The sequence below is a fragment of the Pipistrellus kuhlii genome, unplaced genomic scaffold, assembly GCF_014108245.1.
Source record: "Pipistrellus kuhlii isolate mPipKuh1 unplaced genomic scaffold, mPipKuh1.p scaffold_m20_p_32, whole genome shotgun sequence".
Classification (NCBI taxonomy): Eukaryota; Metazoa; Chordata; class Mammalia; order Chiroptera; family Vespertilionidae; genus Pipistrellus; species Pipistrellus kuhlii.
The window spans coordinates 1906980-2188033 of record NW_023425532.1 but is presented as its reverse complement, the minus strand read 5'-3'; the positions used below and the strand labels follow the sequence as shown (position 1 = coordinate 2188033).

Below are 281054 nucleotides of genomic sequence, written 5' to 3'. Positions count from 1 at the left end.
CAATCTGAATGCAGCAATAAACCTGAACAGAATGCATGGCGCAACTACTTAAGGACTTTACAACATAAATTGTACCAGGTAAATTGAGTATGAATTACCAGAATTTGAAGTATAACAACTGGCAGTGAATTTATTATTTCTTCCCTCCAGTAGCCACTGTACTGGACTTAAGGCAGCCCAAATCCCATAAGGTGGCATCAACATGGACAGAGAGCACCAGTAAGAGTAGGAAATAGATCTAAAGTTCAGAGAAAATAACAAAGACCACCATTTTTAATTTTTTTTTAAATTCTCTCACACCCTAACCAATAGGCAATCTCCCTTTCACAGTGACAATGGAGGGAGCAGTCCTATCAAGTGCTTAAAATGCTAAGGGGTAGAGGACCCTTTCTCTATGGCTGGAGTAGCTAAGGTTCCCAAATAGTGGGGGCAAACTCCCATTGATATTTTCCCCTCTCTGTCCTCCTGCTTCTTGGCCCCAGATATGGACAAAGTTGCAAGGAGTGCAAAGCAGAGAGAAGTAAACAAAGACTCAGATTTCTTGCCAAAGGAGAAAAATGGGGAACTCCAAGAACTGCAGAGTAGTAGAAAGATTATGGAGAGGGAGGAGTTTGGGGGAACGAATCCTATCAAGTCCTTATGAACTGCTAGATTCACCTTGACTTGTTTGGGGGTCTGATCTTAAACAATATATCAAAGACTGACAATTGGACTAAGGATCAGATCACCCTAGACTAGCCACTGGATAAAACACCTGCGAGACTATTCTAAATAACACTGCAAAGTTTTTAAAACTTGAGTGACTTTGGAGCCATGATCCACAAAAGGCAGGTCAGAACTTGTGATCTGGACTCAACCATGTGGACTACAAACTAAAACAAATATATGAATGTTACTCCTTAGGATTAAAACAAGATATAAGACCCCACAGCACACTATTAAATATGTCTAGGATACAAGCCAAAAATTTTCAGCACATGAAAAACCAAAAAATCTCAACTACAAGAGGCAATCAAAGGACACCAAATGCTGAGATGACATGACACAAATTTTTGAATTATCTAAAAAATAATTTGAAGCAGTTGTTATAAAAAATGTTTCAATGAGAGCAAACAATCTTGAAATGAGTGTAAAGATAGAATGTCTCTGCAAAGGAGTGCGATAAAAGAAGAACCAAGTTGAAATGTTATAACTGAAAGTATAATAACTGAAATTTTAAAAGTAACTAGATGGGCTCAATAGCAAAATGAGGATGAATGAGTCAGTAAATGTGAAGATAGAACAAGAGAACTTATCCAACCTAAACAACAAAGAGGAAAACTTAAGAGGTAAATAAGCATAATCATAAGGATCTGTAGAATAATAACAAAAGGTCTAATATTCATGCCTTTCAATCTCAGGAAAAGAGAGAGTGTAATGCAGAAAAAAATATGTGCATATATAAAAACTGAAAACATTCCAAATGTATCAAACGGCATTAAAACAGCAGATTCAAGAACCTTAGTGGAGAAACCAAGATGGCATATGTAAACACCTGAACTGCTGCCTCGCAAAACAATTTCAAAACTACAACTAAAAGACAAAATGGACATAATCCAGAACCATGGGAAGGCTGGCTGAGTGGGAATTCTACAACTGGAAGGGAAGAGAAAAGCACACTGAGACTCACAGAAACTGCGGAAGAAAAGGCAGAAGTACAGGGGCGGACACATAGAGAGGGCTGGCAACTGAGTACACAGCTGTCTTTTTCAAGCGGGAGGGAGACAAAAGCTCCCGACTTCTCTGAACTCCAATTTCTGGTGAGACTCTGGGACCCAGACTCATACAGGGAAAAACTGGACTGTCTAGCAGCAGGCAAAACTCGAGGGCGACTTTCTCTCAGAGGTGCTTGCAGTGATTACCATGAAACACTGAGACCCAGGGGCCTCTTAGGGCAGGGCTGACCGGAAACCATTGTTGTTTTCTCCACCCTGAGACTCCACTCCATCCAAACTGAGCACAGTGGCTTTTGCGTATGAATGGCCTGGTCTTTGAATTCTAAACTTACCTAACCAACTGCAGCTGGGTCGGTGAAACCCAGAACATCCAAAAGAAGGCTCAAGGCCCTGCAACAGCTCGCATCAATTCACAGCTGGGCCTCATCTAGGCACCTCTAAAACACAAACAAAGAAGAAGAATCTGCAGATCTCTCTGTAGCTCCTGTTAGGTGGCCTCAGGCAGAGGCTAAATTAGCACCTCCTTAGAGATTGAAGAGCCAGTGTACCCAGGGGTGAGAATATAACCATCCAGATTACAACTCCTCACATCCATAAGGGACACACTCAGAGGGCAGACTCAGTGAGCACCAAAGCCCCACAGAAGCAAGTCTTGCCTCATAAGATTGTCTCCAGCACAGAAGTTCTCCCATCGTAGACACAACTGATCTTCACAGCCAATTGGCCTGGACGTCAGTTCCTCCCAGTGATACCAACAATAATCAAGGCTTAACTACAACAAGACTGCACACAGTCCACAAAGGGGTACACCAAGAGTGTCCACCTCAGGTAACTGGGGAGGTTGAGCCACTGGGCCCTATAGGTCACCTACCACACAAAGCCACTCTGTCAAAACAGGGAAGCAGCCAAAATGCAGAGACAAAGAAACAGGTCACAAATGAAAGAAATGGAGGAAAGCAAAATACTGAATATAGTGTTCAAAACCACGGTTATAAGGTTTTTCAAGAAGTTTCTAGAAAAGGCTGATAAATTTATTGAGCTATTCTCTAAAGAAGGAAAAAATAAGAGAATCCATTGCCAGCAGACCTGTTATAAAAGGATAGCTGAGAAAAGTTCTTCTCTTCACCAGTTCTTCAAAATATATTTTTTGGTTTAAAACAAAAGTTATAACAGTCTAATGGGATTTCAAAGTGTATGGATATATTTCAAGTTTAAAAATATATGCACCCCTATGTTCTTTGCAGCACAATTCAAGATGGCCAATATATGGAGACAACCAAAATGTCCTACAATAGAGGACTGGATAAAGAAGATGTGGTACATTTACACAATGGAATACTACTCAGCCATAAGAAAGGATGAAATACTGCCATTTGCAACAACATGGATGGACCTTGAGAATATTATGCTAAGTGAAAACAGTCAGTCAGAAAAAGCTAATATGTGTGATATATCATTGAAACTTGTGAACACAAGCAGGAGTGTGGTAGTTGCCAGAGGGAAGGGGATTGTGAGTGGAAGGGATCCTAATATATGGTGACAGGAGAATATTTTGACTTTGGGTGGTGGACACACGGTGCAATATACAGATCTTGTAACATAGAAACCCGCATCTGAAACCTATATAGTCATATCAAACAATGTCACCCCAATAAATTTAATTTTAAAAAGGGATAGGAAAAAAGCAAGAGAAAATATTATCTATCTATATCATAAAAACCCTGTGGCTGTAACAGCATGATGCCATAAGGACCAAACGACCAGTCACCAGGAGGTGCATGGAGCACCTCTCAGGCCCTCTCCCTACCCCATTCTACCCCTCAGAGTGTCAGCAATGTCCGTGGAGCATCTCAGGGCGCCGGCAGCATTTTCAAGCATCTTGGGGTGCCGGCAGCATTTTCAAGCATCTTGGGGTGCCGGCAGCATCTGTGGAGCATCACGGGGCACTGGCAGTGTCCACAGAGCTTGAGAGATGTAGTAGGGTTGCGGACATGGCCCTGATGGCAGGCTAGGCCTAGGAAACTCTCTAATATAGATATAATACACAGCAACCACAACATAAAGGGAGGAGAATAAAGGATCCTATATATTAATATGGTTTCTATATTCTATTTGAATTAGTAAATATTGATTCTAGGTAGATTGTAAAAACTTGAGTGTGTCTATTATATTCTCTAGAATATATGAAGAGATAAATTGAATGGAATACTAAAAATGCTCAGAGAAATTTTAAAAGAACTGGGAAAGGAGAAATAGAGGAACAAAAAAACAGAGGGAACAAAGAGAAAACAAATAATAAAATGGTGGACCTAAATCCAAACAAATCAATAACTATATTAAATGTAAATGGTCTAAATAAAGCAATTAAAAGAGAGATTGCCATAATGAATAAAAGAACATCCCAAAATGAATGCCTACAAGAAACTCAGTTCAAATATTCTGACATAGGTAGGTTTAAAATAAAATTATGGAAACACATACCATATAAATATTAATAATAGAAAGCTCGGGTGACTTTATGAACATCAAACAGGTTAGACTTCCCAGAAAAGAAAATTATGAAGACTGAAGAGGGACATCTGCATAACTGATCTATCCACTAAGAAGACATTACAACATATATATATATATATATATATATATATATATATATATATATATATATATATATATAATGCATTAGTTTTCTATTGCTGCATAACAGATTACCACAAACTGAGTGACTCAAAACAACATGCGTTTATTATCTCACAGTTTCTGTAAGTCAGAAGTCAGGGAACAGCTTAACTGAGTTCTCTGCTTCAGGGTATCTGCAATCCAGGTGTCTGCTAAGGCTGCAGTCTCACCATGAGTTTGAATGGGGAAAGATCTACTCCTAAACTCACTCAGGTTTTTGGCATAATTCATTTCCTTGCAGCAGTATGACTAAGGGCCCTGGGCTGTTTCTGGCTTCCCTTTGGCAGCCATCCTCAGGCTTCAGAGGTCACCTGCTGTTCGTAGGGGCTGGCTGGAGTTCCTTGCCACATGTGTTTCCTCAGCCTGCCTACTTACGTCATCAATCCAGTCAAGATATCTCTCACTGTAATCTGTTCCAATGGAGCCTTGCATCATGTGAAACAATGATGGGAGTGACATTTCACCTTTACCATACAACATAATCAAGAGAGAGCCATCCCATCACCTTTACCAAATTCTACCGGTTAGAAGCAAGTCCTGCCCACACTCAATGAGAGGGGATTACATAAAGGCATGAATATCAAGAGGTCAGCTTACTGGGACTCATCTTCTTAGGGACTGCTCATCACACAATCTAGATATGTATCATTTAATACCAGAGCTTTAAAATGCCTACAGCAAAGGCTGACAGAACTGAAAGGAGAAATCAAAATGTCCACAATTAGAGTTGAAGACTTCAATACTCCTCTCTTAGTAATATTATAGAACTAGTAAACTGAAAACCAACAATGATTTAGATTTGAACAATAGAATCAACCAACTAGATCTAAATTGACATTTTAGAATGCTCCACACAACAACAGCAGAATACACATTGTCTTTAAGAGCACATGGGAAAGAGTCTGAAATCAGTTTCACGGGGCTCAGCTCAAGGGGTCAGCTGGGCTGGTTCATGTTGGAGGCTCCAGAGAAGAATCCTTTCCCTTGCCTTTTCCAGGTTATGAAATGCATCATGGCTCTTCCTTCTGTCTTCAAAGCCAGCGGTGTAGTATCTTGCTTCCATTGTCACATCTCCTACTTCTTCCTTTGACCTTCTTGCCTCCCATTTTGAAGACTCTGGTGATTAAACTTAGGGCCAACTCAGACAATCCAGGTAATCTCCCCGTCTCAAGACCCTTAACTTAATCACCTCCTGTGGATTCCTGATCATCTACTTTATTTAGAACTCATACCTTCTTAGTGATCATTTGTGTTTGAATACTATATTTTCTGCCCCTTCTTACTTTTGTTGCTTTGTTTCTATGGAATATCAACTGGCAAAATCCACTTACTTGATCTGTGTGAGTAAACATGTGTAGTTAAAATTCAGTACAGTCCTAGGAAACTGAAATGGTTTAAGTGTCTTTGGTAATATGTAACATGTTCCAAATGAGATAAAAGGTACTTCTAAATATAAAGAAAAGGTTTGAAATATTTTCACCCATTTTATCAACCCCAAATCAGAGCTCTTCGTTCAATTTCAAAACATAATCTCATTTCAGGATCTCTAGAAGAAAAGCAAAGTCATTTCTAGGCACTCATAGCCTTGTTTTATGCTTCTCATTACACACACTGAGATTTCTCTACATGTGAGTCACTTAAGCAAAGCCTTGGGAAATCTCCAGGTTCTTTTTTAATTATCTTAAAGTAATATGAAAATATTTAAGCAAATGCTAGAGAGAATGTCCTTATTAGCAAGATGTTTTCAAATAAAAAAAGAGCTTATTATAAGCTCAAGATACTCCTTTAAGCTCTTATTAACCATTCACGTTTGGCCCTTCTATCTGCCTGCTCCTATCTCTCTAAGTTCAGCAGAAAGAAGGTATTACATGTTTTAGCTCTTTTCAGCATCCTCCAGATTTGGGCTTTCATCCAGAGCTCCAGCTGCAGTGCACCACTCTGTGAATTGATGACAGCTAAGGTCAAAAGGCTCCTGGGGAAACCTTTGTGGATGTGTTGACTACCACAGGCATAAATAAATGATCCTTTTCTCAATGCAAGTGAGGCAGAAAGACACAGGAAGACCCAGGCACTTCATGCCTGTACAAACCCACACAGACTAGATGTTTAGAATTCAGTAGCCAGATTAGGAAAGTGCTGTCTTGGACTCTAGTTAGAGGTGAGCCATAAGATACCTTAGGAGTCCCTCCCCCGGATAGCAGCTGTAAACCTCTGTCTCTGATATGTATAGGAAAACCAATCAGTTGTTCATTAGAAATACTTTTGCTAGAAGTAGCAGAATACCTGTCTCTCAGTGGCTGAAACAAATAGGAATTTATGTTGTTCATATAACAAGAGCTAAATGGGGAAAAATAGTTGTAGAGATAAAGAACCATTGATCAGACTGTCAAACTATAGTGGGAAGGCAAGGGAGGTGGGGGGGAGGCTGTAAGAGATCAACCGAAGGACTTGTATGCATGCATATAAACATAACCAATGGATACAAGACACGGGGGGGGGGGGGGAGGTGAAGGCGTAGGCGGGGTGACCGGTAGGGAGACTGGGGGAAGTCAAGGGGGAAATATGGAGACATATGTACTACTTTTGTAATGCTTCAAACAATAAAAAATAAAAATAACAAGAGTTGTCTGCATAGGAAGGCATTAGTGCAGGTTCAGTGCCTCAAGGATATAACGCCTGCATCTCCACATAATCAAGTCTTTATGACCGAGACACAGTACTGCAGTCCCAACCATCAAATCTGGCTTCAGAGCAGAAATATGAGAAAAGGGCTCCTGTGACCTCTATCATTCCCCCCCCCATTTTTTACTTTGTTAACATTTTAATTTACTTTTTTCTTTCTTTTGCAGCCTTTTTGCTTTTATCAAGAAAGCAAAAGCTTTTCCCTGAGGCCCAGAGCACTTCTGCTTGGGTCTCATTGCCCGGAGCTTAAGTGGCCACCTCTGGCTGCATGAGAGACTGAGAAAACAAGGATGGGTTGTTTTTGTTTTGTCACGGTTGGCTTAATGCAGTTGCGAACCTGCTGATTTGAAAAAAAAAAAAAAAAAAAAAAAAAAAGCATCAAGGATCCATTAGCTGTGAAGAGGGTACTTATACCAAAATCTCGGTAACATATACCAACGTCTGCCTTCGCAAAACTGTTCAGGGCCATTATACCCAATTGTAAGGCAACCGATATTTGCTGGGGCCTTTGTTCAGAATGTGACATGGAGGGCTGCTCCTGAACCTGCTAAAAGGATTCTCTCCCTCTATTCAGTCATTTACTAGCAAAAAGGAATGAAGTTCAGTCAGGTGCCTCTTAATGATGGGGGGACATTATCAGAAATGTGTTGTTAGAACCAATTAGAAACAGGCCTGGATACATGAAATAGACTGACAGCTTTCGGAGGGGTGGGTGGCTTGGGGGATGCATGAAAGTGGGTGAAGTGATTAAATAAAAAACATACATATATAACACATAGACACAGACAATAGCGTGGTTAATAGCAAGAGGGAAAAGGGTAGGGGCATGGTGGAGGTGGGCAAAGGCAGGTGGGAAAAAGGGGATGACAAGGGACTTTGCTTTAAAAGATCATCTGCACACAATGCAGCGTGCAGATGATCTTTTATTGAGTGGTACACTTGAAACATGTATAGTGTTTGTGAACCAATATTACCCCAATAAATCCAAGTTTAAAAAAAGAAAGAAATGGGCCATGAGGGAACTATTATGTGGTTGTTTGAACATCATGGTGTGCATTTACACAAACCTAGATAGCATAGCCTAGCGCACACCTAGGCTATATGGTGTGGCCTATTGCTCCTAGGCTACAAGCCCATGTCAATGTAAAAAACATGAGATTACATCAAGCACAAGAGAAATGATGCAATCAATAGACTCAGTACACACGAGATGTGTGAGGCTGCTGCTAGTCTAACATGGCATACTATTTTGCAACAAACATTTTGTTATATAGTTAACTCTTTCTATTTATAAAAGACTAAAACAACAATAAAAGTGTAGTATTCTAAATACACAAGCCAGTAACATAGTTATTTATTATCATTAGAAGCAAGTCCTAAGCCCTGCCCCCACTCAATGAGAAGGGATTACATAAAGGAAGGAACATCAAGAGATCAAGAAGTCAGTTCATTGGGAATCAACTTCTTAGGGAGTGCTCATCACACAATTCTAGATATGTATCATTTAATACATGTAAGTATTAGGTACTGTGCATAATTGTGCATGCTATACTTTTATTCAACTGGCAGAGTAATAGGTTTGTTTACATCAGCATCACCACAAACACGTGAGTAATGAGTTGTGCTATGACATCACTAGGTGATAGGAAGTTTTCCAATCCATTATAATCTTACTAAAGGCCTAGTGCATGAAATTCATGCATGGGTAGGGTTCCTAGGCCTGGCCAGTGATGAGGGGCCTTCCTTCTTTCCCTGCTGCCCCCTGATGATCAGCGCACATCATAGCAAGTGATCGAACTCCCAGTCTCCCATCAAACTCTTGAGGGGACACTTTGCATATTAACCTTTTATATATATAGACTAGTGGTCCAATGTACGAAATTCATACACAGAGGGGGGGTTCCTTCAGCCCAGCCTTCACCCTCTCCAATCAGATATCCCTCTCACAATCTGCGACCACTGACTCCTAACCTGGGACTCACCTGCCTGCCTGCCTGATCGACCTTAAGTGCCTCCACCTGTCTGCTTGATTGTCCCTAACCCCCCTGCCTGCTAGTCTGATCTCGCCCCCAACTGCCCTCCTCTGCCAGCCAATTTGGTTCTAATTGGTCAGTTTCTATGCCGGTCAGCGACAAAAGCTTCTCCTTCTGGGCAGCCATAAGTTCCTCACACTTCACCCAAATTTGTTCGAATTGGTCAATTTCTATGCCAGTCAGCATCTCTGGGCCTATCAACAGGGCCTGATCAGAAAGGCGGGGATGATCAGCAGCCCTAGTGGAGGCCTGGAGAGAAATGGAGGCCCGGCTGCTGGTCAGGCCTGGAGTGAAAGAGAGAGGCAAGTCCTGATCAAAAGCTGCCACAGAGGCAATGGATCAGTCCCTGCTTCTCTCTTCAGGCCTCTGTCTGGCCCTGATTCGCAGCTCCCTCAGCAGTCAGTGCTGGGGCACCACCCTAAAGAGGAAGCAGTCAGCGCTGGGTTGCCATGGCAACCCAGCTTCTGGTTGGTCAAGTCTTGGTAGTTAGCAGACACTAAGAACCAGGGTTTTTATATATTTGGGTGGGACTACTGTTGTAAATGCAGTCAATCCTTGATTGAAATGTTATTCTACAGCTCATGGCTGTACTGATACATGTGGATAAACTTTGAAAACTTTATGCTAACTGAAAGAAGCCGGTTCAAAAAAAAAATCACTTATTAGATGATTCCATTCATATCAATTATGCAGAATAGGTTAAACCAGTGTTTCCCAACCTTCTCTCATGATGAGAATCACCTGGTGGAGTTGTTAAAACACAGATTCCTGAATCCCAACTAAGAAGTGCTAAACTAGAATTTTTGGGAACATATAGGTAAAATTGTATACTTAACTAGTGCTCTAAGACAGATTTTATATACAGATTTTATATAGATTTAGTACATGATGAATGTACTAAATACCACTGAATTACTCACTTCAAAATGGTTAGTTTTGCCCTAGCTGGTGTTGCTCAGTTGGTTGGAGCATTGTCCTGTGCACCGAAGGGTTGAGGTTCAATTCCTGGTCAGGCACATACCCGGGATATGGGTTCAATCCCCAGTTGGGCAGGTACAATGTTTCTCTTTTTCTATTTCCCTCTCCCTTCCTCTCTTTAGAATCAATGAAAAATGTATCTTCAAGAGAGAGTTTTTGTAAACGTTAATTTTATGTTATGTGACTTTCTCTTGCCTTCGGAAACAATGAAGAGCAGCCTTCTGCAAATAATCTCTGTACATCATTTATTCTTTGAGTCCTACAAATCCATCTTGGCAGTAGTAATATTAATAAGAGCCACTTATTTTCAACTGAAGTGGAGATAACTAGTCATCCTTTAATACCACCTTCTTCTATCACTTTTTCTTTAGTAACTGAAACCTAGTCAATGTACCCAGCTAAAAAGCAAAAACAAAACCTGTATTTCCTAGCCTCCCTTGCAGCAAGGTATAGCAATGAGACTAAGTTCACATGTCAATTGTGTGTCCATATTTCTAAATGCCATTATTTCCCGGTTGCTGCTTTATACGTCATTCACCTCTGAAATGTAAGTTGTTCCCACTAGAATGTAACATCTTTGAAATCAGCAATCATGTCTGCTTTTCTCACTGCACCTAGCACGTAGCAGTAACTTAGCAGGCATGTCTGGTTGTTCATATTGTTTTTAAGAATGCATGCAGCCTGGTTAATGTGGTTCAGTGGTCAACCTATGAACCAGGAGGTCATGGTTCAATCCCTAGTCAGGGCACATGCCTGGGTTGTGGGCTCAGTCCCCAGTGTGGGTTGTGCAGGAGGCAGCCATCAATGATTTTTTCTCATCATTGATGTTTCTCTCTCTCTCCCTCTCCCTTCCTCTCTGAAATAAATAAAAAATATATTTTTACAAAATTAAAATTAAGATCTAGTGTTTTAGCAACTTTGAAGTCTATAATCACTGTGATGTAGGCCTCTCATTTTACACACTAGTACTAGTACCTGGGCTTCTGGAAAACCTTGTCACTATTTCTTTTTCTCCTGGGAAACACATCATACCCTCTACCAACTTCTGGCAGATGCTGGTCCTTAGGCCCAAGGTCTATCTAGGGCCTTTCCAAGTCAGTGAATTCTCCTCATGTGGTTCCCTGCCGCCACCTTCTGGCTACTGTCATCAATGCTTCTATGGGACTGTCTCTTTTTTTAAATATTTGTTTTATTTTTCAGTTAGAATTGGCATGCAATAGTATATTAGTTTCAGGTGTACAATATAGTAATTATACATTTATATAATTTACAAAGTGAGCATCCTGAAAATCTAATACCCATCTGACACCATACATAGTTATTAAGATATTATTGATTATATTCCATCTGCTGTACTTTACACCCCCAGGACTATTTTGTAACCACCAATTAGTGCTTCTTAATCCCTTCACCTTTTAAATGAAGTCCCACAACCCCCTTCTCCTCTGGCAACTAACAGTTTGTTCTCTGTATCTGTGAAGCTGTTTCTGTTTTGTTTATTCATTTATTTTGTTCTTGAGATTCCACATATAAGTGAAATGATATGGTATTTGTCTTTCTGTGACTTATTTCACTCAGTACTATATCCTCTAGGTCTATCCATGTCATTGCATTATTTTATTCTTTTGTATGTCCCCTAAATATGCCATTGTATATACTATGTACCACTTCTTTACCCATTTATCTATTGATGGGCTCTTAGGTTGCTTCTACATCTTGGCTATTTAAAACAATGATACAATGAATATATGGATGCATATGTCTTTTTGAATTAGTGTTCTGAGGGGTTTTTTTTGTTTTAAAGTCTATATTGTCTGATATAAGTATTGCTACCCCAGGGTCTTTTCCCCCATTTACATGAAATACTTTTTCATCCCTTCACTTTCAGTCTGTGTGTGCCTTTTGATCTAGAGTCTCTTGTATACAAATATATATGTAAGGGTCTTGTTTTCTTATACATACAGCTATCATGTGTCTTTTGACTGGAGCATTTAATCTATATGCATTTATTTTTTTAATCTATATGCATTTAAAGTATTTATTGATAGATATGTATTTATTGCCATTTTATTTTTCTGATTTTCTATTCCTCCTTCTCCTCCTCTTTCTTCTTCTAGAAAACCCTTCATCATTTCATGTAATACTGGTTTGGTGGTGATAAATTCCTTTAGCTTTTTCTTGTCTGGGAAACTCTTTATCTGTCTTTCAATTCTAAATGATAGCTTTGCTGGGTAGAGTAATCTTGGTTGGAGGTCCTTACTATTCATCACTTTGAATATTTTGTGCCAATCTCGGCTGGCCTGCAAAGTTTCTGTTGAGAAATCATCTGATAAACTAATGTTGTAGGTAACTAACTGCTTTTCTCTTGCTGTTTTTAAGATTCTCTATCTTGAATGAAATCTTACCATTTGCAATAGCATGGATAGACCAAAAGAATACTATACTAAGTGAAATAAGTCAGAGAAAGACAAATACCATATTATTTCACTTATGTGTATAATCTAAAAAAAAAAAAAAAAAAAAAAAACCAGAGTAAACAAAATTGAAACAGAATCATAGATAGAACAGACTGATGCTAGCCAGAGGGGAAGGGACTAGGGGACTTGGTGAAAAAGACAAAGGAATTTTGAAGTACAAAATGGTAGTTACAAAACAGTCACAGGGAGGTGGGCTGCAGCTTTGGGAATATAGTCAATAGTATTGTAGTGGCTATGTGTGGTGTCAGGTGGATACTTGAGATATAGAACAAAACACTTTGTAAGGTGTATGATTGTCTAGCTACTGTGCTGTACACCTGAAACTAATGCAAAGCAATATTGAATGTAAACTATGAATTAAAAAAATAATTTAAAAAGATCTTATCTTTGTCTTTAACCTTTGGCATTTTAATTATGATGTGTCTTCACGTGGGCCTCTTTGGGTTCCTCTTGTTTGTGACACCCTGATCTTCCTGGACTTATGTGTCTATTTCTTTCACCAGTAAGGGAAGTTTTCTGTCATTGTCTTTTCAAATAGGTTTTCAATTCCTTGCTCTCTCTCTTCTCCCTCTGGAATCCCATGATGCAAATGTTGGTACGCTTCATGTTGTCCCATAGGCTTCTTCACTACTTTCATGTTTTGATTAGGTGTTTTTTCTTATCTTCTGAATTACTGTATTTTTGCATCCACAGTGTCAATAAGTAATTGTTGGATATATGAGTGAATGAATGAATTAGAAAGTAATAAATTTATTCTTGATATGATACAAATGAATAGAACTTCTGTGGACTGGTGCTGATCTCTTTTTCCTCAGGAACAGAACTTCAGATGTTAGGTAATGTTACAGTGGTAATCATTTTGCAATATATAAGTATATCAAATGAATACATTTCCCCCCTTAAATTTATACAATGTTATATGAAATTATACCTTGATAAAGCTGGAAAAGAAAAAATAGAACAGAGTCATATGAATTTGTTAGCTCCACTTATTATAAAAATGGGGTAAACTTCTTAAGATCCTGATTAGATAGGCTCATAATGAGTGTTGAACCTGATTCTTTGATTATGTTTTTTGTTGTTGTTTTGACATTTTTCTTCCAACATACATGCTATAGTTGGGAATCTCAGTTTTTCCTCTGAAATGACTACATAAGTCTTCATTCTATTTGTAAGGGCTTTGTTTTTAACGTGTATCATTTATCTGTCGACAGTAAATTCAATTGTTTTGATTGAAGGAAAGGCATTGTAGAGGGGTGTTTTTTGTTTGCTTTTTGAAGAGGAAAGGCAATTTCCTGTTTACCATTTCTACTTGAAGCTTCTTCAAGGTTCTTCGTTTTTGTTTTTTTATGACAAGCATGAACAATTGCTGGTAGTCAAGGAGATGGGATCATTACTGCATTCTGAGAGCTGAAAACATTCAGATGCGTCACATTATTAATTAATCTGCTTGCTGCATTATTTTTCCATCCTCTCTACATGGGCAGTCCCTTGCTCCCCTGGTTATTAACAAGTAGGATAATTTATCCCCCAGAGGCGCTCAGAGTGACACAATTGTATTTTCAAAAACAGAATTACAAAACAAGGCAGGAAAATGCCATATATTTTATAACACCAGAGCCCACTGATAAAGTTAAATAACCAGGTGTTTTATGACAAGTTAATGATGACTTATAACTTAATATAAAATATTTTTAAATCCTATAAAATAGAAATTAATGAATCCTTTTTTTTTTTACAAAAAGAATTTTAACTTTTTCCACAGTATACTCATTGTTCCCACTTCCTCTCCCTCCAATCTCTCTTGAACATTCTCCAGTCAGGCTTCTGTGCCTACTTCTATACCAAAACTTTTCTTATGTAAGTCCCTAGTGGCCTTCATATAACCAAATGCTGAAGTCACATTGTTCTACATGAAAGACTTTGTTCCTTTGGCTTCTGGACTCTTCTCCTACCTCGCTGGTTATTCCTTGTTAATTTTTATTTACTTATTTATTTTGAAATAATTAAGGATTCACAAGAAGTTGAAAAAGTACTCCCCGTACCCTTCACCCCGCTTTCCCCAAAGATGGCATCTGACAGAACCATCATATACCATCAAAACCAGGGAACTGACATTGATACAATGAAACTACAGTCCTTACCAGTATTTCATCAGTTTTACATGTGCTTATCTGGGGTGGGGGTAGGGGGTAGAGGTCATACATACAAGACATACAACTGTTTCATCCCCACAGAGAAATTTTCCTCTTATAGTCATACCTTATCCTTAGCCCCTGGCAGCCATTAATCTGCTCTCATCACTAACATTTTGCCATTTTAAGAGTATTTTATAAATGGAATCTTTTGAGGTTGGTGGTTTTTCCTCCACTCAGTATAATACCCTTATAACATGAGAGAAAGAAAAACAATTCAAATTATGTATAACAACTGGCATGGCTCAGTGAGCATCAACCTATGAACCAGGAGATCAATGTTTGATTCCCAATCAGGGCACATGCCTGGGTTGCAAGCTCCAACTCTAGTGTGGGGTGTGCAGGAGGAAGCTGATCCATGATTATCTCTCATCATTGATGTTTCTATCTCTCTCTCCCTCTTCCTTCCTCTCCAAAATCAATTAAAAATATTTTTAAAGAAGAGTATACTCCTGGCTGTGTAGTATTCCATTGTATGGATGCACTCCTTTATCTATTTGCTCATTAAAAGACATTTGGCCTATTTAGAGTTTTAGGCGATCCTAAATAATAAAGCCATAACGGCTCAGACATTCAACACTGGGGAGAGAGAAATGGGGACTAGCCAGGCACAAATGAGTTCACAAAAGAGGAATAGGGACCAGCCAGGCACAAATGAGCTCGTGAGAGAGGAATGGGGACCAGCCAGGCCATGTTCCAGGAGAGGGACAATCCGTACACTCCGTGGTTCCAGGCACGAGCGCCTATGGCTGCGGCCCAGACGAAGCCACTTGCCCACTGTCCCCTGCAGCTGTGGCCAGCTGGTTGAAGCTGGCCCAGGTCCTGGGTGCCTGCAGCCAGCCAAAGGGAGGGAAGCCTGGGTCCTGGGTGTGGGGCGAGGCAGAGGTGGTTAGGGGCAATCAGGCAAGCAGGCAGGTGGTTAGGAGCCAGTGGTCCCGGATTGGGAGAGGCAGTTGGACATCCCCCAAGGGGTCCTGGATTGGAGAGGGTGCAGGCCGGGCTGAGGGACCCCCCCCTCTCTGTGCATGATTTCCGTGCACTGGGCCTCTAGTTACAAATAAAGCTGCTATGAACATTACCTATAGGTAATGCATCATTTTTCTCTGGCTACTTTCAATATTTTTTCTTTCTCTTGTGGTTTTTAGAAATTTGATTATGATGCATCTAATCGTGGATTTTTTAGGGACGGGGGGCGTGGTTACTCCTGTTAGGATTTATTCAGCATGTTGAATTTTTAAATTTATGTACTTTACTGAGTGTTGTTATTATACTACAGGTCCCCAAGGCTCTGTTCATTATTTTTCTATTTTCTCTCTCTTTTGTTCATATTGGGTAATTTCCTTTGAACTGTCATTAAAGTCACTGGTTCATTTCTCTGGCATTTTCATTATGCTATTTTGCCCATCAAGAGGATTTTTTTTTAATTCAGTTATTGCAATTTATAGTTCTAACTTTCCACTAGGTTCATTTTTATAGTTGTTGTGGGGTTTTTTTTGTGTTTGTTTTGTTTTGTTTTGTTTTTTGCTGAGACTTTCTATTTTTTATTTGTTTTAAAATGTTCATGATTGCTTGTTAGAGTACTTTTATGATAACTGCTTAAAACTGTTTTCAAATAATTCTAACATCTGTGCTATTTCAATGTCAGCAACTTTGATTGTGTTTTCTCAATTCAAGTTGAGATTTTTGTAGTTTTTGGTATGGTGAGTACTTTTTATTGTATCCTAGACATTTTTAGTACTATTTTTATGAGATTCCTGTTCCGATTCAAATCTTCTGTTGTAGCAAGCAGTAAACTTGTTTCTGTTAAGAACACATATCTTGGCCCACTTTGTGGACTGTAATACAAATATTCATTTAGTTTTAAAGCCTTTTCAGTACTGTTTTGGTCTGTTCATGTGTGTGCTACCCAGAGGTCAATCTAAAACCTGGGTGGTGTTCCAGACCAGCATTTATTAGTTCTAAAGCTTTTTGTTGTGTTGCTTCTGATCAGCATCCCCAAAAGGAGCTGCTCACACACATTTGTATCTTTCCACAATGCCAGATTTATTAGAGGAGACCTCCCCAATAAGTCAAGAGTTACATGCAGGTTGTACACAGAGGTGAGAGCTTACAGATAGAAGGGAGCAGAGCAAATATCTGCTGAGAAGTCTTGGTCACTGGCAGTGGAGAAGCATGCAGGGATCCCTCTTCAAATCTCTATTCTTTTCTAGCTACATTCATGCTTAGGTAATATCAACAAATCTGCTACTTTAATTACCATCACAAGTAGTTTTCAATAAATATCTTAAGCCATGAGCACTTTCCTGAATCTCAGACTCACTCTAACAGACACTTCAAACTACAATAGATACTTCCAGAACCAAATTCATGCCTTTTCTGTCTGAACTAGCTCCTTTTTCATTCTTCCCCATCTTCGTTCTGCCAGGTGCTTAGATCATCTTGGATTCCTCTCTTTTTCTCTACCCCAGTCCAATCCATTACTACATCTTGTTGGCTCTCCCTTAAAAATAAAACCAAAATCCAGCTCATCATTTCCACAGCTACTTTCCTGGTTCAACCCCATATCATCCCTTACTGGATTATTGGAACAGGCTTCTCATTGGTTGCCCTGCTTCCATTCTTGCCTTCCCTACATTCTGTTCTCTGCCTCAATGTGCCCCTTTTTCCATATAGATCAGATAATGTCATCTCAGCGTCCTTATCATATATCTACTTGACCCCATACTACCTCCTTTCTCACTAGATTTCCTGTCAATCCCCTTCTTGCTCACCATGCTCTACTCACACTGGTCTTTACACTGATCTTAGAACATGCCTAACATTTCCTGCCCTTTGGTACCAGCATTTGCTTGAATGTACTTGTTTCAGATAGCCAAATGGTCTGATCCCTCACTGCCATCATCTTTCTGCTCAAATGTCTCCTTATCCAATGCCTTCCTTGACCACCCTCTCTAATATAATACCCCTGCATCCCCCTGTCTCTTGGTCCTGATTTATTTTTCTCCTGAGCATTTGATCCATTTATTTACTACATCACAAACCATTCCCAAGACAATAACCATTTTATTTACTCAACTGGCACCTTATATAATTATTACAGTATTACTGACTATATTTCCTATGCTATACTTTATGTCCCTGGGACTATTTTGTGCCTACCAACTTGTGCTTCTTAATCCCTTCACCTTTTCACCCAGTCCCTTAATCCCTTCTCCCCTATGGCAACATCAGTCTGTTCTCTGTATCTATAAGTTTTAGATTCCACATAGAAATAAAATCATATGGTATTTGTCTTTATCTATCTTATTTCACTTAGCATAATACCCTCTAGATCCATCCATGCTATTGCAAATGCTAAGATTTTATTCTTTTCATGGTCTAGTAATATCCCATTATATATGTGTACTACAGCTGTTTTATTCATTCGTCTATTGATAGCTTCCATATCTTGGCTATTGAAAACACTGCAATGAACATAGGTATGCATATATTCTTTCAAATTAGTGTTTTGTGTTTTGTGTTTTTTTTTTTGGATATATACCCAAAAGTGGAATTGCTGGGTCATAAGGCACTTCCATTTTTAGTTTTTTGAGGAACCTTTATACTGTTTTCCACAGTGGCTGCACCAGTCTGCATTCCCACCAGCAGTGCATGAGGGTTTCCTTTTCTCCACATCCTTGCCAACACTTGTTTGCTGATTTATTGGTGATAGCCATTCTGAAAGATATAAGGTGGCATCTCATTGTGGCTTTAATTTGCCTTTCTCTGATGACAGTGACATTGAGCACCTTTTCATATGTGTAAGTTATAGACATTTTTAAAGCTGTTATTATACATTGCCATTTGCTTTCCAGAAAGTTGATACCTGCTTCTGAGTTTTGAGGGGACACAATTTCCCCATAACACAGACTGACATTCCTGCTCTTCTATCACCAGTTGCTCAGTTCAGCTAACTTGGCAGTAACTCTGAGAACAAGATGTTAGAAGAACAAATCAGGAAAGAACACATTTTTTGGAAACTCTGAAAACCCAAGAAGAGAACCGCCATGTTTGGTCTTCTAACTCCAAACCAAAATTCTTGATGGGCGCATTAATGCCAGTGTTCAAATATATTATTTTAGCTGTAGATTACTGGGAAATAGCAGCAATAGCACTGCCCAGGAATAATATTAAGAAAAATGAGACAAAACGTGGCAATAAGATGATTTCACGGTCTTTCAATTCTGGAGCACTGTCCAGCGAACCCAACTAAGGTTCAGCTGACCCTCTAAGGGACTCTGACGTTTTTGCCATACAATTTACTATTGATTAGGACTCAGATCTTTTATAAATCTGTAAAGAGAGAGGTTAACTTATAGAAAACTGGTAGTGTGATGATTTTCTTTTCAGCCTAGTAGAAAAGATCCCAAAGCTATGGTTTTGTTGTGCTTTGGACATTAACCAGTTTTGTATCCATGGTAGCAATCATATTTCAAAATGCCTTTTTCTTCACTGACTATAAAGTCCCACTTCTCATATCCTTTTTGAAACAGCTTGTAGTTCTGTAACTTCCTCATTAATAAATGAAATCAATTTTTGATACTGGTTCACTGTCAATGTGTATACGAATTTTTCTCTTAATATTTTGAAAATTATACTTTGGTGGCCTAGCTGGTTTGGTCAGTGGATAGAGCATCAGCCTGAAGACCAAAGGGTCTCCAGTTTAATTCCAGTCAAGGGCATGTACCTCGGTTGCAGGCTTCTTCCCAGCTCAGGCACTGGTCAGGGCTCATGCAGGAGGCAACCAATCCATGTATTTCACTCACATCAATGTTTCTGTCTGTCTTTCCCTCTCTCTTCTACTCTCCCTAAAAAATCAATGGAAAAATATCCTTGGGTGAGGATTAACAACAACAACAAAAATAGAATGTTAACATCTATACTAATAAAAGCGTAGGTGGTCCTCAAGCGTGACATCATCACAAGATGGCCACCACAAAGATGGCCTCTAGTTGTGGGCAATCTGGCCAGTAGGGGAGGGCAGTTGGGGGCGATTGGGCTTGCAGAGGAGCAGTTAATTGTCAATCAGGCTGGCAGGGGAGTGGTTGGGGGTGATCAGGCTGGCAGGCAGAAGTGGTTAGGGGCAATCAGGCAGGTAGGCAGACAGGCAGGCAAGCAGTGAGGAGCCAGCAATCCCGAATTGTGAGAGGGATGTCCGACTGCTGGCTTAGGCCCAATCCCTGTGCCAGCAGTCAGACATCCCCAGAGGGGTCCCAGATTGGAGAGAGTGCAGGCCAGGCTGAGGGACACCCCCTCCTACCAAGCATGAATTTCGTGCACCGGGCCTCTAGTTGTTAAAATAAAAAGCTGGACAGAAAATGTAAGAACTGAGTTTGTTTCTGCTAGCAAGGAAGAACAAGATGACAGGTTTAATAAGAACTCACACTGTCTCAACAGGAAGTATAACCAAGAGTCTTATAAACAACTTGAGAAAAAGAAAAATTTGTAGTTATATGGGCCTGCATATAAATTTCAAAATTCTAACTTATCTTTCTCATTGGAAAGTTTTTAAGAGTTTGATAAAATTTCTACCTCTGGTCCTCTGAATGTCTGATTCCATAGCTGTCTCTGCGGAGTGTTACCAGGTCAGTAAATTTGCATTGGGAATTTATTCTTTCCATGTATGACCCTAGCAGTTTATTCTTTCATTGGTTTTCATCAGCCTGCACCTATAGGTTTCTCAGTTCTCATGGAGGTTTTTCCATAAACTGTGGCATATTGGCAACATGGTCAGAAAAATATGGTGTTCTTAGACATTGTCTATATAGTGTGCTGTCATGTTTACATTCTGAAGCCAATTAGTATATAAAAAATGTAGTATATGTAAATTTAGATCGTTACTCCCTAAGAAATAATCCCTAATACCTTTTAACAAGCTATAGTATAGTTAATTAAACATAAACTGTAGGGTCCCCTATTTGCACAGTTCCTGTACACATTCCAGAAGGGGTCCTAATAATTTTATATTCATAATTTGGATTATTTTTCTTTAAAAGGAGCCAATGCAAATTGTATACACTACAAAACCTACAGATCCCAGATTTCTTCCTTAGAGTGAACCGTGGATTATTAGATACCCTTCTTAGCCCCACGAGAATTAATGAATGCAAGAAAAAAGTGCTAAAGAGATGTTTTCCTCTCAGATTCACATACTTGTGCACTGTGCAGCTGGGTGTTTGTGGTGGGAGGTAAGGAGGTGGGTATCATTCAAAACCTATGAGAGCAGCTCTTAGGGAAGATTTTGTCTATATCAGGGGTTCCCAACGTGGGACACACGCTCCACAGGGGGACAGTTTGATTTTTAAGGGGGACAATTCCAGACTGAGTTATTAACAGTGAATTTTTTGTATTTCTTATGGTTCTAGGGGCCTCATATACAGTATATAAATATTTATTGTGACATATTTGTGCATTTTATTTCTTTATTGTTGTTTTTTAAATTTGCTATTTTTATATTACTTCATATTCTTATTTTTTCTTAACAATTTCTTAGTGATTTCTTCCTCAATACTTCAACTGTCCTTTCGTTCTTTTACACTGAGTGGCCAGATTATTATGATCTCTGAGCACACAATAATCTGGCCACTCAGTGTATATCCTATATAATAAAAGGCTAATATGCAAATTGTCCCCTTGACCAGGAGTTTGACCAGCAGGCAGGCCAGTCAAATGCCAATGTGCCCTCCCCATGAACAGGCTGGCCGGACCCCACCCATGCACACATTCACGTACCTGGCCTCTAGTTATACTGAGTGGCCAGATTATTATGTGTTCAGAGATCATAATAATCAGGCCACTCAGTGTATTTTTCTCTTTCATAGATGCCATGTTCTTTGGAAGCTTGTTTAAACTAAGTTAATAGCCTTTTAGGCTTCCTCCATGTGAATAGGAGTCACTTTTTGAATAATAAGAATTATATGTCATGGGGAGGAGGGGCATCAGGATTTTAGAGATGCTTAGGTGGGGCATGGCCAAAAAAAGGTTGGGAATCACTGGTCTAGAATGAGCCCTGACTTTTGTTTACTTTTGTCAAGAATGGGGGGATGAAGAAAGGGGAGAGTGGAAGAAACCCTGCTCTTAAAAGTCCCAGGGACTGTCAGGGCTACTTAGGTATTTGCCATCTCTATGATATTAACCATTTTCTTGTGTATAAATTAGGAAATGTCATTAAATATCCTTTTACTAAAACTTTTGTCTTGTTGATCAGTTTTCTGACTCAAATCTTCTTTTTCACTATTTTGGAATTGTGCAACATGCAAATGTTGACAAGTAACAATTATGTGGGTTGGGAATCTTCTCAATGTCAGATTGAGAGCTTATTTTTGGTCTGCATTCGTAGAAGAAACTAGGAAATACAATCTCTCATTTAATTTGGGTGAATGGGGAGTAGCTCTCTTTTATTAATTCCCAAGGATAAAAACAAATTTTATAAACAAACACATTCTGATTAGCTCTGTGGTTTTAGTTTTATCACAGTTCATAACTTTCCTGAAAAGTATTTAAATGACTATTTGGAAGATGGAAATTCCACTAGGAAAAGATTTTTTAATCCAGAAAGTATTTTTTTTAAAATAGTTTCCATTGGAACTGCTTCTCTGTAAAAAAAAAAAAAAAAAAAAAAAAAAAAAAAGTTACTGGAATTATTTTTTTATTTTTTTTAATTTTTGTTGCTAAAACCATTTACTTCTGAGAAGCCTTTCTTGACTCCATCTGAGTTAGAAGTCTGTTTCCCCTAGTATTCCTCTTCTGTAGTAACTTGCAAATAGTTTTATTTGGCTTACATTAATAATTTTACCAACAACAATGAATAAGATACCCTATGCTAAAAGCAGTGGAAAATATCCTATCTAATAAAGAGGAAATATGCTAATTGACCATCACTCTGTCGCAAAGATGGCTGCACCCACAGCTGAGGCCAAGTTCTCATCAGGAGCTTTAAGGAGCAATCAGCAGGGACCTGAGGCCACGCCCACACCCGCCCCCGTGGGGCCTGACAGGGGATCTCAGGCTGTGTCCCCCACCTGGTGGGGCTTGATGGAGGACCTAAAGGCATGCCCCCTGCCCCAATCTGGGCTGGGGGACCTCAAGCTATGCCCCCTGCCCAGCAGAGAAGGGTGGGACTGGCTGGGTCTGGATCTAGCCCAATGGGGGCGGGACAGCCGGGTCTGGGTCTCGTGCAATTTTGAGGTGCATGTGGGTGGGCAGGGACTTGACTCTTTGGGTCCCGTGGTGTGCCCCAGACTCTGACAGGAGGAAGGTTTTCATATACATTTTACTAATTTTCTTTCATCTCTGACACTTCTATTATAGAGGAAGGGCAAATTGCAATATTAAATTATTTCCTCTAATTAATCCCCTTTTAATGTGCACGAATTTTGTGTACTGGGTCACTAGTAGTGTTATAACCTGACTAGAGGCCTGGTGCACAACATTCGTGCACTGGGGGTGGGGTCCCTTAGCCCAGCCTGCACCCTCTCGAAGTCCAGACCCCTCAGGGGATGAGGAGCTTGGGAGGGTAATGGGGGAGGGGGGAATGTAATACCTTAATCCAGGCGTCCTCAAACTTTTTAAAGTGGGGGCCAGATCACGGTCCCTCAGAGAGCTGGAGGGCCGGACTATATGAACTACTAATTCCTACTGTAACACCTCGGCTGCGCTCACTGCCCAAAAAACCTGGCGGGCCGGATCAGACTCCTCTGCGGGCCGCATGTGGCCCGCGGGCCATAGTTTGAAGACCCCTGCGAGAAGTTTTAAAAAGGAGCTAGTTTGCAGAAAAATAGTGGTGATAAGAATCCATTAGGGAGAGAGGAGGAGAAAATAAGGAAAGAGTAAGAAAGAGAGAAAGAAAGCACAAGAGAACTCTAGCACTAGCTCTGTTCATTGACTTGCTAGTTCCCAGTTTTAATACAAAATGTATACGCAATATCTGTAGAGTCTATTACATTTTAAAAATGAAATGTATTTTAATAAACACTGCCTTTTATAATTATTCCTAGTGTGTATACATTTTTGGGACACCCTGCATTTATTGAAACTTAGTTTTCCTTTTTCTTTTCTTTTTTTTGTCAGGTAGGGGTGATGGTGAGATGACATTTAACAGAAAGAAGATTTTATGTTCACTTTTGTTTAAGGGTCCCTGAAGAAATCACTTCTGGAACCTCTCTTTCATCCACTGTACTAGATGGCGATCACAATTTTAACATCCTATGGGTATAGAATATTTAAGGACCTTAGCCAAAACGTCCTTACATAGACTTTCATCTCGTTCTGAAGGAGAATTGGTATGTATTGGGTACAGATATTATTGCCTAAGATCTGGAACTTAAATTTGCAGTAATTCCTAATACTTGAGCACATGCACTTTTCTTCCTGATTCCGCAATAAGGGACAGGAAGTGAAAAGGGGAACATTCTTCATGCTCAAGTTAAGTCAGAGTCTCATTTAAGATAGACATTAGAGCAGAATAAATGTGGAAAAGTAAAATGATCACCAAATTTGAACCTGAACTGATCTGCATTTAATGTCCTACCGAGACGTGAAAATACTGTCCTCGGAGAATTAAACCAACTCACCTTTTCTATATATGCCTATTATCATAAATTGGCCCAAGTACAAATAATATTAATATTTAGTATCTATATGTGTATATATATATATATATTTTTAAATATGTTCAAACAACCCATATACCAATTTTTCAGAAAGGATCTGATTGTTTATATGACAATGAGTATGTCCTCAAGTAGGCTATAAACTCCATGAGAAGAACCCCTTTAGTATGACTCTGCTGCCCCCCCACTTCAGTCACTTTCTTTGGAATATGGAAAGGGTTATAAATGCTTCCTTCACTAGCATGCAAGCATTCATTCATTTAACATTTTATTGAGCACCTAGTATGGAATTTAGCAAGGTCTGGCGAATTCAAAGGTACATGCCCTTTAGACAGTTTCTTTCTCAAGAAATTCACAAGTCTGATACACAAATAATTATTTAAGTACTTGTGCAATTTTAGCGTGATGCGTAGAAGTATTAAGAAAGCACAGGAGAGAAAGCAAGAGTGGGGCGGTTGTTGGGGGAAGTTTCCAGAGGGAGGGGACACTAGCCAGGCCCAGTGTGGGCAGAGGCTGGGGAGAAGGGGAGAAGAGGAGTGAGGAATACATTTCAGAGCCCCTTCCCTGTTCCCTTGGGGAGGAGGGGCAATGTTAAAATATGTATTAATTTAATATATAAATTAATTAATAATTTAATAAAATAATGTAAAAGAAAGAAAAAGACTGAAGTTCATAGTTAGACTAGGATCCCTCCCGCACTTCGAACTTAGGAACTGAGAACTGAGGGCAAAAGCCCGGGCTGAGGAGCTGGAGTCCGGCCCAACTGCTAGAGGCCGAGGACCGCTCGGCGGGGCGGGGCCAGCAGTGCGTGCGCCCCAGCGGCCGGGCCGGTCCCGCCCCCAGGGGCTGGCGCAGGCGTACGGCGCTGATTGGCTGTCCGCCGGCCTCGGCCCTCCTGTGATAGGCGGAGCAGGGCTGCTCCCCGGGCTCTGATTGGCTGGCGGGGCGAGGAACGGACATAGCCCGTGGCGGGTCGTCGGGGAGACGAGAGGGACGGGAGCCGGGGCGTTAGGCCGCGCGGGCTGCCTGGGCTGCGGGCTGCGGCCGTTCGGGGAGGCGGGAGGCGGGGCCCGGGCAGTTGCGGGGCCGGGCGCGCGGGCTCCACGCCGCGCCACGTGAGGCGCCTGAGCGAGCGGCTGGCGGCGGCAGTGGCCGGAGCCCTCAGCCCGGACCATGGGCTGCTTCTTCTCCAAGAGGCGCAGCTCCCAGAAAGAGTCGCCGCCCAAGGGCGCGGAGGAGCCGCCGAAGCAGTACAGCTGGGACCAGCGCGAGAAGGTAACGGGGTTCCCCCCCCCCCCCCCCGCCCGCCCCGCAGGGGTCCCTGGTGTCCCGGGAGGGCTGAGGGGAGCGACCGAACAGCCGGCTGCCTCTCTCTTCCTCCCCCCACCCTCCCTGAGGTATTGGAAGTCGGGGTGACTGACTTTGGGGGGGATCCAAGAAATAAGCGCAGGAGGGGGAGCCGCTGGCCAGGAAGATGCCCCGGTGAACTCCCTCCCGGAGGCTCGCCCTCCGCTCCGCAGCCTGGGGTCCCGGGACGGACTCCTGAGGAGGGGGAGCCGGCCGAGCCGCGATGCTCACATCCGCTCCTCTCTAGGGCAGCGCCGGGCGAGGGGGGTTTGGTCGGGTCCCCGAGTCACACCCGGGACTGGTTTCCCCCTGCTCCGCGGCTTCTGATCGCTCCGGGGCCGCTTTCTCTCTGTGCGCCCCGCGGCCGGGAGGCGCGAGGGTCCCTCTCGTCAGTTTCCCAGCGGGATTTTCTCACCCAGCGGGCTGCTCCGCGGCCGCCGCCCCCTCCGTCACCCCCAAGGCTGATGGCCATCGCTGCGTCCTGGGCACTGATCGGCAAACTCATCAGTCCACAGAGCCAAACCTGAACAGTCCAACGAGTGACATTTCTTTGGAGAGCCACGTTTTTTAAACTTCAACTTCTTCTAGCGCCACTTCTTCAACACAGACTCGCCCAGGCCGTGGTATTTTGTGGAAGAGCCACCCTCAAGGGGCCAAAGAGCCGCATGTGGCTCGCGAGCCGCAGTTTGCCGACCACGAGCGTGGGGAATGTGTGTCAAGGCTGGATAACCAGCAGGAACCAGGCAGAAGGGCTGTTGCTGGAAATGAATGAAAACGTTCCCCTTTTTATTCCAATAGAGAGGCGCACATTTTTTTAAAACTTTGCAAAGGTCCCCTCTTGCACAAAACACACTTAGTCATACATTTCATAATGCTTCCTCTTTCTACATAGTTCTCCATTTGTGTTTAGTAAAATACTTTAATGGACTTATCCATTTTTTTCCCTTCCAAACAAAATGAGAGATTTTTGTTTTAAATGGGTGTTAGGAAGCTCACTTCTCCCTCGGTAATGTCGCATATCTTGATCCGCAAATGCTTTATAGTCAATTTCTTGTCAGTGTTTTGATTTCGTAGACCTGCCTGTGTGGTTTCAATCCCCAGAAGAGTTTGTTCTTGTGACCTCGGTTCTCCAGGTGCCAAATTTAAGAAAGTGGATGCTTTTTGCAGGCTGCTCAGCCCCATATTTCTGCTCCTGTCTCTCCGATTGTTCCCGGGTTTCATGGTGTATTTATTCTCTCTTATCTTTAATTATAGCAGCATTTTATAATAGAGGCATGGAAAGTAACGTGCTTCCTGTCGTGCTAGAAGATTGTACCTGTGGTTTAAAATTATCGGTGGGCATTTTTAAAGACTCATTTCCTCAGCCTTAGCATTTTTCTAACAATGCTGGTTAAGCTCAGCTGTCTGCCCTAGAGAAGGCCGTGTATTTGTTTTTATTGTAGCTTTTTGTTTTGAAATCATAGGTCAGTGGTCGGTAAACCGCGGCTCACGAGCCACATGCGGCTCTTTGGCCCCTTCCACAAAATACCACGGCCTGGGCGAGTCTATTTTGAAGAAGAGGCATTAGAAGTTTAAGTTTAAACAATATGGCCCCCCAAAGAAATGTCAGTCGTTGTCCTGTTGAGATTTGGCTCTGAACTAATGAGTTTGCCAACCACTGTCATAGGCCTAAACTAGTTTTTTTTTTTTTTATTTAGAATCATCCTGGTTGCCCTTTGAGTCATTACTTCATAACAAATTGTTTTACAATTAAACTTCATTAACATGATGGTCGGGTTACTTGGAATCTCACTTTTTAGTTAATCTTGCTCCTTTCAGATAAATGGGTGTGCTCTGTGTTTTTTTTTTTTTTTCTTTTTTTCTTTTGCTCTTTGACTAAGTAAGCAAACTCATTGGAAATAGAAGAGGGATGTCAACATCTGAGCTTCCCCCTCCCCCCCAAAATGAGCAGATGGTAAACTTCCGGTTGTAGACCTTATTTTGAGTTTACAGGGGACATTCTTTGGACCACTACCAGGTGCTTTAGTTGTAGAGATGTTACTCAATATGGAAAATCAGCTCATGCTTCTGGGTATGTTTATAGTAAAAGTTAAAATCTTGATCAACTCAACTAATCACAATTTTTTTTTAATGTGCCTTCGATTCTGCAACCCAGCCCAGTTTTAAAATCTTTTGGACTATTAGAGGAAGAGAATTACTAGCTTACATTTCAAGATGATGGAGACACCACAATTTTTCATCACTTATAATAGCCTGCTCCATTTTATGTGATTTAAAGATTTTTTTTTCTAGTTTCTTACCACTCATGAGGCCGGTTTGGGCTAGTGTGCAGGTGTTCTATATTAGTCTAATGATGGTTTTACTGAGGTTAACATTCTTTTTCTTGCTCTCGGAAGATTTTAACTGGACCTTCAAAGCAATCGAATGCAAAGACAGCCCACAGAACATAAAGGAGACACTGCACGAATATTAACAGAATTGTTTGTATAATGTGATCGTGGAGTAGAGCATCTGCAGTTTTAAAATTATAGCTGGCAAGACTTGAGGTGTAAAAACAAAATGTGGTGCCTGAAAAGTTTCGCCACAACTTGGAAAAAGCGTGTTTAACATTTTCCTTGTGCTGTGTAATCAGAGCATCTTTACTGGGAGGCACCCTCTGGGTTTCGGGTTTTGAGTTGTGTAATTGGGCCAGTCTTAAGGGACTGGAGCTAGGAGAAATGGTCTCAATTAGAAAGAATGTTTGTGGACTAAGTGTTGTCATGGTGACTGATACTGTAATCAAGCGTGTAAGAAGTTCATTTTCTATTGCTGCTGACTTCGGGGGAAAAAACTACAGTTACTAGACATAGTGAGAAATACTTTTGGATGGTAAGGTGTGTTTAAATCTTTGGGGAAGAAATGCTTTTATCCTTGTTCTCTGTATGCTGCCTCCCATAGCGACTAGCTTTTCTGAGTTGAAATCTTTTAGTACAACCAGAGGGAAGAGGAGTGGAGTGGTACAGAAAAGTAGTCTTCATTTTCCAGTTACCATACCAATACTCCTCCTAGATCTGTGGTCAGCAAACTGCGGCTCGAGAGCCACATGCGGCTCTTTGGCCCCTTGAGTGTGGCTCTTCCACAAAATACCACGGCCTGGGCGAGTCTATTTTGAAGAAGCGGCGTTAGAAGTTTAAGTTTAAAAAATGTGGCTCTCCAAAGAAATTTCAGTCGTTGTACTGTTGAGATTTGGCTCTGGTGACTAATCTGTTTGCTGACCACTGTTCTAGATGATAGAAATGATGGCATAAGTATGAAAATTGTGATTTTGAGTATGGACAGCACATCTTGTATGCATTACATCTGTCTCATATTCTATAGGAACTAGAAGCCCGGTGCATGAAATTAGTGGACTCAGGGTCCCTCATCCTGGCCTGCGCCCTCTTGCAATCCAGGAGCCCTCAAGGGATGTCTGACTGACAGTTTAGGCCCACTTCCCAGCACCAGGGGGCAGCTCCTGCATTGTGCTTCTGCCCCCTGGTGATTAGTGTGCATCATAGTGACCAGTTGTTCCACTGTTCAGTTGATTTGCCTATTGGCTTTTTATTTATTTATTTATTTTTAATTTTAAAAAAAATATATATTTTATTGATTTTTTACAGAGAGGAAGAGAGGGATAGAGAGTTAGCAACATCAATCAGCTGCCTCCTGCACATTCCCCAGTGGGTATGTGTCCACAGCCAAGGTACATGCCCTTGACCAGAATCAAACCTGGGACCCTTCAGTCCACAGGCCGACGCTCTATCCACTGAGCCAAACTGGTTTTGGCTTGGCCTTTTATTGTATAGGATAGGATAATACTAAACAAAAGCCTTATACCAGAGATTTAAGTAACTGCATTTTTTTATTCAGTGTCTGTTATGAAACTTGGGATAAGGCAGCCAATTGGTGCATTTCCTGTTCCGTGGCCATCACATGGACAGTGCTAAAGATTTCTCTGCTATTTAATAAAGGCCTGTCCTTAGGAAGAGGGAGTAGACAGTCACGGTTACCCCTGAAGGTAGAAATAGACCAGAGGTGGGGAAGGACAGAATTGGTCTTAACATAAGGCCGTTCATAATCCCCTGAGCTGTTCCTCAGTGGGAAGTGTGGCTTTTTGAGGAATGACCTCAATGTCAGTGAAACATTCAGATCAGAAAGAAGTGAGTGCATCGAGTGGGGGGCTAGATGCTGTTTTGTTTTTAGCCTTTTAAGTACATAAGGTGTTCTGGTTATCCACTGCTGTGTACCAAACCACTCGAAAATTAATGGCTGAGAATAATGGCAAGTACTTACTTTTTCACAGCTCTGCAATTCTTGTGGGGCTTATGAGGTTGGCGCTCTGCTCTCTGTGGCGTCAGCTGGGGCAGCTTGACTAGGGGCTGGAAGATCTGCTTTCAATATGGCTTAATCACAGAGCTGGCCAGCAAGTTGCTGCTGGCTTTCAGCTGGGAGCTCAACTGGGGTTGAGGGCGAGGGGCCTCACGGGTACCCTAAGATTCCGCACAGCATGATGGCTGGGGTTCAAGGGCAGGCACCCTAAAGAGAAACTGGTAGAAGCTGCATGGCTTTTTCTACCTGGCCTCTCCAGTGAAGCTATTTCTACCATAAATGGCCACCCACATCCAAGGGGAGAAGACCTCCTGATGGGAGGAGTGTCAGAGAATTTAACTACTTTAAATCCTTTACATAAAGTTGTGTGTGTTTTTTTAAAGGAAGTAGATAGTTTTTTGTTTATTCATTTTAAAATAGCTTTATTGAGAGATCTGTAGCTCATATACCATACATTTCACTCATTCAAAGTATATTAAAATTCATTATGTTAATAAGTGCACAGGGTTATGTTAGCATCACTATGATCTAATTTTAGAACATTTTTATTGCTCACAAAAGAAACCCATACCCACTCCCCTTCTCTCCAGCCCCTGTAAACCACACTTTTACTTTTGATCTCTGTGGTTTTGCCTGCTTTGAACATTTATAAATGGTATAATACAATATGTGGTATTTTGACACTGGCTTCTTTCAATTAGCATGTTTTTGAGATCATCATATTGTAGCATGTATCAGTACTTTATTCCTTTTTATTTAAGCTGAATGTCATTCTATAGAATAGATAGTTTATGCATTTATTCATGGATCAGTTGATAGGCATTCAGGTTGTCTCTACCTTTTTATTTTATTATTTTGTTGTTGCTGTTAATCCTCATCCAAGGATGTTTTTTTCCATTGATTTTCAGAAAGAGTGGAAGGGAGGGAAGGAGAGAGAGAAAGAGAGAAACATCAATGTGAGAGAGACACATAAATAGGTTGCCTTCCCAACATGCCCCAACCAGGGTTGAGGATGGAATCTGAAGCTCAGGTATGTGCCCTTGACTGGAAATCAAGCCCATGGCCCTTTGGTGGCTCAATCAACTGAGCCACTCCTGCTAGGCCAAACTGTTTCTCAAAGTGTCTGTATGATTTTACATTTCCACCAGCAGCATTATAATTTCTTCACTCATATAATTTTTTAAAAATATATTTTATTGATTTTTTTTACAGAGAGGAAGGGAGAGGGACAGCCTAAACTAACCTACTTCGTAAGTGACTCTTCTTGAAAAAGGTAGTTTAAAACATGGCCTTTCCATGTTTGTGATTTTAGGCACTTTATTTGAGAACTAGTAACTTTTGAAACATTCTACTAAGATTAAGGTTGTTCATTATTTTTATCCTAAAGAACTTTGAATAATTGTTCAAAAAGTACAGCAATGTAAGTCCTAAATTTCTTCTTTAGAGACCAAATTGAGAGTCCAGATAATTTTATACTATAGAATTCTTTAGCTATAGGATTAATTTCTCTCCACGAACAAGAACTGAGGTGTCCAAAGAAAATTCTTAGAAGAAGAGTAAATTACATTAAACTCCTCAGCCTTGGACCAAATGTTTTATGGCCTGTATGTTTCTGCCCCCACCCTCCAAATTCATATGTAGAAACCCTAACTCCCAGTGTGACTGCTTTTGGAGAAGAGGAAGTAATTAAGGTTAAGTGAGGTCCTAAGGGTGGGGTCCTGATCTGATAGGATTAGTGCCCTTCTAAGAAGAGACATTAGAGAACTTGCCCTGTACCCACCCAGGAAAGGCCATGTGAGGATACAGGAGGAAGGCAGTCCTTTTCAAGCCAGGAAGAAAGTCCTTACCACAAACCAACCCTGATGGTACCTTGATCTTGAACTTCCCAGCCCCCAAAAATGTGAGAAATAAATTTTTGTTATCTGAGTTACCTAGTCTGCGTTATTTTGCTATGGCAGCCACACATAGTCAGCTTGGGATTCTAAAACAAAATACCATAGGTTGGGTGGCTCAGACAACAGAAATTTTTTTCAAAGTTCTAGAGGTTGGGAAGTCCAAGATCAAGATGCCAGTAGATCAAGTGTCTGGTGTCAAAGATTAATACATCCTCATGCTACAGACCAGTGTTCCTTCTAATACATTATGTAAAACTGGACAAGTACCACATTTATTGTGCAATATTGAGTAAATAACTTTAAGATAGTTTGCTCATGATTACAGTGATTAAATTATTGGATTTTTAGTACTGTATCTATGGAAGCCCGTTTTTTGGTGCATGAATAGTTTTGCATAAAATTTATATACCCACAAAGAGGTAAGACAGTGCAAGTATATTCTAAAGTAATTTGGAAAAAATGGCCTTTTAGTGACTATATTGATAGGCCAATTAAACTTTTAAAAAGTAATCTGACTGATTCCAGTCTTCCTGTTTATAAAATTATGTGAGCTTTAGATCAGAGTATCTAACGATAGAAATGGTGGCATTTGAAAAATTACATTGTAGTAATCATCATATATAATAAAAACGTAATATGTAAATTGACCCTAATGGCAGAACGACCTCTGGGCCAGTCACTGTGAGGCGCACTGACCACTTCTTGGTCCCTTTACCCGGCCGGCGGGCAGGCTCTGATCACCTGATGGCCACCCATGGTGGGGTGGGGCCGGCGAACAGGCGGATGGGTGGGGACAGCCAACCTCTTGGTCCCTTCCTCTGGCTGTCAGGCACCGATCACCCGATAGTGAACAGGGAACTGGGGGTGGGTGGCAGTGGGGGCAGGGCCGGCTGCGGGCAGCTGGGGAAGATGGCCCTAATTGCAGGCCAGGCCTAGGCAACATACTCAATGCACGAATTTCACATGCTGGACCTCTAGTAGCTCAATAAATGTTTGACTCAAACTTGTACCTTCAGGTTCTTCCATTTTCTGGAATATATTGCATAAATCAATCAGGGTTTAGAAACTAAGACCCATTCATCAATTTATGGAAGGGTAGAGAAATATATTTCAATCTGGATGTACTTCCAATTTCAGAAATTTTTGAAGAAGCATGAGTTTTAAAAGTAAAGCATCAGAAAAAGAAAAAGGGTCAGGCTGGGCCAGTGTGGCTCAGTGTTTGAAGTCAACCAATGGTCAGGGCACATGCCCGGGTTTTGGGCTAAATCCCCAGTAGGGGGCATGCAGGAGGCAGCTGATCAGTGATTCATCATTGATGTTTCTATCTCTTCCTCCCTTACCCTTCCTCTCTCTGAAATCAATTTTTAAGAAAACATATTAAAGAAAAAGGTCAGAGTTGCAATATTCCTTAATATCACCCAGTATTCTGTGTGTATGTGTGAGAATTTCTTCAGTTTAAAAAAAAAAAGTGTTTTTACAGTTGGTATGTTGAAACAGGATCCAAATACTGTCCACACATTGGTTGATATGTCCTTGAGTCTTTCTTTATAAGTTTCCTCCTCTGTTTTCTCCTCATGCCTTTTGAGAAAAATTGTTCTATTCATTTTTCTAACTATGCTACAGTCAGTGAGAATAGGAAGTATTATTTCAGTACTAAGAATTGTGCCTGGCACCCAATCGACAATATCCTATATAATAAAAGGTTAATATTGCAAATCAACCGAACTATGACACGCACTGACCACCAGAGATGATGCGCACTGACCCCCAGGGAGCAGATGCTCAATGTAGGAGCTGCCCCCTGGTGGTCGGTGTGCTCCTGAGCCGGGAAGTCTGACTGCCAGCTTAGCCTGCTCCCCACATCAGACATCCCCTGAGGGTTCCCAGACTGCAAGAGGGCGCAGGCCGGGCTGAGGGACCCCCCCTCACCCCCAGTGCATGAATTTCATGCACCGGGCCTCTAGTTTGTTGAATAATGTTAATAATACTCAAGGCCTGTGTTTTGTCCCCACAGGTTGATCCAAAAGACTACATGTTCAGTGGACTGAAGAATGAAACCGTGGGTCGCTTACCTGGGAAGGTGGCAGGACAGCAGTTTCTCATTCAGGACTGTGAGAGCTGTAACATCTATATTTTTGACCACTCTGCTACCATTACCATTGATGACTGCACTAACTGCGTCATTTTTCTGGGACCTGTGAAAGGCAGCGTGTTTTTCCGCAACTGCAGAGATTGCAAGTGCGCTGTAGCCTGCCAACAGTTTCGTGTGCGGGACTGCAGAAAGATGGAAGTCTTTCTGTGCTGTGCCACTCAACCCATTATCGAGTCTTCCACAAATATCAAGTTTGGCTGTTTTCAGTGGTACTACCCCGAATTAGCTTTCCAGTTCAAAGATGCAGGGCTAAGTATCTTCAATAATAACTGGAGTAATATCCATGACTTTACACCTGTGTCAGAAGAAGTCAACTGGAGCCTTCTTCCAGAGAATACTGTTATCCACGACTACATTCCTCCACCTACGACCAGTGAGCTCCAAGCTGTGCGCATTTCCACAGAAGCCAATAGAAGTATCGTTCCTGTAACCCAGGGGCAGAGACAGAAGAACAGCGATGAATCGTGCCTAGTGGTATTATTTGCTGGTGATTACACTATCGCAAATGCCATGAAACTAATTGATGAGGTAAGGAGAGAGAGAAGAGAGAGGAACATACACCTGGTTAGCAACACACCACTTTCCAGAGAACTTGCATTCTTTTCAACTTGGCTAGTAGAAATCCAGATAATCCTTACATTATAGTCTTTTGTCCCCTACGGATTTATCTGTAAGCTGAATGTGTAGGCCTCAAAATACTTTCCCAAAGAAAATTTTTAAAACTAGAATTCCATTCAGTAAACGTTTATTGAGCCCATATTACATGCGAGTTACTCTTAATTATTCAGTTGAATGTATCTCATTGATTATAGGATGCCCATTTGTTTTTGTACATTTTTGTTATCTGAATTGCCCCTTACAATTGATGGCAACTTAAGAGCTGTTGAAATAGAGTATATGCTCAGGTTGGAGATACATTGCTAAAATTATTTTCCCTTAAAGAACTTCCATTCTTTATAATAAATGATTTCCATGGAAGTTCACAAAGTGTAGTATTGCATAGTAAAGCTTGACCTTTTATCATTCTTTAGTGGGGAAATTTACTTGGAGTTTTAATTGGTCAGGAAGTGGGAAAGACATTTGGGAATATAACTTTTGGAGCCTGTCGTGACCATCAGCGCAACCTTTCCATTACTTTCCTTTGTGTCCTTTGCCCTGTGGCCATGAAGGAGAGATTGGTGCAGGAGAATGAGGTGGGAGCTGGGATAGCAGAGGTCCTGGGCTCATGGACAGGGGCTTCGGTGAGTTTGTGAATGGAGAAAGGTTCTTTGGGTAGCAGCTTCCACATGAAATATAACTGGGGCTGTAGAGGGGAGGGGCTCCAGAAGCAGCAGTTCCCATGGTGAAAGGTGCTCCCGTAGGGAGGAGCAGCAGTATGTCTGATCATCCGTTAATCAGACATTCTTCAGGAGGAGTCTGTTTGAGTTTTAAAAGTCAAACTTCCAGGAAAGGAGAAGTGAATGGAAATCTAAGCAAATCTCTTTTGATTAGACTTTTCAAAGAGTTGTAGCGGTTATGTTAAGAGGAACAATTTTAGAGGGGGGAAAAAAAACACTAATAATGGCTACCTTTTGTAGATATACAGTGTACAATGTAGAAAACTCATATCTGAAATCTACAAAGTATCGATATATCTGAGATCTAGTTTTCAAAACAACAGAAGCCAGAGTATAATTTTAAGACTTTGATATTTCATTTTTTATTATACCAATCTGATGAAAACATACTATGAATCCGGTAGGATATAGAAATATATAGAAATATAAGAAATAAGTTTAAAAATCACCATGTACTGTACTTTGAATAGTCTTTTTAAGAATATTTTTATTTAGTCTATAATCAGATTAATTGGTTTTTAAATATATATGTGTTGTTATTGTTGACAATATTATAGATGTCCCACATTTTCCCCTGCTTTACCTCCCTCCACCAGCCCATATAACCCACCTCCAGGCCTTCACCACACTATTATTTGTGTCCATGGACTATGCATACAAGTATATAAGTTCTTTGCTTAACCTCTTCCCGCTCCCCACTCCCCCAGATGTGTCAGTCTGCTCCATGCCTCAGGACTTATTTTGTGGGTCAATTTATTTTGTTCATTAGATTCCACAAATAAGTGATATCATGTGATATTTGTCTTTCTCTGATGGCTTATTTCACTTAGCACAATAAACTCCGGGTCCATCTATACTATTGCAAAGAATAAGAGATTCTTCTTTTATACAGCTGCATAGTATTTGAGTGATTTTTAAATGTTTTTATTGAGTTCAAAGAGAAGGAGGGAAAGGGGGAGAGAGAAACATCAATGATGAGAGAGAATCATTGATCGGCTGCCTTCTGCATGCCCGCTATTGAGGATTGAGCCTGCAACCTGGGCATGTGCCTTGACTAGGAATTAAACCTTGGCCTCCTAGTTTATGGGCCAATGCTCAACCACTGAGCCACACCAGCTGGGCTCAATTAATTGAGTTTTAATCATAACTCTGTTACTTAATAGTTGTGTGATCTTGGGTAGGTTTCTTAACCACTCTGTGCCTTAGTTTTCTTATCTGTAAAATGAGGATAATAATAGTACCTAAAGTGAATAAAATGCCTTATACAGAGTAAGTACTCTATAAATATAATCTATCATTATTGTGCTATACTCTATACATTTGCATCATGTTTTTAAAAATTAACATTGTTATATATGCTTTTCCCCTTTTTATTATTTGTTATGTTTAATGAACTATGGTATTTTATCATGTCAATATACCATAATTTACTTAACCATTCTCCTTTCATCATCACAAAACTAAGGTTTCCATCTATTCATTTCAGTCAAAAAAATTTTAATTATATTTAAAATTTTGAGGGATCATTCACATTTGTTTGCTCCTTAATCTTAGCAGTAGGCATTGAGTATCAGTTCTTAAGCAGAACCAGCCATCTTGAAGTAGGAATATTGTATATGTGAAAACCTGTTCTAGCAAACACCCCAAATGAGAGTTATACCTAAAACAAAACTCAGCACGCTGTGTCATGTTTTATACAGAACTGTACTAGGAAATATTGTTTTCATCTCAGAAGGTCATTTTAAAATCTAAGTGAAATTCTCTTTTCCACAGATGGTTCATTTAGGGTTTTTCCTGATTCAGACAAAGGAAGTATCCATGAAAGCGGAGGATGCTCAGAGGGTTTTTCAGGAAAGAGCACCTGAATTCCTTCAACTTCTGGACAAAGGTACCTTCTGGCGAATTGGTGCACTCGGGCCTTTAGCTTTTCTCTTGCATTGCCTTCTCTTTCTCACTTGTTTTGTGTGTTTTTCTAATACTATTCAGGAATGTCAAAATTTCACATCATTCAAGAAAAAAACCTATATGACAATTAGAAATCAGACATTAATTTTTTTTTCCTATTCTATTCCCTTAGTTCTGGAAAATCACATTTATTATGTGTTTTATTATTTTTTATTCTTTTATTATTGTATTTTTATATTGTCCAGAATTACAAAGCACTTGATAAGGATTCTTTCTGCCTTCAATGTGCTTTCACCATACATGAAAAGTAAGAAATATAAAATGGTATAGTATTTTATGTAGTTGATATGATTAACTTCCCATGCAAAAATAGGATTGTTTTCCCCAGCGGGCAAATGCTACCAATACGTTCCAGATATTGAAAATATGCCTGCAAACAGAGGGCCTAGAGCTAGAGGGCCCTTCTGAAGCGTTGCTGTGTGCCTACATGTATCGAAGATACAGCTTCTGGAGGACAGAGTACTCTTTCTTTGAGATGGGAACATCGTTTGCTTGAGGCCCTTACGTATGATGATGGTATTGTGTTATCTAGGCGATGTATGCTAATGTGTTGTGATATCTGCTATTTTCAAATGGCTCAGCAAAATATAATCAAAGTGTGTGTGCACATGCACATGTAGTATATGATAAAGCAAATCAATATGTAACTTTATTGTATGTGTGTCTGTTTGAAGACACCTTTTTAGTATGTATTATTGACTCATTGGCATTGAACTTAAACCAACAGCGCTATAATTCAGGCCTGAATGAAGCTTCCCTAACAGCTATTTTGTCTGTAAGACATACACAGTCTTTCTAAGCTTAGGAACATTAGACAGCACTTCAGCACTATTATTTGTGGGCCATTTAAAATAGCCAAATCACAACAAAAAGAACAAAATGTGGAAGATGTGGCACTAAATAGACTATGAAAAGGACACTTGTTTACAGAATGATGCTAGAACAAGAAGGCAGAGCATCACTTTCATTTTCACCTGGGATCATGCATGTCAGGCAACTTTTTTTTGCCACTCTGTGTGTGTCCACAAATGACCGTGAAAAAAAACTATAAATATTGACTTTGGCGTTACAAATTAATTTTTCCAGGTAAGCAGATTCACAAAGAATTCACAAATAATGAGGATCCATTGTATATGTATTTCCTGTTAAACATTTTCCTTTAAGCACTGCTTTAAGCATCCTGCAAATTTTGATAGGATGTATTTTCATTTAATTCAGGGTTTGGCAAAATATGGCCTCCTGTATGTTTCATAAATGAAGTTTTATTTGAAGCACAGCCACACTCATTATTCTATCTACTAGAGGCCCGATGCACGAAATTCATGCACCCATGAGGGGAGGGGGTCCCTCAGCCTGGCCTGTGCCCTCTCACAGCCCAGGATCCCTCGAGAGATGCCCGACTGCCATGGAGGCAAGAGAGGCTCCCACCACCAATGCTGAGCTTGCCAGCTGTGAGCCCAGCTTCTGGCTGAGCAGTGCTCCCCTTGTGGGAGTGCACTGACCACCAGGGGGCAGTTCCTGCATTGAGCATCTGCAGTTCACATCATAGCAACCAGTCATTCACTGTTCAGTCGATTTGCATATTAGGGTTTTATTATATAGGATTGTTTTGTTGATTTCCTACCTGATCCTTTATAGAAAAAGTATATTGACCCCCTTCTCCCCGATGTAGTTCAGAATATTTTTTAGTTTCCCTTGAGACTTTTCACTTAATCCATGGATTATTTTGAAGTATATTGTCTAATTTCTAAACACTTGTCCAGATGTGTTTCTGTAATATTATAGATTTGTAGATTAATGTTATTATGGTCTGAAAATGCACATTGTATAACTTTTATTTTCTTAAGGTTTATTTTGTGGTACAGATTATAATGTATTTTGGCAAATATTCTATATACATGGTGAGAATATATGATCTGCTTCTGTTTGGTAAAATGTTCTATAGAGACCCACTAGGTCAATTTGGTTGATAGTGCTATTCAGGTCATCTACACTGAGTGGCCAGATTATTATGATCTCTGAACGCATATATTTTATACATATATATATATATATATATATATATATATATATATATATATATATATATTAGAGGCCTGGTGCATGAATTTGTGCATGGGTAGGGTCAAGCCAGCCTGGCCAGGGGGAGGGGACATGGGCGATTGGCCAGCCTGCCTGCTGGTCAAACTCCTGGTCAAGGGGACAATTTGCATATTAGCCTTTTATTATATAGGATATACACTGAGTGGCCATAGTATTATGTATTCAGAGATCACATCATCTGGCCACTCAGTGTATATCCTTTCTGATTTTCTGCTTACTTGTTCTATGGATTAAAGAGAGAGGAGTGTCCAACTCTCCAACTATCATTGTGGAATTGTCCATTTCTCTTTTCAGATCCTATCAGGTTTTGCTGTGAGTCTTTGTTGTTAGATGCATACACATTTAGGATTATTATGTCTTCTTGCAGAGTCCTTTATGATTATGTAATCTCCCATTTTGTCTGAAATCTACTTTGCCTGATATATAGCTACTCCAACTTTTGTTTGGTTGTTAGTGTTTCATCATATACTAGAGGCCCGGTGCATGATCCCCCAAGCTGAGCGATCAGGCTGAAACCAGCTCTCTGACATCCCCCCTGGATTGCCAGAGGGAACAGGCCAGGCTGAGGGACCCCACTGGTGCATGATCGGGGCCGGGGAGAGACACAGGAGGTTGGCCAGCCAGGGAGGGACCACAGGAGGGCTCCAGGGTGAGTCCAGCCTGTCTTGTTCAGTCCCAATTGCCCAGACCCCAGCAGCAAGCTAACCTATCCGTTGGAGCATCTGTCCCCTGGTGGTCAGTGCATGTCATAGCAACTGGTCGACCGATCAGCTGTCTCCTCATGGTGGTCAGTGCATACCATAGCGAGCATTTGATCAGCCTTAGCATATCATTAGCATATTATACTTTCATTGGTTGAACAGACAACTGGACACTTAGCAAATTAGGCTTTTATTATATAGGATCTTTATCCCTTTTTAAAATATATATCTATTTCTTTATTGATTTCAGAGAGGGAGAAGGAGAGACAGAAACATCATTGATGATAGAGAACCATCGATCAGCTGCTTCTTGCATGCCCCCTACTGGGGATTGAGCCCACAACCCAGGCATGTGCCCTTGGCTGGAATCAAAATTGGGACCCTTCAGTCTGCAAGCTGACGCTCTATCCACTGAGCCAAACTGGCTAGGACTATCTCTTTTCTTTTAACTTATCGAAGTCTATATACCCAAAGGGAATTTTTTGTAGACAGCATATAGTTGGTTCTTGCTTTTTAATCCTTTCTGACAATCTCTATCTTTTAACTGGTGTATTTAGACCATTCACATTGAAAGGGATTGATATAGTTGGATTGACATCTACCATCTTGCTAGCTGCTTTCTGTTCCATTTGTTCTGTGTTTCTTTTTACCTCTTTTTGTTTAACTGGCCGTTTTTTTTTATAACTCCATTCTATCTCCTCTACTGACTTATTGTTTATACCTTTTATATAATGGTTGCCTTCGGTTTTACAATATACATATTTGAGTCCACCTTATAGTAATATTATACCACTTCACCTACAATATATAAGGTCCTAATACTAACATTATATACTCAAATCTTTCCTCCCATCCCTGTATCATTATTACATATCTTACTATTGCATATGCTACAAATATCTAATACACTGTTAATGTTATTTAAACTGTCAGTTATTTTAAAATGAATTAAAAAATAATAAAAATGTAGATAATATTTTACTGGAGGCTTTTGAGCAGAAGAATGTCATGGTCCCTTTAAAATGTAACTCTTATCATTCTGCTCGCTCTAAGGAGGAAGCAGGGAGCCATCTGGAGGCGGTTGCTGTAATCTAATTGAGACTTGGTAGTGTCTTGTTCCAAGGTCACATTAGATTACACAGAAGAGTCTATTAGCTAGGGCATTCAGGAATCTTTTTTGTTTACTTCAATGTCGCACAATCTTTTTGACAGTTCAAATATTTAGATTCCAAGCTTCTGCGAGCTATTTGACAAACCGTTCACATTAAAACACTAAAAGCATGACTAATGGTCCCTGTTGACCTCATAGTTCAGTTTGAAATAAACAGTGTAATTGCAGTCATCATTATTAGCTAGAAAGACAAATAGGACTTCTTAAAAAGTACATTGTCAGTGTTGTAGTTTTTTTAGTTTAAGATTGTCCATACATATTCATCAAAATGGATGCACTTGTCTACCTTTTTTGATAGTGAGTTTGTTGACAAATTATTAGGTCGCTTACCAGAAGCTCATAATATCCTATTCAAAAAATATCAACCAAGTTTTACTCTTGGATAATTCTACCAAAATTGGATTTTTGAATTCTGGATTATGTTGTACTATCTCTTCAGAAATACAGAGTACAATGCCTCATGTGAACCCATCCTGTTTTACCAACTTTTTGCCATTCTTTTTTAAAAATATATTTTATTGAGTTTTTCACAGAGAGGAAAGGAGAGGGATAGAGAATCAGAAACATCAATGAGAGAGAAACATCGATCAGCTGCCTCCTGCACACACCCCACTGGGGATGTGCCCACAACCAAGGTACATGCCCTTGACTGGAATCGAACCTGGGACCCCCCCAGAGTCCGCAGGCCGACACTTTATCCACTGAGCCAAACCAGCCAGGGCTCAACTTTTTGCCATACTTAAAAAAATAATTTATATCCTACTTTTTTGCTAAAAGATTTTAATCAAATGTTAATGTCTTATCATTTTACCCCTACATATTAGTGTGTGTCTTCTTAAACAAAACAAAATTAAAAACAGGTGTTTTCTTAAGTAATCACAATATATTATGACGTCGATCATGATTAATATCATATCATATAATATCATATAATATCATATCATATGATATCATCTAATAACCATATAATATCATCTAATAACCAGACCATATCCAAATTTCCTTAATTGTCCAAAAGCATTCTTTATATATTCTTTAATATACTTTTATTAATTTCAGAGAGAGAGAGAGAGAGAGAAACATCAGTGATGAGAGAGAATCATTGATCAGCTGTCTTCTGCACACCCCCTACTGGGGATCAAGCCCCCAACCCAGGCATGTACCCTAAGAATCAAACTGTTACCTCCTGGTTCATAGGTCAACGCACAACCACTTGAAGCATGTTGACTGGGTTCTTTATGTATTTTTATAGTTAATGTGATCCAGATTTAAAATTGTCCCACTATGTCATTTTTTTGAACCGCTCTTAACAAGAAACAGGTGTCTCCCCCTCCCCCCCTTTTTTTTTTCTTATAAAAGAAACCTGGTCAATTGTCCTTTAGTGTGTCTGGGTTTGTTTAATTTGTTCCTCTGTAGTTCTTGTAGGCTATAAGTTAGATCAAAGCCTTGTTTATACTCACATTTAGGGGTTCTTTTGGGCAAGAATATTTCACAGGTGGTACTGTTTCCTATATCATTACATGAGAGGGCACATAGCTTGATTATTGCATGTTTAGTGACAGTAGAATTGATTAAGTTCAGCTAGTGACAAGCTTCCTATTGAAGTTCCTTATCACTCTTCCCTGTGAGATGCTAAAAACATTGATGATTGTTGCCTGATTAAATTATTTTACTAGGAGTTGCAAAATGATCATTTTCTAATCCTGTCACTCCCTCTATATTTAATAATGGACGTTAACAGAACTTCTTGTACAACAGAACTGTTTGGTTAATTTGAAACATGCTTCACATCAGAAAAGCAGAATAAATAAAGGGAAAATAATTAAGCATCAGTTTTCAAAGTAATAACTTGGTGCCCTAGCAGCTTAGTAGTATCCAATGAATTTTCTTTGTTTCTCTCTTTTCTAATATCATTAGTAGCTCGTGAATTTTTATATATTCAGCATGTTTTCATAAATTGCAGTCATTATTCCTTCTGATCTCACTGAGGCTCACCTTCAGCCATTGGGAGCTCCTTCAAGCTGGCTCCTGTGTCCTCTTTTTTTAAATTTTCTTTATTGATTATAGTATCACATAATTGTCCTCCTCCCCCCATTTCCATCCCAAAACCCTCCCCACGCATGCCCGCAGCCCCCTGTTGTCCCTGACCACTGGCTAGGCCCATATGCATGCACACAAGTCCTTTGGTTGATCTCTCCCCCTTATCCCCACCCTCCCCTGCCTTTCCTCTGAGGTTTGACAGTCTGATTGATGCTTCCCTGTCTCCGGATCTGTTCTTGTTCATCAGTCTATGTTGTTCATTATTTCTCCTAGATGTGTGAGATCATGTGATACAAGGAATACACTTATAAGAACCCAAAATGAGACAAGCCATAATGGTTATGCTGAGAGGCCAATGAATCAGTCTGTAGTGAGTTTTCCTGTGTCCTCTTGATACAACCCCATTGGCCTTCGATAGCTTCATTGCTCTTGACTCAACAAGATATTCCTGGTTGATCTTACCCATTTCTTGCTTCAGACACAGAATTGTTCGATTTTCTGAGTTACCTCCTTTTCTTTACTCAGCACCTGTCTTGATCTACACTCTGTGATGCTGAAAACCCACACTTTAATTTGTTCTATGTATCTAATTGTATAGTTGACTATCAATATAGCCTACCTTTTCTGTATTTTTGCCTATATTAAATCCCAGGCCCTCAGTTATTTTAGTTATTTACTTGGATATTTTCCTCATTCATGTACCTTGCCCTCGTACATTTATGTAAATACCTTAGCATTTCATTACTTAACACTTCATCATTCTCTTTTGTTCTATATTTGTTTAATGGTGTGTGTGTGTGTGTTTCAAGAAATGTGTAATTTCATGGAGGTCAGGACTTCTCCATTACTGTAGGAGATAAAAAGCAAATCTATTAAGAATACATTGAAGGCTGAATAAATATTAATTGAATTGAAGGGCATATTTTGCTTGGCTGACGCGTGGCCATGTTTGCCAACAGTTTGAAACTGAGTAGTGCCAATGCTACATTTAAATCCAGAAATTAAAGTGCAGGTGGTTTAAAAGTATATAAATTAATGTATGGGAGAGGAAGCATAAATATTTTCAGAGAATTAAAAAAATGAACGCTTGGTCATTGGATCTAGAATGTAGTTTTAAGGCTCACTCAAGAAATAAACAGTATTTCACATAGTCATTGCTTTTGGTGCCTGGCCTCAATTCCTCCTTGGCTTAGCTTCATTGCTGGTGGCCCAGAACTTGGCTGGCAAGTAGGAGAGTTGGAAGCAAGGCTGGCTGCCTGGCAAAACACTCACTTACTTTGACTTGAATTGCTTTTGATCTTTTTTGTCATTTGTCAACTGCTTTTTGTACTGCTAAATGGGCGGGCTTTTAGTGGTTTTTATAGATGAATGAAAACTAGAAAAGCCAGGCTATTCACAACACTTAAAATGTTGTGAATTCCACCCTGGCTGCTGTGGCTCAATTGCTTGGATCATTGTCCTCCTCCCACCAACCAAAAGGTTGCAGGTTTGATTCCCGATCAGGGCACATATCCAAGTTGCAAGTCTGGCTCATATAGAGAGGCAACCAATCAATATTCCTCTGTCTCTCTCTCTCTCTCTCTCTCTCTCTCTCTCTCTCTCTCTCGGAGGCAACCAATGAATGGATCAATGTTTCTCTCCTCTCTCTCCCTCCCTCCCTTCTTCTCTCCAAAATCATTTTAAAATGTGATAGTCCTATAATAGCACTGAAGCTACCCATGATGTGATGAGACTCTATGTTAATTTGTACTATAATTAGAGTAGGAAGAAGTAACTTCCTTCTTCCTTTTCTTTTACTTCCAAAGAAGAAGCTAGAGATTCTTCAGGGAAGTACAAAAAGATTAATTTTAGAATAGATTTGTATTCTTGATAAGACAACACTTCTTCGGTTTGCTTATAGGTCCTGTTATTGCCTTGGAGTTTAATGGAGATCGTGTTGTAGAAGATTGTCAGAATGTTGTCAAGGAGATATTCAAGAGCACCCAGGTACAAGATTTCATTGACTGTATTTCTTCTTTTTAGCCCCATCCTGAGCTGAGTTCATGACTCAGCACTGCTGCTCTTCTGGCCACTGGCCCTGCCACCCCCTGAAGACCCCAGATACTTGTGAGGCCCACGTGCCCCTGGTGAGCGGGCATCCTGCCTGGGCTGCGTAGGGTGGCTGTACTGCCCAGCAGGCCCTGACCTCTCCCCTGATACTCCAACCTGCCGGGAGCTTCTGCTAGGGCATGTCCACAGGGTCACGTTCCTGTCCTTTTCCCCCGCAGTACCAGTTCTCTCTGAAGGCTGTCCTTGTTTGATCAAAAATAGACATCCCATCCTCAGGATCCCAGAATCCAGGGCTTCTCTTTGTGACCTTGAAGGAGCATGTGTCAGGCAAGGCAGGGACAGAGTCAGAGAGGATTTCCAGCATCTCCGCTGCCTTCCAGTCAGTCTCCAGGAAATGGAGCTTCAGGGAGACCCCAAAGCTCGTGTGTGTCATCTCACCTTTCCCAAGGTCCTCTCCAAGAAAGACAGTGGCTCCCTGAAATGGCCCCAAGGTGTTCCAAGGTATTCATGACTCCTTCTCAAAGGTTCTCTAAGACCTCCTACCTCTAACAAAAGCCCCTACTAGGCTTCTAGAAACATCCCTCTCCCCCACTCCTAGGGGTGAACCCCAAGACTCTAGAACAACTGCCCTTTTAATCTTGAAAATCACCTCAAGGGCCTAAAGACCTCCCCCAGGAAGTTTCCAGAAAAACAGGGACTTCCATTGCCAACAGTAAGGCTACAGAAATGCTCCCACCTTTGAGGGAACGCCAGTGCTCCCCTCCAACCCATCATCCAGCGAGATCCCCAAGGTTCCAGAAATATCTCTGTCTTCCAAACTTCCCAGTGATCTGAGACCTCCTCATCTCCCAAAGCAAAACCTAGTCATCCAGAGGCCTCTGCGCCGGTAAGGAGCCCCAGGGCTCCAAAGAGGTCCTTATTCTAGAGACAACCTCAGAATCAGCATCCAGCCTACTCCTGCAATACCTCCAGGACCTTAGGATCATTATTTTACAGGGCTCCCAGTGTCCCCTTTAATTTTCCACCTGCCACAGAGACACCCCCCGCCGCGCGCCCCCCCCCCCCAGAATCCCTTGACTACCCAGAATCAGCCCTAGGCCCTGTATCTCCCGAAATCACACACCCCCCCTCCTAATTCCCCATTTCACAATAGCCCTGGAGCTACAGACAACTACAGGCACACGTGACTTCCCCACCTCCTAGGCAGGGTTCTGGGACCGCCTAGTATTTGTATTTCAATCAGACCTTTTCATTTCCTTTCCCTTACAATCAAAAGTACTTTTTAGCCCCAGTTTTTCCTGGAATTTTTAAAAAGCAAATCATGATTTTTAGAAACTACGATAAATAATTGGAAGCCAAGCTTTGGTTTTCCCTTGCCAAACTAAAATATTAATTGCTAACACACTTATAAGAATGTACTTATTAAAAGCCATCAATAATATTTAAGCTTTTAAAGTGAAAAGTCTTATCAAAAGCGTCTTCAAGTCCTTTTTTTAAAAATAGTGAATGATACATTGAAAAAATGTTATAGAGACGCCGGAGGTGGGCCAGCCAGGAAGGGACCTCGCATATTACATTTTGATTGGTTGAATGGCTGACTGGTCGACCAGACAGTTAGCATTTTAGGCTTTTATTATATAGGATGAGAGGAAACTTGTGTGTTTTGTAGTCTGATTCAGCTTATGGTTCCTATAATTTGCGTAACTTAAATTATTTTATCTTTTACCTCATTTTATCATCACATACTGTTAAGGTTGGGGCAAAAATAATGAGATTGAATAAAAAAGGAAACAGAGAAAATGGTTATATGACTTGTTTTTAGGTCTGAATGAGTTAAAGATGATCTCATCCAACTTTCTCATTTTACAGATGTGGAAACAGCCCAGAGAGGTTCAGTAAATTTTCGGCATCCTACAGCTAGTTTATAGAGCTAGACCTGAGAAGGGACTCAGGTCTCTTCTGTTTCCTGGCTGACACTTGTAAAAGCTTTTTTTAAAGGGTTCTGTTGAGTACTGCTTTATTGTTATTCAGAAAGTAGTTTATTTTACTTTGGTAATGTATCTTTAGCAGCTTTAAAAAAGATAATCTCAAGTTTTGCTTCTCAGCCTATTGAAATTATTTATAGAAAATAGAAAAAACTAAAAGTTCTTTAAATACAACTCCATTCCATAGCTTTCATAATATTGAGTGTTGTATATTTTAAAACAGTAAAATCCCAAGTGAAGTATTATGAAAGCAAAGACCTTAACTACATCATAAGTGCTTTTAAAGGAGCTTAATTTACATTATAGCAACTGAAACTATATTGCATGGATTCCACAGAAAATCTGTGCATTAAATATTATAAATGACGTGCTTGAATTTATTTTCAATAGCAAGCTTATGACTTTGTTCTGTGGAGAACATGGGCTTTGGAATTGGGGGATTACCAGTACTTACGTTTGTTTCTTTTATATTTAAAATAGACGTTTGTATCACAAAACAAGGAGACAGCATCTAGAGATATAGATGGCTTCTACAACTTTGCTGACATACAGATGGGAATGTGAAGTGCACCGTGGAACCAGGGATTTGGTATTAAAGCCATTCTCAGTTTGTATATCACCAATGGCTTTTACTAAGGCTAACATTGTTAAAGTTGACTCTTCAATAAATTATTGAATACTGCATCATATACTTGAGGTTCAAAAATAGCTCATTTAAACTAAGTTGTTGATAGATAGAAACATCGGTTGGCTGCCTCCTGCACGCCCTCTACTGAGGATGTTGCCCACAACCCGGGCATGTGCCCTGACCAGGAATCCAACAGTGTTCTCCTGATTCATAGATCAATGCTCACCACTGAGCCACACAGGCCGGGCTTAAATGAAGTAATCCACTCACCCACTTCATTAAACTTGCAGTTTTGATTCTCTGCATATGATACTGTTATTAGAAAATAGAAGTGGCTAACAGTTCATTTAATCCTAGTTAAATGTTCTTTCAAATCTCAAATAATTTAAACTTTCCTCAGTGTTCCATGATATTTGTTTGAGAATGCATTCCATTGCTTATTTTCTTTTTTAATTTAGAGGACTTTGTTATTAGTTGATCAATTAGAATGAACCTATGTGCATTTTTTCATGTAGACATATCCAGTTAAAGAATTGCTTCCTAGTTGCTTAATATGGCAAATGAGAGTCTGTATACAGACTTGACATAATCATAAATTGAATGTTTAAATTAATAGGTATTTGATAACTGGTTTTGCAAGTGACTCTACTAACTGATGTTGGTAAAGCTGTTTTAAAGACTACTTTGTAAGTAATATGATTATTTGAATAATTTCCACCCTGTTCAGTTTTTTACTATAACTGCTAGATGACTCTTCTGCCTTCTGGTAAGAAAAGATATATGCAACACTAAGACTATAGAAGCCCAATGACCAGAAGTTTTCAAAACAATGATTACTGTTTTATTAGCTCTTGTGATATATTAGTAGAATCGGAATAAAGCCTTGTAATATTCAGGTAAGACATGCGTAGGCATAAGAAAAAGACATACTTAGGCTTGATGATAAGCTATGTAGATTAAAAAGCTAGATAAATTTGATTTTCATTAAATATGCCACTCATGGCAAGTAATGTTCAAGCATGATAAAAATTACTTGGTTGCTTTAAAGCATTATTCTCCAAATCAACCTACCATAATAATTTGCCAGGAGGCAGGGGATACTTGTTTAAAAGTCCAATTGTTGGAACCAATCCCCAGATGCACCGATTCAGTCTCCAGGGGAGACTGTTTTCAGGGGTTTGTTGTAATCTGAGGTAATCAGTTCAGAAGATGTTGGGAGGTTGATCTTATATAGAGTGACGGAACCTACCATCCACATTTCATATAGCAGCTAGTAGGAAATAAGCTTTCATAGGTCTATTTTTTCAAAAGAACCTTACATTTAATTCTATTTTGATAAAACTAAAACTGAAAATAGCCACTTGTAAAAAGTCCTCTTATTGTTACTGAAAATGTATTTTCATGTTTAAACTGGTTGTTTTTTTATATATTTTCATATTAATTTATAACTGTTACATTGGATTGTGTATCGATGTCCAGAAATAATACATTAAAAGGCTTTTCACTTTAAATTAGTAATATTGAGCACTTACCCTGGGCCTGGCCTTGCACTAACCATTGTCATTGCAATATTTCAATCTTTTTCTTAAATTTATCTTTATTTTTGAAAGTATTACAAATGTCCCCTTTTATCCCCACCCCGAATCCCCCCAGGCCTACAGTAATATTGTCTGTGTCCGAGGGTTATGCATATGTGTATATAAGTTCTTTGGTTAATCTCTACCCATCCAGCCCTCCCCACTTCCCCCTGAGATTCATCGGTCTTCCATGCCTCCAGGTGTCTGGATCTATTTTGTTTGTCAGTTTATTTTGTTCATTATATTCCACATATAAGTGAGGTCAAGTGAGACTTGTCTGGCTAGCTTATTTCACTTAGCATAATACCCTTCAGGTCCTTCCATGCTGTCTCAAAGGGTAAGAGACCCTTCTTTTTACAGCTGCATAGCATTCCATGGAGATGTACCACGGCTTTTTTATCCAGTCATCCACTGATAGGCACTTGGGCTGTTTCCAGATCTTAGCTATTGTAAATTGTGCTGCTATGAACATAGGAATGCATACATTCTTTCTGATTGGTGTTTCGGGATTCTGGGTCAAATGCAGTTCTATTTTTAATTTTTGGGGGAACTACTTACTGTTTTCCATAGAGGCTGCACCAGTCTGTATTCCCACCAGCAGTGTACTAGGGTTCCCTTTTCTCCACATCTTGGCCAGCACTTGTTTGTTGATTTATTGATGATAGCCGTTCTGGTAAGTGTGAGGCAATACCTCATTGTTGTTTTAATTTGCATCTCTCTGATGGTTAGTGTCTATTTAGGTCCTTTGCCCATCTTTTAATTGGATTGTTTGTCTTCCTTTGTTAAGTTGTACGAGTTCCTTATAGTTTTTGGAAATTAAGCCCTTATTGGACATATCATTGGCAAATAAGTTCTCCCATGCAGTGGGCTCCCTTTTCGTTTTGTTGATGGTTTCTTTTGCTGTGCAGAAACTTTTTATTTTGATGTAGTCCCTTTTGTTTATTTTCTCCTTTGTTCCCTTGCCCTAGGAGATGTATTGGCAAATACATTGCTACAAGAGGTGTCTGAGATTTGGCTGCCTATGATTTCTTCTGGGATTTTTATGGTTTCACTACTTACATTTGAGTCTTTTATCCATTTTGAGTTTACTCTTGTGTATGGTGTAAGTTGGTGATCTAGTTTGGTTTGTTTTTTTTTGTTTTGTTTTGTTTTGCATGTACCTGTCCAGTTATCCCAACACCATTTATGGAAGAGACTGTCTGGACTCCATTGTATGCTCTTGCCTCCTTGGTCAAATATGAACTGAGCATAATGGCTTGGGTCAATTTCTGGCTTCTCTGTTCTGTTCCATTGATTTATATGCCTGTTATTATGGCAGTACCAGGCTGTTTTGATTACAGTGGCTTTATAGTATAATTTGATATCCAGTATTGTGATCCTTTCTACTTTTTTTTCTCTCAAGATTGCTGCAGCTATTCTGAGTTTTGTTTTTTGTTTTTTTTGTTGTTGTTTTTTTTTTTTTTGTTCCATATAAATTTTTGGAGTATTTGTTCTAGATCTGTGAAATATGCCATTGGAATTTTAATAGGGATTGCATTGTATCTGTAGATTGCTTTGAGTAGTATGCACATTTTATTGATGTTAATCCTTCCAATTCATGAACATGCTATATTATTCCATTTGTTTGTATCTTCCTCTATTTCTTTTCCCAATGTCCTGTAGTTTTCCAAGTACAGGTCTTTTACCTCCTTGGTTAAGTTTATTCCTAAGTATCTCAGTTTTTTTGTTACAATAGTAAATGGGATTGTGTTTTTAGTTTCTCTTTTTGAGTATTCATTATTGGTGTATAAAAATGCCATCGATTTCTGGATGTTAATTTTGTGTCCTGCTACTTTACAGGACTCATTTATTAAATCTAGTAGGATTTTTTTTGGTTGAGTCTTTAGGGTTTTCTATGTACAATGTCATGTCATCTGTGAATAATGACAGTTTCACTTCCTCCTTTTAATCTTTCTAAATAGCATTCTACATGTACTACATAATCAACCTCTCCTTTAAATCAGAACAGTTTCATAAGATGCAAATAAAAATTGGTGTCAGGTTTAATATAATTTTGATCATAATTTACAGATAAGCTTTGCAAGTAGAGGTCAGAGGGCATTAATTTTTTTCATAGTTAAGCTAAAATAAACATGTTCCTTCTAGTCATGATTACATTCTTAAACCCCATTACTCACACTTACGGTACTTTTTGTTTTCAATAATATACAGTGGTATGCAAAGCTGTAAATTAAGCTCTTTGTTTTATCTATGGTATTTTGGCAAAACTCAGGAATATAACAAAAAAGGAAGATGTTGATTTTAAATTTCTACTAAATTTAGTATCTGTTAACCAAAGCCTAAATTTTTATATTCTTCAGTTAAAGAAGAGCTTCTACCCAAGTCTAATTTGTCTTTAAGGACAGTCATTTGTCTTCCAAATATTTGAAAATATTTTTTAAAATAAGTAGTGTTATGGTTGTTATTTCTATAATTCTAAACTTTGATAGCAATTATAGTATACTACATTTCCTTTCTGGATAGCTTTTGAATTTATGAAAAATGAGTACTTTTTTAAGTTATAAATGTGTAAACATTGTATTACCTTACCTCTGTTGTGTTGATAGCACTGCTTATGTTAGCACTGTTTTTTGCTTCTGTATATTTATGTGTAGCTTTTATATGTAGTTTACCTACTGTTTATAAAATTTGATTTATAATAAATGTTGTTAAAATGAAAATGGCTAACCACTTATTTTTAAGAGCACTTCTATAACAAACACTCCTATATGTGCCAAAATTTGATCATGACACAAATTTTTAATGATAAAAGTAGAATAAAATTTTCTAGTCTCTGTCTCATGTTCATGTATGTGTACACACAAAGCACTATGGGAAAATGCTGAGGAAGTAGAAAACCTGTTTTAATCTAAGGAATTCCCAATATAAGGCTTCCATTGTTAAAAGATACATTTTTATGATGATTGAATACTTCCTAAGATTAGACATCTTTCTTTTCTATATTTAAGAAAATAGTAAATTGTTTCTAACATAACTTTCTTTTTTAAAGTATTGTGTGTTCAGCACCCCAAGTCAGGTCTCATTCCATCACCATTTATCTCCCTGTACCCTCTTCTACCTCCTCTGTGATAGACTTTTCTCATGTTTATATAAATGGATCTTTTAAATTATTACCCAATTACCAGACTTTTGTACACTTCTCCCTTTCCTAGGCCATAAATCAGAAGTACTGAAACTGCAGATTGGTTGGTTTTAAAATAGCATTTATCATCATCATTTCTGTCTAAAGCTTCTACATTTTGGGAGGAAAAGAAATGTACACACAATAACTAAAAACACTTCATATTTGTTGGATAATTCTTGCTGGGCTGGGCTTAAAATTTACTATTATTTAAAAGGAGTAAATTCACTCTATTCTTTATAGGAAGAGAAGATAGTGTGATTAGGGTGTGACTACTCCTTCAAAGCTCGTTCTAGAAAAGACTTTACCCTTTGGAAGCATGACAGGAAATGAGCCAAACTTCATTTGAATTTTAGTAATGGAAACCTTTTTTTGTGTGGAAATGGAACCATTCACCGTTGACTTGGTTTTCTTTCTCTGATAAATACAGGCATGCGTGGGGATATTGTGGGTTTGCTTCCAGACCATTATACTAAAGTGAGTATCACAATAAAGTGAGTTGTAATCTTTGTGCTGGTTGAGTGTTTTGCTTTCATTTTGGAAAAACCACAACACCTGTGAAGCACCATGAGCGAGGTCTGCCTGTGGAGTGTTGAGGGAGTCAGTCTCCCGTGGGAAGATACCTAGAAGCCTTGAACTTCATCTCTCTCCTTGGACATTTTGGCTTTCAGTGGCACACTCCAGCAAGATGTTCAGAAATAGCAGTTTCATACTTTTCTTTTTAAAATATTTTTTATTGATTTTTTACAGAGAGGAAGGAAGAGGGACAGAGAGTTAGAAACATGGATGAGAGAGAAACATCGATCAGCTGCCTCCTGCACACCCCTCACTGGGGATGTCCCCACAACCAAGGTACATGCCTTGAATGGAATCGAACCTGGGACCCTTCAGTCCACAGGCTGACACTCTATCCACTGAGCCAAACCGGTTAGGGCTAGTTTCTTACTTTTCTAGGGTTTTGGTGTTTTCCTGGTGAGGGTGGATTCGCACCTATAAATAGATGGTGAGGGAACAGGAGCATAGGTAGCAGAGACATTCTCACCTCTGCTCTCACCCTCACTCTGGGGCTGGCCACCCCTTTCAGTTAAATCTGGCCCATCTGTAATGGGACTAATGAAAAGTCACTTGTGCCCTAACTAGGTTGGCTCAGTGGATAGAGCATTGGCCTGCAGACTGAAAGGTCCCAGGTTCGATTCCATTCAAGAGCATGTACCTTGGTTGTGGGCACATCCCCAGTAGGAGGTGTGCAGGAAGCAGCTGATCGATGTTTCTCTCCCATGGATGTTTCTAACTCTCTATCCCTTTCCCTTCCTCTCTGTAAAAAAATCAATATATATATATATATATTTTAAAAGTCACTTGCAAGTGATGTGACAAGTAATTCACTGATGTTTGTAAATTGCCTTGAAGATGAAAGGTACTTTATAAATGTTAAGTATTATTGAGCCAGTCAAGTGAGAGCGGTGTTCTTTTGAAGTAATTCAGCTGTGAAGCCATACACTGCCTACAAATAGGCAGCTGAATAGGACAAAAGGATTAAATAAGCTGTTAAGTGCCGTTTTCCTATTGCTTGATGTACTTTTGTCAAATGTAGGTCAGTTTGTTAGGCTCGTTGATAAAATCTCTTTCACCCTAACTTTAGCAGGTCATAGTGATTTTAAATTTTATCTCATTAGAGATCATCTAGTTTTAGGACTTTGAAGGGTCTGTACCTTTTCAATCCTTCATTTTACAAATGGGAAAACTGAGGGTCAGAAAGTTTAGATGGGCTTGTCCAGTGGTCGGCAAACTCATTAGTCCACAGAGCCAAATATCAACAGTACAACGATTGACATTTCTTTGGAGAGCCACATTTTTTAAACCTAAACTTCTTCTAGCCGAGACCAGTTTGGCTCAATGGGTAGAGCGTTGGCTTGGGGACTGAAGGGTCCCGGGTTCGATTCCGGTCAAGGGCATGTACCTTGGTTGCGGGCATATCCCCAGTAGGGGGTGTGCAAGAGGCAGCTGATCGATGACTCTCTCTCTCATCGATGTTTCTAACTCTCTACCTCTCTCCCTTCTTCTCTGTACAAAATCAATAAAATATATTTTTTAATAAAAAAAAAAAAAAACTTCTTCTAACACCGACTTTCTTCAACATAGACTCGCCCAGGCTGTGGTATTTTGTGGAAGAGCCACACTCAAGGGGCCACAGAGCTGCCTGTGGCTCATGAGCCACAGTTTGCCGACCACGGGGCTTGTCCATCTCACACCATAATCACTGCACTTCCATGAGACCTCTTGACTTTCCCCCTGCCATCACCTGGGAAATGAGGCTCAGCTCATTCAGCCCCTCCTGTAGAAAGCCTTTCTAACACTCTCAGGTAGAAGGGTGCATTCCTTTATTGGTGCTCACACAGCACTCTGTAAATTTGATGCTGGGGCTGAATTAAAATTAAAGAGCAGTCAACTACTTGTTTTGGGCTTGTGGGAGAAGTTAGTCACTCTCAGATCCGTTTTCTTCCTTCTTTAAAAAAACACATTTTTATTGATGCCTAGCCAGTTTAGCTCAATGGATAGACCGTCAGCCTGTAGGCTGAATGGTTCCAGGTCTGATTCTGGTTAAGGGCACGTACCTCAGTTGCAGGCTTCTCCCTGACTCAGGTCCCGGTCAGGGCGAGTGCAGAAGATAACCAATTGATGTGTTTCTCTCACATTGATATTTTTCTCTGTCTTTCCCTTTCTCTTCCACTCTCTCTAAAAATCAATGGAAAAATATCCTCAGGTGAGGATTAAAAAATAATTATTTCTTATTGAATTTATTGGGTTGACATTGGTTAATAAAATTACATAGGTTTCAGGTGCACAGTTCTACAATACATCATCTGTATATTGTACTGTGTTCATCACCCCAAGTCAAGTCTCCTTCCATCGCCATGTATCCCCCTTTCACCATGTCCTTCTTCCTCCCATCCCCCTTTCCCTGTCTCTGATAATAACCATACTGTTGGCTGTGTCTCTGAGGTTTTTTTTCTTGCTTACCCTCCCTCTTTCTCTCTTGACATCTTCCCACTTCTGGTGATCAGGGGTGAGCTTGGCTGTCATCAATAAAACGTGCAGGATTGTCCAGGGAAGTATTCAGTGTTGCTCCAAATTGGGGGAGGGGGGAGGGGGGTGCAGTGACAAATGACTTTTATTTCTTTCCTGGAACAAAGACTTAATTGTAAATCTAAAATCTGAAAGAAAAGTAAAATCCTACCCTGGCAGGTGGTTGAGCTTCAGCCTATAAACCCAGGAGGTCGCATTTTGATTCCTGGTCAGGGCACAGGCCTAGGTTGCAGTAGTGGCCTCAATCCCCAGTAGGGGGCGTGCAGGAGACAGCCAATTGCTGGTTCTCATCATTGATGTTTCTGTCCTTCCCTTCCTCTCTGAAATCAATTACAAAAATATTTTTTGAACGTAAAATCCTAAATGCACAACATACTCTTTATTTTAAATGGATTTTCTTTCGGCTCCCTCTGTATAAATATATTGATGTCTTCTTATGAGACTTAATTGGAATTTCTTATTTAGAAGGTACTTCTTTGCCTTCTAAATAGTAATAACGGTAGCACTCAACCAGGATTCAGGTGTCATATGATCACTCCCTTTCCTTTACTGCTTTAAAAGTAACATAACAGAAAAAAAGAAAAACATGTACATGAATGTGGTTCTTAGGTTTTAAGAGTCAGACATTTCTGACTTGAACCTGGGCTCAGCTTCTTAAAATTAAAAAAAAAAAAATGCTGACCTGCTTTATACATCTTTATTCAAGTTATAACATTATAAACCCGTTGGTGCTAACATGTATTTACATTATAATACTTGTAAAACAAATGAATGACCAGAGCCTATGGCAATAGGACAGCATTTGAGGCCTACATTGTATCCTTCATCTATCCTGTTAAATTTTAAATGAGTGTGTTTTTTATGGGAAAATATTCCATTCCTCTGTCCACCCCTCAGAAGAAGTACCTCCCAACTCATCTGATGTGGCAGAAATCATTTAAGTGTATTTGGGTTTGGGTTATTAAATGCTGTTAAATAGAACAGCTACTTATTATTATATATGCCAGGCTCTGAGTTAAGCACCTTACATATACAATCTCGTTTGATCCTCTCAGCAACCCTGAGCGAGAGGTACTACTACTGTCCCTAGTTTTATGATTGAGGAAATTGGAGCTTACAGAGTTTAGCCAGTTTGCCTATGGTCAAACAGATGCTATGTGCAGAGCCTGGACCCAAAGCCAGAAAGAACAGTTTAATTCCAAAATCCATACTCTCAACCACTACATTATACTGCTCAGCAATAATAACAATAGTAAAAATAATAGCAACAGTTTATTGAGCACCTGCTATAATATCCAGGTTCTGTATTAAATACTTTGCACACTTCAAGCCATTTAACCTTCACATCAAATGTATGAAGACCGCGTCATTGCTCCCATTTTGCCAGACGAAGAAACTGAAACTTACATCTAGTATCTCATTTGTTTAGGGTCACATGTTTGAGATGGGTAAGCAGGGGTCTATCGAAGCATGAGATCAATATGGTCGAGGATGGATTTCACCAAAGTAGAGCAGAACATGAATCTTGCACCAATTACTTGGTTCCAGAGGTCTCTGAGGGAAATCTATGCCTGGAGTATACAACAAAGCCAAGTGACTCTTGTATTAGCAGGAGTCCCCAAATTCCAGTGACCCACCGCAAGGATTGAGATTTTGCTATGCTAGAAAGGCTTGAGGCCACCAAAGCCCACATTCTAGGCGTGGCTCTTTCTTTACTGATATAACAAAGGCCCCTACCTAGGGTTCCAAGAAGGAAAGAAATACCATCTGTCTCCATGCCTGGGAGCCTCTGCCCCTAGACCAGTGGTCAGCAATCTCATTAGTCAACTGAGTCAAATATCAACAGTACGACGATTGAACTTTCTTTTGAGAGCCACATTTTTTAAAATTTAACTTCTAACACCATTTCTTCAACATAGATGTGCCTAGGCCATGGTATTTTGTGGAAGAGTCACACTCAAGGGGCCAAAGAGCCGCATGTGACTCGCGAGCCACAGTTTGCTGACCACGGCCCTAGAACATGACTGCAAAGAGAGGGTGAGTGAGAGGGCACTAACAAAAGATAGAGACAGCCTGCAAGCAACACTTACCTCTTTAAAGACTCCTCTGAGAGTGCCTCCAACTGTGACCCTGGTTCAACCTTCTGCCCTAGAGCCTTCCCAATCCAGATCAGCACTCCTGTGGAGGGGTGGAGGAAGGAGTGGAGGAGAAGATTGCCCCTGAGCTTCCTTTTACCATTATTCCAGAGGGAGGGGCATATCAAAATTCATTGTGGGTGCTTTTCAAAATACATATAGCCCTCCAGGCAGTTAGAAAGCCTACACAAGGTAACTGCACAAATTACTAAAGATGAGCGGGGAGCCGAAACCGGTTTGGCTCAGTGGATAGAGGATCAGCCTGTGGACTGAAGGGTCCTGGATTCGATTCCAGTCAAGGGCATGTACCTTGGTTGCGGGCCCACCCCCAGTGGGAGGTGTGCAGGAGGCAGCTGATGGATGTTTCTCTCTTATCGATGTTTCTAACTCTCTATCCCTCTCCCTTCCTCTCTAAAAAATCAATAAAAAATATATTTTTTAAAAGATGAGGGGGGGATCAAAGATGGGCAGAGAAACATTTAAATAGGATGAAGTAAAAACAAAACACCAAAGATCTCTATGTTCTGGTAAGGAGAAGTGTTACTTTGAGGTTACAAAGCCAAGGTCTAGAACAGTGTACCCACAATGTTATCTTATGTAAAAGAAAAGGGAGATAGCCTGGACGCAGTGGCTCAGTGGTTGAGCGTTGACCTACAAATCAGGAGGTCATGGTCTGATTCCCCGTCAAGGCATATGCCTGGGTTGCAGGCTTGAGGGCATTCAGGAGGCAGCTCATCAATGATTCTCCCTCATCATTGATGTTCTATCTCTCCCTCTTCCTTCTCTAAAATCAATGAAAATATTTTTTAAAAAGGAGAGATAATAAGTGTGCATATGCATGCTTAATTTTATATAAAGAAAAATAAGAAGCCAATAATAGCTACCATAGGAGGCAAGAAGAAATGAGGGGTGTGGAGTCAGAAGTGGGGAATGAGATCCCTTTTTTAAAACAATGATTATTGTTGAGAGTATTATAGATGTCCTCCCTCTATTTCTCCCATTGCCCCATTCCACCTGGATCCTGCCCCACCCCAGGCCTTCACACCCCCATTGTCTTGAGTTCCTGGGAAATGCATATCTATATATATAAAGGCTAATATGCTAAGTGTCCAACCAACTGGTCATTATGATGCACACTGACCACCAGGAGGCAGATATTCAATGCAGGAGCTTCCATGATGCACACTGGCACCGCAGACCTGGCGCCCACAAAGCAATACTCAGCTTCCCCCAAGTGGGGCACGGGCCCTTCCACCACCCCAGAATAACAGCCCACCAAATCACAGCCAATGCTGCTGAGACCCCATGGCGCAAAATACAGCCCACAGCTCAGCCCAGCCTGGAAATGGTCGCTGTGAGTGCCCAGTAATGATGTCACCTAGCAATGCCCAGTTCTTCTTTCTAGCGAAGACTAGCCTCCTTCCAGTTTCTTCAGCCTGGGAACACAACTTGCTTTATAACCAGGTGCAAACATTTCGCACTTTAACCAAATGTCTGTGAAGCATTTTCTCGTGCTTCATCTCATTTGATCCTCACAAAAGTCCTGGAGTAGGTAGATAGGAGACTTGGTGGAATCCTACTTTTTTTTCATTAGTTGGAAAACAGAGATTTAAAAACTTAGAAACTTGACCTGACTGAAAAGAAGTAAGAAATGGTGGACCTTGAAAATGACTTCAGGTTTTCTCACTGTGCAGAATATAGTCAAACACTGCTGCAGTTCAAGATTTTACCCTTTGTTCTCTCTGCATGATCTACAATAATAATCTGCTTCGCATTGATATTTACTGCTGTGTTGTTGACAATTACCTGAAAGAGAAGTTGGGGTGCTTCAATGGGCTGGGAAAAGTCTAGCTACATCAGAAAGCAGGTCTAATTAAGCAAGTTTACTCTATATCTATAAAAGGCTAAGTTGACTTGTGCATGCATGATACATATAAAGCTCTCATGGTGCCAATCTCATGTGTGTGTTTTAATCTGTCATTGTCGATCATGAATTTGGTTGACATTTCTATTACAGAGAAAGGGCAAATAGTGATACTAAAATATTTCTTCTAATTTTCTTTCAATGTACACAAATTCATGCACTGGGCCACTAGTATTGATATAAGTTCTGCTTAATCTCTCCCCATCCTTCTCCCCTCGTCTCCTTCCCTTCGAGATTCTTCAGTATCTTCCATGTTTCCATGCCTCTGGTTCTATTTTATTCATCAGTTTATTTTGTTCATTAGATTCCTTGTTCATTTATTTTGATTTTTAGATTTAATTATTGACAGATATGTCTAAACCTTTTTAGCCCAGCCAGCTTGGCTCAGTAGTTGAACGTTGACCTAAGAACCAGGAGGTCGTGGGTTCGATTCCCAGTCAGGGCACATGCCAGGATTGCAGTCTTAATCCCCAGTGTGGGGTGTGCAAGAGAACAGCCAATCAATGATTCTCATCATTGATGTTTCTATCTCTTCCCGTCCTTTCCTCTCTGAAATATATTTTTTAAATAAATGTATACTTTTTTACAGTTTTGATTTCTCAACTTTGTAAGCATATTATCTCTTTATATAAAAGTTGGTAATGCCCTGAACAATTTGGCTCAGTGGATACAACATTGGCCTGTGGACTGAAAGGTCCCAGGTTCAATTCCAGTCAAGGGCATGTACCTTGGTTGCAGGCACATCCTCAACCAAGGAGGCAGCTGATCAATGTTTCTCTCTCATCGATGTTTCTAACTCTCTGTCCCTCTCCCTTCCTCTGTTTAAAAAAAAAAAATCAATAAAATATTAAAAAATAAAAAATATAAGTTGGTATTAAAGAAGCATGAAAAAAGGTGGTAAAGAAGAGCTTTTTAAAAAGAGTAAGGGGGCAGGGGCTGGAGGGGGACAATGGGGGAAAAGCGGGACATATGTAGTAATACTTTCAACAATAAAGAATTATTTAAAATTAAAAATAAAATAAAAAGAAAGAAAGAAAGAAAGAAAGAAAGAAGTAGGAAAAAAATCATGACACTACTTTTCCAAAGACTCGTTGGTGATTTTTTTTCTACTTGGGATGAAATTCAGGGAACGCAAAAAATTCAGTGCTCAGAGATGTCTGGAAAGAGATGACCTTTGGCTGGATACCACAGGCTGGACTTGGATTCCAGAGAGCAAGACGTTTCCTGTGTGACTGAGGGAGTTCAGGAAGAACTACTTGATAGGGACAGGAACCAAGTAACTGCCATGCCACTGGCACATCTTTTATTGCTATTCATAAGAATGCTATCAGTGTCAGTACCACCTATACTTCAGAAGAGCACATCTAAATCTTCTTGTCAAGATCCATTGGTTTGGTTTTTTTATCACACTTTGTTCCCTGTAGCCTTTTGTCACTGATAATCGCTCCTTTGTTCTTTAAAATGTCTCCCACCTTGGTTCCTGTGATAATGAATGAAGTTATCCACCATCCGTGAATTCCTGAGCACTGCCTGGGCCAGGCATGCTACCCCCCATTTTTCCTACTCCTTTGAGACTTGGTCTCTTTAGCTAGCTCATTGCTTCCTTTCTCTGCCCGTCCTTTTCCCTCTCTATCTCATCTGTCATCATGTTACAAGGTTCGGTCTTGAGTCCTCTGCTTCTATCCCTATATTCTTTATATTCTTTCTTCTAGGCATGAGCCTTTCTCACAGCTTCAACCAGCAAGTACAGCCATTCATCTGTCTGCCACTCCTCAAACTTCAAATCTACCAAATATGCTCACTTGAACAGTTAAAATAACTGTTTCCCTGGTCTCACCATGTACTAAACTGAACTCATCCCATCCTCCTTCCCAGAGGGCCTCCTTGTTCAGACATCCTCATGACCATTGATGAGATGCAATGATCTCAGTTATACCACTGACACTTTGGGGTCATCTTAGACTATTCTTTGTTCACCTCCACTAAGCAGCACTTAACTAGCCTTGTTGTTGAAATGTTTCTATTGTCTATCTTCTCTTCTCATGCCCATACTCATAACCTAATGGGTGCCATCACTTCTGCTCTTAAAGCCTTCAACTGATGAAACCAGGCCCACAGAGATTAACTAGGATAGTCTTCCTTACTCAAAGACAACTAATTATAGACTTGAATCACTTCTACAAACCATTCTAGCTTAAGTTAGTGTTTGATTAAATAACTGCCTAGCCATGCTGACACAAAAAAACTGATTATTATAGTAATGCTTGGTGTTTTGTTTTGAATTTCCATCAGTGAACACTTTGTTCTTTGTGAAAACAAATCACAAGCCCAGACAGACTTCCAAGAAGAGAAAGAATCAATATTATCAAACTTTCATCAGCATTAATACATACAGCATGGTGCAGAAGTACCGTATTTTTCGGACCATAAGACGCACTCTTTTCCCCCCAGAAATGGGGGGGGGAAAGTCCCTGCGTCTTATGGTCCAAATATAGCCTACACATATACTTTTAAAACAAAAGTTTTTTTACTTGCCCGGCTCTGTGTGGTCTGTGTGTGCTTGCCCGGCTCTAAAATGGTTCTAAATGCTGCTGTTTACTTTACAGGGTCGATTACATGTGTTTATGATTGTGATGTTGGGTTTTAATGCACATAAAATATTTTAGGACACTATTTGTTTCAGAATCTTTTTTTCTTCATTTCCCTTCTCTAAAAACTGGTGCGTCTTATGGTCCAGAGCGTCTTATGGTCCGAAAAATACGGTACGTTTACAGTTGTGAGTACATGAAACAGTTTATTCTTACATTATTATTTTTAATTACTGTATTATTTTCCATACAAATGTAAACCTAATTTCACCCCACTCTGTATATGGTTTATGAAGGTCATTAACCATCTGATAAAAGGAGACTTCATTGCTTACAACCCATCATTGAGTGTAAGCTATTGCCTGATTACACTAGGCCAGTGGCCGGCAAACTCATTAGTCAACAGAGCCAAACATCAACAACACAACGATTGACATTTCTTTTGAGAGCCAAATTTATTAAACTTAAACTTCTTCTAACACCACTTCAACATAGATTCGCCCAGGCTGTGGAATTTTGTGGAAGAGCCACACTCAAGGGGCCAAAGAGCCGAATGTGGCTCACGAGGCGTGGTTTGCAGACCACTGCACTAAGCTGTTTTCAGTCTATTGGTAAGAAAATGAGTTCTCCAGTTCAATATTAGTTAACACTTGAAAGGAAACCTTTCAAGAAACAGGTGTTCACGTCCATTGGTTGTGCTTGTATGCATGCATACAAGTCCTTCAGTTGATCTCAGTCCCCCAACCCCACCTGCCTTCCCGCAGTAGTTTGCAAAACACTGGGGGTTGGGGATAAGAGCAAGTGTGTGTGTGTGGGGGGTGGTGGTGGTAGGGGAGGCCAGGGGAGGTCAATGTGGGAAGAAAAGGAGACATATGTACTATTTGTAACACCTTAAACAATAATAAAAAATAATAAAATTTTTAAAAAGGGAAAAAATACTAGTATAAATTTAAAAAAAGAAACATGTGTTTATTTCTTCATTTGTAAATTATCTCCCTGTGTCAGAAATGTTTAATGAGTACTGGGCTTGGTTAGTTGGCTATTTCCCCTCTCCCTGGGGTCCAGAATGGTGGATGCTTAAAATACTGAAACCTACAAAAAAAGTAGAAAGTATTTTCTTTTGAAGCATACCCACTGTCTACTAATGATATGGTGAAAGATAGGATTTGATGAGAAAATATAAGTTAAACACTTAGAACATAGTTCCACGAATATTGATTTTCTGTCCCCTTCCATGAATATAGTTTTCACAAGTGAAGTCTCATAAATTAAAAGTTCTCTCCAATGTGTTCATGGATAGGAACAATTAACATAATTAAAATGTCCATACTACACAAAGCAATCTATAGATTCAATGCAATTCCTATTAAATACCAATGGTGTATTTCACAGAACTAAAAAAAAATAATCTAAAATTTATATGAAACCACAAAAGACCTTGAAAAGCCTCAACAATCTTAGGAAGGAAGAGAAAAGTTGGAGGAATCACAGTACCTGATATCAAACTATACTACAAGGCGATAGTAATCATACCAGCATGGTACAGGCACAAAAACAGACACAGAAATCAATGGAAGAGAATAAAACCCATGCCTATATGGTCAATTGATATTTGACAAAGGAGGCAAGAATATACAATGGGCCCTAACCGTTTTTGGCTCAGTGAATAGAGCCTGCAGACTGAAAAGTCCCAGGTTCAATTCCTGTCAATGGCATATACCTTAGTTTCAGGCACATCCCCTGTGGGGAGTGTGCAGGAGGCAGCTGGTGGATGTTTCTCTCTCAATGATGTTTCTAACTCTCTCTCCCTCTCCCTTCCTCTTTGTAAAAAAAAATCAATAGAATGTATTTTTTTTTAAAAAGAAGTATAAATTTACAGTTACAAAATAGTCATGGGGATGTAAAGTACAGCCTAAGAAATATAGCCAATAACATTGTAATAACTATGTGTGGTGCCAGATGGGTACTAGAACTATCCAAGAGGTGGGACACTTTGTAAAGTATATGATTGTCTAGCAACTATACATGAAACTAATGCAAAATAATGAGTATAAACTGTAATTGAAACAATAAAAGAAATTAGAAACAAAAAAATAAAGAAAAATAATAAATATTTTAAAAATAAAACAATGAGATGCCCTAACTGGTTTGGCTCAGTAGGTAGAGCATTGGCCTGCAGACTCAAGGGTTCCTGGTTCAATTCTGGTCAAGGACATGTACCTTGGTTGCAGGCACATCCCCAGTAGGGAGTGTGCAGGAGGCAGCTGATTGATGTTTCTAACTTTCTATCTCTCTCCCCTCCTCTCTGTAAAAAAAGTCAAGAAAATATTTTTAAAAATAAAAATAAAACAAGTAGAAATAATTTTATAAAGTTCTGTGTAATCTTTTTGCAAATTATCTCTATTTGATGGCATTGTTTTGGATATAAATACATATATAGCAAAGAAATCAACTGAGTCTACCAGGACTCATGAACTTATCACATGGACTACACTGCCTCACTGTAGCTCCCTTTGTACCTACCTACGTGCGTTTTTACACGTTATCATTTGAACCATGAATGCAGATAACGTTGCTGGCGTCTACAGTTGCCCTTTTGTCTCAAAAGTCAACAATTTTCCAAATTGTATGTAAAAATGTTCCTGTGGGTCAGCGGCGAGGAATGTTAGGTATCACCAGATTTCACAACTTTGACATAATTTGACTGCGGAAAAGGGAGCATTTCTTACATTCTCTCCAGTATCAAGCTCTCTCGTGGCTTGGCAGATGCGCCAGTTGTTTTGCATTGTTACTAACTGATAATTACAGAAATAATACCATTTTATTTCCCCTGAAAACAATCAAAGATAAATCTAAAATCCTCTTGGATCCCTACTCCCCATTGGTAACTACCATTATCAATTTGATCTGTATTCTTACAGACCTTTGGTCTGTGGATTTACATATGTATTATAGTGCACTGACAGATGAACTTATGTAGGTGGGATGTAGCTATTTTATTTATCTATGGGAAGTGGGACCCATTATTTTTAAACATGTGAAATGTTGGTGTGATGGGTAAGGAAGAGATTGGAAAGAAAAGAGAAGAAAGAAGCAATGTCTTGCCAAAAGTGATCATTAATTTCTCTATATTTCTTTTTTTTTAATATATTTCATTGATTTTTTTTTTTTTACAGAGAGGAAGGGAGAGGGAAAGAGAGTTAGAAACATTGATCAGCTGCCTCCTGCACACCCCTACTGGGGATGTGCCCACAACCAAGGTACATGCCCTTGACTGGAATTGAACCTGGGACCCTTCAGTCTGCAGGACAATGCTCTATCCACTGAGCCAAACAGGTTTGGACATTTCTCTATATTTCTTTGGCCTTTTTACTTTTTGTCCCCTGAGCCCTTTTCTGCCAAGATGCACCACCATAGTGTCTGCGCAACAGCACAAGCAGTTTCAAGATCTTGCATACAGTTTCATCAATGGGTGATTCAACAAAGACAGAATACGGTCCCCTAGGCCTTCTGGAAGTATCTCTCCACTAAAACCCAAGCATCTTCAGTTCCATTTTACATACACACAAAAGAAAGAAAGGAATAGTCTGGCTTTCAAGTGCAAACTAAAGGCATGACTCCTGATGTCTAATTCTCTTTTTTTAAATATATTTTATTAATTTGTTACAGAGAGGAAGGGAGAGGGATAGAGAGCTAGAAACATCGATGAGAGAGAATCATCGATCAGCTGCTTCCTGTACACACACAACTGGGGATGTGTCTGCAACCAAGACACATGCCCTTGACCAGAATTAAACCCTGGGACCTTTCAGTCCACAGGCCAATGCTCTAGCCACTGAGCCAAACCGGTCAGGGCCCAATGTCAAATTCTTTGACAGCCAAACAGAAATCGCTTCATTAATTTCTTTTAAAATATGAGATGGCTTCAAGTTCCAGACAAGATAGCATAAACTCATTTCTCCTAGATCCTTCCTGCTAAGTGAAACTAAAATCCCTGGAAATAATACCAAAGTCCATCATAAAGAGATTCTGGTGGTAGAAAGAGGAATGTGGGTGGGCTGGCGCCCTCAGGACTGGAGGAAACATGGCAGTGAGCTCCCTGATTTTTTAATATCCCAGACTCGGAGCTAGAAAAGCCTACAACCTATAATCTCCCATCAGAGCAGACAAGACCCAACAAACCCAAAGAAAAACCTGTTGTTTCTGGCCAAATGACCTTAAAAGGAGAGAAACCCAGTCCAGTAGGAGAGAAAGGAGATAAACCTTTTAAAGACACCCATCCTCCTGAAACCATGGGTCCGTATGACTTTGATTGAGTTTACCTTTAAATCTCACCTCTAGAAATCATCTCTCTCTCTCTCTCTCTCTCTCTCTCTCTCTCTCTCTCTCTCTCTCTCTCTCTCTCTCTCTCTCTCTCTCTCTCTCTCTCTCCTTCTTCCCCCAACCCCATAATCAGCAGCCCCCACGGCAGCAGAAGACAAGAGCTCAGAGCTGACTAATGATCACAAGATCTGGACCTGGGGCAGCTGAAGATAACATCTCGACCTGAGCTATGGTCCAGCTCCTGAGCCCTGAGGTGTAATGACTCCCTTGGCTACTTTCCCATGAGGCCTCACAGAAGGACACGGGAACAGACCTGGGAATGTCCTCAGACACCAGGAGGACCTGTCCTCAAGACACACAAGAAGGATTGATAGCCCCTACCTTTCCTCCAACCAAACAGCTCCCAGCACAACCCAGAACCCCTCACCCAGGGCGTCTTGTGACGTTGCCCTATGTAATCTGTAACCTGCACACAATCAAGGAGTTCAGGCTTTTGAGCACTAGCTTCCACTCTCCTGGTGGCACTATCCTACATAATAAAGAGCTAATTTGCTAACTAGACCGAACAACTGAACAACCATCCAGAAGACCTTCTGGATGAAGCCGGGACTGTGGGGGACTGTGAGGGGCTTCGAGGAGCTGCGAGGGGCTGCAAGGGGCTGGCTGCAAGGGCCAGCCCGGGCTGCAAGCATTGAGCCCATTGCATGAATTTCGTGCATCGGGCCTCTAGTTCATAATAAAAGTCAACATTTCTCCGCTGCAATTCTCAGTGTTCAGTGTTTGTCTCTGCTGGAGCCAGGCGGATGGGCCTTTTCTGTTCAATAGCACTATCCCTCCCCGTGGCGTCAGCAGAGACTGAGCAGGTACTATATAGACATGGGTCCCCCAGTCAGTAACCTCAGACAGCTGGGGAACTGCCTTCCTCTTCCTCCTGGAGCACAAGCCAAGATTAAGTGGGAGTCCCAGTAGCACCAGGTGGCCTGGGGGAGCATTTTCCTCCCTTGCTGCAGAGAGCTTGCTAAAGCCCAACCACACCAGGCAGCCAGAGGTGGCATACACTGCCCTTGCTGGCAGAATCAGTGGATACCCAGTAGGGAACACACACTGCCATGCCCCACCAGCAGCAGCAGCTACCCAGGGCTAGGAGGCTCAGCTCAGCAGGCCTGGCATCATTCAAACCCCACCTGGTGTCACCAGATGGCCCGGGGAGGCACGGGCTCTCCTGACCCCCGCCAAGGAGCAGGTATCTGGGGAGGCACTTTCCCTCTCCTGCCAGTGGCAGCAGCTGAGAGCTCACGTGGGAGTTTGGACATCTGCCACTGTTCTGCCAACGGGCATCAGCAGAGGATCCAAAGAGATGCTCCCCCTGCCCGGAGTTGCCATGTCCGTGGAGACCAAGTGAGGAATTTGGACTTTCACCCTGGTTGGCCAGTGGCAGCTGGTGCCCCTCACCCTCCCAATTAGAGAGTGAAGAAGGGATATAAGAGAGGAGGAATCTAGAGAAAGGTATTCTTTTTTGATAATATATATTTGTATTGGTTTCAGAGAGGGAGTGGGGGGAGGAAGGAAGGGGAGAGAGAGAGAAACATCAGTGATGAGAGAGAAGCATTGATTGGCTGCCTCCTGCACACCCCATACTGAGGATCAAGCCCACAACCCAGGCATGTGCTCTGACCAGGAATCAAACTGTGACCACCTGGTTCCTATTGATAGGTTGATGCTCAACCACTGGGCCATGCTGGCCAGGCAAGAAAGGGATTCGTTATATATTTTTACAGTTTACTTTCAATAATGTTTTATATTGGTTTCAGGTGCACAGCCTAATGGTTAGTGCACCCCTATGTTCACTGAAGCATTATTTACAATAGGCAAGATATAGAAGCAGCCCAAATGCCCATCAATAGGTGAGTGGATCAAAAAGTTGTGATACATATATACAATGAAACATTACTCAGCCATAAATAAAAAGAATGAACTCTTACCATTTGCAACAGCATGGATGTACCTAGAGGGTATTATGCTCAGTGAAATAAGTCATAGAAATTCAAATACCATATGATCTCTTTTTGTGGAATCTAAAAAACAAAATAAATGAACAAACAAAATTGAAACAGACTCACATACATAGAAAGCAGACTGGTGGTTGCCGGAAGGAAGGAGAGTTGGGGACTGGGTGAAAGAGGTGAGGGGATTGAGAAGTACAGATTGGTGGTTACAAAATAGTTATGGGGGTATAAAGTACAGCACAGGAATACAGTCAATAATATTGTAATAACTATGTGTGGGGCCAAGTGGGTAGTAGGAATATCTAGTGGAACACTTTGTAAAGTATATGAGGAAGTGATTCTTTAAGTCAGCATATGAAGTCCTGGGCAGGACACCTAACTGACCCAAAGGTAAAGCTGACTACATCAACATGCCTGAAGGTATGAGAACAGAACTGCAGTGTGGAATATCACCTAAGTTGTCAAGGTAGCTTCAAGTAGAATACAAAGAGCAAACTACACTGAGTGGCCAGATTATGATGATCTCTGAATGCATAATAATCTGGCCATTCAGTGTATATCATATTGGATATATAATAAAAGGCTAATATGCAAATTGTCCCCTCGACCAGGAGTTCGACCAGCAGGCAGGCCAGCCAACCGCCCATGTCCCCTCCTCCTGGCTAGGCTGGCCAGACCCCACCCATGCACAAATTCATGCAACAGGCCTCTAATATACACTGAGTAGCCAGATTATTATGTATTCAGAGATCATAACAATCTGGCCACTCAGTGTAGCACCACAAGTGTTCTAAAAACTAAATTGCCATCACAACAGCAGCCTACAAAAGTAGGCCAGGACCTGTGCACTAAACCTAAATAGGATAACTGCCAGCTAAAACAGAAAATTTAAGTAGGATCCACTCTCTTAACATCCAAAATGTCCAGGACACAATGGAAAAGTGTTCATCATACCCAGAGTTGTAAAATCACAACTTGAATAGGAAAAGACAATTAACAGACATGCCACTGAGACCAGTCATATATTGGAACTGTCTCAAAAGGACTTTAAAGCAACCATCATAAAAAAATGTTTCATAATCCATAGACACAGACAATAGTGTGGTTAAAGCCTGGGGCAAGGGGCGGGTGCAGGCTAGAAGGGGTCAACTGAGGAAAAAAGGGACATCTGTAATAGTTTCAACAATAAATTTTTAAAAAATAAAATAAAAAATGTTTTGGTGAGTGATCACAAAATCTACTGAAATCAGTGCAGAAAAATATAAAATGTCAGCAAAGAAATGTAAGTCACAAAAAAGGACCAAATGCAAATTGTAGGCATGAAAAATGCAATAGTCAAAGTTAAACACTCATTGGATTGGTCTTAAAAGTATGAAGATTACAGAGGATAGAATCAGTGAACTTGAGGACAGAACAACAGAATTTCTTTAATCTAAATAAAAGAAAATAGATGAGGAAAAATATCCCAGAGTCTCAGGAACCTGTTGAACAATAACAGAAGTGCTAATATTCATATCATTGAAGTATCCAGAGGAGAGAAGAGAGTGGGACTTAAAGTGAATTCAAAGAAATAATAGCTGAAAATATCCCAAATTTGGCAACATACATGAACCTACAGATTCAGGAAGCTCAGTGAAGCCCAAACACGAACACCCAAAAATATCCACACCAAGACATATTATAAATGACTTACAGACTAAAGAGAAAGAAAAACTCTTGAAAGCAGTTAGAAAAAAATGCATTACCTGAAGAGGGACATGTGACTAAGATGATAGTGAATTTCTCATCTGAAATCATAAAGGCTAGAATGAAAAATACATTTTCAAATGATGAAAGAAAAGAATTGCCAACTCTGAATCCCCTGTTCAGAAAAAAATGTCCTTCAGGAACGAAGGGGAAATAAAGACATTCTCAGATGACAGAAAACTTACAAAATTTTCACTAGCAGACTTCCCATTGATGGATGGGTAAAGGACGTTCTCCAAACAGAACAGAAATTATAATAGAAGGAAGCGTAGAGCTTCAGAAAGGAAGGAAAACAATGAAATGTGTAAAAATGGGGATACATAGAATAGACTATCCTTTTCTTCAGAGTTTTTAAGATCGTGATGGATTGTTGAAGCAAAAAGCGTAACTCCTTCTGATATTTGGTTCAGTGTATGTAGGGGAAATAGGTAAGAAAATTTTACTTTAAACGGTCTAAAAACATGAATTAAAATACAGAGAGTCACAGATGGCTTTTTACAATAACCCAACTGTATGCTGTCTACTAGAAACTCACTACAAATATAACAACATAGGTAGGTAGAAAGTAAAAGGGTAGAAAACAAAAGGGTAGTAGTATTATTACTACTCAAACATCTATAATAATAAAAGGGTAATATGCTAATTAGACTGAATGTTTCCAGGAGGTCATTCCAGATGTCCTTCCTGACAAAGCCGGGGCCAAAGGGAAGCCAGCCGGGTGCTGGGTGCCTGCCAGTGGCCGAAGGAGGGAAGCCTGGGTCCCAGGTGCCTGAGGGAAGCCGGTGCCAGCAGCCAAGGGAAGGCAGGCCTACTTATAAAAAAAAAAATGTATCTTATTGATTTTTTACAGAGAGGAAGAGAGAGAGAGCCAGAAATATTGATGAGGGAGAAACATTGATCAGCTGCCTCATGCACACCCACTACTGGGGATGTGCCCACAACCTTGACCGGACTTGAACCTGGGGCCCTTGAGTCTGCAGGCCAATGCACTATCCTCTGAGCCAAACCAGTCAGGGCAGAAGGCCTACTTTTGCATGAATCTTCGTGCACCAGGCCTCTAGTTAACTTATAAAAGCAGGAGTGGTAATATTAATATCAGATACCAAAATTACCAGGGACAGAGAGGGACATTACATAAAGATAAGAAGGATCAGTGCACCACCAGACATGGTGATCCAAAGTGAGTATACACCAAACCACAGAGCTTCAACATACATAAAGCAAAATCTGATAGGCATGAATGAAAGGAGAAACAGACAAATCCACAATAATACTTGGAAACGTCAGTACCGCCTCTCAGCGATAGAACTACTAGATAGAAAATCAGCAAGATTACCCAGCTTAACACTATAAAGCAACAGGATTTAATTTATAGAACACTCCACCCAACAAAAGCATAACTCACATTCTTTTCAAATACCCATGGAACATTCACCAAGATAGCTCATACTCTCTGTGATAAGAAAAACTTCAACCAGTGTAAAAGACCTGAAACCATACAGCGTATATTCTCCAACTATAGAATCAAACTGGAAATTAATAACAAAGTCAACAGGAAAATCTCCAAATCTCGGAAATTAAACAATACATTTCTTATTAATCCATAGCTCAAAAGGGAAATCTCAAGGGAATTTTAAAAAAATATATAATGAACTAAATGAAAATGTAAATACAACATATCAAAATTTGCGGAATGTAGCTAAAGCAGTGCTGACATGGGAATTTAGAATACTAAGTGCCTACATTAGAAAAAAGACAAGGCTTCAAATCAATCATGTAAGCTCCCACTTCAAGAGACTAGAAAAAGGGGAGCAAAATAAGACCAACTCAGGGCAAGCAGAAAGAAGGAAATAATAAAGATAAGAGCAGAAATCAATGAAATTCTCTAGAAAAACAATAGAGAATATCAATTAAACAGAAAGCTGTTACTCCGAAATGATCAATAAAATTGATAAACCTATAGCAAGATTGACTGGATAACAAATCACTCATACCACAAATGAGACCGGGCTCTTACTACTGATCCTGCAGCCATTGACTGGAAAATAATGTTCTCAACCCAGTACCCACATTCTTTGGAAGATGCCATGTGAACATCTGTCTATAGCAAATATACTGATAGTTAATCCATGAACAAAAGGTTCATAAAAATCTGTCATTATTTGGAAAAGAAATTTGCAAATTATTAAATTTCTTTGCTATTAGGAATGTCCCTGCCAAAAAGAACTGCCATATGATTCAGCAATCCCACTTATGGGTGTATATCCAAAGGAAAGAACTTATCTCAAGAGCTGTCTGCAACCCCAGGTTTACTGCAGCATTATCCACAATAGCTAAGGCATGGAAACAACCTAAATATTATCAACAAATCAAGAAAAATGTGATATATATATATATATATATATATATATATATATAGAGAGAGAGAGAGAGAGAGAGAGAGAGAGAGAGAGATCATTCAGCCTTAAAAAATAAGGAAATCAGCCCTAGTTGATTTAGCTCAGTGGATGGAGAGTCAGCCTGCAGCCTGAAGGGTCCTGGGTTCAATCCGGTCAGGGCACAAATCCACATTGCAGGCTTGATCCCCAATGTGGGGCACGTAGGAGGCAGCTGATCAGTGATTCTCTCTCATTATTGATGTTTCTATGTGTCTTTCCCCTTCCCTTCCTCTCTGAAATCAATAAAAATATTTTTTTTAAAAAAAGAAACTCAGATGAACCTACAGGGCATTACGCTAAGTGAAATAAGCCAGGAAGAGAAAGACATGTATGACATGGTGTCGCTTATATGTGGAATCTAAAAAAGTAAAGTTGAACTCATAGAAACAGAGGAGAACAGTGGTTGCCAGGCACTGGGAAGTAGAGGAAATAGGTGGTAAAAGGGTATAAACTTTTAGCTACAAGATGAATAAGGTCTGAGAATCTAACGTACCAGTATATAACATGATCACTATAGTTGCTAATACTGTATTGTATAACTGAAATTTGCTAAGAGAGTAGAACTTAAATGTTCTCATCAAAAGGGTAATATTAATATGTGGGGTGAGGCATGCCTTTATTTTTTTTCATTTTTTTATTAAGGTATTATATGTTTACATATCTTACCATTGCCCCACCCACCCCACTCCCATACATGCCCTCACTCCCCCCCCCAGTGTATTGCGTCCATTAGTTATGCTTATATAGCATACATACATGTCCTTGCATGAGTTTATTATTATGGAATACTATGAAAAACCCTATACACACAAATCCAACAACTTAGATAAGATGGACCAATTCCTTGAAAACCACAGACTACCAAAACTCAACCAATATGAAATCTATAATCTGGATAGATGAATAACTATGAAAGAAATCAGATTTGTAATTTAAAGGGTCTTGAAAAAAGAAAGCTCCCACCTCAAGAGACTAGGTCCACATGGTTTCACCGAAGAATTCAACCAAATATTTAAAAAATGAACACCCATTTGACACAGTGCCTTCTAGAATACCAAAGATGAGGGAATATGCCTGTGTCAGGGGTCCCTGAGACCATTGCCCGGCTCGATGAGTCACTAGGAACTCAGCATTCAGTCGGACTCCTGGCTGTGATTTATTACAGCAAGAGAATACAGAGCAAAATCATCAAAGGGAAAAGGCACATGGGTTGATTGATGTCCAGAGAAAGCCAGGTACAAGCTCGCAAGAGTCCTCTCCCGGTGGAGTCACACAGGATGTGCTTAAGTCCTCCGGCAAAGAGTTATGAAACACATGTGAAATGTCTCCTATGAGGGAGCTCATTAGAAACCCAGTTCCCAGGGTTGGTGATGGAGGCACCCACTTACCAAGATTCCAGCCTCCCAGAAGGAAAGCAGATGTTCAACACAAACCACACTGTTTGCGCAAACAGCTTAGGCACAGGGAGCCGCTCTTATCAGTCCTGGGAGTGGTGGGAACGCACCCTAAATCCGAGTTTCCAGATGCAGTCAAGGGCCTGCTATGTTAACTCTTTTCTGCACAACTTTCAACTCATTTGATGGAGCCCGTATTACACCAAAACCAGACAAAGACAGTATGATAGAAACCCTTCCCCCAAATTATCTCATGAACTGTGACACAAAAATCTGCAACAAAATATTAGTGATATTGAATCCAGGAAGATATCAAAAGAATTATAAGCCAAGTGAGGCTTATTCCAACTATATAAGGTTAGTTCAAAAATCAATATTCAATCAGTGTAATCTACCACATCTACAGGCTATAGGGGAAAAGTTATAGGATCATGTCAATTGATGCAGAAAAAACATTTGATAAAATTCAGCATTCATTCATGATTAAACTCAGAGACTAGGAATAGAAGGGTACTTTTTTCAACTAGGTAAAGAGCATATTTAAAAAAGCAGTGTTCTTGCCGAGACCGGTTTGGCTCAATGGATAGAGCGTCGGCTTGGGGACTGAAGGGTCCCGGGTTCGATTCTGGTCAAGGGCATGTACCTTGGTTGCGGGCATATCCCCAGTAGGGGGTGTGCAAGAGGCAGCTGATCGATGACTCTCTCTCATCGATGTTTCTAACTCTCTATCTCTCTCCCTTCCTCTCTGTACAAAATCAATAAAATATATATATTTAAAAAAAAAAAAATAAAAAAAATAAAAATAAAAAATAAAAAAGCAGTGTTCTTAATGCTTAAAGATGGGGTGTTTTCCCCTAAAAAGGGAACAGGGAATGATATTCACTTACACCACTTTTAAAAAATATGCGTTTTGTTGATTTTTTACAGAGAGGAAGGGCGAGGAATAGAGAGTTAGAAACATTGATAAGAGAAACATCGATCAGCTGCCTCCTGCACACTCCCCACTGAGGATGTACCTGCAACCAAGGTACATGCCCTTGACCAGAATCAAACCTGGGACCCTTGAATCTGCAGGCCGACGCTCTATCCACTGAGTTGCATTTCTATATACTAACAATGAACAATGAATGAAGAAGCAGAAATTTAAAACACAGTACTATTTACACACCAAGAAAATAAAATATGGTATATACTTCACAAAACATATATAGGATCTATATGCTGAAAATTCCAAAATGCTGATGAAAGAAATCAAAGAAGATTTAAATAAATGGACAGATACATCTATTATATTCATGGATTGGAATATTCAATATAATAAAGATGTCGATTTTCCTCAAATTGATCTATAGGTTTAACACAATTCCTATAAAAAATCCCAGCAAGGTTTTTGTAGATAGATAGGCTCATTTCAAAATTTCTATGAAAAGGCAAATGACTCTGAATAGCTCAAAAACAATTTGAAAGAAGAGTGAAATGAGAGGAATCACTCTATCCAATGTTAAGGCTTACTATACTGCTCTAGTAATCAAGACTGGTATTCTTAAAAGGACAGACACATATTACAAAAGAACAAAATAGAAAACTTAGAGTCCAATACAAATACGCCCAACTGATTTCCACAAAGGTGCAAAAGCACTCAATAAAGAAATTCAGTCATTTTTAACAAATGATGTCTGTCATCAGACCTTAAATTCACATTTCATACAAGAATTAATTCAAAATGCATCATGGATTTAAATGTGAAATATAAAACTTTTAGGAAAAAAACATGAGAAAGTTTGTGACACTGAGCACTAGATGACTCCAAAAAGATGCTATATTACTTCAGACATTGATAAATTGGAGTTCATCAAAATTAAAAATTTTGGTCTGAAAAATCTCTCAAGAGGATGAAAAGATCAGCTACAGACTGGGAAAAATATTTGCAGAGAGAACTTGTGTTAGAATATATATAAAATTGTCAAAGTTTAACAATAAGAAGCAAACAATACAGTTAGAAAATGGGCAAAAGACATTTCACCAAAAAAAAATACAGATAGCAAAAAAGCACCTAAAACAATATTAACATTATTAACTATTAGGGAAATGTGATTTAAAACATATATCACTACATACCAATTAGAATGTCTAAAATAAAAATATAGTGATAAAATACCAGCTGCATATTTCACAGGCCTAGAAAGTACTCTCCAAAAATTCATCTGGAATAAAAAAAGACCCCGAATAGCTGCAGCAATCCTGAGAAAGAAGAACAATGTTGGGGATATCACAATACCAGATATTAAGCTATATTACAAAGCCACTATTCTCAAAACTGCATGGTATTGGCACAAGAACAGACATATAGACCAATGGAACTGAACAGAGAACCCAAAAATCGACCCAAACCACTATGCTCAATTAATACTTGACAAAGGAAGTAAGAGCATACAATGGCAGTCTCTTCAATAAACGGTGTTGAGAAAATTGGACAGATACATGCAAAAAGATAAATAAAATAAAACTAGACCACCAACTTACATCATATACAAAAATTAACTCAAAATGGATAAAGGACTTACACGTAAGACGGGAAACCATGAAAATACTAGAGGAATACACAAGCAGCAAAATCTCAGACATTTGCCGAAGCAATTTCTTCACTGATACTGCTCCTAGGGCAGTGGTCGGCAAACTCATTATCAACAAAGCCAAATATCAACAGTACGATGATTGAAATTTCTTTTGAGCACCACATTTTTAAACTTAAATTTCTTCTAATGCCACTTCTTCAAAATAGACTCGCCCAGGCCGTGGCATTTTGTGGAAGAGCCACACTCAAGGGGCCAAAGAGCTTCATGTGGCTTGCGAGCCACAGGTCACTGACCACGGTCCCAAGGCAATGGAAACTAAGGAGAAAATAAACAAATGGGATTACATAAAAAATAAAAAGCTTCTGCACAGCAAAAGAAACCATCAACAGCCGAAACCGGTGTGGCTCAGTGGTAGAGCATCAGTCTGCAGACTGAAAGGTCCCAGGTTCGATTCCGGTCAAGGGCATGGTACATTGGTTGCGGGCACAACCCCGGTAGGGGGTGTGCAAGAGGCAGCTGGTCGATGTTTCTCTCTCATTGATGTTTCTAGCTCTCTATCCCTCTCTCCTCCTCTCTGTAAAAAAATCAATAAAATATATATATTTTTAAAACCATCAACAAAACAACAAGAAAGCCTGGGAGAACATATTTGCCAATGTTCTCTCCGATAAGGGTTTAATCTCCATCATTTACAGGGAACTCATACAACTTAACAAAGGAAAGATAAACAACCCAATCAAAAATGGGCAACGGATCTAAATAGACACTTTTCAAAAGAGGACAGAAGAAAGGCCAGGAGACAAATTAAAACATGGTCAAAGTCACTAATCATCCGAGAGATGCAAATCAAAACAACAATGCGGTACCATCTCCCACCTGTCAGAAAGGCTATCATCAACAAATCAACAAACAACAAGTGTTGGCGAGGATGCGGAGAAAAAGGAACTCTCGTGCACTGCTGGTGGGAATGCAGAATGGGGCAGCCCCTGTGGAGAACAGTACGGAGTTTCCTCAAAAAAACTAAAAATGGAACTTCCATTTGGTCCAGTAATCTCACTCCTAGTAATATATCCAATAAAAAAAAAATGGAACTTCCATTTGACCCAGTAACCCCACTCCTAGTAATATATCCCAAGAAATCAGAAAACCAATCAGAAAGGATATGTGTACCCCTATGTTCATAGCGGCACAATTCACCATGGCGAAGATTTGGAAACAGCCTAAGTGCCCATCAGCAGATGAATGGGTTAGAAAACTGTGGTACATCTGCACAATGGAATACATACTATGCTGCGGTAAAAAAGGAAGGGAGTCTTACCATTTGCAACAGCATGGATAGAACTGGAGAACATTATGCTAAGTGAAATAAGTCAGTCAATGAAAGAAAAATACCACATGATCTCACTCATTTATGGAAAATAATGAACAATATAAACTCATATAATGAGGAACAAAAACAATTCAGAGACAGAGAAGCATCCATCAGGTGCTCAAACTATTTTTTTAAAATATATTTTGTTGATTTTGTACAGAGAGGAAGGGAGAGAGATAGAGAGTTAGAAACATCGATGAGAGAGAGTCATCGATCAGCTGCCTCTTGCACACCCCCTACTGGGGATATGCCCGCAACCAAGGTACATGCCCTTGACTGGAATCGAACCCGGGACCTTTCAGTCCCCAAGCCGACGCTCTATCCATTGAGCCAAACCAGTCCCGGCAGGTGCTCAAACTATTAATCATTTCATCAAATCAATCAAACCTCGGAGGGAAGGTAGGGGAGGGTGGGGGTAGGGGGAGAGAGCAGCCAAAGCACTTGTAGGAATGCATATGAGCCTAACCAATGGACACAGACACCAGGGGGGTGAGGACACAATCAGGGGGTCAGGGGGCAATGGAGGGATAAGGACACATATGTAATACCTTAATCAGTAAAGGGGGGAAAAGTATCATTGAAAAAAATATATAGTGATAATAACTAATGCCAGCAAAAAAATGTGGGAAAACGGAATGTCTCAGACATTGCTGGTGGGAATGTAAAACGGCACAGACACTATGGAAAATTCTGGCATTCTTACAACACTAAATGTGCACTGGCTAACCCAGCAATTGCACTCTGGGGCATTTGTCACGGAGAAAGGAAAATGTATGTTTACACATGAAAACTCTAGTTAAATGTTCAGAGCAGTTTTAGTCTCACTAGGCAAAAACTGGAAACCCAATGCCCTTCAATGGGCGAATAAACTGTAGTATATACGTACTTAGGCAATATTACCACTAGTCATAAAAAGGAACGGCCTATTACTAAGTATAGCAACTGGGGTAGGTCTCGAGAAAATTCCAGTGAGTGTAGAAAAGCCAATTTCAAAAAGTATGATCCCACTTACATAATATTCTTTTTAAAAATATATATATTTTATTGATTTTTTTACAGAGAGGAAGGGAGAGAGATAAAGAGCTAGAAACGTCGATGAGAGAGAAACATCAACCAGCTGCCTCTTGCACACCCCCCACCGGGGATGTGCCCACAACCAATGTACATGCCCTTGACCGGAATCGAACCCGGGACCTTTCAGTCCACAGACCAACGCTCTACCACTGAGTCAAACCGGCTTCGGCTTACATAATATTCTTGAAATAAAATGACAGAGATGGAGAGCATGTTAGGGGTTGCTGGGGGCGGGGCGGGGGTAGAGGAGGGGAAGGAGATGATAGTGACTGTATTGGGTAGCAGGAAGAATCTTTGTGATGGAAAAACAGTTGATTGTGGTGGTTACAATCATCTACACTTGATGAAATTGTAAAGCACTCTATACACACACGACAGAAACAGACACAGAAATGAGTGCGTGTAAAACGTAAAATCTGAATAATGTCTGTGGATTGTATTCAAGTCACTATCTTGGTTATGGAAGATATTATCATCGGGGAAACTGAGTGAGGAGTATACGAGACTGCTCTGTAATATTTTTATAGAGCCTGTGAATCTACAATTATTTCAAAGGAAGTATCGTAAGATGAGGTAAGTCTGAAGGACTATGAATGTTTTCAAACTCACACATTCGCATATCGTAAAATAGAACTGCGTGTTTAATATGCAAAACATACCACACATAAGAGAGCCTGCATTTGTGTTTCGCCGAAAAATTTAAATGAAAATGACAATCAAAATAGACTCGCCAGGCCGTGGTATTTTGTGGAAGAGCCACACTCAAGGGGCCCAAGAGCCGCATGTGGCTGCCACAGTTTGCTGACCGCGGAGCTAGGTAAATAAAAAAGGATTTATTTAGTTAGTTATTTACTTTTGCTTAAAAGCATCTGTATGAGTCAGGATCCCACGAGCGAAGCAGACCAATAGCACATGTTACCTACACCTACCTATCTGTAGAATTCACTCATTTTCCCTGGGAGACACTGGCTGACACACGGTGGGCTGGCCCAGCAGATCCCAAACCTCCAGGGGCTCCCATCGCGGCCAAAAGGAAAGGCGGGGCCCCTCCCGATCATCCAGGATCACCCTCTCCCTTTCAACCCGCCGATCGGAGCTTCCCTCACAACCGAACATCTGCCCAGCAACACGTGCACGCATGTCTGCTCGAATCACCGCGGGCTGCCCCCTCGCCTGGCCCAGGGGACCCCCGAAAAGAAGCCGCAGCACCTTCACCCCCTAAACCCCCACCGCCTGTGCCCCTGAACTGATCACAGGTTCCCAGGGAGGATGAATAGGTTCCTCCCCGACGGCGATCGGGGCGGGCGATCGCGATCGGGGCAAACTTTGCGCCAAGAGGGGTCGCGGGCGGCGGTGGCCTTTGAACCCGCCCCGCGCACCTCGCCGAGAGCGGCCGCGGGGCGGGAGCGGGCGCGGGGCCGGCGCCCACCTGAGGGCGGGGCGGGCGGGGCGGGGCCAGCGCGGGACCCGACGCCAGAAGCGCGCGCGGCGGCGGCCGGAGCCCGCGGTGAGGCGGCCGGGGGGCCGCGGGGCCGGGCGCGGGGCGGGGGAGGAGGAAGGGGAAGAGGCGGAGCTGGGAGCCGGTGTCAGGAATACAATGGTCTCCCCCGCCCCGCCGCCGCCGCCCAACCGCCTGGCCGGCGCTGAGGCCCGGGCCGGGGGCGGGCCGGGGGAGGGGCGGGCGGCGAGGGGGCAGGTGCGAGGGCGGAGAGAGAAGAAAGCGGGCGGCGGGGCGGGCCGCTGCCCCGGACTCGCCGGCACTCCGCCGGGCACGAGCGCGGAGCCGGACGCGGCGCTGGCCGCGCGGAGGTAGGCGCCGGCGGGCGCGGGAGCGGCGGGGGCGCCGCCGGGGGCGCCGGGGCCGGAGGGCGAGTACCCGCGGCGGGAAGTGGCCGGCGTGCCCCGGGCGGGAGCGGGCACCCGGCTCCCGCGGCCGCCGTCGGGGCAGGGGGCGCGGGCATCGCGGGGCGCCCCGCGGCGGGAGGACTGCCGGGTGCTCCGGGGCGGACGCGCCCGCCGGGGGCTGTCGGCTGCCGGAGGGGCCCGGCGCCGGGCAGGGGGCGGGGGGCGGCGGGACCGGTGAGCGGGGCGCCCCGCGGGCTGGCGGACCCCCTCCCCGGTATTGTTCGGGATGCGGAGCCCGGGACGGTGGGAAAAGCGGACCGGCGGGGCCAGGCTTCTGGGGAGATTTCCCAGCGAAGTTAACTTTTCCCGGGCGGCCGAGTCGGTTTCATTCCCTCGCTGGGGGGCAGCAGATTGGGGGGAACTGGCGGAGGGAGGGCAGAAAGCCCCCCTTTAACTCTCCCTCTCGCCCCGCAGAGCCGCTGCCCGGAGGAGCGGGCTTTAAATCTTTAAATCGCAGGGGGACCGCGGTGGTACAGGGAGGCGGGAGGGTGCCGAGCGGGCAGCCGAGGGGCGCTGTGTGCAGGCATGTTTCAAAGTTGGTATCACCGCGGCGCCCTGAGACACATGTACCTTCCAGGCATTTGGCAGGAAACTCGTTTGGCCGCTTCGCCGGCTGTCCAGAGCTGCAGGGAAACCCGTGGTCTCAGATGTGCGCGAGATTTATTCTAAATTTCACTTTATGTGCGTTGCATGTAACTGACTGCAAAGCTAAGGAGGGGTCCCGGCGCCCCTCCCCTGCCCAGTCTAATCGTATAAGAAATCAAAGCCCAGTGGACGGGGATTGCGGTGACCTGGAGGGAAAGGTGCCCTCATTCCCCGTGTTCAGCCTGAGACAGATAACTGTCTGCTTCTCTAAAGTCTAAAATATTTCAGGGAAAGACTGGTTGTACAACCTCCTGGCTGGCTTGAAGCAACCCAGGGCCCACTTTCCCAGGGTTGTCCTCTTAAATACTTCCTTGTGATCGCTTCTTGGTAGCCCGGGGGCAAGGGGGGTGAGGGAGGAGCCGGCCTGAGCAAAGCATTGTGTTTGTATCTAATTTGATATGTTCATAGCATCTGTGGACAATGGGCACGGGGATCTGTGCCCTTTGAGGAGTGTGGCTCTCATGCATCATGTAACTTCTCTCCACATAAATGGACAGAAGTTTTCTTCTTCTTTGTCTATCTAGGAGTGTTCTGCCTTCATAACATTTTCCTTTTTTCATTTAAAGTAAGCTGTGAGTTTCACTACTCAGCCTGGAAAACGATGCTACCTCTCTTCGAGGGATGAAGGGATCACGTGAGATCTTTGGGAAGTGCTTCTCAGAGTGAGCTCCCATCATTCCCACCTTTAAAAACCAAAAAACTGCTCTTTATACTTTTACCTGCCAAGAAAAAAGCTGTTAACTCAATATTATTGCCTTGCAACAGCTCCTTGCGCTGTGTTCAGAACATTCCAGAACACTCAGTGATGCAGGCCTGGCTCTAGAATCCTCACTTACCTGCCTTCGGCTGTTGGGAGCCATCTTGGTAAGCTGCAGCCCTCTCCCCTGTAGGAGCTTGGGAAGCTTGGTCAGAGGTGAGGGGAAGTGGATATGGGCCTCCCCCGGGCTTCCTGAAGTGTTGGTGGTCGACGGGGAGCCAAGAGGAGCTTGGGGGCAGCTTGGGGGCACCTGTAACCCACCTGTGACCCACTCTGAGGCCTGTAGCAGCGGCCTGTAGAGGCTCTCAGGGGTAAGACAAGTGATGGTACCGGTCTCATCAATCGCAGTTGAGACTTCAGTGTTAACAGAAGTTAAAGGATAAAGGATGCTGAAGGTTCATGGGTGGGAAATAAGCTCTTCTTTGATAACTCTTGACTTTCCCCTCCCAACTGTTCCAGTTGCCATGGCAGCCCTTCCTCCCCTAAGTACACAAAGCCTCTCCCTTTGCCCCACCACTTGGACATCTGGATAGAAGTAGATGATTATTTGGGGGGAAGTTGGGGAGGCTGAAGGCATCAGGTGTGTGGGAAGACATACAGGGGGCGCTTACAAGCCCTGATCAGGGACAGAGGCTGAACATGGTCATAGGACAGAACACAACTGCCTCCTCCTGGAGCTGCCACAGAACAGGACTGGAGGAGGACAGAGATCAGATCCTGGCTTACCTGTGACCTTTACTCACTCCCCTCATAGCCAAGGGGTAGGGGTGGGTGAAAGCCATCTGGCGCTCTCCTGAAATGGCTAACCTGAGGACATTGGAATGGTTTACAAGTCTCTACCTGCCGTTCCAGTTCCAGTGCCTGGGAAGGCGGAAGCATCCTGGCTTGTGGGGTGGGGAGGATCTGGGATGAGTGAGTGGGTAGAAGGGAAGAATAAAAGAATGCTAGCAAGCGGTCAGTACAGAAGTAAGCCCAGCTCTGAGTGTGCTGTTTTCTGGATTCTTTGTGACTCCTGCGGTTCTTCTGGCCTCCTGCCTATAGGTCTCTCCATAGCAGCAGCAGCAGCAAAGCTCTTACCTTCACAACTGTCTCCGTGCTTCTTTTGGGAAACAGAGAGGAAGAAGGGTCCTGGGGAGAGTGCCTGACCCCATAGCTAAGTTTGGGAAGAGGGCAGTCAACTAAAGGAAGCAGGGGGCTAGAATGGGGAGATAATGCTGAATTATTGACTGTCTGAGTGTATGAATGAATGCATTGGTACCTCCTATTGGCCAAAGCCTCAGCATTATCTCCCCATGCTAGCCCCCTGCTTCCTTTAGTTGACTGCCCTCTTCCCAAACTTAGCTATGGGGTCAGGCACTCCTGGGCCCTTGATACTGGCCGGTAGACAAGGAAACCCACGTCTAGAGTGTGGTTTTGGAATAGCGGACAAGAGAACGCGGTACCAGCATGGCCAGTACCCTAGACCTTAGGTGTTAGAATCTCCTGGGGAGATGGATATTCTTTTGAAATGTTTAGAAACTTTTTATTTTGATGTAATATTATAACTACCCAAAAGTTACAGGAACAGCACAGAGAGTTCTTGTCGTCCCTTCGCCCAAGGTCTCCAGTTATTAACAGCTTGTTCCCGCTTGCTTTATCATTTGCTCTTTCTGTTTCTTTTTATGAACAATTCAAGGGTAGTAACCACTGAGAGACTGATACTGTCAAGGGCATCCTGTCGTGGAGGGTGGCTGATGCAGCCCCGGGAACAGAAGAGCATTGGTGGTGTGTAGGGCCCAGAGATAGAATGCAGTCTACCTACGGCCATAAGTCACGTGTTTGTAAGTCGCATGGAGTCTCTGGTGCTGGATATGGAAATCATTCCATTATAGAGTGGTTAAGATAAACGCTTTTTGCTACCATTCATGTCAAGTTTGTTTTAACTATGCCAAACTTTAATCCTATCTCTACAAATAAAAGGGTAATATACTAATTAGAGCGTACGTCTTCGGACGACCATCCAGACGTCCTTCTGGACAAAGCCACAGTGGCAAGCCGCTGATGGCAGCTGCCATGGGGAGAGTCGGCCCGAGGCTCTGACAAGCTGCGGGTGGCGGCTGCCACTGCAAAGGCCAGCCTGAGCCTCAGGCAAGCCGTGGATAGCGGCTGCTGTTACAGGGGCCAGCCTGAGGCTCAGGCAGCCATAGTGCCGCCAGTGGCAGCAGCAGCAAGGTAACCGGAGCATCACCTTCCCCTGATGGGCCAGGTCACCTCCGGCAGAGGGAAGCCAGACTACGGCTTAGGATGGGGGCAAGGCAGAGGGAATCAGTCAGGCAGGCAGAGGGGTTAGGGGTGATTAGGCAGGCAGGCAGGCAAGTGGTTAGGAGCCAGCGGTCCAGGATTGCGAGGATTGTGAGAGGGATATCCATCTGCTGGCAGTCAGACATCCCCCCAGGGATCCCAGATTGGAGAGGGTGCAGGCTGGACTGAGGGAACCCCTCCCTGTACACTGGGCCTCTAGTCTATAATAATCTATAATAAAAGCATAATATGCTAATTAGACTGGACAGCCCTCTGGACAAAGCGGCTGTTGCGAGGGAACCCTGGGTCCCAGGTGCCTGCCAGCGGCCAGAGGGAAGCCCAGGTCCCAGGTGCCAGAGGGAAGCCGGTGCCGGCAGCTGGGGGAATTGTGTGCATCGGGCCTCTGGTCCTGTGTAATCAAAGCCCAATGACCGAATGGCGGAACAGCCAGAATGACGAGTCACTATGACATGCACTGACCACCAGGGGGCAGACACATAACTCAAGAGCTGCCCCCTGGTGGTCAGTATGCTTCCACAGTGGGAGCACTACTCAGCTGACCAGGATGAACTGTGCTCCCACAGGGGCTGATCCCCACAGGCCACACCCCCCACCAGTGCACAAATCCATGCACCGGACCTCTAGTATTGTTATGAAAATCCGTATCACCACACCCCAACTTTGCAGCCATAATAGTCTCCAACATTTTAATTCATTCAGTCAGTACAAGAGGGGAAAGAAAGGTATTGATCCCCTTAAGAGCTCAACATCCAATGGAAAGGAAATAATAAAAACTATCATCACAGCCAGAGAAAGAGTATTCTGAGGACGAAGGCATTGGGGCCGGGGTTTATTGGAACACCAGGCTGGTTCAGCATCTGGAGAGTACACCCCTCAAGCAGCTTGGGATGTGTGTGAATGTGAAGATCCGTCCTATCTGAGGCTCGCTGCTCTTAGAGGAAAAGGTTCATGAGTTAGGGAAGCCTTTGGTGTCATGCGCACCGCCAAGGTACTAATTAATCGAGGTAGCAGTTGCTCTGTAAACACTAATTTCACCTTCCCCTCTAAAAATGCAGCATGTGGGGAAATAGCATGAAAGGTATTTGGTAGTAAGGTGGGATTCAAGGGGGTGTTTCTGTTTTTTTTTCTACAAATAAATAATCACTAATTATACTAAGTGCTGTGACGGAGATTACCGTATGGGATAATAACAGTACCAGTAGTGGTGATTTGTTAACCATTTCCTGTGTGCTGAGCGCTCTGCTACCTGGCTTAACTTAGGACATGTTTCTGAGGTGTGAAGCAAAGGTAACTTTCCCAGCACTGGCCGGCGTGTTCAGTGGTTAGAGGGTTGGCTAGCACAGTGGTCGGCAAACTCATTAGTCAACAGAGCACCAAACCACGGCTCACAAGCTGCATGTGGCTCGAGAGCCACAGTTTGCCGACCACTGGGCTAGCACACAGAGGGGTCACTGGCATGATTCCCTGGCAAGGGGACATAGCTGGGTTGCAGGTTCAATCCCCCCCCCCCCTTGGAGCACTTGTGACAGGCAACCAATCGATGTGTGTCTCTCACATCACTGTTGCCCTCTCCTTTCCTGCCTCCCTCTCTCCCTCCGTCTCTCCTTCTGTTCCCCCTCCACTTTCTCTAAAAATCAATGGAAAAAATGTCCGCAGGTGAGGATTAAAAAAAAGGTCACTTGCCCAAGGTCACACAGCAAGTCAGGAAGAATGCTTCTGTAAGGGGACCCGCGAGGTGCCGGGGGCTGAAGGATGAGCAGGAACAAGCAGAGCCCAGGCAGGGAGAGGGAGTGCCGGGCGCGGGGACAGCAGGTGTTGTGAGGGCACTGCAGCGGGAGAGCCGTGGAAAAGATCCTCAGAGGTTTGGCTGGGACCTGGGGACAGAGATGAGGGCTGAGGTAGGCAGGGGAAGATTTACAGGGCCTTATGGGACCTTATTAAGGAGTTTGTGTTTTATTCCAAGGACAATGGGAAGCCGCTGGAAGGTGTTTTTCACTTTTTATTAAAGAGTGTGTGTGTGTGTGTGTGTGTGTGTGTGTGTGTGTGTGTGTGAGTGTGTGAGTGTGTGTGTGTGTGTGTGTGTGTGTGTCTGTCCTCAGTGGAGGATATTTTTCCATTGCTTTTTAGGGAGAGTGGAAGAGAGTGGGGAAAGACGGAGAGAAACATCAATGTGAGAGAAACACATGATTGGTTGTCTCCTGCGTGAACCTCAACCAGGGCCGGGGCTGGGGAGGAGCCTGCAACCGAGGTACATGCCCTTGACCGGAATCAAACCTGGGATCCCTTGGTGTCCACAGCCCCATGCTCTGTCCACTGAGCCAAACCGACTGTGTGTGTGTGTGTGTGTGTGTGTGTGTGTGTGTGTGTGTGATCCCCACAAGTAGTGAGGCCTAAACAACACTGGCTAAAGAAACTCATCTCCTTTCAGGGTCCCACTCTGTGATGTTTCTAACCCAGCATATAGATCTTAGACAGCTTTCGCCGCCCGCCATTAGCACAGTTAAAGGGTTGCCGTGTTGCTTGAAGAAGGTGGTCCCGCAGTCTGCTTCTAGAAGGAGGTTTAACTAGTCTCTTATCTGATGCTTTTTTGACTGCATTAGGGAGCTCTTGCAGCTTTCACCAAGCCTTGTCAAATGGGGGAGATGGGGGAGAGGGGGCTGGGGTGGGGGAGTAGACTTGGGAGAAAAAGTAATTGCTGGAAACCTGAGCTGTTCAGCGTTAGAAATGAACTGTGAGTATGACTTTGGTTTGAATATATCACGATAAAGATGCTTCAGAGGCTAAATGGTAATTTTTGTGTGTTTTTTGTTTGTCTGGTATGTGCCATCTGTGATGACAGACAGCACATTTGTGAGGATCTGGGAAGATTGGGGCATCTTTCAGGACTTGTATATTTATGTATTCTAACCCAGGTACTGTAGGTTTTTCTGTTGGAAGCGGCTTCTTACGTGCAGTCTACACTTGCTAGGGAAAACCATTGCGCTGTTCCCCTCTCCATGCAGATGGGACCACGAATATATTTACTTTGAGATAGCCTGCGTCAGTTAGCTTTGGGTGCAGGCGATCTGGTGGCTGGCAGGCTGCTTGGTTTGTTTCAGAGGCTCTAAGCTGGGATGGCTCCTCTCCCCACACATGGTCTCGCCTCCAGCTTGCTAGTCTGCACTTGTTAACATGGCGGTCTCAGGCACACAGAGCAGCAAGTGAGAAGAAGCGGCAGGGCCCAAGCACTTCTGAAGTGTCCTCTGTGTCACGTGTGATATTTTCCCATCAGTCAAAGCACAGGAGTGCTGCTGTGGTCAAGCCCAGAGGCATTGTGGGATGGGACCACCGAAGGTATGGCTACAAGAAAATGTGAAAAATGGGGGGGAGGTCATGACTGCTGTAATTCTCATCCTTGTTCCCCTGTAGTGAACGTGTCTTTTCTCCTCCAGCTGACTTCAACGTCCATCTTTACCTACGTGAGGCTTTTAAGTTTTTTTTTAATGTTTTCTTTATTGTAAAAATATATCTTTATTGATTTCAGAGAGAGGGAGAGAGAAACATCAATGATGAGGGAGAATCGTTGATTGGCTGCCTCCTGCACGCCCCCTACTGGGGATGGAGCCTGCAACTCAGGCATGTGTTGGCCAGGAAAGGAACTTTTTGGTGCATGGGACAACACGCAACCAACCAATCCACACCAGCCAGGGCTTGGTGTGGCTTCTAAATTTTTTTCCCATCTTTATCCTACATGGTGTTCTCTGAGCTTCTTGTATCTATGGTTTATTGTCTGTGACTAATCTTAGAAAGTTCTTAGCCATTACCCCATATAATAAAAGCATAATATGCAAATTGACCGAATGGTGGAACAACTGGTCGCTAGGACACACACCAACCACAAGGGGGCAGATGCTCAACACAGGAGCTGCCCCCTGGTGGTCAGTGCGCTCCAACAGGGGGAGCACTGCTCATCCAGAAGCCAGACTCAGGGCTAATGAGCCCAGTGGCGGTGGCAGGAGCCTCTCCCGCCTCACAGGCAGCACTAAGGAACAGTGAGCTAGGGCACATAGGGAGATCAGGCCAGGAGGGGAGAGCAGTTAGGGAGATCGGGCCAGGAGGGGAGAGCAGTTAGGGAGATAGGGCCAGGAGGGGAGAGCAGTTAGGGAGATCAGGCCAGGAGGGGAGAGCAGTTAGGGAGATAGGGCCAGGAGGGGAGAGCAGTTAGGGAGATCGGGCCAGGAGGGGAGAGCAGTTAGGGAGATCGGGCCAGGAGGGGGGAGCAGTTAGGGGGATCAGGCCAGGAGGGAGGAGCAGTTAGGGGGATCAGGCCAGGAGGGGAGAGCAGTTAGGGGGATCAGGCCAGGAGGGGGGGAGCAGTTAGGGGGATCAGGCCAGGAGGGGGGAGCACTTAGGGGGATCAGGCCAGGAGGGGGGAGCAGTTAGGGGGATCAGGCCAGGAGGGGGTAGCAGTTAGGGGGATCAGGCCAGGAGGGGAGAGCACTTAGGGGGATCAGGCCAGGAGGGGGGAGCAGTTAGATACTTAGGGGGATCAGGCCAGGAGGGGGGAGCAGTTAGATACTTAGGGGGATCAGGCCAGGAGGGGGGAGCACTTAGGAGGATCAGGCCAGGAGGGGGGAGCAGTTAGGGGGATCAGGCCAGGAGGGGGGAGCACTTAGGGGGATCAGGCCAGGAGGGGGGAGCAGTTAGGGGGATCAGGCCAGGAGGGGAGAGCAGTTAGGGGGATCAGGCCAGGAGGGGGGAGCAGTTAGGGGGATCAGGCCAGGAGGGGGGAGCAGTTAGGGGGATCAGGCCAGGAGGGGGGAGCAGTTAGGGGGATCAGGCCAGGAGGGGGGAGCAGTTAGGGGGATCAGGCCAGGAGGGGGGAGCAGTTAGGAACTGCTTCATCCAGAAGGTTGTCTGGAAAGACATCCGGAAGGACGTCCAGGCTAATTAGCATATTACCGTATTTTCCGGTGTATAAGACGACTTTTGAAACGAAAAAAAGGCGATCAAAAATCGAGGGTCATCTTATATGCCGAGTATATCTCGAAAAACGTCTCGATATGCCGCTAAACGAATTTTTAACTGTAAAATTAGGGGGTCGTCTTATACGCCGGAAAATACGGTACGCTTTTACTATTATAGGTGTCTGGAAAGCCAGGAATAATTGATTCTGGGTTGGGTCCTCCCTGTTTTAGGCTTTATTAACTCCTATACCACTGCTAGCATGTTAATGTTTGCCTCGCTCTCTCCCCAGATTCTGTCTGCCTTTGTAATGACTGAGCACATTGTTACCGCTCAGTACGAATTTGCCTCATTCAAAACTAGTCTTCCCAGATGATAGGTTTTGTTAGTGGCCACATGTTTGTTATTTTTATTCCTCACTTTTCCAGATGCAGTTCATTTTAGCAAATACCTGTTGAGTGCCCACTGTGCTGTGTGTGAGGCACTGGGCATTGCCTGGTAGAGTAGTGACCAGGGGATTCCCAATGGCAATGGGGATGGAAGGCTATTGCAACTTGGGAAATATCTCCATTTCAACCTAGAAGGTTTTTTTTTTTAATTAAATTACACTAGAGCTACAAGAATGCATTCTAGTAAAAATTGATAATTTGTCGAAAGAGCCATGGTTGTCCATGTAACTCTTTTTTTTTTTTTTTTTTTTTTTTTTTTACTGATTCAGTTTTTTCAAGCATTTTTAATTATTTCTCCATTTTTAGGAAATTATCTATCTCCTAACATTTTTTTTATGTTTTCTTTTTTTTATTATTATTTATTATTTATTTTAATTTTAATTTTATTTTATTTTCCCCCCTCCCTATGACATCCTCATTCCATCACATTCTACATCCCAGGATTAATTCAGATTACTTATTTTTGGTTTACTGTGCAAATTGTGATGTCAGATATAATGCCATCTAATATTGCTGAAATCCTTTTTTTCCCCCAGAGGCTAAGCACCCAAATTCATTTCACTTGTAAGGACTATCTACTTATTTTCTCCTTAAACTTTGCTTTAATGGGTCTGAAAATCAGGTGACAGATTTTTAGTCAAGTTGTTTCCATTAAAAAGTACTGGTTTTAAAAACCAATAACTTAAAAATTGCCACACACACACACTCCACAAAACATTCTCCTTCCCTTCTGAAGCTTTTACAATGCATTGTAATCATTAACCGGTCTTTTGCTGTTTAACTTAAATGGCCAATTGAGACACGTTCTCCCACCACTGGTTCAGATTGGGGTGACGGTCTTGAGGGATAACATTCATGCAGCCTTCTGAGCTTTCTGGGCAGACTTGGTGACTTGGCCAGCTCCAGCTGCCTTCTTGTCCACTGCTTGATGACACCCACAGCAACTGTCTCATGTCACAAACAGCAAAACGGTCCAGAGGAGGGTAGTCAGAGAAACTCACAACACACGTGGGCTTGCCAGGAACCATAGATGATGGCAGTATAAGCTTTTACCCACAATGATGATCAGTTTTCATTTTGGTTTTTGTTTTTTAATATACTTTATTGATTTTTTTTGCAGAGAGGAGGAGAGAGGGATAGAGAGAAACATCGATGAGAGAGAAACATCAATCAACTGCCTCCCACACACTCCCTACTGGGAATGTGCCTGCAACCGAGGTGCATGCCCTTGACCCTTACCCTTCAGTGCACAGGCCAATGCTCTTTCCACTGAGCAAAACCGGCCAAGGCAGCCATGTTTTTTTATTTAGTCTCTGTGTCCTGGGTCATCAGTGATGATCACATATTACTTGCTGGTCTCCAATTTCCACAGGGAGGTATCACTGATGATACCACACTCGCATTCAGCTTTCAGTTTATCCAAGATCCAGGCATACTTGAAGGAGCCCTTTCCCATCTCAACAGCCACCTTCTCTCTCTCTCTCTCTCTCTCTCTCTCTCTCTCTCTCTCTCTCTCTCTCTCTCTCTCTCTCTCTCTCTCTCTCTCTCTCTCTCTCTCTCTCTCTCTCTCTCTCTCTCTCTCTCTCTCTCTCTCTCTGTGGTTCTATTGTTGATCCCACCACCTTTGTAGATCAAATGGCTAGTAGCGGTGGACTTGCCCAAATCTATATGTCCAGTGGCCATGACGTTGATAAGAGTCTTTTCTGCTCCCCTTGTGACTTAGATTTAGTGGTGGTTTTCACACCTGTGTTCTGGCAGCAGACCCGTTGTGAAAAAGCTAAGGAGTGTTTGTTTAAGGAGGTAACTGTCATCACTGAATTATAGCCTGCTAACGGCTTTTTGCTTCACATTATATATCTTGATTTTAAAATCTGAAACCTGTTGTCAGTAGCAGGTAGAACTGTAAAAGTCTCCTGTGAATAAATGGCAAATTCAAAAATGAATACTGACTGAAAAGAAGATGAGCTATTGCCTCTTTTTAACACTATTATACAATAAAATTGATTTTGGGGTGTGTATAGTTCTGTGGATTCTGATATACGTAGAGATCAGTGTAACTAACACCAGCATTACCGTAGAAAGCAGTTACATCCCTCCAACAAAACTCCTTTGTGCTACCTCTCCTCACACTCTCTTCCCACCCCAAACCTTAGGAGTCACTCATCTGTGCTCCACCACTATAGTTTGTCACTCTGCGGATGTCACATTAGAGTCAGGCTGGGTGCCATCTTCTTAGTCTTGCTTTTTGCACTCAGTGTAATGCTTTTGAGAGTATCCAGGGTGTGTGTATCAATAGTTTGGTCCTTTTTTATTGTTGTTGTATACCATTGTGTGAACGTACCACATTGGGGCTGTTACCAGTTTTTTATCATTATAAGCAGAGCTGCTATAAAAGTTCATGTACAAGTGTACAGTAATTACCTGAGAGTGAGATTGCTATATGATTACACTACCACTTATGGTAAAGCTAGTTAACTAGAGTTTGAATGCTAGGATGGATAGAGTAGCAGAGATCAAGTTGCTTGAATACTGAGTTTGCTTCTTACTAGCTATGCAACCCTGAGTGAGTTTAACCTCTTTGTGCCTCAGTTTCCTCATCTATAGAATGAAGTTGATAATACTAATCACTGGGATTGTTGTATTGGATTCAAAGCATGCTGTCTGGGGGGCGGGGGGGGGGGGGGAGGAGAATTTCAGGAATTGCCCTCGGAGGTGAAAAAGTTTAGGGATGTAAATGTATGGGAGTCATAACATCTAAAGATTGGACCAGATTTCCAATTTTGATGGTTTCACTTGCCCTCCCAATATTAAAAGAATCATGTTCACCAAAAATTAGTATATTGCTGTCTCATAAAGGAACAGGAAAAATTAGCTCAGAAACAACTAACACTGTAATCAAGCGCCAGGCTTGACACTCAAGTGCATCAGCCTGAGGACCTGTCTACAAAGGCAGTGATTTGTATAATCGCTGCATGTTATTTTATACCTTGTTAACGAAAGCTGACGAGGATACTGATGAGGCATGATTTCGTGGAGCCCCCGCGATGGACCTTCTGCAATTTCTTGGACCCCGTCTTAAACACCTCTTTTCACAGGAAGCCCCCCCCCCCCAGCTTTGAGGAGAACTTTGAGGAGAGAATTGCAAAAGTTCAGCATGCCCAGTCAGATCCCTTCCTAGAGTACTGTCATTAGAAGATGCAGCGGAGGCCCCTTTCTTGCAATAACTGCTCTGTGGTATGGGCTAGCTTGGTCTGAGCAAGCATCAAGGTATGTGTTTTCCCCCAGAGAATGGCTCTCCAGCCCAGGAAGTATGCAGAGAGGGCTACCTGTTCACCTCCTAGACAGTGGATGAGACCCAGTATGTGGAATCAGGAACCTAAATGGCCTTTCTTTCCTGTCAGTTCACTTGTTTTGTAATGTTGTCCCATGACCCAATCCATCAGCTGGGGACAGTTCTTCACCTGGGATTCCAGGGGAAACTGGGAGGGGCGGGAAGCCTCGAGCACACAATCTGGGATGTCATCTCTGAACTGCTTCCTACTGCCACCTTCCTCTCCCCCAGGACCCCCAGCAGTCCCCACGGAGGTTCCCCTGCAGCCTTCCCTCCCAGCAGGAACATCCTTCCTTCTGCCCCGTTAACCCTTCCTGGACCAATTCCTGCAAATCCCAGCTCAGCGGGAGACTCTTCTCCCCCACACCCCACTCACGTGGACGCCATATCCTACTCCATGTTCCCTCCTTAAGTCCTGTCTTTTCTAATCAACTCGGGCAGCTCATGCCATCCTTCCTCACTCTGTGACCTGTTCTGTGTACACATGGCCTGAAGGCTTACAGCTAAACGACCGCTCCCCGATGGGTAGGACACCCTTATGTTCTCTACCTCCTATTTCCCACAGATGCCCGGAAAAGTTGCTGCCTGATATTTAATTGGCAAATGAAGCATCAGTTATCATTTTGTGTTTAAAAGTAGCATGTAGCATGTTCTAACGGCCACACAGGGCCTGTGGAAAGCCATGGTTTGTAAGAGAAACATGCATTTCCCAGGCTGTCTGAAGGAAGCCGGGCTTCGCTTTGCTGCTGCTGGGAGAGGTGTGGCTGTGCGGTGTGCCTGGGCAGAGCCTGGCTTCTCGGTGTAGGCTGCAGGCAGAGCTACAGGCAGCGTTTCCCTGGTCCCTCATGGTTCCTATTCTTTCCCATGGTTCCGTGTCCACTTGTGATGTTGAAGAGGACCAGGAATTACTTTCAAATGTAGAAAAACTTCGACTATGAACAGTTGTATCCTACTTGTTTCATATGAAACTCCTGCGTCGTATACAGGAGAGGGTGTGTGTGTGTGTGTGTGTGTGTGTGTGTGTGTTATGAGCCTAAGTTGAATTTTCTGTAGGATAACCAACTTAAATCCAAAAAAAACTTCTTAACTTTTTTTTAACTTGTGGACATTAAAAAAATATATATTTCTGCCAAAACCGGTTTGGCTCAGTGGATAGAGCGTCAGCCTGCGGACTGAAAGGTCCCAGGTTCGATTCCGGTCAAGGGCATGTACCTTGGTTGCGGGCACATCCCCAGTAGGGGGTATGCAGAAGGCAGCTGATCGATGTCTCTCTTTCATCGATGTTTCTAACTCTCTATCCCTCTACCTTCCTCTCTGTAAAAAAAATAAATAAAAATATATTTTTAAAAAATATTTCTATTGCCCAAACCGGTTTGGCTCAGTGGCTGGAGCTTTGGCCTGCAGTCAAGGGCATGTACCTTGGTTGCAGGCGCATTCCCAGTAGAGGGTGTGCAGGAGGCAGCTGATCGATGTTTCTCTCTCATCGGTGTTTCTCTCTATCCCTCTCCCTTCCTCTCTGTAAAAAACAAAAAAACAAAAATATATTGAAAAAGAAAAAAAGAATGTGAAATGATGGGATGGATGTCTTAAACTCAGGGGTGGGAATCCTTTCACAATGTGTATGTGTATCAAATCCTCACACTGTGCACTTCTAAACATATTAAAATTTTATTTGTCATTATACCTCAGTAAAGCCAAGGAAAAAATAAATGAATAAATAAAGGGAAAGAAAGAAAATTAGCCCTTCGGACCAGGAGAAGTTGAATGAGTGAAAAGCCAGAACTATTACCTAGTTATTTGAAGAAGATTGTTAGTTAGGAGCACTTGAGGCCTTAGTGTTGTGAGCTTGGGGAGCTTGGGAAGTCTCCATGGGTAGAAAAGATAAGACCATCATTTCAATTTGTTTTCCTGCTTCTACGTTGGGTTTTTTACAAGTCTAATGACCTAATGGACTTTGTGTCAGTAGGCTTCTTTTGTGAGGCTGTTTGCCTGTGACTAGTGAGAGGAAATAGCGGATCACTTTTAAGTGAGGGAAGCCCAACTCTGCCCTGGAACTGAGCCTGCCATAGCCCTCATCCCTCATCCTATCGCAGGCCTTTCCCCTGGGCTTAGAGACCTGCCTTGCCCTCTGGCATTGGAAGTCCATGAACCCTATCTCCCAGCCTCCTCCCAGATGAGCCATGCCTATACTATTCATGCATTTAAGGATGTTTCTAGACCTAAATTAATTCCTGTTACTCACTGAAATTTAAGCTTCTTAAGCGGGTCAGCTATCATAGAGTTCCTAGAAACTATAAGTTTTAAATGCACACTAATTCTTAGAGTAAATCATTATTTTCTTGACTTGGAAACTTTTATGTGACAGGAAAACAAATCTCTCTTTCTACTATGCATGTATATGTATATTCTATATATGTGTAAGTTCTATATGTATATTCCCTCTTGGGTCTATTACCGCCATGAAGTACAGGTGTGCTAAAATAAAATAAGGACTTTTTGCTGTGAGGGGTTCAGGAAAGGAAGTATTTCTAACGGTTGAATCAGGGAGGAGGCGTTCTTCAATCATCACCCAGCCCTCGCATGAAAGTAGCATGATGTAGTGGGGAAGCATGGCTTTGTGAATCAATCTATGGGTTCAAATCTCAGCTCTCTGATCTCTCTCTGAGGCTCTTTCATAAAAATGGCTAACATCATATTGTGGGTATGATGAAATGCATTAAAGTATGTGAAGCATATATGATGGCAAAGGGTGCCCCATGAGCAGGGTCCCATATCCCTCTTTACAGTCCGCCTCTAGCTTGGCTCCCCAAACTCACTGTTTCATACCACTCTATAGTCCAGTGGTCGGCAAACTCATTAGTCAAAAGAGCCAAATATCAATGGTACAACGATTGAAATTTCTTTTGAGAGCCAAATTTTTTAAACTTCTTCTAACGCCACTTCTTCCAAATAGACTCGCCCAGGCCGTGGTATTTTATGGAAGAGCCACACTCAAGGGCCAAAGAGCCTCATGTGGCTCCCGAGCCGCGGTTTGCCGACCACTGCTATAGTCTAATCATACAGAATGACGTACAGGTGTTTTTGTCTGTTCTTTTTATCTTGTCTTACGCATGTTGTTTCCACGCTGCCATTATTTTATGCCCAGGCCTTCCGCTGGGACTCGGAAACCCAATTATGTTCATCCTGCTGATGAGCCCCCACTTCAGGATGCACTACAGGTCACCTCGCTTTTGAAATCTGACGTATATAAGCCAAGATGGCCTTTTCTGATATACAGTGAAAACGCAACTGATTACATTTGTGTGTGATTGAGCCGCCTCACACCAGATTGCAAAACTGATTGTGCGCAACTCTTTCAAGCTCCGTGGCCACTGATACCATCTTAATAGCTTAAAACTGATCATGAACAGAAATTGTAAGCTGCAAAGCAGGGAGCGGCCCTTCTCCCAAAGCCTGATGTGAAGCATCGATCAGCACACCACTGATGTGTCTCTGGGGGAGCTGTGATTCTCACATTTAATGTGATATATATATATATATATATATATATATATATATATATATATATACACACACACACACACACACACACACACACACACATATATATATATATATATATATATAATTATTATTATTATTATTGATTTTTCACAGAGAGGAAAGGAGAGGGATAGATAGCTAGAAACATCGATGAGAGAGAATCATCGACCAGCTGCCTCCTGCACACCCCCTACTGGGGATGTGCCCGCAACCAAGGTACATGCCCTTGACCGGAATCGAACCCGGGACCTTTCAGTCCACAGACCGATGCTCTATCCACTGAGCCAAACCGGTTTTGGCCTCACATTTAATGTTATCAGCGCGAGACCTCCAGGCCCCATTCTGAAAAGGTGATATTCCTGTCCTTCAGCTAACGTTAGTTTTTACTGACTTGTAATATACCAATCCTGTTTCCCTGAAATGAGGTCAAACTCAATTTTTTGCAACCATGCCACTCCCAGGTTACATATACAGGATGTTCCCCCCTCCCCCACAAAATGTAATGGTTTTTAGCAAATTTACCAAGTTATGTAACCAACTGCATAATCCAGTGTTAGAGTCTGTCCGTCACTCCAGTAAAATTCCTTGTGCCCATTTGCCTTCACTCCATCCTCCTCTCCCCCAGCCCTTGGCAGCACTAATCTACTTGGTGTCTCTATAGATTTGTATTTTGTAGACATTTCATAAAAATCAGATCATATGTTATATGGTCTTTTGTGTTTGGCTTCTTTCATATAGCATAATGTTTTCTAGGTTCATCCATGGTTATACCATAAATCAATAATTAATTTCCTTTAATTATTGAATAATATTATGTTATATGTACACTGAGTGACCAGATTATTATAACCTCTGAACGCACAATCATCTGGCCACTTAGTGTATATCCTATATAATAAAGAACTAATATTCAAATTGTCCCCTCAACCAGGAGTTCAACCAGCCGACAGACTGGCCAACTGCCCATGTCCCGTCCCCCTGGCCAGGCTGGCCGGACTCCCACCCATGCCCAAATTCATGCACCGGGCCCTACACACACACACACACACACACACACACACACACACACACACACACACACACACACACACACACACACACACACACTGAGTGGCTAGATTATTATGCGCTCAGAGATCATAATAATCTGGCCACTCATTGTATATACCACATTATGATTATCTCTTTGCTGTGGATGGATATTTGGGGTGTTTCAAATTTTTGGTTCTCATAAATAATGCTGTGAGCATTCAAGTACATGTCCTTGTGTAGACATGTGTTTTTATTTCTCTTGGGTAGATTCCTAGAGTCGAATTGCTGGGTTGTATGGTAAATTTATGCTTAACTTTTTAAGGAAACTGTCCATCTGTTTTCCAAGGTGGCTGAACCATTTCCCAGTCCCACCAGCAATTCCTGGAGAGTGATCTATGTGTACTTGAAAAGCATGTGTATGCCGCTCGTCTCGTGAGAAGTGTTTTACAAATGCCAGCTAGGTCCATTTTGGGGTGGTGGTGTGTAAACTTTCCACATCCTTGCTGATTTTCTTTCTAGATGGTCCATCTATTGTCAATAATGGAATGTTGCATTGTTTATTAGTGTTTCTTTGTCTTAAGTTTTCAACGGTTTGCTTATGATGTGTCTGGGTGTGGATTTCTTTGTACTTATTATTTTTGGTGTTCTCAACAATTCTCAGCTGTTTTTACCTTTAAATATTGTTTAGCACCACACTCTTTTTCTTCTCCATATTGCATCCCAGTTACACAAATATTAGAGCCATTATTGTTATCCCATCTTTTTTCTCTCTATTATTTAAATGGGCTGGTCTATTTACCTGTTTTCAAGTTTACTGCCTCCTCCATGGTGCTATTGCATTCTTTCAGTGAATTTTTAATTTTGGTTATTTTTTTCCCCCAGTTCTAAAGTTTCAATTGGATTATCTCTTCACTTTGCCAATTCTTTCTCTTTTGACTCACTTTTGAGAATGTTCAAGTTTTGGTGATTGCTCTTTTGAGCGTTTTTATAATAACTGTTTTAACATATAATTGATACATTTGTGTTATCCCATTATCGGTGTCTATTGGTTGACTTTCCCCAGGTGAGTTGGCATTTTTGTGCCGCTTTATGTACTGAGTAATTTTGGATTTCATCCTGGACATTTTAATCATTATGTATTAGACTCAGAATCTTGTTTCAGTTCAATGGCGAATGTTGATATACAGGGTGTCCCCAAAAATGTGTACACTCTTTAACAACTGTTAGCTCCATTTTGAAAATGAAATTACCTTAATAAACACTGCCTTTATAATTATTTGAAGTGTGTATATACATTGGGGGGCACACCCTATATTTGTTTCAGCAGCCAGTTGACCTGGTTAGGTTCAGACTGCCAGTTCCCACTCAACTTTCTGCAGCTCCCGTGTAGTTTAGCATTCAGGTCCTTTGCAGGTTATTCAGACTGGCCCCACGGGTGACACCCTTTGGTCACTCTGGGACCTGAGAGTTGGCCTGTTAGTTCAATTCTCAGAGTCTTTGGCATGGTGATTAGGATCAGACCCACACATGCACAGGTGGGGTGATCTGGGTTGTTCAGCAGCTTTAAGAGCTTTCCTGAGCTCTTCCCTCTTTGTCATGTTCATGGTACTTTCTGGTTTCCTAGAACTTTCTTTTTTGGCCCTCCAGTGAAAAGCCACACACTTTCATGAGTGCAAGGGCAGGCAGGCAGAGAAAGTAAAAAAAAAAAAAAAAAAAAAGACAAAACACACACACACACACACACACACACACACCACACACACACACCACACACACATCACACACACCACACACACACACACCACACACATACACACACACACCACACACACACACACACCACACATACACCACACACACACACTACACACATACACACACACACACCACACATACATACACACACACACACACCACACACACACACACACACACACACACCACACACATACACCACACACACACACACACACACACACACACACACACCACACACACACACACACACCACACACACACACACACACACACCGCACATACACCACACACACACACCACACATACACACACACCCGCACACACACACACTGGGATTGGGCTTTGCCCTTTGGGAACTGTAGCGCCACCAAATAGAATGGAAGTCCTTCTGCTTCCAGAGTTTGAACTCCTGTCTCCCTTTGCAGTCAGCCTTAGTGCTGCTGTGACACCCCAATCATGGATATTTCTGGGCAGAAGAGAAGGAAGAAAACAGAGAGAAAAACCCAGGGGATTTCCCCTCCCCCCTCCCCTCCAGTCTCTCTGAGTCTTCATGGTTCCCGTTTCCAAAAAGGGCACTTTGGGCCAGAACATGTGCTCCAACCACAGTGCTCACTGTCAGGTTTTGTTGTGTTGAGTTCAGGCCAGAAAATACAGGAGGAGAAAAAGCAGTATTCACCAGCAGTCCAGTGTACATGGCCTTTTGGTATTCTCCCCTGGCCCGCCTGCTCACATCCGCTTTAAACAATCCTAACAGCTGCTGGTCCATGTGCACAGATGTTACGGTTGCATGTGGTGGACAGGAAGGTTAGTGTGCTTCTTCCATCTTACCTGGAACCAGACGTTGCATAGAAAAGAGAAAGTCTTATCTGGCCCTTTGAGTAACACTTTGGATTCTCCCCTACCCTAATTGTTGTATCTTGGAAATAATGGATTGAGAGGTGCAGTGTTCGGTGGAGGGCAGCGGGCATGACCTTCTAGGGGACGCAGAGGAGCTACATGGTTGGCATAAGACGTAAGGACCCCCTGAAAAGCAAAGCCCCCCTCTGAAGGCACGGGTGGTGATCCCATCCAGAAGCGTAGTGCTCTGTCCCCAGGCAGCGTGTCATTGACCTTGTTGTTCGCCCTGGCCCCGTCTCTGACTTCTACCTCTCTCCTGCTGTCACATTTTCTCCCTGCTCTCCTGCTGGTTCCCAGCAACCTTGGCGCCCCAGGACTTAATTCATCAACACTTTTATCCTCCCCCCTTCTCTGTCTCTGGCTTCCCCTACACTGTCCTGTCCTAATATTACGGTCTTGCGTTCTCCCCATATCTTCCAAGGATAAATCCACTTCCCTGGGACATCTAGGGTGTACATGCTTACTTGCATTCAAGGGAAGGAGAAGTTAGGCTGCAGAGGTGGGGGTGTCATCAGCTTTGGCTCATAGATTAGCGTCAGACCTGAGTCTCTGCAAGGCATCGTGCTGGCCACTTTCCCACGGTGTGAGGGCTTTTTCTCTCATCCAGTATTTCTGGGGATGGTGGGGCTAGGCCACATCACAGCCAGGAATAGGGGTCTGGAAAGAAAGTGCTATTCAGGCCACACTCACCTCATTAACTTGGGAATGTATCAGAGCCTCCTAAGCTGTTCATTGGTTTGGTTTTGTTGTTCATCTTGAAATCTAATAGGAAGAAACTAGTAGACAGTTACTTTTATGCAAGTATTTGCTATTGTTACTTATGTGGCACAGAATCTCGGCTGGAAGGAAGTCCTAAAAAGCACCTAGGCAAAGCACATGCTTTTATAATATATAGAGACTTTAGAGAGGAAGGGAGAAGGAGAGAGAGATACAAACATCAATGAGGAGAGAGAATCATAGATCGGCTGCCTCCTGCACACCCCCCACTGAGGATGGAGCCCGCAACCCAGGCACGTGCCCTTGGCCAGAACCGAACCTGGGACCCCTCAGTCCGCAGGCTGACGCTCTATCTATCCACTGAGCCAGACTGGCTAGGGCAAAGCACATGCTTTCATGCCGCAGCATGCTTTCACTATTTTTTATGGCGGAAACATACACCCCTTCAAAACCACAGTGGGCTTCCCAGGCGCCTATTCAGATCCATCAGGTTCCAGGTACATCCAAGCCTAACTCACAATCGTCTGGGCATATAGCGTGTTGGTACCACAGATATGACACGGTTGGAAAGAAAACTCTCAAGTACAGCGCGTTGTCTCATTTATTACCACTAAAAGCCATTCTGCCCTGGGCTGGGGGCGGGGCAGCAGCAGGGAGCTGCCTGAGTGCTACAGCACTGTGTCTATGCCACACTGAACCCCCTTCACAAGGGCAGACTAATGGGACTCATTTTCCACCGCCCAGACTTTTATTCTTTCTTTCAGCAGTAGCCACAGCGACTAATTAAAAAGAAAACACTCATTACTCTCACTCTATTTTACATAGTACTCTTCACTTCAATGGCATGTTTCTGTAGAGATCTCTTTTTGTGGTTGTTTTTAATTTTATTGATTTCAGAGAGGAAGGAAGAGAGAGAAACATCAATGATGAGAGGGAATCATTGATCAGCTGCCTCCTCCACGCCCCCTACTAGGGATCAAGCCCACAACCCAGGCATGTGCCCTTGACCAGAATCAAACCTGGGACCCTTCAGTCTGCAGGTCCATGCTCTAGCCACTGAGCCAAACTGACTAGGGTATGTGGAGATCCCTTTAGCTGTGGGAGCAATTTGACTGTAGTGATTAAATAGGCAACAATTCTACAAATAATACCGATTTAATTATGCACAAGCCCTGATAATTAAGGCAACTTTATTCAAGGCCAGTATAACGCTTGTAACCCCCTGACTGTAATCATTTTCAGGCCCAATTAAATGAATTATTCCTTATTGATTGTGAAATATTCCCAGATAGCACCATTAAAGGCTGCATTGAATTCAGATTATTGCATTATTTTCTAAAGCTTGTCTTGGGATAACATGCAATTCCCAGAACCTCTGAGTTCTAAACTGAGAGATTCTGATCCAACATCTATCCATTCTCCAATTTACAGAAGCCTAACTACATCCTGAATTTTGAATTGATAAACAGTTCCGGTTTGGTAATTGTGTACATTTGTGAGAGTTTCTCCAGAATATGTATCTAGAAATAGGATTGCTGGATCTCAGGGTCTGGTTATTTTCGGTTTTACAGGATTCTGCCTTTACTGTACCAATTTACATTCTCACCCTTTCAACTGTCATTTGTGTGGAATGATCCCCAAACCTTTTTCTAATCTTGGTTCCCCTCCCTGAATTTCCTTCTGTTGGCCATTGTTTCTCAGTGAATCTCAGACTGGAACTTGGTTGTCCGGTTGTTATCCAACTGAGGTAGACATGTTTCCAAATTCGGCCCAGACTGAGTAGCTGTATCACCCGGTGGGATTTGCTGGCATCAAAAACCCAACTGCTCTCATCCTTTATTTAGGAAACAGGCTTTTGAAAATCGCATATGTTCTAGTAGTTAAATTTCATTCTGTTTTTGCTTATCACACTTTTGAATCTTCCCCTTTTCTCTGATGAATATTACTCCTTGGTAATAACCCTAAGTTTATCCGTGTTATTGATCAAAGTTTTGATCAGCACAGGGCCAAGGGCATAGACTGCATTCTCACACACACTGCAGCCCTAAATTTCCTTCTCTCCAGCAGGATAGATGCAGCAGATGCGGTGCCTCTTTTTCAATGCTTCTGTCAGAAACATCCTTGGATGACTTGTTGATCTAGCCTGGGTCACGTGCCTGAGACCCAGCAGTTGTGTACGTGTCGGGGAGATAGAGATTGCCTTCACCCAGCCCACATGGACTGAGAGTGAGCCCTCATTCATTCCTCTTTGACACATGTGCTGAGTGTTTAGGCACCATGTTAGGCTCAGGGGTTATCACATAACCACACAGACATAGTCACTGCTTTCTTAAAATATGCAAGTGTGAAAAAACGGACTTTAATGTGTTCACAGTAATGAAGGAGAAGTTACTGGTGCTGGAAAGTGAATGACAGGAGTCCTGACCTACACTAAGGCGGGTGAGGGAAGGCTGCTCTGAGGAGGTGTTGTTTGGATAAGTCTGACGTGAGTAGGAGTTAGCTGTGTGCAGTAGGAAGAGTGATGATGAGCAATCAGAAGGGGTTGGGGGTGGAGTAATCCATACAGGGCCATGGAGTTAGAGAGGAGTATATTCCGGGCACTGAAAGGAGACCAGGATGGTTGGATCACAGAGACTGAAGGAGCAGAGGGCACAGGTGGGCATGGAGAAGTAGGTTGGCACCACCCTTAGCAAGGCCACGTGGCTTGGGAGAGGTTTAGGAGCCATACAAGGTTGAAGCAGCAATCCAAAGTGATTAACAGCCCTGGTCCATGTGGGTAACTCATTTCCTGAGATACAACTTAGCCTAGTTCCATGGTCGACAAACTGCAGCTCGCAAGCCACATGCGGCTCTTGGGCCCCTTGAGTGTGGCTCTTCCACAAAATACCGCAGCCTGGGCGAGTCTATTTTGAAGAAGCCGCATTAGAAGAAGTTGAAGTTTAAAAAAAAAAGTGGCTCTCAGAAGAAATTTCAATCGTCGTACTGTTGATGTTTGGCTCTGTTGACTAATGAGTTTGCCGACCACTGGTCTAGCTAATTATGTAGCCAAAATAACCCACAATTTCTGTCCAGACCTGGTTCAGGCAATGCCTGTCTACTAGAACCAGCCTTCGCTGCCCCTTTCTTCCTGCCCCTGGGAGGGGTGGTTTTCCTCCATTCCTGCTCCCTTGCTGCCCTGCTCATAGGACTGCCATGGTGGTGTTTCCCCATCCCGGTCTGGGCGGGGCTTGTTGGTGTCCAGCCAGGCTAATGGTTGGCATCTGTGCAGAAGTTATCGTAGCAGGCTGACTCTGAAAGGCCTACCTGCAAGGTTGTCCTTTGCTTGGCGTCTGAGAACTTGATTTTCACGAGGGTTAGCACCATTCCCAGAGCTGATAAGGGTGGTTCATTGTGCCTGAACTGTTTATACAAACAATGTGGTTTCTGCTAAACACCTGCTTTCCTTCTTGGAGTCTGGAATTTGGATGCTTGCCAGAGGGTACCTGTGTGACTAGCCTCCCATCAAAAACCTTGTGCGCTGAGTCCCTCGTGAGCTTCCCTGTAGACCACATCTCACATGCGTTGTCGTAACTGGTTGCTAGGGAAATTAAGCGCAACCAGTGGAACTCCACTGGGAGAGGTCTCTTGGAAGCTCATGCCCAGTCTCCCTGTATTCCACCCTGTGTGCCTTTTCCCTTAGCTGATTGTGCTTTGTGTCTTTTCACTGTAATAAATCATAGTCATGAGTATGTAGATGCTGAGTTACCAGTATGCGAGTCCTAGAGAATCACTGAACTTGGGGCGGTCTTAGGGACCTCTGACACAGCACCCTTGCACAAATATCTTTTCTATATAATAACAGGCTAATATGCAAATTGTCCCTCACCAGGAGTTTGACTAGGGGGTGGGGTTGGCCCCCCAACTGCCCAAGGCCCCTCCCCCAGCTGGCCCCACTCCCAACCAGCACACACACACCCCTCCCCCGATCAGGGTGGAGCAAGTCCACCAACCGCCCATAGCTCTTGCCCCCAGCCGGCCTGCCCGTTCTGCTCCAATTGGGGCAGCCCAGCTGGACCCCACTTGTGCACAAATTCGTGCACCAGGCCTCTAGTTGTTAAATATTTGTTCAACACTGATTCAAAGGAAAGTGTGAACCTGGTGAAGAGAAAGGGACTCTGGTGGACACTGATTCTCTCCTCTTTTTGAGCAGTCTGCACTCTACTAAAACTACAGTCATACAGGGACCCACAAGAGAATCTGTGAGCACTGGGGAGCAAGGGAAAGATTTTACATTAAGGAGTAACACAATCAGAAAAGATCATCAGGAAAATTTGTGGGGAGAGTTTGCTTTTCCAGATTAAAACTTACTACAAAGCTACTATACTTAAAATAGTGTGATAGAGGATTAGAATTTTGATCAATAACACCCAGATTTTCCAAATTCCAGTCCAAGTTCCTTCATCAAATCTTGAGTTTTCCCATGGGTTCTATAAGAACGAACATGTGAGACTCAGTTCCTTCTCAGCTTTACTTCTAAGACAGGTCATGCAAAAATGCAGGTCACTTACCCATCTGCAGTAGAATCCTCTGAATTTTTTTTTATTAATTCTCACCTGAGGATTTCCCCCCCATTGATTTAGAGACAATGGGAAGGACGGCAGAAGGAAGGGGGAGAAAGAGAGAGAGAGATAGCTGCAAGAGACACAACATTGATTGGTTGCCTCCTGCATTCACCCCACCACTCACCAGGGCCCAGATTGAGTCAGCAACCCTTTGGTGCGTGGGATGTTGCTCTAACCACTGAACTCACTGACCAGGGCAGGGCATTTTTTCCATTGATTTTCAGAGAGACTGGGCAGAGGAGGGGAGGAGACAGAAGAAGAGCGGGGTGAAGGGTAGTAAGAGGGAGAGGTGAGAGAGACACATCAATTGGTTGCCTCCTCCACAATACCCTGACCAGGACCAGGGATTGAACCTGCAATCCAGGTGATTGGGCTGACACTCCGACCACTAAGCCACATGGTCCAGGGCCGCTCTGGTTTTTTGTTTTGTTTTTGTGTGTGTGTGTGTGTGTGTGTGTGTGTGTGTGTGTGTGGTGATGATTTCAACTGTCAAAGTAAGAATGTGGGGGTTCTGAATTCAGAACACAGGAAAAGAGTAAATAGTACTTTTTACCAGTCTCTTATGGATTGCAATGTTTCAAACACTGCATATTAATAGCTTAGGGGTAATTTTGGCGTTTTTAATTTTTATAGTTTTTCATTTGGTGAAAGTGAACTATTCCTGTTTCCACAGTCTGCTACCATTGTGATATTCCCGAAGGGAAAACTTAATGAGACCATTCAGTAATCTCAGAGAAAAGGAAGCACAGGTTCAGACACACGGAGTGAAAGGCCTCATGTTAAAAACCTTTGAAAGAGGAAAGCTCGCGCTGAGGGGGCAGAGGTGGGCTGGCAGAGCTGCTGCACCGTTTTGCATTTCTAACAGTAAACTCGAAAGCGCAGGATCTTCTGACCACTGAAGCCGAAATGATGTATTCGGTGTTTCTCATGAAACAACATTTACCATAAAAAGAGACGACATTTATACTCGGCGCAGGTGATTCTAAACATCTTAGTGCAGAAAACGTACCAGCTCCGGCCCCGCACAGGCACACAGAGGCATCGCACTGATGACATGTCTGTGTTGGCTGATTCCTGAAATGGTGTCTCAGAGGGATTAAAATTGGCCCTCTGTTCTGAGCACGTGGTGCTGGCTGCGGCCTGGGAGGGTGCCAGTTAGTGGCAGCACCTGCGCCTCCTCATTGGGTCTTGGTGTAGCCCAAGAAGGCAGAGGGGAGCTCAGCGCACAGACACACACGTGGGGCTATCACTCCTGCCAGTGAGGCTTCTGCTCTGGCCAACAGGAGACCCAGAGATGATAGTCTAGCCCAGTGGTCGGCAAACTGCGGCTCTGTTTACTAATGAGTTTGCCGACCACTGGGCTAGCCAGTTGGCTGCAGCTCTGGGACAGGACAAGCAGTAGATGTAAGAATAAAATCAAGCACCCTCCCCCCCCCCAAAAAAAAAAAACACAAAAAAAAACTACAGGCTTATGCTGATAAGAATGATCAGACACCTTCTCTTGCGTTAAACGACATTGAGGAATCCTGGGCGTGATGGCCTATTTGCAGTATGCAAATGCAACATGGGCAGAAGGTGCTCCGATCTGACCTAGAAATTTGAGATGTAGGGAGAGAGACCTAATACCCCACGGGGGACTCACAGGACAATTACCTCGAGTCTAGTGAGTGGAATACAACTCCTAAAGGAAACTAGGTGTTTTGAACTAAGAAATAATGTATGTAGAGGCAAGGCTCCATGTCTGTCTTTGTTTATTGTAAGTCCTCAAAAGTGTGTGGGAATTAAGGTTCTCCAGAGTATGTGAGGGCTTTGGAGACAAAGGGAAAGAAGCAAAGGATTTTGACAGCAAAATCCTGCAGTATTAGGTACAGCCATATGAAATTGCTGATACTCTGATATCTTGACCTGCAACAATGGCAATTTCATATGGTTTAGCCTAATATAAATCAGTTTTATCATACAAATATTTGGAAAATATTCTCAGTTTATTATTGTATTGGACTTAATTTTATCAGAGATGGAAGGATATCATTAATTCTTAGAAAGACTTTTTAAATAATTGATGATATATCCATCACTTATCAAACTAGTGTATTTTTGTATACTAGTGTAACTGGTATACAAAAACCGCACATACTCAGTGTATACAATTTTATGAGTTTGGACGTTTGCATATACCTGTGAAACCATCACCACAATCGAGGTAATAGACACATCCATCACTTCCAGAAGTTTCCTTGTGCCTCTTTTTGTGTGATAAGAACACTTAACATGAGATCTACCTGCTTACATTTTTAAGTATATAATGCAGTATCATTAGTAGGTAGTATGTTGGATAGCAGATCTCTAGAACTTACTCATCTTGCATACCTGAAATGGTATACTTATTGAATGACAACTGCCCATTCCCTTCTCCAGTCCCTGGCAACCACCAGCCATTCTTCTCTCTGCTTCTATGAGTTTGACTACTTTAGACATCTCATATACACTGAGTGGCCAGATTATTATATATGTTAGAGGCCCAGTGCATGAATTCGTGCATGGGTGGTCTCTGGCCAACCTGGCCAGGGGGAGGGAACATGGGCGGCTGGCTGGCCTGCCTGCTGGTCGAATTCCTGGTCAAGGGGCCAATTTGCATATTAGCCTTTTATTCTATAGGATATACACTGAGTGGCCAGATTATTATGCGTTCAGAGATCATAATAATCTGGCCACTCAGTGTAACTGTAATCTTGTAGTATTTGCTCTTCTGTGACTGGCCTTTTTATTTAGCATAATGTTCTCAAGCTTCATCCATGTTGCAAATAGCAGGATTACCTTTTTAAGGGCTGAATAGTATTCCATGGTGTGTGTGTGTGTGTGTGTGTGTGTGTGTGTGTGAGTATATCATGTTTTATTCGTTCATTTGTCAATGGACATTTGAGTTGTTTCCATATCTTACTGTTGTGAATATAGTGAATGTGAGGGCACAGATATCTTTTCTAGATCCTGACTTCAATTCTTTTGAATATATATTGCTTATAATTGATTATGTGAGTTCCAGTATATGTCTTTATTAATAACTTCATAGTTAAAACCTTTGAAAGAGGTTTATAATTAATCTTGTGAGTAGGTATCTGCCCTGCCTTTACTGGAGTGCGCTAAAGGGTAGCACTGGTGTAAATGAAGAGAATGGGGATTCTAACTAAAAAGAACAGGGATACTAATAGCAATGCTAATTAAATTCTATGCAGGAGAGGTTTTAGGGGTGTGGGATGTGTAACTCTAACATTCTAATTAACTAGCTAATTGTTTGTTTGTTTTTTAATGCTCACCTGAGGATGTTTTTCTTTTGATTTTTAGAGTGAGTGGAATTGGGGGGAGTGGGAGGGGGAGAGAGAGAGAGAGAGAGAGAGAGAGAGAGGGGAGAGGGAGGGAGGGAGGAAGGGAGGGAGGGAGGAAGGGAGGGAGGGAGGGAGGGAGGGAGGGAGGGAGGGAGGGAGAGAGAGAGAGAGAGAGAGAGAGAGAGAGAGAGAGAGAGAGAGAGACATAGATGTGAGAGACACATCGATTGGTTGCCTCCTGCATGCATCCTGTCAAAACTTCTGATTGCAGGCACCACTCACCTGTCGGCTGAGGAGGTGGCTTCAGCCGCTCTCACCAGGCAGGGTGAGAAGCTTGCAGATGGAGCACCATTTGCTGTCTGTAGAGCTGCTATTAGTTTTCTTCTCTGGGAACAAGTGTTTGACCCTCCGATCTTGTCATTAGCTGGAGTGCCCTCTTGGTGGAGCCCAGCAGTAGTGCCAGCTTTGGAGAATAATTCAATCTCAATGTGATACAGTGTAGTAGGGCTGAGGTGTGAGATGAAGTTTTCATTCTATAGTTTTAAAAAGAAAGCTGCCTTCTAAATCCTATCAGTTAACCATTGCTCTATACCTAACTACTTCAAAAGGTGGTGGCTCCAAACAGTAATTATTTATTTAGTCCATTATTCTGTGACTTGACCATTTGAGCTTAGGTTCAGCTTGGTGGTTCTAGCTGATCTATCTCCCTTATGACTGTGGGCAACTACAGGTCAGCAAGGAGCCTGCTTCTGAAGTGGCCGGCTGTCCGCTGGGGCCATGGTAGGGGGCAGGAGCACTTAGGCTATCTCTCTTATCCTGCAGCCGACCAGCCCAGGCTTGTTTTCCTAGTAGCTGAGCAGGTTTCTGAGACAGGAGAAGCAGCAAGGCTCCTTGAGGCCTAGGCCCAGAGCTGTGTGAACACATCATCCCTCTGCTACATTCCGTTGCCCTAAGCAAGTCACAAAGCAAGTCCAGATTCAAGGAGTGGGAAGAAGTTCCCAAGTCACCTTAAAAGGGCATTTGGAAAGGCTGGAGAATGGGGGCCATTTTTCCTATGTCACACAAATAGCCCTAGTTGGGTTTCTCAGTGGTTAGTGTTGGCCTATAGGCTGAAGGATCACAGGTTCAATTCCCAGTCAAGGGCATGTACCTCGGTTACAGGTTGGATCCCCAGCCTGGGTGAGGGTACATGTAGAAGGATATATATATATATATATATATATATATATATATATATATATCCCTTCTTCCCTCCCTTCCACTGTCTCTAAAGTCAATAAGTCAATGGAAAATTATCCTTGGGTGAGAATTTTTTTAAGAAAATATTTTAAGATTCTTCTTCCTAAAGGCTTCAGTTAATCCTTTACCATTTAAAGACTCGTGTGTTCTGCGTGTTCAGAGTTAAAGACTAATCAAATTAAACACTGATCAGAAACAAATAGGAAAGTATTAAAATTGTTGATAAGTCAGAGCCTCGATGGCAGTCCTTTTGTGAAGCTGAATTTGGAGGGCAGGTCTTGGATACTCTGATAAAGAACGTACCTCCCATAGTACCAGATCCTTGCTGCTAAACTACGCAAAGAATGTGAAAGGAGACTTAGATGGAGCTGCAGATCTTACACCGCCCTCAGGAGGGGGTAGGTAGGGCTTGTCTCCTTCCCGCTCAGTCTGGGTGGACCTGTTGACCGCTTCAGCCGCAGAGTGGACTACGTGACTGGTGAGGCGTCGTCCTGCAGCGCAGACAGCCTGTGCATTGCTCAGCGGACAGTCATGCTGGGGGCCTGGCTGCCATGGAGGAGGCTGCCTGCCCTGGGGCCGCTCGGGCTGGGGGCCTCATGTGTGCGTTCCAGAGATAGGCTCGGCCGAGCGCAGTCATCCCTGTCAGAGGTGCCAGATAAACGGAGGAGTCTCCAGATAATTCCAGCTGTTCTTCCCAGCTGCGGGAGGGCCCCGGCTTCTCGGAGCAGAAAAGCCATCCCTAGCCATGCTTTATCTGAATCCCTGGCCCGGAGGACTGGGGAGATGATAGCATGGCAGTTGGTTTATTGCAGTTGGTTACCTGGCAGCTGATACCAGGAGCAGCATACATTAATAGGCACGGCTCTCTGCTAATAAAACTGGACACTGAAATAATTGTATATGATTTAACATGTCGCAAAATATTACTTTGGCTTTTCCCAACCATTTAAAGATAGAAAAGCCATTCTTAGCTCAGGAGCTAGACCAAAGCCAAGCAGTGAGCCAGGTTCGGCCTCGGGGCCGCAGCTAGCTGGTGCCTGCTTTGAAAAGCTTATGCAGTGCTTGTAAAGTTAAAACCAAGGGGCTTCTGGTCAAGATGGCTCTGACCTCATACTTTAAACTTCTATCTTCTTTCTAAACACAGTGGTCGTTGATAAAATGGAAAAGTAGACATATCTGTGATCAAGAAACAAATAAGCCTCTGGACCAGAAACAGATCAAACAGTAAGCAGAGATTTTTAGTCACAGGCCTCTAGTTACTGACAGGCTGGAATCTCCATCCAGAAAAGGGATAGGGGTGGCTGGGAATTATACTTCTGTAGATAAGAGGATCAAAACACTCAGTAAGCGGGGGCAGTGGTCCCTAACTGTGAAGCCAAGGATTGCCCATGGACAGAGACGGGAAAAGATGCGATTCCTATTCAGAGTTGCAGGCAGGAGAGCGAAGAAAGAGTCTCAGGGCCAGAGCCAAGTGTGCCGATGGCTTATTGTCAAAGTCTGAACTTTCTCCCTGCTGGTGGGATGGGACTGGCAATCCTAGGAAGAAGCAGCTCAGTGCACAGAGGGCAAATGAAGAAGGAAGCAAATTAATTTTTTCCAAGGTTAGTCTGCAAACAAAAAGTTCAAAATGGTGACCATTGTCCAAATGAACAAGCAGTAAATAGATTCACCCCAAATGAGAATCATTTTAGAATGACTATTATTTTTTTAAATACACTTTTATTGATTTTAGAGAGGAAGGGAGAGGAAGAGAGAAACATCAATGATGAGAGAGAGTCCTTGATCAGCTACCTCCTGCATGCCCCCCACCGGGGAGTGTGTCCTGACCAGGACTCAAACCGTGACTTCCTGGTTCATAGATGGATGCTCAACCACTGAGCCACACCATCTGGGCATCTGCGTATGGTGCCAACTGGGTACTGGCAATATCAGGGGGAACACCTTGTAAAGTATATGTTTGACCAACAAGCTGTGCACTTGAAACTAATACAAAATAGTATTGAATATAAACTGTAATTATTTTTTTTAATTCAAAAAAAGAATGAATTAGAGGAAGAAAATGCATGTCAATCTTAAAAAAGGAAGGCTCAGGCTTGGCTGGTGTGACTCAGTTAGCCAGAACAACTGTCCTGCTATACACCATAAAGATGGTGGGTTCGATTCCCAGTCAGGGCACATACCCAAGTTGCAGGTTCGATTCCTGGCCGGGGTGCATGCAAGAGGCAACTGATTGATTTTTCTCTCTCACATCAATGTTTCTCTGTGTTTCTCTTCCTTCCTCTCTCTCTCTCTCTCTCTCTCTGTCCCTCTCTCCCCCTCTCTGTCCCTTCCTCTTCCATTCCCTCTCTCCCCCTTTCTCTCTCTAATATCAAGTTAGAGTTTTTTAAAGGAAGAGAAAGGAAAATAAAAATGGCACAAAAAGTATTTTTAAAAAGAAAAATATTTCTCTATCTAGAGCTGTCTGAGAATTGGAACATAGAGTTAGATGTGTTCTGGTCAGTTGTGTAGAAAGATACACTGGTGAGTGTCTTTGGATGTTTTAGTCTGTGTTCGGTTCTCAGCAGTTTGCCCACAGTCTTAAGCGTTAGAAACGAACAAGTTACTCTGTGAGGCTGACCTGCCTTGCCTGGCAGCTCTCCATAGATTCATCAAATCAATGGGCCAAGTTAATTTATGCGCCTTTGATGTTGAAGGCTGCATTTAAACTGCAGGTCCTCAGAGTTACAGAAACTACATTGAGGCTCGGTGTCCAGGAAAGTCTCATTGCCATGACAGTCACCCCATGGTTTGGGCTCACAGGTATTTCTGACGAAGTAGTCACTTTCCCCACCGAACCCCGAGTCTTGCATTCAGATTTTTTGAGTTTTGTCTTCATCTGCCCATCACTTTTGTGAAGCGCTGTTCCTTGGGATAATTCAAATAGCAGTGAGATGACAGGAGAAGTGGCTACAGAAGACAAATCTGTTTCCTTTACTCTGTGATTCCTATTCCCATAGGGATGCTTTCCACTAATGTAGACGTTTGTTTTCCTCCTGCCAAGAGGAGATCATTCCTTTCCATCTCTGCTCTCTAGTCCTCATCTCGGAGCTTCCAGGGATCCCTTCGGTTAGCATGACAAACAACTCAGGTGTAACCCTTGGCTGTTTTGTCTCAAATGACTAGTCTGTATCCAAACCTGGCTTCCCTGGGGCACGGGGGCGGGTGAACAGCGTAAGTGACTGAGCTCAACTCATTCTCTGAAAGCCACATTTTAGTCAGTACTTTCCAACTCTCTCACCATCACTTCTTTTACAGAACTGACAAGTGGCATAGCCAATCAATTAGTTTGATTTCTCAAGTTGTGCATTTAAAATTCTCTATGTTAACCTTTGGAAAATGCTAACGCATGGTAAAAGAACCATAATCCAGATAGGGAAACTAGAAAATACAAGTGTATGAAAAGGCAGCTCTCTACTCTCTGAGAAAAAGCAGGAGCACTGGGTGTGTAATATTTATCTTTTAAGGGAAAATTGGTCCATCCTTGTTACCAACTGGCTTCCCTTCTAATGGCCCACAGGTAGGGGGCAGCCTTCCAGTGGTCCTTGGCCTGTAGATTTTATTTATTTCTTAGCCTGTTTGCTTCCTTGATCCGGGAGAATGCATTAAGTTAACATCTCACACATCCACAGGTTGATCCTTTTTCTTTTTCAGTTTGACACTTTCCAGACACGTTAGGAACATGAATTAAATGCCCTTTGCATCACTTGCTTACTTTTTTAATAGCTAGTAATTTTTGAAATAATTTTGTTTTAAAGTAACTTTTGAGATAGTGCGTGTAACTTCAGCGAGGATTGCAGAAATATTTCAGACCACACTTCCTGTTCCAGATAAGATATAGTAGACACATTTCACTCTGGTCCAGTTAAATGTAATGAGATAGGTAACTTAAAAGCAAATAGGTGGGAAAGGATATACCATGCAAATATCAAAAGAAAGTTGTAGTGGCTACACTAATACCAGATAAGCTAGACATCAGAGCAGAGAAAATCTTCAGGGACAAAGACAAGCACTACATCATGATTCACATTCACAGGGTCAGTCCATACATCAAATAACAGAGCTTCAGAGTTCCTGAAGTAAAACTCGACATAACTGAATTGAGTAATAGACAAATCCACAATCATAGTTGTGAACTTTAATGCTCCTTTCTTAATAGTTGATGGAACCAGTAGATAGAAAATTAGCAAGGACATAGAAGAAATTCCACCACCAATCAACTGATCTAATTGACACAGAAAGCTCCACTTGACAACATCATAGTATATTTACTTTTCAAGCACACATGTAACATTAACCAAGATAGACTATATCCCAGGCCATAAAACAAACCTCAACAAATATAAAGAATTGAAATCATAGAAAGCATATTATCTGATCATAATGAAATCAAAATCAGACTACAGGAAAGTCTCCAAACACTTGGAAACTAAACAACACACTTCTCATTGATCCATGGATCAAGGAGGAAGTCTCAAGAGAAATTTTTAAAAAATACATTGAGCCCTGACCAGTGTGGCTCAGTTGTTTGGAGCCTCGTCCTGTGTACCAGAATGTCTAGGGTTTCATTCCTGGTCAGGAGCACATACCTAGATTGTAGTTCCATCCCTGGTCAGGTGCGGCGCATGCGGGAGGCAATCTATTAATGTATCTCTCTCACATTGATGTTTCTCTTTCCCCTCTCCCTTCCTCTTTAAAATCCGTTTTGAAAAATACATTGACCTATATGAAAATGAAAATACCGCATATCAAAACTTGTAGGATGTAGGTAAGTCAGTGCTGAATGGGCAGTGTTTTAAAATATATTTTTATTTCAGAGAGGAGAGAATTATTAACTGGCTGCCACCTGCACACCTCCAACTGGGGAGGGAGCCCTCTCTCAGGCATATGCCCTAACTGGGACTTGAACCATGACCTCCTGGTTCGTAGGTCAATGCTCAACCACTGTGCCACACTGGCTGAGCCTGAGTGGGAAATTTAAAGCACTACATGCTTAAATGAGGAATAAATGAAAGGTCTCAAATGAATAATCTAGGCTTTTACTTTAAGAAAGTAAAGGGAAAGAGTAAAACTCAAAGCAAGCTGGAGATAATAAATAATAAAGAAAAGAAGTTAATGTCATTGAAAACAAAAACAGTAGAGAAAAACAATCAGAAAGCTGGTTCTTTGACAAGAGAGATCCTGACTTCATTGGTGAGGAGTGCAGTGTGAGCACTGGGATTTTACAAGCTCCTGGGTGATTCCAGTAGGAAATAGGGGCTAAGAGTCTGCTGGGGAGGCCAGACACGCTTTCTTGGGGTGTAACCTGTATTGGCATTGATGGCCTCGCCCCTTTCCTTTTTCTTGGGGAAATTTGGTAGCCGTTTCCTTTCCTCTCACTTTCTGCTGTCCTCCAAGTCAGTACCCACGCTCCCTCTGCGCGCTAGCTGCCATCAAGTCTGCCTGTCGCTTTGCCATGGGCCTTGCCCAGCCTGGATCCACCCCCTCCAGCTCACATCCTCGCCCCCTTGATTGATTTTGGTGTTAATTCTGAAACCCCCCTCTATTGGTTTGCAACACATCGTTGGCTACCAGCTTTAGGCTGTGATCACCCAAGCCATAGCGACAACGTGCTGTGCACCTGGTCCTGTGACCCCAGCCCTGTGGGAGGGCCCGAGGGAGGCCTGACCTCTCAGTGCTGGTCGCCAGCTCAGTCCTGCCCTCTGTCAGCACGGGACTCACAGTTGGTGTGCGATGGATTTGAACTTGCTCAGTAAGTTTGGGGTTGTTTCTGTTTTTTTGGCCTTCTATGTGAGGCTTACGTGCCTGTTATTGTTACTAAAACCTGGGGTACAGGTTATTTTTTTCTCTTAATAAATTCTGATGATTACTTTAAGTCAGGTAGACATGTGAGTAAATATTTCACAGTGGAAGCAACTCACAGCAACTGGTAAATTCATTTCTGTTGGGGGAAAAAAACAGTAAAAATGATACTTGTTGATTCACTTTATTCTTAAGAGGTCTTATTTGCAAATGGTATTTTATCTTAAAAGGGTTTATGTTTTGTAAAATGTCTCTTTATTAACATGCCAAGCCTACTTATTTATCTAGACAGTTGAAATTGTTGAATATGTGTAAATAAATAAAAAGAAAAGGTACTACTAATTTTTAATGCTTTTTTAGTTTCCATATATGTACTTTATTTTTTACTTTTCAATTACAGTTTACTTTCAGTATTATTTTGTGTTGGTTTCAGGTGTACAGCGTAATGGTCAAAGCGTTACCCTGATACTTCCAGTACCGCCTTGCATCTATATAGTTATTACAGAATTATTCACTCTGCTGTACTTTATACCCCCATGCTTCTTTGTAACCACCAATCCGTACTTCTCAGTCCCTCACCTCTTTCACCCAGTCCCCCACCCCCTCCCCTTAGCAGCCACCATTCTGTTCTCTGTGACTTTATTTTTATTTTGTTTGTTCATTTATTTTGTTCTTTAGATTCTACATGTAAGTGAAATCATATGGTATTTGTCTTTCTCTGACTGACTTATTTCACTTCTATACTGCTAAATTTTTAAAAGTTGTTGGAACTGGGGTCTTTTTCCTTAAAGGCATAGAACAGATTTTAATGCAGAAGGGACTAAGGCCATTAGAATCTGTCCAGAAAACATTACAGAATAGACCACCCAGGCTGAAACCTTCCAGAAGATCTGTATGAGCCAAACAGTGGGCTGAGAGATTAGGAAGGAAGGGGTAGTATTAGGAGAGTGATAATTCAGTTGTATGCTTCCAATTTTCAATATTGCTTCTTTCAGTAAAAGAAAGGTTTCTTGCCCAGCCAGCGTGGCTCAGTGGCTAAGTATTGACTTATGAACCAGGAGGTCACGGTTCGATTCCTGATGAGGGCACATGCCCAGGTTGTGGGCTCAGTCCCCAGTGTGGGGCTCACAGGAGACAGCCAATCAGTGATTGTCTCTCATCATTGATGTTTCTATCTCCCTCTTCCGCTCCCTTCCTCTCTGACATCAATAAAATATTTTTTTTAAAAGAAAGGTTTCTTACACTTCAGACCAGCTATGGCCTGGGAGCCCAATCTAGCCTGCCACCTATATTTGTATGGTCTTCAAGCTAAGAGTGGTTTTTACCTTTTTAAATGGTTGATCAATGAAAAGTAATATTTCATGACATGTAAAAAACGTTATGAAATTCAAATTTCAGTACAATGAAGTTTTATTGGAACATAGCCATGCTCATTTGTCTATGTACTACTTGTGGCTGTTTTCATGCCACCACAGCAGATATGAGTAATTGCAACAGAGACCGTATGACCAAAAGTATTCACTATCTGGTCTTTTATAGAAAAAGTTGGCCAAACCCTGATTTAAATTCATCTCCCAGCCTGGCCTTCTTATGTAAGATGATCGCTCATCAGAGGGTTTGAAATTCCCAAATAATTCATTAACAAGCCTGAATATTAAAGGGAGTGAGCCTGCTGCTTGGTAGCAGGCATAACTGTGGACACCGTAGAAATACTGGTCAGAGTGGCAGGAGCCTACCTCGGTAAATTCTTATTTTCTCCTTTTTCTTAAATGCTCCTTGCGGACTTTTGGAAAAGAGTTGACCTCCACACTTATCTCATCACAGGGCACCACTGAGTCACGTAATGTATCTTAATTTTAAAAAACAACTTTAAAATGACCGAGGTGAAGGTGTCCTTTCAGGAAGTACAGGAAATTATATCTACCCCAACTTCCGGTAGCTCTTCTTTTTAAAGACAAATTATCGGTTAGGGGTGAGGAAAGCAGTAAAATATGAATGATACATTCTTTTTTTTTTTCTGGCTATTTTTTGTTTACTCGGCCTCTATGTAGCTATTTAAGGCTGTAGTCCCTGGACTGCTGAAATGTGATGGAGACGAAAGATATTCGAGGCCAACAGGCTTGGAGGGAAGTGTTGATTCTGTGATATTGAAGCACATTGAATTGTTTGGCAGAGAGGGGTGAATTCTGAACTAAAGCCTAGATAATGGACTAGAATGGTCTCAGTATAGAGTGGGGGTGAGTGTTGTGTACCCCAAAGCAGAGGTCATCAGCTCCAGAAACACATCTTTGGTATTCCTGGTTCCTGGGAGGGTTTTGCCCGCATGGCGGGAAGTGACCTTTAAGATTGTAAGTATGCAGCTCTGGTCTGACCATAGACGTCTGTCTCTGTAATGGCTCTGAAGGGTATTTTCCTGAAATCCCAGGGAGCCAGACTTCAAGGTACTTCTGTACATAAGGATTACTTCCAAATACCATCCTGGATTTCTCCTCGCTGATTGTATCTGTCCTTCCTGAACCTGTTTACATTTCCACTCTGTTCCACTCCTTGGGCTGATGAGTTCTCCAAGTTCCCCGAGCATTGCTCAAAGTCCTGCTTTCTTTCTGATAAAATTGCCTTTGGGTTTTGGGGAGTGCCCCTCTGTGATTTCACCCTGGATTGGGCGAATGAACGGAAGGCAAATCGATTCTTATGGATCTCTGCTTCGTTCTTTCGGAGCAAGCTTTCTCAACCTTGGCAGTGTTCACATTCTGGGCCAGATAAGTCTGTGCTTGGTAAGGGACTGTCCTGTGCCTGGCAGGATGTTTGCCAGCCTTCTTGGCCTCTACCCCCTGGATGCCTTCCCATTCGTGAGACCAGAAATGTCTCCAGATACTGTCACGTGTCTCCTGGGGGACAGAGTTGCCTTCAGTTGGGAACCACTGCTTTAGATATTTGTCTTTTCTGAACTGCAGATTTTGTGCAGATTGTATTGTGCTTTTCTGATTTATTGGTTGATTGATTGATTGATTGATTGATTGATTTTGCTCTGATGAATGCCCATCTTGAATGACAGTGACTGCTACTTTGATAGTTTGAGCATTTTCAGGTCAGCTGCATCATTTGTGGGTGGTGAGGAGGACAAATACCTAGAAACCGTAGAAGTATTTTTTCTAATTGTAGTTCTATATGTGTACTGTAGAAATGTGGAGGAGAGAAAAAATTGAGAATGTTTTTATCCCCCAGAAACCCATCACTTCAATGTCTCTAATGTAACTGATGTTAGTAAATTGGTTTATGGCCTTCATCTGTTTTCTGTATATTTTATTTCATAGATGCAATGTCATTATAAAATCAATTTTTATACTGTTTTATCCACTTAACGTTTTAACGTAAATGTTTTCCTGGATACCCTGTTTAAATGATTGAATGAAATACCATAATATTAATATACTTCCATTATTTCTCCTTTGTTCGATAGCTAGGTTTCATTTGTTATTTTTATTATGGAGTTACCATGGGCATTTTTGTTCCTAAGTTATGTTCTGTGTTTCGGCTTTATTTTCAGAGATGAATGTTGGAAGAACTCCCGGGTCAAAGGGCATACATATGTTTAAAGCAGAGCCTTACGTTATTTTCAGCTGCTGCCTGGCCCCGCGGAGAGCAGTGCGCGGGCTCTTGCATTGGCGCTGCATTGCAGCAGTGTGTCTCCTGGGCTTCTAGGGGGGCGGGGGGAGAAAAGGGCTGGGTTGGACTTAATCACTTTTCCTTGCCTGCCTCTCTTCTGTGGGAATATTACTGGACAGTCAAGTAGCCACCAAAGTGCAGCCTTCGATTCCAAATAACCCCATTGAGTCGGATTCCAGGCAGTGCTCCTTTAAAAGAGAGTTTCAGCCCTGGCCGGTGTGGCTCAGTGGATAGAGTGTTGGCCTGTGGGCTGAAGGGGCCAGGGTTTGGATCCGGTTACGGGCACATGCTCGGGTTGCAGGTTCAATCTCCAGTGGGGGGCGTGCAGGAGGCAACCGATGATTCCCTCTCATCAATGATGTTTCTCTCTCTCTCCCCCTCTCCCTTCCTCTCTGACATCAATAAAAAATGTATTTTTAAAAAGGAGAAAAGAGTTTCACCCAAGGAAGGCATCTCCTTTATGCATATGTGTTTGCCTGGCTTACAATCAAAGTTAAAGTCAATCAGCCTGCTGTTAGTCATTTTGATTGAGGTTATAGTGGGAATGAGATCTGAAAACTGCCATCAAATTACTGTCCCCAAGGGTGCAAAGCGAGGTCTGATGCACAGTTCATTTCTGCCAAAACTCACTTTTGGAGGTAAGGAAGGAAAGAATGCCTTTATGATGTCTATACCCTGAACACAGAACTAGAAAATAAGCAGCTGAACAGTATTGTACATCCAAATGTGAGACATTAAGGCACATCATGAAGTTACTCCGAGATTACACTGTACTTATTTATAATTTTGCGTAATGAAAACTCTCTACTTTGAAAACATGCCACTTTCTGAAGATTAACATGTTGGCTTAAGGAGGGGTGCCTAGAAGCAGAACCGGAAACATGGCACACTGAGGGAGCGCTCTGAGGAGAAACCCATCGGGAAGTGAGGACAGAAGGGTGGGGAAGAGGAAGGATACCCTCTTAGGGAAGGCTAGTGTTAGCCTGTTTGGCTTGGAGGGCTGTAGGACAGTTATTGGGTCCTGGCTGTCCCTGGGAGAAGGCAGTGCGTAACCTCCCTGACAGGCCTCCAGCGCTTAAGCCTTAGGAGAGGGACAGCTGTGAGCCATTGGCTCCAACAGGTAGGTGCAGGGAGATGGGTCCTACCTTCCTGGGTACAAGAGACAGGTGGTGCACCGTGGCGTCTATTACTCTTCCGATGCTTATTCTGTGCAGAACTCGGTAGTAAGACCTGGAGGTGGAAGAGGTGAATGTGACATAGTCCCAGCTTTCAAGAAGTTTGTCGTCTAGCGGCAGGACTGACCGTGTAAAGAATGTTTATAGTGCAAGTCGGTTACTTTCTAACGGTCAGATCTGGGCAGAAAGTGAAAGAGTGAATGATTGTGTGAGAGGGGCACCCAGGGGGCTTCATTGAGGAGATCCCACAAATTGGTAGGACCGGATGGGGGAGGGAGAGGGGCTGGCCAAGATAAACAGGAAGGGAATATAGACAGAAGAGCCCCGTGCCAAGATTGGCAAGTATGAAACAAGATGGTGTGTTCATGGACTCACCCAGGGCAGAGCATGTGCAGGAGGCAGAAAAGCAACAACTGATGAGGCCTGACAGATTGGAGCCAGAATACTCTAGGCCTGGAAGGTCATGCAGAGGAACTGGGCTTATAAGAGGCAACATTGCAGCTGTTGAGCATCTTGGCCACCATTATTTTGAACTCTGTCTGATAAAAAAAAATTTTAATATTTTTATTGATTTCAGAGAGGAAGGGAGAGGGAGCAAGAGAAACATCAATGATGAGAATCATTGATCAACTGCCTCCTGCACGCTCCACACTCGGGATGGAGCCCACAACCCAGGCATGTGCCCTGATGGGGAATTGAACATGACCTCCTGATTCATAGGTCAACGCTCACCAATAAGTCACGCCAGCTAGTTACCTTCCTTTATTTCTTTTTTTCCCTCCTTTATTTCTTTAATCGTGTTTGTTTTTTGTTTTGTTTTTTGTAGTTCTCTGAACATATTTATATGATTAATTTGAAGTCTTTGCTATTAAATCTGACGTGTTTGTTCTCACAAGCATTTTCTGTCACTTGTTTTTTGGCTAGTGTATAGGTCATACTTTCCTATTTTCATATCTCATTTTTTGTTGGGAACTGGACTTTTTAGATAGTTTAATGTAGTAACTCTAGATATTGGCACCCCCCCCCTCCCTGGGCTCTTTATTATTATTTCCTTCTTTACTTTAGTGACTATCGGATTATTTTTATTGAAGTCTATTTACTCCTCCCTTTTGCCCTGCAGTGTGAGTCTTGTTGGTTCTTAAAAGTACAGCCTTTGGTGTGCCCACAGCTACCCTGCAGTGGTAGTATTTTTTTTTCTCTCTCTCTCCCTGACCACACCCAGCTATTACCTTGTCACTAATTGCTGGCTGATTGCTCTGTTGTTTTTAATAAAGCCCAGGGGCATAAATTGCTCCACAAACTAGTCCATTCAAATTAGGGCTCCTTTGAAGGGATAGTTCCCAAGATCAGTGTTTGAGATTTCTTCAGAACTCAGAAGGGTTCCTTCCAAATCTGCATTTCCCTGATTCTGTCCAGCATGCTAGCCAATGTACACATGAACAACTTTTCCCCACTCCGTTACAAATGAAGTAACCACCTCTGGGGGGAGATTTGGAGCTCTCTATTCTATGACCTGCTTCCCCCACTAGACAAAAATCTCTGAGCCACAGCTCTAGTACAGGGGGTTGGGGACAATTGTGTACTTCCCTCTGCGTGGCATCCCCAGGCCTCCTAGGTTTGCCTCTACCATACCCAAGGCATGGCCTCCATCCCAGGAGTGGGGGCCACCGAGAAGAGAGCCCTCACCTCTCAGCCACACTCTTCTGGAACTTAGCCTTAGCAACAGGTAGCTGGGACAGGATGAGAAATGCCAATGTCCTCCCAGGAAGAAAGCCTTGCAGCTGGGAGCTGGGCAAAGGGAGCTGTGTTCTTAGATGTACCAGTCTGGTGTGACTGACATCTGTGCCGGGATGGAGGATAAAGGGAATGGGCCTAGGCCCAAATCCTATAGACCAGTGGTCAGCAAACTGCGGCTCGCAAGCCACATGCGGCTCTTTGGCCTCTTGAGTGTGGCTCTTCCACAAAATACCACAGCCTGGGCGAGTCTATTTTGAAGAAATGGCGTTAGAAGTTGAAGTTTAAAAAACTTGACTTTCAAAAGAAATTTCAATCTGTTGAAATTTGGCTCTGTTGACTAATGAGTTTGCCGACCACTGCTATAGACTCTTACTGAGTTTTAGTAGGTTTCCTTTGATAAATGCTTCTCCATTTGCTGTATGAGCTTAGATTTTAAATGGGTGGGGGGCTTTTTGTTTGTTTTAACATTATTCTCACCGGTTTCCCCGAGGATTGGGTCAATGTAGCTCTTCACATTGTCATGCCAGGAGTGGAACTCTGTTAGCTTTATAACAGGTAGTTTTGTTCCCGTTACTCCTAATTGCTTACAGTGGCCTTGTGAGCAATCCGTTTCCCTAGTAGATCCTGAGTGGCTCAAAGGCAGTAGCCATGACCATTATCCCTTGTGGAATCATGATTGGCCTGGAAGCATTTTGTGTACTGTGGCCCCTAAGACCCTGTTTCCCCGAAAATAAGACAGTGTCTTATATTAATTTTTTTCTCCCAAAGTTGCGCTAGGTCTTATTTTCAGGGGATGTCTTATCTTTCCATGCGCTAGGTCTTATTTTCGGAGGATGTCTTATTTTCAGGGAAACACGGTAGCATGTCAGTTACTGACTATATGACTGTCGTTTCTAGTTTATATTTTGAGCACTCCCTTTGTGCCTTAGTGTACCTGTGCCTCCTTTTTTCCTACATTCTGGTGCTGCAGTGTTTCCAGGAAGATGGGGCCACTTTTTTATCTGCCATTGGCTACACACACAAGGAAAGACACTTGTCCCAATTGAAATTTTAGTCAAAAGCATCATGTATTTGAACAATATAGAGCTTTCCATAACATTCCTTGCAGTACATAAGCAGGTGTGACTTTAAATTTGGCTAGTTGTTTGGGGGATAAGCGAGACAGAGGGAGAAAAGGCAGGCAGAAGAACAGGGTGGCTGTGCTCTTCAAGATGGGCCATACCTCACTCATTCTTTCTTCAGCCAGTCATGCCCCATGCCTTTCAGCCCTGGCTCCTGACAGTTCTGCCTTTGCTACTGCCTTTTCCCTTTCTGCTCTCCTGGCTTGTGAGGGCCCCATGCCTGCCCCCTCTGTTTGGATGGACATGGTCATGTGGCCAATCCTGTGCTAGTCATCCTCTGCTGCATGGACTTCCTCCTAAGGCTAATGTCTGTCCTCACCCCATCTTTGACACACACTGTGTTAGAGAGTTTGGTGTATTCTTCTCTCTTCACTCCAGATCCTTGGAGAATGTTCTTGGCAAAAATCATTTGATTTGTATGATTGGCCTGCTGCTGCTGCTGCTGCTGCTGCTTGGGATCTGGAGGAAAGTGTTGATTGTCTTTTGGTGTGTGTGTGTGTGTGTGTGTGTGTGTGTGTGTTTTGACCGTTTCATTCAGTGTTGTTCTCTTTCCCAGGATGCTACAAAATGAAGCGTCGTCGTTGTAGAACTTTCAGCACCAGTGACAGTTCAGACAGTGAGTAGAACCAGCCAATAGTGATAACCCCTGTATCTATTCTCCTTAAGGATTTCTTCTTTGAATTGAGGACTGACTCCCTGTTTCATCCTTCCTTCAGTGGTTAAAAAAATAATGTTTTAAGGAAAGAAAGCTTGGGGCACTATTTGTTTATTCATTTAAATTCCATTAGAAATTAATAAATTAGTTGGAAAAATTGGTTTTGTATGGCATATAGCATTAGTTTCTTACTTTTCACTACCCTAAAGAAATGTCATATCTAATAATGATTTAACAATGCTTTTCTAGAAAGGAAGAAAAGTGCAAGAGCATAAATTATAGGCCCTACAATTCTAGTTATACCTCAGGTACTAAATGTTTGACTGGATGAGTCATCATTTGTAAAAGGCAACAACCTTATTAACAGTAGCATTTGGGGAAGTGCTGAAGGACATATACAGTATTTGTTCTACATTTTTAGTTTGTCCAGTTGCTTTTGCAGAATCATGTTATTCCAAAATATTATAATGTATGATTATACCAAATCAAATCTCTTCCGTGTTAAGTATTGTTGAAGCTTTTGCACACTGAGAGGTCACCTATAAACGTCATTAAACTCCATTATGGGGCTTTTTTGGTTGTAATTTAACTTTCTTCATTGTTATATATGAGATTACTATGTTCTTCTCCATCATATCTTTCATATTCTCTTGGATGACATTTAGTTATAGGGCATCTAGTTATATTAGCAGGTAATAAGTCTCAGTATTTTTTCTAATTATTTTTTGCAGGTGCTTCTACTTCTTTTATTGGCTCAAGGTATAGGAACAAGTCAAAAGTTCCAAATGCACACGAGAAATCTGCAGAGGTGAGATCAGATATTCAATTTTTAGACTTAAAAAAAAAGACAGCTGCCTTCTGTCTACATCCCTACAATAACCAGGTCTTGGAGATGAAAGGAGTAAATGATGTGCCCATGGATAGGCTTCTTTCTGATGAGTTTTTGTTTTGTTTTTCAAGAAAGATTCCATTTCCTTTTACCCCTTGGGGAAACAGCAATCACACTGTGATTTCATTTTGGCAATTTAGAATATAAAGCCTCCCCTTAGCCAAGAAGTCAAAGGGAACTAGACTTGGGGAATTCGGAAGGACCAAAGCTCTGGCCTATGACTGGGAAAAGCTGAGTTGGTAGATGGGAGGCAGGGCAGGAAGGGACAGAAGAGGAACTTGTGGGTGGAGAAGGGAAGGACCGACCAGGTTGGAGATCTGGGCTGTGATGGGTCCTCACAGCCTTCAGAGCACTGCAGCCCTGGTGGGTTTGGTCATGTTCTGCCCCAAGGGCAGGAAAGTGCCAGAGCTGTACTTGGTAATGGGTTAGTGGATCCTGTAGACTTCTCCTCTGTGATAATTCAATGAGAAATTGACCTGCATATCTTCACTTCTTCTACGAGTAGACTTCTTTGGCTGCAAAGGAAAAGAGGGTGTGTTAGTTAACTATTGCTGCATTACACATTATCGCAAAACTAGTGGCTTAAAGCAGGACACATGTATTACTATCTCAGTGTCTGTGGGTCGGGAGTCGGCACAGTGTGCCTAGCTTCTCTCTTCAAGGTCTTTAAGGCTGTAGTCTGTGTGCTGGCTGGGCTGTGTTCTCATCTGGAGGTTTAACTAGGGAAGAATTTGCTTCCAAGCTCTCTCAGATGGTTTGGAGAATTAATATCTCTGTAGTTGGAGGACTCAGGTCTCTGGTTTATTTTACTGGCCTTTGGCAGAGGACTACCCTCCACTCCTGGATACTGCTTATAGTTACTTGCCATGTGGCCTTCTCCATAGATCCTCTCAAAACAAAGCCAGCAAGGGGAAAGTGTTTTGCTCCAGTCTGCTAAGACTGAGTCTTACATAACATCACATGATCATGTGCGTGACATCCCATCCCATTTGTTACAATCTATTGGTTAGAGGCAAGTCACAGGTTCTACCTGCCCCACTATGGGGGAATGGGGAACATTGCTTTAGGGTGTAAGCCAGAGTGAACATCTCTTCCTTTCTCAGAGGTCACTTTCCACTTTCATCTTTTGCAGGGATCTTTCTAGGCTCCGTAGAATATCAGAGTGTGTTTCTACATGTGTGTGTCATACAGAAACACTCATGAAAAAATGCACATAAACAGGAGCAGAATAAATTTCCCATCTATTCAAAGGAGACCTTGACTACAGAATGATGACCAAGAAACCTTGCTACTTTCCTTTTTAGGACAGCCAGTCCTAGAACATAGAGGGGCTGAAGAGCTTTGGTTCTTAAGACCTGTTGCCTCTAGATCAGTGAGAATAAATCTTTTATTGCAAGGCCTTAAGGGGAATTGAGCGCCTGGGAGCAAGTTTTTTTCATTTATATTTCACATGCTTATAAAACCGAGAACCAGATATCATAGAACAATATAGAAATTTTACCACCATTTAGGTTCATTTACACCCCTGCCTTTAGTATATACTTGTTTTAAATATTTTCTGTACATACACTGAGAATTACATTAGATAGCGTTGGAATATTTGTTTCCACCATCAAAAATTATTTATAAAACTCAAGAAGAGGATAGTCTATTGCTTTATCCCTGTTCCAACTTTTCTTTTGTTCATTTACCTTCTGTTTGAAGAATTTCTTTTAGCCACTCTTTTAGGGTAAGTCTTCTAGTGATAAATTCTTTTAATTTCATTTTATTTGAGAATGTCTAGGTTTCACCAACATTTCTGAAGGATATTTTTACTGATATAGAATTCTGCTTCAACAACACTTTTCTTTCAGCATTTGAGAAGTCTGCTGTCATTCAAATAGTTGCTCCCTTGCAGGTAATCAGTCACATCATTTCTAGATGCTTTCAAGATTTGTCTTTGTCTTTTGTTTTCCAAAGTTAGATTGCTGTATTCTTGGGCATAGATTTGTTTTGGTTTATCCTGTTTGGTGTTTGATCAGCTTCTTAAGTCTAGGCTTATATCTTATGTAAAGTTTGGGAACTTTTCAGCCATTATCTCTTCAACTATTCTTTTCAGTTCCACCTTCTTTGTCCTCCTTTTCTTGGGACTTCAATTTCGTGAATGTTATCTCTTTTGTTATTTTCCCACAGGTCCCTCAGACTCCAGGATTTTTTTCAGTGTATATTCTTTCTGTTGATCAGATTGGGTAATTTTTCTTCTTCCCTTATTCTTTATTCTGTTCATTCCATTCTTCTATTGAGCCTCTCCCCTGAGTTTGAGTTATTAAATTATTCCATTTCAAACTTTTCATTTGGTTATTCTTTATATCCTCTATATCTTTGTTGAAACTTTCAATTTATTCATTTCACAAAAGTGTTTGTAATTTCTCACTGAAGCATTTTTATGATGGGTGCTTTAACAATTCCTGTCAGATAATTCTAACATCTGTGGCATCTTGCTGTGAGTGTCTATTGTCTCTTCTCATTCCCACTTCTTCGTTTGATGAATGACTTTCCATTGTATCCTGGACTTTGGGGGAATTATGTAATCCGACACTAAGTCTTATTTAAACCTGTTTCCTCCGGCCTCCATAATAACCAGGCCGGTGGGGAAGAGGGTGCTGACCTATCACCAGCTGCAGAATTGCTAGGCTGTTCCCCTCTCTCTCTTATCTCTCTGGGAAAGGGGAGGGTTACTCATAACTTTCCTTACTCCTTGTTGCCTGCCTGATAACGGTGGTGCTGCGGTGGGAAGGGGACCCCGTTGCTGATGGGCTATAGTGACGGTCAGTCTCTACTCAGTCTCTGCTGATACCACCTTGAGGAGGGGGTCACCTTGTGATTACGGGGTGCAAGTGCATGGCAAGGCTCTCAGGTAATGTCCACGGACACCCCAACAATCTCCTTTTTAAATAAAATGTTTAAACATCTTTTTAAAAATATAATTCTCACACCGTACAATTTAGCCATTTAAAGTGTATAATTCAGTAGGTTTTAATATATTCACAGAGCTACGTAACCATTGGCACAATCCAAGTTTAAACCTTTTCTTCCCCCCAGAAAGCAACCCTCTTACCCATTGGTAGTGATTCCCCAACTCCTACTACCAGCCCCTGCCAACCAGTAACCTAATTTCTGTCTATGGGTTTGCCTATTCTGGATATTTTATATAAATGGAATCATAATATATAACCTTTTGTGTCTAGCTTCTTTCATTCAGGATAACATTTTTGGGTTTCATCCATGTTTTAGCATGTATCAATACTTCATCTTTTTATTACTGAATGATATTCCACTGTATGGATATATCAATTTTGTTTATCTATTCATTAGTTGGTGAACAATTGGATTGTCTCCATTTTTAAATTGTTACAAATAATATTGCCATGAGCATTCATGTACAAGCTTTTATGTGGACATGATGTTTTCAGTTGTCTTGAGTAACACCTAGGTGAGGAATATAGCCATGGACTATATGGTAAACTTATTTAACCATATGAGGGAATGCCAGATTTTTGCCCAAATAGGTTTCATCAGTTTACACTCCAATTCTCAAAAGGGCCCATGCTTTCTGGCCAGTGTGGCTCAGTGGTTGAGCATTGACCCATGAACCAGCAGGCTACAGTTTGGTTCCTGGTCAAGGCACATGCCAGGTTTGTGGATTCAATTCCCAGTAGGGGGTGTGCAGGAAGCAGCTGATCAATGTTTCTCTCTCATGGATGTGTCTCTTTCTCTTTCTCTCTCCCTCCCTCCCTCCCTCCCTCTCCTTTCTTCTCTCTCTCTAAAAAAATCATTAAAAACATATTTTTAAAAAGGGGCACATGCTATTAAAGATGTTTTTAAAAAGCTAGTTGCCCTAAAACACATAGTACTATATGACCAATTTGACTTTATTAAGAAATTTTCCATTCTTTCTCAGAAGCCAGGATATTTTCACCTATTAGTGTTGCTGGTCTATAAAAAAATATTAACCTCTTAAAGGACTGGCTGCATATCATCTGTAAGCTCAGAGTCTCACTTCTGATGTCCCAAACTTTCATAACAGCAGAGTGAAAGCTCATATATTTTAACTCAGCAGAAAACACTGCAACACCCTCAAACAGAGCCTGTTTACATAACTTTATCTGTTTTTCTAACAAGCTAGATTGTGTTGTTTTCTGGCCTGCAGCAGATAAAAGGCACTAAGCTTGCAAACGCTCACTTATTGCACAAGAAGGGACATTGAAGGATGGAAAAAAACTCGCAAAGCAAACCTCATGTCATCTCTTTTGTGAAAATTGCCCAGATCTCCAAGTCAGACTCAATTGCCCCCTCTCTTCCACTACCAAGATGTATACAACTCTGTTTGTTACGGGGTAGGAGGAATACCCAAACCTACCATGCAACCCCAGTACATTGCTTCCTGCAATTGATGTTCCAGTTAATGTCAGCCCATAGCTATCAAACATGTCCCATTTATTTTTTTATAAGAAACTTGAGAATTCAACTATTTGAAAACCATTTCCATGAAAAATATTTGCATCATTTTTAAAGTTTTTTAAACTTAGAAATTGCATATGCTTTGCCGCATTGGAAAAATCAGTGTGTGACATAATGTCTTGCGGATCTTGGTGCCTTTGTTACCTATGAGAATAAGCTTGTATTCTTTTTAGGTTCTCTCAAGTCTGAGCGATCGATTCTTCTAGAGAACCTGAAAATCTTGCCTTAAGATTGTATAGTTCTAAGAAAATCGCTTAAAGTTAACTCTTTTTAGTTAAATATAGTTACCGTGTTTGCAGCTGTTTTTTTAGTGCTTGGGGGTGACACATCTGTTCGTGGTCACTTATGTACGGTTTCGGATTTAAGTGGCTATGCACCAAAACTGATCAATCTCTTTCTGATTCGTTCACAAGGACCAGACAGTGTTCCCCTTTGTGTCATACAGGAAGTAAATGTTTGGCTTTTCCTCTCAAAAAAAGTCACAGAAATGTTCAGTCTAGCTGTGCTTTAAGAAACTGCCCACTGAGAGATGTTAATGGAGCAGTAAAAGGACATTTTCATTTAGTGGCTCTGGCAGGTTAAGCATTGATATTCTAATTGAATTCATAGTGAGGCCTCCTTTGTTTCTGCGAGCATCTGAGAGGCCAAGATGTGCATGCACTGTTGGATTTGGCATAGTTTCTGGGCTGTATGTTAGCCTGTGAATCCCCTCTTTGACCATAAATGAGCAGTTATCTGGTAAGTATAAAGTCTTTTTGTTTCAGGAACTTTTGGGGAAACTACCAGTGCATGTAAAATAGGCACACAATTAAGAACGTGTAAAACTTCTCAACTTCATTACCTAGGACTAGGTTAGAAGCAAGTCATTCATAATCTTTAATTTAGCAACAGATAGCCATGTTTTATTTTGTGAAGTCTCTGTGTTAGGTCTGATCAGATCATTGAATCGATACCCCTCCCCTGGGAACTAACCTTTAGGCCACTTCATAACCGACAATCAATAAAATATATTTTAAAAATACCTTTTCTTATCAGAAGCAGATCCATGGAACCAGTCTAGCGAATACAGGGTTGGAGCAAAAGTAGTGTACAGGTGTGAATACGCAAAACACAATTTATTCTTACATTATTGCTTATTGTATTATTTTATTTTTTATATATATTTTATTGATTTTTTTACAGAGAGGAAGGGAGAGAGATAGAGTTAGAAACATCGATGAGAGAGAGTCATCGATCAGCTGCCTCTTGCACGTCCCCTACTGGGGATATGCCCACAACCAAGGTACATGCCCTTGACTGGAATCGAACCTGGGACCCTTCCTTCAGTCCGCAGGCTGACGCTCTATCCACTGAGCCAAACCAGCTTCGGCTTATTGTATTATTTTATATGAGCAACTGTAAGTCTACTTTTGCCCCACCCTGTATATTTCACATCACTTTGAAGATATCTGCCTGAGTACTGAGCTCACATTCCCATCTCCTCTTTAACATGTTACGTTCTGCATCATGCTTGAGATATTTGACGTCTATAGTAAGACAAGACAGACTCTGCCTGTGTAAAGATGCCTCTCTAGAAACCTTGGATCTGGTGCTATTTAATCTGGTCAGCTTATGAAATTGAAATCAGGCTTATAAGTCTGCTTTTTCCCCTCTAAAGGCAGAAGGGAAAGATTATCATAGTCATTAGATTTTGGGGACGTCTGGTCACCTTAGTTTAGAGTGTTCAGCAAAATGGTTGATTCTCTTTTTTCCACTAGCCACCCGAGCTCTGTGCAAAACATGTTAAATGGCTATGTCTATGGTCTTCTCTTACCCCCTAATACAAAGCATTATGTATTAAATCACCAGTTTTTGTTGTCTGTAGACTTAATTTTCTCCCTGCAGAGCACCCAATTAACTTTAATTGGCTTGGATTCTTGGTTAAAAAGGTCATATTGTTGCTGAAACCGGTTTGGCTCAGTGGATAGAGCGTTGGCCTGCGGACTGAAAGGTCCCAGGTTCGATTCCGGTCAAGGGCATGTACCTGAGTTGCGGGCACATCCCCGGTAGGGGGTGTGCAAGAGGCAGCTGATCGATGATTCTCTCTCATCGATGTTTCTAACTCTCTATCCCTCTCTCTTCCTCTCTGTTAAAAATCAATAAAATATATATTTTTTTTAAAAAAGAAGAAGGTCATATTGTTGCCACCTGGCCACCCATGTTTAAGGTTGGTGTTCTCTACTTTGCTCAGGTCATATTATTACTTCTAAATCAGAAGTGGGAAACCTTTTATCTGCCAAGGGTCATTTGGATATTTATAGCATCACTAGTGGCCCAGTGCACAAATTTGTGCACATTGAAAGGAAATTAATTAGAAGAAATATTTTAATATTACTATTCGCCCTTTCTCTATAATAGAAGTGTCAACCAAATTCATGATCGACAATAGCAGATTGAAACACACACGTGCATTTGGCACCAGCTTGCTTTATAGTCAAACATTTCACACTTTAACCAAATGTCTGTGAAGAGTTTTTGAGAGCTTTAGATGTATTGCGCATGTGCGAGTCAACTTAGCCTTTTATATATATAGAATAAACTTGCTTAATTAGACCTGCTTTCTGATTTGGCTAAACTTTTTCCAGCCTGGTAAAGCATCCCAACTTCTCTTTCAGGTAATTGTCAGCAACACAGCAGTAAATATCAACACAAAGCACATTTATTATTGTAGATCACACAAGGAGAACAAAGGGTAAAATATTGAACTGCAGCAGTGTTTGACTATATTCTGCACAGTGAGAAAACCTGAAGTCATTTGCAAGGTCCACCATTTCTTACTTCTTTTTAGTCGGGTCAAGTTTCTAAACTTTCTAAATCTCCGTTTTCCTGCTAATGAAAATAGGATTCCACTGAGTCTTCTATCTACCTACTCCAGGACTTCTGTGAGGATCAAATGAGATGAGGCACGGGAAAACGCTTCACAGACATTTGCTTAAAGTGTGAAATGTTTGACTATAAAGCAAGTTGTGTTCCTAGGCTGAAGAAACTGCAATGAGGCTAGTCTCTAGGGAGAGGAAGCCAGGCATTGCTACGTGACAGCATTACCCAGCGTCCACAGCAACCGTTGCTGGGTTGGGCTGTTTGCTGCATTTTGCACCATGGCGTATTGGCAGAGTAGGCTATGATTTGGTGGGGTGTCACTCCGAGGTGGTGGTAGGGCCTGTGTCCCACGTGGGGGAAGCCAAGTGTTGCTTTGTGGGCGCCAGGACCACTGTGCCATTTCTTTGTATATGGCCAATGCACATCATGGCAGCTCCTGTGTTGAGCATCTGCCCCCTGGTGGTCAGTGCGTGTCAGCAACCGGCCAGACCGTTAGACACTTAGCATTTTATATATATAGATTCGCAGGCCATACAAAATTATCAGCTTAAAAATTAGCCTGCTATATTTCGTCAATCGTTTAATTAACTCACCCCTAATGCCTTGGCAGGACCAGATCAGATGATCTCAGGGCCATATATGGCTCCAGGGCCAGATGCAGATGTTCTTCCCTAAGTGGAACCAATAAGTATTTGCAGAGTCATCCCTGGAAAGTAGCAAATGGAATGAGTCCTCATTCATTTAAATGGCATCATTTGATTATGTGCTAGTTCATCCTATACTCTGTGAAATGTCAGTTTGAATAGAACTGTACCAGCTGAGATTTAATTGCTTCGTTGGAAATGCTCTGTGCCTCTACTTTCATGTTACACACGGTCTGGACAGTGTTTCTCCCCAGAGAACCTTTATTAGCATTAAAGGCTAAAATGTTCGCTCAATAGCATCTCCCCCTTTGATCTTCTAGAAATGTGGGCACATTTGTCTTCAGCCTGCAAGTTTTTTCTTTCTTTCTTTCTTTTCTTTCTTTCTTTTTTTTTTTTTTTTCAGAATGAGAAATGAGTAGGTGAGGTTTGGACCAGTGTATGCTTGCTTTTATGTGAAATTGTATTTCCTTGTTGCTTAGATGTTAACTGGGACTCATCGCTGACATTGTTGCAGGACTAATGGCATACTTACGAACTCAGCCAGACTTCCCTTTCTCTTGTTGAAAAGGCAAAATCACAAAGTTTAGGTGCCACCACCACTGAAGTCACGTTTCCAGGCTGGTGAGCACATCTCTGTGCCCCTTAGTCACCTGGGGGCCCTTTCAACTAGAGGACAATAGTACATCAGAGTTGAGCTGGATCCTCATTCCCTTATTGTCAGTACCTCGTTGTGCTTAGGACGCAGAAAATGAACTATAGCCAGTCTCTCTGTTTCTTCAATCTAATCACAGGAGAACATCACACAAACCCAAATTGTAGGGACATTCTATCAAATACATGACCAGAATTCTTCAAAAGCCAAGGTCGGAAGGACTGAGAAACTGTCACAAATTGGAGGATACTAAGGAAACATAAAAACTAATTGCAATGTGGGATCCTGGTTGAATTCTGGAATGGAAGAACATGGGGGAGGTGGGATTAGTAAAATTTTAATCAGGTCTGTAGATTAATAGTGTTGTAACAATGTGGGTTTTCTTGTTTAGGTAATTATATGCTTGTTGTATATGGTGTTAACATTAAAAGAGACTATGTGAAGGGTGTATGGGAGCTTTGTACTATTTTTGTAACTTTTCTGTTAGTCTAAAATTATTTCTGAATAAATAAATAAAAATACGCTAATGGCTAAATAAAAAATTGTAAGTTATCAGAGGGATACTTGTTGCTTAACTTTAGAGAGTTATGGTTTGTTTTATATAAACTGTTTTATTTAGATTAACCTGTATTGTTCATTTAAATTCAAGGAACCCAAGAAAATAATTCAGAAAGGAACCCTTTGTTTACTCTTCATAAAATCCAGAGCAAACTGGCTTCCGGTCAATGCTTCAAACCTCTTCCAAATAGGAGTTGATCTGGCCATTTAGGAAGTTAGAAATATCTTCTCTGTTGAAGTATAGAGTTGGTGGGTCTTTTAAAAATAACAGTAAATATTTTTAGTTCATTCAGTCTGTGTGCACTCTTCCAGGTGTTCCGGAAGGACCTCATCAGTGCCATGAAGGTTTCGGATTCTCAATACATTGAGCCTGACAGCTATTACATCTTTACTGATACATGGAAGGAAGAATGGGAAAAAGGAGTCCAGGTGCCAGCCAATCCGGACACACTTCCACAGCCAACCCTCAGGTATTTGCATGCTTGCATCTTTGACTTAGGGAACGAATGTTCTTATGTTTATCTGTGTGCTGCTTGGGGAGAGACTTGGAGTGGCTAATTCCACATTATAACACTAAGTCACATACCATGTTCACCAGTCCACTCAGACTACTGGCAGAGTATACAGGTCTGACTCAATAATCAGTAGCATGTATTAGTCTTTATTAGAGCATTCATTACATAACCCCATAATAACCCTATTAATACATAACCCCGTGATAATTTGTTTCATCATAGAAGGACCTTATAGTGATAACATCTATAAATAGAAGGCCAAAACACAGAGAGCTTGTAAAATGCATGAACACACATGAAAGGGGGTGGCTGTAACAGTTGGGTTGCCTGTAAGCACATGACCTTCATTTGCAAAGACTTGAGAAGAAAGTTGGAGCAGAAGAGGTTTTGGTTTTGTGGGAAGGAGAGAGGACTTTTCTGCCAGAGGAAGTAGTAAGTTCAACTCCTCAAGAGTAATGACTGGTTTGGGAGCCGCTTTTTATTACTCATCTCTGTGTTCCTAGTGCTTTGCAGAAAGGCTGGCTTGAAACAAAATCTATACTTACAATAGGGTAATATGTAAATTGGTCAGGATGCTGTCACATAATGACCAATCAGCAGGAGGGCAGGGCAATGAGCTGTCAGCAACAGAGAGCTACAGGAGGGCAGGGCAGCAAGCTACGTGCGGTGGAGAGCTATGAGCAGCGCTGGGCAGGTTGGCCATCTGAGGCGTGGCAGTGAACTACTTCCGCATGGATTCGGGCACAGGGCCACTAGTGCTTGGTATAAGTTTGAGTGAGTGAGTGAGAGCGAGCGAGCAATGGAAAAGAGGGAAGGAAGGAAATAGCAACAGATAAAGGGGTTGGTGGGACCTCTTGGATACTATGAGAAATTACACATCTTATTGTACATCTATTTCTAGTGCATATTAGGTTCATAAAGGGCAGAAATCACATGCCTAGTGGTAATGAGGGTACCACCTCCTCCCGTGGTGTCAGTGGAGGAGGCCGCATAGGGAGCAGTAGAAAGGTGCTTTTTCCATTTCCAGTGGGAGAGATATCAGTGGAGGCTTCATGGGGACCCAGAACTCCCAGCTCGCCCAGCAGGAGCAGAGAGTCCATGTCCCTTGGATGTCAGCAGAACATTTGTTCTGGAAAAAAAAAATTTTAATATATTTTTTAAAAATTTTAAGGATCACTGAACAATCATAACTTTCTCCATTGATTATTCAGGTTGCTTTTCACAATTTCAGCTGCACAGTCATTTTTACAGTACCATACCACTGTGCAGAAACAAGGACATTGTAATCTGTAATGATAGCACATCAGTAGTTTTCTGGAAGGAGACAGTGGAGCAGGAGGGTACAAGGAAACTTTAATTATCTTGGTTGTGGTGTTGGTTACAGATCTAACTTATTTATTTGTACATTTAAAATACATGCAGTTTCACGTATGTCATTTATACCCCACTAATGTTATACACACTCATTATATGTATATAAACTGTAAACTACAAATAAAGGAGTATATAGATAGGAAAATGTGATTTATGGCACATTAAAAAAGACACAACAGCATGGCTCAGTGGTTGAGCATTGACCTATGAACAGGAGGTCATAGTTCAAACTGGTCAGGGCACCACCTGGGTTGTGGGCTCGATCCCCAGTGGGGGGGCATGCAGGAAGCAACTGATTAGTTATTCTCTCTCATCATTGATGTTTCTATCTCTCTCTCCCTTCCTCTCTGAAATCAATTATATATATATAATTTTTAAAAGACAATAAGAGGTGACTATAGGCTACCTAACTGCAAAACCCCTACTAGTCAAATAGTAGGTTTCCAATACACAGTTTATTATAAGAAGAATAAGACAAAGGAAGCAAATTGGAAAATGGGTAGATGTTAGGAAAGAAAATATTTTTTTCACTTGATTGAAAAAGTTTAGTGTAAGTAAACATACACTACAACTAATGAGTGACATTGTAAATCAAAATAGAAAAGTAGTAGGTAGGAGGGCTTCTGTAAGTTCCAAGTTTGTCACATGACCACCATGGGCTTTTATAAATGTCCTGCTTGATTTCATAAAGAGATAATGTATATAGAATTCACATACCATAAAATTCAGTCTTTTAAATTGTGTGGTGGTTTTTGGTATACTCACAGAGTTATGAAACTACCACCACTATGTAACTCCAGTTTGGAGGCAACAAGTCCAAGATCAAGTTGCCACCAGGCTTGGTGTCCAGTGATAGACAGCTGCATTCTCTCTGCATCCTCACATGGCCTTCCCCTTGTGTGCACGCAGAGAGAGGGCGGGGGTGGGGAAGGAAGGGATGGATGGATACATCTGCTATCTCTTCTTCTTCTTCTTTTCCTCCTCTTATAAGGACAACAGCCCTATCAGATTAGGTCCCCCCCTTGTAACCTCACTTCACCTTGTCTCCTTATAGGCCCCATGTCCAAATCAGTCACCCTGGGAGTTAGGATTTCAGCATATTAACCTACTTGGTACTAAAGTTCCATTTTCTAAATTCCAAAATAATATTTTTGTCACTAATTCTCATAGACTTTCCCGTCTATCATTATAAATACAAGAATGTCTCCTTGTGACTGTGTATTAACTTTACCTTTTACCCACACATTTCCTTGCCTTTGGTGTTAACTGGTTTGGTCTATAATCTTTTTATTGCCATATACTCAGTTCTAAGTCAGACCTTAGTAGTGACATAGGAAAATACACATATGAAAAGACGAGCGAGATAACATCATTTGTTATCATTATGAAAAGTTCTACATTGAAGTATAATATATACCCAGAAAAGTAACCAAAGTATAACTGTATAACTCAGTGACTTTCCGTGAATTAAACACGCTCATTTAACTGCCACCTAGATGAAAAAATACAGCAGTACCAACAGCCTAGAAGCCCTCTCTCCGTTCCTGCCCACTAACGGACCTCCGCACATAGGTGGTCATTTTGCCAGTTTTTGAACTTCACATCGGTCCTCATTGTGCCTGTGAGAGTCATCCATGCTGTTGCATGCAGTAGATCACTAAGCTCCACTTCTGTGTCATGTTCCATTGTGTGACTGTCCCACATTTTCTTTTCCCATCCTGCTCTTGGTGGATATTTGGGTTGCTTCCAGTTTTCAGCTTTTATGACAAATGCTAATATGGACATTTTCTTCACCTTTTAATAGACACGTGTTTACTTTTTTGTTAAGTATATCCCTGAGAATGGGTTTGCTAGGTCATAGGATATATATACGCACAGCTATCATATCAGCTGCCAAATGGGTTAGCAGAGTGATGTCCCAGGTCACACTCGCACGGGCAGCCTGTGAGAGGTCTGTCTGCACCACTTCCTGTGAGCACAAGGGATTGTCAGTTTCTGGTCAGTCTAGCCATTCCGGTGGGTAATAGTGATTGGTTTCCATTTGTATTTGTGTGATAACTAATGAGGTTGAGAGCCTTTATTTGTCAAGTATCTAATCAAGTTTTTTTGCCCAGTTTTTAATGGGACTATCTGTCTTTTTTTCTGATTGAGTTGTAGAAGTTTGTTCTATACAGGATGGGGCAAAAGTAGGTTTACAGTTTTGAGTACGCAAAACACCAAGTTTATTCTTGAATTCTTTGCTTCACCCTGTATAGTTGGTTAAAAAAAAAAAAAAAAAAAAAGAGGTTTTCCAGTTTCTTCCTTCATGGTTAATGGCTTTTGTCTTATTTAAAGTATTGTTGCCTATCCCAAAGTCAAAAAGATATTCCCCTGTTTTCTTCCAGAAGCTTACTAAACATATTAGTTTAATTTTAAAACACATCGTCTGCCTCATTTCACATAAAATGTGAGACAATTGAGATGAATAGTTATCAAATATTCTGCCTTTTAGAAAAAGCTGAATCTTGGGGGGAAAATAGATATTCTATAATTACCTCATATGGCATGCACCAAAAATGCACAGCGTATTTAATCTCACAGTATATTTAATCTCACAGTCTCTGGAGCATTCCTACGCTGGTCTTGTCCTTTTCCGTTGGGCTGATTTCAGTTGGAAGCAGGCCTCTGGCAGCAGTTTCCAAATTTTCAGCTTCAATTAATACTCTCAGGTTCTGATTTTTTCCTCCAATATCTGTTCCCTTTGGCTTTAAGAACTCTATACGGTAGAAAAATTAACATATACAAATGTGTGTAGTTACCACCTTTATTCAACGTATATTATTTGGAATCATAAGCTTTTGGAAGGATGCTTAGGAGGAAATATTTACTGTGTTTACAGAGTGGACTTGGCCTGTATATTTATATGTCTTCATATGAATACATTTGTGTTTATGAGTCTACCTACATATATAGTAACTCTAGAATAAAGAATCTGGCTCCAGACAAACAATTTTTATTATTTCATGATGACATACATATCTCTTTCTTTCTTTTTAAATGGCCCACTCTGTTCTTTAAAATAGCCAGAGAATAATCATTCAGATTTCCCGCTGGTTATGTTTTCTGGTGCTTCATGCATACCTAAGACATCAGTTGTACAATAGGTCATTGGTATGAGAAACTTCTATTAGTTCCCTTGCTTGATTTACTTGCCTTAGGCTCTTAAGTGTTAGAAAGGGGAAGGGGAAATACGGATTTGCTCTGGATTATGAAGAAGTTGATGGAAGATCAGGAATCTTTACTCCCATCGTGTGGCCCTGGCTCAGACTTCTAGTCACTAGCATTTATGGCTGAGAAATACCTTAAGTTTGTGTCTGTCCACAGCCTCTTGACTTAAACTCACCTGCACAAATAGTGAAGAGAATAAATATAACAGCAATAACAATGACATATTTTATTTAATTTATTGAGGTGACATTGGTTAATAAAATTATATAGGTTTCTGGTACACAATTCTATAATACATCATCTGAATAGCATTTCGCTAACTGGAATAAGCCAGTCAGAAAAGGACAAGCACCATATGATTTCACTCATATGTAGAATCTATTGAACAAAATAAACAAACAAAATAGACTCAGACTCATAAACGGAGAGCAGACTGACAGGTGTCAGAGGGGGTAGGGGTGGAAACGGTGAAGGGATTAAATAAAGAAATAAATTCATAGACAACAGTATGGGGAGGTAGAAGAGAGTATAGGGATAAATGATGATGGAAGGAGACCTGACTTGGGGTGGTAAACAATGACATTGAACCTTTATTTTTTACTATACACTATACTGAGCACTTATATATTTTATTTCATATACTAACCATAAGAGCCCTAAAAGTTTGATATTATTTTATCATAATTTATGATTATCACCCTGGTTTTTTAGCTAAGGAAACTGAATCGTGTAGAAATTAATTGCCCAAGATCGCCATATGTGAGTGGCAGAAGAAAAACAGGCTTATATGAGTCTGCAGGCCGCACTCTTTACTACCATCCTGCATTGCCTCCATGGCAGAAAAGCACGAGCTTAAATATATCTTTGGTGTGGAATCTGGCTGTGCCTCTGTGCGAATGTCACTTCCTCAGTTTCCCCTTCTAAATAAACTTGGTGGCCATTGCACCAAGAACACAAAATGCAGCATCTTATGAGAACGAATGGTACTGTGGACCAGGGAGCCATGAGGATAAAGGAGGCATTTCATCGGCAGTCAGTGTTCAGAGATGAGAAAAATGGAATTTGTAGAACCGTTTGCTTCCTAGAAAGGGATCTGCCATTCCTCCCAGCGGGCAGAGCAGGGGATTTCCACGGGGTAGACGGGGAGCATTGAACCCCACTCTGTGGCCTGAGTCCCTTTGGGCCCATCAGCCACGGCCTGCCATCTGTCATTTGTTGATTTTTATCAGTGTCTGTCTGTCGCTTTTCTAGGATTATCGCCGATAAGGTCGAGGATGTTCTATTTACCCGCCCCCGGAAGTACATCCATTCCTCCAACTCCGAGGACTCGGAGCTGGGCTACGTGAACATCACGGAGCAGGCGGCAGCCGTGTGCCGATACGACCTGGACGATATGGACATGTTCTGGCTGCAGTCCCTCAATGAAGAGCTCGAGCAGATGGGTGAGCCGTTTTCTCCCAACTGAGTTGTTCCCTGATTCAACATGCGATTTCTTTTTCAAGTTGTCAGAACCATTGAAATCGTTTTCATCTTGGGGCTTCCTTTCTTTGCTGGCCTTCTTGTTCATTTTCTCCTTGATTTTTATCTTCACGAGGCATCATTAGAAATGCTTAAATAGATTGAAATCGAGCAATAACATTTCAATTGGACCTTGTCTGCCCTTATCCGTGGCGAATAGCGTAGACAGGGTGGCATGTAGGTTTCCCAGTTCTGAGTGAGCGTGACCATGGCTGACTGGTGATTGGCTTTCTGGTTGAGAAGGATCTGGAGACTGGTTCCTCCCTCGACCCTGAAAAGCACTCAGATCACTGAGCGGGGCAGGTATCGGCCCCCTCCCACCTCCTCCCCGTGGGGAGAAGCTCCAGCTTTGGCATGAACACCACCACAACTGACAGTCTGATGTGACCACGACACCTTAATACAGATCTTGTCATTCTGCCAAAACAGATGTGAGCTACCTCCAGTGAGTTCTAGAGTTCTCATGCAATTCTCAAAAATAAAATGAAGCAAAAATAAAACTTGGAAGTAAGCATAAAAATGATTTCAGAGAGGCTGCCTGCCATACTGTGCCATCCCAGCAATTCTGGGAAACTAGGCTGAAAGGACGCTCCCTCCATACTTACATACAACTCTTTCTTACCTGCCTTCACCCCGAGCAGTGCCTAAGGTCCGAGAGGTCCTGTGGAACCGGGGGTGCTTTTTCATTCCTCCATGTGAGGTACAGTGAAGGATGCATTTGATTTCATTTTTGTTGGCATCTCATTTGTTCATTTTCTTCCCTCCGTCCTCCTCTCTTCCTCCCTTCCTCCCTTCCTTCCTCCCTTCCTTCCTCCCTCCCTCCCTCCCTCCCTCCCTTCCTTCCTTCCTTCCTTCCTTCCTTCCTTTCCTTCCTTCCTTCCTTCCTTCCTTCCTTCCTTCCTTCCTTCCTTCCTTCCAAATGCATGTGAACAATAAATTAAAACAGTATTAACCCAGTTTGGCATAATGGTGTTACCTATTCTACCAGTAACCAACACTTACTCCTTGCTTCTTAAAACTCTTCGTTTTATGTCTTTTCTTACTCTGCCTTCTGAGAGGAGGGGAGGGGAATTTGGGGTGGAGACCATGAAGAGAAGGAAATAAAAGACTGACAGGGAAAATCAGAGTGGAGGGCGTAATCAACTGGATGGACAGCTGGATGTGTGGTGCTTATGGGCCATGTAACATCCATGTACATTACAGCGTTATGGTGCTGCCTTCGCCGTGACGTCACCCTGTGACAAGATCCCTTTGGGATTGTGCACTTAACTCTCTTTGGATAGTTTGTTTAAATATGCTTTTTTATTTAGGTATAGCTTTAGATTTACAGAAAAGCTGTACATTTAATACAGTTACTGTGTACCCCTCACACAGTTTCCGTTTCCCCTAATGTTAACATCTCACTCACCATGGCTCAGTTGTCAAAGCTGAGAAACTAGCACAGGTACATTGCTGTTAACTAAATTCCAGCCTTCGTTGGGTTTCCATCAGTGTTTTTACTAATGGCCCTTTTCTGTCCCAGGATCCATCCCATGCAGGATACCACACTGTAATTAGGCTTGGGTGAGATTTAAAGAATTGCCTTATCTCAAGCATTCCTTTAGGGTGAATGATATTGTAGTGAGGCTAATAAGAGCTAAAAAAACAAACCCTTGAAAACAACATTAAATTAAGCGTTTTTTTGGCTCAGATTAAGGAATTTTAAAAATTGAGTGCTTACTACAGACCACCAGGCACTAGACTAAGTAGGGTATTAGTATTACTTCATCTCAGCCTCACAAGAAATCAGTGAGTTTGACATTATCTTTATTCTACAGATAAGAACACTAAGCCCTCAAGAAGATACATAGCTTGTCAAAGTTTACACAACCAATATGCGGTCAAGTTGGAACTTGAATTCAAGTGCTCTTATAACCAGACACTCAAACTCTTTCACTCTAGGGAAAACAGAGTAATTGGTCTTGGCTGAAAAAAATGAACTACCTGAGTAGGTTTTTTTTATTTTATAAGTAGTTACAATATTAAAAGGTAGTTTATGTGGAATTTCAGGGTTTTTAGGATATTTTCTATTACAAATTAAGTACAGTACTTGGGTAAATTTGTTTGGATCCTTTTGAGAATTATTTCTAGTATAATCATATGTACAGTACCTAGAATTTTCTTTTCTGACTTAATACCTTTTTTATGAAAATGTTCTTATTTAGTCATTAGATGTGCTCATTGGGACTAATTTGCTAGTGCTGATTTATATCTAAATAGTTATGTGACTCTAATTATTTTCTAATGCTACAAGTTAACACGTTCAAAATTACAAAGCTCAGTGGAAGTCCTCCCTCACTGGAAATAAGAGAAAAGGCAGAGAGATTTAGGAAGAGACTAGCTAGGATTTCGATAGAAAATGTAGAAGGGTCAATAATATTCCTTACAAGGAATATGGTGAAATACATTTCTCCTTCATGTGTTGAGCACTAATATGTGAAGAGAGGTATGAGAGTAGCTCTAGTAAGTGATCCTTTGCCATCTCCTCACCCCTGCACCGGGCTCACAGTGGGTGATTGGGAATGCCAGTTGGCTGGCAAGTGGATTGATTGCTTGTATTTCTGTGCAGGATGTGAGCAAGTTGATGAAAACCTGATGGAGAAGACAATCGAAGTCCTGGAACGTCAGTGCCATGAAAACATGAAACATGCTATCGCCACGGAGGAAGGGCTAGGCATAGAGTATGACGAAAATGTGATCTGTGATGTGTGCCGGTCTCCTGACAGTGAAGAAGGGAATGACATGGTGTTCTGTGACAAGTGTAACATCTGTGTGCACCAGGTCAGTGAGAGCGAGGCCGCCACCTCCTGTGGTCAGCCTTGCTGAGCTCAGTCACCTCCGGCACCCATATCTAACCTTCTGTGTTAGAAGGTACTCAAAATTATTCCGTGACCAATTGGGTCTTTTTCTTCATTTTGCTTGTGTCCTTTGAATACTGAATTTTAAAATTTATCTTTACCAGTTGTTGTTATTTATATTACACCCTTAGAGAGAAAATCTTTACCATGTAAGCATGAACTTAAGTATCTCACCATACAAGTTCACAGTCCCTTCTCTGCATTTCCAGAATTTTAAAGCTCTGAAACTGTAGAAATTTTTTGCCCAAGTTTGGCACCGAAACTATTTTAGGTAGGGGCAATAGAAGAAGTCACCCAATATGAGACTATTTATAGTCTTTAACTTATTTCGTGTAGCCATATATTTTTAGAGAAAGGTTCATGTATTTAGTTATATGGTACTGCCCCTGGTCCCATTGGGGAGTAATATACCGTGTATGTACTCTACTACTTTCCTAAGATCTGAGCAGTCCTGCATTTCCTAATTTTCCTCACTTTAGGGTTTTCAGATAAATGATTGTGGATCTGTAGTGAGCTTAAAGCGGATAGTGCAAAGGTCATCTTTACATATTTTCGGACTGTGCTTCCCAGTTGGGATAAAATATTAAGGAATTGTTTTGGGGTTCTTTGACTAACAATGCAATGAGCATAATAATCCTCCTCGAGAGTATTTTGTTTGTTTGGAAAACATATCCAGTAATGACTGTAAATGATGCCCTTTCATCACATAGAAAGAGATGACAGTAACACCCGCCCAGGCCCTGCAGAGTGTAAGCTGGTACGCATGGACGCTGGATGTTGTGCACAGGAAGTTTCATATAAAACAGATTCTTCCATAGTGAGAATACTCTCTCAGTGCTGAAGCGCTACTTGGGTTAGAGCTCCCTCTGGTGACGGAGAAGTAACTTAGAATGATTTGGAAGTTTTACTCAACAGAATCATGAGCATGATATTTACCGTATTTTTCGGACCATAAGACGCACTTTTTTTCCCCCAGAAGTGGGGGGGGAAAGTCCCTGCGTCTTATGGTCCAAATATAGCCTACACATATACTTTTAAAAAAAGTTTTTTTACTTGCCCGGCTGTGTGGTCTCTGTGTGCTTGCCCGGCTCTAAAATGGTTCTAAATGCTGCTGTTTACTTTACAGGGTTGATTACATGTGTTTATGACTGTGATGTTGGGTTTTAATGCACATAAAATATTTTAGGACACTATTTGTTTCAGAATCTTTTTTTCTTCATTTCCCTTCTCTAAAAACTGGTGCGTCTTATGGTCCGGAGCGTCTTATGGTCTGAAAAATACGGTAGTAAACATAATTTTGCCTCTTTACTGCCACCATATTATGTCAAGTGTTTGTTCCTCTGTACCTATAATACACTTATGGTCAGTATTTTAGAAGAGAGATTTGCATCAACAGACTTCAGAGTTTAGCAATGAACTTGAAATTTTTTCATTAAAACTATGAAAATGGAGATCATTCCAAGTCCCTTTATGTGTTCCATTGTCTGCTTCTCAGCCCAGGTATTGAATACTCAGACTGAGACCTAAATTAATTGCCTGAAGGTACATGCTCATAGTTTTTTCTATCTGTCACGTATTAGTATATCATGTTTGGCAGAGTTTATGCCCCTGAAATTATATTGAAAACATGTGTTCATGTGCATGTGCAATTTTCTCAAGAGAGTCCACAGCTTTCGTCATTTGTGGTCTAGAAAAAGCTGAGGACCACTGCTATGAAATAAAAGCTTCTATGATCCTGTGACCATGAGTACACAAGGCCCGGTAAATGATTTTCTACCCGATAGAATGGCCAGCAGATAAAGTTCTGAATCAGCATTGGTTTTGGTCTTCCTTCCACTGGAAGAGGCTCTGCTTATGGAAAGAAGCTTGCTTTACTTTCCTGGTGATCTTTCCGGCCTCAGAGAAAGGAAAGATTTCAAAGTGAAGAACCCTGTGTGGGCAGCCTGGTTGGAGTCCAGCTTCCGTTCTTGAGCTAAATTAATTTGTTCTTCCGAACCACCGACTCGGGCTTCACATAGAGAGAGAGCGAATTTGAGATAAATGGATGGTAAAGGACTACCTCCAGTGACCTTCCAATCTCACTGAGGAGATGGAGCATTATAGCCTAAGTAGAGAAGACTACATGACACAGACCACATATCTGGGGAGGGAAACTATAGAGTAGAGGGTGCAGATTGAGAGTTGAGGCGCAGCGGGCCGTAAAGCAGGGTCCAGCAAATGTTTTCTTTGAAGAGCCAGACAGTAAACATTCTAGACTTGGAGGGCCAATGCAGTTTCTGTGTTACGTTTTTTAAAAACATCCCTTTTAAAATATGAAAATTATTCTCAGTTTGTTTGGCTTTACAAGACGGGCCTTGAGTAGTTTGCCCAACCTCTGGGTTAGAGGGAGCGAGGGTAAGAGCAGAAGGACTTTCTAGAGGGTTTGTTGCTGTGCAGTGGCATATCAGAATAATCTGACAGACAAACAGAGGAAGGGTTGAAGGTGTAAAGGGAGCAGAAGATAATTCAGAAATAAATTAATGTAGACACACACGCTATGCTGACTTGGATGGTGCAGTTATGGTGGGGATGGCAAGGAAGGTCAGTCTAAGGGTCACTCAGAAGAGTGGCCTAACCAGCTCCAGGACAGTAGATGAAGGAAGGTGGATAATACAAGACTAAGGATTTGGTCTGGAAGGTGGGAAGCATGGTGATACGGATAGAGAGTCTGGAAAAGGGCCAGTTGGGTGGGAGTGTGATGCAATGGTAACGGTTGTTAACTTCTGTGTGAGCTGTGGGTGAACTCCTGGAGCGGGCGCAGGATTGGAAGGTACCATGGTGAAGCAATCAGTGGTGGAGGCTGTACCAGCCCACACGGGAAGCCAGGTGGCCCAGGTTTGGTCTCTAATGGTGAGAGGAGAGCAGTAAGGGGGAGGATGGGCAAAGTCACAGGTAGCGAAAGGGAAACCTAGAATTTCCAAACTAATCTCCCTCCTCTCCCAGTAATTCATCTATTTATTTGTCCGACCTCATTCCAAAAAGAATTTGAAGCAGCTTCCAGAACTCATTATGGAGTATAGTGATTGGTCTAATATTATATTCAATTCCGGATTTATTCACAAGGCCCTTTTCTTCAACCCAAGCAAGTAATTGCTACAATATGCCGAGTGTGTTTATGTACCAGGCACTGTTAGCCCTTTACACATCAGCTCATTTGCTCCTCAGAACTTTCACTGTAATTATTTTTAATACTTCTTTTCTTTTTAAAAAAAAAAATGTATTTTATTGATTTTTACAGAGAGGAAGGGAGAGGGATAGAGAGTTAGAAACATCGATGAGAGGGTAACATCAATCAGCTGCCTCGCACACCTCCTACTGGGGATGTACCCACAACCTAGGTACGTGTCCTTGACCAGAATCAAACCCGAACCCTTCAGTCCACAGGCTTACGCTCTACTCACTGAGCCAAACCAGTTAGGGCTTCATACTTTTTTCTTGATCATAACACTGCATGGCATGTAGAAGTTATTCCATAAATATGACTGACCAACTGTAATAATCATTGAAGAAGCTTTAGAAAACTGGGGCAAGAAAGAAAAAAATATATGTAATTCCCAAACTCAGAGAGCAGTTGGGCTAGCCTTGCTTGTGTTTCCTTCGAGTCTTTATTCTGTTGTCCTCAAAGTCAGTTCCTGCGCATGGACATGCTGATCCTAGGACAGATGCTAGAAGTCGCCTTTTTCCCCTGAGTGTTTTAAAATGACTGATCTCTGGATATGAGCTGTTTTGGTCTTATTGCCTCTTCTTCCTAAAGGGGGAGGGTCCTTCCTAACTGTACCAGAGAGCAGACACAGACCCCGGTGAGATGATGCTAACCACTCTCCCCTGTCCTGCTCTCCCCAGGCTTGCTACGGCATCCTCAAGGTGCCAGAAGGCAGCTGGCTGTGCCGCGCCTGTGTCGTGGGCGTGCCTGCGCAATGCATATTTTGCCCAAAGAAAGGTGGAGCCATGAAGTCCAACAAGACGGGGACTAAGTGGGCTCATGTCAGCTGTGCCCTGTGGATTCCAGAGGTAAGACTTTCAAAGGGAGTAAAGTAAGCTAATGGCGTGTGATTTTAAAGACTTTAGTCTACAAATGGTATTATCCTTACCCTTTCTACTTTTGTACTACAATCTCTTCATTATACAAATTACCGCTACTTTCCAGCAGTGGCATGCTTCTCTGTAAGCCATGCTGAAGGGCTTGTTGCTGCCTCTGGGTTTCATCCTTAGTGGATTAAATGGAAAAAAGCAAAGCCTGTGGCACCGTCTCTATCATGATAGCTGCTAGATTTTGTGGATTTATATTCCTTTCCTTGGTAACTTTCTTCGATTCCTAAGTAAAGTATAGACATCTGATTCCCTAAAGTAGCCGAGCCTGGTCTTCAGTCCGCCCTTTCATTCTATATGTAAACCACTTACATTCTGGAAATGACTGAAGGTCTGAGCAGTGACTAGAGACAGGTTTTATTTACTCTTGTTCCACAGTAACCTTAAGATACATGGCTTGCCTCATTGTGTTGATGTTCTGAGCTTCACGTAGCATCTTTTGTGCTTTGTGGAAGGTGCTAGGGGAATACCTCGGCGTGTCTGCCTCATGGTGGTATTTCACTTGCAGGTCAGCATTGGCTCCCCGGAACGGATGGAACCAATCACAAAGATCTCCCACATCCCACACAGCCGCTGGGGCTTAGTCTGTTACTTATGCAAAGTGAAGACAGGGGCGTGCATTCAGGTGAGTCCCCGCGAGAAGTGGTGGAGCGGGCTAACACCGAGCCCCCAGACTCTCCCTCCCAGGGACAGCCTCCTGTTAACTTTTATTGTGCTGTGGGTTTAGTGTGGAAATACCATTACAAAATATACTGATTGATTTCAGAGAGGAAGGGAGAGAGAGAGACATCAACGATAAGAGAGAATCATGGATCGGCTGCCTCCTGCAGGCCCCAACACTGGGCATAAAGCCCACAACCCAGGCATGTGCCCTGACCGGAAACCGACTCGTGACCTCCTGGTTCATAGGTAAATGCTCAACCCCTGAGCCGTGCCGGCCAGGCAAAAGTACCATCATGGAAGCATAGCATGTGGTAATGTGGGAGGCAGACTAGGTATAGCATGACTCTACAGGGGCCAAGGAACATGTCTCAGACAAACTCAGTGCCGCGTTAAGCCTTAAAGAGGAGTTGGGATTTGAGGAGTTGGTTGTTTGCCTCTGTGTTTGCCCTTTTCCAGAACCGCAGACTTCTGGGGCACTTCCAGGGCCTCTGTCCTGATCCATGTAGGACCAGCCTCCCCCGCCTTCCCTTTGCTTCCCAGGGGGTCTCAGTGTAGGCCCAGGGGTGCAGGGCTCCCCCCTCAGCCCCGCTGCCTGAACACCCTCCTCCCCCCCGCAGTGCTCCGTGAAGACATGCATCACCGCCTTCCACGTCACCTGCGCCTTCGAGCACAACCTGGAGATGAAGACCATCCTGGGCGAGGACGACGAAGTGAGATTCAGGTCCTTCTGCCTCAAGCACAGCGAGAGCCGGCAGAAGCCCAGCGATGCCGAGTCCACCCTCTGCCAGGCCCCGAGTGAGAAGACCAGCGTGCGCGCGCAGAAGCTGCAGGAGCTGGAGGAGGAGTTCTATAACCTAGTCAAGGTGTCGGACGTGGCCACAGAACTGGGCATGCCCACCCTCACGGTGGACCTGATCTACAACTACTGGAAGCTGAAACGCAAGAGCAACTTCAATAAGCCGCTGTTTCCACCGAAGGAGGAGGAGGAGAAGGGCTTACCCCAGCCGAAGGCGGAGGATATGCACTCCCGCATGAGCATGTTCATGCACCTGCGGCAGGACCTGGAGCGGGTAAGGGGACCGTCCGCATAGAATGGGGTCCCACTGCCAGGTGTCGTTAAAGTCATCTCACTTATGGTGTGGGCTGCTGTGTCCTGGTATTCTGATTTCACTGTGGCCCCGACATTGGACTCTGTTTCCATTTTGGCAGGCACATTCGGGGAATTAGCCCTAATTTATATTCTCTGTGAAATCTGAAATACATCCTCATTTGGTTCGCTTTTTACTCACTATTGAGCCTCACTGAAGCTGCCTAAGAAAGGAGGAATTTGGGCCAGGAAAGCGCTAGATCAGAGTTTCTCTAACTCGGCACTGTTGACATTTGTGCTAGATAATCCTTTGTTGCAGGGGACTGTCCTTTGTTGTAGCAGCCACTGTAAGATGCTCAGCAGAATCCCTGCTCTCTGCCCGCTAGATGCTAGTAGCAACCCCCATTCCCAGCTGTGACAACAAAAATGGGTCCACATAATTCCATGTAACTCAGGATGTGTATATATCAGGTAACTACTAAGTCGGTACTACAGGGGTTCAAACATAAGCTAGGCTGTGTGTTTACCCTAGAGAATTTTATAACCTATAATAATGAAAGTAATATGCTAATTAGACCGGACATCCTTCTGGACGAAGCCAGGGCTGCGAGGGAAGCCCCGGGCCGGGTGCCGGCAGTGGGGGAAGGAAGGCCTAGTCTTGCACGAATTTCGTGCACCGGGCCTCTAGTCCTGGATAATTATAGAGATGGCCTGGTTTTTTCTCTGCTCCCAGAATTTGGAAGGAAACCAATATAGTTGCCTCACTTTAAATTGTCACTCACATTTATAGCACTTGCTACGTGTGAATATTAAGTCATGTAGTCCTAACATGCCTATGAAGAAAGTGTTATTATCCCTGCTTACTGATGCATAAATTGGGGTGCAGAAGGTGGAGTATTTAGTCCGGGTGGGAGCATGACCCATGAGGATTTCCCCTTAGAGCTGTGAGCAGAGGCCACTTCCAGTGTCCTAGCAGTCCTCTCTCCTGCCGGCCCAGCGCTCACTGGGAAATTGCACTGGGCCCGGTATTGCCCCTGCTCACCCAGGCACCCAAAGGTGAGATGTGAAGTCACCGTTCAGTCTTCCCACCTGAGTGTGCAGATAAGCATCGAGCCCAGGACCGGCAGGGGGAGGAGGGTTCCAGAGGCGGCTCGGAAACGTTTGCTTGTGCTGCTGACTGACACGGGAACCGGGATCCCGTGGCTGGCTGTGTGTGTGCATGGCTGTGGAGTTCCTCTCTCTCTCGTGCAGCTTCTGGGCTGCGTCTTCTCTCCTCACCATCTTCTCCCCCTTCCCCCCCTCACCGCCAGCCCATCTGGCTTTAGTTGTCTGAATTTTAGCTAAACAACTTTAATGGTCAGATTTGCATCGCGTAACAAAGATCTCTTCTTGCTGGGGGTTGGGCTTGCAGGTCCGCAATCTGTGCTACATGATAACCAGACGAGAGAAGCTGAAGCTGTCACAAAACAAAACACAAGAGCAGATCTTCGGCTTGCAAGTCCAGATGCTTAACGAGGAAGCAGCCGAAGGTAACGAGTAACTCAAAGATATTCTAGAAAATGCACAGATCTGGTTGCATCCCATTTCAACAGTTCAAACTGTATGTCAATCGTTTCACTTAAAAAATCTTTTAAAATTCTTGTCCAGGATCTCATTTGTTCTAGTCCAGCCTGACATAGCGTGGCCTGTTTAGCTGTCACCTTAAGACAGCAAATCCCAGGGTGCGGCTGAAGGAGTTGCATATCTAAGGCAGGTAATCTAGGCCCCACCCAGAGATTAGGAGCCGTTAGATGGAGCCATAGAATTATTTTGTAATTATTGGATTTATTTAGAAATCCGGAGGACAATATCTAACCCTAGTTTCCAGAAAACATTTCACTCCGGTGTTAGCCATCAAAACAATAGTCTGTTAAAACAAACCCTTAGCTAGAAGTTAGGAGATCCGGGTTCCTATCTCTTTACTTATTCGCTGATACAGGGGTAGGCAAAAGTAGGTTAATAAAAAATAATACAATAATTAATACATAATATAAGAATAAATTCGGTTTTGCACACTCACAACGGTAAGCCTACTTTTGCCAACCGCTGTAGTTGTTGAGCACCTGCTGTGGACTAAGAGCTGAGCTAGAAGATAACCATCGAGACAGAGTCCCTGCTGCAGGGCGTGCTGCCCATGAACCAGAGAGACTGGCGAACATGACAGTGCCCTAGGCCTGGGAGCTTGGCTGGAATGACGAGTCATGTTCAGTGACATGTGTAGCCTCCCGACTTCATGTAACACAGAAGTTGGTGGCGGAGCTTGGGCAAGCAGGGGTCACTGAGCAGAGTGTGCAGAACCCAGCCGTAGAGCAAGAGAAACGCCCAGAAATTAGGTGTCAGGTGGGCATCAGGGCTCGGGGTATTTTTTAGTGTCATGGGTCACAACAGGTTGGTGTAGCAGGAAGCAACAGGCTTCTCAGCCACAAGAGCACGTGACAGACGAGACAAGAAGAACCAAAGACAGCAGCAGAGAGGAGCCCCTGTATGCTACATTCTATTCGTCCCTAGACATGTGGCTTCTGATTGGTGGGAGCTAGCCACATAACTGCTTGTGGCATCAGAGGCGGCAGCCCCTGGTAGAGAAGGGGCTGTGAGCACTCAAATGGGCCCTTAGGGGGCAGATTCTACCCATTGGGGCGCCTAACAGCTGTCTTCTCCATGTGACAGTTTTGTGAGGCTGCATTAAGATGGCAGTAGGCAAAGGTCAAGTCCCTACGCAAGAAGGAGTTGTCCGGTAGTGCTGTTTCCGAGTGAGAGGAACACCTGTCCTACATGTGACTGCACATGGCACAACCCGGTGACTGACTGCCAGCACTCCCCAGACTAAGCTTATTGCAGCCATTGGCAGGGATGTCATGATGCTTTCCTGCCAGGACATACAATACATAGGACCCACCATTACCATTTCTGTTGGTGCCATGTTAAAGCCTGCAATCATGTATTCTTCACCCACCAACGCCTGTGCTGTGTTCCCGAGGGTTAATGTTTGACCTGCCTCAAAACAGCCAGGAGACTGGAGGGTGGCATCTGAAATGTTTAAGGCACATGCTAAGTTCTGCGCAGTGCCCACACACAGGCACACACATGCAGACAGACAACAGGGGCCCTGTTTATGGCCATCGCTAGTGCCTTCTGTTCAGAAACGGAGAGGGCACAGGTGGGATGAGGAGGCAGCACGCTAGTCCCTGTGCCATTTTCCAGGCGGCGAGAGCAGGTGAGGTTGCCGAGTTCCGCCCCCCCCCCCCCCCCCCAGCTCTGGGCCAGCTCCCTCCTGCTACAAGGTCATGGTGTCCATCCTGTCAGAGTCAGGTGTTTGTCAGACAAATTCATATGTGAATGCACTCTGCCGTGGGCATGTACACCGTTGTTTGAATCCGTTGTTAAAATGAATCTTTCTTTTTGATCTCAGGATCTCCTTTGAAAAATGCACTAGAATCCTCATTGTTTTACCCACCACCGAGAATTACCTTAAAGTTAAAAATGCCCAGATCAGCCCCGGAAGACTGCCGAAACAGCTCCGCAGAGACTGATCATGGACCCCTCTCTCCTGCCAGCAGCTCCCCTGCCCACAGCCTGGGGAGCGCGCCAGTGCCTCCGGAGTCACTAGAGATGAGAGTGGAATCCCACCCGAGGCACGCAGTAGAGAGCAGCAGCCACTGTTTCCCCAGCAGTCTGGGCCTTGTTAGGGGCGAATCAGAGGATCCCAGTCCGGCCTGGACGGCTTCCTCTCCGGAGGCCTACCAGGGGCACTCACTGGGGAAGCCCCTGGTCCTCCATGCTGCCCTGCATGGACAGTCCCTAATGGGAAATGGGGAAAAGCACTCGCACGAATCAGAGGATTCCAGTCCGGCCTGGACGGCTCCCTCTCCAGAGGCCTACCAGGGGCACTCACTGGGGAAGCCCCTGGTCCTCCAAGCTGCCCTGCATGGACAGTCCCTAATGGGAAATGGGGAAAAGCACTCGCACGAATCAGAGGATTCCAGTCCGGCCTGGACGGCTCCCTCTCCGGAGGCCTACCAGGGGCACTCACTGGGGAAGCCCCTGGTCCTCCAAGCTGCCCTGCATAGACAGTCCCTAATGGGAAATGGGGAAAAGCACTCGCACTCCACGCTTGCCAAAGCCAATGGCCTGGAGACCAGCTGGTCCGGGGATAGCTCCCCGAAAGACAGCTCCAGTGAGATGTCATGTGGCCAGGAGGCTGCGCTCAGCCCCCACCTGGCCAGTCAGGGCAGCTTCCAGAAACCTCTCGCGGAACACTTCGGCCAGTCCCCTAAGGAGTCCGCCACCTGGTGGGTGCGGACCGTGGACGGCCTCCAGAGCCGCAGGAAGCCCGCCAAGAGTGCTAGCCCCCGGGAGCAGGCCCGGGCCAAGCTGCTGGCCCGGCGCTCCGTAGAGAGGGCTCCCGATCAGGAAAACGATGGGTACTGCCCAGACCTGGAGCTGAGCGATTCAGAAGCAGAAGGTGATGGGAATAAAGAGAAGGTCAGGGTCAAGAGAGAGGGCTCAGGCAGGGAGAAGCAGCCCCGCGACGCTAAGCGGGATTGCAGTGGGAAAAGGAAGAAGCCACACCCCTTCTCCCACAGCTCAACGCACAGGTGACTCACAACTTCCAGGAACAGCTCCATCCATGCCTTCGCCTCATGTGTCCTAGAAACCCCACACACCACAAGGATTCTGGCACATGTTGGAAAGGCATTTGGGTGGAAAGAATAAAAGCGTTTCCACAGTTAATCGTTTCTGAACCAGTTTCTAGTTTGCATAAGACATTAGGAGAACTGCAGATTGCCCCAGAGTTGTTTTGCCAGAGACTATTGAGAACAGCTGGGCCCAGGGTATTTATTCGGTAAATACTTGGAGGCGGCTTTCCAGTTATATCAACACGTTGATGTGCATATGTGTTAAGAATTCTCGCGTTGTTAATACGTTTGCAAGAGACGGCGATGATCAGACACTAAAACCACTTATCCTTTGAAGCCACAGCGTGGGACTCACAGAGCTGTCTGTGGGAGGTTTCTAACTCGACTGGCATCTGAAAACCCTCAGGGAAAGACCAGGGACCAACATCTCAGATACTGTCAAAGCCACTGCCCTCTTCCTGTGCTCCGCACATGGTTGAGCTCCTTTCAGAGGACCTTAACTGACCAGTTCACTACTACTAACTCGTCTTTGTGTCCAGTGCCTGTCCCCGCACCTGCTTGTCGGGGACACACTTGTAACCATCTCACCCAGCTAACAAGCGTGAAAAGCTAACTTGTGGATAGTGTTTACAAAAGTACTACTTCTGAGGAAGATGCTCGGATTCTGTGTGTGCAGGAGACCCCAGAGCCTTCCCCACAGTGAGATCATCTCTGGGGGATCTGTACCAGGTCAGGGGTCTTGTGTTACTGTTTTCAAGTGAATTTGACTTCCATAAGGTTGGCTGATAGTTTTTGTATACCTGCTTTAATGTTTATAAAAATTTTATTGAGGTATAATTAAAATATAAAAGAGTGCACAGAGGTTAAGTATTCTTACCTGCTTTAATTTTGAAACAGATTTTTATTGTCAGACAATTTGAGAGCATGTGTTTAACACATGGGTATAATTTAGCTTTGTACTAACTTGGAATCGGAATCCGTTTACTAAACAAAAAGGCCGGAGCCATTTTTCAGAAGTTGCTTATGTCGTGTTCCCAAACTATCATCTGGGGCGGGGATAAGCGTGTCTGCTTCCCATCTGAAGGAAGAGAAAACATTACAATTTTCAAAATGTGAAGCCAACTCTAATCCTCTGCTCTCTCTTCTTAGCCTTAACTTAATATTCTCTTTCTTCTGGTGTGGGGAAGTGTAATGGGAATTTTCAGACAAGAGAGGCCGCTGTAGAGTTTCCACAGTGAAGGAGTCCTGCTGGAGTAGGTGCCAGGCAGGCAGGCAGGCAGGGCCCTCAACACAGGGAATGTGTCAGCGTCCTCTCCCCGCCTTTGTTCTCGTAGCCTTGTTAATGGTTGTCTTTGCATTTGTTTTTGCTTCGTTTGCTGAAAACTTCTGTATTTTGCCCAATCTTTGGTCATACCTTCAACATGTTTCTTTTGTGCCTGTGTACATGTATGAACATGCCCTAGCATGTATGGGAGGTGTCCTGTATTTTTGTTTGAATGGAAAGAGCTACGAATTGTCCAAAGGAGGAATAGAATCTCTCCTATTTGTGCACTGGGTGTCTGCGCGCCTTTTTTCTTCGGTTCTCCTGGATGGGTGCTGATTTGACCTTTTCCGGGCAATGACATGACAGTGGAGCTGTGTCAAACTCCTTCTGTTAGAGGTCTTACAGCAGCCTGCGTCTCATCATACCTCTTACTGATGAGAGCGTGGAAGGAAAGCAAACATTGAAAAAGTGCTTCAGCCAAAAGCCCATACATAATGCCATTGGGAGAGTATTAACTAAAATCATTTCAGTCAGGGAAATACAGTTGTAATATTTTTACAGGATTTTCCTAAGCAAATGAAGGAGCCTCCAGTTGTGTAAATTTCAATTGCCCCAAAATGTATTTGCTACATTTTGCTGTTGTTTGAAGTATTACCTCTTAACCTTTTTTGTTCTTTTTTTTTTTTTTCATTTTGTCTTATATAGTAGTCCAGCTTTCCAAGATAAACTCGGTCTTTTTTCAAGTGTCACCTTTTTACCAATACTTTTTCATTAAATTATGAAAACTGTTAACTGCTGTCAGTGTGGTTATTTTTTATGTTCGTGAATGGGTTCTATAAAATCTTACATATGTGCTTGTTATAGTTAAGGAATGTTACTAAATAAAACAGATGGTGGGGGGAAGGGAAGGAGGAGGGGTTTAATGTTTAGAAGTACAAATTCATGATTCGTGTCAATACCAGGGGCCAAAGAGAACTCTGAGGACTTAGACTCTACCAGAAATCATGGGTTCATTAAGCTGATCAGAAAAAACCTTAGGATTATCATTTTAAAAATCACCAGGGAGTGGGTGGAGATGGAAGAGGGCACAGAAGGGATAAATGGTGATGGAAAAAAATAAAATAAAATTTTTAAAAATAAAATAAAAATAAAAGTACCAGAGAAATGGATCCTGTCTACAGTCACAAAGTTCAAAAGGCTTAGATCAGCCATCACTTGAATATGCACCTTTACAATATTCATTCTATTTGGAGTCATATGAGTATATTAATGTTATAGAGGTTGTGTAATATGGGATTTCAAGGCCATCATAAACATTTTCATTATGTTTAAAAACTGAACTTGCCAAAGATCATTTGAGAAATCACTAATGAAAATTTAAAAAAAGTATTTCCCCCTTTCTCCCTCACTCCCACCTCCTTCCATTAATAGATTGCTTTGATTCAGTAAATCATTAGGTAAAAGGTTGGACAACTGAAGCTACAAATACACCCAGTCATAGCCAACAAGAGCTTTGGGTTTATCCCGATGTCTATTTTTCCAGTGGGAGGTTGAAGTTGTGCTAAGAGGGCATGAGTAAAGGAATGCAGATGGCTTCTAGAAACTAAACAAGTCCAGAAAACTAATTCTCTAAAGTATCCAGAATAATCCAGCCCTGCCTAAACCATGACTTTACACTTCTGACTTCTAGGATTATAAGGGAATAAATTTGTGTTATTTTAAGCCACTAAATTTGCAGTAATTTGTTATAGCAGAAATAGGAAACATATAACTAGGCATAGAGCAAATTACTAATATTAAAAATGAGAGAAATGACATTGCTACAGATTCTACAAATATTAAAAAGATTTGAGAGCCGTAGTCGGTTTGGCTCAGTGGATGGAGCTACAGCCTGTGGACTGAGGGGTCCCTGGTTTGTTCTGGTCCAGGGCTCAATTCCCAGTGGGGGGAGGCGGGGCATGCAGGAGTCAGCCAGTCAATGATTCTGATCACTGATATTTCTCTCCTCCCTCTCTGAAATCAATAAAAATGTTTATATATATATATATATACATATATATATATATATATACATACATACATATATATATATATATATATATATATATATATACATACATATATATATATATGAATGGGAATGTTATAAACAAACTAGAGGCTCAGTGCACAAATTCGTGCACAGGTGAGGTCCCTCGGCCTGGCCAGCAATTGGGGCCAATCAGTGCAGCCGGCTCAGGATAGGGACCACAGGAGATTGGCCAGCCAGCTTGGGGGAGGGACCGAGGGAGGTTGGCTGTGGGAGTGCACTGACCACCAGGGGGCAGCTCCTGCATTGAGCATCTGCCCACTTAGGCTTTTATATACATAAGACTATGCCAGTGATTTTGACAATGAAGATGAAATGGGTAACTTTCTCAGACACACAAACTACCAAAGCACGTTCAGGAAGAAATAGCCGGCTGGTGTGGCTCAGTGATTGTCAATCCATGAACCAGGAGATCATGGTTCTATTCCAGGTCAGGGCATATGCTCGGGTTTTGGGCTTGGTCCCCAGGGTGGGACATGCAGAAGGCAGTGGAACAATGATTCTCTATCATTGATGTTCCTATCTCTCCCTCTCCCTTACTCTGAAATCAATACAAATATTATTTTTTAAAAAGCATTTTACACAATTTAATATTCATTCCTGATAACAATGCTCAGCAAACTTAGAAGAGAACTTCCTGAACTCAATAAAGGACGTCTATGGAAAACCTGCAGCTAACATATTAAGGGTCAAAGACAATATGTTCCCTCTAAGATCAGGAATAAGGCAAGAATGTCTGCACTCACTACTCTTCAACATTGTACTGGCATTTATCACCAACAGTATAATCTGCATTTTTCAAACACTGACCCAAGCTGCCTCTGCATTATCTCAAACCATGGAAAAGACATCGGGTACTGCTAATAGTGGACAAATCAATAAAACTCCAAGGTACTGATACACGTGTTCATGTTTCCCAGCTCAAAAGATACACACTGAGTGGCCAGATTATGATGATCTCTGAACTCATTATAATCTGGCCACTCAGTGTATATGATATATTGTGTGTGTGTGTGTGTATATATATATATATATATATATATATACACACACACACACACACACACACACACACACACACACACACACACTGAGTGGCCAGATTATTATGTGTTCAGAGATCATAATAATCTGGCCACTCAGTATACATCACTTTATCCTGAATCCTGCACAGCCATTCTATTGGGACACTAAACAGGATTCTTAGGAATCCTCCAGAAACTGCTGCCTGCCTAAATAAAGCCTTGTGCCTTTGTATATTAGTTTTCAGCCCTCCCTCTTTGGGAAATTAAAGGGGGGTTAGGATGTCATAATGACTGCGATTTGCAGGTACTAAGGTGTACTAAGGGGTTTTAGGAGAGTGTAGATGGCAAGGAATGGGATACTAGGTTGAGAGATATAAAGAATGAGGAATACTGATCTTGGATTCGATACATTCAATAAAACGCACAGATCTTGCCCAGCTCAAGTGGCTCAGGAGTTGAGCTTCAACCTATGAACCAGGAGGTCACGATTTGATTCCCAATCAGGGCACATGCCTAGGTTTCAGGCTCCATCCCCAGTAGGGGGTGTGCAGAGGCAGACAATCCATGGTTCTCATCATTGATGTTTCTATCTCCCTCTCCCTTCCTCTCTGAAATCAATAAAAATCTATTTTTTTTAAAGAAAATGGCTCAACTGGCCCTCTTCAGTCACTATGAATACTTTTATTTTAGAAAGAGGAAGGAAGAGGGAGAGGAACATCCATCGGCTGCCTATCACACACCCTGTTTAGCGATGGAGCAGTTTAAAAAAAGTAGGCATGCACCCTGACTGGGAATTGCATCGGCGACCTTTCAGTGTATGGGACAACATGCAACGGGACAACACGCAACAAACAGAGCCACACAGGCCAGGGCTCTATGACTACTTTTAAATCAATTTTCTAAATAGCAATGAAAAAGACTTCTTAAAAAAGCAGGTCTAAAAAATATAGGTCTTTTTTCTCCTTTGCTACAAAACAATCTTACATTGAACTTAATATGTATTAAATATTTGAGTTACATCCTGCGAATTTCTGAATTGACACTTTGACATTCCACCTTGTCTTTGTGTCTATTCCCCATCACTGACTCCAGCCACATAGATGTCCTTTGATTCTGAATCAATCAGACTGGGGACTGATTACAATGCATCTCAGGTCCCTTCTCCATAGACCCTTCAGTGGGCGTTCCTTCCCCTATTCTCCTGGTCACAGCTTCAAACTTGTTTCTACAGAGAGGGGATGGTAGGCACTTAACTTAGACACCCACACGGCTCTTTGGAGAAATCTCCCGTGGAGATTACATTTCCATTACATTACTATCTATAACCCCTCAGATCATCTTTCTTCCAACCCTCTCCTCCCTACAAAGTGAGGAGAGTAGGCCCTTGTGTTTTAGGCTTCATTGGATAGGACTCGCTCCCAGAGCTCAGAATCCTGAGCTAACGATACAGAATGGGGGCAGTTCTTTATCATATCCATTACAAGGACTCTGGGGATATGCACATTCATGTGATTGAGACTTTGATGTATTTTCCATTTCTCACTCCTTTGGAGCATTTTTATTACCATGTATATCCTGAGTCTCTTCTAGCTATGTTTCAATATGAACCTCTATATTTTTCTAATACATCTCCTTTGGCTTAAGTTTTACAGGATTTTGTTTTGGTTCCTTACAGGCAAGAACACTGACTACCTGACACAGGTGCCTTCCCTTTTTTAAAAATATTTTTTATTGATTTTTTACAGAGAGGAAGGGAGGGGGGTAGAGAAGCATAGATAAACTGCCTCCTGCACACCCCCTACTGGGGATGTGCCCACAACCAAGGTACATGCCCTTGACCGGAATTGAACCTGGGACCCTTGTGTCCACAGGCCGATGCTCTATCCACTGAGCCACACTTATTAGGGCATTCCTTCCCTTTTTAAACCAGCCTCAACCAGCCTTAAACCCATGCTTTCCCCTAAAAGATGCTTCTGTGGAATTGTCTGGAATTTTGTGTTTGTGTGATCACTCACATTCTGCTACCTTAGTATTTTACTCTCTCCCTGATTGCATGAGCAAAGGATATTTCTCCACCCTCTGATTCGTTATAAATTACTGCTGGTTTTTTTAATATCACTAAAAGAATCAATCTGGGTTTGCAAATAGAATTCTCTTTATTATAATGAGGAAGTCAATGCCAGATGAACTGCATTCATTTCTGTATCACATGTTCAAAGAATACATCACCAGGAAGCTGGCTCTGCCTGTCTTTGACACCACACACACTATGCTTGTGTTGTCACAGATCGCTATGGGATAATCGCTGCCAAAAGACAAAAGAACATCCTCAAGTGGACGAAAGGGAAAGTTGGTCTAGTGTTGACGACACTAAATTTGAATCTGACAAAGACATAAATATTCTCTTCAAATCAACTGCCCCTTTGATCACAGAAGTTACTTTTAGATTTGGTTTTGAGTAACTGTAAACCTGGCAAACTTATGCCAATTATTGCTCAGACAGTGGTTAGAGTGTCAGCCCACGCACTAAGGGTCATGGGTTTGATTCCCAGTCAAGGGTATGTACTTGGGTTGCAGGTTCCATCCCTGGCCTGGATTGGAGCACCTCCAAGAGTCAACCAAAGAAGATCTAAATAAATTGAGACACATAGACATGATGTGTCTCATATTGACATTTCTTTCTCTTATTCTTTCTCTCTCTCTCTCTCCCATCCCACCTCCCTCCTTCCCTTACACTCTCTCTAAAAAGGAAAAAAGAAAAACAATGTAGATTAAGGCAAGCAATCTAGAAAAAATAAGTAAAATAAAGATAAAGGCAGTTAATGAAAGAAGCAACTCAAATGACTAATGAACTAATACAACTAAGAACCTTATAAGTAAAGATGGGACATCAAGGCTGAATCTTCACACAGCACTTGCAGGAACATAAACTGAGAGCCATTTTGGAAAGTCCTTTGAAATCTATTGCAAAAGATGTGGACTCCAAGAAGAAGCAATTCTCTTTGGGGGCTTGAGTCTAGTCATATACATTGAGTGGCCAGATTATAATGATCTCTGAATGCATAATAACCTGGCCACTCAGTGTATATCCTATATAATAAAAGGCTAATATGCAAATTGTCCCCTCAACCAGGAGTTCAACCAACAGGCTGGCCGGCCAACTGCCCATATCCCCTCCCCCTGGCCAGGCTGGCCAGACCCCACCCATGCACAAATTCATGCACCGGGCCGCTAATATATATACTGAGTGGCCAGATTAGTCTGTATTCAGAGATCATAATAATCTGGCAACAGTGTATATCCCCAAAGAATATTTTTAAATATATTTTTATTGACTTCAGAGAGGAAAGGAGAAGGAGAGAGAGATAGAAAAACCTATGGTGAGAGAGAATCACTGATCGGCTGCCTCCTGCACAGCCACTAACTGGGATCCACCCTTCAACCTGGGCATGTGCCCTGACCAGGAATCAAATCCGGGACCCTTCAGTTCCCAGGCTGACACTCTATCCACTGAGCCAAATCGGTCAAGGCAAAGAATCTTTTTTTTTTATCCTAGTATCACTTTATTAATCTGTTTAATGTAGACATTGAAAATTGTCAGGGAGAGTTTAAGTTACAAAGCAGGGCTTACCAGTTCAGCCTCATGTCATCCTTTCTCTGCTCCAGGTGACAGCAGCTCTGAAGGCGCGGGTGAAAGGCTCCCTCTTCCCACATGTACAGGTGCAGGTAGTTATCCATGGATGTGGTGAGGACGTGGACAGGGTCCTGCAAAGGAGACCCAGGGCAAGTGGCCCAGCATCCACGTTGGAGCCTGAGTGCTGGGAGGAGAAGGTCATACGTACCATCCATAAAGAGCAGATGACATTCTGGTGGTGGTGAAATTTTTGCAGCAGGTAGCCATCGATGGTGACAAGAAGCAGGTATGGCCCGCTATCAAAGACAACTGTGGTTCCATCACAGGCTCCCATGCATTGCGGAGCATCTATATTATCTTCCAGGATGAAGCTTGCAATCTCACGGCCTGTTTTCATGTAAAACATACGCACACATGACCAGCCAGATTTGGGGGTATGTAGTCAGAACCACGTCGTTACCCTGAACAAAAAATTAGACTCTTGTCCGGCCTGCATGGCTCAGGATTGAGTGTCAACCTAGGAACCAGGTGGTCATGGTTTGATTCCCAATCAGGGCACACACTCTATTTGTAGGCTTGATCCCCAGGGTGGGGCGTGCAGGAGGCAGCCGATCCATGATTCTCTCTCATCATGGATGTTTCTATCTCTCTCTTTCCCTCTCCCTTCCTCTCTGAAATCAATAAAAAAAAAATTAAAAAAGAAAAAATATACTCCCTACTTCCAGGGGACTTCAGTCCAGGGAGGAAAGTGAAGGGTTGGCCAGCGGCCCAAAAATGTGTGCCACTGACTGAGGTCGGTGCAATCACACGGGAAGGGAGGGCTGTACACAATTAATGATAGTTCAGGCCTAGAGAGAAGGGGCAGTGGAATTTAGGTCCTAAAGCATGATGGGAATCAAAGCATGTTTTCCCAAAAGGGCACGGTGTTGGGGAGGAGGACGGAGGTCAGAAGCATGGGCATTAAGAGTCAAACAGGCACCAGCCGGCCTGGCTCAGGGATTGAGCATCCACCTATGAACCAGGAGGTCACAGTTCGATTCCCAGGCAGGGTACATGCCCAGCCTGGATCCCCAGTAGGGGGCATGCAGGAGGCAGCTGATCCATGATTCTCTCTCATCATTGATGTTTCTATGTGTCTTTCCTCTTCCCTTCCTCTCTGAAACCAATAAAAATGTGGGTGTTTTGTGGTGTGTTTTTTAACAGCCAGACAGGCACAGCCCTGTCCTGAGGTTGGCCTATGTACAGACGTCTATAGCCTAGCATGAGTGTGAGTGTGACTGGCAGGAGAGACAAGGCAGCTTAGCCTACCGCTGACGGTGGTGCTGCCCCCAGGGCTCTCAGCAGTCATATCAAGGGTGGAGAATTCTACCCTTCCGAAAAATTCTTTTCGTAACATGACTGTCAGCCTGTTTGCGCGCTTCAGGGCCCAGGAGACTTGGGTGCAAAATGTCATCAGGAAAGTGACGAACAGAGCGTTCGTGCCGAAGGGTGGTCTCAGTAAGCTGTCCGTGAAAAACACCTGTGGAGAGACCAGTGCACGTGTAGTCAGGAGAAGGGGGAGCAACACCAGGAAGTCCTCCTTACAGATTTCCCACTGGGGCCCCGGCCGGTGTGCTTCAGTGGATAGAGCGTCAGCCTGTGGACTGAAGGGTTCCGAGTTTGATTCTGGTCAAGGGCACATACCAAGGCTGGGGGCTCCATCCCCAGTAGGGGGACGTGCAGGAGGCAGCTGATCCATGATTCTCTCTCATCATTGATGTTTCTCTCTCCCCCCCTCCCTTCCTCTCTGAAATCAATTTTTTAAAAATCCTCCAAAGCTTTATTCTGAGTCTCAGGAAGCGTTGCATAGTCATTGCTTGTCACTCACTGTCTTCCTATCCTGTTGTCATGGTCACACACAGAGAGTCCCCTAAGCTTCCCTTGCGTTCCAATGCGGCCACACCGGACCCCCAACCCCCAGTCAGGTTGAAGCTGGCCGAGTAGGATCTCCCTTCTTGAGGATTTGTCAAGGGCTGATCAGCCTGTGCTGCTGCCTCCCCGAGTTCCTTACCCTCTGGTGCCCAGGCACAAGCGCCATGTAAAAGGACCTGTTCACCCTGGTTGGTGTGGCTCAGTGGATAGAGCATTGGCCTTTGGACTGAAGGGTCCCAGGTTCCATTCCGGTCAAGGGCATGGACCTCGGTTGTGGGCTCCTCCCTGGCCTGGGCCCTGGTGGGGGCTCGAGCAGGAGGCATCCAATCCATGTGTCTCTCACATCGATGCTTCTCTCTGCCCCTCCCTCCCTCTTCCTCTCTCCCTAAAAATCAATGGAAAAATATCCTCGGGTGAGGATTGAAAAATAAAATAAAAACAAGGCCTGTTCACATACAGCTTCTCACAGTGACATTCAGAGGCTGGTGCGCTGCTCTTTCCTTCTGGGCTGTCCAGCCGAGGCAGCTAAGCAGCACAGAAGGACGGCCAAAGCCATCCAGATCCTACTTCTTGGTCTCTCTCTCGCCCTCTCCCATCTCTCCGGCTGGCCCAGGCCCATGCACCAATGTTCACTCACAGACATTTGTCTCTGCAAATGGATGCTGTCGCTCCCCAGGGCAGTGTTTCTAGGCTCTAGGGATGGAGGCCACATGTTCTGTGGCTTTCAGAGGAGGGGCGGTCCGACCGGTCCTCGCTGAGCTCTGCCTGCTGGCTGATGCTTCCTGCCTCCAGCCTCCTAACCCGGACCCCCTCCTCCCAAGGCTGGGACACCCGGGGAAACCCCTACCTTTGGCAATATGAACTCGTGGGTCCCAGAGGCAAAGATCCACTTCTTGTTGGGAGAGCAGTACAGACAGAACACAGGGCACTCAAACGCATTCACGCAAGAAACACTCTGTAACTCGGGCACCGTCAGTGTGTGGATGTCCCCTTCAGAGTCACCGATCTGAAACCAAAGCACCGCCCACCACCATGTCAATGGAAGGGGATGTGAAGCCCTAGGGCAAACGGGAGGCAGCCTGGCAGGTAGGGGGAGGTGCCACAGTTTCTTTCTTTCTTTTTTTAACTGTATTTTTGTTGATTTCAGAGAGGAAGGAAGAGTGAGAGAGAGAGAAACATCAATGATGAGAGAGAATCATGGATTGGCTGCCTCCTGCATGCCCTACACTGGGGATGGAGCCAGCAACGAGGCATGTGCCCTTGACCAGAATCAAAACCTCTAGTCCAAAGGCTGGTGCTCTATCCTTTGAGCCACACCAGCTAGGACAGGGCCACCATTTCTTCAATCACAGAGTGGAGATGAACTCCTCTGATGAGCTGCCCCACAAGGTCACTGGGATGATCCCAAGGAATAGAATGTTCTAAGCCCTGAAGCACTCCAGGCTAGTGACTTATTTGCACATCAACACTCTTCCTTTTCCCCCATGTCTCCCTGAACCCACGTCTCTCCCTACATGACATCCCTGTCCAAGTTCATGTCCTCTACAATAAGACACACTTGAAAGAAGAAACTAGATAGAAAATAATTCAAGAAGGTTGGTGTTTTCCTTTTAGAAGAATTACTGAGGAAGTGTACCTGAGGCATAACAAAGGCCAAGATAGCATGCAGGTTGCTATGGCCACTATTTAGTGATGTATTGTGACTCTCAGAGGATGTGATGATAGAGATGCTTCAAGAAGGCAGGTTGAGCCCTAGCTGGTGTGGCTCAGTGGATAGAGCATCAACTTGAGGACTGAAAGCTCCTGGGTTCAATTCTGGTCAAAGGCATGTACTTCCGTTGCAGGTTCCCTGGCCCTGGCTGGGGCACATGCAGGCAGCAACCAATTGATGTGTCTTTCTCACATCGATGTTTCCTTCTCACTCTCTCTAAAAATGGAAAAATATCCTCAGGTGAAGATAAACAACAACATAAAAAGGCCCGACCAGTGTGGCTCAGCAGTTAACATTGACCTATGAACCAAGAGGTCATGGTTTGATCCCCAGTCAGGGCACATGCCCAGCTTGTGGGCTCTATCCCTAGTGTGGGGCATGCAGGAGGCAGCTGATCCATGATTCTCTCTCATCATTGACGTGTCTACCTTTCTCCCTCTCCCTTCCTCTCTGAAATCAATAAAAATATTTTTTTTAAAAAACAAGAGGGCAGTCATACAACTTAACAAAAGAAGATAAACAACCCAATCAAAAAATGGGCAACGGACCTTAATAGACACTTTTTGAAAGAAGACATAAGGAAGGCCAAGAGGCATATGAAAACATGCTCAGCCAAGACCAGTTTGGCTCAGTGGACAGAGTGTCAGCCTGTGGACTGAAGGGTCCCGGTTTTAATTCTGGTCAAGGACATGTACCTTGGTTGCGGGCACATCCCCAGGAGGCAGCTGATTGAAGTTTCTCTCTCATTGATGTTTCTATCTCTTTCCCTTCCTTTCTGTAAAAATCAATAAAATACATTAAAAAAAAAAAAAAAAAAAAAAAAAAAAAGAGAAGAGGGCAGGTTGAGAGGTGGCCATCCTGGGGCCCAAGACCTGCCAAGGTAGCGGGCGCTGTGGGCGCCATGGCCCCTCCAGACGCGGGGCTCACTCACCATTAGGACCGGGCTGTCATCATCCGTGAGGAAGACCTCCATGGAAGTGCAGCTTGAGGGCAAGGTGAGCGTCGCCAGAGGGTCCTCATCCTGACAGTTCCACACTTTGATGGTTCCCAGTGCATCCCCCGTGAACGCAAGCGACCTCTCCGGCAGGGTGGCCAGGCACTTGATGCCGGATGGCTGGGCGGGGCTGCACCAGATCATGAGGCCCTGGGAACGAGAGTGATGCCGTCTGCGTGCGGGGGCTCTGCACACGTGCGGGCATGCCTCCTGCAGTGCCTATGTGGAAGCTTCCTCCAAAGCAGGTGTATTTTTGTCTGGGAATAGAATTCAGAAAATTCTGCTACACATCTCCACTCTTTGAGGGCTGGTGAACATAAAAAAGGAATTATGAAGCCCTACCAGGTTTGGCTCAGTGGATAGAGTATTGGCCTGCAGACTGAAGGGTCCCGGGTTCGATTCTGGTTCAGGGCACGTACCTCGGTTGCAGGCTCCTCCCTGGCCTGGGCCCTGGTCGGAGGCCTTGCAGGGGGCAAACAATTGATCTGTCTCTCTCACATCGATATTTCCCTCTTTCTCTCTCCTCTTCCCTCCCACACCCTCTTTAAAAAAATCAATGAGAAAAATATCTTTGGGTGAGGATAAAAAAATTAAAAAGTGAATTCTCTACATGCTATAGTCTAAATCAGTGGTTGGCAAACTGTGGCTCGCGAGCCACCTGCAGCTCTTTGGCCCCTTGAGTGTGGCTCTTCCACAAAATACCATGGCCTGGGTGAGTCTATGTTGAAGAAGTGGCGTTAGAAGAAGTTTAAGTGTAAAAAATGTGGCTCTCCAAAGAAATGTCAATGGTTGTACTGTTGCTATTTGGCTCTGTTGACTAATGAGTTTGCCGACCACTGTGCTACATGAAAAGGTGGCAGGATACCAGTTAGAAGACCTCACTGGAAACTGGTGCTGCTACCAATGGAGCAGCATCTTCTTCCCGGCACTGGCTCCGCCTGCGGGACAGGGTGGCCATGGGTAGGCGTTACCTGTGGGCTCGATGCCACTCACCTCCTGCACGTCCCAGGCGCAGAGCATGCACTTGGAAGACACCGCGCAAACGATTGGCTTCTGATCACCCATGGAGGGGTCACTTCCTGAGAAATACGCCACAGGCTTCAAGAGTCCTGGAAGGCAACACAGACAACACTTGGCCGCCAGATTCTTGAGGAAGGATCCAATTGAATAGAGAATTCTGGAATAATCATTTTTTAAAACATATATTTTATTGATTTTTTTTTTTTTACAGAGAGGAAGGGAGAGGGAGAGAGAGTTAGAAACATCGATGAGAGAGACACATCGATCAGCTGCCTCCAGCACACACTGGGGATGTGCCTGCAACCCAGGTACATGCCCTTGACTGGAATGGAACCTGGGACCCTTCAGTTCGCAGGCCGATGCTCTATCCACTAAGCCAAACCAGTTAGGGCTGGAACAATAATTTTGAGTTGTTTGCAACCTTAGTGAAGGATAGGATGGAAATTGGGCTCCAGATTCATTCAAACCGGACCACTGGGAAGAGGTTGGTCGATTTGTTTCTCCTGGTTAATCTCAGTTTCCACAGATATGAAATGGGGATAAAAATCACTCTATCAGATGCCCGGATGACGTGGCTCAGTGTTTGAGCATCGGCCTATGAACCAGGAGATTACAGTTTGATTCCCAGTCAAGGGCACATGCCAAGGGTGGGGGCTCGATCCCCATCGTGGGGAGCAGGAAGCAGCTGATCAATGATTCTCATCATAGATTTTTTTTCTCTCTCTCCCTCTCCCTTCCTCTCTGAAATTAATTTTAAAATATTTTTTAAATACTACTGCATCAGAGAACTGTTCTGAATTTTAAAAGAGGTACCAAAAAATAAAGTGAGCATTTGAACTATTATTTAAATGTTTCCTTTTCCTTTAGCCCTGGCTGGTTTGGCTCAGTGGATAGAGCATTGGCCTGCAGACTGAAGGGTCCTGGGTTCAGTCCCAGTCAAGGGTACATGCCCAGGTTGCAGGCTTGATACCCCGTGGGGGGCATGCAGGAGGCAGCTGATCAATGACTCTCATCATTGAAGTTTCTATCTCTCTCTCTTCCTCTTCCTTCCTCTCTGAAATCAATAAAAATAAATGTTTCCTTTGCCTTTAAAATTTGCGTTCTAGGCGGGCTGGGAAGCCTCTGGGACAAGGGCGTCCCGGGCTCAGGTTTGTGTTGCGCAAAGATCGCTCTGGCCTCTCCGAGCAGCAGAGGCCATAGGGGACAGGGCTGGAAGCGGGGCCAGAGCTTGTCATCACAGCAGCCCAGTCCCGTTACATCTTCATTCCCTGCCTCTTCGCTGAATGAGCGCATGCGCACACACCAAAACCGGTGCCCTTCCTCCAACACGTGACCTGCATTGCCCACGCTCCTACCGAGGCTGTCCGTGGACTCCTTGTAGGCAAAGTCCTGCCGCCGGGCCCGCATCATGCAGCGCTCGCGCCTGCTGTGGGTGAGGAAGAGCTGCTTCCACGAGGGCACCTGCAGGCCCCCCCAGGAGATTCTCCACCTCCTCTGGCACAGCTTTCTGAAAGAGTCACAGCCCGTCAGGTGGCCGGGCCCCTGAGCCCCACCGGAGCCACCTTGACCCGCTGCGGCCTCCTCTAGGGCCTCTCATCACCCACCCACCTGCCGTCCCCCAGCCTCCGCTCAAACCCCAGGGACACCTGTCTGCACCCCTCCCCTGCCCTCCGCCCTCCGCCCTCCGCCCTCCGCCCTCTCCCGCCCTCCGCCCTCTCCCGCCCTCCGCCCTCTCCCGCCCTCCGCCCTCTCCCGCCCTCCGCCCTCTCCCGCCCTCCGCCCTCTCCCGCCCTCCGCCCTCTCCTGCCCTCCGCCCTCTCCTGCCCTCCGCCCTCTCCTGCCCTCTCCTGCCCTCCGCCCCTGCCCGCACCTCCAAAGGCGCTCCTCATCCGCTATTCTCTTCCAGTACTTGAGAGAGAGAAGGGGAGGGAAGCAGTCAGTTGGTACCCAAACGTTGGCCCCTCCTTCGCTACCATTTGTCCTGGGAGCGAGGCCCACGGGAGGAGGGGGAATGAGCCACCTTCCAGCTCTCAGGGCTGCCCGGGTGGGGCCCATGGGACGTGGTGGCAGCAGAGGCAGTCACTGCCGGACAGGGTCCCCCTGGGAAGTTCGGAGGGACTTCCTGGGCTGGACACGGGGCTTCGAGAATCACCCGTCAGCACAAGGATTCCCGTGCATCCCGTTGTCATTTTCATGACAACGTCAGAGTGAAGGATGCTAACCCTCCCCGCCCCCAACACTCCATGTGCCGCTCTGTTCTTTCGCTAATTGGCACTCAAAGTGGCCAAGAGACTCAACCACGGACAGGCATGCCAGCCTGAACAAGGTCAAGTTGAGGAACGAAGGAAGGCCGTTTGTGTGATGCTGGGGGAGCCAAGGGAGCAAGGGGAGGGGTCTCAGTGTGGTCACTTCAGACAGAGCCGCGGAGGGGGCGGGGAGGGGGGAGACGGGAGCACTCACCTTGCTCACCTGGCCCGCCCGCAGCAAGCTGGCGGCGTCCAGGAAGGAGAAGATGTGCACCATGGGCACCTCAGGCAACTGCATCTCCATCTCCTCTGGCTGAGCCCGCGGCCAGGCTCCTGTCTCCTCCGCAGGCTGCGCCGCATTTAACGGCGTCGGAGACAACCGGCTGCAGGTGCGCCGGCCTGCAGCGGCCTCCACTCCCACCTTCTGATGAGCAGCCGCTCCTGCTTCAAGGAAGTCCAACGTTCCCGTTTGTTCTTTAGCGGCCGCGGCTTTCCCAGCTGTTTGCCTGCCACAAAGTCACCTTTTTGCTTGACTTGTTCTTTTTGCCCTTTCCTATTTACAGCCTCCAGCTACCTTTGCAGGCTGAATTTCTAGCTGACATATTGAAAAGGCCATTAGGGATTGAGAAGAACAGATGGGTAGTTACAAGTCATTGGGACGTGAAGTAACTGTAATATCAGGGGGAACAGTCTGTAAAGCATATGACTGTCGAACCACTATGTGTGCACCTGAAACCAATATGAAATAATACTGAATGTAGGTTTCATTGAAAAAATTAAAATAAATAAAAGCTAGTTGTTTCTTTACTGGATTGCACTGATATCCTTGTCAACAATCAGCTAATTGCCCTAGCTGGTTTGCTCAGTGGATAGAGCCTTGGGCTTCGGACTGAAGGGTCCCAAGTTGATTCCCATCAGGGGCATGAGCACGGTTGCGGGCTTGATCCCCAGTAGGGGGCGTGTAGGATCCGTGGTTCTCTCTCATCTTTGATGTTTCTATCTCTGTCTCTCCCTTCCTCTATGAAATCAATAAAAATATATTTTTTAAAATATATTTTTTTAAAAGAGCTGGCCTTCAGCCATCATTCTCCACTAGCAAGAGAGGCTTTAACTGCTTCGTTCTTTCCTTACTGACCTGCTTGTTGGACCTGACCGTCCACCCGATCTCTGTGGGGCATTTTAACAATGTTTGCCTAAGAGAGGAACTGAGCTTTCCTCCAACTCCAAAGCTTTGGTTTCCTGAGCTCCATGCCGCAGCCCGCCTCCCTGCCCGGCGGCTTCGCAGGCCTTTCTCTCCCGCCCTCCCCCGCCCCTCCCCTCCTCCCTCCCACCCCGCCTTGGCGGAAGAGGACAGCTCTGGGTCCTGCAGGTCCCCTCCCCTCCCCTCCCCTCCACCTTCTGAGTGGCAGCCCCCCCCCCCACTGCACTGCCTGACCTTTGAGCCGCCCAGAAGTCACCCGCCCGCTTCCCCCCCCCCCCCCCCCCCCCAGCGGGAGAAGAAAGGTCTGGGTACAGGCCGAGCTGAACCGGCTCAGGCAGCCAGCGGGAAGGGCACCGACTGGATCATCCCGACCACAGAGACACCAGGTGGGCTCACCCTCAGCTCCAGGCCTCGCTGCCACCTGCGGCCTCGGGACGCCAGGGCCCCCTCTCCCTCTCCCTGCCCGGGACCCATGTGCAGCCGAGCCGCTTCCCAGCTCCCGCACCCCACCCCCTCCAGCCCGGCCCGCGGGCTGCCAGCTGTCAGCCACGACCCCTTCCTGGGGCCCTCTGGGGGCCACGGCAGGAAAGAGACACGGGCCAGCCCCCCCACGCCTACCCCCCGCCTGCTTGCAGAAGGGAGCGAGGGTGGGGTTAAAAGCCGCTGTTGTTGTGCAAGCCCCGAGCCTGATCGTGAGCTTTATCTCAGACACAGAGCCCGCGGCCTTGGAGCCCGGGCAGTCCTAACAGTCAGGAGGATTGCAGTGCTAAGAGCCGCAGGTGGTACTGAGGCCTATTGGGCCTGCGCTGTTTCTTTAAAAAAAAAAAATGCAGCCCAGGCTGGTTTGGCTCAGTGGATAGAGCGTCAGCCTGCGGACTGAAGGGTCCCAGATTCGATTCTGGTCAAGGGCATGTACCTTGGTTGCGGGCACATCCCCAGTGTGTGTGTGTGTGGGGGGGGGGGGGGTGCAGGAGGCAGCTGGTCAATGTTTCTCTCTCATCGATGTTTCTGACTCTCTATCCCTCTCTGTAAAATATTCAATAAAATATACATATATTTTTTTCAAAAATGCAGTTTTCCCTGATTGGTGTGGCTCAGTGGATAGAGTGTCAGCCCAATGACTGAAGGGCCCTGGGTGCTATTCCGGTCAAAGGCATGTATCAGTTGCAGGCTCGATCCCCCTGGGGAGGCAGCCAATCAGTGTGTCTCTCACATTGATGTTTCTCTCTCTGTCTCTCTCCTCTCCCTTCTACTCTCTCTAAGAATCAATGAAAACATAGCCTTGGGTCCTAGCCAGTGTGGTTCAGTGGCTAGAGCATTGGCCTGGGAACTGAAGGGTCCCAGGTTGTTGTTTTTTAATATATTTTACTAATTTTTTTTATTATTATTATTATTATTTTTTTTTTTTTTTACAGAGAGTAAGAGAAAGGGATAGAGAGAAACATCGAGGAGAGAGAAACATCAATCAGCTGCCAAGGTACATGCCTTTGACCAGAACCTGGGCCCTAACCGGTTTTGCTCAGTGGATAGAGCTTAGGCCTGCAGACTGAAGGGTTAGGGTTAGGGGTTAGGGTTAGGGGTTAGGGTTAGGGTTAGGGTTAGGGTTAGGGGTTAGGGGTTAGGGTTAGGGTTAGGGTTAGGGTTAGGGTTCGGGTTAAGGTTAGGGGTTAGGGTTAGGGGTTAGGGTTAGGGTTAGGGTTAGGGTTAGGGGTTAGGGGTTAGGGTTAGGGGTTAGGGGTTAGGGTTAGGGTTCGGGGTTAGTGTTAGGGGTTAGGGGTTCGGGTTAGGGTTAGGGTTAGGATTAGGGGTTAGGATTAAGGTTAGGGTTAGGGTTAGGGGTTAGGGTTAGGGTTAGGGGTTCGGGTTAGGGGTTCGGGTTAGGGGTTTGGGTTAGTGTTAGGGTTAGGGGTTAGGGTTAGGGTTAGGGTTAGGGGTTAGGGATTAGGGGTAGGGGTTAGGGTTAGGGTTTAGGGTTAGGGTTACGGTTAGGATTAGTCAGGGGAGTGAATCAGCATCAAGCATGGGAGGTAGCAGGCGAAGGTGACTGTCTTGCCGACACCCAGAGGATCCAGCAGTGAGGGCACCCCCCTGCCCCTCACCCCACCAGCGGCTGGGTTTGGCATGAAGAGCAACCTTGCATCTGGCTCTCTGAGGGTCACCAATATCTTGGACTCTCTCTCTCTCTCTCTCTCTCTCTCTCTCTCTCTCTCTCTCTCTCTCTCTCTCTCCTCTCTCTCAAGATACCTTGGCCTGGCCAGTATTGCCCAGTGGTTGAGCGTTAACCTATGAAGTAAGAGGTCATGATTCAATTCCTGGTCAGGGCACATGCAGCCGATTGGTAATTCTCTCTCATCATGGATATTTCTATCTCTCTGTCCCTCTCTCTTCCTCTCTGAAATCAATAATATTATACATTGAGTGGCCAGATTATTATGATCTCTGAACGCATAATAACCTAGCCACTCAGTGTGTGTGTGTGTGTGTGTGTGTGTGTGTGTGTGTGTGTGTGTGTAGGTCCTGGTGCATGAATTTGTACATGGGTGGGGTCCGGCCAGCCTGGCCAGGGGGAGGGGACATGGGCAGTTGGCCAACCTGCCTGCTGGTCAAACTCCTGGTTGAGGGGACAATTTGCATATTAGCCTTTTATTATATAGGATATACACTGAGTGGCCAGATTATTATGTGTTCAGAGATCAGTATTTAAAAATAATAAAAGACAGCTTAAAGAAAAGCCCTGGTGAGTTGAATGAAGATGCCTCATGCTGTCACCTACCAGCTCATAGTTCTTGTTCAGACACATCTCCTCGGGTCACGTTACAGATTTTGTTCTGATTTGGGGAAAGTGCGCCCAGCCTTTCTGGTTCCAATAAAAACAACTCAGTCTGCATTGGCAGCTCACCAGGGTCTGAGCCAGATGCTCCCTGAATCCACTCCGTGAGATCCCATTCCGGTTTGTGTCTGTCACCCCCAACAGATCCCCTGACCATGAGCTCCGTCACCATTGAGTGTGTCCTCCCGGAGCACTGCCGCTGCGGGGAGTCTCCGGTGTGGGAGGAAGCATCCAACTCGCTGCTCTTCGTGGACATTCCTTCCAAGAAGCTTTGCCGCTGGGATCTGCTTAGCAAGCAGGTTCATCGAGTGACTTTGGGTAAGGAGGAAGGCCGGGCTCAGATCCACCCAGCCAGCCATCTTTTCTCCGGGACCTTCGTGTTACAGCCGAATAGGCTTTAAAACTTGGATTGTCGAGCTGTCTGTTTCCTCCACTTTTGTCAATAATCCTCACCATTGACTTTTAGAGAGAGAGGAAGGAAAGAAGGAGGGAGGGAGGGAGGGAGGGAGGGAAGGAAGGAAGGAAGGAAGGAAGGAAGGAAGGAAGGAAGGAAGGAAGGGAGAGAGGGAAGGAGGGAGGGAAGGAGGGAGGGAGGGAGGGAGGGAAGGAGGGAGGAAGAGGGAAAGAGAGAATGAAATATCAATGTGAGACACATTGATTGGTTGCCTCCCACACAGACCCTGATCAGAGCTAGGGACCAAAGCTGCAACCCAGGTTCATGCTCTGGACCAGGAATCGAACCCGTGAGCCTTCAGTGAGAGGGGCGATGCTCTACCCACTGGAAAATATCAGCCAGGCCTGTGGTTCTCCCACTTGGACCCAGGAGTACATTCTGGAAGGTCAACACTTCGCTCTTCCTCTGTGAGTGGGGGCACCATTCCCCACTGTGTTCCCATAATGAGGTGCTATAGGCTCTTTCCTTAACGCCTTCAGGTAAGAAGCTGGAGACTACTATCCAAATTATTTAATTTAAATAAAGTTTAAATTTTTAAAAATATATTTTATTGATTTTTTTTTTCTGTTTGCTTAATATGTTTATTGTCTCTGAAAAATCATAGAAAATTGTGATTTGGTTATTAGCTCTCAGCAGCCCGTTCCTGGGCTCTGAGAAATCTTGCTTTCTTCTGAGCTACCCGATCTTTCTTCTGGGCAAGAGACATTTTGGGACGGTTCCACCTCTTCTTTTTAACTTCTTTCTTAGGCTTCTTTTCATAGACTGGATTCTCTCGTATAGCAGTATGAGCTTTCTTATACATTTCCTCCATCATGTCTGGGGTTACGTTGTTCTTTATATATTGAGAGAACTGTTTCTTGTAAGCATCTTCATCTTCTTCCATTAGATAAGGCATATAATCTGCAATGTGCTGACCCACGATGTGCTTCTGATGTACTTCGACATTGAATTTTTTGCTTTCTGAATCGTAACCAGGGAATCGTTGGGTACTGTGAGGGATAGATAGGCCTCCATCCACAGCTCCCTTCAGGACCCCAAAAACTTTATTTCCAGTAGTAGTTCTGGCAAGCCCTGCATCCAAATAGCAGGGGAAGGCACCAGGTCGACCATCAATGCTTTCCACGTTGTATTCATCTCCAGGCACCTCCACCTGGCCTTCATCAATCTTGTCCATGCCAAGCCTATTGAGAAGCCTGCCGGCCAGCAGCAGGCCAGTACAATATGCTGCAGCATAATTTGTCAGGCCAACCTTCACACCATACTTTGGGAGTTCATGAGCATAAGCTGCACAAACTATCATATCTCCTTCTATATGGGCGTAAGCGATCTGACAGATGATATCTCTGTTGGTTACGCGAACTATCATCCTGGATTACCAAGCGTTTCCAGGCACAGTAATCAGTTTTACCCTCTCGCCGTCTCCTGAATTTCACTTGGTATCGCTTGAAGTAGGCCTTGTTCTTTTTTTTTTTTTTTTTTAATATATTTTATTGATTTTTCACAGAGAGGAAGGGAGAGAGATAGAGAGATGTCGATGAGAGAGAAACATCGACCAGCTGCCTCTTGCACACCCCCTACCGGAGATGTGCCCGCAACCAACGTACATGCCCTTGCCTGGAATCGAACCTGGGACCCTTCAGTCCACAGACCGACGCTCTACCATTGAGCCAAACCAGCTTGGGCGAAGTAGGCCTTGTTCTTGACGACTTTCACAAACCCCATCCTGCGGAGGAGAGCCCCACGGCCGCGGCTTGCCACAGACCTGCAGGCCGAGCCTAACTCCGGTGGGGGAAAAGGGCTATTTTATTGATTTTTTACAGAGAGGAAGGGAGAGGGATAGAGAGCTAGAAACATCGATGAGAGAGAAACATCCATCAGCTGCCTCCCGCACAGCTCCTACTGGGGATGTGCCTGCAACCAAGGCACATGCCCTTGACCTGGGACCCTTCAGTCCACAGGCCAATGCTATATCCCCTGAGCCAAACCAGTCAGGGGGAAGTTTAAATTTGTATGTAATTTGTAATGCAATAGGGCCCCTTAAGAGGATAGCCCTGTACCGGAAGGAGAGAGGCATGTCACAGAGCCTGGCTGCTGAAACTACACAGCGTGTCTCTGCGTTTCCTGGAGAGCGGACAGATTTAGCATCTCTGGTTCTGTGACAACTGCTTGGGTGCCTCCCCCTCCCCCACCCCCACCCCCCACACAGTTAGCAATCCTCCTCTGAACTTGTTGTGGCTGCTATGGTTCTACTTCTCTGCTAGACCGGGAGCTTCCAAAGGGCTGGCTCTCACTCACCTCTCTGTGCCTGCTGTCCAGAACGGTGCCTGGAGTTGATTAGGGACAAGTGTCCCTTCATTGGTCAAGAGAAGGAAGAGAGCACACCCCTGTCGAAAGAGCTGCAATTCCTCTTTCAGACGGCAGGTGGCAGGATAGGCTCAGCGTGCTGCTAGGCCCCGGGCTGCGTGCTGCATCCTGACAATTGCTTTTGCCTCTGCAGATGCCCCTGTCAGCTCCGTGGCCCTCCGCCAGGCCGGAGGCTATGTCGCCACAGTTGGAACGAAGTTCTGTGCCGTGGACTGGGAAGATCAGTCAGCCAGCGTCCTGGCCACCATAGATGAAGACAAGAAAAATAATCGCTTCAATGATGGGAAGGTGGATCCCGCTGGGAGATACTTTGCTGGTATGGTTTATCTCTAGCACCTGCTTACTGAGCTTGGCCCAAAAGCACAGCACTGATAACGGTCTCACTGCGTTAGTGGTAACAGCGTCTTGGGTTCTTTTATTAACCAGAGTCGTTTGTATCACTAAAAAAAATAAATCCCATGAGAAAAACTTCAGATATTCTTTCAGCTTCTGTCCCTAACAGACTAAAATTTGTATGGTAATTTTTAAAAATATATTTTATTGATTTTTCACAGAGAGGAAAGGAAGGAAGAGGGAAAGAGAGCTAGAAACATCAATGAGAGAGAAACATTGACCAGCTGCCTTCTGCACACCCCCCACTGGGGATGTGCCCTTGCTGGGAATCCAACCTGGAACCCTTCAGTCCGCAGATCGACGCTCTACCCACTGAGCAAAACCAGTCAGGGCTTTTTTCGATCTTTATTCTCTCTCTTGGTCAGATTCAAATAAATTTCTGTTGACTTAACATAATGTATGCCAACTCTTTCCTCTGTCATATCTTTTCTTCAGTCAGGTCCATCCAGTGAATTATTTTAGTTCAGCTATTTTCTTTTTTCACTTCTAAAACTTATTTGATTATCCTTTATGTCTTCTATTTCTTTGCTGATATTTTCTATTTTGAGTTTTATTTCAAGACTGTTTACAAATTGCTCGTAAGCTGTGTTAATCTTTGTTAAATAATTCCAACATCTGTGCCATGTTGCTTTCTGCATCTGTTGCTTCTTTTCCTTTACAAGTTGAGATTTTCCTGCTTCTTTGTGTTGCCAAGTAATTTTGGACAGTGTCCTGGTCATTTTTACTATTACGTTATGAGATCCTGAGTCTTGTTTAAATTCTATAAAGAATGTTTATATGTTTGTTTTAGTAGGTAATCTGTATGTTTAGGCTCAGACCCTGGACCACAAGTTCCAACCTGCTTTCTCCCAGGTGCCATTAGGCTTTGTCCCACATGCATGCCACTCAGTGGTCAGTCTGAGACTTAGAAGGAATTCTATCCACAGCACCACTCTCAGTGTTTGGTATGCTCACTGGAACCATATCCATGCCTGTGCAAGTAGCATATGAGTCCAGATCACAGACACTTTTGTGGGGTTGCATTCCTGTGCAACATCCCTCTTCGCTCTCTCTGGGTACATTCCAGCTTGCTGGAGCTCTCCTTTCATTCCTCCAGCCTGAAACCACCATACCTATGATTGTTCTCCCTCCTAGGTCAAATGGCAGGAGGACAGAGAGAGCGAACATACAAGCAACCATGTTGGGCTCTGCCCTTTTGGAGCAGTGACTTCACCAAGTGGAGCAGAATGACCCCTTCCCTCAGAGATTTGGTTCCTGTAGTTTTCTGTTGCTGGACACACTACTGTTTGCTACCCTTGCTGCAGAATTGCCTGGGGACCGATGCGTGAGAGAATGGAGAAAAGGGAGTGGAAATTGCCAGAAGGAGAGGAGTAGGGGGAGCTAGAAGATAAATGGTGATGGAAGGAGACTTGACTTGGGGTGGTGAACACACAATACAATATACACATGATGTGTTGCAGAGTTGTATACATGAAACCTGTATGATTTTATTGGCCCATGTCACCCCGATAAATTCAATTTGAAAAATACCCAGATGCCAAAACCAATGCCAGCATGCAGTAATTGCAGGAGTTTTACAAAAAGGTTGGTGAAGCTTGGGGAGCTCACTGGGGTTGAGTCACATGTAGTTCACCTGTTGGAAATGGCTAAACGGCACTTCCCCCAACCCTGAATAGGATGATTGTTAGCTGCCAGACAGCTCAGGGCATTTTATTGCCTCCTGTTGGCCAAACACCTGAACAGCTGTAGACTATTCCCCAAACTGACAATGCTCTGTACCCTTTGAAACCTCACCCTTTGAAGCGTATATTTCCACCTTGTCTTGGGACAAATTGTGTTTAATAAAAGCACGGGTCTTTGGTCAAGGAGGAGAGTCTTCTAGCTCCTTCAGCTGGAAGCTCCTCTGACCCCCAATGCCTTTCAAAACTATTTTTTGTCCTTGGACTCCTTTTTAAAAATGTATATATATTTTATTGATTTTTTACAGAGAGGAATAGAGAAGGATAGAGAGTTAGAAACATCAATGAGAGAGAATCATCATCAATCAGCTGCCTCCTGCACACCCCCTACTGGGGATGTGCCCACAACCAAGGTACATGCCCCCAACGGGAATCGAACCTGGGACCTTTCAGTCTGGAGGCCGAAGCTCTATCCACTGAGCCAAACCGGTTTTGGCCTTGGCCTCCTTCTTAATCATCTATGTGCAGCCTTTTCTCCAGGATGCTTTGTAAGGCTGGGGCAAGAAACCCAGCAACCAGGGTATTTTTTGCTCCTCTGAACCTGTTTTCTTTTCTGATCCTGAAGCCACAACTAGAGGGTTTCTCTTGGATCTCTGTCTGCCCTACAGCACTCCAAGTTCCAGGCGGTACTAAATTCAGTTGCAGGATGCTGGGGCATCCTGGAGGATAAAATGGAGAACTCCACACCAACTAAGTGGTACTGTAAAATCTGGTGCTCTTCTCTGAGCTTCCTCACCTTTACTTTTCTGAATTCTCAAACAGCTATGCCTTGCATTTTGACCAAGTTGTATAGTTGTGCTCAGTGGGAGAAAATGAGATTGGTGTGGATGAACTCCTTCTTATCTGGAACTAGGACCTGTGTAGTTTTGATCTGCACTACAAACAAGATAGTTGTCATTTTTTATTTTCATATAAATATATTTTTAAAATATATATTTTATTTTATATGTGTATATATATATATATATATATATATATATATATATATGATTGATTTTTTACACAGAAGAAGGGAGAGGGATAGAGAGCTAGAAACATCGATGAGAGAGAAAAATTGATCAGTTGCCTCCTGTACACCCCCTACTGGGTATGTGCCAGCAACCAATGTACATGCCCTTGACTGAAATCAGACCTGGGACCTTTCAGTCCACAGGCTGACACTCTATCCACAGAGCCAAACCGGTTTCGGCTATTTTTATATATTTTTATGGATTTCAGAAACAAGGGAGAAGGAGACAGAGAAACATCAGTGATGAGAATCAACACACCCCCTACTGGGGATTGAGCCTGCAGCATGAGTGTGGGCCCTGACCATGACCTTCTGGTTCATAGGTCAATGTTCAACCACTAGGCCACCCCAGCTGGGTGGTAGTTGTCATTTTTTAAAAATATAGGACCCAGCCGAAGCCGGTTTGGCTCAGTGGTAGAGTGTCGGTCTGTGGACTGAAAGGTCCCTGGTTCGATTCCGGTCAAGGGCATGTACCTTGGTTGCGGGCACATCCCCGGTGGGGGGCGTGCAGGAGGCAGCTGGTCAATGTTTCTCTCTCATTGACGTTTCTAGCTCTCTATCTCTCTCCCTTTCTCTCTGTTAAAAATCAATAAAATATATTTTTAAAAAATAAAAATATAGGACCCGGATTGGGAATCAAACCTGATTGGGATTGAATAAATTCTTTGATTTAATCATGAGAAGGAACCCTGGTAAGAAAAGATAGTGCCACCATGGGCGAGATGCTGTGAGGCTGGGCTCAGCGGTCTTTGGTTTTTGTAGGCACTATGGCTGAAGAGACAGCCCCAGGAGTTCTGGAGCGGCGCCAAGGGTCCCTGTACTGCCTCTTTCCTGACCACCATGTGGAAAAGTACTTTGACCAGGTGGACATCTCCAACGGCTTGGATTGGTCCCTGGACCACAAGATCTTCTATTACATAGACAGCCTGTCCTACTCCGTGGATGCTTTTGACTATGACGTGCAGACAGGAAAGATCTGTATGTACTTTCTCTTTATTGTTCTTAATACTGCTCATATTTTTTCATATGTATTTCATTAGTAAGCTGCCTGTCCCTCCACCCATGGGTAAAGATCCTTACTTTGTCAAATAGAGAGCTGTCCAATGATATCCCAGTATGGTAATGATTACACAGACTTGAAGATGCAGTCAAGCCTCAGTAGGCATAACATGGATAGCTCTTTAATCCTTTCTTGCCACCATCGCTAGAAAGAGGTTTACTGTAGAATAGATCCTCTTCTACCAGGAGGTGCCTAAAGGCAAATAATATACAGTGGAGTGATTAAAAGAACAGAAAAATAGAGTTTGGGGTTGATATGTCTCTTTTACTATTTCTTATTTGTACTTCAGTTAACAAGAGACAAGTGCTCAGAGACTAACAACCTTTCAAAATGGAAAAGTAGCCCTGTCTGGGTGGCTCGGTTGGTTAGAGTGTCATCTCATACACCAACAGGTTTCAGGTTTAATTCCCAGTCAGGGCACATACGTAGTTGGTGGGTTTGATCCCCTATTAGGAGCATATGGGAGCAACTGATCAATATTTCTCTCTCACAACGTTTCTATCTCTATCTCTATCTCTATCTCTATCTCTATTCTACCTCTACCTCTACCTCTATCTCTATCTCTCCCTCCCTCTCTCTCTAAAAATCTATCTATCTATCTATCTATCTATCTATCTATCTATCTATCCATCCATCCATCCTTGGGTGAGGATTTTCTTTTAATGGAAAAGTTTTGTTTTTTTTAAAGTAGTTACAGATTGTTCAAGTCCATCAATGGGCTCTAAATGAGCCATAGTTGGAAACTGGGAGGAAGGAATTACTGACAAGAATTTAGAAGGGATTACTTGAAACTGTTTCATGAAAGGTGCCAAACCACAAGAGCAAAACTAATAATTAAAAAATTACTTGAAAAATATCACAAGATTCTTTTGTAGATTTAATCAGAGGTGAAACATTCCAGTACAAATGTGTTGTCTTCAAATATTTAGTGCTCTTTTTATGACTGTTTTTTACCCATCTTACTTATGCATGGTTTTACTATTTTTTCCTTATGCCTCACTTTTATCGCTGTAGTGTCCTGCATTTTGGAGTGTAAAGTTTCTCTGGATTTTGATGTTTTTTTGATACTCTGATTCCCCCATTTAAGGCCAGCTAGTTGATTTCAGAATACTCATTCTTTCAGAAAGAAACTTCTAATATTTCATTTTGATAAGGTGATTATGAAGCATTAGTCAGGCAGAAACAGTACTCATACATTGTACTAGTTTTTGTGAATGAATGGCCACCTGGCACCTTGAGTTGTCTTCTATTGTAGATCTTGGGGTTAATCCAAGTAGGCATTTTTGTAAGTAAAACTACAAAGGTCTAACCACAGGCTGAAGTACAGGGTGCCCCAAAAAATGTATACACACTTTAACAGCTGATAGCTCCATTTTGTAAATGTAATGTGTTTTATTTTATTTTTTAATATGTATTTTATTGGGTTTTTACAGAGAGGAAGGGATAGGGATAGAGAGTTAGAAACATCTATCAGCTGCCTCCTACACATCCCCTACCGGGGATGTGCCCGTAACCAAGGTACATACCCTTGACTGGACTCGAACCTGGGACTCTTCAGTCTGCAGGCTAGCACTCTATCCACTGGGCCAAACCAGTTAGGGCAATGAAATGTATTTTAATAAACACTGCCTTTATAGTTATTAAAAACGTGTGTATACATATTTTGGGACACCCTATACATCTGAGGTGGTCATGCAGGGGTTCAATTCAGTCAGCCTCAAAAATATCTATTGGTATTATATATATATATATATATATATATATATATATATATATATATATATATATATATATATCTCCTACTTGGGATCAAGCTGGCAACCTGGGCATGTGCCCTTGACTGGAATCAAGCCCAGGATTCTTCAGTCTGCAGGCCAATGCTCTGTCCATTGAGCTAAACTGGATAGGGGATAATGGTGTTTTATTAAGAAGTCTATTTCCTGCCTGGCTGGCATGGCTCAGTGGTTAAGCATTTACCCATGAGCCAGGAAGGACACATGCCTGGGTTGGGGGCTCGATCCCCAGTAGGGGGTGTGCAGGAGACAGCTGATCAATGATTATTTCTCATCATTGATGTTTCTCTCTCTCTCTCTCCCTCCCTCTCCCTTCCTCTCTGAAATCATTTTTTTAAAAAGAATTCTACTTTCTTTTTTCTCTCCTCTGAAAGCTTCTACAGACATGTCTGTACCCAAATTAGAGGATGAATCCACCCCAAATCCTTTGTTGTGGGGTACCCATCATATATGTGGTCATTGTTTAAAGTTAGGAATCCTTTTGAACCATCCCACCTGTGGTTCCCATACACTAGAACCCAGATAAGCAGACATGATCAGTATTTATAATCACTTGATTGCTCATTGTTTGATGCTTAGTATTGAGTAGCTTGTTGTATTGGGGATGTATGTGTATGTGCTTTTTTTCAAACCATAGCCAACCGCAGAAGTGTTTACAAGCTGGAGAAAGACGAACATATCCCAGATGGAATGTGTATCGATGCTGAGGGGAAGCTCTGGGTGGCCTGTTACAATGGAGGAAGAGTGATTCGTTTAGATCCTGAGACAGGTAGGCTCACAGAACAATGGAAAATCCTCCTCATGTCTAGAAAACACCAGACACTAGGGACTGGAGAAAATTCATCATTAATGAAGTTAGACAGCAATATACAGGATATCCCCCAAAATGAATACACACTATAACAACTGATAGCTCAACTTTTAAAAAAATATATAGTTTATTGATTTTTTTACAGAGAGAAAGGGAGAGAGATAGAGAGCTAGAAACATCGATGAGAGAGAAACATTGACCAGCTGCATCTTGCACACCCTCTATTGGGGATGTGCCCGCAACCAACGTACATGCCCCTGATCGGAATCAAACCTGGGACCTTTCAGTCCGCAGACCGATGCTCTACCACTGAGCCAAACCGGTTTCTGCTGATAGCTCAACTTTTAAAAATATACTTATTCATTTCAGAAAGGGAGTGAGAGAGAAATAGAAACATCAATGATGAGAGAGAATCATTGATTGGCTGCCTCCTGCACACCCCTACCGGGGATCGAGCCTGCAATCCGGGTATGTGCCCTTGATCAGAATCGAACCTGGGACCCTTCAGTCTGCAGGCCAATGCTCTATCCACTGAGCAAAACGAGCTAGGGCCTGATAGCTCTATTTTGAAAATAAAATATATTTTAATAAACACTGCCTTGAGAATTATTCAAAGTGTATGTATACACTTGGGGGGGGGGGGGATACCCTATATTCAAAGGTGTCTATTGGATGATTTTAGACATAAAGTCCAAATATATAGCCCCAAATTTATGGTCAGAACTTCTTTTCTTGTGCAGATAAGTCCTTTTGCCCAAAACAAATAAATTGTCAGGGAAGGTAGGTGCAATGCATGGCTGAAACGTGACCTCCACCACCTTCTTTAAACTCTTCTATTACTCTGTAAAGGGTCCTGAAAGCTTTTGCTGGTTGGAAATTTGCTAGAAGTAGACTTTAAATACAATATTTGGTGCTCCAGGGAAAAGACTCCAAACTGTGAAGCTGCCTGTTGATAAAACAACCTCGTGTTGCTTTGGAGGGAAGGATTACTCTGAAATGTACGTGACCTGTGCCCGGGAAGGAATAGACCCTGAGGGTCTTCTGTGGCAACCGGAAGCTGGTGGAATTTTCAAGGTGATCTGGCTATTTCTTTTCCTTAAGGATGAGGTGGGAGATCCTCAGTTAAGTATCATCAAGTGATCGGTGCTTTTTCATACTTCCAAGACACAGTTCTAGTTAGCATTTTAAGCTCATCATGCTACATTGGAAAACATTATTCTTAGACTTTCTAGACTGAAAGTTACCTGAAGTCCAGGACAATATTTTTAGACTCCTTTTACAGTCCTTAGAAAATAATTTTTATTTCAGTAGTGTTTGCTGAAATTCTGTAAATCAGTAGAATGGGCTTGGACAACCAGTATTTGAAACATGTTTATAAGATCAGTTGATTGGCCCGGCCAGTGTGGCTCAATAGTTGAACATCAACCTATGAACTAGGGGGTCATGGCTGAATTCCCACTTTGATTCAGGATTTGATTCCCAGTCAGGGCACAGGCCCTCAGGGCACATACCCAGGTTATGGGTTCAATCCCCATTGGGGAGGGGGGGCATGCAGGAGGCAGCCAATCAATGATTCTCTCACATCATTGATATTTCTATCTCTCCTTCTCCCTTCCTCTCTGAAATCAATATAAGTATATAGTGAATGAATAAGATTAGTTGATTGTTTTGATGTCACAAGAATATTTTCATGTTTTTAACTTTTTTGCAAAACAAATACTGATAAAAAAAAAGTATAGACCTTTTGAGCTGAAATTTAGAAATCATTTGGCTCAAATCCCTTTCTTAATAGGTATGAAATGATAGAAATAAATTCAGCTTTAAATCCCAGTTAGTTGTAAATGGTTGCTAGTTAGATTATTATCTATGTGGAAAATTGGGTTCGATCATAAGTACCTAATCAAGTAATTCCTTTTTGTGATAGGGAATAAAATAACAGGTGGTTAAATATATAATGCAAATCATAAAAGTGTTTTTGAAAAAAAATACCTATGGATTACTTTTTTATCACAGATTCTCTCTTTTTTTAACAGATAACTGGCCTGGGAGTCAAAGGCATTCCTCCCCGTCCTTACATAGGCTGAGTGACAGGCCTTCCTACTGTTGCCGACATCTAGAGAATTCTGGAGCTGACTTTTCAATCTACAATAGTTACCAAAAACTGAAGCAATGATGTTATAACAGAATTATATGTTCATTTACTCTCTTTTAAATGTAGAGATTTTTAACAAGGAGTGGCAGGTGGGTTTGATAACGTACTAGACGGCCTTCTGCAAAGGTACAATAAAAATGTCAAGAATTGTTCAACTGTCAACCAGCCTCTTGATCCTTTACAAATTGCTGGTGGATGGCGGCAGAGGGAAGAGACTGTACCTGTTCTTTATTCTGCATTTCACACTATACTGAAAGCTTCAAACTAATAAAAAGCAATCTGGTAAAGATTTACTGTAATTATGTTCCTTTTTATTTTCATCATAATCTTATAAAATGTGCTGCAATGGTAACCTACCTTCATCTTACTCTTCCTATATGTTATTTTAAAAATAAAATATTGTGCCCTAACCGCTTTGGCTCAGTGGATAGAGCGTAGACGTGCGGACTGAAAGGTCCCAGGTTCGATTCTGGTCAAGGGCATGTACATTGGTTGCGGGCACATCCCCAGTGAGGGTTGTGCAGGAGGCATCTGATCGATGTTTCTCTCTCATTGATGTTTCTAACTCTCTATCCCTCTTCCTTTCTCTCAGTAAAAAATCTATAAAATATATTAAAAATAATAAGATAAGAAATAAAATATTGCTAAAGGATCTGAATTAAACACTTTGACAACACCTATGGTTCCAACTGCCACCTAGTAGGTATAAAAGTAATATTTTACTTTGGAAAGAATATTTTTAAATAGCTTTATTGACCTACACATACTTAAAGTACACAATTTGATGTTTGTTTCCACCAGCAAGATAATGAATCTATCCATTACCCCAAGACTTTCCCTGTATCTCTTTGTAATCCTTTCCCTCTGTATGCCTGCTCCCACCTCCAGGAAATCACTGATCTGATCTGATCTATATCACCTTACATTAGCCTTAAAATTTCTTTTATTTGTTCTTTAAAAAATGTTTTAGATATTTTAGTTCTTTTAGCATCCCATATAAATTTTAGGATCAGCTTGACTATATCTGCAAAAAATTCTGCTGCAATTTTAATTGGAATTGCTTTAAATCTATAGAATAATTTGGAGAGAATTGGCATCTTTACTATTTTTAGTCTTCTAATCCAGTAACACAGCGTGTCTTCCTAATGATTTATTCTTCTTTGATTTTTTTTTTTAGTTGTAGTTGGCATACATTCTTCAATTTCTTTCATCAGCATTTTGTAAGATGTGTTTTGTTAGATTTATATCCAACTATTTCATTATTTGGAACTATTATAGATAGGATTATTTAAAAATTGTTTGTTTCCAATTGTTCATTCAAAGTATGATTGGTGTCTGTAGATTGAACTAGTATCTGACTTTGCTAAACTCATTAGTTCTAAGAGTATTTCTGTAGCTTCTCTGGAATTCTTTGGATCTATAAATGTCTTCTGTGAATAAAGACAGCCATATTTCTTCCTTTACAATTTGCATATTTGTGTTTCTTTCTCTTGCCCTATTGCACTCTGTTAGTGCTGTGTTAAATAGGAATAGTAAAAGTAGATATTCTTGCCTTGTTCCTAGTCTTTCTCCATTAAATATGATGTTAGCTGTAAGTCTGTTTGGAGATGCCCTTTCTCAGGTTGAGATAGTTCTCTGGTTTGTGAGGGGTTCCTTTAAATTATTGTTTTGGATATATTTTAAATACTTTTTTCTTTATTGATATGGTTTTGTGGTTTTTCTTCTTTAGGTGTTATTATGATAGATTTTTGCATTCCTGGAATAAAACCCCCTTGGTGATAGTATATTAGTCTTTTTATATATTACTAGATTCAAACTTCTAACATTTTTGTTGAGGGTTTTTGCATCTATGTTTATTAGAGATATTGGCATCTAGTTTTCTTTATTTCTACCATATTTGGAATTAATATCAATATAATATGAGTTAGGAAGTATTTCCTCCTCTTCTGTTCTATGGAAAAGAAATGCTGAGCTTGAGAAAGTCAGCCTGCTCCTTGTCCTAGACCACATGTGTCAAACACAAGGCCCGCGGGCCAAATCCGTCCCGCCAGGCCTTGCAATGTGGCCCGCACCGCGCTGTCATCACTGCACTCCGCTGCGTTTCCATCACAATGACAGTTTATGACTGTTCAGTAAACCATTCGGCCCGCGATTTAGGCTGGATTTTAGATTTTGGCCCCTTCTCTGATTGAGTTCGACACCCCTATCCTAGACGGAAGCATTATCTCATTCCTTAAAGGTCGCTTGCTGTCCATACAACCCTGAGAAATGGCCAAGGTGATATAGGGTGAGGGCTATGTATTCTTAGCCAGAAAGTAGTCTAAGGCCAGGATAATATACTGCAACCCACACAAAATAATCTAGACTGACTTGCAGATATTTGGTGTCACTGTCAATAATGACAAGGGGGCAATATGTGGGTCCAAAAGCAACCCCTTTCCCAATGGAGAGACACTTTGTTCATCACTCTTTCCCCATATATAGACATGTAACCCGAAGGGACATGATTCACTTAATTTCAGAATTTGTTGTTCAACTTGACTAGGATCATCATTCCATTGGTTTGGTTATATCCCATGGGTGGTTTCATCCAAGGCTTGTAGCCCAATTGCTAAACATGGCATAATCCGAGACCACTCAGGTATCAGGAGAAGCAGATGCGTTTGTATCAGTGAGATCTAAACAAGATCATGCTGGCCCAAGTGTTTGTACAGGCAAGAGGGAGGGCCGTGTTCAGGAGCTGACATGGATGGCATCAGGCACACCAGAATATGTCTGGCCACGTTCACATGGGTTTTTCTGTGGTTTTCATGCCAAGGAAATGATGACCAACCTGCAATCAGGTCAGATTGCAGGCTGCACCTGCTGCTTGACTCTGGGAGACCATATGATTCTTTTATCAGGTGTAGTGCTCAATCTAGGGGACAAAGAGCATTAATCCTCTTCCCATGTTGCACCTTTCAAGGTTTTAAGGCGTTCTTGCTCCAAGTACGTTCTGTCCATTGCCATGTAATTATTCTGTTTCATCCCAATGCCTATAACTTCACTTTTATCTGATCATTCAGAAAGGTCAGCTGCCAGAGGATCAAAGATACTTTTATAAAATTTACAGATTTTTTTATGTCTTCTATTTTGGTCAGTGTGGACCAAAATAGAAGACATAAATAGAACTCAGTGAACAACTTATTCAGCCAAGTGGTCATTATCTTCATGATCAAAGACTGTGTCCATCCAACAAGAGAAGTCTTACCCCAAGCCTCACTCTACGGTAACCCTATGATCTAGGACCATGTCCATCCAGAAAGAGAATGTAGGTGACTGAGCCATAATTCAATTCAAATCCCCTAAGCCCCTTTTGAGCTGAGCTGTCACCTGGAGGTTACAAACCAGGCTGACCTGGGATTGCTGTGAGGGGAAGGAAAGATACATCATGTCCAAAAATGGGCTGAATCCTGAATTTTCAAAATAGATCTCTATAATCCACCCCCTTTGTCCTGATCTTTATCCAGGAGGTGACCCCTTTTAAGGGACAGCCACATTCCAAGATCAAATTGCCTTACTATGGTATATGGATCAGGAGGAGGTAAGAGAGGTAGAGTCTGAAATCCTTTTTATTCCATTTTGTAGAAAGCTGTTTAACATTCAACAATACTAGATATCTGCTGATGGTAGGGAGCTGCAATGTCTACCAAATACTTTGACTATTGGCCCGTTGTTGGGTACACCACTGTCAGACTGCAAACCATCTGCATCCTATCTAATAAAGAGGGAATATGCTAAATGATTGTCACACCCTCACGAAGATGGTGGCACCCATAGCCAATAAGGAGGGAATATGCTAATTGACTGCCATGCCCTCAAAGATGGTGTTGCCCAGTCCTCTCAGCCCTGCTGGGGTGCCAGGCACATGGCACAGCCGGGCCTGCCCCAGGTGGGTCTGGCCACTCCGTGCACCTGCCTCTGGAGTCCCCCAGTTTCTTCAGTCCCCCTAGCTGCCCAAGGCTCAGATAACCAGGGCTGGCCAAGGCTTGTGTTGCTGGCAGTGGCAGCAGCAGAGGTGTGATGGGACATCACCTCTCCCTAATCACCAAGTCACCTCCCACCCCTGAGGGCTCCCAGACTGTGAGAGGGGGCAGGCTGGGCTGAGGTAACCCCCCTCCAGTGCATGAATTTTCACACACCGGGCCTCTAGTTAAAAACATAAGAGTCTTTTACAGTATCCAGTCTTTGATGGTGGATGCATTGCCATGTCCAGGAGGCAAAGACAGTTGGCTGCATCAGCAGCTGAATTCCAGATGGTCTCATGGGAGAGCAGGCCCTTGCTATGGGCGTCTACATGAGTTACCCAAGGTGACAACTAGTAACCATCTATTACTGACCCCCAGACCCCCATCATTGTCCCCAGAAACCCCATCACTCTTGCCAGAAACCCTCTGTCAAAGTCTCTCAGGCCCTCAAACATCAAATCAAGTTCCAGTTTGTTGTCAACTGCCGTAAAGCTGTTTCTGAGAACCCCTTCTATTCCTGGTCCCACTCCTAAGATCACCTTTCTAAGGGGCTGCTGTTTTTTGAGAGATGCAGTAAGTTTCTGTCCAGCATGGGAAAGTTAAATTGCTTCAAATTTGTGATTTTCAAACTTTTTAAAGTATCACAAGCCTTTTTAGAAACAGATAAGGTGAGGGTGGGCAGCTACTCGTGGAATTTGGTTTTCCTTGTTTTCCTTGCTAAGCGAAACTAGGGTCAGTCAAGGACAAGACCCCTCCTTTCCTGCAACCAGTGATGGCCCCATCCCCCAGCTCAAGCAAACACGCTTATTGGATGATAAGCATGTCAGTCAAAGCAAGACCCTACCCTCAATTCCCCAAAGGACAAAGCTCAGATGTTTTCACTGGTTCAGAAGGGTCAAGTCTCCATTCCAGCACCATGACCTGGGAGATGGGTGGGTCCAGACACCGCCCCCCCCCCAACCTGCACTTAAAGACAGGTCGAGGTGTCAATCAACGCTGGTTAATCAGCCCTTTACCCTCTTGCTCAGCCCAGCCTGGGCTTTAAAGCAGGAGCTCTTGATTGGCTGTCAGCTGGAGAGCCCACGCTCTAAAGGTGTCAATGCTGCTCTGATGAACAGCTGATTGACATCAGAGCCCACAGACCTGTCACAACTGGCTCTGCCTCTTTCAGGCCCTCTAAGGACACAGAGACAAGCAGGCCTGCCTGGAGGATCTGAGCCCATTCCCCCCTTCCCCGCCCCCCCCGCCCCCGCCGCTGCTTTCTGCTGATCCTTTTTAGGTGTCCTGTTCTGTTGCCCAGTCCCAACCAGGCAGGGAAGGAGGCGATGGAGTGGAGCAATGTTGATTTCCCGGACTGTGAGCAGCGGCGGGGGGGGGGGGGGGGGGAAGTAGTCTTTGCGCAGCCGCACTAGGGAAAACAAAAACCTGGAGCGGGTCCAAAACAGTTTCAAAGATGAAGTCAAAGCGCCTGCTAGTTTGCTGTTCACTTGTAGCCTTCAGAGATTGGCTTTCATTCAGACCGCCCAAGTTGAATCTTGGCTGGGACATGTATTCGCGCATGTGTGACTTTTTGAAAATATATTTAAGTTTTCTGTAATTGTGTTTTCCGTAAGAGCACGTAATACAACTGTAGTTTAAAATTAAAAAGTAAATGTAGTAAAAATAACCATAACTAATCATCTATTTTTGGTTGCACAATATACAAAATAAGAACTTTATCAATTACCTAGATTGTGATGGATATGAATAAAATTGTAGAGTTTAGGAATACTATTGAAGTTGTTATCAATTTAAAATAGGACGTTATAATTTAAAATACTTAAAGCTTAATGGAACAACAGATCTACAAACCAGCCAGAAAACAATTACCAAAACAGCAAGAGTAACTCCTTACCCATCAATAATTACTTTATACATAGATTAATTCTCCAATTGAAAGACATAGGAGAGCTGAATGAATTAAAAACAAACAAACACCAGGAGCCAACAATATGCTGCCTAAAAGAGACTCATTACAGCTGTTTGTACAGAAAATAATACAATAATTAATAAATAATAATTCAAGAATAAACTGCTGCATACAATTGTAAACCTACTTTTGCCCTACAAATTATAGACTGAGGGTGAAGAGATGGAAAAAAAAATATTTCAAGCAAATAGAAGTGGAGGGTAAGCAAGTGCAGTTATACTTACATCAGACAAAATACTTTCAACTAAAAATGGTAACTTTTATTAATCAAAACTCTTTTTCAGGGTCAGATCCCAAACCGACCTGTCTGAGCTTGTTTTTCAAAATGAAAGCTTCCCCCAAAGAGGCCACTTTGTAAGGTGAGTAGAACTTTCTGGAAAGCCCGGAAAGTGGATTCCACATAAGAAAAATGGTGGTTCAGAGGCTGGGTAGTGTGTGTAGAGAGTATTTTTCTTTAAAATGGAATCTGTTTGAATCTACCTCCCCTCTCCCACTCCTAACACCAGTCTTGCCCCATCTTGATGGGTTGAGAGTTTCTGAAGAATTCTTTCACCCTCCCCTTCCTTCCCCCCCTCTCTCCTTTTCTCTCTCTTACTCCTTTCTCTTCTCCTCTCCTCCTTCCTCTTCCTGCGTCTCTCGTTAAAATAAAAAGCCAGATTATTTTTTGTTTAATTCCCGGCAGCATGACCACAATGTGTGTGTGCTGTGGAGGGGAGAAACTCCGCCAAAAATGTGGAGAACGAATAGTCAGGGGTGGCATTTCAAAGAAGGAAGTCCTCTCTGAGAAGCTGATATTTAGCAGAAACTTGAAGGTTTCTGGTTAACTTTGTGTAGTGTGTAAAATTATAAACTCCTCCTAACCACAGCCATGGGGGCCTCAGGGGTATGGCCTATGACCACCTCCATAACCTCATCCCTAGCCATTCTTTTCCTGGGAGATTCCAGTAATCATAACATTCCAGCCAGCCAGCCTTCTGGTGGAACTTGCCCATTTCCGTGCTGTGTACTCTCAGTCTTACTCATCACCTTAAGGCAAACTTCCTGAGAACTGAGAATATCTTAGTTCAGCTCCCCCCTGAGACAAGGATTGAAGTCAAGTAGTTTACCGGTCTTGTTCACTGAGCCTTGCACATAATAAAGGCTCTATTCAACTGCAGGATGGAGGTGTATATCTGTTATGTTGCTGGAGCAAAGCTGGGTCTAAAATATCAAGGTTCACTCAGCCGGTTTGGCTCAGTGGATAGAGCATCGGCCTGTGGACTGAAGGGTCCCAGGTTTGATTCCGGTCAGGGGCATGTACCTTGGTTGCAGGCACATCCCCAATAGGGGGTGTGCAGCAGGCAGCTGATTGATGTTTTTTGCTCATCGATGTTTCTAACTCTCTCTCCCTCTCCCTTTCTCTCTAATATTCAATATAAAACGTATTTTAAAATATCGATATCATGGCTCAAATATCCTTGGGGTCAAACAGTAGGGTGAAAGCATGTTTTTGTCTGACCACTCCTACTGGCCACCATGCCCACCCTGGGAAATTCCTGAGGACAGAGATCCTGGTGACTGTCAGTGCCTGGCGCATTGTCAGGGCTTGGCACACAGGAGGAACTCAACACCCACCTCTTCATCCCAATGTAGTCTGTTCAAGGCCAGTTGCTTAGCAAAATGGCTACCATGAGAAAGATGGAGAATGCTGAGCAATGGTGAGGAAGGAGCATTTGCAAAAGGGGGAATTGCAGTTGGGAAAACTGGCATGCTTTACTAAGGCTCATCACCTGTCTACCCCATGGTAGCAATTCTGTTCCCAGATGCATATATGCCCAAGAGAAATGAGTGCATATGTCCATCAAAAGATGTTCACAGAATAATTTTATTTACTGTCTTTTTATTGTAGTACATGGGCTGGGACTGATGGGATGGAGATGTGGGCAACCATTGCTGATTAGCATAAAGGCCTATCCGGATAGCCATGAATGTGCCAAAGGTGCCACCACTTGGCATTGCAGTTTTCCTGAGGCCATCAGCTTCTGACCCCACATTCCGATCCTGGGACAGAAAAAGGGGCCAAAGAGTGCCCCAGCGACCATGCCCATGGTGCAACCCATCACCAAGCCCATCTTTTTGTGGTCAAAGCAGCTTGGCTGGGACTATCCATAGGGACCCACGGCCACAGGAATCTTGCTTATGACCTCAGTCACTCCAATAATTATTCTTATTGATTTTTTTACAGAGGAAGGGAAAAGGATAGAGTTAGAAACATCGATGGGGTAGAAACGTTGATCAGCTGCCTCCTGCACACTCCCTCCTGGGGATGTGCCCGCAGTGAAGGTACATGCTCTTGACTGGAATCGAACCTGGGACCTTTCAGTCCGCAGGCCAAAGCTCTATTCACTGAACCAAACCAGTTAGGGCAAGAATTATTCTTAATAGCCCCAGACAGAGAAGTGCCCAAATACCCACTGACACTAGAACGGATGAAGTGTGGTCTATTCCCACAATGGAAGAGAGCACAGTAATGTAACTACTGACCATGTAACTACGTGGATCTCACAAACATAGTGCTAAATGAAAGCAGTCAGATGCAAAAATGTCTCCATGCACTTACATGAAGTATTGGACTAGACAAATGAACCTGCACCGTTACAAGTTGGGAGAGTGTTTACCCTTGGGGTGGGGAGGGTGGACCTGAAGGAACTGCCTGGAGACAGAGGCACCCTGGGAGAAGACTGAAGCGCCAGACCTGTGAGTGAAGAAGCCATCTTGGATGTCCAGCCCAGTGGAGCTTTCAAATGAATTCAGCCCCAGCCACCATCTGACCCTAAGAAAGGCCTACCTGAGCCATCAAGCATAGGACCATGAAAGACAATACTAAATTGTCATTTAAGCCACTGAGTCTGAGGATGCTTGTTACACGGCAATAGAGAACCAGAACACCCAGGAAAGGCTGCAGTGGCCCTCTTAAGGTCTGACACCCCGGCTCCCACAACCCCCTCGCAACAAAATGAACACCAGCCAGTCAGATTTTCGGTTTCTTTAATAAGGTGCTCTGCGGAGAGGGCAGAATGGCAGGCAGGGGGTAGAAAAGGTGGTGCTTCTTGAGGTCCGCTGGGCATCCAATCAATCCTCATCTGGTAGCCGGATCTTGCTGGGGTCAAAGCAGTTGGATTCCATGATGGGAAGGCCATTGGCTTCTCGGTATTTTATAAGCCTTTCAGCTTCCCGGCGGGCCCACTCGTGCATCCTGGAGGCAACAGCAAGGGAGAGGGAAGACATGAGAAAGCCTCACTGGACAGCAATCCCCACCTCAGCCCCCCATTCCTCAAGGGTACAGGACAGGACTCCTGGCAGAGTCCCCTTCGACTTCCACCCTTACCTCTGCCCCCACCCAGCCCGTTCTCTCGGCCACCCCATGAACCTGTAGTCGGGCATATATGCCATAAAGGTGGTGCCAAAGACCAAGACGATGGAGACACCGAAGAAGAAGACGATCCGCATGTTCCAGACATCCAGAACGGGGTCCTTGTCGTAGCCATGAGAGTCAGGGTTCTGTGGACGGAGAAGATGTCAACAGGGCTTCCCGCTGCTCCACAAAGCCTTATGCTGGCCATGTGTGAGCTGTTCCCCAGTTTCACCTCTAACCAGTCTCCCCTTGCTCCCTAAATTCCCCTCTTTCCGCTCTTAGGACTTGTCAAGCTCCTCCCCACCACAGGGCCTTTGCACTTACTGCTCCCTCTGCCTGGAAAGCCTTTCCCCCCCCCATGTAGTCATGCCTGGATCGGCCTCCTTATTCAAAGTTTTGGCTTCTCATCTTCTCTTAAGAGGCATTCCCTCTTCACATTGTCTATTAAGTTTAACTATCAAAAACTGCCATTTTCTTTACTCAAAGATGGTTGACTATTGGCCATTTCCTATGGTTCAACCTAATAAAATTACCCCCAACCCCCAAGTCTCTCTCGATCCATTTATCCTGCCTAACATTCTTTCCAGCAGGTATTAGTTTACCAAAGTAGCATCCCACAGATCCTGTATATCACATTATCTTATATTACCAATTACATGCTCTATATTACCATTTCCAAGTGTTTGACATATTTATCTTATGTGTTTTCCACTATCGTATAAGCTACATAAGAGCAAGGGCTTTATCTGATTTCTATACTGTTGGACCCCTAGGGCCCTGACCTGTGCCTGGAGTTCAGTGGGTCCCTGACTCTTCTATTTACAGAATGAATGAGCCTCTTGTATATCCAAGCCCCTCAACCGGAAATTAATATTGATGAAATACCTCTTATGTGTCAGGCCTTTTCACAAACAGACTTCACAATATCCCAGCAAGTTGGAAAACTAAGTAACACCTTCTAAATGCTGAGTACGTACTAAGTGCCAGATGCTGTTCTGAGCATTTTGACTTATTTAATTATACGATGCAGCATTTTTAAAAAGGTGTCCTAATATTTTTTCCCATTTCGCAAAGAAACTGAGGCACTAAGGGGTTAAGTTGCTTCCCAAGGTCACTGAGGTGAGTAACTGTCAGTGCCTGTATTCCAGCCCAGGCATTCTGATTTCAGAGCCTCTGCTATTACCCAGCACAGGAGACCTGGGGGGGACCTCATGTGTCCTGACGCGCATTCAGTTATGTGAACTTGGGCAAGTCACTTGGACTTGGCGTCTCTGTGCTTCAGTTTCATCACCTGGACATGGAGTATACCAACAGTACCGAAAAGACAGAGTTGTTTGGAGCATCAGATAAGTTAACGTATGTAAAATGCTTAGAAGACTGGCACCGCGCAAGCGTCCTATCGGGTTGGATACTTTTCTGCAAAATAAGGTCAGCCTCGCCTCTGGCTCTGCACCGAAGATAACGCGGGGGAAATGAGGACAAGCTAGGCAAAACACACGAGTCCTCGAGGATTTACCCGTTGCGCAATCCCCAACCGCCTAAGAAAGTCCTCTACGGCGCCCCGTCCGCCGCCCCCGATTGACCCTCCCGGCGTCCCGTTTCCCCTCTCTCACCTTCTCATAGAGGTTTTCGTCCTCCGGTTCTGGGTCCTCCTGCCAGCGCACTGTCGGCTCCGGCTCCCGCTTCCCCACCGCGGCGGGCGGAGCGATCACAGCCCTAGCAGAGCTGGATTCCCAGCGAACCGGGGCGGCCAGGCGCCCTCGGGTCGCCGCTGCTGCCAAAAGGCGGCGAGCGCACAAACCTAACAGTCCGGGCGCCATGACAGTCGGTGCTGCAGGTTCTCAGGGGCGGGGCCGGAAGTGGAGCTCTGCGCAGCCGCAGTTGACCCGGACGCGCTGATTGTCGCTCCGCCCCCTCCGCACGAAATAGGTCCCAGCCGGTCTAGCTGTGCTTTTAAAGGGGCCGGAGGCGCTGAGCAGCCCTCTTTCCTCCCGGTGGCACGGCCTCCATAGAGCAGCCATTTCCTGATGCTCTCGGTTAAGCAATGGGAGTTCTGCTCGTGGGGCCTGCCGGGACTCCGCCTTTCCTCGGTGGGAAGAAAGCGATGACATTTGGGGGGGCGGGTGCAGTTCCCAGCCAATCGCGCTGGGGTTTCCCGTGCCCTCCGCGCAGGAGGCAGAGCTTCCGCTTGGCTTTCATCTTGGGAGGAAGCTGAGCGCCTCCGAGGCGCGCCTCGCCCGATTGGCCAGGCGCTGTGCCTCTTCGCCACTCGCAGGCGTCCGCCCGGCGCCGGGGGCCCGGGAGGTGGCGGGCGCTTCCAATCAGGGCGGCGCGGGGCCGGCCCATGGCGGATGGCGGCCAATCGCCGCGGCCAGCCGGAGCGCGCTCCCTCGGTAGGTGGATGGTGGTCGGAGCGCCGGCTGCAGCGCCTGGTCGCCATTTTGTGCTGGTGGTTGCGGCTAGCGGGGAGTAGGCGGCGGCGGGGCTCCCGGGGCGGGCGGCGCGCTCGGCGCTTCTCCCCCTTCCTCCCTCCGCCTCTCCGCCTGCAGCTCCGAGCTTGGCTGTTGCGCCAGCGGCTCCCGCTGAGCCGGGCGAGCTGGTGGCGGTGGCGGAGGGCCGGGGTGATGTCTGGGAGCCCTCCCTTGACAGCCCGAGCCGAGGTGAGGATCGAGCTGCGCGGGTGGCGGGGGCGCGGGGAAGGGCCGGGGCCGCGCGGGCTGCGGGCCGGGGCCGATCGGTACGTGCGCGGCCGGAGCCCGGGAGGGTTGTCGTGAATTTTCACTCGTTTGCACACCGGGGGCGCGTGCGCCAGCGATCGGGGCGCAGGATGGGTGCACGCGGGGTGGGGGAAGGGAGAGGCGGATGGAGGGGGCTGCCGGGGTGCGTGCGTGCGACACGGAACTTTATCCGTTGGGAGGCAGGTGTCTGCAACTTAGTTTCTTATCTGCAGGCGGGAGGCTGTGTTGTCTGTCCTATCTGTCCGCGGGGAAGTGTTCCGGGCCTGCGATCCTTGGGAGTCGGAGTTAGAGGAGGAGGGGGGCGGGGGGGAGAACGGCTCTATGACCCTGGTCTGTATCCTCGCAGCGTGTGTCTAACTGGTCCCTCCCTGTTCCGGCGAGCGGTCCCTATCCGCAGGGAGCCTCAGGCGCCGGGCCCTAACCTGCCTCCTGGGTAGGGAAGGAATGCAAGGGAAGGGTGCATGACTTATTGCCCCCTCTTGGGGGGGGGGGAGATTGTCTGTTGACTGTGATGTTTATCCATTGAAGGGGGGGCTGTATTGTCGGTTCCTGCCTGGGATTTTGGCCCGTAGCTATTTGGGGCGCGTGTCTGACTAGCCCCTGCCTGTTGTGGACACCGGTGTGAGGCTCTGGCCCCTTTGCCAGATCTGATGGCGGGTTTGTAGGGACACTTATCCATGGGCCCTTGTGGTGATCCTAGCTCTTAGCCATGTGGGAGCAGGCAGCGCTGGCTCCCTGTGGCCTGAGGAGGACATGGGTGGGGTGTGTGTGTGTGTGTGTGTGTGTGTGCAGGGGAAAGGTGTGGCAGTCCCGTAGGTGCTGTGACTGCCTGGCTTTCCCAATTGCTGCCCAGAGGGCAGGCCTGAAGGTTCTGGGATACGGCCTGGTGACCCCTGGCCAGGTCACATGGCTCTCGGGATTTCCTTAGATCTCAGGCCCCAAGGGTTGGGTGAAATGACTGCCCTTCTGAGGGAAGAGCACAGTGGTTGGGAACAGCCGCCCCAAGGGCCCCTTTGGCCTCTGGTTAACGGGCCCGGCACCCTGGGGGGAGAGAGCTGAGCCATGGCCCTGGGAGGGCCGGAGCCGTGCTGGCCAGGAGCCCGGGGACCGGCGGCTGTCTCATTGCCAAGCTGGCCCCTTCGCCCCCTCAGCCTTCCCTGGTCTGCTGCCGGCAGCCAGCCTCTTGTTGGGAGGCTGAAGGGGCACCCGGGCAGTTGGGACTGCTCCTTGAAGCCTCGCCCCCATGCCTACTGTGCCTGATCGCCAACGCCATCCAGCACCCAGAGCCCTCGCGGGCAGGGAGCTCCGGCTTTGAACGTGCCTACCAGTTTCAGGTGTCAAGCTCTGATCACAGAATGGGTGATGCCACCGGGTCTCTCTCTGCAGGATGCTCCGTGTCTGCTGCAGGCCTTGCCCCTCGTTCCAGGGGCGTGAGCTCTAGCCTCACATCTGTGGGGAGGGGAGCGGAGCAGACCCAGGAGGGGCTGCACCCCCCCCCCTGGCCACAGGAGCACTGGCATTGAGAGACACAGTCCCTGGACCAAGAGACAGCGGAGGGCCTTGACAACAGGGGTTTCTCCAGGAGGCCCTCTCTGCCCCGCCTGCTCTGACCGCTTTCCTCCTGCCTCTCTCCCCAGAGTCCTTGCAGGAGGCATCGCCCAGGCTGGCAGACGATGGTGACAGCAGCGGGAGTGACTGGGAAGTGAAACGGAGCCAGCGGCTGAGGAGGGGCTCCAGCAGCCCCCGAAGGTCCTATCAGGACATGGAGTATGAAAGACGGTGAGTGACCAGACAGCCCAGGCCCATCCCCATGTGAGAAGGGATCCAGGAGGGGCCAGTGGGAGCCAGCACCATGTGCCAGGCTCTGGGAGTGCCATGGTGAAGGAGACTCACAACGGAGACCACACAGTGTACAGGTGGTTCCGAAACAGTTGGCTGGTGCCACAGTTGGTTGTGAGGGTTGGAAGGGATCAAGAGAGGCTTCTAGCTGAAACCAGTTTGGCTCAGTGGATAGAGCATTGGCTTGCGGACTGAAGGGTACCGGGTTCGATTCCGGTCAAGGGCACTTACTTTGGTTGCGGGTGCATCCCTTGTGGGGAGTGTGCAGGGGGCATCTGATCGATGTTTCTCTCTCATCCATGTTTCTGGCTCTCTGTCCCTCTCCCTTCCTCTCTGTAAAAAAATCAATAAAATATTTAAGAGAGAGAGAGAGGGAGAGAGAGAGGTTTCTAGTTTGGGGGACCCAGATAGTATATGGTGCCATTTGCCAAGGTCTGAGCAGCCACTGTGGGGGGGGGGGAGGCAGAGATGGGCCATGGCTTGTACGTGCCTGTGGGCTCGGTAGAGGTGTGAGCTGTAGCTCCGGGTTGAAGTGGGGGATGAGCGTGGTGCCTGCAGCGCCAGGAATTTGCCGGGACAAGTATGGGGCAGGCCGAGTCAGATGGTGGGAGATTGCAGGGACAGAGTGGGCTGAAGCTGGCTTGATACTTGCCTTGGAATGGCCACTCTCTCACAGTTATTTTTAAACTCTGGAAGAACAAGAAATACTGGGAACACTGATAAACTTCAGAGTTCCCAGGCCATACCCTCACCATCCCCTCATCACCCCAGCTTCTTCCCATGCAGGTGATTTGGTCTTTACGTTTTAGGGTTACATAGGAAAGCGGACCTAACTCTATCAGTAGGTTTATGAAAAGTCAGGAAAAAATGATTTTTAATGTCCTACAAAGGTCTTCTTCTACCACCAGGACCTTTTAAAAATATAGAATTAGCCCTGGACAGTTAGGCTCAGTGGTTAGAACGGTGGCCCGTGGACTGAAGGTTCTGGGTTTGATTCTGGGCAAGGGTATGTACCTTGGTTGCAGGCTCAATCCGTGGCCTTGGTCGGGGTGCATGTGGGAGGCAGCCAATCAAATGTGTCTCTCCCTCATCTCTCTCTGTGTCTCTTCCCCTCCCGTCCACTCTCTCTAAAAATCAATGGAAAAATATCCTCGGGCGAGGATTAACAAACAAAAAAAGTGGAATTATAATATTTTGTTTTCTGAAAAGTGAGCCCATATTGAGAAGTGCGATTTCGTCTTGACCTTCGTTGAAAAATGTCTTTTGAAAGGCATTTGATCTGGGATGGGATTCGCTGCAAATGCTCTGTGGCGGCTCTGAGTATGAGTAGGTGACATAACTTGCCTGCTTCAGGCTTTCTTACCAAATAAAGCCACTGGCTTTCTTTTTCGGCCTTTGAAAGGCCCTCAGATGCAGAGTTTGAGTTCACCGTGCTTGTCTGGTTCCCAGTGGGTCAGTACAAAGGCCTTCTCTTGCCTTCTCTTTCCCTTTTTACTCCCAGTTCCCATGGCTGTGGGCAGCTTCTCTGTCGTGTTGGAAAATATCTTGTGTTGTTTGGAGTTGTCTGTGTCTTCGCTTTACACAAATGACACAAGCTTCCTTTCCCCCTGAACTTGGTGTAACTCAGCACTGAGTTTGTTCGAAGCTCTGTCTGGACTGCCATGTGTGTATTAGCGCTTCGCTTCTAATTGGTCCCAGAGGCACCAAAGGATAAGCCTCCTGCATTGTGCTTAATGATCCCCCAAGGATGGCTACCTGCTCCTGGTTGCGGGGGGGGGGGGGGGGGGGGGGGTGTGGGGGGGGGTGGGGGGGGGTGGTGTTTGCTAAAACTAATCACCTTATCACCTTTTTGTCTCACGGTCTGTGCTTTCTGAATCCTCTGGTTCCTAAGTCAGGATCCCAGCGACTGTTTTCACTGCATAGTTTTACCTTTCTCATTCAGGTTGTTCAGTTCAGTTTTGAATATGGTGTAAGGTAGATTCTGGTTTTATTTCCTTCCTATGGTGGGCAGTGTCCATAGGCTTTATAGGATGTCTTCATAGCTCCCACATTGTCATTTTTGTCACCTTTCTCTTCTCCTTCCTTCCTGCTACCTCTTCCCTCTCCCCCCATAAGACATCCTCCCCCCCAACCGATCATTTGCGTTATTAGTGGAGACATGACCCTTAAGTACTACAACATGTATGTCCTAAGGACAAGGACTTTTTCTTCCGGAACCACAGTGCGCTTGTAAATATCAGGAAATGGAACGTTGATGTCCTACTTTGTCTAGGTAAAGTCCGTGTTCAGATGTTATCAGCCCCAATAATGTCCTTTATAGCTGTTTGTCCCCAGTCCGGGATCCAGTTCAAGATCACACACGTTGCTCTGAATGTTTAGTCTCCTTTCATCTGGAGAAGTTACCCGGTCTTTCTTTGCCTTTTAGGATCTTGATATGTTTCAGAAGTACAGGCCAGGGAAGGAATGTAGTCAGTATTGTGATAACGGTGTAGTGGATGTATCCGGGGAAACACTTTGTCAAGTTCAGTGGAGCCTCGGTTCTCGAACTGAATTCCTTCCAGCAGGCTGTTTGGGAAGCGATTTGTTGGAAAACCAAATTGTTTTTCCTATTAGGAATTATGTAAATTGAATTAATCTGTTCCATACCCCAAATGATTCCCTGTTTTAACCTTTCTTATATGCAGTACATGTCTGACATACTGTTTAATCTATAAACAAACACTTCTCTTACATTTATCGAACCGTCCTACTAGCCTTACCTCACTTCAGCACTCGGTCCAGGGGTGTCTTTTGAGTCAGCAAGCAGCATCTTTGCATGTCACGTATCACTGCCCTCGAAGTGCTGTTCCCAGCTAACGGCTTTTCCTTTATCCAAATCAACCGTTTTTCTGCCTCTTCCATTGCCTGTGATCATTGCTTCTTTCACACCCTTAGCACCATTACCATTCTTTCAAAAAATTTTAAATTTATTGCTGCAAGTATTACAGGTGTCCCCTTTGTTGTTTTTGTGGGTTCTTTTCCCCAGTGACCCCCTCCACCTCATACCCACCCGTCCCAGACCATCACCTCTCTATTGTCTGTATGATCAGGTGGAATTAATTGCCATTTTCGGAACATTTCACCCCAAAGCTACAGAATATACATTCTTCTCAAGTGCACATGAAACATTTTCAAAGAAAGACCACATGTTAGAACACTAAGTACAAGTTCAAGAAGACTGAAATCAAATCAAACATCTTCTCAGATCACAATGGCATGAAATTAGAAATCAATTAGAGTAAAAACACTCAAAAACATTCAAACATATGGAGGCTAAATAGCACGTTGTTAAATAATGAATGGGTTACCAAAGAGATCGAAGAAAAAAGTTAAAAAAAATCCTGGAAACAAAGGCAAATGAACACACAGCAACCCCAAATTTATGGGACACAGTGAAAGCGGTCCTGAGAGGCAGTTCATAGCATTATAGCCCTACCTCAAAAAACAAACAAGAAAACACTTTAAAAAAATATATATATATTTTATTGATTTCTTACAGAGAGGAAGGGAGAGAGATAGAGAGCTAGAAACATTGATGAGAGAGAAACATCGACCAGCTGCCTCTTGCACACCCCCCACAGGGGATGTGCCCGCAACCAAGTACATGCCCTTGACTGGAATCGAACCTGGGACCTTTCAGGCCGCAGCCGACGCTCTATCCACTGAGCCAAACACTTTTAATAAGTTATCTAACCCTACAACTTAAAGAATTAGAAAGAAATCAAGAGAAGCCCAGAATAAGCGGAAGGAAATAATAAAGATCAGAGTGGAAAAAGTAACATAGAGACAAAAAAAAGAAAAATCAGTAAAGGCTCCTGTTCGCTCAGTGGCCACAGCTATCTTGGTTGAGTTAATTTGTGGGATTGGGCCTAAACCTGCAGTCGGGCATCCCTCTTATAGTCCAGAACCACTGGTTCCTAACTGCTCACCTGCCTGCCTGCCTGATTGCCCCTAACTGGCCCCCTTCCAAGCTGATCACCTCTGCCTGCCGGTCTCATTGCCACTAACTCCCCCCCACACACACACACACTGGCCTGGTCACTCCCAACAGCCCTCCCTCTGCCAGCCTAGTGGCTCCTTACTGCCCCCCTGCCAGCCTGGTTGCCCCTAAATGCCCCTCCTGCCAGCCAGCCTGGTTGCCTCCAACTGCCCTCCCCTGCTAGCTTGGTCACCCCTCACAGCCCTCCCTGCCGGCCTGGTTGTCCCACACTGCCTGGTATTCAGTTGTTTGGTGTCCCTCACTAACCCCCCCCCCCCCCCCCGCTGGCCTTGTCGTCCCACTCAGCTTGTTCAGTCGGTCGTCCATTCTGTTCTCTTGGATGCAATGGCCCCTCGCTCGTTTTATTTATATATATATATTTATTTATTTTCTGTCCCTTGAAAGCTTGGTATAAAACTCACCTTTAAAAGGGCCTGTGCCCAGCCAGTGTGGCTCAGAGGTTGAGTGTTGACCTATGAACCAGGAGGTCACAGTTTGATTCCAGGTCAGGGCACATGCCCAGGTTGCAGGCTCAATCCCCAATTGGGGGTGTGCAGGAGGCAGCCGATCCGTGATTCTCTCTCGTCATTAATGTTTCTATCTCTCTAACCTCTCCCATACTCTCTAAAATCAAAGTATTTTTAAAAAATAAAATAAAAAGGCCTGAGTATTTTATTATTATTTTGTCCACTTCTCCCAATTTTGGAATTTATATTTTCTAGAAATATACTCATTTTGTGGCAGTCCTCCATATTATGATTCAGCCCGACTTCCTGGAAATGTCTTATGAGCAGGGTCTGCCTTTGAACGGCGTTGAATCAAAGTGCTTTGTGGCCAATGAAAAGGGTCCCTTACCATCTAAATCTAAATCTGTTCCCGACCTGATTTTTACACATTCTACTAATGGTGGCCTTTTTTTAATTTGAGAGAGAAACATGGATCGGCTGCCTCCTGCATGCCACCTACTGGGGATCATGTGCCCTGCGACCTCTCAGTGCATGGGACAGCCCGTGGCCAGGCTGTTCTCTTCCTGAATTAAGATAGTAAGCGTTTAATGTCCAAACTTATTCGGTTTATATTCTCAGTGTCAGAGGGTAAGGATTTAATCGAAACATTTCTTTAAATCTGTTCCATTTTTAAATTCTGCTGACTGGAGTTCAAATGTTGAGGGCTACCTATAGTAAGCACAGATGGAAAAGCCTTGTTCATATAAAAGACCTTCAGAATACTCAGACCAGCTGCTTCCTGCTGAGCCATTCATCATAAGGAAACGATTGGGTTCCAAGCTGAGCTCATAGGACAGGGACTTCACTTCATTCACAGCCGTATCCGCAGCCTAGAACAGTGCCTGGCAGATGGCAAATGTCACGTTAATGTTTGTTAAATGAATGAACAACTATCAAAAATTGGAAAACAACCAAAACGCCTGGAGACATTTTATTTTCCCCATCTTTTAGCTTTATAGGTGTGTGTGTTTGTTTTAATATATTTTATTGATTTTTTACAGAGAGGAAGAGAGAGGGATAGAGAGTTAGAAACATCGATGAGAGAGAGACATCGATTAACTGCCTCTTGCACACCCCCTACTGGGGATCCACCTGCAACCAAGGTACATGCCCTTGACTGGAATCGAACCTGGGACCTCTCAGTCCGAAGGCCGATGCTCTATCCACTGAGCCAAACCGGTTTTGTCTGTTTTTTTGTTTTGTTGTTTTTTTTTTTCAGGAATGCATTGTGAAATTTCAAGCATACAGTGAAGTTGAAAGAATTTTACAGTGAACACCTCTATACCCGCCCACTGCATTCTATCATTAACATTCACTGTGCTTGCTTTACCACATGTTTATGCTGTTTTTTACTCTAGATATTTTTAAATGTTTATGAAGCCAGAGTTTATGTTTGTTTTCTTTTTTATGACTTCTGGGTTTTGTCTTGCTTAGAAAGCCTTATGCCATTCTTGAGGTCATCATATTTCCTTTCTGATTGTTTTATGGTTTCTAGCCAAAGATTTAACTTTTTTATCCATATAGAATTTCGTTGGTGTAAGAAGTGAAGTAGATAAATAATTTGATTTTCTTAAAGGCCAGAATTTTTCTGTGGAGGACCACCTAGCAATTATCTTATCTTTGGAAATCAGCCACGGACAACATGTAAACTCTCTGTAGGTGACTGGGTTTGGCCCATGGGCTGTAGTTTGCCGATTCCTGGACCAGTTATCACAATTAGTATTTATTGAGTAATCCAGCCCTCTCCTCCACACTCCCCCCCCCCCCCCCCCCGTTCATTTGAAATGCAACCTTTGGCTTATTCTAAATTTCCATATGTTGTACTGTGGACTCTCTGGTCTCACTGATCTGTTCGTTGTGTTTCAGTTGTTTCACCTTTACAATATGTATTTTAAAAATATATTTTATTGATTTTTTTTACAGAGAGGAAGGGAGAGGGAGAGAGTTAGAAACATCGATGAGAGAGAAACATCGACCAGCTGCCTCCTGCACACCCCCTACTGGGGATGTGCCCGCAACCAAGGTACATGCCCTTGACCGGAATCGAACCTGGGACCCTTAAGTCCTCAGGCCAACGCTCTATCCACTGAGCCAAACCGGTTAGGGCAGTGAATAATGTTTCTGTATGTATGCAAGCATATCAGTCCGTTAAGTTCCCAGGAAAACTGGTGGGCAGAGAGTATATAGGTTTTGAGTTTTGCCAGCTATTGCCAAAGCCCCCTCCGTAGGGATTGTTCCATTTCCTGTCCATACAGCCTTGCCAACAAGTTTGCTGTCAGACATTTGACTTTTGAAGATTTGTTAAGTTAAAAGCGTTCTATTGTAACCCTTTCTTCCAAAAGAATTCCAAGTAATATAGATAGATACTCTTCACTCTAGGAGGTAGAACTTAATTCCCCTCCTCTTGAGGCTGGGCTGGCCTTAGTGACTTGCTTCGAGCATAGAGAGTGGAGCCGAAAACGGTGTGGCTCAGTGGATAGAGCGTCAGCCTGCGGACTGGAAGGTCCCAGGTTCGATTCCAGTCAAGGGCATGTACCTTGGTTGAGGGCACATCCTCAGTAGGGAGCGTGCAGGAGGCAGCTGATCGATATTTCTCTCTCATCGATGTTTCTAACTCTATATCCCTCTCTCTTCCTCTCTATAAAAAATCAATAAAATATATATACTTTTAAAATAAACAGCGGCATCCTGAATACAGGCAAGGTATTTATTTCTGCATATTAATTTTGTATCTAGCATCCTTGCTGCTTTGTAATCATTTTCCAGTTGATTCTCTTAGACTTTGCAGTCAATCCTCATTTCATTGACAAGTGCTGGTGATTTTACCTTCTCCTTTCCAGCTTTTAATCTATTTTCTTCATTCCTTTGTTGGGTTGTTTTAGCTAGTGTCTTAGGACACCGTTAGCAATAGACATGCTAGTTGTTCCTGACCGGGATTGGGCTCTTGCTAGTGGTAGTTTATTTGTTTTCTTAACATATTTTTATTGGCTTCAGAGAGGGAGAGGGAGAGAGAAACAGCAAGGATGAGAGAGAATCATTGATCAGTTGCCTCCTGCACACCCCGCACTGGGGATCGAGCCTGCAACCCAGGCATATGCCCTGACTGGGAATTGAACCGTGGCCTTCTGGTTTGTAGGTCGATGCCAACCACTGAGCCACACCGGCTGGGCCAGTCTAATACTTTTTAAGTCATCGAAGAAATGCACATTAAGTCAGCTTTGCGATAATTACTTTCCAGTCACTGCAGTGGGCGTTTAAACGGAACAGCTGCTAGTGCTGGCGAGGCGACTGAGCCACAGGCAGGCGCAAAATACAGTGAGGCAGGCATGGGGGCGGGGGGGGGGGGGAGCAGGGGCCTGGGCCTGCAGGACCCCGCAGACCTTGTAGGACCTCGGTGAGCATTTTGGTGTCTCATCCTGAGAGGGAGAGGGAGACACTGAAGGGGGTGACAGGCGGGGCTCGGTGGGCTTTGCCTTGGAGAGCCCTCACTCACGTTTGGGGCGTAGAGAGGGAGCTGGCTGGAGTCCCGGGTGGGGGTCGGGAGTCCTGGCCCGCAGCCCGGGGAAGGAAGGAGGCATGGACGGGTTTAGGGCCCTGTCGGGCTTGGGGCTGAGGGGCTGAAACGGAGTGGGTCTTACAGAAAGGACGGCCTGTAACCCCCCACTTGCCTTCCCCCAGGGGTGGTCGTGGGGACAGGACTGGCCGCTACGGAGCCGCCGACCGTTCCCAGGACGACGGCGGGGAGACCCGCAGCCGGGACCATGACTACCGGGACATGGACTACCGCTCGTACCCCCGCGAGTACGGCAGCCAGGAGGGCAAGCACGACTACGACGACTCCTCCGAGGAGCAGAGTGCCGAGGTGAGGGGCGGCCCGGTGCGGGGTGGAGGGTGGGGGGCTCCTGCAGGGCCTCCAGGCCTTCGGACGGTGCTCAGTGGCTTGGCCTCCCCCTCGGGGGCTCCTCTCCCCAGTCGGGGCTCCCTGACCTCCATACGCTTGGCTCTGTACCTCCGGGGGCCCCTCGCCGCCCCCTCTCTCCCTCCTCCCTGGACTCAGCTGGGGCCCATGGTCACTAAGCCGTGCACGCCTGCTCCCGGCCAGTGCGAGGCTCCGGGACATGGTTCCCACCACGCAGAGCAGCTCTGGGGGCCGGCAGGAGCGTTCCCTGCCAGGCCGGTCCCTGTGCTCCATGTGGGAGTCAGCCCTAGGAAGGCACGGTGCTCCCCAGCAGGCAGCCGTGCCATAGGCAAACCCGTGTGAGCGGCAGCACTCTTCCTCAGCGGGGCAAGGATGCTCTGGCAGCCTCAGTCCTGGAAGGCAGAGGGCGGGCCGCGGCCTCCCTCGGGGTGTGGGGGGGTCAGATGCAGAGACCCCTGTGTTAAGCACCCAGCTTTCTCAGCTGGGGAAGGCAGTGGGGAGGGGAGGATAGGGCGGGAGGGGTGGCAGCAGCCAAGGAGCCGGCACCACGCCCCATTAGGAGGGGTCCTGGTGGTGACAGGCTGGTCAGGAGGATCAGGGACCAGGGGGCGTGCTGGGGCCCTTGCCCGTTTGCTTGGCTCTGACCAAGCTATGCCCGTACCCACAACGTGGCTGCAGGGCCCCGGCCCAGGCCGGGAATCACAGGCCACGCACGGCCTTCTGTGGCACAGGGAACAGCTGTGCACAGAACCAGCTGAGTGGCCCGGGGAGGGGCAGGGAGGAACAGAGGGCGGGCTTGGCGTGCCAGCCTCAGACCACCTCTTCCCAAGGGGCCGTGAGCAGTGTCTGGCCCTCCCCCCACCAGCAGAGCCCCCGGCCTCTCCCCTCCCCCCTCCTTGGCAGCCCTCAGAGTCACCAGGTCCCGGGGAGAGGGGCTCAGCCAGGAGGGGTGCACACAGGCCTCCCCCTGCCTGCCCCAAGCCTTCTGCCGGAGCCGCCCAGCCTGGCTTTCAGAGCCTGCCTGCCTGCCTCAGAGCCAGGGCCAGCCCGGGAGCCCAGACTGACCGCGCGTCTGGTGTCTGTCGTCTCGTTCTGTCGGCCAGGATTCCTACGAGGCCTCCCCGGGCTCCGAGACTCAGCGTAGGCGGCGGCGGCGGCACAGGCACAGCCCCACCGGCCCGCCGGGCTTCCCCCGAGACGGCGACTATCGGGACCAGGACTATCGCACGGAGCCAGGGGAGGATGAGGAGGAGGAGGATGAGGATGAGGAGGAGGAGGAGGAGGAGGAGAAGGCCAGTAACATCGTCATGCTGAGGATGCTGCCACAGGCAGCCACTGAGGATGACGTACGTGCCCCCCGTGGCCCCGGGCAGGCGGCTGAGCAGGCGGCCAGGCTGGGCTTCCTCAAAGGCCCTCAGCTTGCCCCTCGGCCTGCCCTGGGCACCTGGTATCCCTCCCCCCACCGGCCCCGGCCTCCGGCACGGACCTGTCCTCCTGGTCTGGAGGAGGAGCGGAGTGGCGGAGAGATCGGACACGGAAGGGAGCAGAGCATTCCTCGTGCACGTGCTCCTGGCCTACGTCCGTCCGCTCTGCGTATGCTGGTTCAGGCCAGACGTCCGCCAGGCCCGGTGCCAGGCCACATTCTGGGCATTGCTGGTGGTGGAGGTGATGCTGGTGGAAAGGGTCCCCACGGATTTTATTCTCGCCCCTCCCCCTGCCCTCTTTTGGCACCTGCATCAGATCCCCTTCCTGGCGCCTGGCCAAAAAGCCTTGTTTTTGTTTGTTTGTTTGTTTGTTTTGTTTTTTTAATCCTCATGCTTAGAGGAAGGGAGAGAGAGAGAGAGGCAGAGACAGAGGAAGGAGAAAGAATGCTTAGAGGAAGGGGGAGAGAAAGAGAGAAACATTGCTCAGTTGCCTTCCGTTAATGCCCCAACTGGGGATCGAACCCACAACCTGGGGGTGTGCCCCGCCGGGAATCGAACCATGCCCGGATGGTGCTCCAACCAGCTGAGCCACTCCAGCCAGACAAGCCTTGGGTTCCTCTTTGACTTCCTTCCTGCGCTGCTAACAGTCTCTCCAGGCTGTTTTCCGTGTGGTGTTCCCTCCCACCTTCCTCTCCTTTGTCCTGCGGACTTCCCCTGAGGAGCCCCAGTCAATCCGAGAGGGCCGGCACAGCCTCCCGGTTCCCTTCCTCCTCCCTCCCCTCCCTTCCCTGTGAATTCTCTGCTCAGCTCTCCTGAGCTCTGCCAGCCGCCCCGTCTGGCCCGCCTGCCCGCTGCCCGGTCACACAGTACTGAGCGCTGAGCTCGCTAGAGGACTCAGTCCTCAGCACCCCTCGGAGAAGGTACCTCTTGCATTTCCATTCTCCGGATGAGGGAGCCAGGCCCCCAGCAGTGAAGTGACTTGTCTTAAGTCCCAGCCAGTGAGTGGCAGGGCAGAGTCGGGGTCTGAAACTGAGCAGGTGGGCCCAGAGCCCTAATCCTGGCTGTTTCCTAGCTCTTCCTGCGTGTGTGTGCTCCTGAGGATCTCCCGTGTGTGTCCTTTTTCATCCTTCTGTGCGTGCGTGCGTGCGTGCGTGCGTCGAGTCTCCTGTCTGTTGTTTTACCTGATAAGGGAGCCGAGGCCCAGAGGCGCTAAGGCTGCTGCCTGAGAATGCCCAGCACACTCTCCCGGGCTTCTAGAAGCCAGAGCCAGCGCTGGCCTAGAGGTCCTGCCTCACCTGGGCCTGATCCCGAATGGCCTGTGCAGCTCCCCTCTGATTTTCTTCGTCCAAACCACCCCTTTTGGTCTCTGCCCCGAGTTTTTCTCCCCTCGGGTTCTAGGGGCAAGAGCAAGCACGGCTTGGAGCGTGCTCAGACCCCAGTCCCTGGTTTCCGTACATGTGTCTGGCTCTCTGGATTCAGGCTTTCCTCGCTTTGTGGCTGCACCAAGCCTCTTGTCAGGCTGCCCCCGCCCACCATTCTCCACAGCCAGGCTCGCCACGCTGCCCTTCTTCACCCTGCGCCAGGCCTGCCCTTCGCCTGACTCGCCAAGCCCGGGGCCGAACGCTGGGACTGGGTACCGGTGTGGGTCTGGGGCTCTGGCCCTGAGAGCAAGAGGAGACTGTGTGTGTGCATCGCCGATGGCCCCCCGGGGCCTGGAGGCCTCCCGCCGGCCTCAGCTACCCAGCACCCCCGTGCTGAGCCGGCCCCAACCTGTCTCTCCCCCTACAGATCCGCAGCCAGCTGCAGTCCCACGGCATCCAGGCGCGCGAGGTCCGGCTGATGAGGAACAAATCTTCAGGTGAGCTTTCGTTCTGGCGCTCCCCCTTCTGCTGGCCAGCCTCCGCCGCAGTCTCCTCCTGCCTCTGCCTCCTCCGCACCCCCCTGCCTTCCTGCCACTGCTGGGAATGGGCAGCTTGGGGTGCCCCTCTTTTCTCTCTCTCCCCTTCACCCCGCTCTCCTCACAGCTCTGGCCAGCAGTCGCTTCCGAGGGGCTGTTGGGGAGGAGGTGCCGCTCTGAGCCGAGCTGAGCGCTCCCCAGGGGCAGGGCCGGGGCCAGGCTCCGGGACCCTCCTCGGGGACTCTGAGTATCTGAGACGGTAACCGCCTCCCAGTGTACCCCTCTCCCTCTCCGCTCTTCTCCTTTCCCTGCCCTCACTCTCCCCCCACATTTCTCTGGCGACGGCCTCTGGCCAGACAGGACGTCTGGCAGGGCCCCCCATGCACCCCAAGAGGGGAGGCGGGGGTGGCTCTCACCCCAGGCTCATCCCAAGGAGCAGCCAGCATGTCTGGCCCCACCTGGCCCGCCCTCCCTCTTGCAGGCTGCTTGGAGGTGGCCTGGGGGTAGTAGGGGGTTATGGGGGGAGCTGTCTCTACAGGATCTCTGGCCCAGGCTCCCCAAGGCAGGCACAGTGGGCCTCACTCTGCCTGGGCTTCTCTCTCCATCTCAGTCTCTCTCCTCCCCATGCCTTCATATCTCTCTCTCTCTCTCTCTCTCTCTCTCTCTCTCTCTCTCTCTCTCATCTGTGTCCCTATCTATATCTATCTATCTATCTATCTATCTATCTATCTATCATCATATCATTCCACCCTCCTGTGCACCCTAACAATTCTTTCGGAGATAAGGCATGCACCCCCAAACCCCTGTGTCCACTCTGAAGGTAGAGCTGCTTCCCGCAGCCTCTGCCCCGGTCTTCCTCGCCCTGCCAGGCCTGGAGGCTCTCTTGGTAGCATACAGGTCTTGCCCTCCTTCACGTCTCCCAGACACCTACTGATTCTCCAAGGTCTGCCCTGCCTGGCCCCGTGCTCCTGCCCAGGAGGGCCTGGGCTGTGGGCGGCTCTACTCCTCCCACTGGGCCTGACGTGGCTTCCTAACGAGGCACACCGCCCTGCACCGGCCCAGGCTGAGGGGACGTGATCTCCCGGCCCTCCAGGTTCCTGACGGCCTGGAGCCTTCCTGGCCTCCCCGGCCAGCTTTCCTGTTGCTCCTTTGACGGAACTCGTATTACAGGGCCCCTCCCGGGCTCCCTGGCCTTGAGCTGGGCCCTCCCTTCCGGTGTTTATTCTGGCCCCTGTGGAGCCGGCAGCCTGCCCACCACCCTCCTTCCTTCTCAGGAGACAGATCTCTACTCACACCCTCTCCCTCCCAGCTCCTCCTCTCCGTCTCTGTCACCGGGCCGGCCTGAGCCCGTCTCTGTCTTTCTTCCCAGCTGGCGTGTGTGTATCTTTCCCCCCACCCACCTCTTCTCTCTGGCTCTTTCCTCCCTCCTCCTCTCCTCTCTCTCCTGCTCCTCAGTCATCTCCCTGGCCTCGCACCCCATGGTCTTTCTCTCTCTCCCTCTCTGCCTTCTCCTCTCCCCCTTCCCTCTCTGCCCCCTCCTCTCCCCTCGGGTCCCGCCCCCGGGAGCGCCCTGTGTCCAAAGCTGTTGACTAACCCACTGCGTCTGTATCTGAATGCTGTCTCCAGGTCAGAGCCGGGGCTTCGCCTTCGTCGAGTTTAGTCACTTGCAGGACGCTACACGATGGATGGAAGCCAATCAGGTTGCTTTGCCGCACTTGAACCCCCTCCCCAAACGAATACTACTTTGTAATCGAGCGCTCCCCATCGCCTGATTCTTATGGACACAGTTCCCTGCCCTGTGGCCCTGTGTCCCACCCCCGTCCCCTCTCTCTCCCCCTTCCTGACCCTCAGTGCCTCCTCTTTCCATCTCTCGCTACCCACTGGGCAGCCCATCCAGTCACCACTAGCTCTGCCCCTCCACCTCTCCCCCGTAGAGCTTTCAGAGAAAAGGCTAGAAGGAAGGGCCTTCCACCGAGGTTCCCACTCCAGGGGGGGACTGTCCTGCTCCCGGGTTAGGCAGCCGCCAGTACTGGATCCAGCCGCGGGGGGCACGTAGCTGTTGGCACAGTCATTAGCAAGTCCCGTTTCACCAGCTCTCCCTACACGTGAGCTCAGCCCTTTGGTTCCCATTCAAGAGGCCAGCATTGCTCTGTGGACAGAAAGCCCCGGTCAGGGGTGTTCCTTTTATTCTCCAGGACTCACCTGCCGCCCCATTCCGCCCAAGCACAGGGGTCCCCGCCAGCCCTCTGCTGGAAGGGAGTCTGCTCCCCCAAGGTGGCACGGGCTGCCCCCCCCTCCCCCCCAGCAGCTTTGGGACCTCGAGTCCCAAGGACCTGCCTGCCCCCCAGAGCCTGGCTCCATGGTGTGGTTCTGCGGTGTGCGCTCTGCCACCGGCGGGAAGTGGGGGGGCAGTGCGTTGGAAGAGGGCTTCAGGGCCCCCCTGGACCATCTCTGCCGGTCCCTAGGCTAGTGCCGGACCCAGCCGGCCACGGGAGACAGCCTCCCAGCAGGAACTTCCATCTTCTCAGTATGGCTCTCTGTTTCTCCCTTCTCCAGCACTAGTGCGCGTGTACTCTCTCTCTCTCTGTCTCTCTCTCTCTGTCCCCTCCTCTCCCTCCTTCCCGCCCCCTCATCCCCAGTGTAGCCTGTGTATGCTGGCCCCGAGTGTGGCCCGGCAGCGTCAGGGCCCGGTGGGGTTCCCCACTGTCAGGCAGGCGTCGCTGCGCCGAGCCCCCGTGCCCGGCTGGCTTGTGTTCACGTGTGCGCCCTGACCAGGCAGCGAACCGCTGTGCCCAGGGCTGGGCGCTCTCCCTCCCTCCTTCCCTTCCTTCTTCCCTCGTCAGTTCTCCGACCTCCCTCCGCTCCCTGTCCCTCATCCATCCAGCTGAAGGGCTCGCTCACTCTCTTCTCCTGTGCTGAAGCGGTGCTGGGGCACCGCTGCCCGCGCCTCACCCGCCTCTGCTTCTTCCTGCAGCACTCACTGAGCATCCTGGGCCAGAAGGTGTCCATGCACTACAGCGACCCCAAGCCCAAGATCAATGAGGACTGGCTGTGCAACAAGGTACAGGGGCGGTGGGCCGCGGCGGCCACGGGCTCAGCGACATCTCTGTCCCCCCAGGGACCTCTGAGGGCTGGCTCCGGCCAAGTGGCCACAGTTCCTCACCGCTCACCCACCCACCCACCCTGGGTGCCAGGCACTGGGTGGGCAGGCAGGTTCCTGGTGCCAGGCTCTGCCCTGATGAAGCGTGAGCTCACTGGAAGTCCCAGCAGATGGTCCGCAAATACTTAGGTAAATGATGGACTAGCGATAGCGGAGGCATCACGTGGTGTGTGAGAGGCGGACCTCTGACCAGACCGGCTGGAGTGACTCCCAGCTCCACCCAGATTCTGATCGCGGCCCCTTCCCTCTCTGCCTCGCTCTCCCACCTCCAGCATGCACATAGTAATGGCAGCAGCCCCCAGAGGTGCTGGGGAGGATGGGGATGTGGTGATGAGAAGGTCACATTTGGAATGGCAGCTGGCCCGCAGGTGGCACCGTTTGACGTCAGCCGTTATTCCGAAGGAAGGCGCAGGGCACTGGAGAGTCTATGTCAGGTGACCTGCCCTGAAAGACCACCGTGACAGAGCCGTGGCCACCCGAGACGGAGGGCGCAGGCTGGAGGCTTTTGTAGTTCTGGTCCCGAGGAGGAAGCTGAGGTTCCGGAGAGCTGGCACTGAGCCATGGCTCGCTGCTGATGCCAGGGGCCCTGGACGCAGGTCTCCCCTGGGGGCCGGAGCCCTAAGCTGCAGCCTACCCCCTGCCGCTGGGTGGCAGTCCTGAGATCGAAGGGGAGGGCCGAAGCTGAATTCTGCCTAGGAATGGGGCTGGGGCTTTTGTGTTAAAAAGTAATAATAATGCCAGAAGGCAGGTGCCTGCCGTCTCCAGAGAGGTCGGGACAAAACAACAGTGGAACTCCAGCTCCCATACACTTTCGGACATTCCTGGAGACCAGGGAGTTCTCTCCTTTCCTCTTTTCACCTTCCACATCCTGGTCATCGGGTCCTGTCACTGCCCTTATAGAAATACCTTCCCACCCTGTCTGGTTTGGCTCAGTGGCTAGCGTTGGCCTGCAGACTGGCCTGCAGACTGAAGGGGTTTGATTCTGGTCAAGGGGATGTGCCTCGGTTGCAGGCTCCTCCCCACTCTGTCCTGGTCAGGGCGCATGCAGGAGGCAAGCAAATGATGTGTTTCTCTCACGTCGATATTTCTCTGTCTCTCCCTCTCTCTTCCACTTTCCCTAAAAATCAATGGAAAAACATCCTCAGGTGAGGATTAAAAAACAAGAAAAGAAATACCCTCCCTGCCATTCCCATTGCCCAGGCCAGTCCTCCCCTCCCCCAGACAGTCCCCACGGCCCCTCCGTTGTGTGCTGGCGTCTGCCCCACCTTCTCACTGGCAACATGCCTCCACCGCCCTGACCTCTGCTTAAAACCCCCACAACTGAGCCTCAGTGGCCCCTCCATAACCTGGCATCACCTCTCCTCCCAGCCTCGGCTTCTGCCTGTCTCCTCGCCCTCCTTCAGCAGCCACGGCAAACATGGTTTCCCCACTCCAAACCAGACTGTTGGTCTCCTCAGATCAGTCGTCCCCGCTGAGCTGCCCACGCGAGTGAGCGGTGCCCCCAGGCCCCTGTTGGTGGCCGGACCCACACTCCCCTGCCCCTCTGTGCTGTCGCAGGGCCCTGAGGGCGGAGGCCATATCCTGGGCTTGCAGGGCAGAGCCTGGCACAGAGTGGTGCCCAGCACTGACCCCGGAGCAGAGACGTGTGGCAGTCGGGGGTCCCCAGAGGCAGGTTTCTCGGGAGCAGCGGGATCCTAGTCCTTGAGATAAAGAAGGGCTGGGGATCTGGCGAGAGAGGGACGCATGGCTTGTAGGGCGAGAAACATCGGAGGTTTCTGAACAGGGAAGCAAGTTCTGGCAAGAGGAGCCTCCTAACGGGACAGTGCAGGGGCCGGTCCTGGGAGTTGGGACCTCGGATGAGGCGGCAGCTTGGTGGGTGGTAAAGTTGTCCATTCCTGAGCTGGGCTGGCGCCGGGGGCAGATCTGAGACCGTATGAAGGGGACATTCGCAGGCCTGAGAGTGACAGCCAGAGCCCCCTGCCTCCTGATTCCGGAGTCTCCCTTCCTCGGGGCGGGCCGGGGTTCCCCGGGGGACATGTGGATCCAGGTTTGGAGGGCATAACGGGAACCCCCACCCCACCCCCTCTGACGGCTCGGCCTGTGCCTCACAGTGTGGCGTCCAGAACTTCAAACGCCGGGAGAAGTGCTTCAAATGCGGTGTGCCCAAGTCAGGTGAGGCCTCGCACCTCCCCGCGCCCGGGACGCCGGTGGCCGAGGGCAGCGGGTGGCCAGCCCTGGGACCTCGGCCCTGTCACTGCCCTGTCTTCCGCCTCCCCTGACAGAGGCCGAGCAGAAGCTGCCCCTGGGTGCCAGGCTGGATCAGCAGACGCTGCCGCTGGGTGGCCGGGAGCTGAGCCAGGGCCTGCTCCCCTTGCCGCAGCCCTACCAGGCGCAGGGCGTGCTGGCCTCCCAGTCCTTGTCCCAGGGCTCCGAGCCAAGCTCCGAGAACGCCAACGACAGTGAGTCAGTGGTTTGTTCCTCCTTCCCCCCTGCCCTCGGTGTCTGGGCTGGCCTCCCCAAGGCCAGAGAGATGCTGGCCGGGACCGGTCCTCCCAGGATCGCCAGCTGCTGGGGAGATAGGCAGGTGATGGGGGAGAGCGAGGAGGAGCAGGACCCGGCTGGACTGGACATTGGAGGGGGGAGTTCTCGCCAGGTGAGCGCTGAGCTGGGCCTTGGAAGTGACAGGTGGTTTGTCCAGGAGGAAGACTGAGAGGAAGCAGCAGCTGCAGAAATGTGGAGGCAGGAGGAGAGGGAGCCGTGGGAGCCGGCAAACGGGGGGAGGGCCGGGGCAGAGAATCCAGGGCGCCCCCTCATGCCGGGCCCCTTCTCGCAGCCATCATTTTGCGCAACCTGAACCCGCACAGCACCATGGACTCCATCCTGGGGGCCCTGGCACCCTACGCGGTGCTCTCCTCCTCCAACGTCCGCGTCATCAAGGACAAGCAGACGCAGCTGAACCGCGGCTTCGCCTTCATCCAGCTCTCCACCATCGTGGTGAGGGCGGCACAGGGGGGGCCGGGCAGCCAGGGTCCCGGCCCCCGGGTGGGAAGGGGGGACCCTGACCCCAGCCCCCACCGCGGCCCCGCGGCTGGCAATGGGGCACTGGAGCCGGGGACTTCCCCGGGCCTGACCTTCCTGCCCCGCTTCCCCTCCTTCCCCTAGGAAGCAGCTCAGCTGCTGCAGATCCTGCAGGCCCTGCACCCGCCGCTCACCATCGATGGCAAGACCATCAACGTTGAGTTTGCAAAGGGTTCTAAGAGGTCAGGGTCCCCCCTGCGTCCCTTCCCAGCTTGTCCCCCAGCCGGGGGCCCCCCATCTCACTCCCAGTGTCTGACATCCTTCCCAGGGACATGGCCTCCAACGAAGGCAGCCGCATCAATGCTGCCTCTGTGGCCAGCACTGCCATTGCTGCGGCCCAGTGGGCCATCTCACAGGTACTCACCGACCTCCGCCCGGCACCCGGACGGCGGGCCGCCGCGCCCCCTCGCGCCCTCCGCCAAGGAGGCCTGGCTTGCTCTTTTGGTTTTCCACGGACCCAAAACCCTCTCTCCGCGGCTGCCGTGGCCTCTAGAGCCTGCCTCCCTCCTCATCACCTCCCAGGCTTCCGTTTTCCATGCCGCTGCGGCTGCTTCTCTCTCCTGCGTGGCGGTCATTGTAGCGCCTGTGTTGTTGGCACCTCTTCTGTACTAAAGAGGAGTTGCTAAGGGGCTAGAGCTGAGACTGGCTAAGGAAGGGAAGGATGGCACCCCCCTCGGTCTTGGTCTGAGGCCCGGCACATGCACCACACCACAGACTACCGGCGCCAGCCCCGGGGGCGCTTGGCATGCACCTGTGCTCCCGTCCTGTCTCCGCCGCCTCCCTGTGCGCTGTGCCCGCAGCCCTCTGCCTCACTTGTCCGGAGGGCCGCATGCTTCCTGTCGGCAGACACTAGCCTCTGCTGTGGGCAGCGCTGCTTAGCAGGCTAACCTCCCCCGTCTCCCCTCCTTTGCTAATGAGCCCCTCCCACCTGCCCCTCAGGCCTCCCAGGGTGGGGAGGGTGCCTGGGCCACCCCTGAGGACTCATCGGTGGACTACAGCTACTATCAACAGGACGAGGGCTACGGCAGCAGCCAGGGCACAGAGTCCTCCCTCTATGCCCATGGCTACCTCAAGGGCGCCAAGGGCCCTGGCATGACTGGAAGCAAAGGGGACGCAGCCGGAGCAGGTGAGCCCCGGCGTGGCCCCACGTGGGGGTGGGCAGGCGTGGGGTCCCGGGCCCTCCCATCACAGGCGTGTTTCCACCCCCCCGCCCCGGCCCTCCTGCCAGGTGCCGAGGCCTCCCTGGAGCCTGGAGCAGACTCCGTGTCGCTGCAGGCTTTCCCGCGCGCCCCTGCTGGTGCCACCCCGGGCATGTACCAGCAGTCGGCAGCTGAGGCCAGCAGCAGCCAGAGCGCTGCTGCCAACAGCCAGGTGAGGGCGCTGGCGGGCGGGAGGCTCCAAGGGGGTGGGCGCACCCCGGGGGCAGGAGCGGACACTGAGCCCTGCCCCCGTCTGGCCCCACAAGCAGTCCTACACCATCATGTCACCCGCTGTGCTCAAGTCGGAGCTCCAGAGCCCCACGCACGCCAGCTCTGCCCTGCCGCCAGCCACCAGCCCCACCGCCCAGGAGTCCTACAGCCAGTACCGTGAGTAGCCTGCCCGCGCCTGGGGGGCGGGGGGGTTCCCCAACAAGGCCGGGCGGGGGCTGACTCCCCTTTGTCACCCCCAGCCGTTCCCGACGTGTCCACCTACCAGTACGACGAGACCTCCGGCTACTACTACGACCCTCAGACTGGCCTCTACTACGACCCCAACTCCCAAGTGAGGGGCAGTGCAGGAAGCGAGGGAGGGGCTTCATTTTCCTTCTGGAGCTCCTCCCTCATGCCCCTCTCCCCCTGCCCCCCAGTATTACTACAATGCTCAGAGCCAGCAGTACCTGTACTGGGACGGGGAGCGGCGGACCTACGTGCCCGCCCTGGAGCAGTCCACCGACAGCCATAAGGAGACAGGGGCGCCCTCCAAGGAGGGCAAAGAGAAGAAGGAGAAGCACAAGACCAAGACAGCCCAGCAGGTGAGCCCCTGGGTCCAGTAGTCATGTTCATGTCTTCCATGTTTCCGTCCCGTCACCCCCCGCTGCTGAGGGAGCATGTGGCTACCAGGCCCTGGCCTAGCTCCGCTCTCTGCTGTGTGACCTTGAGGCGGGGCAGGGCCTCACACCTCCCTGAGGTGGCCGGTGCCATCCACGTGGGCTTTGTCAGCTCTCCTGGCCCCCAGCAGGCGCCCTCACCCCGCTGATGGGAGCGTAGTCTGGTGTTGACCTGCATACACCTCTGGGCTCACCCCACTCAGTATGGGGTTGTCCATGTCTGCATGTAGATGTCCCAGAGAACTCGGGCCCAGCAGGGGTGGGCAGGAACCAGCCACTGCAGTGTTCTGTGTGAGCAGGTGGCAGGACGCTCACTGTCCATGTGATACGGAGATATGACAGTCTGGGTGCAGCCCTTAGCAGCAAGAAATTGGCAATCTGGCCAATTCTAAACATGGTGTTCGTATGTGTGTGTGTGTGCTGGGGGGAGACAGTATAATATGGGATGTGGCAAAAGATCAGATGTAAATAAAAATTATAGACGAGATGCTGAAACCGGTTTGGCTCAGTGGATAGAGCGTCGGCCTGTGGATTGAAGGGTCCCGGGTTCGGTTCCGGTCAAGGGCATGTACCTTGGTTGCGGGCACATCCCCAGTAGGGGGTGTGCAGAAGGTAGCTGGTCGATGATTCTCTCTCATCAATGTTTCTAGCTCTCTATCCCTCTCCTTTCCTCTCTGTGAAAAATCAATAAAATGTATTTTTTACTGCAAGCCTCCAGCGTGCTTGGGTCTGGGGTGGCCCTATGCATTCCTACAGAGCTTGCGAGAACATTTTGGAATGGTATGAGGCCTTGCCCTGCTGTCTCCAGAGCAAGGTTGTAGAAATTTCAGACAGTCGCAAAAAAAAAATTTTTTAAATATATATATATATATATATATATATATATATATATATATATTAAAAATTCTAGACAAGAGAAAGCCATCCTGTGCATTTTGGAATGGCAAAATGAAAACACACAGGGAACATAGTAATGCAGGTGGCTGTCAGGAGAACGGGGGCACAGCTGGAGGGGGGCTGGGTGACCATCGGTGACAGTATGACAAACGGAGCCTTCACCCTGGCCGCCTGCTGCAGGGCCAGTGGACATGACTGGAGCTGGGTGTCTGAGAGCCTCCCCCCACCCTCACCCCTAGATCGCCAAGGACATGGAGCGCTGGGCCCGCAGCCTCAACAAGCAGAAGGAGAACTTCAAAAACAGCTTCCAGCCCATCAGCTCCCTGCGGGACGACGAGCGGCGGGAGTCAGCCACCGCAGACGCGGGCTACGCCATCCTGGAGAAGAAGGTATGTTGTGGCCGCCCCTCACCCCATCTTACCCCCCTGCCGGTCCCCGTGGCGCCCCTGAACTTGGGTCCTCCCCCCGCAGGGAGCACTCGCCGAGAGGCAGCACACCAGCATGGACCTCCCGAAGCTGGCCAGCGACGACCGCCCAGTGAGTGCCCAGGCCAGGAGGAGGGGTCAGGTGCCCCCGATCCTGCCAGGCCTGACTTCCTGTGCCCCCTGCCCTTCCGCAGAGCCCACCCCGAGGCTTGGTGGCAGCCTACAGCGGGGAGAGTGACAGCGAGGAGGAGCAGGAGCGCGGGGGCCCGGAGCGGGAGGAGAAGCTCACGGACTGGCAGAAACTGGCCTGCCTGCTCTGCCGGCGCCAGTTCCCCAGCAAGGAGGCGCTCATCCGGCACCAGCAGCTCTCCGGGCTCCACAAGGTGACGGGTGGGGGCGGCAGGAAAACCGCGGTCCGGCCCGAGCCCGGCCTGGCCCCGCCGCCTCACTCCTCCTGTCCTCTTGTAGCAAAACCTTGAGATCCACCGGCGGGCGCACCTGTCAGAAAACGAACTAGAAGCACTTGAGAAGAATGACATGGAGGTGAGGTGTGACCCACTCCTAGACCCCGTCCCCTCCGTCCCTTGCCGTGTCCATCCCCTCGGGCAGCTGGTGCTCAGATTCTCACCGAGAACAGCCCGGCTGCCTGCAGGGATCTCGCATCCTGTCCCCGTGAAGCTGTCTCCCGACCCCCCCATGCCGGCTGCTCACACCCACAATGCACTGCCTGCCTAAACTCGGTCCTCCTTACGGGACCCCCCCCCACCGATGCCCATATATCCTGCCAGTCGTGACCAGCTCCCCCATCCTCTCACACACACAAACTTTCAGCAAATGAAGTACCGGGACCGGGCAGCCGAGCGCAGAGAGAAATACGGCATCCCGGAGCCACCCGAGCCCAAGAGGAGGAAGTACGGTGGCATGTCTGCCGCCTCCGTGTGAGTGCCCAGGGCCAGGCGGGGGGCCCGGGGCCAGCAGGCCAGTCACTCACACCACGCCCCTGTCCCCTGCAGAGACTTTGAGCAGCCCACGCGGGACGGTCTGGGCAGTGACAACATCGGCAGCCGCATGCTCCAGGCCATGGGCTGGAAAGAGGGCAGTGGCCTGGGTCGCAAGAAGCAGGGCATCGTGACACCCATTGAGGCGAGTCTCCTGTGACCCCATCCCCATCCCTCTCTGCTGCAGCCCCGCCTGCCCCCACCCCCCAGCGGATGGCAGTAAGCCATCAGGCACCCGCAGGCCTGTGCCCTGACCCAGTCCGCCTTCCTCACACAGGCCCAGACACGGGTGCGGGGCTCCGGTCTGGGTGCCCGAGGCAGCTCCTACGGGGTCACCTCCACGGAGTCCTACAAGGAGACATTGCACAAGACAATGGTGACCCGCTTTAACGAGGCCCAGTGAGGACCGCTCCTGCCAGCCCTGGACGAGAAGAATGAAATGCCTGCTGTTCTGAGCAGCGCCTGCGCCTGTCCACCAGCCCACTCCCCAGCCAGACAGGCCTTGGCCACGTCAGACTTTGAGTTGGTGACTTGTTGGAAAACTGGGCTAGGATCAAATTTTTTGTAATAAAAGCTGAAAAGTCCACAGCTCACGTGTCTGTCTCGTGTCCCAGCGCTGTTTGTGGCCCACACAGACAGACAGAAGGGGCTGAGGTGGGTGGCAGTGAGGGCATTTAGGGTCTGTACATGTAACTACCAGCTCAGTGGGGGTGGGGGGCAGGCAGAACATGGGTCTGGCCTGTGCCCCAACCCACAAGATTCTGGTCACAGCCCTTCACCACTGCCAGGGCCCGAAGGTCCTGCTGTGCCAGGAAATCCAGCATCACCAGGGCACCGTCAGGCGTCTTGACGTCCACCTGGATCAGAGCCAGGATTATGAATACCCCATCCCCTGGCCTTGCCAGCCTGCAGAGGCATTTCGGTAATGGCAAGTTTACACTGCGTTTGGCCCTCTCTGGGTCTGGGACTATGCCCTAGGGTATGTAGTGGTCAGCAAACTCATTAGTCAACAGCCAAGCTGAAACCGGTTTGGCTCTGGATAGAGTATCTGCAGACTGAAAGGTCCCAGGTTCGATTCCGGTCAAGGGCATGTACCTTGGTTTTGGGCACATCCCCAGTAGGGGGCGTGCAAGAGGCAGCTGATCAATGATTCTCATGGATGTTTCTAACTATCCCTCTTCCTCTGTACAAAATCAATAAGATATATTAAAAAAAAAAAAAAAAAACCAGCCAAATAGCTACAGGACAAAGATTGAAATTTCTTTGGAGAGCCACATTTTTTAAACTTAAACTTCCTATGCCATTTCTTCAACATAGACTCACCCAGGCCGTGGTATTTTGTGGAAGAGCCACACTCAAGGGGCCAAAGAGCCGCGGTTTGCCGACCACGGGCCTAGGCCAGCTGTTCTCAACCTTCCTAATGCTTCGACCCTTTAATACAGTTCCTCATGCTGTAGTGACCTCCAGCCATAAAGCTATTTTCGTTGCTACTTCGTAACTAATATCTGTCTTCCCCGGTTCTCGACCTGTGGGTTGCCTAAGACCATGGGGAAACAGATATTTACATTGCGATTCACTAATAGTAGCAAAATGACAGTTACGAAGTAGCAACGAAAATAACTTTATGGCTGGGGGTCACCACAACATGAGGAACTGGATTAAAGGGTGGAGGCACTAGGAAGGTTGAGAACCACTGCCCTAGGGCATCTCCCAGTGGCTATCAGGAGCAATCAGCAGGCCCTATGCCCTTGAAGGGCTGATGGCCCCAGGGAGTGAAGAGGGAAGCGTGGCTGCCAATCCCAGGTCCCAGGAGCCACTCCTAGGACCACTTGGGTCTCCCCTTAGCCTCCGCGGGGCTGTTACCATGGGGCCCAAGGAAGATCTCTCCCATGTGGCTGGCCGCAGTAAATGGCACAGCCACTCTGGGAAACTGGCTGTTTCGTACAAAGGTAAGCATATACTTATCCCATGACTTAACAAGTCCATTCTTAGATGTTTACCCCAAATAAATGAAAGCGTCAACAAAAGGACTGTTATATGTGTATTCATAGCAGCTGTATTCATAATAGCCCAGGACTGGTAACCCAAACATGCAACAAGAGGAGCGTGGATAAGTTACCGTCTGTTCACATAATGGGATACAACTTGGCAATAAAAAGGAACAAGACACTGATACAAACATGACTGACTCTCACAGACACACTAAGGGGGGAAAGGACACAAAAAGAATACAAAGTATATGAGTCCACTCTGGAGTTTTCAATCAGAGGGTGATAGCAGACAGAGTAGCATGGAGGTGGAGAGGGTGTTTCCTGGAAAAGATTGCAAGGCAGTTTTCTGGAATAATGAAAAGGTTCCATATCTTCTTAATCCTGAAGGACGATACGATTGTATTGATTTTAGAGAGAGGGAGAGAAACATCCATGTGAGGGAAAACCCCCTCACATCGGTAGCCTAGTGCTCGGACCCTCTGCAACCTAGGTATGTGCCCTGACGGGGAGTGGAACCCACAACCAACCCAGCACCGGCCATGGCAGGCTCCATGTCTTGACTAGGGTGCTCCCTCCTCACATCAGCTGTCTTACTCTGATCCCCTCATCACTTCTTGGGCTGGCAGCAGCCTTTCCACTGGTTTTTCTGCCTCCGCCTTCCTCCTTGGTTTCTTCTCTCGCCACACAGAGCAGCCAGATAGCTTGTATGATGTGACTCCCCCGCTGAAAACCCTCCCGTCTCTGCCTGGCTTACAATGCCCTCCTTGTTACGGTCTTATCTCACGGTATCCTCCCTCCCTCCTTCCCGCCTCTCCAGCTACAGACTTCAGTGCTTGTCCTCAAACCTTACAGCAATGGCACCCTCGGGGCTTTGCCCCTGATGTTCCCTCTCTCTGGGATCGTTTCCTCGTGTTCCAGGGGCCTCACTTCCCACATGCCATCTTCTCTGGGAGGTGTCCCGCGACTGCTGTCCATGGGGTCTCAGGGCAGGTCTCTGAGGATAAATCAGACGGGAAATCAGAAGGGAGCGATCTGATGGAAGGGCGCTCCCATGCCCTTTCCCACGCCCCGGGGCACCGCTCCCAGAGTGCCCCAGTTCAGGTTTTCTTTTCCAATACTCTGGCGCGGATGCTCACCACGTGCACCCAGCACCAGCTGGGCAGGACTACTAGCCCCAGCATGCCCCGCGCTTCTGGGAAGGACCATCACCCGCAGGGGTGTTCGGGCCTGACGCGGGCCGCCGACGCCGCAGACGCTGAGGCGGACACCCCTCTGAGCTGAGGGGCCGTGGTACCTTCCAACCGGGGCACCCAAGGCCCCGCGCTTTCGAGCTCCGCGCAAACTCTGGCTTCTCTTGGGCGACGGAGGAGCCGCCTTGCTTGGTCTTCCGTTGCCCCGTGGCGCCGGCTCATCTCCAGCAGGAAGGCGAGGCTTCCGCTCAGCGCAGGGGGTGAGTGAGAACTCGGTGTCCCTCTCCCCCCAGCCCGTGGACAGCATCTGGGGGAGGAGGTCTCAGTTTCGGGGAACCCCCAATGGGCATGTTTAGAGGCTCCGGGCCCCGGGTGGCTTTTCGGGGTGGCTGTTTTAAGAGGGACCCCTGGTCTGCGGGGACTCGGGGTGGATGTGGGGTCTGTTTCAGGGAGTATCCCTGGGAGGCAGGATGTATGTATCCCCCAGAGACAGGCTTATAAGAGGATGTGTGAGGAGACCTTTGGGGTCTATGGATGAGTACCCTCTCCCCGGGGCAGCATTTGGGGCGCTCCCTAAGGGGCTAGGTGAAATGGGAGGCCCCTGAAGTCCAGGCTGAGTTTGGGGGCGGCTTGCTTCAGGAGGGGTCCTGGTGACTGCGGGAACGTTCGGGACCAACGTGGCATTGTAAGGGTGTCCGTGGCCTTTGTGACCTCTGGTTCCATGGTGCGGTTCCCCCGTGCCTGCGCCCCCGGGGCAGAGAGACTGAGACGTCGCGGCCCACAAGTTGGTAGGGAGAGGGGCCCCTTGCCCGTACCACGGAAGGGGCACTGAAGCCCTGAGCGCTTCCCGAGGGGACAGGGTTCCCCCGCGCCTTCGTTAGCCCGGCTTCATCCATTATTCATGAGGAGGCGGGGCTGTTCGGAAGTCCACTTTTACCTCTTTTGCACCTAGTGCGCTGCAAGTATGACTTGTGAATTGTTCAAGAGGGTTGGATGAGCATGCTGAAGGGTCGTTCCACAGTCTTTCTGGCAAACTAGAGCTCATTCATAAATCGTAAAGGTGAGTAGCTCCCCGAGAGTTTTCTGTAGCTTTAATAGGGGCGTTGTGCATAATTCACGCGGGGGCGTGGCTTACACAGCTTCATCTCTGATCCACTGTTCGCTGTCTCTTGGGGTCTCCAGGATTTAAACCTTCCCTCTAGGGGGCGGACGAGGCCTCCCTCCTACAGGGTTCATTCATTTCATTATAAACCCGCTGATCCCAGATTATCAACAGAGGCTCTAGACTCAAATCCCATTGATCCTTGCCAGCTGTGCGATCTTTGGCAGATCTTTCTGTGAGCCTGGAAAATAGGTATAGGCAAAACGATGATCAGGTTAGTTGACATGTAGTTAGCGCTTTATTAGCCCATGAATCCCCACAGCAGTCCTAGGAGGTAGCTTATGATTATCCCATTTAATAGACGAAGAAACTGGGACACCAGGAGGGTAAGTAATTTGCCTACAGTTACAGTCCGTGAGTGGCTGAGCCAGCATTCAAACCTAACCAGTCTAGCTCCGGTCTGTAATTTTAATCAAATGCTAGAATCGACACCCCCCCCCTCCCCAATTTAATGGTACTACTACTAATGGCAGTCAGACAGCGCTATGCCGGGCACTGGTCTAAGCCCTTTCTGCATATTTACTCATTGAAACTCCCTGACAAGGTAAGTGACTCTTCTTATTCTGTGGGTGGGGAAACAGTGGCCCAGGTAAGTGAACTCTCTGGACCCAGGCCACACAGCTAGTCATCCGTGGGTAGGTATGCTTTTTGTGAGGGTTTAAGAACTCTAAGGAGGTTCCCTTTGAGCTTCGACCTGAAGGACAAGAAGGAATCGATTTCCTGATCGGTGGTACAATGCATGGAAAGGAAACACCACAGGAGCCACCGTATGTATTCATGGGATCTGCTGTTCTTGGACAGTGTTGGGTGCTTATTGTGTGCCCAGGGTTTACCTCTGATGATCTGGACGTTGGTGGCCTTAGCATTCCAGTGTCCTTCTGGGAGGGACATATGACCTTTGTACTAATATATAATATTTACATTTTGATCACACACATTGCCTTTATGAGGTGAGTACTGTCCCCATTTTACAGCTGTGGAAACTGAGGCACCTGTCAAAAGCATAAGTGAGTATGGATTTGGTTGGGCCCAGGCAGCCCTGATTCACGGGCAGTCAATCCGGTGGGGAGGAGGCAAGTACCTTTTCCTTATGGCTCCGTATCCTCGGTCTTTCATTATTCATGAGCAGGAAGGAGTGGTTTTTTGCCATGCTGGAGTATCGTAATCCCCGCTTGCTGGGCAGCGCTGTCCATCCAGCCTCATGCATAATTCATGAAGTGCGTGGGACCTTTCTTGACCTCCGAGTTTCCAGGTTAAGCTACTGCAGCATTATTCATTATTCATGAGCGAGGGCGAGGTGGCGGGGGGGGGGGGGGGGGGGGCGTTCCTGTAGTAGCCCTATTTCCCTGCTTACTGGGTGTTCGATGAAGCAGTGGGGCGGGCCCGCCCCTTTTGTTCCAGCCCACCGGGCCGAGTGCATTATTCATGAGAGAGGTGGCCTGGGTCTCCTTGGCTTCCGGGCTGCTGCGAGGCCATTCATTATTCATGAGCAGCGAGGCGTGGCCTCGCGTTTTAACATTGACTTACTCAGCCACCCACCTGGCCTCATGCATAATTCACGACCCGGAAGTGTGTGTGTTGGATGCCCTGGCTGGGTTCCCATAGCAACGGCCACACATGCATTATTCTGGCTGCGCGGGGCGTGGCCTGCGCTACCTGTTTCCCCACCTGTCCCCCTCGCAGGTGCCGCCGTGGCCGCCAGGTGGCGCGCTTCCTCCGCGGATGAGTCACGGACCGGCTGGGGCCGAAATGGGCGCGGTCTCCGAGCATCCGGGTTCCTGGGGGCGGGGCCGAAGGTTTTGTTCCGGCCTCGCGCTCGCCGGCCGCCATCTTGTGTCGGCTGCTGAGTTAAAGGAGGTGGCAGGGACGGGCACGGCCACTGCAGCCGGGGGAGGAGAAGGAGGCTCGGGCGGCGGCGATTCTTAGCGGCCCAGACAGCGGGAAAGACGACCAGGAGGGTGGCGGCCGAGCTCGGTTTCGGCTCCTAGAGGAGTTGGCGGCGGCGCGACCCGGGGAACCGGCATTGGTAACGAATGGCTGTTCTCAGCACCTTGGCAGGGCTCTGGGGGTGCATTGGAGGGGAGCGGGCCAGCGCTGGGCACGGCCGGTGGGGGGCGGACCGTGCTGACGGGGATGCTCGGGGATCGGTGGAATGGGGAGACATTCCACCGATGCTTGGGGCGGGGCCGTCATTTCCCGTAAGGGACCAGCCAGTATGAAAGACCTTCTGTAGCATCTCCCTGCATACACCCCTAGACCCTCGTGATTTGCCCTCGCAAGCTTCCAGGAGGGGCCAGACCCTGGGGAGGGTGGGGTCGTAGGCTTTCATTGCTCTGATCGTTCTCTAGCATCTTCTTGCTGCCGACGCCCCGGCGCGCGCGCACAGCCTGTCTGCCCGCGGAGCTTCCACGGGGACTAGACCCTGTAAAGACCGTCTGGGCTTGGCTTTCATGTCAGAGACCCCTCTTGCACGTCGCAGGTCGCCTGGCCCCAGCATCTGCCATCAGAAACCCTCAGGGCCAGCGCTTCTATTCAGAGGGCCCCTTCAGCGTTTGCCTTTAGCGACTCCTTTCAATTTCTAGAACCCGCGCCTAGATGCCATCTCTATAAGGAACGCCTCCTTTTTCGCGATCCCAGTGTTCTCTTCAGAGACGACCCCCTGCAGGCTTCTGCATCTCCCCCGTCAGATACTCCCAAGCCCCAGGATCTTCCCTCCGAGCCTCCCTCCCAAGGGACCAGGCGCCAGAGAGGATCTGCTTAGACACCTAATCCTCCATCAGCGATCCCCACGCAGGCATCTACCCTTGCAGACCCCGCTGGCTCCTACCCCCCTCCACCAGAGACCTGCCTGTCCAACCCCACCCTTCAGCTCCACCTCTGCCTTTGGAAGCAGACTGGCATTCCAGCTTTTCTTCCAGATCCCCCCCTCCCATCGGGTTCAGAATCTACCCTCAGAGCCCTTCCAGGTCGACACCATCTGCAGTCCCAGGCCCCGAGCTTTCATTTTCCGTTTCCCGGGCCCCACATCGTGGTCAGATGTCCCTCCCCTCAGCAGTCCCAGTGCTCAGCCTGACTCTGCTCGCTCAGCCTCCACAGGATCCCACATAATCAGTCAAAGAAACTCAACCCCACAGGGCGACCTAGCCAATATCTGCTTACTGGACTTTTTTGGCCAGAACTATCTGGGCTTAGCTCTCCTTTCTGCCCCCTCAGAGAGGTGATCTATATTGATGGGATCTAAACAGGGCCTTCCAGCTCCGGTAGAAATCCCTTCCCAGCCCCGCCCCCCTTCCCAGCCCCGCCTTGGGCTTCAGCATTCAGCCTCCCGGGACTCTGGCATGGATGTCAAAGACTCTCCCCCCTGAAAGCCCCTATTGTTTGTCTATGTGGGTCCTTATTTCTTTTATCAAAGATTTCTCTCTGCCCCCAAAAGAACCCCAGGACCCATGCATCCTCCTGATGGAAAATACCCCTCCCCTAGACCCCACCCATTGCCGGGGCAGCTCCCCATAACCTCTGGGGACCTCCTGTCATTCCTTCGCCCTTCCCCAAAGCTCCCTTTTCCATAATTAGTCTTATCAACCCGGCCTGCCCTTCCCACCTGGCCCCAGGGTCTCTAACATCCCTCCCTCGGAGCCTCCCTGGACTCAGACAATTGCATCCTGACTCCTCTCTTTTATTTATGTTCCCAGGGACTTCTCAGTTAATCCCTCCTAGGAGGCTTAACAGGCCCCAGCATCCTGTGCCCTAGGTTCATCCTAATAGCCTGACCCTGTGCCCGCCCACTCTCAAACCTGCTCCGGGACTCCTACCTCAGACCTTGTCTGGTCTGAGTGATAGAGAATGTGCAGGCTTCAAAATCACCAGTTTGGAGACCTCAGGCAAGTTCCGAAAGTCTTGAGCCCCCCAGTTCAGCTCTGCTGGACAGTCTTTAGTGTTCGCGTCCCGATTGGGGTCTGAGCATACGCTGAGGGAGAGAGGTTATCCATTGCATGGTGGGGCTTGAGGCCCAGACCCCTCCCGACTGGCCTGTTGCAGACCTCTGCAGTTGACAATGGACCCACACCTGCTCAGGCCGTTGCTGCCAGCACTAGGGGTCCAGAGGTAGACGGTGAAGATATTCAAGATCTCTCGGGCCCTCGATCATCTCTGATGTAGGGAGCTGGGAGGTGGCGTGTCCCAAGCAGGCAAACCAGTGACAAGGCAAGCAGTCAGGTAATGCAGGCCACTGCATGTGCCAAGAGAGGGGCTTATGTTCTCAGCTCACCGGGCTCTGCCCACAGACCTTGATTTTTTTTTTTTTTAACCTTCCCTGCAGCCCCTTGAGGCTATTTCCATTTGCCCCCACTTTGGGAGAAAATGGGGCTCAGAGGAAATGAGACCCCGCTGGTCAGAGGGTCAGCAGATGGAAAAACGTGATTTGCCTTTCTCCCCAATGCACCGCATCTCTTCCCACCCTGGCTGGTGGTTAGCATGTCCCCTGGCTCCGGAGCTGGGTCCCTAAGCTGTTCCCCCAGGAAGCCTGCGGCAAACAGTCCCACAAGCTCTAGGCAGGTGATGGGGCTTTGTTTGTTTTGTGATGTGGGCATAGGGTTATCGGGTCCTTGGCTATTGTTAGGATTAGACAAAGCCCTTTCCTCTGACTGGCAGGCAGCGAGTCCTGGGGAGAGAGCAGGGCGCTCCTGTCATCTCGCTTAGCGCCAGTGTGACAGGTGCCAGGATGAAATGTTACGTGCAGCGTGCACCGGGGGCGCTTGGTGTGATTGTCTGCAGAACAGTGGCCTAGAGGAGCCTGGGAGGCGAGGGGAAATGAGGGGAAATGACTCTCCAGCGGCTGCATCCAGTCACCAGCCCCGCCCCTGGTTTCGTTTCCACAGCGGTCTGCATTGTTCTGTCTCCCGCACCTAGCCTGCGACACTTGGCAAGTCCACTTGCCCTCTCACCTCAGGTTTTCCCATTTGTCTGGCAGAGGTGCTGACCCGGTCACCGGGAGGCAGCCTGGCCTCGGGCAAAGCAGATCTTGGCCTGGGTCCAGCTTGTCATTCTCTGCGGGATCCTAAGCCCCTGTGTGGTTCTGAGAGAAGGTTACTGATGTTACCAGCGCGGAATGTTACTCTCGCCTCCTGGGGGTGCTCCGGGAACAAAGTGTCAAGTGCTCAGCGTGAAGATTAGCCCAGAGAGGGCTCTCAGAAGCGCTTACATTGTAACCTGCTGAAGGGGCTCCGGTGAAGGCTGGGGTTGGGGGTGTCTTCTCTCCCTGCTAGCCTACCGGCCTGGGTATCTCGGCTCTGGGAGCGGCGCTGGGAGGAAGGGGAGGGGGCAGGGTTTGTAAAACTGCCCCCTTCGCCCTCTGGGAACCGGGTTCTCTGCCATCGGGCCACCCTGATGGGTGCCCAAGCCCCGTTTCCCTCCCACGCCCCGGTGGCCAGGGTTAAGGGAGAGGAGAACGGCTGCCCGTTCTTGCCCGCCTGCTCTGGGCCAGGCTCCGTGGTCTGTGCTCTTTCTCAGCAACTCCACGGGGTAGGTAAGTGGTGTTGTCAAGCCGATTTCACAGGTGAGGGGACTGAGCTCACAGAGGTCAAATGCGATCTGATAAGGAGCGACAGGCCGACCTGAATGACCCGGATCTCCATCCGTTCTCTAACTCCCCACAAGCACATCCTCGTTACTCCTTTCCGCTGCAGGAGTGGTGTCCCCCTCATCGCGCTGGGTTGTGGCCTGGTGGTCAGCAGCATGGATTGCAAGCCAGACCGCCTGGCTTCAGATCTCAGCTCAGAGCTGTGTGACCCTGGCCAGGTCGCCCTCCCTCTCTGTGCCTGTCTCCTCTTGTGAACCGGAGCGACTAGCCCCCACAGTCACAGCTAATCGGCAGAAACACGCATGCTCCTCAGGCCACCTGACCCTCCTTTTCCCACCCAGATGTCCAGCTCGCCGCTGTCCAAGAAACGTCGCGTGTCCGGGCCTGATCCTAAGCCGGGTTCTAACTGTTCCCCTGCCCACTCTGTGTTGTCGGAAGTGTCCTCGCTGCCAACCAACGTGAGTGCCTTCTTCCAGGAACCGGCAGGTGGGGCGGCGGCGGGGGGAGTACACTTTGTATCACTGCCCTGACCCTCCACCTTCCTGTACCTTGACGCTGTCCTCGCCCTCTCCCCCTAGGGAATGGCGAAGAACGGCAACGACGCAGACATAGATGAGGGCCTGTACTCCCGGCAGCTGTGAGCGGGGCCGGGCGGATGCAGCGGTGGGGGCGGGGCTCTGGGAGGATGTGGGCAGGAGGGCCGGGCCCTGACCCTGCTGCCCCCCTAACCTGGCAGATACGTGTTGGGCCATGACGCAATGAAACGGCTGCAGACCTCCAGCGTACTGGTATCGGGCCTTCGGGGTCTGGGCGTGGAGATTGCCAAAAACATCATCCTTGGCGGGGTCAAGGCTGTCACCCTGCATGATCAAGGCACCGCCCAGTGGGCTGACCTCTCCTCCCAGGTACCCCTTCCTGACCCCTCCCTCCCCTGCCAAGGCACCCCCCCAACCCCAGGCTCCGCAGCCCCTTCACCTCACCCCCCACTCTGCTTGGCAGTTCTACCTGCGGGAGGAGGACATTGGCAAAAACCGGGCTGAGGTCTCCCAGCCCCGCCTCGCCGAGCTCAACAGCTACGTGCCTGTCAGCGCCTACACCGGCCCCCTCGTTGAGGACTTCCTGAGCGGCTTTCAGGTACCAGGCCCAGCCCAGCCCCTGCCCGCTTCTCTCAGAGCCCGTCTCCGGTGTGGTCATTTGTCCAGGGTTTTCACTGGACCGGGTTCCATTCTGCTGTGCATCTCCGGGATGCAGGCAGGAGTTAGATCCTAGACCCGCCTTTGGGGGCAGGGGGCATGTGGACAGAGCACATACTGGAGCCAGATGCCTTGGTGTGAATCTCTGCTTGTATGACCTCAGGCAGGTCACTTAATCTGTGCCTTACCCTTTCCTGTTTGTAGACGCAGGTGTGGTAGCAAAACCAACCTCACAGTTTTGGGGAGGGCTAAACACTTAGCACAGCAGCTGGCCCGTAATAAGGGCCACCTGGTTGTTGGTTAAGTAAACAGCGGGGCGGAAAGAGGAACCTGGGGAGCTGAGGCTGCCCGGGGGTGTCCCGCAGCCCGGACGCACCGTCACAGGACCCTCACCCCGGTGGGCAAGGGTGCCGCTCAGGCAGAGAGCAGAGCCCCAGGATTAGGGCTGAGCAGCCAGTGTCTCGAGAATTGGGAGCGAGTGGGTGGGGTGGGAGTGAGCTCAGACCGTGGCTGGGACGGTTTGACCGCTTCTGCATCGCACAGGGCATGGCAGGGCTGTAGGCAGGCAGCCGTGGGTGTTGGCAAATGAATGAGTCAGATGTTCCCCAGGCTCTCGTCTTCCCAGCTGCCTCTTTACCTTGCCTGGCGTGTTCTGGGAATTCCTGGGGATTCACCTTTTCACAGCTCTTAAGCGTGATACATCGTAGATACTCTGCATCTGCAGAAGAGTTAAACCCGCAGAGCTGGCAAAGCCCACCCTGCCCTCTCCCCCGGCTGAGCCCGCCCCCTGCCTGTCCGCAGGTGGTGGTCCTCACCAACAGCCCCCTGGAAGACCAGCTGCTGGTGGGAGAGTTCTGTCACAGTCGTGGCATCAAGCTGGTGGTGGCAGACACTCGAGGCCTGTTTGGGTGAGTGTCCCCACCCTTTCCCCCCAAACCCTACCAGGCCCCGGTCAAAACCCCAAGCCCTCACTGCCCTCAGCTACCCATGGCTTATTTATGTATCTTATTTCCTCACCCGAGGATATTTCCCCCTTGATTTTTCAGAGAGAGGGGAAGACAGAGAGAAACATCGATGGGAGAGAAACACATCGATGGGTTGCCTCCTGCACGTGCCCTGACCAAGGGCCTGGGCCGGGGAGGAGCCTGCAGCCCAAGATACATGCCCTTGACTGGAATGGAACCCGCATCCCTTCGGTCCACAGGCCGACGCTCTAGCCACTGAGCCATACCGGCCAGGGCAGCTACCCAGGTTTTAGATTCTGTGTGTTCACCTCCCCATGTGGCAAGAACACTGTCCGATTCCCAGCAGGGGTGGGCTGAGTTTGCTCAGCAAGTATTTGCAGCAGGCGTCTTCAAACTACGGCCCGAGGGCCACATGCGGCCCGCAGAGGAGTCTGATCCGGCCCGCCAGGTTTTTTGGGCAGTGAGCGCAGCCGAGGTGTTACAGTAGGAATTAGTAGTTCATATAGTCCGGCCCTCCAGCTCTCTGAGGGACCGTGATCTGGCCCCCACTTTAAAAAGTTTGAGGACCCCTGATTTGCAGCATCTTGAGGGGCATAAGGGGTCCCCTTCTACATGGGACTCGACCTCAGCCCTGCTCGCCCCCTCTGCAGGCAACTCTTCTGCGACTTTGGAGAGGAAATGGTCCTCACCGATTCCAATGGGGAGCAGCCACTCAGCGCTATGGTTTCTATGATTACCAAGGTGAGGAGACTGGCCTCGGGGGTCCTGGCAGGCAGGTGGGCAGCAGCAGGCCTTGTCTGCTCCTGGTCCCCTGAGTGCCTCTGAAGACCCCTCCTTCCTCTAACCAGGACAACCCTGGTGTGGTGACCTGCCTGGACGAGGCCCGGCACGGCTTTGAGAGTGGCGATTTTGTCAGCTTCTCAGAAGTACAGGGCATGGTTGAGCTCAACACGAGTCAGCCCATGGAGATCAAAGTCCTGGGTAAGCCGGCGCCACTGGGGAATTGGAAGATAGGACGCGTGTCCCCGGGCTTGGAGCAAGAGGAATGGAATGAGGAACAGTCCGAGTGGCTGAGCTGAACCGGAAACAGCCCCCAAGGGTCCCAGCACAGCTGGTGGGCAGGGGGAGAGATGCCGTCTTAGGTCTGAGCTGATCCCGGGAGAACAGGTCCCTGGCTTTTATGCTAAAGGGGAAGGATCTCTGGTACTTGAACAGCAAAGGATCCCCTCGTGTCTGAGCTGATCTGGACAGGAAGAAGGGCGGGTCCCCCAGTGTAGACTCGGGGTCAGGGACACGGGCTCTCGGGCTCAGAGCTGGATCTGGGGCAGAAGGGAAATGGTTTCTGGTGTCCAGGCGGGACCTGGAGTGAAAAGAGAGGGTTCCTGGTGTCTGAGGCAGGCCAGGAGTGGGTTTTTCCTCCGCTTGTGGGTGCTGTGGCTTTCGGGGGGGGGGGGGGGGGGGAGAGGCAGCCTGACCACGCCCCCCTCTCCTGTAGGTCCCTACACCTTCAGCATCTGTGACACCTCCAACTTCTCTGACTATATCCGTGGCGGTATCGTCAGTCAGGTCAAAGTTCCTAAGAAGATCAGCTTTGTGAGTGCGGAGGGTCCGGGGCTGCAGGGGCGGTTCTGGGCATTTCCGGGTTCTCCCTTCCTCTCTTCCGGTTCTGACGACCTGCCTCCCACAGAAATCTTTGCTGGCCTCCCTGGTGGAGCCCGACTTCGTGATGACGGACTTCGCCAAGTTTGCCCGGCCTGCCCAGCTGCATATTGGCTTCCAGGCCCTGCACCAGTTCTGTGCTCAGCACGGCCAGCCCCCTCGGCCCCACAACGAGGTGGGTGGGTGGGAGAGCCAGGGCAGGGGACCTTGGCACTGAAGGCCCACCATGCTCTCTGCCCCTCCACCCTCACCCACCGTGGTCTGATAGGCGCGTTCTTGGTTCATTCTGCCCCACCAGGAGGATGCCACGGAGCTGGTGGCCTTAGCGCAGGCCGTGAATGCTCGAGCCCTGCCCGCGGTGCAGCAGGATAGTCTGGACGAGGACCTCATCCGGAAGCTGGCATATGTGGCTGCTGGGGACCTGGCCCCCATCAATGCCTTCATTGGCGGCCTGGCTGCCCAAGAGGTCATGAAGGTCAGCAGAGGTGGAGAATGGCAGGGCTGGGGCTAGGCCATGTACCTCCCTGACTCCATCGCTTGCTAGGCTGTGTTTTGCCTCCACTGACCGCCTTCCCTCTCGTCCCCGGTGGCCAGGCCTGCTCCGGGAAGTTCATGCCCATCATGCAGTGGCTGTACTTCGATGCCCTGGAGTGTCTCCCAGAGGACAAAGGGGCCCTCACAGAGGACAAGTGCACCCCGGTACGTGAGCGTGGCCCCTGGGGAAGGCACCACTGGGGGGCATTCCCGGTAAGGCCCCCCTCTGACCCTCTCCCCTTCTCCTTCCCCAGCGCCAGAACCGTTATGACGGGCAGGTGGCTGTCTTTGGCTCAGACATGCAAGAGAAACTGAGCAAGCAGAAGTACTTCCTGGTGAGTGATCCCCCTGCCTTCACCTCTCCTGGCCTGTGGCCATCTCTCCAGGGGTCTCCGCCTCCTGAGGGAGGGTCTTTTGGTTCTCATACCTGTCAGTGCCTTGTGCAGCCTTCTGCTAACCCCTCTGGTGGTGCCTCCCTCCCGTGACTGGTTGGTTATTTCTCACAGCCCTGGAGCTTATGTATGTGGCACTAGCCCCTCATCCGGTCTCCTACTGTGTTCAGGCTGACTCTGAGCTGACCTGCATGAACCGGGCTCTGTCTCTTGGCCGCTCCCTAGGTGGGTGCGGGAGCCATTGGCTGTGAGCTGCTTAAGAACTTCGCCATGATTGGGCTGGGCTGCGGGGACGGCGGCGAAATTGTCGTCACAGACATGGACACCATTGAGAAGTCCAATCTGAACAGGCAGTTTCTGTTCCGGCCCTGGGACGTTACGGTAAGTCTGGGGGTGCGGGGGGGGGGGGGTGCTTTTTCATTTCACTTTCCTCCTGTTCTTTGTTCTCATTCTTTCTGGAAAAGAGGCCTTTCTGCCTTTTTCTTACCTTTAGTTTCTCTCTGTCACTCATTCAACAAACGTTGATTAGAGTAATCTTCATTGAATCTACAATTTTTCATCTGTTTTTTTTCTTTCTTTTTCTTCCTTGACCTCTCCTCTGTGCTGTTGGGACAGTTTGTGGGGTGGGGGTCCTCCAGACTACCCCCAAGTTCAGTGACTCACGGAGAGAACTCGCCGGACTCAGCACAGCCAGCCCCCTCGCCCCACAGGGAGGCGGGTGGGTGAGCTAGGCCAGGTGCTGCTCCACTGGGGGCTGCTCTGCCGGGCACATCCCCGAACCGCAGACATCCAGAAGGAAAGCAGGTGCTGGGCACGAACCATACCGTTTGCATAAGTAGTCTAGGCACACACAGCCTCCTCACTGGCACTGGTGAGAACCCTCCCCAAACCCAAGTTCCCGGATGCCAGCCGAGGGCCAGCCTTCCCTGCACACAGGGAGCAGGGTGGGTGACACGGGGATCTAGCTGGGAAGCCTTCTGTGGGGACAGCGTCACTTATAGTTCGTGATAAATGCTGTGCAAAGGAAACAGCAGAACATACTGGAAGGATGCGAGGGAGCAGAATAGTGCCCTGACCACGATCCAGAGCGGAAGTGGGCCAGCTCCTTTGACCCTCAATGGAGGCGGGTGCTGAGGTATAGTTACGAGCAGAGGAGGGACAGGACCTGACTTGGGGCTTGGAGAGCATCCTGCTTACCTGCATGCTTGCGTCCTGTTCTATTTGGGGGATGTACGCCAACCCTGGGCGCTGTTACCTGCAAGAAGAATAGGTGTTGTGTAGGCAAAAGACCAGGTGGGTCGCCTGTTGTCTCCAGAGGATGTCTGGTCACTGCTTCCCTTTCCACTGAGTGCCTGCCACATGCTTCACAGCCACGTGGCACTGTCATGGACTGTTTCCTGCTAAGCCAGGGCGCCCCCTGAGGCTGGTTTGGTGAATGCACCGATAACCGAGTTCTGCCTCCCCATTCCCACCCTCACCCCTGCCAGAAGCTAAAGTCTGACACGGCCGCTGCGGCTGTGCGCCAGATGAACCCGCACATCCGGGTGACCAGCCACCAGAACCGGGTGGGCCCCGACACGGAGCGCATCTATGATGACGACTTCTTTCAAAACCTCGATGGGGTGGCCAACGCCCTGGACAACGTGGATGCCCGTGAGTTGGGAGGGGGTGAGGAGGTTAAGGGCAGGGTGTGTGTGTGTGTCTCGGGGTGCCTGTCTTTCTCTCCTCTCCTAATGTCCCTCCCCCCACCCCCAGGTATGTACATGGACCGCCGCTGTGTGTACTACCGGAAGCCACTGCTAGAGTCGGGCACGCTAGGCACCAAGGGCAATGTGCAGGTGGTCATCCCCTTCCTGACAGAGTCGTACAGCTCCAGCCAGGACCCGCCCGAGAAGTCCATCCCCATCTGCACCCTCAAGAACTTCCCCAACGCCATCGAGCACACCCTGCAGGTGGGTAGCCCGCTGGGGGCGAGGGAGGGAGCCAGCCCCCGCCTCTCAGCATCCGGGGCCCCGGCCTTTCGGTGTCGCAAGCCTCAGCACAAGATGTGATTTCTCTCCAGACCTTCACCCTTCCCTTCTTATCCGGCAGCCTAGATATTTAGCATGGTTGGGTCTTTTTTTAAAAAAAACTTTTATCTTAGAATATTTTCAACATGTAAACAAGTATGAAAAGCAGTATGGTGAACTCAAATACCACTCGTCACCTCGATTTAACAGCTGTTCCTGTTTTATCACATTTTCTACCTAGATTTATGTGGTGTTTTTTTTTTCCTTTGTGCCGCAGTAAGTCATGGACATCACAACCCTGCACTCCCTGATACTTAGTATGCTTCTGCAGAGGGAGGCTGTGTTTCCACATACAAAGTCTCAACCTTGGCTTTTTTGTTTCTATTAATTGAGACATAACATCAAGGGAGGCACAGGAAACTTAGGAATACTTTGTTTCCATTCGTAAGTGCTTACATTCGCTATTGGAACCACTGCCGAGGTCAAGCTCATTGGTTTCTAAGTTGAGGTTTGGAGGGTGGGGGAAGTTTAGGAGCAGCGTTTGAGGGGCTTTCCTTCTCCCCGAGCAGTGTTCTTCGCATGTGACTTATTCACTGATGCTCTTTCTGCAATGTCTCTGGAAACCCCCCGTCAGCCAGTGCCCCCCGTAATCCGTTTGCTCCTTCTGCAGTGGGCCCGAGACGAGTTTGAAGGCCTCTTCAAGCAGCCGGCCGAAAACGTCAACCAGTACCTCACGTAAGTACCAAGCGCCCCCTTACTCCTTCCCCTTCCTACCAGCCATGGCATCCATCCTGTCTGCTTTCCTCAGTAGCACCCAGCACCAGGGAAACGTCACGTGAACTAGTGAATGCTTGGGCTTCATTCCACCGCGGGTCAGAACTAGCTTTCCGAGGCGAAAGTGGGGTTGCCCCGGAGCCCACTCCTAGGGCCGCTATGTAATCCTGCCCCTTTGACCACTCCAATTCCTGATAGAGACCCCAAGTTTGTGGAGCGGACCCTGCGGCTGGCGGGCACCCAACCCTTGGAGGTGCTGGAGGCCTTGCAGCGCAGCCTGTTGCTGCAGCGGCCACAGACCTGGGCTGACTGTGTGACTTGGGCCTGCCACCACTGGCACACCCAGTACTCTAACAACATCCGGCAGCTGCTGCACAACTTCCCTCCTGACCAGGTAATGCCCACTTGCCAGGTCTATTTGGCAAAAATCTGAAATGAGAACCTGCTGTGGGCACCCCCGAGCATGTGGCTCCTCCCGGTCATTAGTCCAGCTGTGGCAGGTGGCCTGAAGCATGGGGAGCTCGTTTTTGCCGTCCCCTCTGAGCAGGAGACTTGTGCCGTGGGCCGAGTCATATCGGCTTTCAGAGCCATAGGGATGATGGGGGAGAAATGTCGGAGTTGAGAGCACAGGGATCCGTGAGGATTCAAACCCCAGCTCCATTTGCACTTGGGCAAGTCACATAACCTCCTTGCACCTCGGTCTCCCCCTCAGTGGAGTAGCGCTAATAGTACCTACTTCGAGGGGATTTTCGTAAGGACTTACTGGTATTGACTGATAATTACGTTTCTATATTACGGATTGGTGTTTGGCAATCCGTAAACGTTCATTGAACGCCTGTGTGTCTTGCTCAAAGCAAATGCCCAGGAATTGGTGGTAGTTTTTTCCATGAGGTCCCTGCTTCAGCCTGGCATTGGAACTTCCAGCTACGGGACCCTACGGTCTGGGTCTGCTGATTGGCTCCAGCCCGCTGTGCGCGCCAAGCCGTACTGAGTCAGGGCCCCTCCGGGGCCAAGGTGAGGAGTTAGGGTCTTAGAGAGGCCTCCCCTCTCAGGCCTGCTCCTCAAAACTCTCTGCTCCCCTCAGCTCACCAGCTCCGGAGCGCCCTTCTGGTCTGGACCCAAACGATGTCCGCACCCGCTCACCTTCGATGTCAACAACGTAAGTCTCCTCCCTGGGGTCTCCCGGGGCCAGGGGGTGGGTGAGGAGGAGGCAGGGACTCCCCCAGAGGAGGGCTCACGTGCTCCCCCTTCCGTGCCCTGCCTGCCAGCCCCTGCATCTGGACTACGTGGTGGCCGCCGCCAACCTGTTCGCCCAGACCTACGGACTGGGAGGCTCTCAGGACCGAGCTGCTGTGGCCGCGCTCTTACAGTCCGTCCAGGTCCCCGAGTTCACCCCCAAGTCTGGCGTCAAGATCCACGTCTCTGACCAGGAGCTGCAGAGCGCCAGCGCCTCTGTTGGTGAGGGTTTTTGGCTACGAGTCACCCTCCTACTTGTCCCCTGCCCGGCTCAGCCTCCCCACCCGCCCTTTGCCCCTGGCTCTGCTCTATGACTCCACAGCTCCCTATCTGAGACGCAGAGGGTTGGTGAGGGCAAATCCCCCCTTACTCCTTCTCCCTTACCACTCAGGAGAACTCCCTGTTTATTTTCTTTTGTTCCAAGCATACCCATCCTGAAGGAAAAAATGTTGTTTCCTCTTGATCTTTTCATGGGGGGCGGGGTGGAGATATGATATCCACCAACGGTCTTTGTCCCTGGGCCTTCGTGCTGAGCCTTGGTCTATGAATTATCCACGTACCCTTCCCTTCCACCTGTCTCTCCCCAGAGGAATGTGTCAGTAGCTGTGCTATTCCCCCTGCGTTTTCCTTCCCTCTCCCCCTTGCTCTCCATACATCTTCTGTCTCTCACCGTCTCCCATCTTCCTTTCCAAATGTATGCTCCCACCTACTCCTCTCTAACCCTAACCCTCTTCTCGTATGTGTATGGGGTGTTTGTAAAATGTATGCAAAACCTCCCACCTGTCTCAGCCTCTCACACGCCTTCATTCTCCCCTTTCGTGTCTTCTTTCTCCCCCTCCATATTATTCCTCTACATCCGTGTCTGCATATTTCCCCCAACTTCCTCTTTGTGTGCCTTGGGCATCTCCCCTTTTCCCCGTCTCTTCCTCCATGTCTCCCCACCTCTCTGTACATTCTCCCCAAAATCCCCAGCTTTCCCACCTGGATCTCCGCTTTCTTCTCGTAACATCATTCAAGTCCCATAGTCTCTCTAGGGATCTTGACAATCCCCCCAACTTCCTGTCTTCAGGTCTGTGCTCCGCTGCCTTGCTTTACCCTCCCCCTGGCCCCTCCTCCAGGATGGCTTTCCTTTTCAGATCCTTCATCTATATCAGTGTTGCCCAAACTTTTGACATATGTGTACCCCTTCTATAATTTTCGTAACGCTGAGTACCCCTCGTACTCATGAGAACATAGAATTAGGCGCAGCTAAGCACGGTGCAGTGCATATCCCCACCAAACTCCGGTGCAACGTGTACCCCCACCAGACTCTTCCCGTACCCCTGGGGGTCTGCGTACCACACTTTGGGAAACACTGATCTATATGAACACCTTTTGCCCCAACCTGGGCTTCTGTTTTCATCTCGGCCCCTGGCTTGGGACCTTACAGAGCTGTTGTGTCTTCCCTCTTCCTGCAGATGACAGCCGTCTAGAGGAGCTCAAGGCCACACTGCCCAGTCCAGAAAAGCTCCCCGGGTTCAAGATGTACCCCATTGACTTTGAGAAGGTGCTGTGTGGGGACCCTGGGCGGGCAAGGGGGTGGGTGAGCACCGGTGGCTGGGCAGGACAGATCTCTGGGGCTCTGGAGGCGGCCCCGGACCTTTGTAGGATTGGATCACAGGCTTTCCATGCGGCCCTGAACAAATAAGTGTTCCCAGCCCGGCCTCTGTGATCCGACAGCAGGTAATCGCAGTGTCCCCCAAAGCCAGGGACATCCTCTTCCCCTTCTGATCCTTATTCTCTCTCTATACCCCCTCCCCCATAAAAGGATGACGACACCAACTTCCACATCGATTTCATTGTGGCTGCGTCCAACCTCCGGGCAGAGAACTACGACATTCCCGCTGCCGACCGGCACAAGGTGAGGGGGCCCGGACCTGCGGGACCACCCCTCCCAGGCGTGCGCTCGCCCACCGCCTCCTCCTCAACTGTCACCTTCCTGGGTGTCTCCTGCCTCACAGAGCAAGCTGATCGCAGGGAAAATCATCCCGGCTATCGCCACGACCACGGCAGCTGTGGTTGGCCTCGTGTGCCTGGAGCTGTACAAGGTGGTTCAGGGGCACCGGAAGCTGGACTCCTATAAGAATGGCTTCCTCAACCTAGCCCTGCCCTTCTTCGCCTTCTCTGAGCCCCTGCCCGCACCCCGTCACCAGGTGAGGGCCTGCGCCAGGAGGTGGGCTTGTGCGTGGGGTGTTTCTCTCTAGAGCTGGCTCTAGTGTGCTTCACAGGCTTTGCCAGCTGGGGGTTTCTGTCATGATGTAGCTGCTCCGTTTGTGGGCCCCTTGTTTATTCACTCATATATATGTTTTCAAATATATCTTATTGATTTTTACAGAGAGAAAGGGAGAGTGTGATAGAGAGCTAGAAACATCGACCAGCTGCCTCTTGCACGCCCCCTACCGGGAATGTGCCCGCAACCTATGTACATGTGCTTGACCGGAATCGAACCTGGGACCCTTCAGTCCCCAGATCGATGCTCTATCCACTGAGCCAAACCGGTTTTGGCTCTTCACTCATATTTTTGAGTGCATTCTATGTGCTAAGCACTGGTCTTATTCTGCCTGTGGGAGCCCTCAGAAAAGATGGGACATTTGATAGAAGCTTGTTAATAACTTGACAATAAGAGCAACAAGCACTTATTAGGGGCTTACTATGCTAAGTCCTTTTACTTCGCTTATTAATTCACTTAAGTATTTCTTGAGCACCCCCCCCCCCCAAAAAAAAAGAAAGAAAGAAAGAAAAAAAGAGCAGGCTAAGGAAGTTAGAGCACCGGGTGGTGAGGGATTTTAAACGTGAGAGGGCCACGGAAGACCTTGCTGAAATGCTCGAAGTTTGGGTTCAGACTTGAAGGAGGTGAAGAGACCGACCATGCAGCTTTGGGGAGGAGGGCACTTCAGGCAGAGGGACCAATCTGCAGGGGCAGCGGCGTGCCCGCCTGGCATGTTTGACAAAGAAGTGGCTAGGGCACAGTGAGTGAGCAAGGAGGCCACAGAGAGGACTGCAATGACGGAGGGCCTTGGCAATTACCGTGTGGTTCCGGTGCTTAGGGTGAGGCGGAAGCCACTAGAGAGCTTTGGACAGAAGAGGCTTATGATCTTGCTTAGCTGTCTCCGCATGAGTGGAGTGGGGAGAGGGATGGGGCTGGGCCCCCGTAACCCCGGTCTGCTTCTCGCCCCCCAGTACTATACCCGAGAGTGGACGTTGTGGGATCGCTTTGAGGTGCAGGGGCTGCAGCCTAACGGCGAGGAGATGACCCTCAAGCAGTTCCTTGACTACTTTAAGGTGAGACCCCTCTCTCCGTGTTCACCCCACATGGAGGCCAAGTGTGCCTGCGACTGGTCTGCCCCCCGTTGTGACACGCCCGCCCCCCCCTCCCTCCAGAGCGAGCATAAACTGGAGATCACCATGCTGTCCCAGGGCGTGTCTATGCTCTATTCCTTCTTCATGCCAGCTGCCAAGCTCAAGGAACGGTTGGATCAACCGTGAGTTTGGGTGGCAGAGCCTCAGCCTGCAGCTAATCCCACTCCTGCTCACCACCCTTCAGCTCCTGCATACCCCCCCCCCCGCCCGCCTGCCCGCCCCCTTCCTCCCTCTCCCTTCTGCCTCCCTGACACTCTCCCTCCGCCCGCCCCCAGGATGACAGAGATCGTAAGCCGTGTGTCGAAGCGAAAGCTGGGCCGCCATGTGCGGGCACTGGTGCTTGAGCTGTGCTGCAACGACGAGAGCGGCGAGGATGTCGAGGTCCCCTACGTGCGATACACCATTCGCTGACCCCAAGCCCCTTCTCCGGAGCCCTTCCTGCCCGGGGCTCCCATCTGACTCATGGCAGTGGCCCAGCTAGCCAAGCCTGGCATTCCCTCCTCGTCCCCCTGCCCGATCCCTCCTGCCACTGCTTCCTACCTTGTTCAGAACCTTGAATCCTAATAAACAGTTATTAACTCAGACATGGCCTTCCCTGCTGGTTCCAGGGAAGGAAAGGACTTCCTGGAGCTGTCTGGAAGTACAGACGGTAACCCTAAAAGCTCCCCCTACCCCCACCCCACCCCCAGCTACCTATTTTCTGGGCAGAGAAAATGTGGGAATCGCCACCATCTTCCTCCTTCCCTCCCTGCTTAGGAAGAAGCGGAGGCACCGGTGAGGCCATAGAGAGCAGGTACCTGAGTCCATTTTATGGGAGCTGGATTCCAATTCTGCCTTCTCCGTCTCCTGACACCCTGCCATGCCGTGTCAATGTCAGGTCAACAGGGCTTAGGGGTGTTTGACTGAGGACACCTGTAGAGGGAAGGACCCTTTCCTGCCCGTCCTTCCTGTCCCTTTCCCCTGCCCCCCCGCCCCCCAGTCTGTCTCACCGAGGCCTCTTACCTTTGAAAAGAGTCAGCTGGGGGTGGCCTTTGGTTAGAGGAGGGAACAGAAGGCTCACCCCGGGCCCCAGCAGGACTGCGTACTCTGTCTGCCCGTGGTCTTGGCTGAACACTCCAGACAGTCGAAAGCACCAGCGTGGCCTCTTTGTGCCCAAGGATGCCACTCACACCTCTGTCCCTCACCCGCCACTCCTCCCCCCTTCACTCGGTTCTGGATATTGGGAGTAGCACAGCCTGGAATGACGGGGCTTCAGGCAGGCCTTTTTAGAGAGGGTAGTCAGGGCAGGTTTCACGAAGGTGACATGGTAGCCAGGACTTGGAAAAGGTGTGGGGATGCGGCCCTGATATCTGAGGGAGGAGCACTCCAAACAAAGAGAACTGCGGCAAGTGCAAAGTCCCAGAGGCTTCCCTCGGGAACAGCTAGGAGGCTAGTATGGCTGGAGCCGAGCGAGAGGAAGCAGGGTAGGAGATGGGGTTGGTTAAGTCATGGGTCTGATTAGCTCACAGAAGACTTGTCAAGTACAGTGTCTCCTCAGGGTCGCCTAGTATAACCCTCACTGAGTAACTGGTGTGAGCAAGGCTGTCACAAAGGGCAGCCCAGGACAGGCGGCGGCGCTGGCTGTGGGCTGAGTCGCAGAGTATGTCAGCACTTCTCTATGCCCCGGAACACCTGAAGGTTGCTGCCCGTGAGTTGGACCTGGTGGGCAGTTTTACAGGCAGAGGGGGGAGGGATTAGGTCTGTCGGGCAATGCTTTGACACCACAGGCACCCAGTAAGTAAAAAAACAAAACCACAGAGGCAGGAGAGTCAAGGGCAGGGTTCTGGCGGGCGAAAGATAGTTGAGAGGTGGCAGGAAACACCAATTCTGGGAGCAAACTTGCCGAAAAGAAACCCGGCTTTAGCCCAAAGTCGCAAGCATGCGCAGTATTGCACTGCTTAAAGATCCGCCTTCCTTAGCCGAGGCTCCACCCCGTGAACCTGGCTGGGAAAGAGGGTGGAGGGAGGGTTGGGGGCGGGACAGAAGGTGATTGAACATTCTTTTGACCAATCAGCTGCCGGATATTTGGCCAATGATGAAAGGAGCTCGGAACAAAAAGGAGGGCCCGCCTCCCGGCCATGAAAACCAGGCAGAGGTGTGGTAGGCAGCGAAGCCACGCCCTTCATTCTTGCACAGCCTCACCCCAGGGAGCAAAGCCGATTGGCTGGCGACTGCTCCGAAGGCGGGGCCGCGCCCGTCACAGGGGGAATAAGCTAGCGGTGTGGCGGTGGGGGCGAGCGGGAGGGAGGGGGGGCAGCCCGGCTGGCAAAGGCCAGCGATTCCCCGGGCAGCCTTCCCCAGAAAAGTGATCTCGCGAACCTTTAAGATCCCCGCCTCCCAGGGCACCCGCGGGGACTAAGACGGCCCCCTCCTCTCTCTCCTCCTTGCCAAAGTCCATTTGCTCTCACTGGGATGTACCAAGTGAGAAGGAGCGGGGGGAGCCAGTGGTGACCGGTCCGCCGGTCACCGGCTGCCGCCCGCTCGCTAGCAGTCTCCTAGCTAGACCGTAACCGGGTACCAAGCAGCCACCCCCGTGCCCCCTGGCGCCGTTCCAGGGCTGGCGCCACATCCCCCAGTGGGCGCGCCATGGCCGCGCCGCCTCCCGCGGCGGGCGGCGCTGTGGAACGTGCCGGCCGAGGTGAGTCCCCTCCCGCGGCGCCCCGGCCAGCGCGTGCGTGCGCATGCGCGGAGCGGCGCGCGCGGTAGTTGGGTCGCAGGCAGCCCGGCCCCGGGAGCCCCCGCTTCCCCGCGAGCAGCGGGCCCCGAGCCGCGAGCCGCCGTGAGCTCTCGGATTCTCAGCGGCGCCGACGACCCCGGGGGCCTCGCCCGCAGCGGCCGAGCTCATGGCCGGCTGAGCGGGACGCCGCCGCCGCCCCAGCCACCGCCGCCGCCGCCGCCTCCTCCTCCTCAGCCGGCGGCGGCCCGGGCCCAGCAGCCATGGCCGAAGACTACTGGGACGGGCGCCTGCGGCGAACCGGAGGAGGAGAAGGAGGTCGCGCGGCCTCAGCGCGGGCCGCGCCCAGGCGCCTCCGCGCCGGCCCCGCGGCGCTGAGGTTGCTCGCGCGCCCCCGCCGGTGAGCGCGTCACCGAGACGGGGGGTGGGGGTGGGGGTGGGGGCTGCCCTTTCTTCCACGAAACCCACCGGACCCCAGGCGGTGCCCGGGGGTCTGGGCTGCCCTGCCCGCACGGGCCTCCGCCCCGCGGCGAATCGCCCAGAATGCACCAGGGCAGGGGGTCATTCAGGGCCTCCCTGACCTTGGCCCCGCCCTGGGCCCGGTGTGGGAGCTGGGGGGTGGGAAGCTGCTGATGGGGAGGGGGGCGATCGAAGGACCAGAGGGCGCTGAAATGGGTGGCAGGGTGGTGAAGGAGCCAAGGTTGGCCAAGGCGGGGCCTGAGCCGTGGAGCGATCGCAGATGTGTCAGGTATGGGGTCCAGGGTGTGCTAGCGGGGGGTGGAGGGACCCACGCGTGGGTAACAGGCGAGTGGAAGTCGGAGAAGTGCTGACACACAAACGGGGTCCTAGCTGTGTGACGGGGTACAAGGTGGGAGAGGGAGGAGGTGTGCCAATAGGATCAGGGTTCGAGGTCAGGATGGTGGGCTTAACGATGGACTTGCCCATGAGGACTGCAGCGTGGGAGGTGCCCAAACGTGCTCCTGGAGGGCAGCCCAGTGGGAGAACTGGGGTGCTGAGCCTTGCTGAGGGGGCCATGGCCGCAGGGGGCATGTGGGTGAGGTAATGGAAGTCTGGGCAGCGTGGGGCCCGGTCTGTGCTGCTGGGGGCAGAGGGCGGGAGGCTGGGCCCGTGGCTGGCAGTTGGGGTGCGGGGCGTTGAGCCGTGTAAGAGGCTCAGTGTGCTCCGGATCAGGATGGTGTGAGGTCGGCGTGTGCCCATGGGGCCAGGGTGCGCTCGGAGGAGGCGGGTGACAGACGAAGTTGGAGAGACTGCTGATGTGGCTTTAGCCTCGGAGGCCCTCACTGTGTGCCAGTGGGGGGAGGGCCAGCTGCATGCGAGCTGGCCTATGCTAATGAGAGGCCGGCACTGCGAAGACAGTGTGCTCTTGTGTCCATGAAGCCCGGGCCGTGCGGAGGCCCGGGGAGCGCTAATGAGGGGGAGAGCTGAGGGTTTCCAGTGTCCGAGGAGGAGGCTCGGGGCCGGGAAGGGATCCCGGTGGGAATCAGCCAGACCCAGAGCGGTGCAGGAGCTGAAGGAAGAGAAATAAGGAACAGGGCCATGTGAATGCCTCGGTGTGCTAACGTGGATCGGAGCCATGGATGGCTGAAGTGTGTGCTGGGGGCGGAGGGGGGGGGTTCGGGCAGAACGAAGACCTGTGTGCACTGATGAGGGTCAGGCCGTTATATAACAGCGTGTGCCCCTGAGATAGGCCCGAGGAGGGTCAGGGTTGTAACAGCGTGTTCGCCCCTGGAGATAGGGCTGGGGAAAGGTTCAGGGAGAGAACACTGTGCTTGACCTGCAGATAGGGCGGAGGAAGAGTTCATGGTGTGCCCCTGGGAGGCGCCGTGGGAGGCCCGGCGTGTTCTGATGGAGGTCAGGGTGAAGTGAAGGTCTAGCCTGTGCCGGTGGGAGGCGGCGGAGACAGGACAGGGGGAAGACCAGAACGTGCGGCGATGACAGTCACATCTGCGGAGGGGTCTGAGCTCGGACGCACACAGGTCAGGGGTCTGCGAGGCTCGCTTTGTGGTCACGGGATGTAGGGCAGAGTGGAAATCCGGTGAACGCCAATGTGGGTCAGCCGCCCAGGGTCCCAGGTGCGTGTAATGGGGGTCAGAGTCACGGAGGGGGAGCAGTGAGTTAACGGGTGAGGGCTGAGGAGCAGCTAGCAGGCAGCTGGGCCTGGGAGGGACCCAAGAATGTGGTAGGAGTGAACTTGGAAGGTTCTGGGCTCCGCTGGGGCTTTGTGAGCTGGCGGCCGTTGGAGATAAAGGGTAATTGCAGGTGCTGATAGCAGTTAAGACGCAGGGGGCCTTCTCAGAGGTCCAGTGTGTGCTGAGAGGAGGAGGACATGGAGGGCCCGGTGTGTGCTCATGGGAGTCCGGGCAGGATGCGGATGGTGCGATCCTATGGGACTCAGTAGTGTGTGACGGCTGTGTCCCCAGTGGTTCGGGGTAGTGCGAGGAGGTAAGTAGTGGGTATTATGAGAGGATTCAAGTTCATATGTTCAGGTGTCTCTGCTCACAGGGTCCCACCCAGAGGGTGCTGCACGATACAAAGATTTTGTACCCCATCTTCCCAAACTCCCCCTAAAACTGAGCCCTGGCACCTGTCCAGCCCTTGGAGTTTCCAGTTAGAGGTCATGGACCTATAGCTCCTCCAGCTCCCTCCTCAGTGTCCATCCCCCCTACTTCTAATCCTCCCCCACCCCGCCCGCTCCTCCATCCCCCGCCACGGCAGACCAGCGGCCTGGGGTCTGTGCCATGCAGACACAGGACAGTCTTCGGAGCTGCCTCCATCTCAGGTCCAGGGTTGAGCCTCCTGGGCCAGGGTTTGGTAGGTGTCCTGGGTTCTCGGATGGAGCTCATCCTCTTCATGGCGGGCTTTCTACCAGGCTGGCCCCCCCGCCCCTCCTGAGGGAGGTGGAGGCAGGCAGGCAGAGGCAGGGAGTGGGGACCGCTGGAGCAATACCTGATTTCAAGGTAACAGATGACCCACTTCTCTCGGATCCAGGCCCAGCCTCATCCTCGCCCTCCTATGTAGCTTCACTTCCCTTGGGCCCACAGCCATCGTGGGCCCGGCTGTGCGTCCAGATGGTTCCTGGGCCAGGTCTTTCCCCCTCCTACTGGCCCAGAGCCCAGGTGGAAGCAGAAGGAGGCCAGCCTAAGCCTTTTGGTGGCCCTGTTCCCTCCAGCCGCCCCATCTAGGTACGTAGGTCATCTTCCTGCCGATGCCGCCTCGTCTGGGGTTCGTGAGCAGCAGGGACACCTCAGCCCCCTGATGCCATTCGTTCCTGCCATGAGCACTCTGTGAGCATCTGCGCTGTCAGTCACCCTTCCAGGTCCTCAGGATATAGCTGTGACCTAAGCAGACAGAAGTTACTCTGGCGGAGCTGATTGTCTAGTTACGGCGGTGAGGAGACAGACAGTAAAGCAAACTAACAAGTAGATGGTGTCATTTCTGAGGAGGTGATGAATTCTGGGGGGTCACTGACAAGGTGAAGGGAGCTCAGGATGGCTGAGATTTTAAATAGGCTCAGAGGTCAGGGTTCGATCCCCAGTTAGGGGGCGTGCAGGAGACAGCCAGTCAGTGATTCTCTCTCATTGATGTTTCTCTCCCACTCCTTTCCTCTCTGAAATAAAAAATATATATATATTTTTAATTAAAAAATAAATAGGGCTATTTGTTGAGGATTACCCATATTTGAGCAGTGGCCTGAAGGGAGTGAGGGAGTGAACTGTCTTAGAAATCTGGGGAAAGGGTATTTCCGGTACCGGGAACAGCCAGTGCAAAGGTTTTGAGGCGAGGCTGCTGGGTGTGGCTGCAGAACAGCAGCCACCGTGACTGGGGCCAGGTGAGGCCAGAGGTAATAGGGGTGAAGGGGTCAGACCATATGGGCCACATGGAGGACTGGACCATTTATTGGGGGGGGAATAAGGGAGAGGTGGTACATTCTCAAGTTCACGGGAAATGTGACCTGGCTTCTAAAAACCTGGGTGAGACCCTGTGAATCCCAACCTGATTGAACCTTTCCAGCAGCCATCGGTAGCTTGGACTCATTGAGATCCCCCCCTTGTGGTTGTGTCTGGGCCGGGCCCTCCTCCCCTTACACCCCTCACTTGGGTTGGTCAATGGCATAGCCTACTAGTCACCATGACAATGGTTGCTAAGGGAGGTTAGAGGTCCTTGTAGCCATACAGAGCAGTCTGCCTTAACAGTTGGGAGTGATGCTGGATTGGTGCCGGCGGAAAATGCCATTCTACGGGCGTGCCCAGGGTTATGTCAGTTGTTCTGAGGTCCTGGGTGATTCCCCCTCCCCACCCACGGCTAGGTTCACCACTGCCGCTGCACCCAAGGATACCTGCTGCTCCCACAGCGGGGCTGCCCCCATAGAAACCAACATCCCATCGGTTGGACCCTTGCCCTCAGACAGCCACCCAAGACTCGATGCTCAGGTGGGCTATTTAGGAGCAGGCCCCCAGGGGCTGGCCGTCCAGGCCAGGTCTCCAGAAATCCTGAGTGTTCCAGGACTCTTCGGTGGTTGGGTGGGCACTGACAGAAGTTCATGTCAGTGTGCCCCGTTAGGCTGTCATGGGCTTTAGGGACCCATGGTCAGGCAGATGCTAACATGGGTCCCATTCCCCCCCATGCGCGCCCCCCCCCCCAGGTCGCCATGGATCGGATGAAGAAGATCAAACGGCAGCTGTCGATGACACTCCGAGGGGGCCGAAGTGTAGACAAGACCAACAGTGCCCCTGAACAGATCGGCCTGGACGAGAGTGGCGGTGGAGGTAGCAGTGACCTTGGCGAGGCCCCCACCCGCGCTGCCCCAGGGGAACCTTGTTCCGGGCGGGGACTGCTCAGCTCTGCGCCAGGTGGGTCTACTGCCCACTCCTTCCCCTAGACTGGTGCCCAGGTGCTGCTTTCCGGCCAAACTCCTCGTAGACCTGCGTTCTTTTAATTTCCATTTCTCCACTTTTCCCCTTCCCTGCCATCCTCTCTATCTGTGCCCCTTTTGTTGGCTTGCTGCCCAGGCCTTGTCCCAGCTCCCCGAAGCCTCCTTTCACGCTTCTACACTCTGCCAGTACCCTCAGGCCCCCTGGCACCGGCCTGCCCTGGGTCTTTGGCTGCCTCTGCCTGCCCCTAGCCCCAGGCTAGCCACAGTCTCAGCTCGCCCCTGGAGCCTGGTGTTCCACACTAGGTGACTGTTCCCCTGCCCCATTCAACCTTCCTGTCCTGTCTGAGCCTCCGTAGGCCTTGCCACCCTCTCCCCAAGGGACCCGGGCTGCTCTGGGGGCCATACGCACACCTGTGTGATGAGTGGATGTTGTTGGAAAGAGGGTGTCCCAGGGCTCCTGATTCCACCTGGCCTGCCCTCCCCCTGTTGCCTCCACCAGAGATTGTGCACGAGGACTTGAAGATGGGGTCTGACTTGAAGATGGGGTCTGATGGGGAAAGCGACCAGGCTTCAGCCACATCCTCAGATGAGGTGCAGTCACCAGTGAGGGTGCGCATGCGCAACCATCCTCCTCGCAAGATCTCCACTGAGGTGCTTAACCCTCCTGTCGGGGGTGGGGGGCTGGGAAAGAGGGTTGGACCTGAATGGTGGAGCTCATGCTCCTGTTTCTCCCCTCTCTCTCCTGCTAGGACATCAACAAGCGCCTCTCACTTCCAGCGGACATCCGGCTGCCCGAGGGCTACCTTGAGAAGCTGACCCTCAATAGCCCCATCTTTGACAAACCCCTCAGCCGCCGCCTCCGCCGTGTCAGCTTGGTGAGGATCTGCAATTCCTGTCCTCTTCCTCTTTCCCTACCTCCTCTCCCCCCTATACCCTTCCCTGAGCCTGCCTCAACCTACGTCCTTCACTCCGCAGTCTGAGATCGGTTTTGGGAAACTGGAGACCTACATCAAGCTGGACAAGCTGGGAGAGGTGAGGGACAGCCAGGAGGCCCATGATGGGGGTGCGGATCAGTGGGAACTTCCTGTGGCCTCCAGTTCCTCTCCTCTAACTGCTCCTCTCTCCCCAGGGCACCTATGCCACCGTTTACAAAGGCAAAAGCAAGCTCACAGACAACCTCGTGGCACTCAAGGAGATCAGACTGGAGCACGAAGAGGGCGCGCCCTGCACCGCCATCCGAGAAGGTACCGCCATCCGGGAAGATCTGCCCCATAATGAGCCTGGGGGTTCTCATACTTCCCCCCCTGAAACTCGGGGCTTCATCAGAAAGTGCCCATCACATCTAGGGAGTAATCAAGATAACCAGGAATCGTCCTGTTTGGAAAAGAATTGGAAAGCAAGGTTCTTGCTTTGGTTCCGAGGACATCCCTGATGCAGTAGCCAGTCAGAACATCATGTGCCACGATTCGAATTGCATCAAAATTGAACGTGCAAACTCTGTTTCATATGAAGCTACAGGCCTGAGGGTTGGAGCAAGGCCCAGTTTCGGAACCCACCCATGGGTTTAGGAAATGCAGTGTCGCATAATCCTGGGGCTGCAGTCCCATGTTCTTGTTCCCTACTCTTCTCTCTGAGCCTGAGTTGCCACATCTGGAACATGGGGACATACCTTTGGCATGGGGGGGGAGGGGGGGCGCCTAGAGCTGGTGGCTGCGAGTCACCACTCCAAACTGCACAGGGAAAGCAGGAAGCCCTGCCTAGTCCTTGTCATTACCCTGAGGGCGGGCCTTGACTTCTCCCGTCCCACCCGTGTCTCCCGCAGTGTCCCTGCTTAAGGACCTCAAACATGCCAACATCGTCACGCTCCATGACATTATCCACACAGAGAAGTCCCTCACCCTTGTCTTCGAGTACCTGGTAAGGTTGGGGGGCAGGGAGCCCCGGGGGGCAGGGGGGTGATGGCCAGACAGGATGTGACCCTCTTTCCTGTCCTCTATCTTCTCTCTGGAGGACAAGGACCTGAAGCAGTACCTGGATGACTGTGGGAACATCATCAACATGCACAACGTGAAAGTGGGTGTGGGTGTGGGGCAGGAGGCGGGGCCCAGGCCACTCACCCCGTCCAGCCCGCACACCTCCTAGGAAAGGCGTCCCCTTTGGCTTCCTCGCTGGGAGCCGCTGCAGGGCCCTGTCCTCTTTTGTGAGACTAGGCTCTGGGCCCAGCGTCCGTGTCTGGGAGGGGGGCAGTGCCTGTCGGGAGTCGGGGTGCTGGCTACTCTGACCTCTGCCTGCCTTTCCTGGGTCCCCAGCTGTTCCTGTTCCAGCTGCTCCGCGGCCTGGCCTACTGCCACCGGCAGAAGGTGCTACACCGAGACCTCAAGCCCCAGAACTTACTCATCAACGAGAGAGGAGAGCTCAAACTGGCTGATTTTGGTACCCTCGGCCTGCCCTGCCCAGAGATCCCCCAGCCTTACTCTCCCAGCCTCCCCCTTCCCCATGACCCCCTCCTCCCAGTCCCCAGCCTTCCTCTCCCAGCCCCCCCCCTTCCCCACTACCCCTTCTTCTCAGTCCCCGGCCTTCCTCTCCCAGCCCCCCCTTCCCCAGTACCTCCTCCTCTCAGTCCCCGGCCTTCCTCTCCCAGACTCCCTTCCCCAGTACCCCCTCCTCCCAGTCCCCCAGCCTTCCTCTCCCAGTCCCCCCTCCTCCCAGTCCCCCAGCCTCACTCTCCCAGCCCCCCCTTCCCCAGTACCTCCTCCTCTCAGTCCCCGGCCTTCCTCTCCCAGCTCCCCCCCCCCCATTCCCCATGACCCCCTTCTCCCAGTCCCCAGCCTTCCTCTCCCAGCCCCCCCTTCCCCAGTACCCCCTCCTCTCAGTCCCCCAGCCTTCCTTTCCCAGCCCCCCCTTCCCCAGTACCCCCTCCTCTCAGTCCCTGGCCTGCTCAGGACCACCTCCATCCCAGCTGCCCCTTCTCGCCACCTCCCAGGTCTGGCCCGGGCCAAGTCAATTCCAACGAAGACCTACTCCAACGAGGTGGTGACCCTGTGGTACCGGCCCCCCGACATCCTGCTCGGGTCCACAGACTACTCCACCCAGATTGACATGTGGTGAGGACAAGTGGCAGCGTGGCAGGGGCCATGCGGCGAAGGGGGTGGCTCGGTCACAGTGGCCAACCAGTCAGCTGCCTCCCCATTGATTCCCTGTGCCCTCCCTGCCAGGGGCGTGGGCTGCATATTCTACGAGATGGCCACAGGCCGCCCCCTCTTCCCAGGCTCCACCGTGGAGGAGCAGCTGCACTTCATCTTCCGCATCTTGGGTGAGGAGAGGGAGCCCTCCGAGGGGGACAGGCGGGAGGGAGGCCCTCTGATGCTTAGGGTAGTGCCTCTTCCCTCCAGGAACTCCAACCGAGGAGACCTGGCCGGGCATCCAATCCAATGAAGAGTTCAAGACACACAACTACCCCAAGTACCGTGCCGAGGCCCTTCTGAGCCATGCGCCACGGTGAGGCTGGTGCGGGGGGGTCGGGGGTGTGAGGGCCAGAGTGCCCAAACTCAATTTAAAGCAGGTGCCCTTGTCCTTGTGGTAGACTTGATAGCGATGGGGCTGATCTCCTCACCAAGCTGCTGCAGGTGAGACCACTTCCTGAGTCAGCCTGGGGGCGGGGCCGTGGGGAAACGGGGGCTCCGGGTGGGGAGGAAGAGCGGCTTACTCTGCGAAAGTGTCAACACAACACCCCCCCCCCCCAGTTTGAAGGTCGCAATCGGATCTCTGCAGACGATGCCATGAAACACCCATTCTTCCTCAGTCTGGGGGAGCGAATCCACAAACTTCCTGACAGTGAGTGGAGCGGGGTGGGGGGGGGGGTGGGGAAGGGCTGTGGGAAACAAGACTGCTGGAGACAGCCGAGCAGGTGGGGTAGGACTCCGCTCCGCCACCTCTAAAGGGCACACACTTGTTCACGTGTGTGTTTTTAGAGTAAACATTTCCTTGTAAAGTATGTACTGAGAAATGCACAGGTCATAAGTATGCAGCACAGTGAGTTTTCACAACACACACGTGACACAGGCATACGGCCAGAAAACAGGATGTGCGAATCTCCCCCAACGCGCCCCAGGTTCCTGCAGCCCCTCCCCAAGGGTTACCCCTAGATGGATTCTAACAGCTTCGATACATTTCCCCTGTCCTTGTACTCTGCAGAAATGGAAGCATATTAAAAAGTAAAAAGAGAACATCTGACTTTTTAAAACTTTTTAATATGGGCGTTTTTAACTAGATATGTTCATGTATTAGACCAAATACTAATATGAGTCAGTCCCCAAGTTCTCCATCAGCTCATCAGCTCGTGAATCTGGCCTAACCTCTATTCCCTCTGATTATCTTGAATCAAATCCCAGACATATTATTCACCTATAAGTGATTTCAGCATGTATCAAATCTTTTTTTAAACATAGTGTCATTGCACCTAAAAAAAAACTTGGCCCACTTTGTATATCTCCCCATTGGACTAATCCAAATCAAATCAACCATTCAGTCACCTAGAGTTAAGTGATAATTACAGTACCATTATTACACTTGAAAAATTAATAGTAAGAAATTAATGCTTTCTTGGTGCCATGTCATAGTTCATATTCCATTTTTCCTAATTGTAGCTAGATTTTGGGTGGGATTATTCCACAGATGGAAGTCAAGCCTCTCAGAGAAAAGGCAGCTTTTTCTAATTCCCCCAGTGGGGCCTCAGGGGAGGTGGCTCTGGGTGACCCCAGGGTCATTTTCTGCTTCTGTCTCCACTCCCCCCACAGCTACTTCCATATTTGCACTAAAGGAGATCCAGCTACAAAAGGAGGCCAACCTTCGCTCTTCGTCGATGCCTGACTCAGGTAGGTGTGGCCCTCGCCCTCTTCCCCGCCCCATCCATCCACCTGCTTGTTCACCGACAGCCATCCGCTCTGCTTCCGCCCGCAGGCAGGCCAGCTTTCCGTGTGGTGGACACCGAGTTCTAAGCCACAGACCCAGGCCCCAGCAGGCAGCAGCTGGAGGGATGCCACACCCCTCCCAGGGCAGCCCCCAACTGCATCCTCCCTGCTTGCTGCCTGCCCACCTGCCTGATCATGCTCGCCTGCCCACGTGTCCCCTGCTACCTGTCCAAACATCCATTGGCCTGTCTGCTGGGTGCTAACAAAGCTCTCATCGCTCCTTCACCTGGTCTGTCTGTCTCTCTCTCTCTGTCTCAGTAGTAGCCGGCGGACAGCATGGCCGCGCCAGCCTCCCACACTGAGGCCAGGCCTGTAGCCCTCCCATCATACCCTCCCCCAGGACCACTACCCCATGGCCAGCGAGGGGTCCGGCCAGCGCAGGCTCGGGATCTCAGCTCAGATAAGACGTGGCAATGCCTTGGGTCTGAGGTGCCCCCGCCTGCCTTCCTGCCCGCCCCACCTGCCTCATGTCGTGTGGGCCTTTTTTGTTTCTTTCATTGTTTTTTTAATTATTTTAAATGAGGTTTTCATTTTTTAAATGCAATATCTCTGTACAGACTGGCTGGGCCCACCCCCGTGGCCCTCCCAAAGTATTTTGTGCAATGAAGCCCTGCTCCCAGCCTTCCCAAGGCAGCAACACAGCCCCTGTCAGAACCCTGACCACCCCCAGAGCCTGGGATTGGCTAAGGGCAAGCATGCCTCGACTACTCGCCTTCCTACACACACACACACACACACACGCACACACACACGCACACGCACACACCCTCCCCGCCTGCCATCCCAGGCTGCAGGAGTACCTGAGGACTACTGGACACTCTGGGAGATGGACAAGTGGGGGTCCCAGTCTTTCCCTCCTGCAGTTCCACAGTTGGGGCCTCCTTCCGTCTCAGGGTCTCCCCAGCCTAGCCCTCTGCCCCCATCCCACTCGGTGCTGTTGAGTAGGGGCCCTGCCAGGAACTGACCAGCTCAGCGAGGAGCCATATGTGTCTGTGTGCACAGGCAGGGACGGGCATGCGGGAGGGGGCGGGTGATGCCCGGGGAGGGGGAGGCAGGGCAGGGTCAGTCTCTGGGGTCAGTCCCAGATGGGTGGTTACCTCCCCTTCCTCCACTCTAAACCCTGGGGCCTTCAAATGGGGTGGGAGGGCAGGGTGGGGGCCCTCCTAGTGGGGTTTGGGAGGTTGGGTTCCTGAATGCACCATAATCGCTGTATGAAACATTAAAAAGTCTGAAGTGAAAAATGTGATTGCAAATCCCTGTAGAGGCGAAGGTGGACTTGCGCACGGTGAGTACTAGGACTTGGGCAAGTTCATACCTGGTGCCCGCTGTCTAGGAGAGCACTGGGAGCGGGTCAGGGACAGGCCATGGCCATAAAACGGGCATCTGAGGGGTTGCACACACAACAGGGGAACTCTGAACGGAAGCAGGTCAGGCAGGCTGAACAGGATGGGCTGAGAGGAGTTAAGTTTACCCAAGAATATGAGGAAGCCAGACAGGGTGGGTACAGGAAGGTGCAGAGGCTGTTTGAAAGACATCTGGAAGGCCCAATAAAACCAGGAGGCGGAGAGGCCCAGTATGAACATCATGTGTGTGACCTGGACACCATGAGGCAAGCCAGTTGGAGAGATTTTTAGACCACTGAGGAGGTAGGGGAATCTTAAAACACTTGGATTAAAAATTGGGAGTGGGGTCATCAAATACCGTGTTTTCCCAAAAATAAGACATCCTCTGAAAATAAGACCTAGCGCAACTTTGGGAGAAAAAATTATAAGACACTGTTATTTTCGGGGAAGCAGGGTAGCTCTGGGAGTTTGGATTATTGGTATCTGGGAAGTAATGGGAACCCCAGTGAGACATGGGTGACATGATCCTGAAAGGAAGCACATCCTGGAACTTGGACTAATCGAGGCTTGGCTCCAGTCCCACCATTTGTCAGCACCTGGGTGATGCCTCAGCCTGCAGCCTTATGGCTCCACAATGGCTGCCGGCCCCCAAAGACGGGAAAGCGGGCAGAGAAAAACAGCTCCCTCCCTGCCTGTTTTCCTTGTAACAGGTCTGTAACTTCCACAAGTTCCAACACAGATTCTGTGCCACCCCTTGGCTAGAATAAAATATGGCAGCAAAGGAAAATGAGGATCTTGGAAGGGGGCAGGGGCGGGATTGCCAGGCCAAACTTAAGAGTTCACAACTGTGGGAAGCGGTAGGGTCATTGTGGGCAGAGGCGGGCCTCTGGAAGGCAGAGAGCCCCAGCCCGGGTCTGGGGAGAGGCCTCTTGGACAAGCACCCAGGTAAAGGGAGGGGGGGTCTGCAGAGGGGCAATGAAAGCCAATTCAGAGACGAGATGCAGCTGGGCTTGAAGGGCAGTGTGCCAACAGTTGTGACCCCCCCCCTCACTTGTGCCAGGTGTGGGCGGAGGGCTAGAATCCCTATAATAAAGATAACCCCTGAGGTTATCAGAGGTTAACGGGACATAAAAAATTATGAGATTGTGCCTGGGGGGGGGGTGCAGAGAAGAGGGTACTCTGGGCACACCAGGGACCTGTGTGCATGAGCGTGGAGATGTGGATAGGCACGCTGTGTTACTGCCTGTGGGGATGGGTGGTGAAGTGAAGGAAGTCACTGGGACAGACCCAGAACCACGAGCCTGATTGGGGCAGTTTGATCACTGGGGGACAGCCATAGAAAGGTAGATGCAGGGCGCCAGAGGGACCCACATACACCTGAAACGAACAAAATACTGTGAGCTGTAATTGGAAGGTGGGAGTTACCACCACCACGTAGGGCCAAGAGTCCTGGCAGAGGAAAGGATGGCACAGCCCAGTGCAGTGGTTCTGAACTGGAGAGAAGCCTGCCCTGCCCCCAGGGCACGTTTGGCACGATCTGGAGACACTTGGTGTCCCAGCTGGGGAGTGCGACCGGTATTTATAGCGGCTAGGGGCCAGGGAGGCAGGATACATCCTGCAGTGTTTTCCGCAACGGAGAAAGGCCACCAGTGCCTAGACTGAGAAGACCTAGACTACTGCAGCGGCTGTCAAACTTGGTCTTGGGATCCTTTTATAAAAAGCTGACAGCCAGAAAGCTTCTTTTCGTTCTTACGTCACGTAACCTCACATGCAAGAGAGAATGACGGTGAACCGTTTTGACTGTGAACTCCCCGAGGGTCTTCTGAGCCCTGGAAGGCCTAATTTGCGAGACATTCCTGGTCCTCCGCCTGCCCCGCCAGGTGATGTTATCTGCTGCCTAAATACCTGCAATAAAGCAAGACCGTTATCAGTTATTGCTGTGACTACTACAGATACACAGGGCCTGGGGCTGACCTGCCTTCCACAGATTTGTCTAGAAACTAGTTCCGGCGGGGAAGTGGCCCGCCGGCCCCGGTGGCGCTCTGGGGGTGGTGACTGGTTTGTGTTGGGTGTGGAGGGACCAGAGAGCAGTGCACTGAAGGAAGGGCAGTTGGTCGTGCTCAGCAAAACATCGCTCCCAGGCAAGGACCCGCGGTCCCCCGCAGAGCACGGACCAGGGAAGACCTGCAACCTGTGTGCCTTTGGGCACTCCCCAGTATACCCCCCCATCCACCCGGGAGACCCCAGCCTCCACTTCCCAAACGACCGCTTGCCTGGACTCATGGCCTTAGAACCCCACCAAATACCTGTGTCTTTTCCCAAAAGCTCCATGTGGAGGTTTCACCCTGCCCATTCACTGGCCACCGCAGACAGCCCCGCCCCCGTCCAACGCCGCCGAACCCTTGCACGCGCCACTCCGCGGGGTCAGACCCTCCGCAGAACGGGGGGCTCCCTTTCCGTTTCCGGGATCAGAATCCGGAAGTGGCAGTTGGGGGGGCCGCTTCCAATCTCCCAATGCCGAGGCGGAGGAGAGGACGAAAGGCGATGGCGTCGGTCGGAGGGAACCGGTCGCCCGGGGCCAAAGGCGGACAGCCCCAGCGCAGAAGGATGCCGCGCCAGGCCAGGCAGTGGTGCCAGATCGAGAGTTGCGAGAGTGGGCGGGGGCGTCCGCTGCGGGACGGCGAGAGCTGGTGAGGCTGAGCTGCCAGCCTGGCTGCGGGCACCGGGGGAGTGCTGGCTGCGGCGGGGGATGGCGCGGAGGGCCCCGGAGCGGGGGCGGGGGACAGCTGCGCGCCGGAGAGTGCGCTCGGGCGGGGAAGTGCTTGTGAATGGACCCACTGGTCTGGGAAAGGGGCGGGGCCCGCGGCGGAGCTCCTGCCTGAGAACCGGGCGCGATTGGCTGCGCGGGGACGGAGGGCAAGGCCTGAGAAGCCGCGGCCGCGGAGGAGGGCCCGGGCCTGCGCAATGGCGCCGGGAGCCTGGGAAGGGGGCGGTCTCCATGGGGAGGCGGGCTTTGTGACGTCACGTGGCCCTGGGGGAGGGGCGGTCCCGAAGGCCCCGCGAGGGGAGGCGATGACGTCAATCGGAAGAGCGCAAGCCAAGCCCCTCGGGGCGGGGGCGGGGAGCGAGGCTGGTGACGCAGGGGGCGGGGCCTGAGGCGGGGGCGGGGCCTGAGGCGGTGCTAGGCCGCGGCAGAAAATGGCGGCCGCAGCTGAGCGCGGGCTGTGACGCGGTGAGGTTCTTGCCTCTGGCGGAAGCCTGCCCGGACACGGACCAGAGAAAGTGCAGGTGATTGGCGCGGGAGGGGCCTTCCATGTTGCATCTGCTTTCGGTTTCAGCACTGTTGTGTGTGTGTCATCGGGGAAAAAAGGGTATTTTGTAAAACATGTCAATGAACATCTCCATACAGCGCCTTGTTTCATTGCATTGATCACCCGTGTTTGCAGTGCACTGTTTCTGGGCTCGTTTTGTGGGTGTGTTTTGTTTTTTTTTTCCTCGCAGAGTTGCATCTCATTTATTAAATCCTGAGCCAGCTACGTCAGCCGTGAACAGGTTGCATGAAACGTTTATTCTATAAAAATTAACGGTCCGTGCAATGCAAACATCTCAAGGTCGTGCAAGACAAAAGATGAAGAACTATTCAAGATTGAAGGAATTCAGGGGGTATTTAACGGATTATAATGGCAGATGCCATGTGTGATCATGGGTTGGATCCTGGAGCAGAAAAAAATTAAAAAATCAGGCTATTTCCTCATAAAATTAATCCTCTCTCTTTTACTGTAAAAGATGCTCATGGGAAAACGGGCGGAATTTGAGTAGTTCTGCAGATCACATATTACTACTGTTAGTTTTTTGCTTTCAATAATTATGTGGATATGTAAGAGAACATTTAACATTCTCTTTCATATCCACAATAGTTATTTAAAATAATTATGTGGGTATGAAATATTTAGGGGTCCCATCCTGTAAGCAACTTACTCTCAAATAGTTGAAAAATATGTTATATTCAAATGCACTGAAACAGTGATTGAGCAAATGAATAAACTTAAATCTGGGGTCTCGGGATGAAATTTGGGGTCTCAGGATGAATGGCGTATGGGAAGTCTTTGTATTGTGTCTGCAGTTATTTGGAGCATTTCAAAATAAAAAATAAAAACCGTGAACAATAAAACGACATTTGTAACGCATCACGCAGGTTCAGATTAGACTTTTGCCTGAAAGACTCCTGTGCACCCCGCAGATGCAAACCCCCCTCTCTGCGCCACAGGAAACGATCTGTTACTCTGAATCCTTCATCTCACGTGTCCCCACCACTACATGCATCCACAGTGTCTGTGGTCCAGGCTCTCCTTTTGTGGCAGCTCCATGTGAAATCACATTGGATGCATTCCGTGTGCCTCCCCGGGCGGTACATGGACTGCACATGACGTCATGGGTGACGTCGTCCTGATCACTTGGGGAGGGTGCTATCTGCCCGCTTTCTCCATCGCAGAGGTACCATTTCCCCCTCCCATACACAGCAGTTCTTTTAACAGCCTCATCTCTGCCCCTCCGTTACTCAGCATCTCAACAGCTCCCGCCTCCTGCATGGAGCGCTGACATCCTCACGGGGGCTTGCAGGGCGCTCTGATTTCTCCCTCTCTCCGGTACCCACCCCCTCCCCTCCCCTCTCCCTCCCACTCCCCCTCTGCACCCGGCCATATTGGACTCTCGCTGTTGTTCCTGGAACGCAGAGCGGGCGCTCAGGTTCCAGCGGGCTCTCCTTCGAGGGCCTCTGCAGGGAGCTTGGCGGTCTCCCCGGGATCTTGAATCACAGCGCTGGTAAGGTTCTCTATCCCTCTCACTGGGGAGACGAAGTCGAGATCCCCTAAATGGGGAATGGGGAACAGCATTTTTTAAAAGCCATCACGCTGCAGCTTTTCAGCGAGGAAAAACCTGAGAATGAACCGCAATAACGGGACCATTTTGGGTAGCCGTTTGGGGGTGTCGGGGGTTGCTTTTGGGGGGGGGGATGCTGGAAATATCTTGGAACCAGATAGAGGTTGTGGTTGTATGAATTGCTGTATTGTCCGTTTTTTAAATGGTTAATTATGTGAATTTTAAAATGAATGATCTGTTAAAAAAAAAATGTACCCCACCAGGGTGGGGGGTAATGGGGAGATAAGGACACATGCAATACCTTAATCAGTAAAGAAATTTTAAAGAATTACCCCACCGATGTTGGTTCAGTATTAAAGCCAATTTATCTCTGCTTGTGGATACTATGAAGCGGTTTTTGTTGGGTTTTTTTTTTTTTCGTTTTTTTTTTCTCGTTTTTTTTGTTTGTTTCTTAACTGCGTTTTTTTAATGCTTTACCTCCTTAGGTAAGAGCAAAGCAGCTCAGTTCTTTTTCTAGAGGTTTGCTGCAGTGGTCGGGAAATTGCTGTTTAGAAAGCAATTTGAACGCGCGGACTAACCCCTGCATCATACACCTCACGTCACTACTATTAGCCGTACTTTCTGGGCTTTTGCCAGCTGGCGGATGTGAGCAAGAGCAATTAATTTGGCCGTCTGCACGGACTGCCTTTCTAAGAGACACTTACGTTCCAGAGTACATTCAAAGCTCTGGCGCACACAGCCTCTTGGACAAATGCAGTTTCTATGGCTCATCCTCTTCATGAGGGAGGATGAGCCACCTACGAGCCTAATGAAATTGGGGCCGGGGAGGGGGTCTGTGCAGAGTGTGGCTCCTTTCCTGGCAGGTAAGCGAGCGCGGGGCTCTTTGTTCAGGTAAAGGAGGGAGGGTGCTGGACTTGGTGGTCCAGCAGAGAGAGTGATGTGTGAAGACACAGCATCTAAGGACCAGCTAAAACTGCTGGTTATTCTGTCCATGGCGAAAGCCGCACAGCTGAGGGGAATCATGCATTTGATGAAGACCCCAAAGAGCTAAGGTGACTGCAGATTTCCCAGGTTTGGTTTGCCAGCCGCTGCCATAGCTCTCACCCAAGGCAGGCTATGCCTTGGCGGCTGGATCTGATCCTTTGGTAATTAAGTGCTTGGTCAGACTTTTCCTGAACCAAAAGGGAAAGGGGATTTGTGGATCTAGAATCCTGGAAGGGGGGGAATCTTGCTGGACAGTCATTCACTCTACCAGTCTTTGTCGCTTGAGCATGAATATGCTTTTTAGCGTCAAAGTACGCAGTTGTTGGGAAAGATTTATGTTAGCATATCTACTTATATCTAAGCGTCATGAACCTAGGGAGATAAACTTTTTGTTTTGTCCTTTTTAAAATATTAAGTCTGAAAAATGAAAGAGCTTTTCTAAAAAATATAAATTAATCAAAATTTTGGAGAATTTTAGATAAACCTAATTCTGCCTATTGTCATTCCTTTTACAGAGTGAAAGGAGCAAATCTTTGTTATCTCTCAGAGATCTTGAGGCAAAAAAGGCCATTTAGCAGTGTCTTTATTCTCCATTTGGAGCCTGAATTTGAGAACAAGAATAGTTGTTAGAAAAGACAAGCTATAAGTTGAAGTAAAGACAAAATATATATAGTAAACTTTGTAAAAACGGTGATAAACAGCAAAGATCATTAAGAGCTTAACTTATATTTCAAGCAAGGAATCGATTTTAAAAATGAGTTATGGTATTTTTTTAGTGAGCTGAGGGGTATATCAGAAAACACCAAGAGTTAATAATTTGGTAACAAAAAAGGGATTTCTAATCTGCGCATAAATGAATGTCATTTTACAGAAAAATGCCTAAATTCTCATTTTCCTCCTTTGGTACATTCATGTAACAATTTACAGGAAAAGATTTATTTGTATGTCTTTATATTTGTATTTGGGCTTGTGCAGATGTGTGAATAATCAATTCAGAACAATGTAACATTACATTTGCCATCTGAACAAGTTAATGGTGTCTCTTTATACCCATATTTCTATTTCTCGTGATTATTGTACCTAGCATATTAACAAATTAAAATAGATTATTATCTTAACCAAAATAACCAATTTTATTTTGTCTAGACACAAGAGAAAACTGGAAGACAGAGAACCTATTTCCCTAAGCACATATTTCATAGCATTTTAACAGATTTGAAGAAGCACAAGTAAACATAAGTGACTTCAGCAAGATCAGTTGTATCTCTGTATATTAGCCAGAACAAATTAGAAAATTAAATTTTAAAGGAGGGCATTAACAGTAGCAAAAATAAAAATCCAATACCTAGAAGTACAATAGATCTAACAATGTGGGTCCTTTTTAAGTGTCTTTGAATTCAAGAAAGATAGCAGTCATCTGTGTAAAACTTAAGTCTTCTTTGAAGCCTTTAGACATTCGGGGTGTAGCCAGGTCTGGTGGTTTTGCTTACCTCTATAAAGAGTGGCTTCAATGTTAATTTTCCTTAAAAATCTGCTTTAAAAAAAAAAAAAGTTGAATACTGCCTCCTTTTGTATTGAAAGTCCCATTAACAATAAGTTCACTTAGCTGAATAAATGAAGCTGCAGACTGTCAATAGAGGCAATGAAAGCCATAGGGGAAGGGAGGTAGGACCAGTGACGGGAGGGATGTTTGTGGCAGGGCCTGGGTGGGGAGGGTGCGTGTGTGTGTCTTGGTGAGGAATTAAGTGAAGGGTTTGGGGGGAGGGGACTCACAGAAATGGCTGCCTATTCAGGCAGCCACTTGTGACTACCCCAGGATTTTTTCTCCTCCATCCCCCACCTCGCTAATCCTTTTATAAACTAAACAAAGGGAAGAGGCCATTTTAAAGAATCCCCTTTAGAGGGTTAAACTGCTGGAAAACTAACCAGTATGTAGTATATCTTTCTCATCAGTTTTATCATTTCTTTAAAAGTGTGTGTTTGAGGCTGTCAGGAATACCATCGCTGAGCAGGTTTGGGGGACAGGGTTGTGTGTGTGTGTACATGAGCTTGTATGTTGAAGCCTGGGACTGAACAATAGCAGTTAACATTTATTTCACACTCACTGTATGTCAGCTATTTTTCAGACTGGAAATTTCTCAAGACATTTAACAAAGGCAGATGCCATCAGCCCTGTTTAGCCCAGTGGTCGGCAAACTCATTCCACAGAGCCAAATATCAACAGGACAACGATTGAACTTTCTTTGGAGCCACATTTTTAAAATTTCAACTTCTTTTAACGCCACTTCTTCAACATAGACTCGCCCAGGCCGTGGTATTTTGTGGAAGAGCCACCCTCAAGGGGCCAGAGAGCCGCAGGTGGCTCTTGAGCCGCAGATTGCTGACCTCTGGTTTAATCTGACAGTCCTTATAAAAGTTCTTTCTGTAAAAGAGCTAATGGAGCTGTATGCTTAACTGTATTATAAAGCCAAAAGAAATCCTAAATCCGAAAATGGTGAGAAATGCTGATATGTGGTCTGAAGAAAACTTTATGATTCTTTTAATCATTTAATTTTTTTTGTTTGTTTCTGAGCAGATTTTCCGAGTTTACTAATCCATTTATTGGCTGAAGATTTTTGCCCCCATTTTTGGCTTGTTACAAACACTGCCCAATTAACGAAGGGCTAAAGCCTAATTATATTAGCTGCAAATAATTTAACTGTTTTTTGAGCCTAACTTAACTGTGTTACACCTCAGACTAACACATTATTGTTTATTCTATAATAAAATCTCATGTGGGTGTGGGGTTGTCCCCTTTTTTTGAGCACATCTTCTTTTATGAATCAAATTTCTTCTAGTGCCCTAAGAAGTTAGGTAATCTCACCCTGGCTGGGTTGTTCATTGGTTAGAGCCGTGGTTGGCAAACTGGCGGCTCTTTGGCCCCTTGAGTGTGGCTCTTCCACAAAATACCACAGCCTGGGCGAGTCTATGTTGAAGAAGTGGCGTTAGTAGAAGTTGAAGTTTAAAAAATGTGGCTCTCCAAAGAAATTTCAATCCTTATACTGTTGGTACTTGGCTCTGTTGACTAGAGTTTGCCGACCACTGGGTTAGAGCATCCCAAAAGGCTAAGGTTTCCGGGTCTATCCCTGGTCAAGGTACATACAAGACTCAGTCAATGTAACATTGTGTTCGTTTCAGGGGTACATGGGACTTGTCGCCTTGGTTTAGATGTGTTGGCACTTTTAGTTCAGTAACCTTGGGAAGTGGTCAAACTTGACCCCCAGACAGCCATGTCACACCCTGTCGCTTCTCTGCTCCAGGTTCCTCGTGGATCGGAGCTGGTACAAGCGGTGGGAGGTGTACGTCCAGGTGGAAGAGGAAGACCCCAGCATCATCCCTGGCTGCATCAACAATGACCAGCTCTTCGAAGGTACCGGCCTCTGCCTCCCCTCAGCCTCGCCCTGGATTCTTTTCCCTTCCGTGGTAGGCTACTGGCGACATGGCCAGATGGCTCACCACTCTCCTTCCCTGGTTCTTCCTCTGCCACCTCCCTCTGCCCCCTCCCCCCACAGACACTGTAAACTGGCACCTCAAGAAGGGACTGGTGGAAGGCGAAGACTATGTGCTGCTTCCCACCACTGCCTGGAACCACCTGGTCAGCTGGTATGGCCTAGAGCGTGGCCAGCCGCCCATTGAGCGCAAGGTACAGTGAGGGAGGGCGCCGGGAGGGAGACTGGAGGGAGGAAGGGGGTAGAAGGAAGGCCTCATGGGCCCAAGATGGGTCCAGATCCATGTGTGTACGTGTGTCTCCACATGTACCATATAGATACACCTGTGCCCACACTCCTCTCCCCTCCCGTGATCCAGGTATCTGGTGTGTCCCCTGTGTGTTGGCCTGTGGGCCTCTGACCGGAGAGGTCTGTGTGTGTGCTGTGTGGGTACACTGTGTGCTCTTCCTCCCTGCCAGGTCGTGGATTTCCGTGGCAGCTGTGAGGTCGAAGTGTACCCAGTAGAACTACTGCTTGCCCAGCACAGTGATATGGACACAGCTCACAGCGCTCAATTCAGCCAGACAGACTCCCTGGGTGAGTCTGAGGGCCATGAGTGAGCGGGGCCTCCCAGCCCCGTAGGTCATAGTCCAGTGACCTAACAATGCGTGAGGCTCTGCTGTGGCAGGCACAGAGGGCACTGGGCAGAGCTCACAGGACTGCTGGGCAGGAAGGGCAGGAGCCTTGAGGGGTCCCGAGGTTTGTCAGCTGCTTCTCGGCGGTGACGCGGAAGTGGTGAGGATATCTGCTGTGTCGCAAGTCCTGAGTATGGGTCAGCCTCTGGAGGTTAACTGGGAGCAAGGTCATGGCCAGGGTCTGTGGGGAGGAGGTGGGGGCTGGGCCCAAGAGGGGTTGGTTATTCAGGATCCCAGGGTGACCTCGAATGTGTCCCTTCTCTCTGTACAGACCGAGTTTTGCGAACCGCTCAAGACCAGTTCGTGGTGAGCCCCCAAGAAGAGACACGGCTTTGGATAAAAAACGCAGAGGGCTCCTTTGAGAGGCTGTGTAACACACGTGTCACCTTGCGCGACACTAACGTCGAGTCTGGGCAGGTAAGGGTGGGGAGGGCCTGGTGCTCCCCAGCAGGGCTCAGACTGGGAGGTGAGGGCCAGGTGCCCATCAGCCTTTCCCATCTCTCACTCTTCCTCCAACCAGGTGGTTGTCATGGAGACCCGAAGCAAGGATGGCACCTGGCCCAGCCAACAGACACGCGTCGCGTAAGCCCTTGGGGTGTCTGGTCCAGCGTGGGTCCCGCAGTGGGCAGAACCATGGAGCCCCCGAGCACATTCGCCTACACATAGTAGGCCCTCAGCTGACAGTTTCTCCCCCACCACAGGAGCAACGGGCCGAAGGAGGAGGAGGAACTCCAGGGCCAGCCGGGCATCTGCGGTCTCACCAACCTGGGCAACACGTGCTTCATGAACTCAGCGCTGCAGGTGGGCCGTCAGGGCTGTGACAGGCACAGCCGCAGGGCTGGGCTTCAGCAGTGCAGACTGAGGACAGGGTCTTCGGGGCAAGGGGACACAAGTCTGACCTCACATGTTCACGTTCCTTCCTGAAACATCAATAGCTTCTCTTGCACTCGCTCCCTGCTTTCCTCCTTCTCCCTCTTGTCACTGCGTTCTCCCTTCTCCTGAAGCACTGTCATCTTCTCTCCCCTACTCCTGAACCTTTTCTTCTCCCATCCATCCCTCTGCCCCCTCTCTCTTCTCCCCTTCCTTCTTACTTCCTTTGCTCGGTTCCTACCTTGGTCACCTCTCTCTCCTCTTTTCCACCTCATCCCCCTGGCCCTGCCCCTGCAGTGCCTGAGCAATGTGCCCCAGCTCACCGAGTACTTCCTCAAGAACCGCTACCTGGAGGAGCTCAACTTCTGCAACCCGCTGGGCATGAAGGGTGAGATTGCCGAGGCCTACGCGGACCTGGTGAAGCAGGCTTGGTCCGGCCACCACCGCAACATCGTGCCCAATGTATTCAAGGTGCGCCTCCACCCTGGGCTACCCCTCCCCCCTCCACACACACACACACACACACACACACACACACACATACACGTGTACACACGCAGTCACATATACACTGAGTGGCCAGATTATTATGATCTCTGAATGCGTAATCATCTGGCCATTCTGTGTGTGTGTGTGTGTGTGTGTGTGTGTGTGTGTGTGTGTATTAGAGGCCTGATGCACAAATTCGTGAATGGGTGGGGTCCGGCCAGCCTGGCCAGTGGGAGGGGACATGGGCGGTTGGCCGGCATGCCTGCTGGTCGAACTCCTGGTCGAGGGGACAATTTGCATATTAGCCTTTTATTCTATAGGACAGACAGGGAGTGGCCCGATTGTTATGCGTACAGAGATGATAGTTGGCCACTCAGTACACACACACACACACACACACACACACACACCTATACACACTTCCCTTGGCTCCTAACTAACATCTTGCACTGCTGGCCTGTCCATCTTCTCAGACCAAGGTGGGTCACTTCGCCTCCCAGTTTCTTGGCTACCAACAACATGACTCCCAGGAGCTGCTGTCATTCCTGCTTGACGGGCTGCATGAGGACCTCAATCGCGTGAAGAAAAAAGAATACGTGGAGCAGTGTGATGCTGCTGGACGGCCTGACCAAGTAGGTGCTCCTAAGGCCCCCCGTCCTGAAAGCCCCATTAAAGCCACTAAGGCCTCTCCCTCGGGGCTTTCCTTAAGATGTCCTACATCCCAGCCCCAACTCAGACCTCAGTCCCACCTTTGGTTGCAACACCATATCTGCCCTCGTACCCCACTCAAAGTTAACCCTCACCAATCCGCTGTACAAAACAGACCCCAGCCCTGACAGCAACGGCTCCAGGCAGCCTGGCCCCTGCCGTACACCTACCTGAACTTTACCAGGGGCCCTAACCTTAGTTTGAACCCCATGCATGTCCACCCCAAGCCATGGCTCCCCTACCCCGAGTGACTCCACCCCCCCCCCCCCGTGGTGCCGTCAACAGGAAGTGGCCGTGGAGGCCTGGCAGAACCACAAGCGGCGGAACGATTCTGTGATTGTGGACACTTTCCACGGACTCTTCAAGTCCACGCTGGTGTGCCCCGATTGTGGCAACGTGTCCGTGACCTTTGACCCCTTCTGCTACCTCAGTGTCCCCCTGCCTGTGAGCCACAAGCGGGTCATGGAGGTCTTCTTTGTCTCCATGGACCCCCGCCGCAAGCCAGAACAGGTATGGGGACATGAGCACATAATGAGGGGGGTGTGGTCAGCTGGTCTGATGACCCCACCCTGCCTCAGGCTCCTGCACTAACTCCCCGGGTGCTCCCCTGCCCCTGTGGTCACTTTCTCCCACAGCACCGCCTCGTGGTCCCCAAGAAAGGCAAGATCTCCGATCTGTGCATGGCCCTGGCCAAGCACACTGGGGTCTCGCCAGAAAGGGTGAGTGAGGCTCTGGGTGGGGGCAGGGCGGGTGGGACTCGGGGACAGGGAGGTCGGAGGGCCTGTGCAGGAAGGCCTCACAGACTGACCAGCCCCTCGCGGCCTCTTGTTCGCAGATGATGGTAGCTGACGTGTTCAGCCACCGCTTCTACAAGATTTTCCAACTAGACGAGTCTTTGAGCACCATCTTGGACCGGGACGATATTTTCATGTGAGTGAGGGGCCCGGGGAGACTGGGGCTCCTCAGCGATACCTTTAGCTTAGTCACCTTCCCTCTTCCCTCCTTGTCCAATTGACAGGCAGCTGCCCTGCACCAGGCTTTGGCCACGTGCCTCACTGGGGTAGTGGCTTGGGGCCAGCAGTGGGATGGGGGACAGATCCTAATACAGTCCATCTTCTTCCTTGCTATGTGAGGTGTTCCTGGTTCTTCTTCATTTTATTAGCACTCATTGAGCACCTCCGGTGTACCACTGACCTCACTTCTTTCTCATACCACAGTCCTCAAACACGCTAGATGCTTTCTGAACCTGAGAACATTCCAAACATTGAAACCCTCTGGTAGCTAAAATAGAAAGTGGTTCATGAGTACCAAGCAGTGTTTTCCAAAAAGAAAATGGTTTTATATACATTTTATTGATTTCAGAGAGGAAGGGAGAGAGAGATAGGAACATCCATGATGAGAATCATGGATCAGCTGCCTCCTGCACACCCCCTACTGGGGATTGAGCCCACAACCCAGGCATGTGCCCTTGACCGGAATCGAACCTGGGACCCTTCAGTCTGCAGGCTGACGCTCTATCCACTGAGCCAAACCGGCCAGGGCAAGAAAATGGTTTTAAATTCCTTCACAATAAAAGTTTTTGTTCACTCCCTCAGTGCTTTGGTAGCGCCAAAGTACTTTTGAAACATCCCACAATATACCATTCCAATCACCGAACCGTTTGCAAAGCGCACAACACTGGGACACAAAATCAGTGGGGAAAAGAGCAGGTGAGGACTTAATCCTCAGCAGGTGAGGGTTAAAAAAATAAAGCTATTTTCAGACTGTGAGGGGTGAGTGAGTGAGTGAGTGGAGCGCCTGGGTCTGAGGCCGAGCGTCCCTCGCGGGTGTCCTGATCGGGCCTGACCCGATGCCTCCCCCGCAGCTACGAGGTGTCAGGCAGGTCTTCTATCACGGAGAACACCAGGGAAGACGTCGTGATCCCCGTGTACCTGCGAGAAAGGACCCCTGCCCGTGACTACAACAACTCTTACTATGGCCTCATGCTCTTCGGACACCCGCTCCTGGTGTCCGTGCCCCGGGACCGCCTGTCCTGGGACGCCCTGTACCACATCCTGCTGTACCGCCTCTCGTGAGTTTGCCCTCAGGGCCCGGGGCTGGGGTCTCCATTGAAACCCCGTGTCCAGCTGCTTGGCCACCATCTCCCACCCGTGGCGACAAGCCAGCTCACACTTCATACAGCTAAACCTCTGGCTTGGCCACCGCGTCTCCTAGGAGCTAGGGATGCAGAGGTGAGGAAGATAGATAGGACACAGACAACTCCATCTTGTGCTCACTGTCTTCTGCTCGTCCAGGCTCACTCGCTTGTGTTTTCGCTGGTGGTTTGCACTAAGTCTACAATCCCGAGTGCTTACTGAGTAGCAGAGCACTGCGCTTGGCGGCTGGCTTACCAACTCCCTCATATTACACTCACACAGCCACTCCTCAGGCCTGCCCTGCCCGAAGCTGACAGCAGATCGGGTGTCTGCTTGCCAGGGGCTCATCCCACTTAGAGCCACACGCCTGCCCTGAGGCACACCAGGCCCTCCGTCGTTCAGTCCCGTCCACATGTGCTTCTGTGTCACCCGAGGCCTCTGGGCTCCTCGTTGACGCTGCTTGTGTGGGTGCCCATTGGGGCTGCCCAGCGCAGGCAGAGTGGGATCCCGGGCTCTGCCTTGCGCTCCTCCTGAGAGTCTCCTGCTCTTTTCCTAGCCGCTATGTGACCAGACCCAGCTCTGACGATGAGGATGATGGCGAAGACAAAGGTGAGGAAGGAGGCGAGAGGCTAGACAAGGATGAGTGTTTGTATAAGCGGTTCCATAGCCAGAGGAGGGTGAGGAGGAGGGAGTCAGGGTAAGCCTGACTCCCATAGAGTCCACCCGGATAGTCGCTCGCCCACTCGCTGCACACACACCTGTCTGACATCCTCCCCTATCCTAGCAGATATGGAGGGTGGTAAGAACATCCCCAAGTCCGGAAACATGGCTGGCGGCAGCTCCCAAGACCCTGGGCCGGATCAGGCTGGGCCCAGCTCTGGAGTCGCCAGTGGGAGCCGGGTCCCTGCGGCCAGCTCCCCTGGACCATCTAACTGGCCCCAGAGAGCGCGGCGCAAGCACCTGTTCACCCTGCAAACGGTGAACTCCAACGGGACCAGCGACCGCTCCAACTTCAACGAGGACACTCAAGGTTTGTCCTTCAGCTGCCATCCGGGGTGGGGGAGGGCAGCAGGAGGGGGTTTCCTTGGCAGCAGGGCCCACAATCTCCTCCTTTGCCCCCAGCCCAGCCCTATATCGCCATCGACTGGGACCCAGAGATGAAGAAGCGTTACTACGACGAGGTGGAAGCTGAGGTAACGAGGTCTGAGGAAGGGCGCGGGAGGCACTTGAAGCTTTGTCCCTTTGTCCCTCAACTCCTCACACATCCCCCCAAGACCCTCAAGCTGTGACCACAGCGGTCCTGTTCAGGGCCTCCATTCCTGTCTGATAAGGCCATGCTCTGAACCGCTCTTTTATCTGCCCACTCCCGCGGGCCACTCCCCACTGTAGGGCTACGTCAAGCATGACTGCGTGGGGTACGTGCTGAAGAAGGCTCCTGTGCGGCTCCAGGAGTGCATTGAGCTCTTCACCACCATGGAGACCCTGGAGAAGGAGAACCCTTGGTGAGGGACCAGGACCTCGAGGGCTCCCCCTCACTCAAACCCTCATGCCACTCTGGCCACCAACATCCCAACTGTAGTCCCGCCTTGGAGCCTTTGCCAGGGCTGTTCTTTCTCCCAAGAACGCCCTTCCTCCGGTTCTGGCCAGGACTCCTTCATTTTATCCAGGTTTCCTATCCAATGTCAGCTTCTCAGGTGTTCTCTACTACCCCGTCACTCTGTCTATGACCTCACAGTGCTCTTTATTCCTGGCTGGGCGTTACTCTCTCTGGCTCAGTAACAGCACTTGAGGTCACATCCTAGACCCCCTTTGGCGTCATTATTTGTCTTATCTGTTAGAGTAACCCCCCCTAAGGCTAAGACAGTGGTTATAATAGTGTGGGGTATGCAGTGGGTGCTCCGTAGATCCTTGCAGAATAAAGAAAACATGAAGAGAGGCCCCAAAAGATCAAGCCGGTCTCACAAAGGAGAGCATCTCCATGGAGCAGCAAGGGGACAGATATACAAAGTGGTGCCAAAGGATTGGGCAGTACAGTCAGGGAATGCCTCGTGAGCGAATGAAATAAAGAGAAAGCCAGGGCCAGAGCCCTAACACAAATACACACCCATAATGAAGCATATATTTGTCAGGTCATTGGTGAGCCCTGAATGACACGTGAAGAGCACACTAGATTAACCAGCAGGCTAAAAATAAGATCAGCACCTCTGGCCTGGACAGGGCCCATGAGGGCCAGCTGCTACGGAGCATGCGCAGAAGGTGTCAGTGCTGACTCGGACTCTGTCTGCAGGTACTGCCCCAACTGCAAGCAACACCAGCTGGCCACCAAGAAGCTGGACCTGTGGACACTGCCTGAGACTCTCATCATACACCTGAAGCGCTTCTCCTACACCAAGTTCTCCCGAGAGAAGCTGGACACCCTTGTGGAGTTCCCTATTCGGTCCGTAGCCCAGGGAGGCTGGCTGGGGGGACAGCGCTTGGGGTGTGGGGACAGGCAGGCTAGTATTAACCTTCCCCTCACCCACAGGGACCTGGACTTCTCCGAGTTTGTCATCAAGCCGCAGGACGAGTCGGCCCCAGAGCTGTACAAATATGATCTTATTGCTGTGTCCAACCATTACGGCGGCCTGCGTGATGGACACTGTAGGTGGCAGGGGTGTGCCCTGGGTGGGAGGTGGGTCATGATGTCCCCGCGGGGTGACTAGATGTGTGAGCCAATGGTGGGGTCGTCAGGGTGGGAGGAGAATAGAGCGAACCCGGACACCTCTTGGGGGCCAGGGGTGGTGACAGTCCTCCCTCTCTTCCAGACACAACATTCGCCTGCAACAAGGACAGTGGGCAGTGGCACTACTTTGATGACAACAGCGTCTCGCCTGTGACGGAGAATCAGATTGAGGTGGGACTTCTGTCCTCCCTTCTCCCCTCCTCCCGCCCCTCCCTCCACCCTGACCCACACTGACGCTGTGCTCTCCCTGCAGTCCAAGGCAGCCTACGTCCTCTTCTATCAACGCCAGGATGTGGCGCGTCGTCTGCGAACCAAGCCCCAGCCTGGCCAATCTGACCCGCCAGCACCTGCCTGTGACCCCCTTCCTGAGTCCATGGATATAAACTGAACCACCTCGGCCTACGGCAGGAAAGGAAGCTCTCTCTGCTCTCTTCCTTCCCCCTCCGCTCCTGTCCTCCTCACCGTGTAGGTGCCCCGTGCAGGCATCGCAGGCTTAGTGTGGCTACTGTTCTCTCGTGCCGCCGTATCGCTCTTTCCGGGGGGGAAGAGGTTGTGTGTCCTCCCAGCAGTGTGTCCCTGCCTGTGCTTGCCCCTTAGAGCATTAGCCTTCCCATCGCTCCTGTATTTATGGTGGTTCCCTCTCCTGTGTCGTTCCTCTAGGCGTGTACGGAAGGGGGGTGGTGGCACACCTCAGCACAGAGTGTATTTTCTTATTGAGACCCTGTACTTCGCGCTGTGTACATATAAAGTGCCCGTGTGTCCCTCGGCACTGTGGGGTTGGGTTTTTTGTTCACGTGCTCACCACCCACCTGTGCTTCTGTGCTTATTGAATGCCAGGTGTTCAATAAGCACAGAAGCACAGGTGCGTGCTGCCCAGGTGCTCACTGAGTGCCAACCTGTGCCAGGTGCTACTCTTAAGAGCTATCGAAGCACCATCTGCACACCACACACAATTCCCAGCGCCAAGTGGCTGTGTTTTCCAGAGCATTTTACATGTATTAACTCAGTCCCCACAGCAGGCGAGAGTTGTCATTTCCGGTTTCAGATGGGGAAACAGGTACAGAGATCAAGCAGTTGCTGAAGTTCTGTGGGGAGGTTAGCACACCTCATCGGTTACACTGGGGTTGGTCTCTGCAGGGGCCGTTTGACCACTGGGCCCGGGTGGGAATCTTTCTGGATATGACCTGCGCTACAGCTGATGGGGAAGGTGCGCCTGGAGCAGACAGGCACCCACGTGGGCAGATGTGTGATTTCTGGGCATAAAGATACTATCCAGACCACCCCGCCAGCCTCCCATAGTGTCCTCAGAACTGGAAGTGGTACCCCTGGCCCATACCAGCCAACCTGATGGGATAAAGTGTGTTTGTGTTGCCCCTGTAGTTAGCCACCATCCCACCATGACCCCAGCTCCCCCACCAGGCAGGGTCCCTCCAGGTGTCTTCAAACTACGGCCCGCGGGCCACATGCAGCCCGCAGAGGAGTCTGATCCGGCCCGCCAGGTTTTTTGGGCAGTGAGCGCAGCCGAGGTGTTACAGTAGGAATTAGTAGTTCATATAGTCCGGCCCTCCAGCTCTCTGAGGGACCGTGATCTGGCCCCCACTTTAAAAAGTTTGAGGACCCCTGCGTCCAGCCTCATCCCAGAGAAGACGGAGTTAATCTATCGTAGACGGCGCTCACAGGTTCTCTGTAGTAGGAGCTTAAGAGGCCGTGAAAGCAGACTCCCACCTGACCCCTCTTGGTGCCGCCCCGCAGGAATGGCTGCTGTGGGCACAGCTGTGGGATGGGGTGGAGTGGACAGGGACCTCATCCTTCACACTGAGGGAGGGAACCAGCAGTTGAGGGAGCATTAACAGCTCTGAGACCTCCCCGGGGGTCACTCCGCCCCACATGACCCAACCGCCCAGTCACGCAGTTGGCAGGCAAAACAAAGGAGTTCAAAGTGACTTGTAACAAACCCTAGTGTCAGGTCTGACTGAATTCAGGAACTCAAAAGCTGTCCCTGAAACAGGTAGGCTGCATGAGTGAAGCACTATTGCCCCATTTCACAGATGAGAAAGCAGGCATAAAGAGTTGGTTCAAATGGGCTGTAAGGACAAAGACCTCAGCCTGTGGATAATTCCTGCTGGACAAAGCCCTCCTAAAGGGAAGTCATTTAAAGCTTTTCCCCTGATTTAACCGAAGGCATTGTAAAAAGACAACATGCATAGGAATCGGGAGAAATAAAAGACAACTACATAGGGCTGCCTCATATAGTTCTCACACCGGTGTAAAGCTGTGTTATTCATCATAGAAATAATTATGAGCAAACACTTTAAACTTTGAAAAAAGGAAATGAGTTGAAAGAACCAAGTACCAGGGCATTATGCTGAGGAAAATAAGCCAGTCAGAGAAAGGCAAATACCCCATGATCTCACATATATGGAGTCCAATGAACAAATAGGTCCAGAGATATGGAAGAGACTGACAGGTCTGAGGGGAGCAAGAAGAGATTAACCAAGGAACATATATGCATAGCCCATGTATGCAGACAGTAGTGCAGTGAAGGCCTGAGGGGTGGGAGCTGGGCTTAGGGGAGCAAAGGGGAAGGGAAATTGGGGACATCTGTAGTACTCTCCGCAATAATAATTTAAAAAAGTAATAGGTCTGAGATAATAGCAAGATGTAAGAAGTCAATGGATAAGTTTAACAACACATTAGACATAGCTGAAGAAAGAATTGATGATTTGGCTATAGGTAAAAGTGCTGAGGAATATACCGGTAACACATCGACTTTCGAATCAGGAAGTCATGGTTCGATTCCAGGTCAGGTCACATGCCCAGATTGTGGGCTTGATCCCCAGTGTGGGGCGTGTAGGAGTCAGCCGATCAATGATTCTCATCACTAATGTTTCTCTCCCTCTCCCTTCTCTCTGAAATAAATATATTTTTAAAAAGATTTTCAGGTGGGCAAATATCGTTTGATAAATTAAGGATATCAGACTAAACACCAGAAAAGGTATAAATTTCAAACAAATTGAGGGGAGGAAACAGGTGAATAATCAATCCAGAAGCAGCCAGAAGACAGGAACATGGGACAAGGCGAGCCTACACAACCATTTGCCAATAAGGTCTGCTTTGGCCGCTCTGGGTCCAAGGGAGGCAGCTGGGAACCCAGTTACTGATTTGAGATCTTGAGATCTTGGCTGCCACCAAGACCATGACTGCCATGGTGCCAGGGCGAGGATGGTGTGAGGGCAAGTTAGAGTGCCACAAAATGTTCCCACTTGGAACACAGCCTTTTCTTTTGCTTTTTAAAGAGATTGATTTCAGGAAGGGAGAGGGAGAGAAGAACATCAATGATGAGAGTCATTGATTGGCTACCTCCTGCACACCCCGTTACTGGGGATTGAGCCTGCAAGCAACTGCAACTCCGGCATGTGCCCTGATCAGGAACCGAAATGTACCTCTTGGTTTACAGGTCTATGCTCAACCACTGAGCCACACTGGCCAGGCCACTTTAATAACTATTACTAAAAACTAGTGCTCTAAGGTCATAAAAACCAATCATGTGTATGGGACTTCAGAATTACAAAAGCCTTCCAGACACATTCTCCTTTGCCCTCTGTGATAACACTGCGGGCTGTGGTGTTGTCTAGGTTGCAGATGATGGGACTGCTGCTCAGGGGGTTAGGCATTTTGCCTTTGCCCAAGGTCATGCAGCAAATAAGTGGTATCGTGCAGCCAAGTCTTCTCCCTAAAGCCCCACTCTATTTTTAAATATATATATTTTATTGATTTTTTACAGAGAGGAAGGGAGAGGGATAGAGAGTTAGAAACATCAGTGTGAGAGAAACATCAATCAGCTGCCTCCTGCACACCTTCTACCGGGGATGTGCCTGCAACCAAGGTACATGCCCTTGACCAGAATCAACCTGAGACCTTTCAGTACACAGGCCAATGCTCTATCCACTGAGCCACCCTGGTTAGGGCAAGCCCCACTCTTTCTACTACTACATTTCTTCTAAAATGTGCCAAAAATTAATTTTATTTGTTTAAAGCAAAGGTACTTTTCAGTTCTAATGCAGTGGTTGGCAAACCTCAGCTTGCGAGCCACATGTGGCTCTTTGGCCCCTTGAGTGTGTCTCTTCCACAAAATACCATGTCCTGGGCGAGTCTATTTTGAAAAAGTGGCATAGGAAGAAGTTTAAAAAATATGGCTCTCAAAAGAAATTTCAATCGTACTGTTGATATTTGGCTCTGTTGACTAATGAGTTTCCTGACCGCTGTCCTAATGCATTAGATCATGTGTAAGCTTTTCTTTAAAAAACAAAAAACAAAAAAAATCAAGGAAATGTATTCCTATAATTTGAAGGAGTGAGGCATGTTGGTAGGATCAACTCTAGAGATCAGTTGACAATTGATTATTATAGATCATCTCATTCCTTAGCCTCGCCTCTTTGCACCCCGCCACAGTGGGATTAATGCTGTCCCAGTATGTGGAGGGTTTTTCTTTTTCTTTTTCTTTTTCTTAAAAAAAAAAAATTATATATATATATATATATATATATATATATATATATATATATATGTGTGTGTGTGTGTGTGTGTGTGTGTGTGTGTGTGTGTATATTCCAGAGAGGAAGGGAGAGAGAGAAAAACATCAATGATGAGAGAGAATCACTGGTTGGCTGCCTCCTGCACACCCCATACTGGGGATTGAGC

At 47.1% G+C, this 281054-nt stretch overlaps 10 protein-coding genes, 1 non-coding gene and 1 pseudogene across 46 annotated transcripts; 8 read left to right on the top strand and 4 right to left on the bottom strand.

The window, feature by feature from the left end:
* The first annotated feature begins 25379 nt into the window (after positions 1–25379).
* Positions 25380–48195, top strand: RP2 (RP2 activator of ARL3 GTPase). Of its 5 annotated transcripts, none has more exons than XM_036460616.2 (5): positions 25383–25681; positions 34010–34621; positions 37258–37372; positions 45365–45450; positions 47979–48195. In XM_036460616.2, the coding sequence occupies exons 1-5, from the start codon at positions 25580–25582 to the stop codon at positions 48060–48062; spliced, it is 999 nt and encodes a 332-aa protein (XP_036316509.1). In that variant the 5' UTR covers positions 25383–25579; the 3' UTR covers positions 48063–48195. The 5 variants fall into 5 exon arrangements, with proteins under 5 accessions (XP_036316512.1, XP_036316509.1, XP_036316510.1 ...); XM_036460615.2 differs by having other exon boundaries at positions 25386–25681; positions 34010–34675; XM_036460619.2 differs by lacking the exon at positions 45365–45450 and having other exon boundaries at positions 25380–25681.
* A 33049-nt stretch (positions 48196–81244) lies between these two features.
* JADE3 (jade family PHD finger 3) lies at positions 81245–157400 on the top strand. Of its 2 annotated transcripts, XM_045570426.1 has the most exons (13): positions 81245–81356; positions 82664–82759; positions 82863–82961; positions 125083–125142; positions 125913–125989; positions 135596–135753; positions 141631–141821; positions 144506–144717; positions 148677–148844; positions 149431–149547; positions 150203–150655; positions 152084–152201; positions 154121–157400. In XM_045570426.1, exons 4-13 carry the CDS (start codon positions 125094–125096, stop codon positions 155308–155310), a joined length of 2733 nt encoding a protein of 910 aa, XP_045426382.1. In that variant the 5' UTR covers positions 81245–81356; positions 82664–82759; positions 82863–82961; positions 125083–125093; the 3' UTR covers positions 155311–157400. The 2 variants fall into 2 exon arrangements, with proteins under 2 accessions (XP_045426382.1, XP_045426383.1); XM_045570427.1 differs by lacking the exons at positions 82664–82759; positions 82863–82961 and having other exon boundaries at positions 81253–81356.
* A 5895-nt stretch (positions 157401–163295) lies between these two features.
* Positions 163296–171782, bottom strand: LOC118731706 (F-box/WD repeat-containing protein 12). The gene is made up of 8 exons (XM_045570360.1): positions 171314–171782; positions 170352–170503; positions 168970–169085; positions 167914–168126; positions 166119–166277; positions 164669–164879; positions 163569–163747; positions 163296–163491 (listed from the first exon to the last, which is right to left on the bottom strand). Exons 1-8 carry the CDS (start codon positions 171544–171546, stop codon positions 163354–163356), a joined length of 1401 nt encoding a protein of 466 aa, XP_045426316.1. The 5' UTR covers positions 171547–171782; the 3' UTR covers positions 163296–163353.
* A 943-nt stretch (positions 171783–172725) lies between these two features.
* On the top strand, positions 172726–187337 carry RGN (regucalcin). Of its 3 annotated transcripts, none has more exons than XM_036460638.2 (7): positions 172726–172829; positions 175415–175591; positions 178225–178407; positions 181995–182210; positions 184723–184854; positions 185816–185970; positions 186930–187337. In XM_036460638.2, the coding sequence occupies exons 2-7, from the start codon at positions 175429–175431 to the stop codon at positions 186978–186980; spliced, it is 900 nt and encodes a 299-aa protein (XP_036316531.1). In that variant the 5' UTR covers positions 172726–172829; positions 175415–175428; the 3' UTR covers positions 186981–187337. The 3 variants fall into 3 exon arrangements, with proteins under 3 accessions (XP_036316531.1, XP_045426379.1, XP_045426381.1); XM_045570423.1 differs by having other exon boundaries at positions 172727–172829; positions 175418–175591; XM_045570425.1 differs by lacking the exon at positions 181995–182210 and having other exon boundaries at positions 172749–172829.
* LOC118731782 (60S ribosomal protein L5-like) lies at positions 176293–177529 on the bottom strand. The gene is given in 3 exon segments (XM_036460639.2): positions 176293–177091; positions 177093–177181; positions 177420–177529. Coding segments are annotated over 3 exon segments (861 nt in total). The 5' UTR covers positions 177450–177529; the 3' UTR covers positions 176293–176349.
* A 7095-nt stretch (positions 187338–194432) lies between the features above and the next one.
* On the bottom strand, positions 194433–195860 carry LOC118731705 (annotated as a pseudogene).
* Positions 195861–196034: 174 nt separating this feature from the next.
* NDUFB11 (NADH:ubiquinone oxidoreductase subunit B11) lies at positions 196035–198282 on the bottom strand. Its single transcript, XM_036460654.2, has 3 exons — positions 198032–198282; positions 196434–196564; positions 196035–196259 (listed from the first exon to the last, which is right to left on the bottom strand). The coding sequence occupies exons 1-3, from the start codon at positions 198236–198238 to the stop codon at positions 196136–196138; spliced, it is 462 nt and encodes a 153-aa protein (XP_036316547.1). The 5' UTR covers positions 198239–198282; the 3' UTR covers positions 196035–196135.
* A 517-nt stretch (positions 198283–198799) lies between these two features.
* Positions 198800–223987, top strand: RBM10 (RNA binding motif protein 10). Of its 13 annotated transcripts, none has more exons than XM_045570416.1 (25): positions 198800–199078; positions 200794–200935; positions 209198–209381; positions 210542–210784; positions 212651–212720; positions 214386–214459; positions 215734–215820; positions 217288–217407; positions 218031–218091; positions 218202–218378; positions 218753–218910; positions 219082–219179; positions 219266–219353; positions 219937–220123; positions 220226–220368; positions 220463–220583; positions 220667–220758; positions 220844–221008; positions 222220–222369; positions 222452–222517; positions 222600–222788; positions 222874–222948; positions 223237–223343; positions 223419–223548; positions 223681–223987. In XM_045570416.1, the coding sequence occupies exons 2-25, from the start codon at positions 200919–200921 to the stop codon at positions 223804–223806; spliced, it is 2928 nt and encodes a 975-aa protein (XP_045426372.1). In that variant the 5' UTR covers positions 198800–199078; positions 200794–200918; the 3' UTR covers positions 223807–223987. The 13 variants fall into 13 exon arrangements, with proteins under 13 accessions (XP_045426372.1, XP_045426370.1, XP_045426371.1 ...); XM_045570414.1 differs by having other exon boundaries at positions 218753–218913; XM_045570415.1 differs by having other exon boundaries at positions 198801–199078; positions 218753–218913; positions 220466–220583.
* Positions 221788–221919, top strand: LOC118731832. The gene has a single exon (XR_004991978.1). It is a non-coding gene; the product is annotated as a small nucleolar RNA SNORA9 (small nucleolar RNA).
* Positions 223988–226701: 2714 nt separating the features above from the next.
* Positions 226702–246066, top strand: UBA1 (ubiquitin like modifier activating enzyme 1). 2 transcript variants are annotated; one of them, XM_045570404.1, is made up of 26 exons: positions 226702–226844; positions 233666–233782; positions 233903–233961; positions 234061–234229; positions 234324–234458; positions 235319–235425; positions 236133–236223; positions 236331–236463; positions 236978–237075; positions 237170–237316; positions 237440–237616; positions 237736–237840; positions 237930–238010; positions 238293–238448; positions 239555–239720; positions 239823–240019; positions 240747–240811; positions 241049–241244; positions 241935–242009; positions 242119–242308; positions 243544–243632; positions 243894–243986; positions 244087–244278; positions 245306–245407; positions 245507–245607; positions 245761–246066. In XM_045570404.1, the coding sequence occupies exons 2-26, from the start codon at positions 233666–233668 to the stop codon at positions 245894–245896; spliced, it is 3177 nt and encodes a 1058-aa protein (XP_045426360.1). In that variant the 5' UTR covers positions 226702–226844; the 3' UTR covers positions 245897–246066. The 2 variants fall into 2 exon arrangements, with proteins under 2 accessions (XP_045426360.1, XP_036316418.2); XM_036460525.2 differs by lacking the exon at positions 226702–226844 and adding an exon at positions 229550–229772.
* Positions 246067–248190: 2124 nt separating this feature from the next.
* Positions 248191–259303, top strand: CDK16 (cyclin dependent kinase 16). Of its 13 annotated transcripts, none has more exons than XM_036460560.2 (17): positions 248192–248598; positions 252526–252649; positions 252862–253069; positions 253592–253743; positions 253842–253967; positions 254068–254124; positions 254222–254336; positions 254915–255009; positions 255103–255165; positions 255402–255612; positions 256025–256196; positions 256308–256405; positions 256485–256590; positions 256655–256718; positions 256824–256926; positions 257889–257966; positions 258324–259303. In XM_036460560.2, exons 1-17 carry the CDS (start codon positions 248462–248464, stop codon positions 258362–258364), a joined length of 1950 nt encoding a protein of 649 aa, XP_036316453.1. In that variant the 5' UTR covers positions 248192–248461; the 3' UTR covers positions 258365–259303. The 13 variants fall into 13 exon arrangements, 12 of the variants coding, with proteins under 12 accessions (XP_045426366.1, XP_036316453.1, XP_045426364.1 ...); XM_045570408.1 differs by having other exon boundaries at positions 248193–248598; positions 256676–256718; XM_045570407.1 differs by having other exon boundaries at positions 248193–248598; positions 256836–256926.
* Positions 259304–261888: 2585 nt separating this feature from the next.
* USP11 (ubiquitin specific peptidase 11) lies at positions 261889–277122 on the top strand. Of its 4 annotated transcripts, none has more exons than XM_036460541.2 (21): positions 261889–262095; positions 268567–268676; positions 268819–268949; positions 269214–269331; positions 269701–269846; positions 269950–270011; positions 270131–270230; positions 270597–270770; positions 271262–271420; positions 271782–272006; positions 272132–272215; positions 272332–272426; positions 273361–273567; positions 274188–274240; positions 274416–274661; positions 274754–274824; positions 275021–275133; positions 275919–276068; positions 276156–276271; positions 276436–276524; positions 276607–277122. In XM_036460541.2, the coding sequence occupies exons 1-21, from the start codon at positions 261920–261922 to the stop codon at positions 276739–276741; spliced, it is 2760 nt and encodes a 919-aa protein (XP_036316434.2). In that variant the 5' UTR covers positions 261889–261919; the 3' UTR covers positions 276742–277122. The 4 variants fall into 4 exon arrangements, with proteins under 4 accessions (XP_036316434.2, XP_045426361.1, XP_036316435.2 ...); XM_045570405.1 differs by having other exon boundaries at positions 274188–274274; positions 274417–274661; XM_036460542.2 differs by having other exon boundaries at positions 261890–262095; positions 274419–274661.
* Positions 277123–281054: the final 3932 nt, after the last annotated feature.

Bases quoted from the DNA above. Each gene is read 5' to 3' on its own strand.
- UBA1 (XM_045570404.1), top strand. From the start codon at position 233,666: ATGTCCAGCTCGCCGCTGTCCAAGAAACGTCGCGTGTCCGGGCCTGAT. The intron at 239,721-239,822 runs GTGAGTTGGGAG...CCCCACCCCCAG, and splicing joins CCTGGACAACGTGGATGCCC to GTATGTACATGGACCGCCGC. The intron at 240,812-241,048 runs GTAAGTACCAAG...AATTCCTGATAG, and splicing joins AACGTCAACCAGTACCTCAC to AGACCCCAAGTTTGTGGAGC.
- RBM10 (XM_036460530.2), top strand. From the start codon at position 199,043: ATGTCTGGGAGCCCTCCCTTGACAGCCCGAGCCGAGGTGAGGATCGAG. The intron at 212,721-214,385 runs GTGAGCTTTCGT...TGCTGTCTCCAG, and splicing joins GATGAGGAACAAATCTTCAG to GTCAGAGCCGGGGCTTCGCC. The intron at 214,460-215,733 runs GTTGCTTTGCCG...TTCTTCCTGCAG, and splicing joins GATGGATGGAAGCCAATCAG to CACTCACTGAGCATCCTGGG.
- CDK16 (XM_036460560.2), top strand. From the start codon at position 248,462: ATGGCCGAAGACTACTGGGACGGGCGCCTGCGGCGAACCGGAGGAGGA. The intron at 254,125-254,221 runs GTGAGGGACAGC...CTCTCTCCCCAG, and splicing joins AGCTGGACAAGCTGGGAGAG to GGCACCTATGCCACCGTTTA. The intron at 256,927-257,888 runs GTGAGTGGAGCG...CTCCCCCCACAG, and splicing joins AATCCACAAACTTCCTGACA to CTACTTCCATATTTGCACTA.
- RP2 (XM_036460615.2), top strand. From the start codon at position 25,580: ATGGGCTGCTTCTTCTCCAAGAGGCGCAGCTCCCAGAAAGAGTCGCCG. The intron at 34,676-37,257 runs GTAAGGAGAGAG...TCTTTTCCACAG, and splicing joins CCATGAAACTAATTGATGAG to ATGGTTCATTTAGGGTTTTT. The intron at 37,373-45,364 runs GTACCTTCTGGC...GTTTGCTTATAG, and splicing joins CCTTCAACTTCTGGACAAAG to GTCCTGTTATTGCCTTGGAG.
- LOC118731706 (XM_045570360.1), bottom strand. From the start codon at position 171,546: ATGGAGATGCAGTTGCCTGAGGTGCCCATGGTGCACATCTTCTCCTTC. The intron at 168,127-168,969 runs GTGAGTGGCATC...TCTCGTTCCCAG, and splicing joins GCGCCTGGGACGTGCAGGAG to GGCCTCATGATCTGGTGCAG. The intron at 163,748-164,668 runs GTAGGCTAAGCT...ACATGAAAACAG, and splicing joins GGGCAGCACCACCGTCAGCG to GCCGTGAGATTGCAAGCTTC.
- NDUFB11 (XM_036460654.2), bottom strand. From the start codon at position 198,238: ATGGCGCCCGGACTGTTAGGTTTGTGCGCTCGCCGCCTTTTGGCAGCA. The intron at 196,565-198,031 runs GTGAGAGAGGGG...CTCCGTCCACAG, and splicing joins ACGAAAACCTCTATGAGAAG to AACCCTGACTCTCATGGCTA. The intron at 196,260-196,433 runs GTTCATGGGGTG...TGTTGCCTCCAG, and splicing joins GCATATATGCCCGACTACAG to GATGCACGAGTGGGCCCGCC.
- JADE3 (XM_045570426.1), top strand. From the start codon at position 125,094: ATGAAGCGTCGTCGTTGTAGAACTTTCAGCACCAGTGACAGTTCAGAC. The intron at 135,754-141,630 runs GTATTTGCATGC...TCGCTTTTCTAG, and splicing joins CTTCCACAGCCAACCCTCAG to GATTATCGCCGATAAGGTCG. The intron at 141,822-144,505 runs GTGAGCCGTTTT...ATTTCTGTGCAG, and splicing joins TGAAGAGCTCGAGCAGATGG to GATGTGAGCAAGTTGATGAA.
- USP11 (XM_045570405.1), top strand. From the start codon at position 261,920: ATGCCGAGGCGGAGGAGAGGACGAAAGGCGATGGCGTCGGTCGGAGGG. The intron at 268,677-268,818 runs GTACCGGCCTCT...CTCCCCCCACAG, and splicing joins CAATGACCAGCTCTTCGAAG to ACACTGTAAACTGGCACCTC. The intron at 272,007-272,131 runs GTATGGGGACAT...TTTCTCCCACAG, and splicing joins CCCGCCGCAAGCCAGAACAG to CACCGCCTCGTGGTCCCCAA.
- RGN (XM_036460638.2), top strand. From the start codon at position 175,429: ATGAGCTCCGTCACCATTGAGTGTGTCCTCCCGGAGCACTGCCGCTGC. The intron at 178,408-181,994 runs GTATGGTTTATC...TGGTTTTTGTAG, and splicing joins CGCTGGGAGATACTTTGCTG to GCACTATGGCTGAAGAGACA. The intron at 185,971-186,929 runs GTGATCTGGCTA...TTTTTTTAACAG, and splicing joins AAGCTGGTGGAATTTTCAAG to ATAACTGGCCTGGGAGTCAA.